The following is a 288358-nucleotide window of genomic DNA, read 5'->3' on the forward strand; positions in this document are numbered from 1 at the left end:
TGCCAAGATAAATTTACATTTTATGCTCGTTAAACAGTCTTTTTTTTTTTTTTTTTTTGCCTTTTTCACAGTATCAGTTAATAAATGGGAACAGATTAAATGCTTGGACATTGGCTGCTTTTTCATTCAAAGAAAAAGGCCTTCAGAACTTTTGCTCAATTTGTAAATTACTAAAAATCAAAAAATTACAAGGTCTTACAAGGGATTGTTAAAGACTTTTACATAGCAGTGTAAAATTAAATACTAGCCTTCATCTTCTGATAATCTGATGACAAAACTTTTAAAGTATTATTATTAAGGTATAATTGAGAACTTTATGTAAAAAAAGGATCCAAATATTTTTAAATAATGCTCGCTGTGGGTCCCTTCCTGTGGGACCCCATTTAAAAAATACTAGTCAAGATAAAGCAAACATGAGAATGTAGCTTTATTTTTACATCTTCATTTATTTATTTATTTATTTTTTACAAATGCTGTGAAAAACTACAACAATAACAGCAAAATGTAAGTAACAAAAAAGAAAGCTGTAGATTAATTTATTGGAGATAGCTTCTCAGCTATCCAGGGCCTCTTCTGATTCCAGGTGCTCCTTAGATTTTTGAAAAACACCTTCTCCCTCTTCCTGCTCTCCAGCCCCACCTTCAGCCTCCAAATTCTCCTCCTCTCCTTGTCCCTGGCTGCTCATGGTAGCTTCCAGTCCTTCCTGATCAGCACTGGCATTTTGTGAGTCAGCTCCCTCCTCATCCTCATCTTCCACATCCATCTCAAAAACACGTATGTGCCTCAGATTGGTACTTAGCTGTCGGGAAAGAAAAAGTAAATGTTTGGCCACAGTCCACAATATTCATTCACTGGAATTCCCCCACTGCCGGAGAAACATGAGAAGACTGAAAATGGCTTAAACGACATTAGACTGATCACTGAAAAACACAGCAGTGCAGATGACTCATGATATCGTGAAACAAAATCCACATAAACTAAATATAATGTGAATTCTTACCACACAGGCCACTTTGCGGATTCCATTAACAGCTACAAACTGGGCTTTCATGTTTTCCAGTTCACGCCACTGATTACCCAACACCAGGCCTTGGGACGGGATGGAACTGCTCTGTTGGTCCAGCCTGTAAATATATGCCAAGGTTAGATGTGCACTTTAAAGTTAAAGTTTTAGCTTTACAACATGTCATAAACCAACTACATTTACATTTAAGTACTTCCAAAAGATTTAATAAAATAGTACTTAATAATCTGTGAATATGCGAGTAGTTTATAAGTGATATAATATATGTATACACTTTTGAGGTTCAGCACCTTAAAATTGGTGGTTTAATTAGATAAACACAACAAACATGGTTGTGACTACCAGCAATGCTATGTCATTGGTTATGGTTTGAGAGCAATGTGATTATCAAGGTTATCAAACTATGAGCACTGGACAATTTTCGGGGCGTGGGGAGAATTTTTGTTTATGAGTCATTCATAGATTCGTGGCGTTACAGGTACGGCAACTTCGACAAGTGTCCTGACAAAAAAACAGCAGGAGCTGATCAGTGTCTCACATGCCTCAGCTCTGCTTTGTTGGTCAAGAAACTGGACCGCTTCACTATGTGTGTACTTGTTGGTAATTTTTAGAGCATTTTCATGGGTTATCTTAATAATATCGTGGCTTGTTATGTGCTATAGACCAAGAAGTTTGTTCAGTGCTTCAGTTTTGGTGTGCGAAAATATGTAATCTAAAAATTGATTTAATAAAAGTAAAACAATGGAAGGCTGTCCAGGCAATGTTCAAAAAGGAATGTTGGTACTACTTTTGTAGAGCAAACAGTAACAAAATTACAAATCCACTTATTCCTTACTTCAAATAAAAGTAGGGTGTTTTATATTTGAGGTGGGCCGTTCAAGTTCTAATTTGGGATGCAAGAAAAAGGTAATCAACCTACAGACTGCACCTGGATGGGACTCGCTGGTGTTCCTAGAGTGTTTGCGTTGATGATGTATGTGTCATGTACCTGTGTATCTGCATTTTTTTTTTAAATGTCAGAAAAAGATTTATAATTATTAAATGAAGATAAATCAAAAAAATTCGTAAACACAAACCTCAGGTTTGGCTCCCAGTTGAATTCTGTCTCGCAGCTTAAGCTGGAAGAAATTGGAATTTGAGCAAGGACACGCATGGCGTTGAGTTCTTCAGATCCTTGTAAGACCACAGTTAGCATTTCATCGTCATAAAAACGAGCATCCAGGTAGCTGTAAAAATAATGAGACCTGACAAAAAAAAAAAAAAAAAAACACACCTTAAAATCTTTTGGCCTTGCATAAACACCTTTCACATAAACACATTTCTTTGCGTTTATATCTGTTAATACAGTAAAGGAACAACATAAACGTGACTCACTGGTCTGCAGCATTTCCATCATCCCCACTGTCAAGGTGATGGGTGAGATTAATCGACATGACGCTGTTTGGGATAGGTCTGCAAAAATATAAAACAAATGAGGTTAGAAATGAAAAGCAAATATCTAAAAAGTACTTACTGAATTACAGAAATGTACCTGTTTGGGTCAGTTCCTCTGCGTAACAGGTAGAGTTTGTGGGGTGAAATCTCTGGCATGCAAAACACAACATAATGCATTTTGGCCTTTTTGTCATTCCACCTATAGGTTGACAAATGAATAACATTAATTAAAACCCCATCTTGCTTTTACAGATAAAAAAAAAACAAAAAAAACTGCATGATGTTTGTGTTTTACATACAAAGATGGAAGTTCAAAAAGCCGAGGAGTGTTTTCGGAGCTAAAAAACAGGTAAATACAAATTTAGTCTCAGTGTATGGCTTATATTTAAAATACAACAGATTTTACACATAAGATTATACCTCTCTGGCACGTTGTACAAGGGCAAAAAGATGGCTTGTTTTACCGACTTTCCAATTACTTCCTACACACAAAGAAACAAAACAATTAAGAGGAGAGAGGACACAACATTGCCAGCCAGCCTTATATTTTGAATGACTGCAGAAATCTACAGTGCACAAAACTTACTGCGGGTTTCTGTAGACAATCCTCAATCACATTCTCCATCATCCTCTTGACAAAGTGCAAAGACTTTTGGGGATATGAAGGAAACAGCAAAGGGCTCCCTAAATAAACCAATGAAACATTTAATCAGGTAACTAACAGGTATTTTGAGTACAATCAACATTTAAGTAGTTTCACACAAAACAAAGAATTTAACCCAACTCCGAAACGCACAAAGGTGATAATTCACCTTTCAGGTGTGTGCTGTCCTGTAAAAACTTCAACCACTGGTTCCCCTTTGTGTTGGGTGGAGACACAAGGTCCTCATCTTCGTCCTTCAGGTACTGTAAATGTTATTAGGAAAGACAAACCACTATGCGGTCAAGCAGGAGTTCCATTAAAAACAAACAAATAAACAAACAAAAAAAGACCAGCTAAAGATAAACAGTACAAAACCATTTACCTGTCCAACTCGTTCTACGTTGAAGTACTTCCCTTTACGACCGAAGAGTTCCTCATTCTGTTAAACCACATTAAATTAAAAAGTTAAAAAAGTCTTTAAACTTATTAGCATGTTTCTGATATTATGCTGAGCTCACCTCACTAAAATGCTCAGACAAGAAGTCAGCAACAAAGGCAATGTCCTTCTGAGTCATCTAAGGAGTTAAACAACATGTTTAGATAAATAATGGATGTTTAAAATAATCCCATGAACACTTAAATCAAAATAACATTATTTCTAACATTATTTTCCTTATGTCAATTTGTGCAATTCATTTTCTGGGATGTAGATTACCATACATTGAACAGGAGGAACGGTTTGTTAACTGCTTCTAGTAAACATTTAATAAATAAAAAAATAAAGCTCACCTTATTGAGTTCTGGTGGCACATGCTCCTCACACATTCTGAGCATTGCTGTGGGAAAGCAAAAAGTGTGTGAGCATATAAACAGTAATTTCAAATCTATAAATAAGACCATACATGCACAATAATTATTTTAAATGTTTCAAGATCAACAATTCTTTTTTTTTTTTTTTATTTCTTACCTACATACAGCCAACGGAAAAAGGCCTTAAAGTTTTTCATACTCTTGTCAATCACCCTAAATGGCAAAAAAAGTTATTATACTTGAAAACAGAAGCACTAATTCTAAAAAACATGTGCATTACTCAATTACGGTCCTGAACTTACTGCAGAAGTTCATTTGCTTTCAGGGAAAAGGATCCAACTGCTGTGATAGCGCCTAAAATAAAATAAAATACACACATGTGACTACTGACATAAAAAACCTGTTTTAAATCATTGTGCATGTCCTGAAATGCACCTTCTATAGCTGCTGCATCCAAGCCGAGGGGCTCAAACTTTTGTTTCCACAGGGCCATTCCTTTCACCTCACTGAGGTGATATAACAGAGCCTCTGAGCCACTGCAGCCAGCAAAAGAGAGCGACAGATTTAAAATGACAACCAGTCAAAGGGTAGGGCAGCCATGATGAAAAGTAAAAGACAAAATACCTCTGCAGGTGGCTTATTACTAGCTTCTGGATGCTGGAATAGGAAGACTCAATGGACTGTCCAAGCTTCTTCAATCCCTGTAATAGAAATTAATTTTAAATAAAAAAACCCCATCATTTTCAACTTCTCACAAACTCGTATACCTTAATGCTTCTTAAGCCGTTTTTAGACATTGGAGACAAAACATTGCTGGCTTCATCAATATGTTAAGGTGACGGTATTCTGCCAACTGGACAAAAAGCCCCTTTTTACATAATTTACCTGAAGCCTTGATTTGGATAATTTCACAGCACTGAGAGAATGGCACACAGTACTCACACCTATCCTATGAGTTGTGAGAGTACTGAAAGTGACATCTAACCATGTCAGAGTTTCAGTAGTAGGTTATTATAAAAATTACAGATGTCACAGCCTATACAGATACACACTTAATTTGCTTATTAGACATGAGCTACAGCATGGCAGCTTATTATAGTGCTTAGAGTGTGACTCAGACAGTGATATACACAATGTTATTTGCTGTTACATCCCTTCTCCATGTTAGGAATGATTTGTTATTTATTTAAGCCATGGGAGTTGTGTCAGATAAGTAAAAGAATGCATGATTCTTTCACTTCTGAATAGACACTGCTGCTGTGTGACACTTCAGCTTTGTTATAAGCTCAGGAGAAAGACTTCTAGAAACAGCTGGATGCAAAAAACTAAAATAACACTAGAGTTTAATCTAAACTGTCTTTACCATAAATGTATGGCAAAGCTGAGTTTAGGTAGGTCTGTGTGTTAGGTTTATTTGTTTATTTATCTTTATTTAACCAGGAAGTAACATGGCACTGCTCATTGCAGGGGCCATGCACAATTGACATATTTAAAGTGCAACAGATAAACAAGATAGCATACAATACACAAATAACCCAGGCTTCTCAAGAAAAACAATATGTTCCCCGGGATGCTTGCACTCACACGCTTGTCATGGGCATGAATGTCATGGTAATTTAGGACTTTAATGATTTCTCTGAACTGTTCTTTTTCCAGGGTGGAGTAATTACACGGCATACATCTTTAACAACTTTAAAAAACAAGAATCAGCTTGCAATCCCTTAAGACACATGCTATGATACATTAAGATCTGATGGAAGCAAATATTACAATGATGGAAACAGATTGGTTAAATATGTGTAAAACAAGTGCCAGCACCTACAGATCTGCTCAGTGGAGACAATTTTTTTTTAATGGAGGATGAAATTTATTTTTCACTCCAAAAAGAAAATTTGTGCAAGACCAGATGAGAAAATCTGGTAACCCAGTAACACAAACAATAAGGACAAGGCTGGATAATACCAGTCGTTGGGGAGTGGCTGGCCATTGTAAAAGGATATTTCTGAAATGGAAAGATTCAACTTTAGAGATTTAACTCTTCTTGTCAGAATTGGTTCAGTTCGTTTTAAATTGGTTGGGTTCCTGGCAGGTCCACAGATTTTCCACAGGTCAGAGCTTGTGGAAGGCCATTTCAGAAGAAGCCTGCTTTATCCATTTCAAAACCAGTTCTGATGTGTATTTGGGGTCATTGTCCTACTGGACCACCCAACTTTGCCCAAGTTTCAACCATCTAGCTGTTGATTTTAGGTGAAGCTGAAGAATTGGAAGGTAGTGTTCCTGTTAAACGGGAGTTTTTCCTTACCACTGTCGCCAAGTGCTTACTCATAGGGGGGTTTTCCCTGTATTGTATACAGAGAAATATTAAGCGCCTCAAGAAGACTGCTGCTGTGATTTAGCACTATATAAATAAAATTTTATTTTATTTATACTGTACTGCCAAAAGTATTAATTCATCTGCCTTGACATGCATATGGCCATACCTACAGGGCATAACATGATATCGGCCCATCCTTTGCAGCTATAACAGTTTCATCTGTTATAGCTGAGAAGAGGTTAATAAACCTCAAGTTAAAATACATTATAGAATATTCAGCAACACTTATTAAGAGTTAAGTGAATATGCCTATGTGAGTCTGTATGTATTTTGACCCTGTGTGAAAACCTAAAATAAATTTTACACCCGATTTTTGTTTTTTTTTAAGTCATTAAAGACGTATGCTTTCCAATCATTCCTCACTGGAAAAAGAACAGTGCAAAGAAATCATTAAAAGTCAAAAATTACCATGACATTCATCCCCATGTATACTTCTGACCACAACTGAAAGTGTATTTAAGTTTGGCTCCTTCAAAGTTTTCCATGTCCAAAGTCCACAGAGGGAAAATTATGGCAAAAAGCAACTGTTTGAAGGAGTGTTGGAGCTGAGACGGAGCAAGGTACAGAGGTAAACTGAAAGTTTACCCAGTATCACTTATGTATGCCAGTATATGAACTGAAATGCAGAAATTTGTGTTGTTCAGACCATTTAATGTATATATAATGAGACACATTCACAGTTTTGTTACTAAAATGCTAAAAAAGTTACTAACTAATAGGAATAGAAACTAATATAGGAAAAGACACATTTATGTGCTGCCACATTAGCAGAAGAGTCCATGAAGAAAAGGGACTGTAGCCTCACCTTGACTGTCAGCTGGTTCATGAGAAGAGCCTGCAGTTCAGGGCTGCAAGTAAAAAAAGAGAGCAGTCTGGCATGATTTACCTCAAACTGCTGCAGAACAACACGCTGAGTTAGCAGCTCAAGATGTGTTGCTACCATCTACAGGACACTCTAGACATTGCAAATCCAAACAGCAGAAAAAAAACGTAATTCTGTCCCACCTGGACTGCCCCCACAGTAGAAGCTCCAGAAACTCATCTTGAACTTGAGTGCTTGTGTTCTTTTCCTGCACAAACTTAGTGAGTCGAAGATCCATCTGCATGAGGATGTCTTCCCACGCCTCACACATACAGGTAAGTGAGAGGTGCAGGTATTGCAGTAGGGTGGAGATGTGGGTGAACTTGCGTGCCATCCTGGTGACCTCAGGCAGGCAATCTGACAACAACCCTGTGTCCAGCTGGAAGAAGAAGACATCGGTTTAAGAGAAATTTAGGTAAAAGCAGAGAGGATGTCAGAAAATGGAAAAGCGAAGTCAAACAATCCGTCTCACCTGAACATAGCAGATCTCTGGGTTGTCATCAGCAGATCTGACTTCTGTGATGACAGACAGAGACTTAAGATCACTGGACAGACTCAGGCTCCGGCACGTTCCCAAAACCTGCAGGGTGTTGTTACGGCAACAAAAGCAGCAAAAGTTTAATCAATATTATTTTTGTGCAATTTAGATAGTAATTTGTGGGATTTATTGTTTCACCATTTAAAGTGGACCATAGGGGATTCTTTCCCTCATTTTCTGTCACATAGCTACTGGTAATGGTAGATGCCCATACTAAATAAGGCCAAAGTTTTAAATAATAAGGTCAGCATGGTTTTAATAGTCCATTTCAGACAGTCTTCTTTTTATTTGTGGCTCTTTATGATGTCAAAGAGAGGCAATGTCTGAAATATGGTCACCCCAGACACAAAGCCCTGGTTCTGAGCTGTGAGCATAGTTCACACTGTCTGTTTATGAGTGTCCACTAATCAGTAGAAAGTTGGCTTAAAGGGAAGCGGTCCTAAAATAGTTTGCTTTTGACATGAAGTCTGACGTTAAATTGTTAATTCTGGTGGCTAATACCTGCCCAGTGAGGAAGACAGGGTTTACCTCTATCCATACCACTTTGGAGCTCTTGTGCTAATAATGTGGCAAAACCAATTTTCTGCATTGCATATAGGCTTAATAGTACATTTCTTTCTGTTTCGTTACATTTCTCACACAGCTGATGTTTACATTATATGAGCTGCTGGTGCTGCAATAACATACGCTTACATTTAGGGGGTGTAACAGTCCTTCAGATCTACAGTTTCTCTTCTGGATTTTCTTTGGCAAGGCAGAATATCAAAAGCAACTCACAGGCCTGCTCACTTTATCAGAACTGGATCATGAACAAAAAAATAAACTCCATCTGATGTACTTATAGCTTTTACCAGATTAGCATGCTTAGCACAGCTCTACATCTATATCATTTAGGGCTGTCACAATATCTGATTATTGCTGATATCATAACATTCTTATTAAACTCAAAATAAAAAGACATTTTGAAAAGCGTCCTTTGGTCTTCCTTCACTTGGAAGCCACTTAATGAAAATGTCATCAGTGTAAAGTAGATTTACAAGCAAACAAGCAAAAAAAGCCTTACCCCTTCCAGCGTGGCAATCCTGTACATGCCATAGGCATAAAGCTCCACAAAGCTTGCATTTCCTCCCAGAACAAGTATGTTCAGCCTGCATGGAAACAACATAAGGTGGTGAAATCATTTACAAAGCACAGTGCATTTGAGATACAACTGTTTGTTCATGTACTGATTATTTACCGGACTTCCCCCAGGAGTTTAAGTATCTCATCAGATTTTTCCTCACTGTGAAAGAGATAGAAAAATAGACTCAGCTGCTACAAGGAATGATCAAATCACACATTGGATAACAGCTTCATTTTATTAAAATGTTTTCCCACCTGAAGATCTTTGAAGTTGTACTATAGCTGGAAAAAAAAAGTTTGGACAAATATTAATAATTCATCCAAGGAGCTGTTTTCTTATAATTGCATGTGCCATTAATATTGCAGTTACCTCTTGGGGAGAGTTGGTAGTTTGGGAAGAAAGAGTTTGGATTCATCCTCAGAGTTGTAAAAAGAGCTGAGGGCACTGAAACACATCAAAACAATCACTCTCATTATTCTACACACCCTCCACACCATTGGCTTGGTTCCTGAGCCTCAATCGATGCATACCTGCTCTCCTCAATCACCTCCATCCAGTGCATGCAAGTTACAGGACTTTGCATAGGAAACACATGGAGGATCTCTGCTTTCTCAACATCACACAGGACTACCTGCTTAGTGTCTCCAAGACTGAATGCCAAAACTGAAGAGAGGATATATTACATCATGATTCCATCAAACACATGACTAAAAAAAGCAAAAGATGCGCACAGTCACTCCTTACTTTTGCCATCTGGTCTCCAGGCAATCGCTGTGATCTCCTTGCCAGTATACTCACTGGGTGGTAGGGTCCATACACGCTGGAAACCAGCCAAGCGGTGAAGCAGCAACTATGGAAAAACATAAGCCAAGTATTTAAAGTATTAAAAAGCACACACACACACACACACACACACACACACACACACACACACACACACACACACACACACACACAGAATACTGAGCTGTGTTTCAGAATAATTGTTTTAATATTACCTCTCCAGTTGTGTTGGCCAGAGCAATCAGATCCCTCTTTGGAGACCATGCCATACACAGTACAGGGTTAGGAAGTTGCTTCTCTCCTACTTGCCGGAAGGCAGGCATTTTGTTGGCTGAAAAAATGTTAATAAAAATACTTGAAAAACACACTTTTTGTTAAGCGTTTCGTGAACGTTTTCTCTGTACAGTTTTGCTTTTATTTGTGTCAAAGCCAAAAAAATCAACTGAGCTTTTGTTGAAGAATGACACTACTGTGCTTAAGTCAAACTCTTTATTGGACAGCAGAAACAAATAGTATGTTCATTACCTTCCTTGAAAAAATATAAATTTTTCACTGTGATACTGATCAACAATATTATTACAATTCACAAATCAGACACTACTATCAATCAGTTATTTGCAAAAAGTATATTAACCTAATTAATTAACAGCTTCAATTTTTTTAGCTACTTAATTGTATTATTAGTGTTGTTGAAGGAAAAACTAAAGTCAGGTATCTTAGTTTATTTAAAAAATTAAATAAAACATATAGCCTGCAGATAACATACTCATTGTAACTGTCCAAAGAAAAAGTTTCTGCAGTGAACCAAAGTTTTTGTACAGGTATTTCGGGGAGAAGACAGTTAGGGGTCTTTGAGAAAAGGTAGCAGGGGAGATTAGCCTCTTCACACCACTAGCTTTTAACTTTTGGTGGCCCCCTTTTCTCCCTTGAAAACAAGATGAATCCACAAGTTTGATTTGGCAGATTTTGCACCAGATGTAACGCTCTCACTTACCAGGGAGCTTTAAAATAAGGTAAATGTGGTAACCACTACATAACACTCACGCCACTTTCAGTTGAATACTGAACTGGCCCTTGTACTGGGGTGTCATATCAAAGTACCTTGAGGCAACTGCTGTTGTGATTTGGCACTATATGATTAAAACTGAATTGAATTTAAAATTGAATGTCTTTATGATTCAAAAAAACTGAAACTAAATCTAAAAATACTTTGAACTTTTTAAAGGAAAAAAAAAAGTAAAGCAGAGTATTTTGAAAAACTGCAGTAATTTCTGACATAACTGCAATTTTTTACCCACTGCAACGGCATCCAGTGGGTCACTACTGTTCCTTGGGAGTTATGCTTAACACCCAGGCCAAAGAGGGCAAGTGGAGCCAAACCATGCCCGTAAAATGATCTCATACGCCAAAAAAGATCCCCTTAAACACAGTGTCAAAAGATTCAGAACTTTTCTTTAAGTTGTCACAAATCTGTATCTGTGGACCTCTAATATGATTATGGAGATCGTATTAAACACCACTGTTATAGTGCAGTGATTAAGATAAACAGATTCACTGACTGATACGGACTGATTCTTTATAGTTTTCTGACAGGTTCCTGAACCTCATGAGGTTACTTCTTATGATCTCTGTTAAAAACAGCCAGGCATTAAAAATTAAAATAAATAAAATATCTAAACCTAATCCACAACCTAAATCTAAACTAAACTGAAGCTTCACTTACCGTTTAAAGCTGACAGATGAGATCTTTCTGTTCCACTGATATTATGCTAGCGGTTTTGCTAGCAAGCTAATGCAGAAAGAAGGCCATGGATAATATTTTTTATGATTTAGGACATTACAAGCGGAGAAATATGATAACCATAATACGCCACAGTGAGTTCCAAATTGTCTTGCGCCGCCGAAATTTTAATTTTAATACGGCTTCGCGATGTTTTTACAACTACGCGGACGCCGCCATTTTTTTTCTTTTAACCAATCATTGCGGAGCGACGGCGGAAAGCAAGGGACAAATTTACTAAGAGAGAAACGCAATTTAATGAAACTTGAAATGACAACTGGAAAAGTGCAGATGGCACAAAGTTGTACTTCTCATTTATCTCCTCTGATGATTTAAAATGTTTGTACAAACTAATGAGCTGCATCGATTACATTGAATGCTGGATTTATCAAATGTTTTTAGAACAAACACAAATACGTGTTGTTTGTCCAAAAAGTCAAAAACAAAAACTTTCTTCTTATTTGTCATCAGTTTTTCTGAAACACAGTGAGCAAGTCAGGAACCTTGGCATAATTTTGGACAATGATCTCAGTTTTGACAATCACATCAATAAGGTTACCTTAACTAAAATATATATCTAAGGTTAGAAAATTCCCATCACAAGCTGAGTCTGAGAAATTGGTCCATGTGTTCACATCAGGTAGGTTAGATTATTGCAATGCAATTTTTTTTTTTACCTCTCAGGTCATTAGATTTAGACTTTTTAACTGTTCTTAGAATCAGATCTAAGTATGCTAAAGGTAGGTCCAGTTATTGTGGCCCTATTCTTTGGAACAAGCTACCCGCTGATTTGAGACCAATTTGTATGCACATTCAAAAACACAGTAAAAACCTTTCTATTCACACAGTCCTACAATTTATAAGTTTGTTTGTTTTTTTACATTTTTCTTTTACATTTTGTTTTGTTCTGCTTTGCTGTTTTCACTGCCTTAGGGCACTTTAAACCTACATAGTTATTAATATTTTTTCATTTTCTATTTTAAGCATGTCGACTTTTCATGTAATGAAATGTGCTATATATAATTGTCATTGTCATTGTTATATGCAACACATGGCTCTTTCTGTATTGTTATAAAACAACTAAAAAAAAGCAGAGACTTGTAAATTTTATGTCTGTATTGTTTAATGATTGAATTTAATGAGTCTAAAAACAACTGAAGACTGAAGCAAACAGTTTTAGCACTTAAAAAAGCAGACAGATGTGCAAAGCCATTTTAAATTGACACTGAAGAGTTTTAGCCATTCTTAATCTTCAGGAATCCATTGCAAAGAAACTGTTTTGTGTTGTGCACATTCACTTATGCACGTTTTAACATGTCTGTTTTTGTGCAGCAGTAGAACCAGTAGAAACACTTCAGCTGTAATAAATAACTCAGGTGCTTTTGACCTCCTGGGTGTATACCTGGTTTACTTATGGGAAACATTTTCATTATTTTGTGTCAAAAGAACAACCTTTTAATTCTCTGTTGCATTAATCTTTTGGATTCATGTGTGTAGTAGTTCTGGTTTCCTTTCACATGTTTGAGTTTTGGCTCCTGATTTTTTTAATATCCTTTCTTTTATTCCTAGTGTCTCATGTACTTCCTTGTCTTTGTTTCCATCTGTTTTGTCGTAGTCTTAGTTTTCTTCCCTACCTTTTTTCTGACATTTTCTGTTTTCTTTGATTGTCTGACTTGACCTCATTCGTTTTACATGTGTTGAGTGAGTCCTGTATTGTCTTGTCAGTTTGTCTGTCCCTGTTTGGCCCTGTGTGCTTTCAAACTCCTTGTGTGTTCCTGGATTGCTGTTTTGTATTAGACAAGTACTTTTGTAAGTTGTTTTTAGCTGTTAGAAGCCCTTTAAGAATTAATCTTACCCCAGTGGCTTAATGTTATACAAAATTAGACATTACATAATTATACATAGATGTGTTGATATTTCTAAGCATTAGCAAATGATGTCTATGTCTGACCATTTACCTATAACCAAAACACTGTAAATATAATTTATGATGGAAGACCTTTTGCACACATGGTAGCCTATAAAGGATTCCTGGAAATGTTCCATGGCTATTCTTACATACAGTAGACCACAAACTGTAATGCATAGAAGTCATTGCTAAATAATGTGGTTATTTTTAAATGATACCTTACAAAGTTATTGCTAAGTGGGGTAGGATGACAAGCAAGTTGAATGTAAGATTACTCATTAGCTGGTGTGTCTGTGCGTGCAGACTAGATAGTTATTACAGAGGAAATTCCTTCCAGACTTATCGCCTACTCTTGACTGTAATCAGTGGATTGATGAAGAACCAGAATAGCTCTGAGAGCACAAAATGTGATAGTGGCCCATAAATAGATCAAGTGAGGCTGCATGGTCCTTCACTGTCTGCGTCTTTCTACCCCACTGTACTGGCCTTTCCGTTTTTGTCTCTCTAAAGGCACAGTTGACACATATATACCTTTTAGGGCTAATTATGGATCTCCATATATCTATACTCTACACTCACATACACAGTAAGAGTGGGTTTGTGTATGAGATAAATAGAGCCTTGAGTTTTTGAGAAAAGCACTATACAAATGCCCGTGTTCATTCCCAAGTGTACTGGCTAATATCTGTGGAGCTGATTACTGTTAATAAAGTCCTTTGAATGTACTGATAACATCCAAAGCAGGTGGTGAATGAACCAGGATATAAATAGTGTATTTCCTATACATAATTGAATAAATTTTTAAAAGGTGCCTTTGTGTACCATTACAGTAAAGCACAAAATGATCACTAGTCGCTATAACTGCAATTTTACTATTACTACCCATATGTACATATGTACATATATTTATATTTATAGATACATATATATTTAGTCATCTTTTCTCTTTTACCACGTCTCTCTAATATTTTGCTCTTTACTATTTTTCTATTTATTTTTTTATTTTTTTATTTTATTTTATTATATTTTCTTCTACTGTACCATGCTGCTGAGTGACTGCTGCTCATCAAACACATTTCATTGTAATGTTGACCCTGTGCTAACTTGCATATGACAAATAAAACTGAAAACTGAAACATATGCATGGGCGCAGGTTAACAGTGTGCTACAGGACCTTGCAAGGTTGCAAGCAGATACTAGGTGAAGTTAATTATGTTTTTGAAGTAATTATTAGTGCCAGTGGTTTGGCTAGGTGCAAACACGCAATTAGATGCACCCCACAAACACCACACAGTGTTTTTCTTTTGTTTAATCAAATAAGGAGTAAGAATGTTGCTGCTCTTTATTTCATATTGTTTATTTTTCTGACGCAGGTAGTTGGTCGCAATTGTTTCCTGTTTTATATTTCTGTGCATCCTGCTTTTGAACAATATGTATATATATCAAAAGCAACAACATCTGCTTATATGTTGTTTACCTCCACCCTGTAGCATTTGACACAGTATCTTGTGTCAAATGTACGGTGGCATTACCGTAGAGGCTATCAGCCCTGTGACAAGCAGTTGCCATCTTTCTCTGATGCCCTTAAAATGTAAGGAATTAAATTATGAATTTTGGAGCAATCACTTGCATTTAGACCTTTACTGCTATGTCTACAGTACTGACCTTGACTAAACTGAAGCTGAACCCTGAGCTTGACCCAAGTGTTGGTCCCAGGACCATTGTAGGATGCCATGCCTCTAGGCAAACCAGCTAGCGGAGGGTCTGGGGTCAGTGGGTCAGCTCAGTTGGGCATAGAGGCAACACTAACAAGTCACTTTAGTGTCAGATGGCTCTACTAGATAGAGAATGACATACTCTGCAGGATGCATATTATTTATCTTGACTACACAGATTAGTTGGTGTTGTAAACCTACTGGTAAGGGCTTATAGGAGTACACTGCAGGTGTGCAATCTGAAGTATTATAACAGCATGGCTTTACAGTTTTTAATTAACAAATACTGGTTCAGTATAAAAATGTCACCGCCGCCTCCTGTTCCCCTGGACTACCTCAACACTATCTCTTCGTGCCAGTATTCTGGCTGTGAAACCTGAGCCAGGGGCCAAATATAGCCCCACACAGTGAGCAGTTAGGGACCGGGACAGATGGGACAGCAGGCCACTGCAGAGGCAGTACGCTATTGGACCCTGAACCCGAGAGATCCTGCTGCCTGCCTGACTAATAAGGCTGCTCTTCTGGAAAGAGAAGCTTCTTTTTCGACTCATTCTTACTTAAACAAGACAAACCTGGACCCACAAAACCAGGAGAGAGCAAACAGAGGACGAACAGAACACCCGAAGGTATGCTTTCTTCTGTTTTCGGTGCTTTATGTTTATGTTTCTTTATTTTTTATCAAGTGTGTGACTGAAATCATTTAATCTGACAGTGACAGTAAGAGTACAGCTGTTTTTAAATATAGTCTCTCAGTCAGATTCAAGCATCATGTATACAGTATCCCCTCTGACATGTTTTTAAGAGCATTTTGATTCCCTCTCACTCTGAAGAATTTGTGCTGTTATTTATACCATTGTGAGATTGTAAAATAATGTAAAACATGAACTGTAGAAAAGATAAGGAGGTAGCAGTAACTTGGGCAGCAATGGCAGTTATTAACATTTGTCAGCCAAACCCAGTGTTTATTCATATTTAATTATCACTGCGCTGCTGCTGCTGTTGCCTTTGGGACACTGTCCAGGTTTAGTCCTTTGCCATAAGTGTATTTTGTGCAAGTGCAGCTATACCTGTGTGTGTTTAAAGGTAGCAATCTCTCCCCCGTGCTTGGGGTGTGTGGGGTTGCAGTGTTGCTGTGAAACATAGCCCAGGGGATTAAAAATAACAACAGCTGGTCTTCAGGACGCCATGAGGCCCTGAGTGTTACACAGCGTCTTATATGTAACTACATCAACAGTTTTACAATATGCATACATACATCTAGGTTTGATGTCGCCATAGAGATCAGAGCTGAAGCAACACTCCTCTTTTAAACTACATGTGAAAGTGATCCATTGTCCATTCACATGAATAGACGCCAGTAAGCTCCAGTTTTGACTAGAGCAAACTCACATATAAAGAAGCATCATATGAAAAAAATCACGTATTCTGGCACAATATGGAGAAGTTGGAGTAGACTGGCGACAAATAGACTGTATTTACAGTAATTTGTATGCATTTTACCTTCTTACAAGCATAATAGGAAGTTAAAGTTACAAAGGCTATCACATGGTCTCATGTGATAGCCTTTGTTTTTCTTTTTCTATTCCAAAAATCATCATAATATGGGATGGGGTGAGGGTCAGTGGATAAAAATGCTCTACAATTCTGTTTAACTGACATTCTAGCAAATTAGATTTTTAACATCAATACCTTCATTAATCCATTCATAGTTTTAGCATATGATGGCAATATGGTAGTGGCATGTGTAGAAATGTCACCTCACAGTAAGAAGGATGATGGTTTGAACTTAATGGAACTTTGCGACCTTTCATTGTGGAGTTTGCATATCATACCTGCACCATATTTTTTAGGTGGAGGGTAATTGGTGGTTCTAAATTGGTCATAGACGTGGATATGAATGAGCTCTCGATTTTACGAATTTGTCAACTCTCACCTCATGACAGCTGGGATAGGCTCCAATATTCCCACAACCCTTGGATAAGCAGGAAATGCATTTATGTTATTGATCGCTCTTTGGCATACCATCATTGGACTGATGCTACTGTTACTTAAACTCCCAAACAATGTTTACATCAATGTCGAAAGAATCAGTGTATCCACAAAAATTATTTTTAAATTCACCTTTTCGTTTAGAAGGGCAGACATTTTTCTGGTTTATGAGCTCTTGGTGTTCATAAAAAGAGTATTCATATTAGTATTTATATCTATTATATGAACAAGTTTTAAAACAAATATAAAAGGTATTTCAGCCCTAACAGATGTAAGACAATCGCAGTCTCTGTGGAGGGGCAAAGGAACATGTGTGAGGAAAGTATAACACAGAACAGGGGCCCAGGATAAAATGTCCTGACAGGAGCGGGGTGAGTGAAAAATGTCAGTCATGCTCACTATGACTTCAGTAAAGGCCTTTGCTAATACCCACCAACTGTGTCCAAACAACACCAGCTTGACTCATGCTGCCTGCTATGTCTGCGTGAGCAAATGATACAGCATAGTAAAGTCTATTTTCTAAGCTGTCTTCTCTTCTGTGAGCTTATCATTTCCTTTTTCTTTTTTTTTTTTTACAGATGATTACAAACTGCACTGTCTGCTGTGTAAACATGTATAAATGGCTGGTTATGACATTTGCTGTGTATTTCAGGATGCAGGACGGGAGTTGGAATCAGCCACTCCCCATCTCACTGCTGCTAAAGGACCCGCCATCAGGCGCGACTTTGGAGGGTGATGGGGGCATATTTTCTGAGGCATCCTCTGATGGGGAACTCTACTTGGACTCAGTGACAGAACTGGATTCTGGAGATGGAGACTTTCCGGATCTTACCGCCTTCTTAAGTGCTGAAGAGATTAATCGTAGCCTGGACCTGGCCCGGGAGGCCTTTAATGATACATGCGAATCTGAAGATCCAGGTCCCTCTAATCCAACAGAAGTGGAGCAGGCTCTCCAATCTGTCCCCTCCCTTTCTGTGCCCTCACAAACTAGTGAAAACCTCACTTCAAGCCCAAACCTGCAGCATCAGACCAAATTCCCCAACTCAAATGATAATGCAGCAGTTAATGTTTCCTCCAGCCAGAATGCCCCCCTCAGTAAGCCTGTACATGTGTCCAGTGAGGCTCCATCCTGTGTTGAGAAGGCTGTACGTCACAAACCGATCCAACCAGTATATAAGCAGGATAAACCCAGGCTGGTTCATGAAAGCCTGGAGCTGAATGATCGAGTGGCTTCAGCCACGGAGTTCTGCAGCAGAGCTGCCACATTTATCGAGGAGCTCTCATCAATCTTTAAAGGTCCTGCTCATTCAGAGGCAAGGATGGAGGAGGATTCCTCCTCTCCTGATAGTGGTTATCTGACTCCAAGAAGCCAGCGGCCGGTCCCTCAGGGATCAGCCTCTGGTCCTTCTTTATCTCCTGGGCAACAAGAGGAAGCACAGTACAGCCAATCAGACACGGGCACTCAGCCTGGTGTCCCAGCAGGAGTGGCAGCTTCTTCAAGGTACCAAAATTCTGAAGCTCCAACAGTATACGGACCCCTGTCACCTCCTCGCTTTCTTCAGAAGCTGAAGAGTCAGGAGGTGGCAGAAGGGAGGCCCATTCGTCTGGAGTGCAGAGTCAGAGGAAATCCCCTGCCATTGGTCAGGTAGGTTTGGATGTCAGCCGGATTTTATTGTGCAGGTTGCATATGAAGGGTACCTGCTATTTTGTATATAATTATTGTATTTGGTTCCCTAATTTTATGGAGATTTTTAATTCATAGATTTTCAAGTTTAGTGCCATGAAAAAAAAGATCCACTTGTGTCTATTAGACTAAGATTTATTAAGCCAGCTCTCTTTTTAAAAGTAGATTTTAGTTGTATTGACTACCCATTAACTGAATAAGGACTGAGGCACTTCTGAATAAGGACAAGGATTCAAAAGAACTGTCTTCTTTTTTAGTTGCTTGCGGTTGACAATAATTTGTATTTTAAGTCTATTCCTTTAAAGTTGGCTGGTGAGACTAAAGAAACTAGAAGTTGTCCTTAGCTGTAGAAAACCCAGCAGAATTAAAGCTGGTTTGTTTTTCTGGATATTTTATAACCTCAAGTTGTTACCTTGTAAAAACTGTTGTATGAAGTCTGTGTACTGCCTTGGTACTTATGTGGTCACTTACACAAACATGATGTTTTCTTGGTTTAATTTGCTGTACTATATAATTATATAGCAAACTGACTGATCCAGGATTTTTGGGGCTGATGCCAAAACAATTAACGGGATTAAAAAATTCTTATCTCAGTATATCTTCTAATATTCTCAAAACTAATCCCCCCCCCCCCCTTCCCCCAACCTGCGCTTTAGCTTAGCTGTGTTGCTACTCTGCTGCAGTTGCTGCAGAGTGTAAAGAAACAGATTCCTATTATCTCTATTTCATTATCTTAAATGTAGAAATCTCAGAGAACAAGAACTCAAAATGAAACAAACCACTGAATCAGTAGCACCAAGTATAACAAACATGCCCTTTGTAATTTGGTTAAAATAACCCTTTAAGGATAGTTTGACCCTAAGATGTTAAATCAGTATGTCTCAAGAATGCACTGACCTCTATATAACTGTCGTCTAAATCACAGTGTCAGTGATGCTCAACAGACCAACTGTCAGGATCCAGCCTCACTGGCCTGGCTGTTACTGATAAGGTGAGCGAGGGGTGCGAGTTGCCGATGTGTTGACAAGCAGGGGGGACTTCCACTCTGTGTAAGCACATTTGTCCTTTGGTACCTGTGCCAGATGAAGCAGAGACGCTGCTAATTTACGCCTGGATGAACTGTTATTGCTCTTGAGACGGCACCACTGGCCCCTGGTTACCAGTTCATCAGAAAACTAAAAATACACTCCTCTCTTGTTTCTGGATAAGTCATTCTCACATCTCAGTCCACACATTTGCTGTTTACTACAGAGACATACCTGAAGTAATTAAAGTTTCAGTCTGTTTGAAACATCAACATCCTTCTAATTCTTTAGCTTTTTCTTTTCTCACATTTGAACTAATAAACTTACATTTTTAGAACAGTTTCTTCAAGATTATTTTAACCTACTGGATAGAAACATTTTTTACTTCACAAAGTGCTTCTTTTAATCATTCTATTGCTTATATTAAGCTATCAAAGGTTACATGAAGCTTGAAAATCTGGATGTCTTGTGCATTACTGTACGTCAACTTCAGCTTCACTTAATGACAAAAAATTTAAGCAGGGTTGTCAGACTTATATTTGATCATTATTGGGTCAAATGGGCAAAAACATTGTCCATATTTAATGAATCATCCATTTACGAAACAAATAGTTAAGAAAAATAAGTATTTCAACAGTGCCTGTTTTCCCACATTCAGATGTTCTCATTATATGTAGCATTAAAATGTATGGATCAGACTGGATCTACAAAAGGATGAAAAGGTGTTATGATCTAAAGTGGAATGAAATATCAATAATATTCTACTTCTTTATTATCCAAACAACTTGGCGTCTAGAAATACCATCCGTCTGCAACAGGAATACCATCATATTTGATACAGCATGAGTCATTCGCCAATCATATTTTGTAAATATGATGGCTTTAGTTTTTTTGTAAAGCCATCCAGTAGGCCAGTTGTGGCCCCTGGGCTACACGCTTGACATCCCTGATCCTAAAGAGCCAATTGTGGTTCCGCTTAAGTTATTTCCAGCCTTATCTTTCCTTATCTGTATCTTAAAAAATTTATTAACAGTTTGAAACAAGCTGTTTTATCCTGTCGTCCTTTAAGTCATCTTTCTTCTAATTGACTGCATGTCATAAACAGATGGTTGAATATGTGCCTGAGTTGACCAAATTATGGATATCCCCTCTGACATCATACAAATCAGAGAGTAGAAAAAAACTGTAATAAATATACACTGACCTTATTATTTCAAACTCTTTTCCATGTTTGATATGAGCATCCTGTATTATAACAGCATATTTATTATACCAAATAAGTGAACACATAACAGGTCAACTTAAAGGGATTTTTGAGTATGGAATTTCATTTGAGGTGTTTGTGTAACAAGAAGCTATAAAGCCCCATGCTCAAGATATGAATCTCCCCAGTAGGATATGGGGGGCCTCCTCTGCGGCTGTATAAATAGTCATGAGCCAGGCACTGGAATGCAGGCAATGCAATGACTAGGCATTTTCAGTCACCAGACTCTACATCTCCTAACACCTTTTTGGGAAATATGAAGGTAGTGTGTAGGGAAACAGGAGAGTCCAGACACACCGGCGGTAGCTCCATTATATAACAAATACAACAAACAGAGAAGAGTGGAAAACAACAGACTTATTTCACTCTTACCTTTCCACTGTAACATTACAGAAAGATTATGATATTTGTGCCATAGAAAACAAACTGAGTTGTTGTTGTGACGTAATAAGTTGGAAAATTCTGCAGGTGAGTGCAGATCCTAGCAGCAGGTTTTCTTACTGATTTTTTGCTCTTGAAGTGAGAAGCAGTCAGTATAATCGATGCACAAGGGCTATCACTTCCTGTGTTGGATACTGAATGTGAACACTAGATGGCAGCAAGTTGTTTACCATTCAAAACAGACATGCATCTTCATCTGTAAGTGTGAAAGATATTTAAGCAGCTGCTTAAAAGGTGAAACTGCAAAGACAAAGATTTTTGTGCTGCAAGTCTAGTTATATGTGATGAACATATGGAACTATATGGCCTCTAAAGACTGTTGCTCGTCTGAGTTAAAGAGTAAAAAGGAAAAGTTTTTTCATGAAACCTATGATTTTTTTTAATGTATTGCAAGGCATTTCTTTGATGTTTGGTTACTGTTGCATAGTTGCACAGGTTTAAAAAAAAAAGATTCCTGAAAGGTTGAATTCAAATGCCTCGTTTCTACTTAGTGTTCATTTCCCACAGGCAGCGCCTTTGATGCAATTGCCAATTCAAGCAGGTGATGCACCTCTTCACCTCCGCGTTCTCTCAGGCTAATGAGTTGGTGCTGGATGTGCTGATGCCAGCATTTTGGAAGGCATTCCTGGTTTCTGGGCGCGGTCTTTTGTGGTCAACCACAATTCGTCTCGGTCAGAGAATCTTACGGTGCTGAGTGCCTGGTATTCTTCAGCATGCCCTCAGTCTCCTCACTCACAGTGTTTTATGTAATGCCCAGCTTTTAATGATGCATTTCTAGTATTTGTGTGCATGTTAGTTACATCCATGCGAACCTGCACATTTTTTCAGTGTGAGGTCATTTTGGCTTCTTCAAGTCTCTGTTTTGGGGGGGTTTAGATTGGCTCTTGGCATGAAGAATTAGGCAATGTATTCAGTCTGTCCAAGCCCCCTGTGTGTTATTAAAGAGAGCATTTCAACACTAAATTGATAGTGTGAGGTCTCATTGTGTGAAACATCCAACACGCCGCAGGTGGCTGCTAACTGATGTCTCGCTATTTCAGTGTACTATAAAAGTGACAGAGAAAATCCATCTCCCATTGTGTCGTGCCTTGTTGTTCTTTCATGTCATTACTCTAACTGCATGCTGTGCAAACAAGGCACTTCAAAACTTCACTTGGAGCTGAATGAGGAGAGATGTGAGGGTAGAGACCAGCCTTGGCGTCTTGGTTTCAGCCAAATACACAAAACCGCAGGGGAAACTTTTGGAAGCTGAGAGGCTGTGGAAGAATTTGGCTAAGACATCTACACTAGGCAGCATCAAGAAGACACTCCAACGTCAAGAAGAGGCAAAACTTTATTGAATGATGGTGGAATTTGTTGTCAAGGCATAAAAGGCCAAATACTCACAAAAGCATCTATGAAAGTTGACCTACTATGTGTCGCTTTATTTTCAGTCATATATAATTGTGATTCAGTCAATCTTTGTGATAGTCGCTTTTTAAATAGTCATGTTTCAGTGAAGTTCAGGAACCAAACCGCTTGATAAAAAAAATGTATATTCTCCCACAGCCAAAATTGACAAACACAAGGTGTTGCCTGCTTTCTACTTCCTGTTACCTTTTCACATTAAAAAATATTCTGCAAAGTATTTTTCATTGTAGTTATTTTTCTTTTTATTAATGGTGGTTTGTTTGCACTGTCAGGTTATATGTGAGCTGTGTTAAAATATATCCTCAATATATTTTGGTTACTTAAATTTGCAAACTCTGTAACCGTAGAAGTAGAAGTACAAAAAGTTACTTTATTATTTAACTCTGGCATTATTAATCTCTCTTCCACAGTTTGTCTTTTGTCCCCCTCACCCCCAGGTATTTAAATTTAGCATTTGTGACAAAACGGGACAATGACTGCACTATTACATGTTAAGAAAAAGGTGGTCATCATCATTTGTCATTATTAAAGTGAGTCTGGTTTGTTTTTAGCTAAACTTCTGGATTTGGCTGTTGTTTTTTCCATTTGACACTGAATTTCTTACACTTTCTGGCAGACATACATGAAAGATTCAAGCTGGGATACCAGCTACTTGTTGTAGAAGTAGTTATCATACCAGCAAACAGCAACAGTAGCCCTTCCTCCCATGTTTTGTGGAACAGACTTGGCAATGAGGTCATAGCAGGTGACCCACTGCTGACTCATGACGTAGTCCCACTGTAATGCTGACTGTTTGGCCTGTTTCTGGAAAGCCATAACTTTAAATTCTCCCTCGTGGACTCATTTGATCTCTGCAGGAGGAGTGGAAAGGGAAAAGCACTGGTATTTTTATACCTGCGCTTTTTTAAGAAAACATTTGGAGAGCATGATGTCATTCATATTTAAACTCCAAATAATGAGAGAACCTGGAGTGGGTGTAAGGCTCTAACTTAATACGATACGGGAACTATTTTACGGCAACATTCCTGGAACATGAAAACATTTAGGAAGGTGGGACTTTACCTTTTCTGAATGGAGATCTTGCAAGTTGATGTGAGATCGTCAGTTTGACGTATTATTCTGTTCTCACCATACTGACAACTGAACTGTGTTCATGACTATGCGTTATATGTGTGCAAAGATGTATTCAAGACCCAAGAACATTTGAGTTTTTCCAGTGCAGACTGCCAGAGAGTTTTGTGTTGCAACCATAAATAGACAAAGCAGCTTTCGTGTAATCTATATCACAGACATAGAAGACTATATACACACCTTTTTCCACTAATTCTTCCATTTTCAAATCTGGGCTAATACAGATTATGTACATGAACTTGTTGAAATAACAGAAGTAAAACAATTCTGATGGACGTCAGCAGTATTCACGCTTAGACGGTACCTCTGGCCCTCAACTGGCTTAGAGACAGAGTGTGAGATTTCACACAACAAGGTGAGACTTTTTCTGAGTCACTGTCACTGCTTGTGACAAATAGTCGTGAAATTCACAGATATCTTTTTAATCCAGTTATAGATGCTTGCTTGAGTCATGGACACATACCAGGTCTGTCTTGCTTGTAACATGTGTTTTTAATACACAGTTAATTCCATAAGAATTTGCACAATGGTAGTTGTTTTTAAGTTTCTCAGCATCTAAGCAGTTGTTTTTAAGCATCTGTACTCCATCACAGTGGATTTTAGAATTAGTGACTGAATCAGAATGTGACTGAAGTGCAGAGTTTCAGCTTTAATTCACAAAAGTATTGCACTGAGTACATTAGCGCAGTGGTCCAAATACTTATAGAGGCAATTATCTCTTGGTTTTATCAATGGTAACATTATGCATACATTCACTTCAGCTTTCTGCTGGTGGTTGGGTTAGTTAAGTTCTGTCCATTTAGAGAACACAGCCATGTTCAACCGGTTCTAGACTGACCACAAATCTGAACCTGAGTCAGTGGAATAGGGGTGGTAAACATCTAACTTTTAACCCAAAAAGTTAAACATCTAATAATCTTAGTTTGGTGCATAAAGCATAAACAAGGCTAGGAGGATTCTGGGCTCACTTTCAGTATCATGTTGAAATCACATTTTATGCTTTGTAGGTGAATCTTTACCGGTAAATACCATGAAAAATCATTTGATAGAATGATTTACTGTAAAAAATAACGAAGGAATATTTTTATTCTGCTTCAATTATGTGGGCAACCTAAATAGTGTCAATAAATCACCACCAAAATAACTATGACTGCAGAAAGGGTTAAATAAGACATGCGAAGAGAGTGGAGTGAGATTTGTAGGGAGTTATATAAGTGGATCAGTGACAGTTGAAGAAGTGGAATACCAGATTTAATATGAAGCATGTCTGTTGTGGACAAAGGCAGCAGTCATGCACGGCAGGAGGATGGTAATCCAAGACAAGTTCAGCAGGAGGATGGGCAGAGGACACTCCATAAATCTAAACTCTGTACCGAAGCTTCTATTCCTCCTTTAATGTTAGCAGGCCTCTTGACCTCATTTTAAACATGCATCCACTTACCATGAGCGTTAACCAAGTCCATCAAGTCTACGATAGACAGTGACACACGAAGACTCAGACTAAGCCTCTGATTCTTTAAAATTCCTTCTGCACTATAATATAACAAAACTGACAGCACACGTTTGGGACAGGTCTAAAGGTCTGCTGACGGTAACAAGGACTTCATTTTCTGCTTAGACACTTAGGTGCTGTCTGCGTCTATGCTCTCAGGTAAGATTTGTAGTTCTGAGTCATCCGGGCCTCGGGGTCTGTTCCACAGCTGGACTGTGGAACAGTAAGCAGCGGGTTGCATTCCTCTGTTCACCTGTTAAATGACTCGCAACTATTCATCATGCTTGATAAGGCATGGCCATTAGATTCAGCTTATAGTAATCTGCCTTTTGATGAGATATTTTAGGCTGTTATTTTTCCTGGATGTTGGATTCCTGTGTGGCTGCCAAAGAGCTGCGTTTGAAGTTGAGCCCGATTCAATTATGGATCGCCGACAATATTGAAGTGGTGGAATTTAGTGCGTGCTTTTATAAGAGTTTGTGCATCTAAAGTGTTATTATGTGTACAGATATAGCAGCAGACTCTGCCGGTACTTTAAACTGTAAAATTTGCGTACATGTACTGTCCACTTGGCAGTGTATTGTGCGAAAAACAGTCTGCACAGGGATGGCTGTTTTACGAGCAGACGAGGTCAAATGGGACTCATAAAAACAAGCTCAAGTCTTCCTTCCCATGTACATGTGACAGGATAACAGCTGTGCGAAGGTTAAACTGTCTTACACAGAAACTCAAGATATGCATCTTCGTTCCTTCGTCTCTCCGTGTTTGTTTTTTTCCTGTGACTTGAATAAAATATCCCTGCCTCTCCACCCTTTTCAGTTTAAGCCTGAGATTGATATCATAGGGGGCGACACTTGTAGCGGGGGGTCTGCAGGATTTGGTTTCATATCAAGGGAAAGGGGAGGTGGAAAAGAGGAAGATGTTTAATGTCGGGCTCTCGGTGCAACTGATGTGAGCTCAAATTTAAGTCTATAAATTTGTCGGGAGGAGAGAAGGTTACAGAGTTCATTCAGACCATGTCGACAAAAACTTCAGCCACTGGCTCCGCCGGCAAATGTCTTCTACTCTTTTTCAGTTTTCAACACAGCAGAATTGCAGGGTGTTTCACTTCTGACTCATGTGCATCCAGTTTGTGAAATATCTTATCAGCTTTCCTCATACTCCCACCCTCACAGAGTGTCTCAGGGTGGCTAAGAATTTGCTTTCGAGCTGTAAATATTCATGGTGATACTAAGGTGATTTGTCACGGAAGCAGATGTTTTTGTATGTTTGTAATTTTGTTGCATGGTCATGGCTGAGTGGTAAAAAAGGAATCATTTGTTTATTATTTCTTGTATATTTACTTGAGTTGGTCTACAGATGGTCAGAGGTTTACTTTATGAGTTACTCTTGTGAAAGATGAAACTGTACAGTCAGTCAGTGACCCCCAACCAGTATCGTAGGGCATATTTTCAAAACAGCCAGTGGGGTACGTGGACAAATTCCATCAATTAATTAAAAAAAAAAAATCAATTCAGTTGACATAAACAAGTAAAAAAATAAATAAAATTAATAGTTAGAGGAAAAAAACAGACACCCAAAATAAATAAATATGTAAGAAGACAATAATTAAAAATAAAGAAAAAAATCTTGAAATTACTTGAAACAAGTATGTTTAAGGAGCTTAAAAAGCTATATTAAAATGTTTGAAACTGTTAGATACTTGTAAGTCTAATACATGTTTTTGTCAGAATAAAAAGTTGAAACAAGTAATTAAAATTCCAAAAAAGATTTGCAAACTCTGTGTTAAAGTTATAGAAAGTATAAAAGATGAGCATAGCCATTTTGATACATAGCCATACAAAATAGGTTTGAACTATGCATGCTTAAGTTTATCCCATCTGTCTTAGTCTTTATCTCTGTGTTCTGTCTTTAGGGGCTCCGTAGTCTCCCCAGCCCATCTTGTCTCTTGCTCCCTTTCCCTCTCTGTGTGTGTTCCTCTTTCCCTCACGCTTCCTCTGTCTGTATTTCATCTCCCTTACCTGTTCCCTTGTTCCTCCTTGTGTCAAGTTCACAGGTCTTCGCCGTGGTCTCAGTGTTTGTACTTCCTGTCTTATTTTGACAGTCTCCCATCCTGTGTTCAGCGTGTTAAGTTTTGCTACCCGTCTCGTTATGTCTAATTCATTCTTGTTGTGTTCCCATGTGTTTCCACTTCCCTTATCATCCTTCAGTGTACACATCGTCCCGGTCTTCCTCCTTCCTTTGTCAGTTCTCCCTCCATGTTCTTAGTGTTAGTTTTGCCCAGTTTAGTTACCACTACCTTAGTCTCCCTTTGCTTTCATGCAGCCTTAATAAACAGCCTGCTTTTTGTTAAAACCCAGTTTTGCCCCCAAATGTCAGCTTTTGGGTCCTCACTCTCCGCTCCACACGATCTGCTGCCGCAGACTGGGTCAAGAAAAGGCCCATCAGCTGTGGGTGCGCTTCTTTGAAAGCCAAGTCCAAGGAAAAGGGCTGTTAGTGAGTAGTTGGCAGTTTTTTGGTGGTTTTTGGCAATTTGTTAGCAACCATAGAAATAACAATAAAAATTATATATTTTCCCCTAGCAACTGAAGGTTGCCAGGGGGTTACTAGTCAGTCTTTAGCCCTGTGTGACTGGGGCCTAACCATAATTGACTGATTAATGGCAACAGTCTTAATCTAACTTAACATTAATTCAAACATGTATATTTTAACTTGAAAGGTTGTGTTCCCAAAGGGGTTCCTAGGCCCATATTATAGACTGAATTTAAAAGCTGGCAGTAACCAGAATCATGTCACTCGCTGGTTATCAGAGTCCATTGCCACCTTGGTGTTTTAAAAAAGAAGTGACAAGTGAGGGTTGGATTTGATTTGGAAACCAGCACCATTGCCTTTTTGTCTTTCTGGAAACTAAGTAGAGCCATAATTTGCAAAATAAACTTTACGTTTTATTCAATATGATCTGATTTTAACAACTAAGCCCATAAACTCATAAACAGAAAGTGTTTACTGAGGTCATAGAGAAAGTGAGCTGAGGGCTTCTATACAATTTTAAAATGCCTCCCGCTGGCTATTAAAAACAATGCGGGTTTAATGCACTTCCACACTAGCTCCACTTTTCAGACTGAGGAGCTACATCCATCTTATACTTTCTACAGCCCATCTCACAGTGCTGCTGTGGGGGCATTAGATAAAAAAGATTTAACTACTGCAGTAGGTGACTCATTGTTTAACCACACTTATGACAACACATCTGCTCAGTGTACTTTGAATATGGTATTAACTATATCTAATGGTTGTTCCCAGAAATATGTGCTACATACCAAAATTAGTGCTGACACAAGCTACTACGTGGTTTGCCTTCAACGGAAATTACTCAGATGTTGGAGATAAGTAGTTGCGGTTATGAAAGAACTTCTGTAAATCAATGAAATTTAGTATGGCACAGGCACTAACAGAAGCACTCCCATAGGTGTCAACGCATGAGAAAAGACTTTGCTTAACTTCCTTAATTCCAGAACCGCACCAGTTGCAATTAATGTAACTTTAACCCATAACTAGTTTTAGAAAAAAATGTGAAAAAGCCATAAACATATGTAACCTCAATAACAACTGGCCAATTAGACATCTGATCCACTTCCTGTAAGTACAGGCAACATTATGTGTACTCATTTATTTTTTTTATGGCTGATATGTTTAATTTTTAGGCTCTTGTGAAAGTAACTTTTGTTGGTTTTCATACTGGATTTATTTGAAAGTTTGGACGATTTATTGCAATCACAGTATGACATCATGAGAGGACATAGCCTCTGTTTTTGTTAGTGTCATTTGGTCTCCTTGGAGCAAAAACAGGAGTTGCCATGGCAGCATGGCCTACATTTTTGTGATGTCAGCTGACCCTTTCAAGACCTTTTTAAACAGGACGTAATGTGTAAGTGAGTCTCTGATTTAATGCATACGCATGTTTGGTTGTTTGTGGTAGGAATGGGAAATTATTTAACATTTCCTGATTTGTGTGGAAGCTTTTCCTTGTGTCTTTGTTAACCTGTGTTTGTATGTTTATAATGTGAGATTTATAATATGATGTTTATGAATACAGCCTGCTATGTTGTTGACTTAATTTTGCTAATTTCTTGCCATCTATACAGTAAGACAATAGCAGTGGGTCTGCGAGGGCTATTGTCAGATACCTAGTAATTAATGGGAACATCCAGAGACTGTAAAACCCGGTCTTCTCATTAACCCAGGTTGTATAGTCACTTAGGGGGAAGAACAGTGCTTTTCAGATTTTATCACTACAAATTAGAACAAGTTCCTTCACAAACCACATAATGGCAGGTTGTGCAAGAGGGACAGGACATTCAGTTCTTTCAGTTTTACTTATATAATGCCAAATCACAGTAAGTGTTACCTCAAGGTACTGTAAAGATGCTACAACGTCATAGAGCGAAGCTCAGTGATACCAGTGAGCGAGGAAAAAAACGACTTGGAGCACGAAGGGTCGGACAGACTAGGAGAGAGAAATGACAAAAAACTAATGATGTGGAATTCCTGCATATAAATCCATGGTGAGTAAAAGAGAGGAAAGCAGGATGGAGATGCTCAGTGCATCATGGGAGGTCTTCTACCAGACGAGAGTAGATCAGGAATGAGTGCTAGATACTTTTTTAAGCTTAATGTCTCATCTTTGCTGTTGAAAGTGATAAAAGTTAAACCGTTAGTTAAGCAGTCAGCGTTTCTTCTTAATGGGTTTTTGGTTAGAGGTTTTTTTACACTTTATAACCCAGTGATATCCCACTCTGAATTTTGAAGCCATTACCTGCGAAGTCATTTGTTAACAAGTAGCTAAATGTGTTTGTGAAAGTTATATTAATTTATAAAAAAATCTACGTCATAACCTTTTTTGTCCCTTAAAGGTTTATTCTCTACATTAATCCAAAAACCTTGGAAAAACACCATTTGCTTTAAGTTAAGGGTTAGATAAAGCTACCTGTGTCTATAGCAGCCAACTAGGAGATGGTTTTGAGTCACCAAATCCAGCCCTAGCCATTAGCACAGTCTTTCCAGAAGCAACTTTTGTAAACTGGCAGCTATTTTGGATTGAGTTTGGGCAGTTATTTTGGAACCCCTGTCTAAATGAATGGTGAGAAATTCATATCTTTAGTTGCAGTAGTTACTGGGCCATAAAATGTTCAGATTAGTATCTCTCAAGTCTAATAAAAACAGTTTTAAAACTTAGGCAATTTTGTCACAAAATGTAATTTAAAAACCTTTTTTCCCCTCTTGTCCAGTTATATAAGTGTGAATCTTTACTGTGGTTGCTAGTATGTTCCCTTAAGTACAGAGAGGGTGACTGTTGTAAACCCAAACCGAGGAGCCTGACAGCTAAAGGCTCTAGTCCTCTGTCTTGCTTTTCTAACGCTATAAACCACAAGAAAACATTTCCAATATGAAAATACTGATACTATAATGTTGATAAGATATATTTATATATATGCAGTCTCCCGGCAAGGTTCTTTTCATTGTATATTTGCATGTAATCCGGTAAAATTTCATATGTAAACATGTAAGGAGCAGACCATCTTCGTAACAAGCACCACAAACAAGCCCACCTGCCACGTCCTACTGGTAGGCTCTTTCTGGCAGCGACCAAAATATCACAAGTTCAGCCTGCCTTGAAGCCTGAGTGGAGCCCCCGCAGAGAGCGAAGCACACCGCACTCTTTCATTCTGCCGTGGATAGTGCATCAGACATAAATCTGCTGACTCTAAACAAACCACCAGTACCACATTTATGTTTGCCAAACTAGGTGAATTTGAAGCTAGGAGCATTTGAGATTATTATGGTCTCATTGTGTGTATGTGTCGGCATGGGTGTGTACAAATCATGACGTACCCACACTGCTTGCAGTAGCCACAGCCATCTGTCTTGTACTTGCCAGGTGATGCCAACTCAAAGTGGTCTATTTGGATCCTCACTTATCCAAGTTATTTTTGTGCAGGCCTAACAAGGCTTTTTAAGTGGCCTGCTTAGTTCTGGCATGTGGGATTTATTAAGTAATGGTCAGTATAGTTAGTGTCCTCTCTTTTTGGGGCACACTGTATTGTGTATTGCAGCACTGTCATCTTTTATTTTGATGATATCCCTCTTCCTGCAGTCACAGATCAGAGGCCCAGAGGTTTCCATGGTGGCAGGGTCATTTGGCTTAAACCCAGTGCTCTCTGTGGTGTTTTTGATGGTCAGCAGACTGTGGCCGGGATCTGTATAGGAGCAGAAGTTTTGCTCTTTGTTTGGGTGACAGAGTCCAGAAATACATAACAAAAAAAGACTGGGTTTACTTGTTAAAATCCTTTTAGGCCACAAAATGTTTCTCATCAGAGGAAGTTTACCTGCATCCAGCTTTGAAGGCTTTAGAGTGGCAGAGAGTTTGATTGGTTTGGGTAGGATTTATCCTTGGTGTAGAGAACACAAAAACATGGAGACATTTCAACCAACCACTGGAATTATATGAATGAATTCAATGTGGCCAACTGTGAAGCAGTTTTTGTGTTTTAAATGAGTCTTAAATGTATTTTTTCTGCTCTTCTGTCTTGTGTGGAATTTGGCAGCCTGGGCTGCTCCCTCCCTCTCAGCCCTCCGCTCAGCCCGAGTGTTGTGTGTGTGTGTGTGTGTGTGTGTGTGTGTGTGTGTGTGTCTGTATGACTGCGTGACTCAGAGTGGCTATCCTGGTGTGAGAGTGTCAGTGTGTGTCACGCTGTCAGGAGGAGAAGCACTGTGTGAAAACTTCAAGATCAAGGGAATCTGTGTAAGTTTGATTTATCTAACTGGGAACAGCACAGCAGCTCAGGTAAGTCTGAAAAACAACCTTGATGCCATCTGTCGCTACAATTAAATGGAAGTCAAGCTTGTGTGATGAATTTCTTTGATTTGATCTTCAGCCTCATTGAACATCACTGTAATAAGGGTAACAGACTCATCAGAATTTGGGTTTTCTAGACGAACACTTCTAACTTTTTACTGAATAAAATAGTAATGTAGCTTTCTGAAACAACACATGATAAACTGCGGATTTTGTTTGTGTCATATGTATATCAATCCATATTTTTTTCTAGGGATGCTACTCACTTTAAAGAATTAGATGGAATATGTGTTAGTATGTGTGTGGGTGTGTGTGGGGTGGGGTGGGGGGTATCCCCCTGAGTGCTGAGGTGTGTGCATTTGTAGCTCAGCTGCTGCAAATGTCCGTCACTATTTCAGCTGAATGTGTAAACACGCACAAACAGACACACGCGTCAGTCACTATAACAATTAATTACTGCACTGACAAATGCAGTTAGCATTCAGTATCTATTATTTCTGCTACCCACAGTATGAATTTCACAATGATGATTCAGACTGAACCATTTGCCTGCTTGGCACAGCCAAACTGAGTTCTGCTCTCTTGCAGTGGACAATGCCAGTTAATGGACTTGGTTAAAATTCCTTGGAGAAAAATATCATTCGTTTCATCCGGTCAGAGCTTTGACTGTCAACTGCAGCTGTCTTCTAGCTGGAATATTCCGGTGAACTTTGACCCCTGATGCTGTGCCATCATTAACCAGGCTCCATCAATGGAGGCCTTTTGCTTCTTTGTAAAGCTCGGTTTCTCCATGTATCATCTTTAACCAAGACATGCATGTTCTTCAGTCACGCAGGAAAACGTTTAAACTGAGCTGTTGTGCTTATTTTGTAGTCCAGATGACAATACTCAAACAAAAAGGCTGCAAGATAGAAGATGATCATTTACTTTGGCTTTGACTAAAGCATAAACACTGAGTTTCTGAGAAATCCTTTAACAAATCTGAATGTCATTTAAAATTATTGCCTTCGCAGCTTCAATTATATACAAAGACTTTTTTTGACTACTTGAAAATAGCCCTCCAACAATAAACCGAATAAATATTTCACAAGTTATGGCCTCACATAAGTATTTACATGATCAGTACATTTGATTTACTTTTATTTACTTTATACAACATGCCTCATTCTCACACATTTGTCACTGCAATAAGGGGAATGTTACCGTTAATGTCAATTTAATTTAGTTCAGTTTAGTAATATTTATCTATATAGCACCAATTCAGAACAACAGTCCTCTCAAGGGAGTTCTTCCTCCCCACTGCTGCCAAGTTGGCAACAGCACTTTAGCTTAAAACTGAAACCTTGCCCAACACAATGACCTGAAAGATGCTAAATCCTATTTTAGATGAGGAAAGATAAAGAATTTCTTTGAGGTTTTGATTTTTTAATTCAATTCAATTCAATTTTATTTATATAGCGCCAAATCACAACAGCAGTCACCTCAAGGCGCTTTATATTGTACAGTAGATTGTACAATAACACATACAGAGAAAAACCCAACAACCATATGACCCCCTATGAGCAAGCACTTTGGCGACAGTGGGAAGGAAAAACTCCCTTTTAACAGGAAGAAACCTCCGGCAGAACCAGGCTCAGGGAGGGGCGGGGCCACCTGCTGCGACCGGTTGGGGTGAGAGAAAGAAGACAGGATAAAGACATGCTGTGGAAGAGAGACAGAGGTTAATAACAGATATGATTCAATGCAGAGAGGTCTATTAACACATTGTGAGTGAGAAAGGTGACTGGAAAGGAAAAACTCAATGCATCATGGGAATCCCCCGGCAGCCTACACCTATTGCAGCATAACTAAGGGAGGATTCAGGGTCACCTGGTCCAGCCCTAACTATATGCTTTAGCAAAAAGGAAAGTTTTAAGCCTAATCTTAAAAGTAGAGATAGTGTCTGTTTCCCGAATCCAAACTAGAAGCTGGTTCCACAGAAGAGGGGCCTGAAAACTGAAGGCGCTCTCTCCCATTCTACTTTTAAATACTCTAGGAACAACAAGTAGGCGTGCAGTGCTCTAATAAGGTGAAATGGTACTACAAGGTCATTAAGATAAGATGGGCCCTGATTATTTAAGACCTTGTATGTGAGGAGCAGGATTTTGAATTTAATTCTGGATTTAACAGGATTAACAGTATATAACTATGCCAGCTGCACTGTTGGGTTATACCTCGCTAGCTAAATGCTAACTTGAGTACTGTATGTGAACACTCTCACAGCAACAATACTATGATGATAAGTTCATGCTTGCCCACAATCCCAGTTTTTCTAGGTTTCTCCCACATTTTAAGACAGTCTCCTGGCACCCTCCCCTTTTTGCTGTTTTCCTGGGAAAGTCCTGTAATTTGCACAAACCTCAAACTTTATAATGAATAACTGGAATACATGCGCATGCATATCCACATGTTTTATATTTGTCTAGTGTTACTCAAGTTGCCAGATTGTCTATGAAACACAGTCTACATGCAATTTCAACACACCTGTCGGGCAGCAAATAACCAGATTCAAGGTGTGTGGAAGCAGATCAGTTAGCTGATTGCGGTTTTAGCTGTTGCTTCACCTCTCAAGCTGCCCTTACTGCCAAAATACAATACAGATAGACTTGAAGACATAAATAAATAAAAGAGAATTGAGTGATACGTGTAACCCGTCGAATGGGTGTGACACAGACTTTGGTAAAGATGGCAAGAGTTTCACCAATTTGAGCTTCCAGAATCAACAAATCTCAGTTTACGGATTCTAATGTCATCACAATTACTTTACACATCAACAGTCCAATTTTTGTTGCTCTGTAGATCCTAATTTAGAATATTAAAAAAAGAAAAAGTTTTTTTTGTTGGGGAAAAAATATCATCCATCCATCCCAAAAGGTTGAGTCTGTTCATCTGGACGTAGCATTTTCAGTGAGAGAAACGTTTCGTCAGTCACTTGGATGAGTGACGAAATGTTTCTCCCACTGAAAACGCTACGTCCAGATGAACAGAATCAACCTTTTGGGATTTACTTACCTGGATGATTGAGCATGCATCAAGAATTAATCCATCAAATAGTAGCTGTGAAAACCAAAAACCTAAAAACCAAAGCTGTCAACTTACAGCTGATGAAAGAGGACAAATCAGAGGTTAAATAAAATTGATAGGATTTATTCTCTGTAGACAATGACATTTGATGTCAATGTAATTGTTAGTGTTTCACCCTGCAACAAAGTGGTGGGAAAACTAGCAATAAGACTGGTAAGATCTACCATTGCATTAAATAAATTTTAAGATGAATACAATCTTGTTAGTATGATGGAAATTTCTGAACAATTATAGCTGTGAGTCAGGCTTTAACCCTCTCAATTCTAAGCCGTCATTTGTGATGAACTTAACTCCAACGCTAACCCTACACAATCAGAATTAAGTAATTTTCGTTTTCATTTAATTGTTCTCGAAAAGTCTTTATAATGTAATAAGGGAGCAGCTAAAATAATTATTCTAACTGACACATAACTATTCACTTTTTTTTAATCATCAATGAAAGATGTCAAAACTTTTGAAAGGTCCAGAAATCAAGTTGGTTGAATATTTCATTCATTAGGTAAAATAAACTGCCGGAAGTACAAACTGCTACCTGGAGGTGTGGCTAAATGATGCGTTATGTGAGAATCTTATAATTTAAAGTATTAAGGAGTACTGTGGTGGAAATGTTCTTGATTTATGGAGGTTGTGCTTTTGGCCTTTTGGCTGGGAGCTTTAAAGCTGGATTGATTGCTGGTTTCAGTCGGCATCCGTGAAGAAAGGAAACTCAATATGCTTTCTATGTAGTGTTTGCATAAACTGAGAGATTTGTCTGTCGAGGATAATAAAATCAGCACTGCTTGCTATAGTGTGGGTAGTTTCAGTTGACCTCTATTGTAGTTTGTAATTAAGGATAAAGACAGCCCAGATGCCGCTGCTCTTGTCCAGTTGAACTTTGGCTGAATTTTGTGGTCTATAGGCTTGAAACTTAACACTGAGAGTTTGAAGGAATAGAAAAAGTAGTCAGGAAGTAGTCTGCCCATGCCTTATACCCTATATCGATGGATGAATGATTTGTGTGCATTTTGCATGCTGGCCATTCCTTCATCTTTGCCAAGGTCATCTTAGTGATTGAACCCCCCCTCTCTCTCTTTTTCTCTTCCCTCTGTGTTCTGGCCTTCATCTGTCTGGGTTTGTGGTGAAACTGAGCTTTGCTTCATAAAATTTTCCATCAACAGAGGCAAATAACAACAGGGTCAAACGAGGAGAGTGTGGCCCTCAGCACGCATTATCGAGGCCAGGGCAACAGCCTCTGGTTTGGCCTGTCATATGGAATGCTCTCTTCTTCTGTATGGAGCTAAGTTAGCACAGAAAGCACCCGGCGCTATTCAAGCCATCATCTGGCCTCAATTGTCTTCACTGAAATCTGTCTAATTGCTTTCTCACATGCTATCATTGTTCAGAGAGTTGGTGACAGGCTGTTTGATGGTGATGGTGGGTTGTTTAATCAGCCTCTTGGCTTGGCGCCCTTGGGCGGAGGGGGGTTGAATGAAGAGGTGAGGCGTTGCTCGTGAAGCCCATTCATTCTCAGCTATTTTATATGCATGTTCTGAATATTTGTGTTTTGTAATAGTATTGTGTTAAGAGGAAATGCAATTCTGCACTCTGCCAAGAAATTTCTACCTTCACTCAGCTTTCTTTAACACACCCTTCTTCCCCTCCAAATCAGCCTGCTGGTAGCTCAGTTTGTTCTGTGTGTGCTGCACTGCTGCATGGGACTCAGCAAAGTCTCCCCCCCCATCCCCTTTCTGTTTAGGCCTATCATGATGCTCAGCGCATTCCACAGAAATAGCGAGGAGATTAAATAAACATTACCGTCTGTCTCTAAATGAGTTTACTTAGTAATTATGCATAATGGTAGATCATTAAGGTTGATTAATAAGGGTTTTTATTGTTGTGCTTGTTGGGGATGATCTTGGCTTCCCAGTTTATGCTCTGTCAACCCTCAGAGGAGCTGATGAGTCCTGCCTTGCTCTGTGATTTGTCAGAACTGTGTGTCTGAACAAATTTCCATTTCCATTTGTCTATTGTGTACATGGCCTGTGATTTAAATTTAAGGAGAGACCCTTGCAAAGTAAAACTACCGAAGGCAAAAAAACCCCCTTAAGACCACTAATATCATAAATGCTTTAATTGCAGTTCTGTTTTTTCATTTCGCTTGACACATGTTGCTGCGTGGAAATGTCTGGATTGGAGTCAGGCCACCCTGTGGGAAACCTATCCCCCCGTTGTTTGCTGGCCTCTGTTCACTATAGTTACACTCATGCACAAAATGCTCACTTACACTGCCTCTGACAGCTTTAATATCCTCCATCACAAAAACCATAGTCATTACTTTAATGATGTCATGTGTTACATCAAGCCCTTTCCTGTGTGTGTTTAATTTAACGGCACTTGAGAAATGCCCAAGTGATTTTCCTATACTGAAGGGGATTTGTATTGTGCAATCTGCAGATGTAGTGCATATGGCTGCAAAGTCCATTGTGAACCATTTTTTTATTAATACGGCGAGTGACTTAAAAGAAAGTAGTGAGGTGAGCAGCCAAGCAAATCCCCAGCAGACACTGCAGTCACACAGATGAGTTGTTTTCCCTTTTCTCTGCCTGGTTATAATCCAGAACCACACAGACATATTGGTTTGCTCAAAAATGTCAACTTTTTACTCTCAGTCACAGGCTGCTGTCAATTTTGAATTAGATTATGAGAATTCAGAACAAAGTTGGACTAAACTGGATCTAGTGTCATCCCAGCCATTTCTGTCTGGGTTTTAGTTGTCTGAAATGTGGTAGATGACTCCTTGTCTTTGTTGCTTCAAGGGTTGACACGACGGTGGATAATGTATCCTTCCTTGAGTAGCTCTTCATTACTGTCATTCCACATTGTCTGTTTTGTATCATTTAACACACTGGTGCCTGGCTAACCTGCTTCCTTTGTTGCAGAGAGAGGAAAAATCCCACATAAGTTATTATAGATAAGCTTTAAGTCAACAATCCTTATCTATTATAGACTCGCCATTGGTGTAGCCCTCAAGTTCATTGAGGTCTCAGTATTCTCATTCAATGAGCATACACTGAATGATCCTGATTTCTGACTCTAATGAACATCAAAATTTACAATATTAACTGAGCCTGTAAGCTTATCAAGAAAGTGTTTATAAAGGTCACAGACCAAGGGAGACTAGGACCATTTTTCTATAGACTTAATGCAGCTGAAGTTGTTTGGCAGCCAGAAGAGTCGCCTCCTGCTGTCTATCAGAAAGAATGCAAGTTTAAGGCAGCCCCAGCTACATCCATCTCTTGACATCACGCAGAGCCAAGGATAGAAAAAACTGTCTATAGCCAGAGCTTTTAGGTTTTACAGATTATTTGCGCTTATGCAAACTAAAAAAATTTTAAACTTTGGTCATGTTTTAAAATGAGCTGTAACAGGAAAAATAAGGCAAATATTCCCCAAATCCTTTTATGAATCTATGAAGGTGGCTGGTGTTAAAGGCTGAGAAAGCTGAGAGAGGCAGACAAAGCTCTGCAGTGTTCAGTCTGTCTCTGATCCTGATGAACCGCTGAGTGTGAGCTGTCTCAGTCATGACAGGGCGTATAATTTTTCTTATCCGACCCCACCTGACTCATGCTCATTCACCTTCTCTTACTGTACTTGCCATTCATACACTTTCTCCGCTTGCCACCCACACCCACACCCAGTCTCCCAGGTGTAAATCCCCGATTATGAAGTGTTGTCTGGATATTTTGGCTGATTGATTGCTTTCTGAAAGAGGAGTTGGCCTGATGTTTGACTGACACACCAGGGTGTATAAAATCATGTAACGGCCACACGGCAGGATGTCAGGAATTTTTACGCAGCTCTCCCAGATAGTAGGAATGTTCTCAGGTCTGGGCTCTGGAGGAACATAACAGCTGTTCGTTCTCCTGGCATTTTGGGAATTCCAACCCTCTCCCTGTCAATTCAGAGGTCAATATCTGAATAGAACATACACAACTTCCATTTAGTATGGTTCTGATGAAGTGTGCTCATGTGAGATACAAGTGCAGATAAAAGTAACAGTTTCCCCACAAATCGAGGCATTTGAAGCCAGGACTTGAATGTGTGTATTTTGTAGGAGATGGTTGATTTGATTCCTGCTGTTTGATCCTCTATTTGATGTGGTAACATAGGGCTGGAAGAAGAGGGGGGTCTGCTTTAATCATAACCCTGTGACGAGTGATGAGACGTATGAAGCTGGTTGTGTGGTGGACTCTCTCATCTCTCCTTGGTCCCAGATCAGGGAACAAAGTCTGTGTTAGCAAAACCCCAAGGAGGTGGTGCAGAGCCCAGGCGCCCATCCAGACACACAGGCTTCTGATTGGAAGGGGGAAAGGGTGTTTCTGCTTCCCGTAACACGGCGTCTTGTTCATGCCTCAATTGGCAGATATGGAAACTTAGACATTCCTGGTATGTGTGTGCGTGTGTGTGAATGAGTAGATGTTAATGTTAATTTATTTGGCAGGCCTCCATCATATTTGGAAGAGGTGTATTTAAGTTTTTGTATTTGACAGGATGAGTTGTGGCTTTTCCTTGTCAGATAGACAAGACATAAATTTTTGTTATGAGTCAAACGAGTCTATAATATAGGCTTCTTTTTAAGTTTCCATAAAGGTCGGGGGGTGCTCTGTTATGCTTTTCTTTATTTTCTGTCATATATACTGTTACAGCGGTGAAGTATCATTTTAAATAGGACCAAAGTCTCAAAAAAATTAGTTCAGTTTATGTAAGAGTAAACCCTGTAAACCAAATACTCTGGCTTCAGACTGCTCTAAGTTAGCCTAATGGGAAGGGAAGGGAGCCTAAATGGATTGTTATAGATAGGAGCAGCGCCAAACTCCAGTATAAGATGAATAAGGATTTTTTGAGCTGTGATTGACGCAATCATACTTTTGTAGAGTCCAACATTTAAAATATGGAGCTGTTGTGTGTTGCAAAGTCTAATAAGGAACCTGATTGTGTAAGTAAATGGCATACTATTGGTGAATTTGTTTTGAGCAGGACCTCCTTTTAGAAAAGGAATAGTAATGTCTTTAAAAAGGCAGAATAAAAAGAGGAAACCCGGAGAGAAGATTCATAGATTTAGTGAAGGAGGGAATGTAGAGAGCTGGTGAGACAGAGAAGGATGCTAAAGAAACGGTGAGTTAGACACAGATGATCTGCTGTGGAGACCCCTAAACAGACTGACCCAAAGGCAAACAAGATCTTAAAAATGATTTTAATTTAGGTCTCTTATGAATTATTACTATAACATGTTGAGGTAATCAAACTTGTCTTGTACTTCTTCCTTTAGGTGGTTCTGTGAAGGCCGTGAGCTGCACAACTCTCCTGACATCCAAATCTGGAGGGATGGTGACCTGCACACACTGGTGATTGCTGAAGCCTTTGAGGACGACACAGGACGTTACACCTGTGTGGCTTCCAACAGTCTCGGAGCAGATAATACTTCAGCTGAGGTTTACATTGAAGGTCAGACAGATCGTTTCATTACTTCTTCTTGGGGTTGTTGTCAACCAACCAAAGTCTTGGTTGCCTGAAATGATACCTGTGCGTAGTCAATTGTTCCCAGGCAATGGAGGGTTAGAGAGGGTTAATTTTATCTGCAGATTAACAAAATGTTCCACAAAGTATATCATGCGCTCTGCCTGTTATGCTTTCTAGCCTAAATTAATTATACACACATGAAAAGGCAGTATATGCAGCACATTGAAACACTGTAAACCTTATTTCAAACTGAAAACAAAACAACAGACAATAAGGAACTTTTATACTTATTTGAGACAGACATCCAGCTTTGTTTGGGTTGCTCCTTGGGTCAGATGCTGAAGCCTGGTGCAGTTGTGACTGTGTGTTGTCATATAACTAAAATGCACTTACACTTGACTTTTTAATAATCTGTTTTAAGCAAATGCAGCCGTACTAGCAAATTCTTTGACGTGTTGTAATCTAGCTTGTAGCCATCTCTGAAGTCCACGGGAAAAACATGGTGGTGTTTAACAGGTAATCTGTTCCTTCTGATGCAAAAAATTATGGGAGGCTACAAAAGATTGAAAGGCTATTTATATAGCGCTTTTTGCCCCATGGATGTAATAACAGTAATTGTCCAACCAATGAAAATTTGGTTAGATGAAAGTACACACCAAATAACTGACCAGCTGAGACTACAGAGATGCTTTTGCAAATGTATTGACTGATATTAAGTCTTACAGGAGAATACAGCCAATTGTTTAATTCATCTTATTGCTGTGGTTTGATAAGCTATGCCAAGAAAGAGCACTACAGATGCAATGTTTGCTTTGAGAGTGTTGATGAAGACGTATAGATAAGGCCAGAAGGTGCAGCTTGTTTGCAGCGGTGGTGGGCAGGTTAACGGATGACTGAGATCCGGACTGGACTGTGATTTATTTATTTTTTTTTCTTTCTCAGACAACTTTGGGAGGGTAGGTGTGTACTATAGAGAAGAGGAATGACAGTCATTAGAAGTAAGACAGAATACACGTGTGTGTGAATGAGAGGGAGACAGGTGTAACAGTCAAGCTGCAAGGAAGAGAGACAGTGAAGGTAGATGAGTTTAAATACGTGGGGTCAACCATCCAAAGCAATACACAGAGAATCCTGGTAGGGCGGAGTGGGTGGAGATTAGTGTCAGAGGTGGTTTGTGACATAAGGATAACAAAAAGAGAGAAAGGAATGCTTTACAAGTTGGTAATGAGACCTGCTATTATGTATGGTTTGAAAACAGTGGCACTAACAAAATGTCAGAAAGTGGACCTGGAAGTGGATCTGAAGGTGCTAAGATTTTACTGAGCATGACCCGGATGGACCGGATCACAAGTGAGTACATCACAAGAATGCCTCAGGTTGAATGGTTTGGAGACAAAGGTGCAGAGGCAAGGTTGAGATCATTTGGACGTGTGCAGAGAAAGGATAGTGGATATAGAAGACAAAGAATGGTGAAGAGGGAGCTGCCAAGTGGAAGGAAAAGAGGAACCAACAGAGAAGAATTGTGGATGTAGTGAAGATGGCCATGCAGAGGGTTGGTGTGGCAGAGAAGGATACGGATAGGGAGAGATGAAGGTAGAAGAGATGAAGAAACTGCATGAAGATAAATTATATTTTCTGAAAAAGGGTTTGAAGCTGGGACAGTGTTCATCTTAACACCATAAATGTAAGCCTTGCAGTCATTTACACTTGTGACTAAACTCTAGCAAAAATTTAGATTACAAAGCCAATACTTCCTTCTTCCACAAAACCGGATTTGAGAAACACTTAGTCATAATTTTATTGTATAGAGTTGCATATTTAAAAACAGTAAATCTGTTAAGCTAATTGGAAATAAATGGCCTATATAATGTTCTGTAGCACATAAACCACAGCAGCTTCTGATTGTGTTCCACTGCAGGGGCGTCGTCATCAGACTCAGAAGGAGAAGGTGCATCGAAGTCTAGATCAGGAGCCATGCCTCAGTATGTATATTCCTGCACAACTACCTTTGACACTATGACCCAGTGAACCTTGAACTATCCAACAGGCTAACCGAGCCCTTGAGCGACTAATCAAGTCTGCTGCCTGCTCCTAGTTAACTGGGTCCTAAAAAGGCTAGCCAACAGTCTGACCCAGAACATAGTCAGCAATCACAGTAATGACCTGGGGAGGGTTAATACAGTGGGGAAATCACCTGAGATGTTTGGTCTCTTACTTATTTCCAAATGTTAAACTTTTTAATTCATGAGACTTTAACTTTTAGTTTTATTCAATTTCCTCTCCAATCGTGAAAAATATGTATTAATTTAATGACATTTTGGGCATGAAATTCCAATTCCATTTTTACAATAGGGCATTTTTTGCAGTCCCTGAGTCCTTTCACTTTTTCTAAATGTTTTTCATCATTATCTTATGTATAAATCTCCCTGCATCTGGACTGTTTCCTGATATTCGTTTCTGTTTCCATTAATGTTTACCCACTGAAGCCAAGATCACTGATATCATCTTAATTGCTGTGGAGGCAATTTTCCTTCAAGCATTATATTTTAAATAAAAGCGTACAGAGTTTTGAAGTTGCTCTTTTTTTTCTTTCTAGAAATAAGTTTTTGTTTGTGTTTTTCCTTGTTTTAGAGTCCAGAAGAAGACTACTTCGATGTCCCTAACAATACGCTCATCTTCACCCAAAACCCCTGAGGTGCTACCTCATCGCACCACCCTGGTGCAGTCCTTGTCTCAGCCTCCACAGCGGGTAAAACATCTTTCTTTCTCTTTCCGTTTCTTTAAATAACTTCATCTGTTTGGAAAAGTAAATGTGTGTTGTCTTCTAGATGCAGAGCCCAGTTTCATCACTCTATGCTGGTGAAGTCTCAGGCCCTCCTCTGTTCACCAAGGTAAGTGTGCATACACTTTTGTGTAACATTCTTTACACAAAACGTAAGTAGACATGGCAAACATCATGAACATGTGTGACTGCTAAAAAACCCCATCAATAATCAACCACAACAATAACCAATAACCTCTGGGACTGAAAAATGAAGCCAGGGTAGAAGTGCTAAAAACTGCAATTTCTTGAATGGCCACTTGAGGCAGTTTAGCGAGCTATAGCTAATTTCTCTCAAAAGGTTGTGTTTTTTTCAGTGTAGTACACACATATTTGCTTGACAAGTGAAAGGTTGCTTCTTCAATGCTAGACTGAAACACAAATTTCTTTTGGAGTTTAAACAGGAAGGGCATCTGATGTAAAATTAAATAAAGTCAAAATTAAATATATAGAGGTACCCACTGTGGTGAACTCTTGAGGCAAGGAACCAGCCAAAGTAGCTTTTTTAATTAATTTTTTACCCTTACTGAATTGCTTTGAGACTTAAAGTTAACCATTACTAAAGGCTTGGGAGCTTTATGTTGCTGTCGATACTGTTGCTAGTTACTGATGTGAGTCACTGAACTGGAAGTTTAGGTAACATTTGTGGTGTTGGTTACCCTGAAGCACTTTTAATACAATTATCTGACAACCATTGTGGCTTCGTGTGTGATTAATTATACTAACAGCACATCCAAGAAGTCTGTGCTCAGGTCTTGGTGAGTGAAATGATTTTATTTATATGATATTCATCATTAATTTGCAGGTGTACCTGTATAGTTTGGGGATGCAGCTCACTAACCAAGCATGCCAAGTTTAGCTAATAACTCTGAAATCTCGTCCATATACGTCATGTCTGGCTCCAAAAAAACATCAAGACGACAACCACAAGGCTAAAGTAGAGGCCCCAGAACTTTACTTTACAAAACAATGGGTGACATCATGGTTTCTATGTCTATCTTTTATGTACAGTCTATACATAAAGCACTGTTTTTAACTCATTGCTGCTGTGGCAAAATTAGAAGCCTGCCATTGTCTGACATATTTGAATGCAATACCATGAAGATTTCCTTTAAAAAGAACAAGGGAATTGTTACCCAAACCATAAAAAGGATACATGCAATTCATCATGCATGCAATGCATGTACACATACAAACACAGAACCTGTTAAACATTGTCCTCAGACTCTTTGTCTTCCCATAATAACAGCATGCAGTGCTGTGGCTTTCAGCAGTGCGGGTCAGATAAAACATAGACTTTGATGGGAGCTCCTCCTCTTCAGGCTCCAGGACGTCCTTTTCCAACTCAGACTCTTCAGCACTCCTCCAACAGCCCTCATCTCCCTCTTTTCCTCAGGCTGTGGGTCATGTGATGGCAGGAATGAGACGAGTTGAGGCTTCAAACATGCCCGCCAAACCCACAAGGGTCAGGTCTCTTTCACTCTCATTGAGCCAGTCAGTCTCTAAATCATTTTGCACTTCATTACAAAAAGTCACTTGTTTTTCTTCACCCCCGCACCCAGCCTCCTTTCAAAACTATAGCAAGCTTTAATCATCTCGATGAGAGGATGTTTGCCTGTAGTGAAGTCAGCACTGTGATGTCACCCTTACAGCGCACCCATACACCCACACACCCATGATGTACATTCAACCCATGCTCTTCTCAAAGTATGCCCAGAAACACAGTGAGAGGCACATTTATCCACACTGACACTGAGTGCCTCCTGTTGAGGGATGTAGCAGTCCATGTCACCGTGGATTTTACCTCAGCTCTCATAAGGATGTGTTTTTTCTTAACTTCTGCAACTTGATAAGCTGTGGTGTGATTAATTGGACAGAGGTGGTCATTTGTAAAGTGGAGGGTCTCCAACTGGGAAATAAAGAGCACCCATGTGGGGGGTTTAATCCCCCTTAAAGCACACATACATGTGCATATGCACTTAATGCATAAAAAGTTAAAAATATTTTCTGGATCTTGTCAAATTATTTAATTTTTTTTAGTTTGAAAAAACTATTTTGTAGATTCACTGTGAACTCCAGTGCACACCTAACCTGACGTACTGTTGATATTACAATTACTTATCGTGAATGGATGGTTCATTAACAGGCACTGTTTATTTCTTCTTACTCACACTAAAATAAAGCTACATTTTATTGCAATGTTTTTACTGGTTAGGGTCACTTGATTTAATGGGCTTTGACTCAGGAACTAAAATTAGCTTGAAATCCCCGATTTATACCAAACTTAAAACAACTGAAAATATTAGACGGGTTAATAATTAACAAACAAAGAGTGTAATTTATTCTGTTATAAGAAAAGCTATACTAATAAAGTACTAGCTTATGTTAGCCAACTTAAAAGGGAGCTGTTAGGCCTTTCTTTTCTATAAATGAGGAGTGTTATAATGGCCAAAATTCCAAGTATTGAGGTCAGAGTTTGCACAAGTAATCCCTGTGAGACAGCAGGATGTTTTTTTCCTACTCCTCTTTGTTCTGTATGATCAGTGAGAGCAGATATCGTCATGGACTCTGGCTGCCCTGAAGCCCCGCCCACCCACTGTTCAAATTTTATGTCTATTAGGAGCAGCCAATCAGAGACGAGTTGGCTTAAAGTGAGGGTGAAGGGAGCTAAAACAAGTTGTAACAGGCAGCGGATAGAATAAATGGCTGCACCAAGGCCAGTATAAAATGCATTTGGATTATTTTGAACTGAGATTATTTATGAAGCAAAAACCATCACGTAATTGTTGGGTGATGTGATAAAAATCCTGCTTCAAAAACTTCCAGTGCACATCCATATCAATGATGATTAACAGATGTTGGAAACAATGACTTTTGTTTAAGGACATTCGGTTTGTCAGTGTCCAAATATTTAAGAAATAATTTCATCAATTTTGACAAAGTGATCTAAGCTCGTTTTAAGTCTCGGCACTTGGTGACAGCTATTTGGAAGGAAACGGATGCTCATTTTAGACTAAAGATGAAATATATGGAGTAAACAGCCAGATTAAGGTACATTATCTGATTGCCTGAGGCACAAAACGAAGGGACCAGATGGAGCCAATTAAAGGGGACTCCTGGTTTGCTAAAGTGGAAGTCCTGTGAAAATAAGCTTTTATTTTTTTGATAGCCTTGTAGCTTAAGTTCATCCACTTTGCTGTTTGCATATAAGCTACTGCCATGCCATCTTTCTCCTTCTTCTGTACTTGTCACCTATTACTCGCTCCTTTTTCTCATGATCTCTCTCTTATTTTTTCCATTATGTTTTGGCTTATCATTCCTTCCTGTGTGCAGCTCCTGCAGGATGCCCAGGCATCTGAGGGCCAGGTAGTGGTTCTAGAGTGCAGGGTTCGTGGAAGTCCTCCTCTGCAGGTCCGATGGTACCGCCAGGGAAACGAGATCCAGGACTCTCCTGATTTTCGTATTCTCCAGAAAAGTGAGACAATTGAGCAAACTGTTGTAGCTAAGGCATTTTTAGATTTTAGAATTAAACTGATTTCACATCCATTAATAATCATAATGTCTTTGTTCTCTTCCTCTCTGTCTGTTATTTGCTGTAAATTAGAGCCTCGATCTGCAGCTGAGCCAGGTATGTCACCTCGGTTCCTCCAAGAACTACTCTATCAATTACTCTGCTTTCATGTTCCCAGCCGCAGTCAGTGGTTAAATTTAGCAATGGATTATAAACTTTGGCTGGAGACTCAAGCTGAACTGCAGCCTAGGTCATAACTACAGAAGATCACAAGTCAATAAATCTGACACAACACTCATTATTGCATCTGCTGCAGTCACAGGGAGTCCCTGAAGCCCCATCATCTGCTAACTCCAACACATAAACAATGACACACACTAATTTATGTCAGATATTTTCCACCTGTGTGACTCAGGGGTCATTTCAGGTGCGTCTTTCTGGCTTTGAATCACTCAGACATCCCTGAACATCTGCACTCGTGTCTGGCTGTTCTTCATTAATAGTTACGTCTGTGCTTATTCATCTTCTCCCTGTGTCTGAATAGTGATTCATCAGTCTACGTGACATGTCAATCATCACGCTTCTGTGTATGTAATTCATCCCCATATTGATGTGATATCTCTATTATGTTTCATTACAAACAAATCAAGTGTCAACGTGTCACTCTGCTCATCACAAACAAATCAAGTCACAACAAGTCAAGTCTCAGTGTCTCACGCCTGTGTTTATTCTGTCTCTCAGCTTCAACTCTCTTAATCATCAAAAATGTACTTTTTTCAGAGGTGTGGTTTATTTGTTTTTTTAGAGGAGATCTGCACCCTCGTTATTGCCGAGGCCTTTCCAGAGGACGGAGGTCTGTTTTGCTGCACTGCCTCCAATCTTTATGGCTCTGTTAGCAGCACAGCCCAACTCACCGTTACCCCAGGTACGTCTGAAACAGACTGAACAACATTATCAGCATATTAACAAGCCAATGAGGCAAATATAGAAGTGCCTTGAGATGTTGGAGTCACATATTAATTCCCCACATAAAGTCAAAGACTCAATAACCAGCTACATTAAAAACTAGACCATTTTATCTCTGGCTTGGTTGCTTACCGGACTTATATTTTTCAGGTTCAGTAACTGGTCATGCAATGTAAACCATAAGGTGCCAAATCCATCCCAGTATGTTCGATGACCAGGGGGAAAATTCAAAAGACTACATTGTTCCCCATCTCCAAAACATATGGGTTAGGCAAAAAGCTGTCACAACATACGGCCTCTCAGCAAGAACCAACAATCTACATCTGGTCCACTGCGCAACCTTGCATTGTGCAATATTATTGTAGAACTGAATCAGTTTGGATTTTTCTACTGTATCTGCAGGAAGCTTTGTGTTGCGAGATGTTGGAATGGATGATATCATGAGACTGGTTTTCAGAACTCTTAATTTTGTTCGAGCCAAAGGTCTGAATCATTGTCACTTTTACGGCTCTGTTTGTAACTAAGACATTACTGATCACCCGCCATACCACAGATTGGTTAAGCCAAGGAGCCGTGCAGATGCATTTCTTTTATTCACAACAATAGCGTTTCTTTGCGATGACAGTAGAATGACTGAACGTGGAAAAACTGAAACTTACAGTTGAAAATGGACTTATTTTTCTTAAGACGTCTCATCTGTTTCGTAAACGGATGCTTCACTGATTGTTAATGTTTTCAGAATTTACTCAAGCTTCTCTACACAGAAAGAAAAAAATGATTTAAAAAATGTTATAATTCACTGGTTTTACTGATCCAGCCCATTTGGAATTGGGGAGTATGTGGCTCATAAACTAAAGACAGTTTTACATCCTTGTCTTAAGTTGTGGTTTCAGTATTATCCATTGTTGAAGTCACATGAAAATCCCCCAAATCCGGAGGAATTTCAGAGTTAATAACTAATTTCCTACATGTGTCCTGGCAATTTTGAAGGCCAGACTTTTTGGTCTCTAACTTGTTTGCTTTCAATGATTCTAGTTTCAGGTTCTGGGTGCTGTCGTGCTGCCAGACTTTGTTTTTCAGGCTTTAGTAACAGAACTTGCTGGCAAGCATCTTAATCATGGTTGATTTCTGAGAAATCCATTGGTGATGGCCTATATTCTCCTTATTGGGCTTTAACACTGTGAGGTCTGAATCATACCTAGATGACTGTAACCCTATCCTGTTTTTAATTGTTCTTTGGAGAACAGTAAAAATAAAATGTTTCAATACCTTGATGAGTTAGACCTCAGAGGGTTAATAGGCTTTAAACAGTTACGCCAATATCCTTGTTTTTCAAAAGATAAAATTAAATAAAGATGAAGTTTTCCAAAACAGAGGAAATCTGGCAAAGGAGTCAGTTCTGGCTCTTTGCACTAGCACTGATAGTCCAGTAGTTCCCCTGAGGTCTTACAGTTTACATTCATTAATAAAAGCTGCCATGGTAGGTCTTTAGAAGATCACTGTCTTCTTTTGTGTGTATTGTTGTTATGTCGCATGTGAGGGAAAGGTGAAATTTGTGAGTGGAGCGGGACACAAATATTTCTGTGTGCATGCTCACAGACAGAACTGTGTATGTACAGAATGGGACTCACCGCACAGTTTAAAGCAAAGGCTGAATAAACAGGAATTGCATCAGACTGAACTGACTGGACCCAGCTGCTGCTTCAGATCAGATATGCAGTGATGCAGTGTATGTGTGTGTGTGTGTGTGTGTGTGATCTTTATAAGGTCTGTGATGGCTAGAAGAAAAACTAAACATTAAAGTTAAAAAACAAAAATCCACCTTCTTCTTGTTTGTTTCCCTCAGCAGCTGAGGACTCATCCAGTAATGGCATGTCTGGTGATAGCTCAGGGTTTGAGGATGCATCAGCCTTCCCTCCTCCTCCCCCACCCACCGAGATCAGCCTCCTGGAGCTGCCACCCAAGACGGTGCCTCAGCCCAGCGCTGAGACTCTCCAGATCAAGGAGCTGGAGATCTGGCCCAGTGTGTCAGCTATGCCTCCAGTACAGATGAGCACAGAGATGGAGGACAAAGGGAAAGAATCTGTGCAAAATGGCCAAGCCCTGCATCCACCATCACCTCCAAGCCTTCCTAAAGAGACCACACTACCGCCCCCACCGCCACCTCTGCCACAGTCTGATCCCACAACAGATATCTCTATGCCAGTTCAAAGTCCAGCCCCTGTGATACCAGATTCATGCCCAGCACCAGGCAAGCTGTCTCCATCCCCTGGGAAAGACGGGCCTCCGCTGCCTACCAAACCTAAACCAAAGCTGTAAGTATCGGTCCTGTCCACATGTGTTTGTGCCTACGGTGTATGCTACTCAGCAGCAAGGGGCTTGCTGGAGGGAGGGAGACAGACTTGGATGATCGTCTGAGGTGTGGTGGGAATGATAGTGTTGAGTCTCGGTTTTGTCAGGAGGGTTAAAGGGGGACTCCCGGGCCTTTTCAGAACAAAAGCATTCCTCTGCCTTTATGTGTGGCATCGTGTGTGCCAGGGTGAGTCTGGGAGCTGCTGTCTGTCTGTGCCTGTAAACAGATCAGAGTGGCATTTGCTGGATGGCTCTTATTGTTTCTGTCTGACCTCGCACTGCACGCCCAGCCCAGGACAGAGTATAGTGTTTTTTCCTGAGCACCTTTCTGACAGCTCTGTAGGGATCAGGTAGGATGTCATGGTTATTAGATAAGGGCTGGACAGGGTATGGCTTTATTTTCAAAAGTCCTGTGTTTTGTCTGCAGTTAACAAGCCTTTTGTGCATGGGTTTTACCCACCTAGCAGATGCATTTCTTTTTTGGACATGTAACAAAACTCCACCTTTGTCCTAAAAGCAGGGAAGCTGTGGTTAGCACTCCCTTCATGCTTCCAGGGTTCCACACTGGTATTGTTTCATATTCACATTAGAGTTATCCTAATGAAATTATTTTAAAGATGGCAGTTTGGTCCACTGAACTTAACAAATATTGGACTTTAATTAGACTTTACACAGACACCGATGATTCTTAAAGGCTGAATGAAACATATACTGGTAATCCACTGGGTTTCCTATATCACCATAGTGATCCTTCTGCCCCGGATCTCCCAGGCTAGCCTGCAGATGCATTGAATTGGTTCCAAATTTCAGAAAGACACTAGTGAAATCCAGTTAATGACCTAAATGATCCTTGAATTATCATGTACTGGAACTTTAATACTGAAAGGTTTAACTGAAATTATGTATGGTTGTCAAGGAAGGTACTACACCAAGCAAGCAAGCAATTTATTTATATAGAACTTTCAAAACAACTCTCAGCTGAAAACAAAGTGCTGTACACATGACATAACAAATAACAAAGTGAAATAGTATATGTAAAAAACCAAAAAAAACCAAACTTAAATTGCTTGACCTTCTTCTGTTTAATGGATAGATGCTGTACAGCCAGAACTTTGGTTTTACCGAAAAGTGCCCTCACAATGTTCTTTAGTTTTATTTGACCTGCAATATTTCATCTTTTTAGTTCTGGTAAAAGTTAAGGGGAAATGTGGTGAACAACACCAACAGATGTGAATGAAATTCAGCCTCTTGTAAGATAAACGGCCAAAAGCAGTTCTCAATTTTGAGATGAGACATTGAAGATACTACCAATGAAAACCATTGGTTGACATACATATGCAGTTCGGTAAATACATTGTTGGGTCTCGGACTGGATGTCCACTATATGCCAACTGTTAGCCACAAGGTGATTTGCAACAAACAAATATATATATATATAAATATAAATAAAACAGTTAATTTGGTATATGAAAACCACAGCAGATGGTTAAGTGTGGCATTGATGTGGCTTATGTCTGTCTGCATGTGGTCTACAGTTTGATTACAGTGCAGTAAAGCTTGATTCCTGCATTGCACAGTCCAGTTTCACTGCATGTGTGCTGGATTTGATACCTGCTCCTATCTGGTGTTCATGTAAATGTTATGACTTGTTAATTCTGTGCTTCCAGAGCTGAGAGTATAGTGGAGGAGGCAGAAAATTACAGGTAAATATGACTATGAGGACGATGCTGTAGAGCTGTGCCACATGTTCTGTAGACCTTGTAAATTTAACTATGAAAGAGGCAAAGCGATAGTAGACACACAAGAAATCAAACTCATTAAAACTTCACATCAGCAAGTCAGACAGTCCCAGAAAAGCCACGAAATGATGTTACAACCCTACAGAAAGACATCCAATAAAACCAAAACGAGTTGAGTAGTTTCAAAAAACTTTACCATTTATTATCAACAAAGAAAAAACAGAAGTCCGAACAATCAGCAAAATATTACCACTGAATTGCAAAAGGCTAAAGGGCCTTACAACCCTTTGATGGAAGCCTCACAGACCATCCCACTAAGGGTTATAAGATCTGGTGTTATCCCTCCAACCTAAACACACATCAAAACTAATCCCAGGGTAAAAAAAAAAAAGCCCCCAAAATAGCACCACTGGACTCATAAAGACCCAGAAAGAAGCCAAAAATCATAGGGCTAAATCATTCTAACATCAACCACTGCTACAGGGACAAGAGCAAGTTAGTTGTAAGCTAACTGGTTGTTGTCCAAAATGGTTCAAACCTTGATGGGAACAGAAGATCCTGTTAAATGATTCATATTGAATTTTAGGTTTTGATTATAACGGGCATTACATTCCATTTAAATTTCTTTCCTAAACGAATATGAGATTAATATTATAGATACCAATGACAATGATACTGACTTTAGCTTCCAAATCTAATTTGTATAACATAATGTACAGCAACTTTGTGTACGAGGGTTACATTTCTAACAAATGTGTGGGATTTCTTCAACTAGCAGCATATCAGCAAAGTTGGTTCTCTGTGAGTTTTTCCACAATAACATCACAAGTACGCCACTAGAAACAATCAATTCCCAACTGTGAGGCAGTGTAAGCCACCCCTCTCCTGCCCTCTCCCCTTTAAAATCTGTAATTACACAGTAAAACCAGCAGCCATGCCATTAGCCAAAGGTCATCTTTCTGCCAGACCGTTTCCTCAAATGGCCTCTATAAACAGAGGTTGACCACTCTCAGCTTAAAGCACCCAGGGCTTTTCATTCAGTTCATCAGGTCCTGTTTGTTCAGTGTCCATGTAGTCTGAGATACTCTGCAATATTCTGCAATGCAGCAACTTTAAAAAGTAATCCCACTTTGCTGCTTTAATTACTTTTGGGTTTGTTTTTTACAGAAGGTTTTTTTTACATAAGACTTTCCAACAAACCACTTTGTTAGCAGACAGACACAGTGTGGAAACTCTTACACTAACGTCTTGTATATTTAAAATAAGGTTTTATCGTGAAATAGCTTTTGTTTTATTGTATGTACACAAAGGCAGTGAGGATCAGTGTGGATTGACTTTAATTATCAGAGTGAGCAGTTTAGTTAGCTTAAAGGATAAGTGTCTAGACTTACTTGCTTTCATGCTACGTCATTAGTTTTCTGGAGTTATGTGCATTTAAGCTTTTACTACTGAAAGTCGTGCATGCAAATAGCTCCCAAAAATGCAGTGTTTTCACAGCACTGGCTATTATCGAGCAGAGAACAGCTGCTAGATAATCGCAAATCGCTAGAGTTTATTTCAAATGAAAAGAGCATATTCATAAATCTAAAATAAAACGTTCTAAATCACAGGAACAACATACTGGAAGCCTGTGTAAGGGATGACTTTTGCTTTAATAATACTGGGCTGATGAGATGTAGGAAGTCGCTGTGTGACTTGGCAGGCAGGCGGGATTGCAGGAGACCCGAGCTGTGAAAACAGACCTGCTGTTTCTCTCTGCTGAAGGAACAGCGAGCTGGGTTGGTAGGCATTTGGGTTTGATGTCCGGTGTTGATGCCAGACATCAGCATTAAGAATTATAGGAAATTCTCAGGGGAGAGGCCCAGATTGTCTGGGTAGATCTGAACCAAGGTTCGTGTTTGAATGGAAAGCAAAGTTCTTTACCACAAGGCAGTGAAGTGATGGATAGCAAGCTAGAAACACTATCTCACTGCATCTGGAATTCAGCTTTTTTACATCTAACGGTACTACACAATGACATGAATTATGGCTGATTTATGTGCTTTAGTACTTAGTGAATTTGATGGATGTGATATTTTCAGACTACTGCAAGCAGGATAAAAGAACAAGCAACAAACATGTACGGACAGTTTTTTGTTTGTCTTTTTATAAACTGTTTTAAGGATTAAGCATACAATGTAAAAATGTTTAGTTAATGTGACCTTTTGCTTCAAGCACATTTGTTATTTAAGGCAACCCAAAGTTCTCTTGGCATTGGAGCTCATTTGATTGTGTGTGCTTGTCTGGGAAATAAACCATAGTTCCCATAGCAGGCCCTTAAATATAGAGCTTAAACAGTTGAGGAATACTGCGTGCCAGTGAGACATCTGTTGCATCTAAACATATGGACAGGGCCATCATGGGAAGAGTTATTGTCTCACCTGTTCTGCAGGGTTTAACTGTGAACGCGTGACAACCTGTAAAGTGCTTTCATGACAGACTGGCGGAGTAACACCTTAAGCTTGTAAATCTGTGTGCTCTAATCCAGATGCGTGCACATGTATTAGCAGATGACGTGTCAGTGTTGCTGGTATCCAGGGTTGGTTTTCTTTATACGCCTACAGGTAAAGGTTCATGCTTGTCTATTGAGACACCTCATAAAAGAAAAAGTTATCGTCACACCGTGATACATGAAATCTTCGCAGAGGTTGTATTAGTTTATGAAGGCTATGAAGTCAAGCTGCACTCACAGTCCCAGCAGGTTTCAGCTATCTCACATCAGGTGATGGCTCAGCTGTTTGCCTTCTATATTTATACTTACACCTTCTGGACTTACTCCCGAAAAACATCACATTGTGCAGATTATTTTACTTTAACTTGCTCTTCATCTGCAAGCTATTTTGCAATCCAACTTCAATGTTCCTTGTCAGTACTCGGTATGAAAGGGCAGGGAGGTCCCAAAACAGAGCCATACTACTGTATATTTTACCACTGAAGAAAATACCCACATTCGTTTGACTATAATCAGTCCTGGATGGACCGAATATTCCCCATTAACTTATTTATGAATACTTATTCTTCCATAAAATATTATTCACATCTAATCAATAGTCAAAAACTAGAAGAGCAACCAAATACAAAGTTAGTATTAAACATGCTTGAAAATAAGCACACTTATGTTACTTATCCCTACCAAATCATGCTGATCGTTATGTTTCCCTTAAACCTTCTGATTTTGTTTGCTTGCTAGTTTTTCTGTGACCCAGTGGATAGAGGGAAGACTTTACTTTCAGACTTCTTTACGTCCTAAACATCTCTTTATATCAAAGACATGCTTGAGAGCTTTACATTATCTTTTTTGCTTGTGACCTTATGACCATGCAAGTGTAGTTACAAGCAAATGTGTGTTTGGCGTTGATGGTAGTATGGTCTGGAGACACCTTTGGCAAAAATCAATAGTATGATTCTCAAAGACTGATGCTAGCCAAACAGCGGTAAATTGCTGAGGGGCTGAGTTGTCATCCTCTCTCCTCACTTTGCTGTCTTAAGGGATCTGGTAAGTAACAAAGGGAAGCTGCAGTTTCGATACCTACTTTTGATGTACAAGTTATTTAACAATCTACATATGACACGACGACTTACATACTCTGAAATACTCCAAGAAAGACTCCAAGACACAGAAAGAGACACTAGAGTGCAACATTAAAAAGGTGTGACCACCACGATGTTGACCGCGATACTAAGGGCAAAGCATTATATTATAGGTTGGTACCGCATAATGTTTAGGTGGGCGTTACAACAAGCATGAGTAGCAGAGGTAACAATTATCCCCAAACCCATTCCACAGCTTAATCTCTTGTTCATAAGACCAGGCATTGGCTTTGACAGTCAAAATTGTTCTCTTGCATGGATTTTATTCCACAAACTGCTTCTTATGTACGTGCGAGCTGAACTCTCTGTACTGCTGTGGATTTGTTTTTTTATATACAGCTCTACATTATGTTCATTTTTACTCAGTATGATGAAAAACAGGCAAGCTTTGGCACTTAGCAGGACCTCAATTTAGACTTTTCTCACAACAGTGATCGTGATGTTTGTGCAGAGGTTTCAGAATGGTTCGGGCTTCGGGCTTTTTTTTTTTTTTTTTTTTTGTGGGTTTGTTAAAGAAATGCTGTAATAATGAATGGTTGACTGTATAATGTGCAGTGCGTGTGTGGCTAGTGCAAAGCCTGAGGGCGAAAGAAAGAGGAACACGAGTTGTGTATTTGATTTTAAACAGACCAAAGACTTACTGTACATGGAGTAAGCAGTGACAGCACCTGATTATAAAGAGTCTTGAACTGATATTTTAAGTGCAAGCAGAAGTGGCCTGGATAATGAAAGCAGGGGTCAATCAATCTGGAAAGGGGAGGAAGTGGAAAATTTGAATGGAATTACACAGATGACAGTATGTAAAAAGTTTCCCTTATGAAGAAAGTAGATCAATACAGGCTGTAAAAAGGCATGACCTAACGCATGCACGCACACACACACACACACGATCATTGCTTATCATGGTTATATTAATAAGATTTATTTTTGGATAACAGAAGTCTGAAAAATTCTAATCAGATCATGTCATTATTCTAAAATTCCAATTACAGTCAAATACTTTTCAACCCTAACACAGACACACACACACAGACAAAGGGTGGGTGGTCCCAAACACCATGAATATCACAAGAAAAAACAGCTGAAAAATGAAGGCAACATTAATTAAACCTCCTTAAGACTAACAAGAATGTTCTGTACAGTTCACTTGAGTATACTTCAACAGGAATTCTAGTGACTAGTTTTACTAAGCACCAGCCTCCAGGGTTTAAAAATGTAGCAAGAAAAGGAGTGCCAAAAACTGCAACTCCTCTAATGGCCAGTTGAAGCAATCCTCACAGACTCGCACGTTCAAATGCTTAACTATGAAGCATGTTTTCAAGGCTGATACAGTAAAAGGTTTTAGCCTCTGTGGATATTTCGCTATGCATTTAAATTCTAAAGGAGGTGAACTTTTTAGTTATATATAAATACTTGTAAAGCTTAAAGTTAGGAGTGTGGCAGCATTTCCTCAGGCATAGACAGTATGAAAGATATGACATCACCAGTTGGTTTCTGAAGTCCTGTTTTGAAGCCATCTTGGTGTGTCATAGTTGGATGTAACAAACAAGGAAACCATGTGATTGTCAAAGCAGACCCTAGATAATCCTTCTTTCTCATAATGAAACCAGTTTCTCATAGACTACTATTGAGGTTTTGCAAACGCATGATCACTGATCATCTGACCCTGATTTGTTTTGGACATTTTGGACATGTGATCAAGTCAATAAGTCCCCAATCACACAGGCATAGAGATCCGTCCATGGCCATCTTACAGGCACTGGTTGTGAAGGAAAAATTACCATTCTCCAACAGGTTGTAAGTGGTTAGTGGAGGTTTGATTGCCTTCACTAGGAAAATGATTGCTAAAGCCCAAGTCCATTGCCCAGCTGGTAGTTAGCGAGTGTTTACAAGCAGTCATGAAAAACTACACGCAACTGTGGCAGTCTGCTAGCAACCAAAGCAATCACTAGGTTGTTTTTGGTACAGCAACTTCTTTGTGAATCAATTTCACCCAGCAAGAGCCATGAACCACTGACAGTCAATCAGGGAATACACATTTTTTTCCAAGTAACCGGTGGTCGTAACAGAGATGAGCAGTAACGCGTTTACTGTAATCCGATTACTTTTTTTCAAGTAACAAGTAAAGTAAGGGATTACTATTGCAAAAACGGTAATTAGATTACCGTTACTTTCCCGTAAGCACGCTGCGTTACTAAAACTGTGATTTTCTTTTTTTTCTTTTTTTTTCTTTTTTTTTTTTTTTTGCGAGAATGTCTCGTGACAGTGATGTAAGCGAGTGCGACGTTTGTGGCAGCAGCTGTGTGCAGATTAACAGTGGATAATATATCGAGTGCTGGAGAGAGTATGAGCGTGCAGCGTTTAAAGCGTGGAAGTACTGACCTTATTTTGAGTTTGATTCCATAAAAAGTGACAAAAACATTAGCGTCCGTTGTGCGTGGGAAGAAAACGTCTTTTTACAGTGAAAAAAAACCCCTAAACTTCCGAGCAAGCACCGAGTGCGCAACGACGTGATGGGAAATTCACAGAGAAACTCGCGGAACTGACCGCTGCAGCACACCTGCACCAGGGCAAACCCCCACCTACCCAACTCCTGCTTTACAGGTGAAAATAGAGCAACAGGACCGCTGAGTCTTTGACTTTATTTATTTTCTGCTGTGTTTTACTTGCATCTATTTGAAAGAGTGAGTGTAAACACAAAAAATATTTTATTTTCTTCCAGTCAGAGAATGTTGCATATAATAAAATTTTTGCTTGATGCATAAAGTTAAAAGATTAAAACTAATAAAACAAGTTTTAAAAAGAGACTTTTTCATTTAATTACATTTTGTATGATGGATTATGCAGAAAAAGTGGAATAGGGCTGAAAGATCTATCACTTTATCACCTATTCAGGTTGTAAATCGTGTTTTTAAAAAGTAACTAAGTAACTAAGTAATTAATTACTTTTGAAAATAAGTAATCAGTAAAGTAACAGGATTACCTTTTTGAGGAAGTAATCAGTAATTAGTTACTGATTACTTTTTTCAAGTAACTTGACCAACACTGGGTTGTAACACATTCAAAATGGCGGACAACTCTCAAACAATGTGCACATCTCAATAGGACCAAAACTCTTTTTGCAATTACAAGTCTCGCCCCCCGGTGGCCATTAAAAAAAAGCAGGTTTAAGGCACTTGTGTGTTAGCTTCATTTTTTAAACCTGGAGGCTACATCAGTGTTTTATACTGTGTATGGCTTTAGCCAGTTGCAGTCTCATAATACAACTTAAAGATGTTTGTGGTGTTGATGACTTTTCAAGCATTTTTAATGGATTTATTTGGCTTGCTGCTTGGTACAGACAGTAGTTTGGACTTTGGTTTGAGTATTTTTTTTATTTATTTTGGTAGGTGGTTACTTTGTACAAGACAGCAGTCATGGTGGCTACATCCATCTGTTCTATACCGTCTATAGAACAACTTTAGGTACTCAGTTTCGTTCATTATCCTTCTGAAACAAACAAACAAAAAAAGACACCTCAAAATGCAGACATTACATACATGTTATCAACAGAGTGCTTACAGGACATGCTTACATACTGCAGTAATAGAATTTTACTATAGAATTCTATAGTTATAAAATTAGAATGGACTAATATACTTTAATGCAGCCCGTATTTCTTGCCGATAGACTAAAAAGTATACGAAGGTCAATGTCCACTGAAATAATTATCATACCTCTGAGATTAAATGACTTCCGTAGTTGCGCCAAACCGCTATAACCCCAGTGAGGTTGTTGCCAGGGAAACAGGGTATAAACCAAAGACACAAACAAACGTCTCTTCAGTAGTCCTCATTAGTCTCTCACTAAACTGACTCAGAAACACACACAGAATAAACTTGTGTCACAACAGGTCGTCATTGACTCTTTATGCATTTGTTCATTTTAAAAACCTCACTCTTCTCACTTTAAACCAGGATTCACATTCTGTCCGTGCTGCATTGCTGAGCAAGGAGCTAGGGCTGCCAGGATATGTCGCATATCTGTGCTGTGACTCAGAGCTTCCTCTCAGCAGTGTGTTTGTGTTTACGAGGTGCAAGTCATGAACTCTCTAATGAAGTATTAACAATCACTTTCTTGTCGAGGTGTTGCTTGTGGTTTATGGAAAGTGGTGGAAACATTTATGTTAAAGAACCACATATGGTACTAGCTGCACACTGACATCTTTGCTTGTGGTTCTTCGTCATCAAACATCTAAAGCACTGACCAGATAAAAAGCAGTAACTCACAAGCTGGGGTACTTCTGCAGTGGTCAGTGGGTATGTGTCAAAATTAGTTCAGCTAAACTGAAGAAAATCAAAAGTTACAATTTAATTTACTGTAAGATTGTGTGGACCTGCAAAATTAACAGGCACACAGTAGAAAATAGAAAGGAAAATTAATAATTAATACATAAATATAATGGGCAAAAGTAAATAAAATTAATAAAATAGTTTACCGAGTGCATCAACTAATTTACATTTTATAATTATGTAAATTTAGACACTCTTAGCTAATGAAATCATTTTGTAACTTTAGCTAGAAAAAACTAGCTAAATTATAAACTAAAGTCAGAAATCATTAGCCAAAATTTGTGATAAACCAATTAAATTGCTAACTTAACATCTTGAATAAGTAATGTGCAGTAATGGCGTACAACATCTAAACATGAATAAACTGTCTTCCTTCTCTCACCCCAACCGATCGCAGTAATTGGCCACGCCCCTCCCTGAGTCTGGTTCTGCCGAGGTTTCTTACTGTTAAAAGGGAGTTTTTCCTTCCCACTGTCGCCAAAGTGCTTGCTCATGAGGGTTCATATGATTGTTGGGTTTTTTCTCTGTATATATTATTGTAGGGTCTACCTTACAACATAAAGTGCCTTGAGGTGACTGTTGTTGTGATTTGGAGCTATATAAATAAAACTGAATTGAATAAACAAGTTGAAATATTGAGCTAAAATTCTAGCGTGGCTAGAAATGTTAACATATCTAAAAGCACAGTAGAACAAATACCTGTTAACTAAACATACTAGATTTTAAAAAGATAAAATTCATATTAAAAACTGGAAAGTGGCTAAAAGTATGGCTAACTGCTAAAACTGTTAGCTAAAAGTTTAAATAAACACAACAAAATGTTAGCTAAACATCCTAGATAAAGAGTTGTTAAAAAATGATTTGCCAAAAGTGAATCTGTTTTCTACCTCATCTGAGGTGATTAGAGCTTTGCAATCCATAGTGTACCGAGAAAATATTCCAAGAAAATATTGTACACGTTTTTCTGTTCTGTCATCCAATTTTGCTGAGTTTGTGTGAAAGTTAGCCTCAGTTACCTGTTGTTAGCTGCCTGCAGACCTTTTAATGAGTGGTTATTTAAGCTGCTGTTGCCTTCTTATCAGCTTGAAACAGATCTCCTCTGATCTCTTACATACACAAGGTATTTTTGCCCAGATAACTGCTACTGACACGATATATTCTTTTTTTCAAATCCCGAATCTTCCACAGGTCATCACGACCGTGTCAACAATCCTACAGTAAATGCACTGTTGTTGAGTTGCTGCCATGTGATAACCCAAGTAGATAGTAGCATTATTGAGCAACTGAACAGATATACCTAACAAAGCATCCAGCCAGTGTCACAGGTAGATAAACATAAACGTAATTAGTAGCTATTAAATAAAGTAGTAACAAAAAGTAGTGGATTAATAGTCTAAATAGGATGTGAATTGTTGTAACTGATTAACAGTAAGCCAAATCTAATAGGTAAGAGTAAGCTACAATTGCTCCAGAGTTGAGTTTAAAATGAGTTGAAACAACCACATTTGAGCTTGAGAGGTGATGGTGATCAAGAGGCTTTTGAGGACTTCTGTATGTCAGAAAAAAACTGGGAACCACTGCTCTAATGTATACCTTTATTTTAGAGACTGCTGGCCACAGAGGTTTTTGATTACATGCAACTGGAAAAAGACAGACACAGAAAGTTAGTTCTCATCGGGGACAGGACGAGGTTTGAGCAACAGAATAAAAGCTGAAATGAAGTCACCAGAGACACAAGGGAGCAGGAAAGCAGATAATTTCACATTGGGCCTCCAGAGTGAGAGATGGGCAGCCCTTAAAAGGACATGGGAGACACAGGATTGGCTGAGACACTAGACTAACAAACCACTGGATTGGTCGGCTGCGCTAAAGTGACCTGCATGGAATGGAGAAACTTTCCAAATAAGGAAGAGACTTGTGGGAGCTGACCTTCATAACACAGAGAGGGAGCTGGAAGACAGAGAGAGAGGGGTGAGCAGACGGGGAGGGAGTGATGAAAGGACACATGGAGGGATGAGGAGAGCAAGAGCCCAGGCTGTATGCTTGGGAGTTGACAGCATGGAAACTAAGCGGCTTCAGTGATCCCCCTCATAGAAAGCAGAGTGTGTTTCCCAGGAAAGAGCAGCCTGGTACGTTAAACACTGAGAAACAAACAGATAAATACACATTACCCAACATACATACACTCGGAGAGAAGAATTGTTTCCGGATGAGGTCAATCAACCTGTGATTAGATCCTGACTACGGGTGGTGGTGCAAGTGGTGAGTGCGGCTTCATGTGTGGCATACACGGTATCTCTCTTTAAACACACTCTCAATTAGACTACCACACAACTTCCACTTGTGGATGTTAATTAGAGGGTGTGATAATGTGTACACTGCTGTCACCAAGAAAACGACACTGAGAGCAGACGAGGCCCACTCTGACTCGCTTCTAAGTGTCAATGAGTTGAGTCGCAGGGAATGACTCGTACCTCGAAGGGACAAGGAGACCCTCTCCAAGTAAGGTGCTGTATGAATAAGAGAGTTTGTTTTTTCAGTTTCTTTACCTCAAAGTCAGCGGGTGTTTTTGAATAAGCTAAGGTCTGTGTTTAACACAGCGGTCCCCAACCTTTTTTGCACCACGGACCAGTTTATGTCCGATATTTTCACGGACCGACCTGTAAGGTGTTGCGGATAAATACAACAAATTAAAACCAGTACCTGTACCAAAAACAATTTATTCATAACACACGGGAAAAGACCCAGGGAAATCGAGTTAACGATATAAACAATAAAAAAATAACGATTAAAAACCCTGAAAACCATAAATTTCACACCTAGCCTCAAATCTCGCGGCCCAGTACCAAACAACTGAAGGACCAGTACCGGTCCGAGGCCCAGGGGTTGGGGACCGCTAGTTTAACACAGGCTTTAGACATTCTCATGCTCTGTTCACTAACAAAAAATAAGGAAATGTGCAAATTTAAGGTAAGAATGCAGAAGTAAGTGATGTATTTAAGTAGCAAGTATATACCACACATGTTGTACAGACAAAGTGGTAACCATGCCAACCAAAGATGTGGGATTCATTATTTCATTTTATTTTACCCAAAACCACGAAAATGGCTTTGGGAAAAATACAACGGTGTTTACATCACTGTGTTGTTCACTTATAGACAGTGTTGGGACTAACGCGTTATTAAGTAACGCGTTACAGTAACTACGTTATTATTGTGGTAACGAGCACGGTAACTAGTTATTATGCCAAAATCAGGAACGCGTTACTCGTTACTGGGATTTAGATAGGGTCGTTACTCGTTACTTCGTGTGGTGGCTATCGCGGAGCTTCCACAGATTCAGTAACATTAGCAAGTGGTGGAGGCCAGCAGGTGGATGAAGGAAAAGGGACGCAGAAGGAAAAGAGACCCCAGGCGGCCGCCGGTCCAAGTGTGAACAGAACTTCAGGTAAGAAGTTATGACCTGCAGTCTCTCTGGGTCAGATATGAACCAAGTTTAGGTGGAGTTTATTTTCGTTATTCTGACTTTTTCCGTACTGCGTGCTAGCTAGCATGACGGAGTTTCTATACAGCTGGGTGGGTGCTATGAAGTTAATGATGTTTAACTTTATTTTGTTCATAAGTTATTAGAGTTGCCAACCGTCCCGTCTGGTATTCAGAGAAAATATTACGCGTTTCTTATTGAGGTGAAAAGGAACAGTTTGTCCCGGACTTCAGCTACAATGAAAAAGGCACAAAGCTGGAGTTATTCTGTGTCTTTGCTGCACAGCTGCCTCTTCTTTCATTCTCCCCCCTCCCTCTCCCGTTTCTACTTCAATCATGAAAACTGATCAGTGATCAGCTGATCGTCTTTTCTCTCTTGTGTGTTTATCACCCACTTTGCGCAGAAAGAGGAAACCAGCGGATGTCGCGCTAAACAACAGCAGCACGTTTAAGCTTGATCAGCTGTTGTTAGAATTTATTTAATATTAATTTCTAGTATCAGCTGATGTTTGCTGGAGCCACAGCTGCAAAAAAGCTGCTGGTCATGATATGGTTTGGTTATGTGGTGAGAGGGAAACATGAAGATGAAACCAGGAGATGTCCTTACTGGATCATCAGAGCTGAGCAGGTGATGGAGAAACAGGTTTACCTTTTAGGTGACATGAATGAGTTGAAGGGAAGTTATGAACTGTTTCTGAGAGACAAATAACCCCAGGATCCTTTTCTAAGTAGCTGACAGCTGGTAACTGTGCAGGGGCGGGTCTAGCAAAGTGTTGCCAGGGGGGCAGGTAGGGCATTAACAGGGAAAGGGGGGCACAAAGAAATACTTTTCTTTCTTATTCTCATTTAAAATGTCTAGCTTTTAAAAAATAATTATCTGAATCTTACAACAAACGATTGATAGATTGATGCATATATACCATCAAAACAGTGTACATCACTGTCACAACAGTGTTTGTTTTCATTCAAAGGCTTTATGATTTTTCCTATAATGGTGGGCCAGTCTCTAGTCAAAATGCCCGGGATGATTTTTTTGTCCCAGTCCAGCTCTGTATGCAGCTCATCTGCAGTCTGGTGTTGCCTACATCTTCCTATTCAGAAGGCAGAATTTCCGAGTTCTGAGTACAATCGAAAGCACCACGACTGCAGTTTTTGTGTTGGATGTAAAAGGCGCAGATGACACTGTGACGTAGGCTAGAATCATGGCAGCGGTCAATGACGGTCCAGGCGTGGCATTTCTCTCGTGGAAATATGCACATTATCTTTTTCTTTCTATTGGTAGGTGGCACAGTGCACTTGTGGCAAGTAAGCAAACTAGAAGACTGGCAAAGTTATGGAAGAAACACATTAACAAGAGAATTCTGAGTAAAACCAAAGTTACTTTCCCTAGTAACTAGTTACTTTGAAAGTAACGAGTAACTTGAAGTAACTGAGTTACTTTTGAGAGAAGTAACTAGTAATGTAACTAAGTTACTATTTTAAAGTAACTTACCCAACACTGCTTATAGACAAGCAGAAGGAATGCTGAAGACAAGCAAACACACTATGCACTGCTAGGTTGAGCAAAAGGTCCAAAATTTATGTTGTGCTGGCCACTGCACTGGAATTTTGTACCTACTCACCCAGCTAGGACTGCTTTGTTGCTACTGGTCACAGTGCACGAGAGCCTCACACAGTGATTGGGTGATACTTTGCTAAAAGCCATTAGAAATAACAGGTTTCGTAGTGCTGAGGTGACACTGATACATTGTATCTAAAAGCTCTCTGATGTGAAGGGTTTCAGAAGATTTTCAAAGCAGCTTTATTGTGTGAAAACTGCCTTGCTGAACAAAATATATGCAAAACTCTTAAAAATTATAGAAAAAAATCCCTTTTGTTAGACGAACTGTGGCCGTGCTCATTTCTATCTGTACCTACAGTAGAACACACTGTAAACTGGAATACTGAAATTAAATAGATTCAATTAATTTAAAAACTAAAGCTCTGCTAACAAAAATATTTTAACATTTCCTTGTAAACTCTTTTTAAGCAGATTATTTTCGATTAGTTTGAACTATTTTGCGGTTTATTTAAGAATACCATACATTCAGTCTTCATGTTTGTGGGTGTGATGAGGGTTACTGGGAAAGTTTCACCCTATTGAAGTGTGAATCTTACCAAAGAACTGAATTTGTAAAAATGACGTCTTTTCTTCCCCTTCCTTTCACAATAAAAGTATCTTACATATACACTGAATGACTGCTGTAGATAACACGGTTTACAAAACTGCCTGACCTTTCCCCAATCATTGCACGCACACTTGAAACAGACACAAAAACACTACACTGGACCGGATCACCGGCCTCCTACTTTCCTCCCACCAACACACCATGACTCAACCGGCCTCTAAAAATAGACTACTCACAAAAATAGAAATGATCAATTCCTTTTTCTTTTTTTTTTTAAATTACTCATTCCACAAAAATTAGAGGTTTTTGTTTTTTACACTGAATACTTTCAGTGAATGAAACCAGATCTATGTGGTTGTGATGGGTGTGTTTACATACACAGTGACACTTGGAGTGCGTCCACTGTTTAAATGATTCCAAAGGTCCACAACAGTGTGCGTGCGTTACATGAAACTATTATATCTCTCCTGCTCATTTGACATAGATAGATAATGTTTCTGCTGCCATAAAGAGAATGTGGATTTTATTTCCAGACGTGGCCTAGTTTAAAATGTACCTTACGATGGATGAATCTCATTCGTGTCACCTGAATTTGAGAGATTTCTTTAGATGATTAATTCCATAGATCTATACCTCTTTTCAGTCATCCTGTCTCTCTCAAGTCTTCAGTCATTCAAGAAACATTATAAATCTAAAACACAAAATGACAAACAAAAGACACTGGATATGGGTGTCTCTCTCATTCTTATCCATGACAGTAAATCAGCTCTGCGGTCAGTGCTGAACGTTTATTCTGAAAGGGCCGGCTTTCAGCTGGCAGACTGCATGCTTTTATTGTGTAGGAGGAGGAGCTCACAGACAGACTGACTCAGAGGGAGAGAGAGAGAGAGAGAGAGAGAGACTGTGTCTGTCACTGTCTGGCCGCTCACCGCTATATATGCGTCTCCTACCTGAAAGTGGAGCAGTCAGTTGCAGTCCACTCTCCTGCAGGGAAATATCTCCACCACAGACATTACCACTCAAGGTAAAGCTTTTTCTTTTGTCTAAACTCAGATCTCAATTGAATTAAGCTTGGGGACTTTTCATTAACTTTCAAAAACTCAGAATTTCTTGAATTTATTTGCATTTTCTGACTGAAACACTTTGTCAGTAAAATAAAAATAGAGAGCAGAAGAAGAAAAGGGAGGCAAACGACTGAGGTAGAATAAACAGCAGCTTTTTTTTCCTTCACAGTCTCCGGGTTTACCAGCTCAACATGTTAATGTTTAAATCATATGTTGTCAGAGCTGGTGTGTGGTTTAGGAGCAGACGGAGGCTGAGTGTGATAACCATTCATTTCGGAGGCTCTAGAAAGGCAGCGAGTTTGGACTGCAAAGAGAAAAAGAAGAAAAAGGAGAGAAGGGGGGGGGGGGAAGAAGAGTAGCATCACTATGAGCGACTTTAGCTGAAGTTAGTTTGTTAGTTTTCTTTCCAGTAGTGCGACTGTGTTTATGTGGCGAGGTTCATTTGTTTGCAGAGCGCCTCTGTGGAGTCAGATGGATTAGTTAACACAATAGTCTGTTAGGTGGAAAAAACTTCTGACTTACTCCGCTGTAACTCTTCACTGACTGAGTTCTTTCTCTCTCTGGCTCTTCCTTTTCCTTCATCCGCCTCCTCCTTCTACCCTTCTTTCCCTCCACTCCTGCTGTTAATCCCATTTGATGGCGATGTCTTTCCCACTTCAATCCACCGAAGAATGTCTTCAGCATTCCTTCTATAGAGAAAGGGGGAAAAAAACAATCAGGGCTGAGCCAGAGGAGTGGGGAGAAGAGGGAGAGATGGATGGAGGTGTATAGAGAAAAGCAGGGCTCGCTGATTGTTGAGAGCCTCTTCACCTTGCGTATGAAATATGAGCCCAGATAGAGCGCGAGGGGGGGGGAATAAGAGAAAAAGAGAAAGTAGGGCAGAGAGAAAGTGGAAGTGTGTGATCGGGCAGCCGTAAGCTGGTTTTTTGTTTTTTTTTTGTTTTTTTTTTGGTGTGGCTGGAATAAGAAAAATGCTCCGTGTTACGCTTTAAAGAGAGGGGGAGAAAGGAAAACAGTCTGGTTCTGTTTTATGTGGTGTGTGTGCAATTAGAGCCAAAGAGAATGAGGAGGTGGAGGTATACCAGGGAAGAGTGGGGCTGAAAATAAGCTAAAGAGAACGTATGCACTGAGATGAAGAACTGAATGATGGAGAGCGGCTGCAGATGAAGCAGCAGCAGACTGGATTCTGAGCGTCAGACAACCCTGTGAGATTATTCTGAAATGCTCGTGGAAAATTGGAGCGGTTTCTTTGTTAGCTCGTTTTCTCTTGTGAAAGTAAGTAGAGGTGGGCAGATATGAACAAGGGAGTCCAGAGAGAGAATGAAAAGAGCGCAGGCTTCTTTGTGTTGTGTCAGAATTATTTTCCCAGCTGTTGCCATGTGTAAATTAAAATTTCACAACATTACACAACAGATTTGTACATGTAAGACTTACTGCAAGTTTCTCTGTACTCACAAAGTTTAGAAATTCTCAACATGACACATTTTCTAGGGAAGGATAACACAAAAAGTAAGCAAATGGAAACTTGAGTCAGAAGGGACTCCTCCGGCACAGTTAAACAAGACAGTCTTACTAACAGTGTGTCAATCTGTCACTTTGTCAGACTGATGGTGTGTTTTTGCTCGAGGGCATCGGACAGCTTCGTGCTGACACACGTAATAGTAATGATGCAATGCTCACCGGTGAATATAAGCAACAGTAGCTGTGAACCAGATGTGTGTTTCAATATCTATACCCATTTTTGTGCTGCAACTGTGTGATTTTAATCTCACAGTTCTCTTGAACTCGGTCTCTGATTTAAGTCACCATTTGTGCGACACTATTTCCAGGCAGTGTTTGAGTTGTAGGTGTGATACCGGAGCTTAGTTTCGCTATTTCTCTATGAATCATTTACAGACTGCGAAGCCGTGCTGTTACCCAGCCACAGGTGTTTGTAGAAACAAACACACAATAGGGTCTGCTGTAGCCTGAAAGCATAATACCCACTAAAGCCATTCCTCAGTCTTCCTGCTGAGGCTGCTGAGAACTGCAGCCTCAGTTCTCCTCGTGTTGTTGTTTACAGAAGGAAACCCCTCATTACTGATGATGTACACTCAACAACTTCCTGTTCTCCCCCTTCTCCCTCGTACGCTTCCTGTCATCAGCTGGACGGGTCTAATAAAGCGGCTCCGTCTTTTACAGCCAGCTGCAGAGCTAACGAGATGGGCGGCAAATAAACCTGTGGATGGCTCCCAGCTTGCTTCGATAGTCGGTGGAACAGTGGATGAGTTTCTCACGCACTTTGTTTGCGCTTCCTGAACAATAACAAACAGTACAGTGCAAGCACAGATATTTAGAAGGTTGAGGTCTTCATTTATTAAAGCAGCATGCTGCTGGTAATGACCCACTGCATCTGGCACATCTCAGTGTTTAGCAGGCTGATACATCACGGGGCTGTAAAAGAGTCCTTCAATTAAGTTACTGTCAAGCTGTTCTGGAGTCTGTTTATTGAGCTTTTAGAAACTGCAGAGATGGATTCCTCTTAGCCCTTTTTTTACCCTTCCCTCCTTTTCCTTTTATAAAAAAGGGATTTAAAGACAGGATCCAGCCCAAGGAAAGTATTTTTCAGGATGAAAATAAGAGGAGACTCAAAGGCTTATTGCCTATTTATACCACCAAAAAAGAGAGAGGGTAAAAAAAGACAGACATAAGAGTAATGCTGCTTTTCAGTTGGAATGACAGACAGAGGAGCTGGAGCATTTTCTCTCAGCGAAGCAGAGCGCTTTGTGGGCCAGCTGGCTCAGACCAGAACAGCAAAACACAGTGCCGTTGGCTTGACGACAGAGGAACACTTCCCTCCTAATTCAGACCCGCTCGCCGCAAGAACAAAGAATAAGAGCGAGTGATGGGAGCCTGTTCTGCTTCTCGGCGCATTTTAAACAACTTGTAATCATCTACTCAAGGTATAGGTCACGTTTTAGTAAGGATTCTGCTCTTCTGGAGTGCAGATGGGATGAAGAAGTCGGACATTGTGTAGTGGCTTGTCATGCACTTTGTGGTCACAGCGGTGCGGATGATGAGAGCTGGAGGCTGCACAGCTGCAGGGTCATAGAAGTCTGGAAGACTCCTGGTCACTTGCTTCATGTAAACTTTAGAGTGGACTATAAAACTATTCGTGCAGCTTCAAACACAAGCTAACATAACATTTTCATGCACTTTCAAATGTGAAGCAAATGTCCAAATGGGAGTCGGAGTCCAGTCTTATCTAGTAAAATTAGAGTCCGACTATGCTAAATGGCATTTAGCTGGAAGTGAAATGCATTTCAGTGCTGACTGACACTAGGAGTATATTGTTGTATAGTAATAATGTATAGTTTGACTTATAATGAATGAAGACCCCTTGGAAAGTGAAGAGCTCTTTTTAAGACAAAGGGATGAACTCAGTTACAGGATAATATCTGCCCTTCATCCTACTTACACAGCATAAAAGAGGGGGGAAACACTAACTTCTCCAACAGAAATACTATACTCAGCTCTAAGAGAGTGTCAAAAGTGTAGGTAAATGCTAAAAAGGTCTTTGAGGTCTTCCCCTGCTGAGGCAGTAAAGCATTGTGTCGAGGAGAGTGGGATGAGGCTTTGAGGAAATTAAGAGTGTTTCCTCTCTGCTGGAGCAGACGGGCAGGGTGCTTATGCCTCCGAGAACACCGCCAAAAAAGGAATCAAACCGCTGCGGAGAGCTGTGAGCCTCACGAGCTGCCAAACTATTCCTGTAAAAGAGCTCTTTTGGTGGACTCCCAAACAGGAGACCTTTGGGGAATGTAAAGGAAAATGTATACAAAGAGGGGGGGGGACACTGAATTGATTGTGTGCTCAGTGAGTCCTGTAAGGGGAGCACCAGGTGGAATGACTGCAGGGGATGTTTTTGAATTATTGACTTTTATTTGAGCCAATGAATTCTCTTCTGGGAGTGTATTACCAAAATACTTGCCTAGGACACAGTCTATGTGATGATCTCCAATTAAGGGTAAAAGTATGTATGCAGTACCTACAACTGATAAATGGTAGGCTGAATGAAATCACCGAGAGTAGATGGCAAAAGCTAAAAGTAGTTTGAAACATCTGAACCGAGGTATTGTTGATACAATTGTTCTTTTAGTCCATCTGGCAGGACTCGTGTCAAATTATGCTACGACTATCAGTTTTGTCAAATTAGCACTGGTGACATTTGTAAATCTGTACCCCGAGCCGAGAGGAAGGGGGTTTTCTTTGCATTGTCACAGATGAAAAATAGTGGAAACGCTCCGCTGATTATTCAACATCTGGAAAAGATTTGGGCACATGAACTTGGTGGACTCTTGACAACACGCACCACTGGGATGTACAGTATATTCTGAGCAGGCAGCCTGTGAAGAACTCATCAGTCTCACATGCTCATGTGAGCTGTAGACTCAAGGTTTATAACTTTTCATCCTTTTTTCCCAAAGACCTACGGCCTCCTGATCCTCAGGGAGAGCACCTCAGAGTTCACTCATGTCCTGTGATTTTCAAAACATTTTAAAACCCTCCTGGTTCGACAACTGAAACTTTACATTATGAGTTAGCCTCCGTCTCCTCCACAATGACACAGGAACTGATTGACCACGCCTGTGCAAAAATAAATCACGATCCTGGCAAAATGACACAGAAATATTGCATTTTTTTCCCCTTCATTCTGCAAATTCGAGGAGCCACACCTGGGGTTTTACTTTTCCACAGCTCTGCTTATACCCCAGTTTTCTGTCCATCCACTTCAACGCTGCTGAACAACAGGAACAGAGCTGTTTTCTTCACTGTTGCACTTATCATCTGGTTCCAGCGCCACGCTTGATGTATTGTCAACAGTCGGGGTTTTTAACAAGTCTTTGTTAGAGGCTAGAGGCTGATAAACTATCAGTCGGTGCCGCTCGTGCAGTGGTTTCCTCCCAGAAGTTGCACACATACCAACACTTTGCCCAAGCCTCTGGCCTGACAAGCTATCACCTTCAGAGCAGAGGAAAAACATTTCACACAGTTCGACTCCTGCTGACAACTGTCAGGCTGACGGCCGAGTGCTGATGTCATCCTGAAAATGCTTTGCGTCTTTAATAATTTACATCTTTGCTAACTTCACTTGACTTTCCAAACACTTTGACTCTCCATTGATGATGTTCACATCTGGCCTCCAACCTTCCTGCCAGTTTTGTTCTGACTACAGTTGGATTGAGACCAGGCTATTGTGTCATGCATAAACTAAAAACAGATGATTTTGTAACATTTTTACTGTTACCTTGTTATCATCTGCCCCTCAGGGTTTTTTAAAAAAAACATTTTTATGAAACTTTATTTTCTGATGACTGGTTGTTCTTCACAGGAACGCGGCACAGCTGAAGCAGCTGCAGGACCAGATTCTGTTGGAGCAGCAGGAAGCAGCCAACTGGCAGCAGCAGCAGCTGGAGCAGCAGAATCAGGAAATCCCACCTCCACCTCTGCAGCCACTTCAGGAAGTATCTCCACCTGCTCCTCCATCCCCACCTCTCCCACCTCCTCCCTCCTTCCAGGAGTTGGAGAACAGCACAGCCATGCAAGCCAGCACATTCAACTATGCCCGGCCCAAGCAGTTCATTGCAGCGCAGAGCCCCGGTGGGGCGGGCTACGTCACCCAGTCCTCTGGCTCCTCTGGCTCCAGCCTGTCATCCCCTCTGTCTCCACCCACCTCACACAAGTCCTTCAGCAGGGTCACCATGCCCACCTTCACCAAGGCGGGCGGCCTCGAGTCCCCAAGCTCTCCTTCCTTCCCTCCTCCACCTCCGCCCTTCCTCAGCTCCGGCAGCCTGTCCTCTCCATCAGGTCCCGCCCAAGACTTTCCTCCTCCACCTCCTCCTCCCCCTCCACCCGTAGCCACATCTCCAGCATACTCAGATATGTCCTCGCCTTTCTCTTCCGTCCCTCCATCTCCTGCCTCCAGCTTCCTTTCCTCAGTGTTGCCCTCCACACCTTCCACACCTGGCAGCCCTACAGTCAATGCCATGGGTCTTCCTAAAGGCAACGGGACTGTGTAAGTGACATTCAAATACACTTTTAACCACATATATTTTTTTACAGAGTCTGTCAGCAGCATCAGGCCAGCACAGTCTGTGTGTCAGGCACTAACTGCTGCCAGCTGAGTGCAGAATGTCTGCTGCTGGATGGAAGATGACATGTTTACATTTTTTTGCAGCATGTTTACAGGAAAATGCCAACTAGAGACCCCACACACATAAACAAAAGTTGCTCAAAAGGTGCAAGGCCCTCACCCCAATTGGGGAAAAAATATACACAAAGTCCTCGAGACGGAAAGATTTGTTGAAATTAATATAAACAATAACGTTAGCTTATATTTTTTTTAAAAATCTATCACTCTGCAGAGTATCTAGCTGATTTTGCACTCTGCTTATTGAGTTAGCTGATAAAAATCTGTTTGTGTGTAGATAATCCTCGTCTGATGGCGTCCCTGAAGAGAGTAATTTTTTTTTCCTTCCATCAAGGACATTCCACCTTTTAGCTCTTTGCCAGTAAATTTTCATCACTCCCGAACTCCCCCTGCTATTCCTGGAATTCCTGCTGCACTTGTGAGAGATAAGAAGACACACTGCGAAATGCTATAGCTGAACATGTCCAGATAAGGGTTCATGTTAGAAAGCAAGTGGGGCAGCCATGGAGGAAAGAGGTGCTGAGATTATGTGAGTCACACAGTGACGGGGGGCCAGACCCTATATTGATCTCAGCCACTTTCCTGCTGTTCAAAACTTCTGTTTACGAGGGGCTTAAAGGGAAGGGTAAGGGGGATATAACGGTTTGTTTCAGACAGTGGAAATAATACCAAGTCCTCCTATATAATAAATAAAGGTTATTTTCAACTTTTTGTCATTCTTTTAGCAAAGCATTTCCAAGGAAGTCCTCTGTCACAAAGACACCACGCATCGCCTCAGACTCAGACATTCAGGGATCCAAGGATGCGGTCATCCAGGATTTGGAGAGAAAACTGCGCTTCAAAGAGGAGCGCATCAGCAATGGTCAACAGGTATGTGTTTGTAGGTGTATGTGGGTGTGTTAAATTCTTAGTAAAATACTGAACAGTGTGTTTGCAGACAGTTACTGAATGAGCTTGTTCAGTAACCATTAACACGGAATAACAAGTGTCCCAACATATCCAACCAACGAAAAATTCAAAGAGCGTTTGATTCATGCACCCTCAAGGAAATTCATTATGCTTCCTCCACATATAATCGATCCCCTATTGACACAAGGCTTAGATACAAATAATGCAGTGTAAAAGTGTGTGTTTTTCTAACTCGCACACTAACCCGCACTGACCCCATTAATCACTGCTTCCAGAGGTTAACCTATGAGGAGAAGATGGCTCGCAGGCTCTTGGGTGCTGACAACGCAGCCACGGTCTTAAACACACAGGACACAGAGGAGGAGCCAGTCACACAGGTACGGCAGCTCTTTATCAGGAACCACACACACTGGAGGGAGGAACAAAACAGCACACGCACAAACCTGAAATCACACAGGCATGAAACCGTTTTACCAGCATATCTACACCGGCACAAATCCCCCTGCTGCATGCATACCACACATGCACCTCTCTGTGTGTCCACTGATACTTCGCTGGTGTCATTCCTATCTCATGATCACTGGCTTTCCTCCACCCCAAGCCACTGTAAACACTGCTGAGTGCACGTTATGAAAGCAGGGTGTAAACACTGCAAAGTCCTCCAGAGCCCTCCATAAAAAGCTCTGTTTATGCAAACTCCTAGAACCAAGTGTTGCTGCAAACATGTTGTTCAAAGGCTCTCTTAGACACCAAATAGTCACTTTGGAGAAACAGAAAATAAGCACAACATCCCCACAGAGTTGGTTATGAATTTCAAAGACAAAGAAAGAGAAATCAAAGCCTTAATTTGTTTTTTAGATCTTTCAGTGTATTTCAATAGCATTTTAGACTGGGATAGCCAATAATGATTCAAATCAGACTATATGGAGGACATCACAGTGATGCATTATCATCCTTCAGCAACATGCACACATAGACTACATGAAAGTTGCCAGTAAACATCCCCATATCACATCTTGTGTCCACAATGTCAGAGTTAGCACTCTGCCACCCCTATGTGCTACTGCCTCTTTGTATGCGGAGCAACTCAGCTGATTAGAGCAATACAGCTAGTTTGCATGGCGAAGCTTGCTAAGGCATCAGCACTAGTGCATTATGCCACTTTGTATTTGATAAAGTGTCTTGCATGTATTTGTATTCTTTTTTTCTTTTGAGAGCAGGTAAGTTTGAACATGCACACAAACCAGACTATAAGAGGTGGACGTAGCCTATATGGAAGTACCTCAAACTGAGATTATTTAACATCCAGCAGGGGGCGCTTTATCTGGTTGGAAATAAAAGGTTAGATCTTTAGAAGTCTATGAGAAAATGACCCTTCTTTTCCAATCATCTCTGTCCCCAGTAGACACTTTTCTGATGGATTTATGGTCTCAATAACTAGTTTAAAGTCTCTTTTAATACAGCATGATGTTTATTTTCTATATGTTATCCTGATTTTTATTCGAATAAGCAGTAAAATATACTTAGTAGTAACTGACAGTTCGCTAGTGTCCTCAGTTTTTTATTTAGATAGATTCGCTTATTAAAATAAGTAAGGATGATGGCTCCCAAACTGGAATCCACAAACCAGTGGTTCACATCACCGTGGCTACTTCCATCTTTTATATAAAGAATTTAGCAACAGCAAACTTTAAAACACAACTGTTTCTTGCCCTGTTTAATCCATCATGACAGACACACAAACAAAGCCTCTTTTTCTCCCAACAGGAAGACAAATCATCTGATAGAGACTCTTACCCTCAAAAGGTTATTGACACCTTCTCCTGGTTTTTCTTTCACTCTAAAATATCACTGTGTCAAGCTATGCACACAAAAATCATAAACGTGTACAGTTTAACTGAAGCGGGATCAGGTGTGACAGTTATCTTATTTGGAAACAAGTGTTTATAGAAAGGATACAGGGATACAGAATTTGTTACTGATCACTCAGCTTTTATATCCACTGGTCGCTTTTTGCGGTTGGTTTGCAAATATTCACAAAAGAGTGTTTAGTGTTTGTCCTTATCTGCACCTTTTACTGCCTATTTTCATTTAATGTGCAATATAAATTTTAGATACTAAAGCATGTTGAGAGCTTAATTGCAACATAACCATCAATCAGCACATTTGGTTCTACCACATATGTTTGTCCTCACTTTGCTGCCATCACAAAGTGCATGCTGTAGTTTTAGGCCACATCTTTACTTTGAAAGATTTTAACATGGAACCAGCCGCCTCTGTATTATTACCGGATAATAGCTCGCCAGTTCAGGACTTCTATAATTGCTGTGATCCTAAGCAGCACAGCAAGTTCAGGAAGATATATGTTGGCTCTGCAGCTGTGCCCGGAGGCCTGTCATTATCTGTGTGATGTGTCATCAGAGCAAGCTGCTCTGCAGATGTTCTCCACTGCCTCCTCAGAGTTCCAGCACTGAAAGATTGATGAAGATGATGAGATAGAGGAGTGCCTCATGTGGGTAAAGACAGTTAGGAAATTGGGAGAAAGTTGGTAGTTTCAGTAACCTTGAAGACAGTTTTATGAGTTTGTAAAAAGTTAAAATTGGGCAAAATGGGTTGTATCGATAGCTGTCCTCACGCTTTTAAATGCACTTGCACTCGCTATGGGTTCACACAAACCACTCACTCTCTCTCACTAATGCAGTGTTTCTGCTGCAGTGTTTGTCTAAATCTATTTTTTTGTCTCTTTTACTTATTTAGGAATACAAAGTGTCGAGCTTTGAGCAGCGTCTGATCAGTGAGATCGAGTACCGTTTGGAGCGTTCTCCGGTGGAGGAATCGGACGATGACGTGGAGCACGATGAGAACTCTGGTGGCCGAGGGGTGGCACCATCTTTCGACCAGAAACTCAAACACTACAAAGTCTTTGAGGGCATGCCAGTCACCTTCTCCTGCAAGATCAAAGGAGACCCCAAACCAAAGGTGAGAGGGTCTACATCGAATTTAGAGAACATCAACGCACTTAAACACAGCTGGGATGATTCATATGTTATTCTGAAGCATTTATTAAGGTTCAAATTCCTGGCTTGAGGGGGTTCCTGATATGTGATGGTGCTGATGGAAAGTGTATATACTGTACATTTATTGTACACTGGGATAAGGAGAGGCTCTTTGCGGGAATACACTCTGGGACTAACTGGCTGGTTGGCTCTGTGTGTATTAATCAGACTGTGTTGACAGGTTTAATGGGAAAAAAATAAGAAATGACATAGGGGCCAAATATTCATGGAGTATTACCTTTCATTCATCCATCCATCCTGTTCTGCTTAGTTAAGACCAGGTGGCAGGGAGCAGCAGCCCAAGAAGAGATGTCTAAACCCATCTCTCCTCAGCTTGTTTCTGGTAGAATCCTAAAAAACCCCAACTGCCTCCTTTTGATATGGTAGAGCAGCATCTCTACTATTCCTGTCTTCCTACAGTCTTTAATGAGCCCATTCACCCTTTCCAGGAATAGCCTTTCTGCCACTTGTAGCTACGATCTTATTCTTTAAGTCATTACCCATTTATGATTACAGGTGAGGACTGGGGCAAAGCTTCCCCAGTAAATCAAAAGCAATGTCTTTAATCTGTCTGTCAATCTCCAGCTCTCCTCCCCTGTAGCAGGCACTCCATCCTTTTCTGTCTAAGAACAATGTCCTTAGAAGTTTTGCTTTTAGTCCTAGCCACTGTGCTTGCCCAACAGGATCATATCATCTTTAAATAACAAGTTATGAACAGAACTTGTAGCAGAGTCCAATGCCGACCTGGAGTCAGTCTGCCTTATTCCCATCAATATAAACCAAATATTGCTAGGGGAAAAAAGTGATTTCTTTGCGATGTTAGTGCCAAAGTCAGTCCATGAAAAACATAACTTGTCTGATAATTGTATGATCTTGTGCTGCAGGTCTACTGGTTTAAAGATGGTAAGCAGATCTCTAAGAGGAGCGAGCACTACAGGATCAGCCGAGATCCTGATGGAACCTGCTCCCTGCACACTGCTGCAGCCTCACTGGACGATGACGGCAACTACACCATCTTGGCAGGCAACCCTGAGGTGAGTTGAAAAAACGATGCAAACACCTATGTTCGACTGCCTGTCTGATATGTCACCACTCGTAAAAATAATGTTCTCTGGCTTGAACGGGAAGAGGGGGTTGAATGAGACAGGAAAACCCTGAAGAGGTTCCAAAGTTTATGTCGAACAGGCCCTCGAACTGTCTTTTCCAGCTCTAACACTCACATTTCATTTCCTCCTCTCAGTCAGACTTGCCGTTCCTGGCGTTTTATCACCTCATAAGTTCCCTCTCTTCCTCTCTCAGGGCAGGGTGAGCTGCACTGGCAGGATGATGGTCCAGGCGGTGAACCAGCGAGGTCGCAGCCAGCGCTCAGCACCTGGACACATGCGCAGGTGAGGCTGGCAGCAGAGGGAGAGAAGACAAACAAAATCTCCGTGTGGCGCGTGTGGTGCAGGCTGTTCACCATCTGCACGTGCTTCTGTGCTCGCTCACACATTTCCGCACGGATTCAAAACAGTCCAAGAAGCTTCTATTTAAGCAAATGTTTGCCGTGAGCTGAATCCCACTGTTCGGGGGAGAAAAGCTCAGTGTTAATGAGAGGGAACACCTGTTAGCATGGCTCTGTTTTTCATTGCTCTAATGGTCTTGTATATGCAGTATGCAGTCGTGCAAGGCCAGATATTGAAAAATGCACTGACGATCGCAGACATTCTTATGGTCGCTTACAGAACATAAAAAACACCTGTAATCTGTTATCAAGATGAACACACCCTGATTAAATTACAGCTTAAGGATGTTTTGAGTAAGGAGAGAGATCCAGATAACAATCAGTGTCTCCTGCTCTCTTTATTTCTCTCCTTGGCTGATATTCAGGCAGTGTGGTGATGTCACTGTGTTTGAGTATAGTTATAAGAACATCTCCAGGTCCTGTCCTGCTGTACAAGTCTTAAAGAGACTTTTACATGTCACAAAACAGGAAGTGGAAGTAGGGGAAAGAGAACTGGAGGGTTTTTTAAACCCTTTAAACCCTAACCCGTCACCGATGACGGTTAGCATTTTTAGCAACTCCAGGCCTCGAGGGCCGGTGTCCTGCAGGTTTTAGATCTCACCCTGGGTCAACACACCTGAATCAAATGATTAGCTCATTACCAGGCCTCTGGAGAACTTCAAGACATGTTGAGGAGGTAATTTAGCCATTTAAATCAGCTGTGTTAGATCAAGGACGCATCTAAAACCTGCAGGACACCAGCCCTTGAGGCCTGGAGTTGCCTTCCCCTGGTTTAAAGGGTAAATTAGGTCAGGGTTTAAAGGGTTAAAGTATTCTTTAAAGTATTCTCCTGGGGCGGTAGCATGTACCGCCCCAGGAGATCTTTGAGGTCAGCAGACCTGATGCTTTTAGATGTTCCCAGGTACAGACTAAAGACTAGGGGAGAGAGGGCTTTTGCTGTGGCTGCACCCAGACTGTGGAACAGTTTACCTCCTCACATCAGATTCTCCACAATCCTTGGAACTTTTAAAACTGCTCTTAAAACTCACCTCTTCTCATTGGCTTTTAGCAAGGTTTAACTTATTGTTTTAATTTATTGTTTTATCAGTGAGGTGTTTTATGTACTTGTGTTTTATTGTATTTTATATTTGTATTTTATTGTACAGCACTTTGGTCAGCCTCGGTTGTTTTTAAATGTGCTTTATAAATAAACTTGACTTGACTTGATTCTACTCTTTCTGACAGGGGGGATTTCACCTATGATTTTATGTGCTTCCCCGTGTAGCCTTAGTTGAGAGTTTAACAGTCAGCAAATAAAAACTAAAAGTTTGTTCTTTTCCAAAACATCTCATTAATTCCGAGCTTAAATTTTAATCCCAGAAACCCTTTGTCTGTCTGTCTCTCTCTCTCTCTCTCTCTATCAGGCCCAGGTCCAGGTCTAGAGACAGCGGTGATGAGAACGATAACATCCAAGAGCGTCACTTCCGCCCCCACTTCCTGCAGGCGCCTGGTGACCTCATTGTTCAGGAAGGCCGCCTGTGTCGAATGGACTGCAAGGTAAATACACACCTCTAGTGTAACATGTGCCAGCATGGGTGTACACTGTGATAAAACAGAGGAAGGAAGGAACTATGGTTGTACTGTGGTTGCTCAGTCAATTAATAACAATATTAAAAACACCTATACAGCACTTTTTAACAATGTTACAAAATGTTTCACGATTAGAACTTCTTGCATTACATAAACGAGCATACATATACCAATGTGCTGTGCATACAGCTTTTATTATTGTAGGAGGTCAAGTCGATGAAATGGTCCAAATCTGGAAGCATCGAGTTTTTCCACAGTGTTTGGACTGATGTGATGTAATAGCACATGGCAGGTTTTATTAGTGGCAGCCTGATTCTCTTTTCAGTCTGTTTTGAGAAAGGTCTTCCCTGTTAAAACTGTTAATATATGGCTAGCACTGCTGCCAGACAGAAACGGTCCTGATTTCAGAACTTTCTATGTGGAGATTGCAAACCCTCCCTGTTTTTACCCAGGTTTTCTTCAGGAACTCAAAAACAACATATAAAGTTGATGGCCTGGCACACTCTTACAAAAGAAGTTTCTAATATCAAAAGCTGCACGTGGTTGAAAAAGTAATTTCGATAACTCAAAACCAACTTTTTTATAAAGTTGGTTTTGAGATGCTGCGTTTTTGATGTAAAAAAGAAGAAAAAACAAACTTTTTGTTTTTTGGGTTTGTGTTTTTTCTTTGGTTGAGTATGGCGTGTCAAGCTATGAACTTTAATGTGCCTGTGGTTTCAGCCCTGTGTTACAGTGTGTTACAATCTGTCATTTTAACTTTAACCCTACTCACCAAGCCATTGCTTTGATTTAACCTGCTGTGCTTATTGAATAGACTGCAGGTGAACACACTATCGCTGCTATTCTTTGATAAACCAAAGAGTCTAAAATAAGTGAGACGTGACTAGAAAGAAAGATGCCCGCACCAAAGAGAATATGTTAATCATAGTAATAGAGAAAAAACCATTTCAAATCCACCCTTTAATTCAGCGTCTGTATTGCTTTCAGGGAGGCTCCATGTCAGTGCTGCCAAGGAAGCATTTCCCTTTCCGTGCATTCCAGTTCCTCTAGTGAACTAGCGCAGACAAGATTTTTCATCACTTTATGAATGGCTCACAACAGACAGACAGGGCACACAGGTGTCATTTTTCAGGGATTAAGTGGGATCAGGTTTTTCTAAAATTATTTCCCCTTACACCACTCCCACCACCCGTGCTCGTTTTCTTTCTTCATCCCCTCCATCTTCACCTCGTCTCCCTGCGGCCTGAGGCACCGAGGAACCTCTTTGAAAAGCTGGTGCATGTAATAAAATAAAGCAGACCCACAATTAACTCTCTATAAAAAGCCTGTCTTTTTGGGCCTCTCAGAAATAAACCCAGAGTCTCCATTCCTTCAGAGCTCTTAATGTCGAAGATATTTATAGCAAATATCTATTTGCAGGTCATTTGAGGCTTTCTAGATTTTCCGTTCTTAAAATGTCTCAACTTCTAAATGCGCACTGGTTTCCTTCCAGAAGTACTTATCACTGCTTAGTCTGCTGTTTTGTGAGAATGTGAACATTGTAATAGTGGCACATTTTCCATGTGGGCCAGAGGCAGCAGAGCAGGTGTTGGGTTTCTCTGCAAAGAGAAACATGTCTTCTCCGAGTCCAGTTTATTCCCGTGACAAAGCATGCAGGTGACCAGTCTCCCCCAGACAAACAAAGATTAACTAAACTGTTTTCATACTCCCAATAAACACGAACATGCGGATAACAATCAAATTCCTCCAACAAAAACAGGCACGACGTGAGCATTCATGCATTCACTCAAATGTAATGTCTTCTGTGTTTTTCCCCTCCTGTAGGTGAGCGGCCTGCCCACTCCTGACCTCATCTGGCAGTTGAACGGACAGACCATCCGCCCTGATTCTGCCCATAAGATGCTGGTGAGAGAAAACGGCGTGCACTCGCTGGTCATCGAACCTGTGACCAGCCGCGACGCAGGCATCTACACCTGCATCGCCAGCAACAGAGCCGGCCAGAACTCTTTCAACCTGGAACTCATCGTTGCAGGTAAACAGAACGATCAGCACGAACAGAGACTTTTTTTTTTTTTAATGGGGTGGCATTTGAGGGACTCATGGGAAAGCAGACCGTTCTAGGGTTAATAACGTCTAAATTAGAAACTACCTGGAAACTAACTTTAACTGTGAATGGCTTCCATAAACATCCAGCAGGAGATGTTGCTGTCCTGGTTCATTAGTGCATCTAAGTAACACCTTCTCTCTCCTTAGCCAAAGAGATGCACAAGGCCCCTTCATTCATCGAGAAACTGCAGAACACGAGCGTTGCAGAGGGTCATCCTGTGCGACTGGAGTGCCGTGTGACGGGGGTTCCCTATCCGCAGATCTTCTGGAAGAGGGAGAATGAGTCTTTCACTCACAACACAGACAGAATCAGGTAAACAGGAATAAGTAAACCAAACTGGTTTGGTGACTTTGCCCTAAAATGAGATTTAGAAAGCATTTTCCCCAGTAAGTTATACAAGCCCTAAACATGTGCACAGTTATGGTTTCAATAACATTTCAATCCAGAGGACTAGGATCACGCCATCACAGCACCAACACATGCAATGACAATTCATATTATAGATACAGTACGCCAAGAAAAACAATATTTAAATATTACCTTATTTCATGTAAGTGTCATGTCTCTGACATCTGATGTATATCAGTTATCTGATGTATGTCAATGCTCTTTCTCTTCTTTCCCAGCATGCACCAGGACAACTGTGGCTACCTATGTATGATCATCCAGCCAGCCTTGAAAGAAGATGCCGGCTGGTACACCGTGTCAGCCAAGAATGACGCCGGCATCGTATCCAGCACCGCTCGGCTTGATGTCCACAGTAAGTCTAAGCTATCACACACTTCTCCCTGAATCCAGCATTTTCCTTTATACAAACTATTTAAATACTTCTATTCCTTCTTTAGCTCAATGGCAGCAGCCTAACCTCCCAAAGCCAAAAAAGGTGCGTCCCTCCACCAGCCGCTACGCAGCACTGACGGAGAGAGGTCTGGATGTGAAGGCGGCCTTCTTCCCCGACTCCAGCCCAGTGCAGCCCGGAGGCCTGGTGGAAAGCGACGACCTGTAGAGACGAGTCAGAGGTGTGAGGATTACCCAGAAAAGCCAGAAAGCTGCCTGTGATCCGGGCACTCCTAACGAGGAGAGGCAGAGTATATTCTTGTCCACCACCAATGAACTGCAGATACTGAATTTAAGCTTGGGTGGGCAAAGTGAGAAAGGTGTTGCCATGTTTCTTTGTTCTAAATAGGATGACACAACACTAATGTATTACAGAATTCATCAAGTTGTTTCCCCAAGTTTCATTTTATTAACTGGATCTGGAAGTGATTGAGGTGTTTACCACAAGAAAAGACTGTTCAGTGTATGCCTGACTCTGTTTTACCCTTTAAAGTGCCTTTTTCTTTCTGTAAAGATACAAAAAAATGAAACCAAATCACTATGCATGTTCAAGTGGTGCCATTTGCAATTCACCAACTAATACTGTATTTATAAGTAGCAATCACACCAGCTGAGGAAACGAGACTGAATGATTCAAAGCATCGTAGCTTGGACGAAGGAGATCACCCACTTTTATTGTGAGGGCTTATGTAGCACAGTGCAGATAGTTAAAGCATCATACAATCTGCGCTTTTAGGTTGTAGATCAGATACTGGACAAGGCCGGACCTTAAAAACGGTGTTTTTTGTTGTTGTTTTGTTTTGGGGGGGCAGAAGACATTTAACGTTTGGTTAAAAGGATGTGTATGTGCAGCAGACCTTAAGGAAAGTTGGTTTTAACAAGAGAAAATGGGAGTAAAAGCAAGTCAGTGGAGGGATGTGAAGTGTAATACTGAAAAACTAAAATGATGGTGGGTTATTTAGGTGATTACTTTTTCTTCTTCTTTGATTTTCTTTTCTTTCTTTTTTTTGAAGTGTGAATTGAAACGTTCTCACTTAAGAGAGGGTGCTGTGAAGGGTTTCAGTGTTTTTCGTCACACACATCACAGATTGTCCATTTTATTTTTGTATGGAAAAAAAAATGCTATTTACTTTCCAAAGCAATCTTAACATAAATTATATTTGCAACCTTCAGTTCACCGATAAAACAATCCTGTCTATCATGAAGCTTTATAAATATATTTACTGCCTTAAATCACTTAATGCAAACACAGTTTCTTTGCATGTTTTTTTTGGACACTTGTACAGTGCCAAGTAACTTTTACTAGGATGCATTTAAAAAAAACAAAAACAAAACTGCTTCTTTCCTTCAGTATTCATGGGTAATAAAAACTCTCAACATTAAGAAATCAACAGCAAAGCATATTTATATCTACGATTTGTCTCCTTGTGGGCATCTTTTTTCTGAGCTTCGGTCAGCTGACACTTTGTGTTTGCACATTTCTATGCCAATCAATGCCTGTATATGGATTGTTCTCCTGATACTATTTTAGGTTATAAAATGTTAATAAAAAAATCAAACTCTTCAGGCACAGTGTGAATGTTTTTGTGGACTGGTAGGCTTCTCTAAAACAATAAAAGAATGCCAAAAGGCATATTATCGGTCACAGGAAATGCCACTTGTGCTAAATACGTTAAAAAGCTATAAAGTCAAGCAGTGATTTGGCACAGTGATTCCCAATAAGGGGTACATGTACTGTGCAAAAGTCTCAAGCCACCCCTCAGTTCTTTTTACTTTGCTTCTTTGGAGCCAGACCTTCCTGCAATTTTTTTAAAGTGGTCTTGAGCAATAGCTCGCCAGGGTTTCTGGGGAACTACTGCTCAAGTTTGTGTTGTAGATAAAGTACAACATGTTCATTCAAGCGTCGTGCCTTAATCTACTCACTCTATTAGTGATTTTTGTCCTTATCTGGAAAGTTTCACTGATTTCAGCAGCAAAATTAAACTATTTTATATACTTTGTGTCACTGCGACTCTCGTGTGGCCTGATATTATTATTCATGTTAATCGGTTCTGTTCACACCTGGTATAAGCATGCTATTGTTCAACCCAACCCTTGCTGTAAAACCTCAAATCTAACCTGGATTTATCCTTACCTGGAAAGTTATAGCTAGGGATAAGCCCAGGTGACCTTAATTGCCAAAGATTTTAGAAAAGATTGTAGCTGAGAAGCCTTTTAGGAAATGCATAACACTTTTTATAAATTTTAGTTATTTTATAAATTACATTTGACTGAAAGTGCCCTTCTTAGGGTTACAAATGACATTTTGATGGGTCCAGATGCTGGGAATTACACTGTTCTGCTTTTGATACTGCGTCACTGTTACACAGTCACATTAAACAGGTTACATCAAGTAGTGGGTGTGTCTGGATCAGCGTTAGGCTGGTTTAAATCTTACCTTGCAGACTTACCCGTTCTGTCTGTATTAATCATTTCCTGTCAGAAAAGGCTGCCTTGTCCTGTCTAGAGCAGCTGTTCCAGATGGTGTCATCACCCAAAACCTTGGGTCTCTAAGCTCCTCTCTTAACTGATCGTCAGGAAATGTGAGCACTTTTATAAAAGCAGGAGTTTTGTGTGTTGCTGGTCTGGAGCATTCAGGTTTTAACACAAAACCAAGGTTTCTGGAGTGAACATCACAGCAAACATCAGATGATGCAAAAAAAGTAAATATATAGTAACCTAAAAAATAAATAGTAACCTAAAAGTAGACCAGATTCAGTTTAAAATGAGTTTAAATAGACTTGAAAAATGGCTGTTGAGTCCATCTACCTGGCTGGCTGCTCCGTTTAGAAAGACATACAACACTTAGAGGAGAAATGCACACAACAGCCCCCCACACACTGTAGCTCATTTAAAGTCCAGGTTTTGATAACAGCTTTGCAAATCTCATCAGTGAGCATGACAGTCACCTCTAGCCCCACACATCCACAGTACAGGTCCAGAGCTGTAACTAGACACTCAAAACATTCCCAGCACTAAAAATACCCCCCTACCTCCACCGCTACCTTTAATTCCCTCCAGCTGCAGCCCCAAATGCCTCCTCGCTCTATAGGCCGCGCCAGAGGTGGGCTTGGGGGGCGCAGGCAGGAGGCTGTGGAGGGCAACATGTGGCGGCTGTGAGGGGGTCTCCCAGGGGGACGTGGGGAACAAAACATGAGCGTAAGGATCAGTGGCATGCAAGCGGGCGGGTGCTTTACAGTCATGGAAAAAGACCAACAGCGTTAAATTCACTGATCAAATTTAGGACCCCAGGGCACGGAGGTCTGGACTAGGCCAGACACTCTGGAGTCAGCAGCGTTAGTCATGACTGACTCTCAAAGGCCACGCCCACTGTGGCTGAACAGAGTGACTCAGCAGAAGAAAGTAAATGAGTTTTAACAACATACATTATGTTTGCTTTAATCTGAAGGCTTTTGCAGTAGCAATACATCTGATACGAGTAATAAACACACATCTCACAATCCAGCAGCTTACCAGGTATCACTTTTAACTTAGTTTGGGCAGAGCTCTAGATTTAACTTAAGATGTAAGGCTTTAAGTTCAAAAGTTTTTCTTTTTGTTATCAGTCATAAATTTCTCAATCGACAGTGACACTTAATGCCTAAAATAAGACACTGAATATTCAAAACAGTAGCTCCGGAGGAAGCTGTTACTCCCTACATGGCCAGCTGCAGCCCTCCGTCCACCACCAGTGTTTCTCCTGTAATGTAGCGGGACTCCAGGAGGAAGAGGACGGCCCGGGCTACCTCCTCCGGCTCTCCAAATCTCCCCAGAGGGATGGAGCGCTCTAAAGCCTCCTCTCTCATCCCTGCAGTCATGTCAGTGTGTATAAAACCTACCAAAAGATGGGGAAAAAACAGCAATGAGATGACAGAGACTGACACAAGCAGTGCTTTGTACTAATTACCAATCACTAATCTAAGGATCTAATCTTTGCTGCAAGTTGCATTGGAGCAGAGAGTGTCAAGTGGCAGGGATGAAAGTGAGGCCACGGTTCTTAGGAATATAAGGCAGCTGGAGGAAAGTTAGGGATGAGTTGCTGCCTTACGTGGAGAAGCTCAAGTATCTCATAGTCTTGCTCATGAGTGGGAGAAGTAAACAAGAGATTTGTGTTTGTTTTACGGTACTGCGTTTGTGTCTGTTTGCATGAGTGACTGTATATAAACTCATTGGTTTGGTATTAGGTATTTGTCCACACAGTCTACTCAAAGAGATACACAACCACTTGCGCGCAGTCCTCCAAGGAACCAACAACACGTAGCTCGATATGAATGACACTACGCGTAAATTGAACGCTGACCGGTTAAAGGGCTCAGTGTGGTTCTCTGATAGCAGTGGATTGTAGCAGATATTGAGAAGACAGAGAGAAAAGTGAAAGAATCAGAAGCATATTCTGTACCTGGAGCCAGGAGGTTAACCCTGATATTACGTGAAGCAACTTCTTTAGCCAAGGAGCGAGTGAAACCCTCTAGACCAGCTTTACTGGCACTGTAGACACACTGGCCAGAGTTCCCTTTCAGGCCCACAACAGAGCCTGCAGACATGACCAGAGAAATCCATTAAGATGACTTGATTCCACATTTAATATAAATCACAATCAAATTACCTGACTCCCAGCGTGCTGGATGAAGAATTTGTTACTCTGTCTGTATAATTTCATAGATTTTCTTTACAAAGAAATATAAACACTGTAAACCTTGAGGTAGAAATCACATTAATATTATTATAGCCGTGCTTGTGGTTTCAGATTCTGGTTGGATTTTCTTACAGGATGCAGTCAATCCGGTGCTTCTTAAGAGCTGCAGTCCCAGGTGTCGGTGGCATTCGAGATTTCAACAAAGCCCTTCTAGGAGCAAGTCTTACCATCTTGAAACAGCTTGAGCCGTTACTTAGGTATATTCAAGTTACTTTTAATTTCAGTTGTCCCTGTGACGAGTGCAGTGTATACTTTCCTTTAGTCTGCAACATCAGAGACCAATAAACTGACCAGGAAGGCTGACTCTGAGAGGAAGTCCCTCAACAAACTTTTATCCATTGTGGATAATCCCGACCACCCTCTGCACCACTTACTGAACAGGCAGCAGAGAACTTCCACTAACAGACTGATTTAGGTAATCTCTTCCTCATGCAGTAATGTTTATAACTCCACACATCTGTTTAGCAGAGAATCATCTGTTCTTTCACCTCACAGCTTTTTTTCCCCAAGCCTGCACCGTTTACTACACTTTCCCCAATACTGAGACTAATATCATCTACCATTAACTAAACTTGTTGTTTTCTGTTACATTTAGTATTTTATTATATTCTATACTCACTTATTCGTTATCCTGTAAATTATGTAGGTTGTTTTTAGCCTCTCAAACCGCTTTTTTCAACAAATACATATTATTTTCTGTATTTAATGTACCAACAAAAGAAAGAAAAAAAGAAAACAGCTGGAACACTAGAAACTCAAACTTTACCACCTACTTGTGCCACCATCTTTTCTCTGGGAGGTTTCTATTCAGGATTCTTTTAGTAACCTCTCTCTCTCACTCATAATGTATCTGATTACAGTTCATGAGGAAAAAGAAACGTAAAACCATACATCCACAAGCTTGTTGCGTGAATTCAAAGAAATTGTCAGTATCTGATTTTATTTGGACTAAAATGAGCACAAAATTACGGTGGCCCTGAGAGGCCAAACGGACTGCAACTTAAGAAAACACCAGCAATAAGAAAAACGCTGCAAAAGCACACAAAACACAATGGCAATAGGAGAAACGACAACAGAAATAGGAAAAAACTGATTTCCAAAAGCACAAGGGAAGTGTTTCTGGGGAGACAATAACCCAACGGACAAGTTGCACGAACCCAAAACATGCTTGGTGTGTTTTATCATGATTCATATAATACTGATGATGGATTTTTAGGCAAATAGTTAGGCTAACACACTTACCTCTCATCTTTTCTTTCCTCACAAAACCGATAGATCCTCCACTTCTTTTAAGTGTCTCCCAGCGCAATTCTTAGCATATTTTGGTCCCTGCAACATTGGGTTATTGTCTCCCCAGAAACAATTCCCTTGTGCTTTTGGAAATCAGTTTTTTCCTATTTCTGTTGTCTTTTTCCTATTTCTGTTTTGCTTTTTCCTATTTCCATTGTGTTTTGTGTGCTTTTGCAGCGTTTTTCTTATTGCTGGTGTTTTCTTAAGTTGCAATCCGTTTGGCCTCTCAGGGCCACCGTACAAAATAATATCCTCCTTAAAGGGTACACTGACTTGAATCTATAAAAGTAGTAACACAGCCATCTAGTGGTTAAATTGAAGACACACCACTAATGTGAATCATCAAGTACCTATATTAACAATAGCTGCTCCTTGGCTGTGCAGCATGCTGCGCAGCGCTGCCCTGCAGGTCAACATGGAGCCCAGCAGGTTGGTGTGAAGCAGAGCCACCATGTCCTCTGGTTTGGTCCTCAGTAGCAGACCATCCCTGTGCAAACAGACAACAGCAACTTGCAGGGGTTCAGCATTTACATGCGTCTAAATATGTCTGCAAATGCAGCTGAGAATCAGTAGAGGTGTCAACTTCAGTGCTTGCTCACCTGTTGATACCAGCTGCGTTCACGAGATAGGAGATGTTTCCACAGGTCTTCTGGATCATTTCAAATGTTTTCTGCACCTCCTGTTCTTTAGAGATGTCACAGCTAAAAGCAATGTGCTCATCTAGAGAAGACACACATCAGATCTACTGTCGGCATCACTGCAGTATGTTTATAAAGGTCCTCTAAGTCTACACTGAACCTTGTATTTAATTAAAAATGGGCGTAGCTTCTGAGTGCTTTAAACCTGCAGTCTTTCTAATGGCCAGCAGGGGGCGACTCCTCTGGTTGAAAGTCTGACTGTATAGTTGCCGTGAGAAAACTACCATATCTTCTAACTTGGTTTATGACCTCAGTAAACTATTTACTGATGAGTTTATGTTCTCAAGCTCTCATTTCAAGCCTTGCCAAATACAAAACAGTGTTGTCTTTGTAAAATATGTTCGACGTTATAGTCACAAAGGATTATACAAAGGTTAATGGTTTATGACATAGGTGTCAAACTCTGGCCCGCGGGCCAAATTTGGCCCGCAGCCTAATTACATTTGGCCCGCGAAGCCATACCAAATTACTATTAGAGCTGGCCTACTGGTATTATACAGCTAATATATATTGTTTAGTATTAAGCTTTGCTTGTTCCATATTCAGTTTTTCAGCAAAACGTGTTTGAGTCCATAAGAAAAGATTCATTCTTATATATATCTGGAGGAATAAATATATTTCAATAAATATTAACGTTAGCCCGCGACTTTGTTCTAGTTTTGAATTTTGGCCCACTGTGTATTTGAGTTTGACACCCCTGGTTTATGATATTTAACATGTGACTGACTGACAAGTTACTAGAGTGCACAGAGTCTCTCTGTTTAGTCACATCTAGTTTCAAAGCCAAAAAACCCTCAGTGTGAGATATCATACCAATGTCACGTCCATCTTTTACTTACAGTTGATGGCAGTGTAGAGCTAGACTATTTAAAATAAATATCCCACCCATATTTATAAAGAAAGAAGGAGCTACATGCTTGTTTATTTATAATGTGTACTTGCAAAGACTAAATCAAAATGATACAGAGAAGTCTTTAATTTTATTATTTGTAATTTTGAATAAATCTACACAAGGAGGTTTTGATGCATATTTTTATTTACTCTGTTTGATCTGAACTGTATCTGTGACTCCATTTTCTTCTGCTTATCTAGTGGGTAAATGAAACTTCTTAAAACATCTCAATTATAAATACTCCCCACATTACAAAAATTACAAAAACTTAAACTAACTGTGAAATTCATTCTTTTTTTTCCTTCTCAAAATTTGGCTTTTCGGTGTTGTAAGTAAGAATGAAGACAACATATGCTGTTGTTCTCTGTTGTTTTTGCCAATTTCATAACAAATCTGCATTTTAAGCTTGAGTAAATTAAGCCATACTTTTGAAAATAAAAATTGGTAATTTTCCTTTAGAGGAGGGCCGTTGTGCAGAAAAAAGCACGCTAATGAAAAGCTCTAATAGCTCTGGCACATGTCTGTACACTTTACTCATTAACTCATTTATTAGTCCAAAATCCAGGGTAAGGTTTACGCCACAGCTACCTTAAATCAACACTATTGGTAATTACCAAAATTATTTTTTATGTTTCTGTAATGGTTAATGCACCAGTTTGTGCAAGCTTGTTAATAAAAATAATATTTTTAATCCTAAAAAAAATTGCTATTTTACTAGCAGTGGTTGAATGTTCTGCTTGATTAATTTAGTTCTGAGAGAAGTCCAGTGTGCTGGTTATAATTTGGGTATTAAAACAACAATTCAGTTCAGTGAGTTCAGTAATTTAATTTGTTTTTCGCAGACTTCTAAAATACTTGTGCTTTCTTTTTATATCCGGTGATCTAATAATTTTGTTAAGCACTGTATTACACACAGCACAGCATTATACCTCCATGCAGAGATGCCACAGTTGCCTGGGCGACGTCTTTGTTCCTGGAGACGACGGCTACCCTGCAGCCTCTTTCTGCCAGCAGGCAGGACACTGCTTTCCCAATGCCTCTGGAACCCCCACACACTACTGCCAGTCTGGACATGATGACCTGCAGGAGAGGCAACAGCTCAATTACAGCTACAGAACAGCATCCGGACTATCTCAGATGAAACACAGGAGAGACATGCCTGCTTCCCTTTATGATCTTCATAAGTCGATGGTGTAGTCTGATTATTGAATGGAAGCTACACAGCATAAACACACAGCATTTTTATCCCTTGTTCCATATTTCAATCGGCTCTGCAGGCACTTTTTTCTAAAGTCTGGCTGAAGAAAGTAGGGAACGCTTTTATTATAGTCAAGTGCAGGTTAAACTCTGTATGGGGAAAGTCAGTGTCAGATGGACACTACCACAAATGAAGTGACAGTAAATTAGAAAAATTGTTATTTTTTGTCAGTTATTATTCAGTGTTACACAAATACAAATATGATGTGTCCCATGTGTGTTACATATAAACAATCTTTTGTTGAGATCTGGTCACCCTAGTATATAAGCATAATGTATTTATATGACAACTTATATGTGTAATAATAACACCCTGTTTGCTTTAACAAAGTTTTCTTTTGGTTTAGGACTGAAACACTGGGATTACTGGGATTTTTGTCTTTTGAGTCAACACACATCAGTCTGAATGTATTTTAGATGCTGAAGAAACACTGCGATAGCAAACAGAAAAACAGGCTTTAACAGCTCTATCTATACTACGGACAGATTGATTAACCATCACTGTTAATAAGGGAGAGAGGCAAAGGTGGTAGGGTTTGGACATGTGCAGAGGAGGGATGGCCGGTGCTCACATATCACACTTGTTCTTCTTAAGTTGTAGATAAACAGGTACCGGCTAATTTATAAAGGGCTACCTTTAGAGACCTTGTCACTGAGGCTACGCGATTATACTTTAAAACCAATTTTTTTAGCTCCTAAAATTTGGAGCAGTCTTCTTCGGCCATCATCGGGTTGTTTGAATGTGCGATTTGTTTTAAAAACTCATTTTATAGTATAGTATATATTTTCCTTTAATCTTTCCCCCATTATTTTGGCACAGAGTTTATATCTATTTAAGTGCACGGAAGCGCGCGTGCTGGGATGAATACGTGACGGTAAGGTTGGTTGTTTGTCTGTATGGGTCTAGGCAAGTAAACACAGCCAAGATTATAAAACATGACACCCTGCCTTAACATGTGGGACAAAATGCTCTGCAGCACAACACAAAGTAGGACACCGGGTCACTTCAGTGAGGCTAAGAGTCACAGTCGCTGTCCGGTAAATAGTAGCCGTATTTAGCTTTAAATGTCATCGTACAGTTACGTTTATGCAGCGATATGATACTTACCTCGTTTTTCTGAGTCTAACACCCCGTTTGAGAAACACTGTTACAAATGTAACAAATGTTATTTACTGAACAAATAAAGAATACCAGAGGAGCGGGTAGTCATGGGCGCCGCCATGTTTTTTGTTGTTATTGTGCTGGTCGTTGTTGGTCGGTAGAGGGCGCTGTGGTAACGCTGGATTGGCTGAACTGAACCAGCACTGCTTTGATTGATTGGTGATTTTTTTTACCTTTACCCAGCCACTGTAGTTCCACCCTACACTGTCCACTGTACGTTACACCGTGTGTACACTGACCCACTTTGCCATCTGACATTTGCTGTGCTTGTTTTGCTATATTTAGTCTGACCGTTTTATTCGTTTTTGTTGATCTATTTTACTTTAAAGAATCACTTTATTGTAATATATTCAAAAGCTTCTGACATAGTTTTATTATATATTTTTTAAAATATTTTTATTTATCTAGCTTATTTACTTCCCTTGATTTAGCTGTTAGAGTGCTTGTTATCTCAGTAAGCTGTTTTATTTTGTTACATCCTAGCTACTTTTTTTAAAATGGGCTTTTTTGTTAGAAATTATATTTATTGTTTTAACTGATGTAGCACAGGAACTTCAACGTTTTTCAAATAAATACAGCATACCTCATCTTTATCTTACTGCCAGTGAAATAACACTGTGATTTCTATTTGCAGCCATTCATTTTTCCACATTGTTCCCTTGTGGAAATATATCTCATGAAGAAAAGCAAATCTGTCATCAGTGCACACAAAAAAAAGAAAAAAGGAAAAAAAATGAATCATGTTGAGACCGGTTGGGTGGCCTTGGCCCACACCTGGACAGTTCATCAGTCTGAGACTTATTCTGCCAGATTGATTTGCTGAAGCAAAATCACATTCATCACCTGTGCCAGAGTGGATATGTAGCCCTGAGCGCTGTGAATCATACACAGTATAAAAGGAACAAAATGCAAACACTACAAACAGTTTGATTTCTCTAAATGTGGTGACTCTAAGCCTGTCAACCGAGAGTTCATTAGGTGTGCTTGTGCATCAGAGAGACACTGGACTGAATTTCTTTTCAGAGAAAGAAAACACTTTATTTATTTAGTTCCTGGAACTATTTTGCCTGATCATTGGGTTATTTTTAAATGCTGTCACATTTTCTTCATGCCCTACAAAAACACACGTTTACTTTTCTGGTATAATTGCACAGAAAATCTATTCCAAGAAGCCAAGCACATAACTCCTGCCCGTTTCCTCGGGCACTGTTAAAAAGTTCAAGGAGGACTTGATTCCTTTTGCTGCAGTCAATTGAATCAGCTCACACGCCTTGTGCTTAAACGTTATCAAGAATTGTTGACCTTGGGGCCTTAATTCTTTAACTCTACACAGCACTCCTAACTCTGAATATTTTACCTGGGCTGTGCATACATAGCTTTGCCTATATTTACACACAGTCCCTACCCAACCTGTAACTCACAGTCCTGTCAACCTGAAATATTCCTGCAACAGATTTAGCACATGTGCATAATCTACTAAAGCACAACAACCCAAGTGGACAGATGATATAACACAACCTAGAATTACAAACAATGATTAAAGTGTAAATGTTCCTTACAAAACACTTTTTCCCCCTTATTCCTCCTCACTATAGTCTCATACTTATATATTGGAGTAACTTATTTCCATGGAAACCCATCCTCTGCAGGGAGCTGTGTGCAACACAATGACCTCTCTGGGTGCTTGTCAGTTCCTGTCAACATTTCCCAGCTGAACACTCTGGGAAGGCTCACCTCTCTTTACTCTGCTGTAAGTCATGGGAGACACTGCTTGGCAGTAACAACCGTTTATTAGCAGATACTATAATGAGCACCCAAATAGATTTAATTTGAAGCACTCAGCTCTTTGCTGTCGTTGTTATGCAGCTTAGTTTGTATTGCACTTGTTACTGTTCTTTTCTTTATTTCATGACTCCTCCTTGCCCTCCTCCTCCACCACCACACCACCAGGCTTTCAGAGCGTTAGTTCAGTCTGAGACACGGCTGAAAAAAAGAGCCTTTGATCACCAAGAAATACGCCACTGTTTCTGAAACACTTTGGTTTCAATTAATCAGATAAGCCACTTCTAATATAAAGTGGAACAAATGAAAGATGCTTTAATACTCAATAAATAATCCTGGTAAATATTTCTGAATATGATTACTCTAGAGTGTCAGCTTCTGAACTGAAATACAAAGCTACTGGATAAAAAGCAGTTTTTGGCCTTAAAACTGCCATTCTCTATAAAGGCCACCAGGGGGCATTATCTGTAGTTGTAAAAAGTTAAGGTGCTGACATCAGTAATTATCTTAATGAGAGGTTTATGGACTTAGTCAGGCATTTTGGCTTATAATGAATAAAATATGTTAATTTTGTAAATGTTAGTTATTTTAAAAGTCAGAAAGGTCATCGGCTAACAGCTTTCACCAGACGTTAGCTAAAGAACATGTACCCTATGTTTGACAGTCAGACGGACCCTCACTCATCACACCTGGTTTCATCTCTAGGCTTCAAAATAGGACTTCACAAACCAGCAGGTGGCTTCACTGTGACTATATTCATGTTTTATACCGTCTATGGTGAAGAGTGACAGAAAGGGAAGTGTAGAAGTTCTCATGACAATGTGACAGGCCTGGGCTAAAAGAGGCTCAGTTTTTATTTTCAATAAGTTACACTTTTCAGTTTTATTTGAAGCTGCTGTACTCAATAGCTATCTGTTAGACTTCACCTCTGCTAACTTCAGTCACTGAATTGGGCCTCTCCACTGTGGTTTGCTGTGTGATGCAGCTTGCCTGAGAAGTTCTCCACCTTGAGGTGAGTCAAATTCTAGTCTTTAATTAGGAGGCACCTGGGTCTGTACTCTCACTACTTGTCCAAATATAGACACATGTGGCTCCTAAAGGTAACACTATGGCAGCCAGAATGCTAACACTGTGGCTTTGAAATGCCAGTTTATGTCAAGGTGGCCATCTTTTTTATACAGTTGATGGACAAAGATCTCTCTTCCTGGCAATAATCAGTGTGTGTTTACAGTACTGTGGAGACGTCTTCTGTCACCACTTATTTCTTTATGTTTTGCTTCCAAGAAGTCACACTTAAGTTCTGCAGGCTTTCTGAAGATCTGGCAAAGTTTTTTTGTTTTTGGACATTGGCTCCTTTTTCTGCTTCTTTTTAGTCGAGTCCTTCTACCGGACAGTATTCAGAAGAGTTTTCGTTTGTTAAGCCACTTAACACTGACCTATGACTCATTCAGCCATAAAAAATAAATATTTAGGACAAAAAGTAGTAATAGCAGGCCTAAAGAAAATATCTACATCAGATGATTAATATCTTAAAGTGATGTCCTTAAGAAATAGTAAAACCAAATCCAGCAAAAGCTGGAGAGATGGATCTGGTCCTTCAGCCTCACCAGGAATGGTCTCAATGGAAAGGCCAAGATGTCATTCTTAAGGAAAATGCAGAGGAAGTCAAATTACACAAGAACCAGCCTGAAAATCAGTGCCAACAGGTCTCATGAAGTGAAGAATTCAAATTTTGAAAAGTGAAAACTGTGGAGGTTCTGCGCTGGTTTGGAACTGTATGTAACTATATCAGCCAGTGATCTTGGTGCTGTGGGTCGAAATTAAAGGAATTGCAAAATCAGAAAAATACCACTTGATTTTGAACCACTTTATAATGCAATCTGGAAAGTGTCTGATTGGTAAAAGCTTCATTTTTCAGGATGACAACGATCCCAACGATGCTAATGCAGTAAAATACCTGAAAATACCACACACGTCAGTCAGACTGGCCTCCCCAGAGCCCAGTCCTCGACATTAGTGAAACAGTGTGGGATCATGTAGATATAGAACAGAACAAAAGGCAGCCAACATCCAAAGAAGAGCTTTGAATGTCCTACAAGAATCCTACCCGACGACTACTTAAAGAAACTATAGGAAAGCTTAAAATTGTTCAGGCTGTGAAGAATGAAGGTGGTCACACCAAATATTGACCTTCAAGCTCATTACTAAAAACTCTGTTTTTGCCTTATATATTTCCAAGTGGTTTTTTTTTACATTTCAATAAATCACTGGATACATTTCACATTTTCCTAGCAAAATATAAAGAAGTGACTGGTGGCTCAAGACTTTTGCACACTGCTGTACTTTCAGATAAATGGAGAGCCCGTACATTTTAAGGTAATAAATAATAATAAATAACAGCACTTTACTTTTTCATATTTCTGATTACTAACCAGGTCAGATACATCTGCTGTGACGTGACACACAGTCACTGGAGAAAACACCAGAGTGCCCTCACAAAATGATGACCAAGCCTCAGAAAAATATGGAAACCATTAGCTTTTATTGTTTTAGAGATTTTTACAAAAAAAAAAAAAAAAAAAAAGTGCGATTCCCTCAAATACTTCAGAATGTTTTTCACATAACAGATTTGTGCCAAACACGTCAATTTCAGTTTCATCATTTTCAGACATAACAGATGATCGACAGACTTAAAAAAACAAAAAAAATCAAGTAAGTCACCTTGGCATATAAGAAATCTGTTAAGCTGGATTGAGCAAACTTATGTTGCCGTGTGTTTGGATGAATGAAGACTAGTAATTATTTTAAGAAATAATTACTAGTCTTCATTCAATATGCTTCATATTCTGAGTTGTAAACTGTGCAGCCTATGCATGAAAAACATGTACGAGACGTCAGTATGATTTGAAACGGTGCGGTAGTGTGTACGCCAGTATAACTGTGTGCCTCTGTGTAGGAGTATGTCTGTATATTAAAGGCTTCCCAGTGAAATGAAAAGACACTCGATGAGGGAGAGTTTGAGCAGAGCGCCTGAGGTTGGTGTGGTGACGGCCAAGACGACAAGAAAACATCAGATTAATTCTATATAAAAAGAAGCCCTAACAGTGATTTGTACCATCGCTTTCCGCCCTCGCTCCAAATTTCAAGCAAATGACAACATATTTCCAGCAGTCAGTTACACAGTGGTCCCCTCAATTAACAACAAAAGACTTAAAAAATAATTATCACAGACGCTTGAAACTCTGGGTCTAAATCAGTCGTTAAACTCCTTCTCAAAGCCAAATTTGGCACGATTCAGTGATTGCCTCAACATGTTTAAACACCCCACGGACCTCAAACGACTTCCTGAAAAAATCTGATGAATAAGTCACATTACATTAACTGATGTGAGGTTCCCTTAGGCGAGGAGGTGGGGGGTGGGTTCACAGTAATGCGTTTACTCTAAAGGGTTTCATTGATTTTTCAGAGGGCTTTTTAAAGTGAACCTACCATGCTTTTCCTTCTTTTCTGTGATACAGCTTTTGCTACAAAGGTGGATGCTTTATTATAAATGGCCAAAGTTTGACATAATGAGGTCACCAATTAAGCTCGAGCATCAGAGTGCAGTAAACTCCTGGTTTCAGACAGATTTTTCTACTTCTGGCTCTGTAAAATGTCAGCGTCCTGTCCTTCTGAATAAAGCTATCCTTCAAGCTTTATTTATTGGTCCTGTCATTGTTTGCATTTATACCTGAGCCCAGTGTGTCTACACTAATCATACTGACTTGAAACCAGGTAGAAGACTTTAAAAGTGATCCAATCTAAGCACAAACTGCTAAGCTGTAGACTCAATGTAGCTCTATAAGCAGAGCGACCCACCGCAGGGTGGGCAGTGAATTGGATTTAAATTTAAATCTGATTGATCAGGATCAAACAACTAAAGGTGCACATATTTCACTAGCAGGTTTACTTCATGTATTGTGTTTTAAATCAAGCAAACACAGTTATCTTTTTTACACTGTTGTACGTTTAGTCCTCTAAACTGGAAGTGAGTTTGGGGTTTTTTGTTTTTTTTTTAAAGTTGACACGATCGATCTAAAGGTTTCTGTCAAAAGTGATGTATGACAGAGGTGCCAGCTGGATCGGCTCTTTGGCTTTCCATTGCACTCGCCTCTCCTCTTCTTGATTCCATTGTCGTCTAATGATGCCGTCTCACAGAGGACACCGGCCGGATGGACCGGAAGTTCCTACTGTAACACCATGCTTCCCAAATTATGTGAACAATATATAAAATTCAGGAAAATCCCCAATAAAAACACATTTTGTTTAAATTTCTTTAAGTTAATAACTAAAAGATAACCAGATTAAAACTGTTAACATAATAATAGAGAAACCATCTGTCCACTTCCTTCTACCTATCCAATTCCTGCTGTCAATAGGCAAGATGTGGGGTACAGTCTATTACAGGTTTAACACAGATTGACAGACATCCATTCATGCTCACATTCACACTAGTTCAGCTAAAAATGGAAGTCTAAGGACTGTGGATGAAGCTGGAACACCTGGAGAGAAACCACATAGAACATACAAACTGCACAGAAATGCCCCAACTCACTGCTGGATTTGAACCCAGGACCTTCTTAGAGTGAAAAACCGCATGCCTCCTGAACAATTTTGGCTCCTCTATCATCAAAAGCCTTTTGTTTGTTAGGTGCAGCCAATCAGATAAAAGCTGGTTTAAAAGTAGAGGAACTAAACTGCTTGTTTCAGAGGAAGAACTTAGAGGCTGCACCAATGCCCAGTATAAGATAAAGAAGGATTATTTCCAACTGTGAGTTGTGCAAAGCTAATACTCGAGTCCAAAATTAAAAATGAGCATAACTGGTCAACTTCAAGGCAAAGAAGAATGATCTTTTATGAAGATTACACTTTCATTTTTTTTAAAAGTATTCTAAAATTGCTAATTCATTTTCAGTTCAACAAGCACCGAACCTACAGCCAAATCCCCTCCAATCACTAAGAAATCTTATAGTAATTCAAGTCAGTACAACAATTAACAGAAAAACAAGAAACAAACTTTGAATCGCTTAACCATGAAAAACAGGGGGGGGAAAAAATCAAGGGCTCAATGTGATTGATTTCAATAAAAACTTGTGATTGGATTCAACAGATTGAATGCACCTCTTCCTGTGGAGTGATACAACATGCTACTTTAGGCAAACATTCTGTGCTTTAGCTAGCAGTGTTTCTTATTGCCACAAGTCACATTAGGAATGAGTTCGTGTTCACAAACGGAGCCCGTTGAGGGGCGACTGTGTCCGATTAGTTATATGACACTCTCTCTACGAGCAGCAGGTGTCAGCGTCTCTGAAATGTGTAGCTAACATAAAATAAATACACACTGAAAGGAATCGGCCGTGCACTGTTACTGAAATGTTATGTCGCTCCCGTGATGGAGCGCTCTGTCCAGGTTTGGCTACTGCCGAGGGAGGTTAGGAGAGCAGCTACTCTGGTCAGTAAATATAAAGAAGGTACAAAGTAAGCATCATTTGAGTCCATTTTGGAGTGTGTTTTTCGCATATTAAAAACGGCAGAGCCAAACAGTCCCGCAGCACTTTGTCTCCTGCGGATGGCTTTGCTAATCACATGCAAATGTTTGATCAATGCAGTATCAGCCCTTTACACTGCAACCACACTGCGAGAAAAAACTAGATGCCTGTGAATGGCACACAGAAATAATTTGTCAAAGCGGAGTACTCAAATGTGCAATACAGCAGATCTCTGTTAGGATCCCCCGGATTCAATAATGCCTTCGGAGGAGGAGAAGTATCTTATTTTCTACTCTGCAGCACAATTTGTTCTGATCTGTTCCACCTAATACAACTGCCTTCTGACAGTCTGAACAGCAGTCATATAGAGAAAAGCAAATCTGATGTATTAAAATAAGGCGTGTGCTTTACTTAACCCCTTAACATGTGGCACTACAAAAAGGTTGATCTATGAAATAAGTTAAAATGTGTAACATACGGATAAACAGTTCATATTGGATGTTTTAGGACTAATCATATTTGTGTCCTTATGTACAATAAAGTGAGGAACAGTACAAGGCACACATTTAACAGTTGAATTGTTACAAAGATATAAATAACCAACAAAAAAAAAGTAAAGAAAAGTTCATGAATAGTGTGTGCTCTCCTCTAACTCTGTCCAATGTGCTTTCATTGATTTTTCTCTGCAGCGCTCTCGAGTGGTCTATTTCAAGACTTGAAGTGTCATCGTGGTTGACCTGTCCAAGCAACCTTGGGAGCAGTGACACCTTAACGAGGCTAGCAGCAGTCAGATGGATCACTGTGTGTTTGTGTGTATACGTGCGTGTATTAAATGATGTCTACAAAGCTGCCAGGGAACAGTCCCGTCCTGCCATTCCTCTGCAGCGTGCCTTTGAACCAGCCATCTTCCCTCTTCCTGTGAACAAACACAATGTCGCCCTCCTTAAGTTCCAGCTCTGCTTCGCTCTGGGGAGGATATGATACAACCACCCTGTACCTGAAAGAGAATAGCCAGGCAGATGGTGAATGATACACACTGCAACAATGGCAATGAGTGTGTCCTGGAAACAGATTTAAAAACAACAAACAACATGCACACATGGAAAAATTTGAGTGTATATATCCCACTCAAACTGAACTGAATTAGGAACACCATAACATGGACACAAAGTTCTAGTCTAAACAGGCCTTCATGAATCTGGCTATTGCTTGATCTAGTTGTACAGATAAACAATAATCTGAAACAGTCCAAAGAAACAGCGCATTTACCTCTCACATATGATGGGACGTGCGTCATGCTGTTGAGATAAAAGAGAGGAGCAGGGCTGGCGGGGAGGAGGAGCGATAGGAACACATCCATCAAGGGGACTGCTCTTCCGATGGGAGGACTCTGGGACTGAGGAGGAGGAGGATGACGAGGCAGAAGCAGCAGCAGGTTCAGAGTCCAGGCAGCTCGCTGGGCCAGAGGGAGGGGAGGTGTCAGGGCCCACAGCGCCATGTAGCAGCTCTCCAGCAGCAGCGGCCTGCTCAGCCTCAAGGGTAGGAGAGGAGGGGGGCGAAGGGCGAGACTTCTTCTTATTGGAGGACAACAGCTTCAGAAGACTTTTCTTTTCTCTCTGCAAAATGAAGACAAGCATTTTTTTTTTTTTACCCCTGAGGCGATGAGAAGTAATTTTCAGACGCGCAGACAGACATAATCTAATGTCTGGACCTGTTCGTTTCTCCCTACGCAAACGAAAAACTGTGGTGAGACAAATTCCAATTTTTTATTTTTTATTTTTGCAGGCAAGGTAGATGTGTAAAAACATGGCATCTATTTGTTAAGCAGACATTAAAAAAAATATATATATATAACAGCCCTCCTTGTTGTTCCTACTGGTGAATCGTCCCTGCATGATTAACATTTAAATAAAAATTAAGTCTCCCAGGGCATTTCAATCATCTGCTACAAATGAAGACATTCATTACTATGACGGAAAAAAACAAAACAGGTATCTATTAAAAACACAAACAGCAACAGACAATTGGAGACCATTTAAATTCTTCCAGAGTGTCTAAAAACAAATCCAACCTTGATGTCTTTATCCAGTCTGCAGGCAGGAGCTGCATTGTTAGATGTGGGATTGAGAGCGGAGTTGCTCCCAGGGTTGACAGGCACAGCGAGGACAGGTACAGGTCTCAAAGCGTCACTATCCAAAGATGCAGCGCTGACATTGGGTGGGGTCAAGGAGGCAGCTGCGCAGCCCATTGCCACCCCTACTCGAGTGCAGCCTTGTGCAGGGCTTGACCCGGGCTGCGAGCACACTGCGAGGTGTGGGAGATACGTCACGGGTGTTGCAGACTGTATTGGTGTCACTGCTGCTGTGGGCCTGTCCTGACTGTGACATGCAGCTGTAAATTCAATATATGAAAATTAAAGGTTTAAATTTGTCTTCATACAAAAGGACAAAATCCATTTTAAGCCAGTGAGTTTACCTGTCCTGACCGCGTTGCGAGCCTGATTCACGGTCATCTGGGAGGTGACGTGCAGTGAGACTTTTGGCTGTTGGCCTGTGGCTGTTTGAGCTGTGGTGACCACCGCTGCAGGCTGGGAGTTGGCAGGTGCAACGGCGGGGCATACAGTCAGCGGTTTGTTAAAATCAGGCCCTGAAACAATGGCTCCAAGGGGAGCAGAAGAAGGGCTGACGATGGTGACACCTCTGCCTGCCTGAGTGCACAGACTCAAGGGCACTTTGGGCTGAGAGCTCCCAGACGCTGTCCTGCAGAGGGAGAGAGGAAGTAAAAAGGTGTAAGACACAGTGCAGCTTTATATGATGAGATGCATCTTTAGTGTGAAGTGTGCCCGGCAGCTCTAGTGTGTGCACTAGCATCCAGAACACCAATATATTAGAGTTTCAGAAAAGATTAATCACAGCCTGGACAACTAAGATTTCAGTACATCAAATATAAGATCCTGACTTTATGATAACCAAATATTCCAGTAGAGCAGATTGTTCTCTCTGGTTTGGAGGACAGTTGTTGCCCCAAATAAGAAAGTATAAATATTTCAGGATCTTTAAAAGTGATGGTGAGGGCAGTGTCTGAAAATAACAAGACTGCGGGTACAAGCTAACATAATTAGCTAACCCACTGGGTGGCTGGGCTAAGCCTTAGACACAAGGTGAAGAGCTCAGAGTGGAGATGCTGCTCCTTTGTGTCAAAAAGGAGACCGCTCATCCTTACAAGGATGCCACCTGGATGTTTCCCTTAGGAGGTTTACGAGCTGTACCCAACCGATAGACCCAGAACTCACTGGGGATTACACAGCTCTCCTGGCTGGCTTGAGAACACCTCGAGATCCCCTAGGAGGAATTGGAAAACATTGCTGGGAAAAGCGAGGTCTGGAATACCCGGCTTCGCCAGCAGTCACTGTGACCTGACTTCAGATAAGCGGAAGATTATAAATGGACAAATAAAAATGCACAGCACCATAGCTCTGTTTTTAGAAGGATCATTTCCAGATTTAAGTAGCTTACCACTACCCGATCCACCTCATAAACACTTTTCTGTCGATGATGCCTGGACAACACTTTTGATTTTAGCACCTGGAGGAGCAGCTGTACCAATCATTTTATTGACCCTGAAAGAATCTGGAAAGTTTTAAGTCTGTGTGCCTCTCTGTGGTTGTTTGGAACTGAAGTAGCATTTAGTAAATTACATTAGCCATAAGAAGGTAAAGATTTCTGGTCTTAAACTGTGACTAATAAGAGTCACGGTTATGGTTTAAATTGACCATAAACCAAAAACTTACTAAAACCTTAAATGAGGTCTACAATTTTGTCAGACTGAAAGCTGAATGCAGGAAAACAAAAAACTCTCATGAGGAATTTATGCAGCAAAATGTATTTTTTATGGGAGTTATTCTTTGCTAAGCTGGTTCAATAACTCAGCAAAAAGCATTTGTGCAGAATAAACATCAGGTGTGGCTTTATCAATAAAACACAGCATACTTTACACTATCAGCAAACTGGAGGAATTTTTATGCTATAGCTTTGCATCATAAACAAAAGGATGTGAAAGCGAGTGCACCTGTGTGTGTGTGTATACAGTATGCTGATAAGAATAACCTGACCTGCTGACGGGGCTCATGTAGTTCCCAGGAAACACTCCAATCTTGCCCGTGTGCATGGACGTGCCCTTGAACCAGCCATCCTGACAGCGTTCCAGCACCAGAAACATCTCTCCTTTCCTCAGCTCCAGTTCATCCTCCTTTCGAGGAGTGTAGGGAAACATTGCCACATAGCTGCATGAAAAACAAACAAAGATGAGACATTTACCAGACACATAGATGGCTTTCATGGCGGACTTTCTCCCCTCTGGAATAAAAGCATGCCATTTGCTTTGCATTCATCCCATCATCCAGTACATCTGTCATCAGCTCCTCTGGGAGCCTCCAGCAAAGACAGTGCCCTCTGACCCAGAGAAAATCTGCACTGGAGGACAAAACAATTTGTGGGTCATGTCTCTGCCGCTGCCAAAAAAAAACAGGCCTCAGCTGGGATGTTTTCAGTCTGATTTCAGTGTTGTCTGCGAGGGAACATAAATGGATGAGTCTGACATGCATGCAATGGCAGGAAAACAGGCATGAGTGGATCTAATTCTTATCAGGTGGTGGTTTGTCTTCAGGGAGTAATGAGGGTAAAAGGTGAAAGGGTCAAAAGTGAGGGGTCACCGAGTGGATGGACCAATGGGACCCAGGAGACTGTCACTCCCAGACTTTGACCCCTTCACCTGAGCAGAAGCTCACACTCTGCAGACTCTCAACTGACAGATGAGGGGGAGGGAGGGAGAAAGAGGGGGCTGTGTGAGAGACAGATGAGGATTTCCTCCCTCTGATCCGAGCATGTGCATTAAGGCTTTGGGCCATCAGTGCACAAACCGCTTGTGACATTTCACTGCACATTTCAGAAGACTGCATATTTTCATGTGGGACTGTTTTTATTACTCACACTGTGGGTCTTTGTCTCCCACTTTGGTCGCTTATGCTGGGGGAGGGTCTCTGTCCGGCAGCCAGCGAATATGCAGCTCCACCGACGGAGGACTGGGGGGGAGGCGGTGGGGGTGGTGGGAGAGCATCCTATAGAGGAAAGGAAAAAAAAAAAAAAAATCACATTATTTTTCACTATGTCACTTATTTCCTCTCAGTTTGAATCAGAAAGATCAGGAAAAAAAAGCAGAATGGACCACAGGAAGAAGAAAAAAACCAAACAGACTGCACGTTGCATAAGCACAGAAACCAGTTTGTTTATGAGAAACAAAGGAAGAAGAAGAATGAGAGATCATCTGTCATTTGGGTTATTCCCTCCAGCTGTCAACACCAGGGAGAGTGGTTTGGCAGCCTCCGTCGTCTCGTCCCCGACGTCCCATTGCAACGGAGGATCTCCTTTTCTGCTTGTTTGTTTGTTGCTAGGACACCGCATAGCTTGATGTTAAATCCATTGCAGTATTTAATTGGGAACATATGAAGTGAAAAGCATGTCTGTTGGCACACTTGAGAGCAACCCTCAAACCAGTCATGAGTAGATTCATCTTGACTCACTTGTTTTCCCTTGGTGAACGTCTTTAAGGTCAAAAGAGGCTCAAGCTTTTGACTGGAGGCCTTTAGGGGATTTTCTTTGTATGTCTTTTGTGCTTCTAGGATTACAGGATTAAAATATAAGTCACCAACTTCCTCTGTCACCACACAAAGCAGAAGTACAATTTTAGAAAGAAGTCAAAAATTCACAAGATTAATTTTTCATGTTTGAAAATTATAAACTTGTTATCTGATGTCTGCCTTTGTCTGCTGTCCAGCCTCCATTGCACTCTACCTTAAAATCTGTTACGATGGATGGGCAAACCAAAGGACAGCAAACACATATTTATTCAGGATATGCTCAGTTGAGCCATATGGATCACAGCTACCAGATGCTTGACAACAGGCTTCCCTTCCAGGTCCAGGAGGAAACTTTTTAGTGCTCACCCAAGTTCTCCATCTCTTTGGTGGTATCATTGGAGCATCTAAACAAGATGCTTTCTGGCTGCTTTCCTGTGGAGATTATTGGGCATGCTCAATTTGAAGGAGGTCTAGGATAGATCTAGAATGTTTTATGTGGCTTGGGAACCCCTCAAGAGCAGGAGGAAGCAAAAAGTGTTACCCTGCTTAGCCTGCTACCAACAAAACCCAACTTCACATAAGCAAAATTGAATAGAAGGATCTGTCTTTAACAGCTTTGTTTTTCTCTTTTAAAAAAATAAATGGAAAATGACATTCTTTTACAACAGCAAAAATGGCCCCTGAAGCTTTTCAAACAGATGTTCTTGTTATCTTTCAATACATAATATTCTTTTTAGTGGAAATTTGTTCTTCTGAATAAAGATCAAACAGATTTAATTTTGGGTCTAGTGAAACTTCATCTTATTTTTTTCCTCTTCACATCGCTTTGAGCTCTTCCCAAACCCTTTTATTCTTTCTACATTCCAAAATGGTGACAAAATGTCCTTTTAACTTGCGTATATTTAGTACTTATGGCTGGCATATTTTTTAATAACAATTTAACCTGGCAGGACCAACATATATTGGCATTAACCGGTTATAATTTGTGTTCAAACTTTGGTTATGAATCCTTTTGTTTTCTCTTTGCCATGAGTCGTAGTTTTGGAGTCAGTTAATCCGGGTTTATAATTAACTTTGGAAATGAAACACAGTAAATAATCAAAAAAAAAAGAGAAAACAACACATCATTATAAAATCGTAAACTGTTAAAAACAAAAAAAAAAAACCCAGATGAAGTCCCAGTGTGTTGGAATGATGCTGAAGAGGACTCTCCTATCCAGGAGCGAGATGAGTCTTCCCAAACCGAATGCTGGCAGTTCTGCACAGCAGAGTAATAGCTTCCATGACACACTGGGGGAGGAGAGTGGCACTCAGACAGCCCTGCGGTGTGCGTACGGGCTGTGTGTATGTGTGGGTGTCGATGTGCGTTTCGGTTCGCTGCCGACGCTTGAGCTGAGATAATTAGGTTGCCTGCAGGCTGGAGAAATCATCTGTACAAAAACATCATGTTGGGTTCCCAAGTGAAGCGGAGAGCGCAACCTTTTGTGTACACATTCCTGCTCATTCAGAAACTCCACATGCCAGAGCATACACACAGACAGACAGGAAGTGTACGTGCTGCTTTGTGTGGGCTGCAGGGACTTCTTGACATTTTTAGCTGCACTCATTCTTTTTCCCTCTACACATAGGTGTTGTTAAAAAGTTGTTTGCAAAGTGTAGAATTGTAAAACCATTATCGGCACAGAATACAGATGAACAAAACTTTGTCTAAAAGACCCTGACATAAACGGATGTCTGGCCAATCATCGGCAACACGTTTTAACGCTTTGAGGTTTAAGTCTTCATTGATGGTAACCGCAAACCTACATTTTAATCCTACAGGTGATAGAGACGATAACTTAGACCTCAGGGGATTACTGGATCAGTTAATCCAATCTCAATAGAATAACCGGTATAATGTATGCCATTGCCAGATGATGTTATGCTGTTTTTGAAAGTCTGGAGTGACATAAGAAGTGTACTAAATGTTGGGCTTCTACCACTCTTTACAAGCCCTGCAATACAGTCCATCTAAGCTCCGGTAGGCCTGACGGTGCATTCACACTTTGACCTTGAGATCAAGGCTACCGGCCACTGAAATTTTTAGTAGATACACTTAAGTTGTGAATGTGAAAATCCTGAGTGACTTCCTTCTCCAGTTATCACCTTGAGGTCAGGGTCACTGAGATTCAAAGTCGTCCAAGATTTTTAGTAGATGCACTTATAGCATCAATTTCAAATTCCTACGTTGCTTCGTTTTCTAGTTGTCATATTGACAAACTTGGGTGTCCAAGTCAGAGCACAGCACCAAGTCAGAGCTCAATCACAGCCGGCTGGCAACCACAAGGCAGCTGTGAGCTGCCGTCATGTCAGGGTTGGTGTGGAAACCTTTAGGGCTAAGCTGGAGTCATTTTTGTGGATGAGTGGAGTCACGCATCCATGATTTCAAACGCTCAGATGGAGCAATGGCCTGTTTGGTATGACGGGGGGAAAGGGAAGTCGGCCTAATTGCTGACAGAAGGAGAGTGAAGCCTCTGAAAAGCAATAAATATCTTGTGGAAAAAAGAGCTGAAGCTGGTTTCTGTTTTTCCTTCTTTTTCTTTTTTTCAAGTTATGCAATTACAGACCAGGGAACAGGATATTTACAAGTCAGCTGGTTAAATGACTCATCTCAACCAGAATCATGGAGTGAAGAGGAATGTACATTTTTCAACTCTGTGTGTTTAAAGCAGACCCATTATTCTCATTCTCATTCCTAACTGCAAATTCTTATTCTTGAACTCTGTTAGAGAAGCTTTGCATGACTTATGGCTCAAACTAATCCTTGTTTATCTAATGCTGGGTTTTGCTCCAGCTCTGACTATCTGAAAAATCCTGTGTGTAACATATGTTTGGGCACGTACAACCCATCTAAAAAATTTTGTATAGCATCATTCAGAGGCAACAGCACTCCCCACGTTGCCCGCCTGGCAGGTTGACAACAATGCCCTATCAGCCTTTTACAGGCTGAGGGGTAAAAAGAGGTTATGGTGGGTGGATGTCTTTCTACTAAATTAACCAACAACAAGAGAACCAATGATCATTAGACCACTTAAGTCCCCAGTAACAATCAACATTTACTTTAAAATTCATACAAATGCTGTCTTGAGCAATTTTTTTTTAAAGTCTTACCACAGGGATGGATGTGTAGCTCGTCTCTGAGGGAAATGTGAAGACGGTTGCTGTAGTAACAGGACTGCTAGGAGGCGGGGTCACAATTAGGCCAGTTGTGCAAATATGTACCTGTCAACAAAAGACAAATGTAGACCATTAAAAACACTGCAACGACTCCTCACACACAAAGAATAGAAATGAGCTCCAGCTATTCTGATTAATTACACCTACAGGATGAGGACATATGTGCATCACCGCTGATCCCAGCACAGAGTGTTTATGGCACAGATTTGGATGTCAGTACAGCTAAATAACTGTGCAACAACTGGGGTTTTTGACCCTAGATTTTAGTTAGGTTTATTGCTGTATATTTACTTCTTAGTTTGCCCTTTGTTTTGGTCATTTTGTTTTGTATTCGAGCTTCTAACTCCTGTTATCTTTTCCAGGATTTTATTCTTTCCTGTCTCAGTTCTGTTTCCTTTTGTGATTCATAAATAGATATAGTTTAAATATAATAATTATATTATATTAAATTTAAAAAAAATGTAAGAAGTTAATATAATAAGCTAAATAAGATAATTAGCTGAGCTTCAGTTTTTCATCCTGTGTTCACCGTCTCCCTTTCCGTGTTAGGTATTTAATTGTTTTATGACTTCCCATTTTATACTGGTAGTTTCTGTCACTGGGACCTTTTCTAGTTTCGCTTCCCCTGTCTCATCATCTTGGATTTGTTTCGGCTGTGTCTTGTAGCCCGATGTTTCCCATCTCCCTGAAACCAGTTTGCATTAGTCCTTTGTTGCATTGCACCATTTGTTCACAGTCTTTCTGCCATGAACACAACATTGGAAAACCTCCCCTGTACCCTTAATGATAAGTTTAAACACCTGAGTGTATATCAATAAACGGTTCGCTGACCACTGGAATGGTCTCCGAGTAGCTGCATTCATGACTTTGGACTGCAGCTGGTGGTTTTTCTTTTGTTGTGCAGCCTCTGTGAGGTCTGCGTAGAGCAACATGAAGCAGGTTTTCACCGCCTCCAGATTCATGTTAGAAATTCCATCTAGTTAGCAGCAGATATCCAGATCTGTTTCAGCTGTAGTCCAACACAGGAAAGAGAAGAGACTCACTGGAAAAAGTGAAAAGAGTTTATAGCGCCTGAACTTTAAAAGAAGTGAGGGGACTGTCGATAATAAGCCTTGTGACAGGACCCTACAACCCTCCACTCTCCCGTGACCTTGAAGTGGACGGATGTATTGTCAACAATCAAGATTTCTCTTGCACGCAATAATTTTGGTGCTCTCCAAAAAGATTTTGGTCTTACTAATAAAAATCACCAGGAAAATGATAAAAATATACTTTTAAGCATTTTTCTTTCAGTTGAATCTCATTTACTAAATCATATGACACATTTTCTTCTTATCAAAAGGCCAAAAATAACAGGAATGGGCAAACATTTGTGTTAATTAGGGTAAGAGAGACTCACTGTAGTAACTACACACAGCTCAATTGTGCCTATTAGCATAATCACCCCCACAAGGCCAGTTTTTATTCAGGCAATAACGAGCGCTAGTAAATCTAATGCAGATGCCGTAGTTCTAACAGGCGGATTAAAAACTACAAAATTCTATAAAAACACGTCTACGGTCTATGTGTGGGAGAAAACTGACGTGAAAAATTACCCTGTGACTCGCCTGTCACATTGTGTGTAAATGACTCTCACTGAAACAGTGACGCACATGTGTGGCTTTTTATTCCAGTTATAACCACAAAGTTGGCCTCATGACCTTACAGGCCAACAAAAAAATCAGGTGACTGCACAGCAGGACATTTCATTGGACGTGTAAAGAGAGGCGGCTTTCCCAGTCAGTCATCCACATGAGTCATGATGGTGTGCTGGCAACAAGGCCATACTGTTGGACACACAATATCTCCCTGTAGCCTGTGGTCTCTCTCCATGGATGACTGCCTAAGACAGAGCCGCCTCCTAAGGTGTATTTTTCAGTAAGGAGGGCAAGAAAAATCTAACTCTGTACTCAAAAGTGGCACTGTTAGTGAAACGGCTGTCTGAAAAGAATAAATGCCAAAATACAAGGAGGGTGCACTATGTTAAATTAAATAAATACGTGTCCCTTGGGGTTTGTAGTCAAGGCTTTCAAACACGGCCTGTTTTCTTTGGCTTACCTTTGTCTATTGTTTGGGAATTGGAAGAAGAGGAGATGAGAAAAGGTAAACGGGAGACAGGAGACAAAATCTGTGCGTATAAAGCCTGGGGACTCTTTCTGTTGTGTTTTTATTAAACAAAGATCTATAAATCACACATATCATTAGCACTGTTGTCAGTAGGGGGGGGATCACTTTACGCAGACATATACAGGTTCTTTTATTCCTGAAATATCATGATAATGATTACTGGGATAAGGTCGTTATAAACCTGATTATGCCTTCTGCACAGACAGACGGCTTTGATGATACGTAAATCATATTTACATGAAAAGCTTTTAGTTTTAAAAAAAAGAAGAAAAAAGACAGGATGATCCTCAATATCCGCTTTACTGCAGACAAGCGCTCGCCTTGTCTCCCTCTCACAAAGCAGCACATAAACACTCACTGCAGATGAAAGATTAATGATTGAGCTTAATAGGGGGTTTTGGAACGTAGCATTTCTGAAAGTCTGCAGCAACCAGACAATGAAGTAAGTACGTTAAAAAAAAGAGGAGAAGAAAACAAATACATAAAAATCAGAAAGTAACAGAAAAAATGTTTTAGCTGCAAGCTCCCCAGACAACTCCCAGAACAACAAAATCTCTCTCAAAATAATAATAAACTACAAGCCTTATATTAACCTCCAACTCTACCATATTTTGATTAATGGATTCAACTACTGCATAATTTGTAGTTCAAAATAATCCTTCCACTTGTCTTGTGCTGGGTCTTGATGAAGCCCCTCAGTTCATGTTCTGTCAGAAAGAAGCCACTATAGCTATGCAGTGTCTTTAAAAATGAATATTTCTTACAGGCCTGAAAAGCAAAGCCTTAAACCTACATGAATTATCTCTGGCCAGCAGGAGGCGACTCCTCTGCCGCAAAAGCGAACTAGTTATATAAAGTCTACAGGCAAACTGGCTCCCTTATCTGTGACTTTTGTAAACACTTTCCTGATATGTTTATGTCTTCTATCATTAGTTTTATGTGATACTAAATGCAACATGGCCACAAATTTTAAAATTATGGTTCTCGTTGCTATCAACAAGCGGGACAAAGCATGGTAGTCACTGTGTGACTGACAAGTCCCTAGCCAATAAGCATGCACCGTCCCAAGGTTTCACAGATACATCTGCTTTGATACGATTTCCAAAAACTAAGAATGAGATGGGAAAACCTGCTGCTTAAGACTCAGTAGCAGTTAAATAAGCAATAGTGGATGCTAATGACTAAAATAAGAAAAGGCATAACAGGTCCCTTCCTATTATGCCGAGGAATTTAAACTACCAGTAAGTATCAGGGAATCCACCTTCCCCTAATAAAACTAACTAGATTAGTTCAGCACCATTTATAAAATTACTTGAAATGAATTCATTACAATTTAACAGCCTTTACTTCCCTTTGATAAGCAACAACTATTTGAATTCTTTTCAAATACCATTTACTTATTATTAGATGCACAAACTTTAAGAAACGGACAGCTCCAGGCCAAGTTAAACCCACAAAACATTTGTCTTGCACAGCACCAAGTCAGAGCTCAATCACAGCCGGCTGGCAACCACAAGGCAGCTGTGAGCTGCCGTCATGTCAGGGTTGGTGTGGAAACCTTTAGGGCTAAGCTGGAGTCATTTTTGTGGATGAGTGGAGTCACGCATCCATGATTTCAAACGCTCAGATGGAGCAATGGCCTGTTTGGTATGACGGGGGGAAAGGGAAGTCAGCCTAATTGCTGACAGAAGGAGAGTGAAGCCTCTGAAAAGCAATAAATATCTTGTGGAAAAAAGAGCTGAAGCTGGTTTCTGTTTTTCCTTCTTTTTCTTTTTTTCAAGTTATGCAATTACAGACCAGGGAACAGGATATTTACAAGTCAGCTGGTTAAATGACTCATCTCAACCAGAATCATGGAGTGAAGAGGAATGTACATTTTTCAACTCTGTGTGTTTAAAGCAGACCCATTATTCTCATTCTCATTCCTAACTGCAAATTCTTATTCTTGAACTCTGTTAGAGAAGCTTTGCATGACTTATGGCTCAAAATAATCCTTGTTTATATAATGCTGGGTTTTGCTCCAGCTCTGACTATCTGAAAAATCCTGTGTGTACCATATGTTTGGGCACGTACAACCCATCTAAAAAATTTTGTATAGCATCATTCAGAGGCAACAGCACTCCCCAATGGCATCATACCTGTGAAGGTGCGCTGCAGGAGAGGCCCCCGCTGATCTCTCCGATTCGAGCTGCTGCCGTGGGGTTGCTGGAGCTGATGAGGACCGGACCGCTAATCTCCATGGAGTGGCGCTGGGGGGGAGGTGCTAGCATGGGTTTGTGCGACATGGTGAGAGAGGTGAAAGAATGTCGTTTCTTGCTGTTCTTCTTCTCCCCTACCCGGTGGGCACCATTTGTCTGAGGCCCTGAGGAGGCCCCTTCCCCGGAGTCTCCACTGGAGTCGGACGGCTTGTCCAACTCTATAAGCTGCCGAGCTGCCGAATTGAACTACAAGAGAGGAAGAGAGCCAGCAGGGTTATGAAGAGAGGAGTTGGAAGTAAGTAAAATGAAGGACTGATGGGGGAAGAAGCATTAAAATGATCACGAAAACTGTCACTCTCTATAATTAATCTTATTGTCATGGGAAGTCTCTCTTAATGTATTGACTGGAGAGGGTGAGGAAAAGAACGTGCCCAAGTTGGACATCACATTTTCAGTCCTCTGTCTCACATTTGTCTAACTTACATATGTCTACACAATTCAATTTAACTCAAATTATTCACCCATAAACACAAGAAGTGAATTTTATACCAATATAGAGATTCTGTATCAGCGTCCAAGAGCTTTGAAAACATGAATAAGCTCCAATGTCAGCACTGTCACCTTTACAGACACAAAAGAGGTTGCTGCTTGTCAAGCTTATAATTAACTAAGACAAAAAAGCTTTTATGCACTTGAAATTCTTTACAAACTTCCTAAAAACACATTTTTACATATTTGCTTTCATGCAATATTTTGTAGTCCTATCGTCTCACCTGCATCATTTATGAATAGCTGTTCAGCTTTGTGTTAAAAATGCTTTTACATTGTTATTAGTATTATAATGAATTTAGGATTCTTTTATTGGTTTTTAAATCTTTAAATGGTCTGGCACCTGCGTATCTGTCTGATTTGCTGAAGCCCTATGTCCCCACTCGTTCACTCCGGTCAGCTGAGCAGCTGTTGCTCTCAGTCCCCAAATCACGGCTGAAACTGAGAGGAGACCGAGCGTTCTCGATCGTGGCTCCTAAGCTTTGGAATAATCTTCCTCTTCACATTAGGCAATCGACATCAGTGCTGGTTTTTAAATCCGGATTGAAAACGCATTTTTATTCACTGGCTTTTGACTCAGTGGTTGACTGACTTGTATTTTATTGTTTTTGCTATGTTTATTATTTTATCGTATTTATTATTCTCATGGTATCTATTATGTTTCTATTGTTCAGCACTTTAGTCAGCCTTGTGTGTTTTTAAAGTGCTATATAAATAAACGATGATGATGATGATGATAATCTGTGTTGACTTTTTTCTCTGTCATGTTTTCCTCAGTTTTAACTTCTGTATGTTTTTGATCCTGATGTCTGCCCATCTGAATTTAGTATTCTGGTTTTGCTTTTTTGTAAAAGGACTTTGTGAAGATGCCATATAAATAAAATTAAGATAACTATTATTTTTTCTATATAAAACCAAAACAAGGTCTTAGTTAAAGCCTCGGTCACAAAGGCCTAGAGACCAGTTGGCAACTCCATGGCAACCTTTGATCGCTAGTTTAAAAAAAAAAAAAGCGGATCCCCTGACCAGTTAGTGAGTAGCTGTTTGGGGCTGCTTCCTGTCATGGGATGAAAGCTTGTGCCAACACATTTTAAAGGGTGCAATTTTTACTTTGAAGAAGACAGTTCTCTGGTTCTGGTTTAAATTGCACTTTTAGTTTTACTATCAGTCAGGGAGTAGTTAGCCAGTATTTGCAGACAAATCGGTATATTCCATACAAACTATGACCGACCACAGCAATCAAAGTGATCAGCAATCAAAGAAATCACAAGGACTTTGGCGCAGTACCTTCTTTGTGACCAATTTTACTCAGTGACAGAAATCACCCCCCACAAACCTCTCGCCAACCAGTAGGCAAACAATAAGCATTTTTCCCCCAGTGGCTGGGGGTTACAGGGCAGGGGTCACTGAATGTCTTCCTGGCATGTGTGTCTGTGGTTTAACCAAACTAAAAATAATAAAAAGCAATAATTTTGACAATTTTTCCCTTACAAAACACACTAAAGTACACTACAATATGAAGACAGCCTCTTTACCTTTAGTCAAATTTGTCAACACAATTAGCATTAGGTTTGTGCACACATTTTTTTTGACTAATATGACTAAGGATGACTTTTAATACATTAAAATAAACTGAACTGAACAAACAAATACTAAATTATAATATTTCTGCTGTTCATGATACATCTTCTGTGCAGGGGGCTTTAGTCTGAAAGAGTTGATGGTTCAAAGCCAGCTATGAAACCACAGGCTTTTTAACCCTTTCAGGCACCATAATGTATGACTGACAGTGAGGTATAAATCAAAGAAGCAACACTAAAAAGGGTTCAGTTAATCACAGGGTGTGCTTACTTGCTGTCACAGGTTGCCCCAAGCAGCTCTGTCTACTTAGGACATAAAAGCTATGCATTACACTCAGATCCTGTGCAGGTTCATCACTGACATGTCAGCACATTAACAAATATACATGCAGGATTAAGAGCAAAGCACCAGGTGAGAGCCCTTCATCTCATTAAATTATAAGGCCAACTTTATAGATTAATTCATATGCACAACTGAAGACGCAAAAAAAGCCCCTGAGGCGATGAAAAAAAAAACTATGACCTAGATATTCACTGGTTATGCAGAGACAAAGAACATTTTAGGTCGCTGTACATTTGCTATGATTCTGCCACTGTTTATGAAACCAGAAAAACGACTGCCTAGCATCGAGGGGAGAAGACAACAAAATGTTCTATTCTGCAGTTTCAGTTGTTAAGATACAAAATGATTTATAGCCTTGGAAACACTGCATTCTGCTTCTGCAAAACCCCCACTCAGTGTAGAAAAATATGAGTATAAAAGGACAGAAAACATACAACAGCAATAAATAAAAAAAATGCCAAAACAAAAACAAAAAAACAACTGTCACAGCTTTGAAAAACTTGCACAGACTAACCTCAAGATTCTTCCGCAATCTAATTGATGGACACCATGTCTCCACCAAATGCATTTAAATCTATAATGTTTCTATAATAATTTATATAGATTATTTTGGTGAGTTGCCCAGTTTTGGAGATATACTGACTACAGAGGTGCATGATTTCTAATTAAACCACAAAACGTGACTTGAGGCGGTCAAATTTCAAAAAAACAAAAAATGTCAGCAGCTGTAGACATCATCATCCAATTATCCAAAAATGTGAACAGTTTCATTTAGGAAACTTTTGTTTTTTGCTTCCTATGGTTTACATCTGCTATCAAAAGAAGGTTGAAGAGGGCTAACATACCAGCTCAGCCCAGTAGGTATAACTAATCCAAAATGTACCAATGAAACATCTTGAACACTTAACACAACCACCAGCCTGAACATCTGACACAAAGCAGGATGGATCCACGATTTCCATTTCGTATTATATATTTGGGAAACTGATCATTTTCTGCAAACTCTACAGAACCCAGTGTGTGGAAATCCCAGCTGCACATAATAAAGTGGTCAATGAGTGCATATTTAAGAGGAGGCAGACATTTGCAGAGCGAGTCGCACCTATTTGATCTTCACGTGAACAGTTTCTTCAAGTGAAAATGAAATGATCTTTCAAGGGCAAAGATTTGCTTAATTCAGTCTAAATTATTCCTAAAGCTTTTACACGAGACTGTCAGTGAGACCGCGACTGTCTAAATCTTCAAAGACGTTTTTAATGGTTCAATGAAACATAAGCATTTCAAAAGGATGCGGAGTATCATACATATTTTGTGAGATATATAAGGAAGGTGTTCAAAGGAACTGATCTTAGTGAGACACCTGCTCCTGGAGCGATTGGTGACACTGTAGAGTCCCGTTAGTCGTCTTACCTCAACATACGAGATGGGGAAAATTCCAATTTTATCTCCCAGCATTCCCTCGGCCCAGTTTTCATCTACTCTGCGGATCACAGTCAGGATATCGTCCTGAAATTCCAGACAGACAGGAAAACACTCATTAAGGATACTGCTAACTAAGAGAGTTGCTCATCCTTGAGGAACAAACACTGAACAGAAATAATGAGGTGGGTGCAAAGTTTTATTAAACGGTACATGCCCACGAGTAAAAACACAGGGGTCATTGTGTTTGGAAAAATACTTAGTAAGCTTGTTTAGGTTTTTGCTCATGTGGCACAAACTGGTGAAAGAATAAACAGCAGACCATGACCCAACAGCTGGACAGACATAACTGCTTAATTATTGTAGTTAAGACGTTCCTAATTACAGCTGTTCATCAAGAAGTCTGGCTGAAAATCTAAACCATTTCTCTGGGCGTCAACAACCCTGACATTCCAACATACACACAAAACCTGAGTAAATGAAAGCTTAGAAGAAAGAGTGTCACTGTAATGAGAGGTATTTTTGTTTTACTACACTGACCATGTGGCAGAAGTGTGGGTTTGCAGTGCTGCTGCGCCTCACCTTTGAGAAGGGCAGACAGTCCTTGTCGGCCTCTTTATCTTTGAGCTCAAAGTCATAGAGAGCTTTGCACTGAGGTGGCGGCTGTGGCAGCGGCTTAATAACTTGGACAAAGTTGGTGGGGAAAAAGCCGTGGACTCCACCCATCTCACCGTGGTACCAGTTCTCATCCACTTGTCGACGCAGGATGATAATGTCACCCTTGCTGAATTTGAGGTCTCCTTGTTCCTTGCCATCGTAGTTGTAGAGCGCCTTGGCACACGGGAGCTGGGGTACGCCCTGAAAACCGAGGGGGAGAGAAAAGATTGAAAAACTTAGTTGTGGACAGCTGCATATAAAGCTCAATCATTTTGTGCCTGAAGCATGTGTAGGAGAAACTACAACACACTTATATGATGCAAAGATGCAGAGTGACAGGGTTTTCATGAGTCAATATCAATATGAAAGCAAACAGCCAACAAACACAAGTCAGTGTACTGATGACAATGGCCAATTTCTCAGGACTTCCACAGCAGCCAGCAGATATCTAGAGAAGTCATTACTTATTAATGCAAAAAATAAATAATAAAAAACATGATAAAAAAAGCTAAATGACATGTATATATGATGAATAACGTGGCAGAAGGACTATCCACAGTTTAAATTTATAATGGCTTGTGTGAATTTTTAACTGACTCTTAAGTAGATGCTAGAAGCATCTTGCATTTATGAGACAGAATACTTTAAATCTTGTTTTCTTACCAAAAATGTGCACGACAGCAACCACAATAGTTATAAAACATAACATTTTAAATGATTATAATTCGAAACAGCTTTTTTAATTGTCCTGGTGTGAAAACTGAGAGAAGTCATGTAAATAAAATGCCTGTCCAATCCTGTCAAGTCTGACTTGAAATCAGACGGGTTGTTTAGTCTCTTCTGCCCAGTGCTGGAGCCAGTGGGACTACTACTTATCTTTACGACTACTTATCTTTTTCAGCTGTTTAAGCAGGAAATGGATAGATGGATGGATGTTATTGTACAATATAGTGAAATTCCATATATGCTCCAAAACATTTCCTGTTGTGTAGTTTTAACATTTCTTTAGTTGGAACAACAAAAAACGGTAAAGAAAAATTAATAAAGTCTGACATTTTAAATGGAAATTGGACAGAATCCACACCAGGACCGTAGCAGTGGCGGACATGTAGCTCACAAGCATGCATTCAGCCCCTACATGAATGTATTCAGGGCTGTAACAAGTTCAAAATAAGGTTGAAGATTGAATTTTGACAAACCTACTCTCCTAAAGGACCATTAATCTGCATGCAATCAAAGCCTGATCAAACAGAACTTGTGGACTACGCATATATTCACCCGTTTATCGAGATTAGGAAAAGCAACAAGTGCTTTTCACACTTATAGTGTGGCCGCGGCTGGTTGTGAGGAGAGAGCGTCTTCAGAAGGCTCAGGGCCCTGCTCGCTTTATCTTGCAGAGGAACTTTTTTTTTTTAATCTCAGCCTGCTAGACCAGAGTCCTGAAAGGCTCATTCAGGCAATGACAATCCAAGTAAAGAGGGACAGCAAGTAAGGGGGAGAAGCAGCATAGAGGATAGAGAAGCATCAATGTTCTCTATTCAGGATGGGTGTCCATGAGGAAGGCTTCAGTCCAGACAACCCCCACCATTTATCATGCTGCTCCCTTTGGAGTGATCAGAATCACAAATGCTATGAAACAGACTGGAAAAAACTGATAGTGTAAAATACACAGAGTAGAGCCTGCAATGAAGACTCAAGTAGATACAAGAGAGTGAGGGGTTAAAAAAAAAGCAGAGTTTGGAGCTCTGCAGTCTTGTTAAAAACTAATGAACTGTTTAAAGCCTCAGTGGAGAGTAAAAGTACAGAGTGAACCATGATGGTGAGCCAGGGTGACATTGCCCTGCTGCAGAGAATCACCCAGCCTGAAGCACAGAGCCAATCGCTCTCCGACTCTGCTGGTCTAGCCTGTGGGAGACAGAGAAAGGGGAGGAGCGGTGCTGCAGCCCCCTGCACACTGCACTGGAACTGGGCCTCCTTTCAGGGGGAAACGGGGCTTTTGAGCCCACCCAGGCCTGGCAGGGAGTTTCGTGATGAAAATGCAAATGAAAGTGCAAACTCTGACATTTTTGTTTTAAATGACAGAACAGGTTCAAGCCATACAAAAACAAGTGGATATAATTACATTGTAAATATAAAATGCTTGTCCCCCTCAAACTGGGACAATTGTAACCACTTGTTTGTACACTGAGGCCAGGACTCAATAAAAACCCTTCAGCAGTAGCGCAGTGTCCAAAATCAGCACTCTTATGCAATCGCTTCTGTACACAGTAAAAGTCATTCAACATGCTAATAAAGTAAAAAAAACTCTACTGGAAAGAGGCTCATTGAAAGCCATGTAAATTTCAGATTTTCCAAATAATTCCATCAATCTGGACCATTTTTAAAAAAAATGCATAGATAAATTAATAATATGGTCAACGGACCTTAGCAATGGATGCTTTGTCAGCTTTCTTTTTTTTTGATGGAGCTTTTCACTGAATATAACAATAAACTTCATTCATTTGTCCACTAGAGCTGATCGTGCCCACTCAGGATAACATTCGTGATTTGAGCAAACACAGAAGTAGCTCTCAGTTCTGAAGAGAGTTTTAAAAACAACTTAAAGAAGATTTAAAGAAGACAAGGCCGAGAGGAAGACAAACGCAGGAGAGGCGTGCAGTCAACTTTCAAAATAAAGGACCTGATGCAGACGAAACGCAGTACTTCTGAAGCAATCCTGGCATGATTTTAAAGCAGAAAACAAACCCGCGACACACATCAGGGGTACTTCCTTTACCACCAATTTGTGATTTCAATCTCCCCCTCATGCCTGGTGAAAGGAGGCACTCTTATTCCAATTTCTACTTCCATATTTGTATTTTTTTTTTATTCTACTAGAGTAGCGTTAAATGATTTCAAGTATAGAAAAATGTTCATTTATTTCATAATGCACCCACTTAGTTCATCATCTCCCAGAAACAAGCTGTTGGAAGCTAGATGCAAGAGTGTGCATAAGACTGTCTTAAACTGGGGGTGGGGGCTAATATCCGGTGTGAATCCATGGAGACAGTGCTGTTGTTTCTGCAGGAGACTTTCATAAAGAAGCACCATCAACCCTGACCAAACATCACCCTGGAGAGCACAAGAAGCTTCTAACAGGAACATATGGCGAGCTAAAGAGCGTCAACCACATGAATGCTATAAAAAAAAAAAAAAAGTCTCTCTCACACACACACACACACACACACATTACATAAACACACAAGTGCACACAAATCATTCTCATCTTTATTGCTTTTAACCCCTCCCTGGGGGCAGGATGGGAAGTGTACATCTCTGGATGAATGTTGCTGTGGAAAAAGCGCTGTCCTGATTTCAAGCTCAACTGCCAGACAGCCAAGAGAACAGCCATCTACAACACAGGATTTATTTTGGTCAAATCAAGTCGTCTTTTTTTCATTACAAGCCTTCAATTGTTCAACATCTGCAGTGAAAGTTTATAGAAGTGATTATACAGCAACAGCAGCCACTGTCGTGTTGCTGTAACACAAGGTCGCTACTCTAAGAATACGCAGATGGCTAATGACTTTTAGCCTCTTTAAACATTTATAATCCATGATTACCAACAGCAGCAAAATCCCACTTCAGCCCCCAAAAAGCAAAAGAGATAGTTTGCAGGCCACAAGACATTTGAGGGACATTAATTTTTCAACACCAAAATCACTAAGAGTGTTACTTAGAGACAATTTAATACCACCCAGCTGCTAAATTTCAGCTAAAATAGTAGATAAGTGGTGTGGTGAAAGAAATATTTAGGTTTGCAGACACCGTATAAATAATTACAGTATGAGCACTGAGAAAGCACAAGTTACACCAGGCAGCTGTTTCATAACCCCATTAGACCGCATTAGGTTGTTAATACTTGTAGTAGTTGTTATTGCTACCCTAAAACAAAACTTAAATAATAATTTCTGGTGAACAAAGCACCACTGCAGATTATAAATAATTAAAAAGAAAATGTAAAGGCCTGCATTACAGAGGACATCTCTTGAACTGAGGCTACAAGCTCACAGGCTAGCTTTCAATGTCAATCCCACAGTAAAGCCCACTCTATTATCGTTTTTGAGTCTAGTGGGATCATAATTTACAAAATAACATTATGTTAAATTCAATATGACTTGAAATTACCAAATGAAACCATACATTTTTGTAACTATATTTTTTTTAAACAACCAGAGTGCTCGCCACCTGCTGGTCAGTATAAGAAATAAAGGCTTGAGGTTTCACTTTTCAAACCCAGAAGCTGTCCTCTTGTGCTACTGAATTTTAGGCATTTTATGGGTATTTTTACAATGACTGACTAACTAGAGTCACAGTTTGCACCAGTCCACTGTGGTTTTATGAATTCATATTTTCTTCCATTACACTTTTTTTTAAAATCTGAACTGGAAGGCATGCAAACAGGCACAGGCAACTAGCTAAATCAACTGATGTGGGAACTGCTCCAAGAAAAAAAAAAAGTCAAAGGAAAAGAGCAAAGGAAAAAGGGTGTCCCAGTGAAAAGAAACTCAACTTGAATCCTCAGGATCCAGGTAACAGCAACATTACTAACATGAAACAAGACTCAACTGAACTGGAAGGTAAAATTCGCTGCTCGATTTGTAAAATATATGGTGCCGAGGTGACAGATATATGGAGAGCAGCAATGGAGATACGGGGGTAAGATGCTAATGCAGCTCAATGAGATTAACATTAAGCAGGGAAACGGATAAGAAATTGTCATAGTTAAAAGTAATTGCCAAAAGAATAATCAGACACAAAAGTAGGACTTGTGGTTCCTCCCCAGTTCCCTTTCAGTCGATTCACTCGGTACAACACATAAGTATGGGATATCACGCCCTCGCGTGTCCTGGCTGAAGAAACCTTTATTCACGCCTTTACGGCAGATGACGTGTGATGACACGCGCAAGGCCCCGCCCGCACATATAGCCGCTGCCATCACCGTCATCCCTCAGTTCTTACGCTCTTCACCTCGCTGAGAACACCTCTGCTGAGTTGGGCTAGCTAGCTACTGCTAGTTAGCTCCGTTGTCTGCCAACTTGAACCTAGCTTAACTGCCCCTGTTGGTGTTAGCCTCCACCGCCCAGCTGGTGCGTAGGCTGCCCGCGGAGCGCTATTTTCAAGTTTTTCTTGTGCAGCGTTTCGCTTTGCGTTTTGGGAATGGACTCCAAACTGAAGCGAGCAAAGCAGAAATCTTCTGTTCGCCCCTGTCCTCAGGGATGTGGTTTCTCTTTGCACGACAGCGACCAGCACGATGCCTGCCCTGTCTGCCTGGGGATCGTCCACGCTAGGAGAGCGTTGACGGAGCCCGAAGCTTGTGCGTTTTGTCGCCAGCTCCGACGCTCGACCCTGGAAAGACGGGTGACGTTTGTGGAAAGAGTGCTGGGACGCTCGGCTGTCGCACGGCATGACCCTCTTCTTTCCGAGTCTGGAGCCCCGGCTTCGTCCGAGTCCGAAGACGAAAATTTTCAGGTCGATGTCCCCGCGATTAGCTGGGCTGACCACATGGAATACGTTGACGGGTTAGCCGATGACGGACCGGAACCATGCAGGAGCGCTGACGGGCTTCAGCCTGGGTTGAAGCCCGCCAGCGCTCCCCAGGAAGACGATGACGTGCTGGACATCGGCCTGGACATCCATGGTTTGTCGGAGGATGAGCAGGAGAGCTCATTGTCGACCCAATATGCCGCCGCTGCTGCGCCGGTCGGCCACGATGACACCTCTCTTTTCTCCCTGTTTCGCCGTGCCGCTGAGAAGCTGCAGGTGGACTGGCCCTCTCCTCCACCAGCTCGGAAGCCGTCGCGGTTTGCGGGTTTTTTCCTTCCACCGGAGCCCGCAACGGCCAAAAACTGCCTCCCCATGTTCCCAGACTTTCTCTGCGAGCTAACAGCGTCATGGGACAAACCTCTGTCTACCCGCGTCACTGTGCCCGGCTATGGACAGTACATGGAATTGGACGGCGCCGAGGGAGCTGGTTTAGCTAACCCACCCCCTATGGAGCCGTCTCTGGCTGCTTATCTGGCCCCGTCCCATAACCATGGTGTCGGTGGCCCCGCAACTCTGCCGTCCAAGCACTGCAGATTCTCGGCCTCGCAGCTGGAGAAGATTTATCGGGCTCAGGCCGGCACCGCTCGAGCCATGAGCTCCGTCACCATGCTCCAGACGTACCAAGCAATGTGCCTGGCGGAGCTTGGATCGCTGGTTCCGGAGGACAGCCCGCTGTCACCTCTTCTTAACGAGGTTAGAGTCACCACGGATTACATCCTCCGTGCGTCTCGCTGTGCAGCGCTCTCCCTGGGCAGAGGGATGGCTTCGACAGTGGTGGCGCAGAGGCACCTGTGGCTGACCCTCTCCGACGTCCCTGATAGAGACAGAGCTGTGTATCTGGACGCACCAGTGTCTGCGGCTGGGTTATTCGGACATTCACTTGAAGCCATTCAGGCTAGATTCGATCTGAGGAAGAAGCAGACGGAAGCTCTGCGCGACATCATCCCCAGACGCCAGCCCCAGCCCAAGCCCACTGCTAGCTCTCACAGGCCCGCCGCTCCTCTGACAGCTGGCAAGAGACCGGCGCCCACTGCTGGAGTGGGAGGGCCGCCGGCGAGAGCACGTACTCCGGCCCGAGCTCCACGCCAGTCGGCCTGGGGCAAAGGCCCTCCCCCGGGCCCCCGACGGGACCCGACGCCCAGGAGGAAGAAGCCTCAGCCCTCCTAGCTGTGATTGCGAGTGGGGAAGGGATCCGGCAGCAGGGAGACGCTGCTCTTACCCCTCTGTTGCCGCACAAGAGGTGCCGCTTAAGTTCTGTTCAGGTTGTCAGCCCCAGAAGGCGCTGCACTTCCCTATCGCGGTCTCCCAAGCACATAACCCCTGCACACGGTTCAGATGTGTTGAATGTTCAAGCGACCACATCGAGTGTTCCCGCTGTTTTTCATTGTTATGCCCCGGAAAAGGTGCACCCAACAAAATGTATAAATGTACATGTTCCCATGTTGCAATCAATAAAGAGTGTTGTTTACTCTCAAACAATCTCAAATGCTCAACCTGCAGGCGAAATGAGCCAGGTCAGGCAGGGGATGCAGTCCCCTGCAGACACACTGGGGGGCGACGGCGCCCCGCCGTCAGTGCTGCAGGCCAGCCGGCTGGCTGCTCACTTCCCTCAGTGGCGCGCTTGCGCCCCCTCTCCGTGGGTGCTGCAAACCGTTGCCATGGGTTACCGGTTGCAGTTCCGGGTCAAGCCGCCTCGTTTCCAAAGAGTCGTGAACACGATTGTCAACCCCGAGGCAGCCTTGGTACTCAGAGAGGAAATACAGGCGCTATTACAGAAGAGAGCAATACGGGTGGTCCCCGCTTCGGAGACGGACAAAGGTTGGTACAGCCGTTATTTTGTCATTCCGAAGAAAGGGGGAGGGCTTCGTCCCATCCTCGACCTGCGAGTCTTGAACACGTACCTGCGAACGTACAGGTTCAAGATGCTAACACTCAGACAGCTCCTGAGTGCAGTCGGCCCGGGAGATTGGTTTGCGACAATCGATCTAACAGATGCTTATTTTCATGTCGCTATACACCCGAAACACAGGCAGTTTCTGAGGTTTGCATTCGAGGGCGTAGCCTACGAATACCTAGTGCTGCCGTTCGGGCTGTCGCTCGCTCCCCGCACCTTTACGAAATGTGCCGAGGCAGCGCTAGCGCCCCTCAGGAAGAGGGGCATCCGCATCTTGGCCTACCTGGACGACTGGGCTCTCGTGGCTTGCTCCAGAGAACAGGCGGAGACGCAGCTGTCGCGGGTTCTGTCACACATTCAGACACTGGGGTTCTCTGTGAACTTTCAGAAGAGCTCGCTAATCCCAGGTCAACAGATCGCTTTTCTCGGTCTGGAAATATGCTCTCTTTCCAGCCGCGCACGGTTGTCAGAGCACAGAGTGGCCGCGTTTCATCGCTGCCTCGCTCAATTTCAGCTGGGACGCAGACTGCGTTTCCAGACGATATTGTGCTTGTTGGGCATGATGGCATCTATGATCGCCGTAGTGCCGCTTGGGCTGTTGAAAATGAGAGCGTTTCAACGCTGGACTCTCTCTCACCGTTTGTGTGCTTCGCGTCACCTCCGGAGGAGGCTGCCGGTAACTGCGTCTTGCATGCTAGCTCTCCGTCCTTGGAGGGAGCCCGGGCTACTGCACCAGGGCTCTCGGATTGGGAGGGTGTTGTTTCGCAAGGTGGTGTCCACAGATGCTTCCCTAAGTGGGTGGGGAGCGCTGTGCGAGGGTGCGTCAGTGAGAGGGATCTGGTCCGCGGCTCAGCGCCAGCTGCACATCAACCACTTAGAGCTGTTAGCAGTGTTCTTAGCTCTAAAGCGTTTCCGTCCAGTCCTGCAGGGCCAGCATGTCTTAGTCAGGACGGACAATTCAACAGTGGTGTCTTATATAAACAGGCAGGGAGGAACACGCTCTCTTCCCCTGTTGCAGCTGTCTCGCTCTCTGCTGTTATGGTGCAGTGTTCATTTTCTGACTCTAAGAGCCACCCATGTCCCGGGCCACCTGAACCTGGGGCCGGACCTTCTCTCCAGGGGGGGTCCTCTGGTGAGAGAATGGAGGTTACACCCTTCAATAGTGGCTCAGATTTGGGATCTATTTGGCGAGGCGCAAATAGATCTTTTTGCTTCCAGGGTGAATGCTCACTGCCCCCTGTACTTCTCCATAATCGACCACGATGCACCCTTGGGCTTGGACGCGCTAGCGCACCAATGGCCAGACGTGCTCCTGTATGCATTTCCCCCAGTGGAAATGATATCTCCAATTCTGGAGAGGGTGCGTCGGCATTCCCTCTCTCTGATCCTGGTGGCCCCTTGGTGGCCCGCGAAGTCGTGGTATGCAGAAATAATCAGCCTGCTTGCAGCAAGTCCTTGGCAGCTTCCTCTCCGCAGGGATCTCCTCTCTCAGGCGGGGGGGGAAGTGTTTCATCCGCGCCCGGATCTGTGGCACCTTCATGCTTACCTGCTGAGAGGTTAAACTTGGTTGCTAAGGGTCTGCCACCTAGTGTGGTAGCGACGATTCAGAGCGCCAGGGCCTCGTCTACTAGAGGCTTGTACGCTTACAAATGGCGAGCCTTCGAGCGATGGTGCCAGGACCGCCACACTCTCCCATTTCAGTGCTCTATTGTGGATGTTTTGACATTCCTGCAGGAGCTGTTGGATAAAGGCCTTTCGTTTTCGACGATCAAGGTTTATTTAGCGGCTATATCTGCTTGTCATATCGGTTTTGACGGGGTGACACCAGGTGCGCATCCCCTCGCCGTGCGTTTTCTGAAAGGGGTTCGCCGGCTGAGGCCCGTGCTTAAGTCCAGTGTCCCGGCTTGGGACTTGTCTTTGGTGCTGGAGGCCCTTTGTGGCCCTCCGTTTGAACCCGTTGAGTCGGTAGATATGAAACTTCTTTCGTATAAGACCGCATTACTTCTCGCTTTGGCCTCGGCGAAGCGAGTGGGGGACCTTCATGCGCTGTCTGTGCATCCTGCCTGCACACAGTTTTCTCCTGATGGCCGCAAGGTCGTATTGCGTCCGAATGCCGCCTATCTTCCCAAGGTCATGCCTGCATCTTATAGTTCAATGGAGTTTGAGTTGCTGAGCTTTTGCTCCCCTCCTTTTGAATCTGAGGAGCAGAGGAGGGTGCATTCTCTTTGTCCGGTGCGTGCGCTACGCACCTACATTGAGCGCACTCGGGATGTGCGTTTGTGTGACCAGTTGTTTGTCTGCTTCGCTAATCCGAATAGAGGTAGAGCTCTGTCCAGACAGAGGCTGTCCCACTGGATTGTAGAAGCTATCTCGCTGGCATACAGCACCGGAGGTTTTGCGTTGCCCCACGGGGTGGGAGCTCATTCCACCAGGGGGATGGCGACCTCATGGGCTCTTTTTAGAGGGGTGCCTGTGGCTGATATTTGTGCAGCGGCTAATTGGGCGTCGCCGCACACTTTTGTGCGGTTTTATCGGTTGGACGTTACAGCCCCTTCGGTGGCTCATGCTGTCCTTTCTGCTGGGTCTACCACTCACTAAGGATGTGGTGGTCCCGTTCCGGTTCGGTGGCTGCTCTGCGGGGCGTGTATATAGGTCCCATACTTATGTGTTGTACCGAGTGAATCGACTGAAAGGGAACGGTTAGTTATGTCTATAACTTCTGTTCCCTGAAGGAGAGGAACGAGGTACAACACAGGGTGGCCCCACTGAGCAGTTGGCTCGGTGAAGAGCGGCTATCGAACTGAGGGATGACGGTGATGGCAGCGGCTATATGTGCGGGCGGGGCCTTGCGCGTGTCATCACACGTCATCTGCCGTAAAGGCGTGAATAAAGGTTTCTTCAGCCAGGACACGCGAGGGCGTGATATCCCATACTTATGTGTTGTACCTCGTTCCTCTCCTTCAGGGAACAGAAGTTATAGACATAACTAACCGTTTTCAAACATGAATGTTATAGTGTGATGTATAAGCAGTAACAAGTGGGGGAAAATTGCACTAGAAGCTGTGAACACTAACCTGTGTTTATACACTGGAAAGCGGTACAGACAGATCAGAGAACGCGAGAGAGCCAAGCCCAAATGTGCAGAGCATCAGCTGGTGTGAGCAATAACTCTTGTATTGCAGATAATGCAATTAGACCTGTGCACTAAAGGGATTTAGCTGTTATAGTGTTCCCTTCCACAACACTGGATTATAACTGAATTACTCAAGTTTTACTCTACAGCACAGCAACACGTCAACAACCAGCGAGTAGGCAGGCATAAAATGTATGCAATGTCATGGAGGAAAGACTAGGTCGTATGGGGATAATTGTACTAACAGCTTGCCTTTACACATGTCATGTTTGCAAGAGACGTTTTAAAGAAAATATAGCAGACCTTTCTGTGAGACTGTTGCACATGGTTCCAGCACACTGTTAAACTGTTATGACGAAAAGGTTCATGCAATCAACCACCTCTCCAAAATAAAAATAAACTCTGAACATGATCAAACGTACTGCAGGGTTTTTCCTGGCTCAGAATCGCTGTTTGGAGGGTGTCTACCCACAGCTGCGAGAATAATTGTCCACATACACTACAGGCAGTGAGTTCAGCATTTCCCACAGAATTAGGACTGTATTCGAGGAGGTAACGGGGGGCACAGGGCACTCATGCATTAGCACGTGTGAGCACTTGAGAAAGGTTTTACATCTGTGCTTTTCTAAAGCAGTTAATAAAGAATACACTTTGTGACAATAAATGATAGAGAACCAAATAACTGCCTCTTCACTGAGTTTTCTCTTTCCATGGAAAGACTCAGACTCCACCATCTTGAGCCGTAGACGGTGATGGCACTCTTTGTTCTACTCTTTAGCCTTGATGAGTGGCATATGAATGAACCAGTTCTCCACCTGCTGCAGGTTCTGGTTAGATTGGTCCACCAGCTTACAGTAGAGAGAGGAGGGACTATGAATGCCAGCTGCACTTCATTAGAGCTGAAGATCATCCAACCGCAGACAGACAGATGACGAGAAACACCTCAACAAGGACCTAGCCAGCCAGGTAGCAGGATTTAAAACAAGAGATGGGAAGCTAGATTGTTAGCAGTGCCAAGACTTTCAAAATAAGAGCAAGGGGTTTGCCTACCCAAGTAAGGTCTATATGTGGGAAACATGTACTTGACAAAAATAAACAAAACAGTTACTTTTGAACATTTCATAAACAATAATGTCTCTCATGCTTTAGTAAATGCAAAATGTAACAAAACTTATTGATAAATGATTAATATTAACCAAAAAAATCCTTTATTTTTTGTTAATACTGATTATTTTGTAAAAGAGTTTTGTTTTGGTTTTTTTTTCCAACACAAGCTACACTCGTTTATCGCGCATGTACGTATAAACAGAAACAGACAAAAATAGTTTGTACAATTAAAAAAAACTGTAAAAATAAGGACAAAACATGAATCAGACAAATACAACTTGTTACGGCACTATAGTTGTTCAGTTAATATCTTCCATCTAGGTTTGCTTATTACAGAAGTCTACATCATTCACCACTTTATCACTCTGTAATCATACCGAGAGTGACGTGACTGAAGTTCAAGCGAGTGGGAACTTCACCGATACACAGATGTTCTGACTTAGACTCACACAGTATGTGATATTTCACATAGCGGTCAATAATTCCCCAACTATAAATCAATCTTTGAATTGTGTGCTTGGGAGCCAGGGAACTACTGTTGTTAGAAGATTAATCGATTATGAGATCAGAACTAACTTTGTAACATTTGACTATATAATCAAATCCAGCACAATAAGTGAAGGCCTAATTACAAAAATAATTTTATTACATCACTGAAGTAGAACGAAGGATTTCCCCTTTGGTTTTCTTCTCGTAACTACATTTTGGGGTTTCCGGGAATTTCTTTTTGCAGGAAAAATTCTACACTGCGTAACAACTGCTTCTGTTGTACACAATCTGTGTGTACAGCTGCAACATCAGGGATACAGCTAACTTTTGCTCTGTCAGCAGTCCAAGGGTTATGTGTAACCACAGCAGACAGAAACCTTTACCCCCTATGTGCAAGTGCCAGACATTACTCCACTCCCATATGGGCACCTCCAGATTCTCAGCAGGAGGTGGAAGAATGAGCAGAGGGGTACTACTGCCAAAACTGTGTGTGTATGAGGGGAGGGGTGTGGGGAGGAGTGTGGGGGTGTCTGTCCGTCTGGTTTGCCCAACAAATATTTCAAGGCCAAGACATGTCAAGCGTTCTACAAGAGCAGCACAGGCTCCATCTGCCAAACTGACCAGGTGGTCATAGGACATTTGTTGTTCATCACCAAGTTGCTGTTAAGTGAAGATCTTGCCACCAACGCTGCAGCACAAGCACTGACACATGATGGGAGTGAAAAATTCTCAGGCCATCTTGTTTCCATTAGTTTAAATTGATTCCTAAAGGTCTTTTTAATGACCATTGCAGAGTGGGCTTTTATCACCGCTTCCGCATAATGTCTAAAAGGCTAAGAGTTTCTTGGCATGAAATGCAGAAACAAAAAAAGAGGGGCATACAAAGGGCAGTGATGTCAAGCTTATGAAAGCCAGGAACGAGAGATGTTAAAGAGCCAAGATGTTAAACAAAATGTGCCAACCACACGAGTGAGCAATCTGATCCAGAAAATCTGAAGCTGTTAGTGTTATAAACTTTTTGTCCTAAGATTTATTTTACTGCACATTTCCTTTCAGTGTTTCCATGGACTGTGCGTTTTAAAGGTTTCTTCCAAATATTAAATGCTTATTGGTGGCACCAGTGGGTCTGTTTTCATCCTAAAAAAAATCTTGCATTTACAGCTCTTCTGAAATTGCCAAGATCAGCTGACTGCTATCAAAGTAACTTACACTTACACTACAGATTAAGTTAATGGCACACACATTGCTTTTCACACTCCAAGCTAGAAAAAATACCTGACTTTAGTAACCTGTAGAGCCTCCCTGAGCAAAGAGCTCCATTAGATGTGTCCTGTAGCTTCTTATGGTTAACAGCGATCATTCCTCAGATGCAGTTGTTTCAGTTTAATATTTCTGATATCCTGATGAACAGCTCTCTTTACGTCATGTGGCATAATTATTTTAATCCAGGTCAGGACTCTGACCTGGCCATTCAAAAATATTAATTTCTTCTTTTTCAACAACTAGTCGCTGATTTACTCAGGTGCTTTGAGTCCATGTCTTGTTATGTGCTCTTTCAACCACTCCTAATCTTCCGATCACAGACAGCTGTCCTGACATTATCCTGTCAAATGTGTTACATAAATTCAATTTAATTGTTCTCTTGGTAACAAAAAGACAATCATGCACCGATGTAAGAAAGTCACTCGAAATCTTGATGCTCCCTCTACCTGGTGTGAGAAGGGAACATTTTCACAGAGGAGTTGTTAAATAACCTGGTAATCTTTTGCAAACACGAAATGTACTCCAATGTTTTATACTCAATGTTCAATACTTTCTTCATGGTATCCTTACATTAATACTACTTCCATTCAAATCTTTCTTATACTAGACACAAGTTGCAGAGACTCCTGCAGGTGTCTTGCTGTTATTCATGAGTTCTTTTTCAATTCTTGCAGGATGGCACATTTTGTTCTATGTGAGATCTTTTTAGAACGCCCACTATAAATGAGAGTCCTGAAATTCTTCCATCTGTAGTCAATTTGTCTCCTTGTGTATGGATGAATTGATGCGTATCCATGCTCAGCTTTCTGCGTCTCTAAAACACTTCATTTAAGCTCCGTTGAAGGTTGTCATTTAGGCATGGTTCACACCAAGCACTTGCTTTCAAGCTTTATTGAAGTTATTTGTCCGTAACTTCAATTTGTATGTCTTTATTTATAGAGAGGGACATGTCTACAAACCTAAATCTGCACTGATGCACAATGACACACCTATCAGAACCATTGCGACACCGATTGCCACATCTGGTGTATATATGAGCCTGACCGATTCACATTTTTCTCTAACAACTATAACTGCTATACCCGACATGATGCAAATGATTTTTCAGATAATACAACACTGACAATTTAAGTTTATTCCATCTTCTGACATTTTTTTTTTACATGTCTAATCACAAAGAGTGTATCAAGTTTGCCACAGGCCCCATCTTATCTTAATGACCTTGTAGTACCATATCACCCTATTAGAGCACTTCGCTCTCACACTGCAGGCCTACTTGTTGTTCCTAGAGTATTTAAAAGTAGAATGGGAGGCAGAGCCTTCAGTTTTCAGGCCCTCTTCTGTGGAACCAGCTTCCAGTTTGGATTCGGGAGACAGACACTATCTCTACTTTTAAGATTAGGCTTAAAACTTCCCTTTTTGCTAAAGCGTATAGTTAGGGCTGGACCAGGTGGCCCTGAATCCTCCCTTAGTTATGCTGCAATAGACGTAGCCTGCATTGAGTTTTTCCTTTCCAGTCACCTTTCTCACTCACAATGTGTTAATAGACCTCTCTGCATTGAATCGTACCTGCTATTGATCTCTGTCTTTCTTCCACAGCATGTCTTTATCCTGTCTTCCTTCTCTCACCCCAACCGATCGCAGTAATTGGCCACGCCCCTCCCTGAGCCTGGGTCTGCCAGAGGTGTCTTCCTGTTAAAAGGGAGTTTTTCCTTCCCACTGTCGCCAAAGTGCTTGCTCATAGGGGTCAAATGATTGTTGGGTTTTTCTCTGTATCTATTATTGTACGATCTACTGTACAATATAAAAAAAAAAAATTGGAACCTGAGAGGTTAGATGACTACACCGAAGCTACCCGTCGAGATACATCCACTAATTATGATAGTCTAAATTTCTGTGTGTCTCCTCGTAAATCGTTTCTTAAATTTAAAACAGAAACACAGGCTTATGAATAGCATGCCATTACCCTCCAGCAGTGCTAGGTCTTTAGCTTTACTTATGGGAATAGTCCCAATCTGTGCCACTGGTAATTAGCATTACCAGTGGCACAAATTAGTTTCTTTTCTTTTTTTTTATATAATACTCAATTACATAATATTGAAATGTAGAAAATTCACTTGGCAGGTCAACCTCTAAAATAAAATGAAGACTGGGAAGTAACAAGCAGGACATGCCAAAGTTTTACTTTCTGACATTAGAATAATGGCGTCACACAGGGACCTTGAGATGAGTTCTTGTCACACCAGAGCCTCATGACAGAGCTTACTCATCTGGAGTTGTTGTCTCACTCTCACTCTGAGACAAAAGGAAAACTTCCATTCTCGAGTTTCTATGGAAACGCCACACAGGAGGACTTTTTTTAAAGCTATTTATGGGTCTCTTGACAATGCAGTGAATCTTATGAAAGAGAGTCATTCAAACTCCAGACAGTATCCTACTCTGGGAGAGAGCGAAGATGGGGGCCCAGCATAGTGGCAAAGTAATGGAAGTAACCACCTTAAAGAAATACTTTGAGAGTTTTGGGAAAATGCAGTTTGTTTTCTTGCCAAGGTTTAGATGAAAAGATCAATGTCACCCTCATGTCTTGGCTCATCGTACAAGACTACAGCCATTGGCCGGTTCTCATTGCTTTGCATAGAGACAGAACACAGGAAAAATGCTCATCTAAGTAATAAGTCCTAGCTTTATAGTGGGTGTTTAAAAAAAAAAAAGAAAAAAAAACTTAGGCTGGAAACTTCAACTAGCCTAGAAAAATAGTCTGTTTCCTTCCCACCCCCTTTAAAGCTCATGTTTTTGAACTGCACCAAAGAGTCAATTTTTCACCTTCTTTTTCAGAGTAACTACAGTACTCAGCAATGCAGAAAGTGCGACACTCAACAAGATTATCACCCTTTGTGGGAGTAAAGTTTAGGTAGCTGCTCTGTAATTTTGAAAAATTGTAACATTTGTGACTAAATGAGATAAACTGTATGTACTAATTACACTGGATTAGCCAGAAACAATTGTTCATATCTGGCTAAAAACTGTGCCAGAATCAACATGCCGAAATCAGAATTCATAAAGTTCAAGTGGTGTTTAGCACTGGTGTGGCAGAAATCCTATATCTAAATGGCTGAATTTTGTATAGAAGGAAACGAGCAATAATCCATTCAAGCTTTCCAACAACTACAACAACTCACTGAGCTTGTTTGTTTCCCTCGCTACATACCAAATTGCTTCCCACACATTTGTCTACAGGCAAGAAAACACTCGGCAGTCTGGAGGCCAGATGGAGGCCTGGATCACATGTGAGAAGAACAGGAAGTTTTCAGAAGCCCTTGAAACTCTCCTCCTGTTCCTCCTCATGTTCTTCTCTGTTCCTAGGTCAGCAAAAGCGTCTGTGGGTTTTTCTGAAATTTATTTACAGACACAATGTCTTTCATCCCACTACATGCAAATTACTAAACACATCTATGGAGTAACCACTCGCTGACCCCAAACAAAATACCGTTTACTGCCAGTTCCTGGCCCTCCTGTGTACATTTAGGGTTGGTGGGAATCTGGACACTAGAATATAATATTTTTTAGAGTTGAGGTACAAACTCCATAAGGATACCATGTGCAGCTCTAGGAACTATATCTCTGTATAAAGGTGGTGTAATCACAGTGAGGTTGTAAAAACATTCAAAAAGATGTTTCTGGCCCAAGTACACTTTGTAAGCTACAGATTAGTCATCAGAGAGAAAGCATTTCTGAAGTAAAGGGGTACGGATTTATAGTACGGTATATACACACACACAATGCACATCTGCCACACATACGGTTTTCATGAAGCTCTTACGCATGTGGGTAAAAGTGCTGGCTTTAAACAAAACAACTTGCACATGAACTGGCATGTCTCTCTGTGCAGCCTTTTGCATATGGGCTGATTTCTTTACCTGGCTGGCCTCATATGAGGGGTAGAGCCTGGTTCTGGGTGGCCCTGGGATCACCCAGTCTGCTTGTCTGATTTGAAACTGAAAGATCAGAACTCTTTAAGTCTGTGCCAGTTCATACACTGTGCTTAACACTGGCTCTCACAGGAACCCACTCAAATTTCAGAGCAGACAGAGTGAGGAAGCAAAATGTAAGCTAAAAAGAAACAGAGCGAGATCAAAGACTGAAAAGAAAATGAGGCAAAGAGAGGAAGAAACGCTTGCCCTCCTGAACCTATAATATAGCTTTGTGGCACAGACACACTGCCATTTGGTCAGCAGGCTAATTTAGCAACGCAAAAACAACTGGGGCAAGAAATCACTGGGGCACACAACTGACGTGCCAAAAACAATAATCTGATAATGATTAGAACTGCTCAATGCAGCATTTTTCATGTTTTAAACACCTTTTAATTGCCAGCAGACTCCAACTTAAAAACTAAAGACTTTCTGAACCTCTGCTGCCTATAACAGTCTTGCCTCTGTTTGAAGAACTTGGGCTGGACTTTCTATGCACTCCTGTGTCCTCTGCTGCTGCTATTTTCAGGTCCCAGCCTGAACAGTGAGCAATACTAACTAACATTAACTCTAAAATTGAGTCCACTAATCATAAACATCAAAAAATAACCGTCTTTCTAAGTAAAGACAAGCATGTTTGTACACAACGCAAAGCCTGCAGACATTACAATACCAATATGAACAGAGTCATAGGTACTCCTGTAGGTCTTCATCTGGCTTGTGGGATCAACTAAAACCCTTAAATGTCATTCTTCTGGGGAATGTTTTCTAAAAATGTCTTTTTAAAATTACTTCCCCAGCCAAGTTTATGAACTAGACATCATCAGATGATCCAGTGTAGCTAAAATACAGATTAAAGCTTGCAGGCAGAGCGTCACTTCCTCGCCCACTAACATTACCTCAAGTAATTTTTATAAATGTAAAGGGTATTTTTATGCCTTTACTGGATATTTGAGCAGTCAAGATAGACAGGAAAGTGGGGAGAAAGAGAGGAGGACAGGATGCCGCAAGGAGCTGCAGGTTGGACTCAAACCTGCTTCGCTGCACTCTGGCCATGTGGAATATGGTCACCTGCTCGCCTACTGAGCTAAACTGGCACCCCAGCATGCCCGTTCTGACTCTACCAAATGCAAAAAATTTATAAAATAGAGAAAAAGGTTCTATTCAATATGAAACTAAACTAATAATCGGGCCCATAAAGTTGTAAGGAACGTGTTTACTGAGGTCAAAAAGGAAACTGAGGGACTTCTTTACTTCTATACACAGGAAAGATTTTTGTAACCACATATTTCACCCCCTGTTGGCCATTAAGAAAAATGCAGCTTTAAGACATTTCACTACTTAAACTATAAAGATAAGTCAATCTTCTATACCAACTATGGTCTCATGTAAGTCTACTTTGTATACCTGAGAGCCAGTATAATAACAACAGTATGTATGATGGTCTCCCAGTCACTGTAGTGTTTTGTTAGCATAAACAAACCAACTGCAGTTTGTTTCACGGCCGCAGGTGTTTTTAATTACAATGGTTTACTGGAAGTCGTGTATAGCTCTTTACAGTCTTGTAGACCAGATCAAGCTGTCTGTCAAACAGTAACTAAATTTATGCACGTTAGGAAAGTCCACGTAAGTTAATTACAGTATTACACAACCTCTGATTACACTGTAAAACTATTTAAACATTTTTGTACTGAAACGGATTACAAGTCGTCTCCTGTAGACGCAATGATAACATTTTCTGAGAAAGCAACTCATTAATCAGCACATTAACTAGATTAAAATGAATCAACTCAATCATTAGTGAGATTTTGAGCTCACAGGCTTCTTTTGTCACGTATAATAATAATTAATAACCTGGATTAGCACAGAGGAAGTCAACTTGTATCCAAGATACAGCGGGATTAGTTCGCAAATGTCACAGTATCTGTGTATTGAGTACTAGTCAATATGAGCTGAATACTAAGCATTTCCTCACATTACTCTCCACTGTGTTGGTGAAAGCATGCAGTGTCTGTAGCCTTTTGTTCTCTCAGTCATTCAGGGTGAGCCACCTGCTCTGCTCTGCTTCAGCTGACTTTCATTTACTCAGGGTGTTGCAAGGCAAAGGGAAATTTGACAAGAAGCTGGGCGACTACCTTTTCTACTATAACCACTACTATCTTGTGTTCCAGTAATCTTTGTTTAATGTGTGCATGTTTCTCATATAACTGCTTATCTTTCAATTGCTCTGTTGTATGTCAGAGCAGTGGTCAACTGAAGAACATTTGCTTGCACTGGCTGATATTTGTACGCCTCTACAGTGGACAAACAAAGCCAGGATATTGACATAGTACTGGAAAAAGGCCAAGGCACAAACACTGCATCTGTTCTCTGAGTCAAGGAGCAGCACAGCAGTGACCATTTTTTGCTTTCTTAGCAAAGTGTGTGAGTGTATTTGGCCAGTCCACCCTAATTCAGTGCAGATGTAATGTGTAACTGCTAGCCTTCCTTCATGTGTCTGGCATCCCAAACTAACCAAAGAGCAAATCTGGGAAAAACTGTAAATAGTTCAGCGTCCTCACTAGCATAAGCTGAAAGTGTAGTCCTGTGTACTCTACAACCCAGTTTACCTGCATGAGAAACCCATTTCTGAATTTTAGATTTCTCCTCTTCTTCTTATCTGTGGACCATCCCTTAGCTCTTATTAAAGTTCAGTCTCTGCTAACTGGTTAGCCCTTCCTGTGTTTCCCTGCCAGGAAGTTGACCGGGAGCTGCTGTGGTGATCCTCAAGGTATTTCATACAGAATTTTATATCTCTGCTCTCCAGGGAGTCTCTCCTGGACTCCAACTCAACTAACAGTGACTACAGTTGCTTTATGCACTTCAAGATGATAGAGTTGGGGTTCATCCATGGAATAAAGAACTAACTATAGAGGCAGCAGATTTTGGCGCACCCATTTCATCCCCTACTGCAACAAATCAGTTCAAGTGTGTGGGAAACAGTATTGCTTGACAAGGTCATTGCACTCTTTATTTAATAAGCTTGTGTCAGTCCTGAAGCTGTAGACCTCTGCTTTAATAAAGTACAAACTTAGTTTTAGTGATCAGCCACAACATTAAAACCACAGACAGGTAAAGACTGTAACACCGATTACCTCATTACAATGAAAGTTTGCTTCTGGAAACTCTGAGTCCCAACATTTTAAAAGGCACTGCAGATGAAGCAGACCCCCTTCAAGCAATGGCACGCCCTTAAAGCAGCAGGACAAAAATAGTCACAATGGACTCAGTTTTCCAGCCCCAGATTCACTGCCAGGCACCACCAGACCCCGAACATGTATTGCATAGTGTATCGAAGCAGTTTTGACAGCACAAAGCAGAGCTGCATAATTGCAGGCAAGTGACGATAAATACTTATCTTCATTTTAAATATATAATAAAATAAGCATTAACAAGAAATCTCTTTTATAAGCATGTTGCTGACATTTCCTGCCCACATTTGCCATTAAGGGCAGACACATGGGCAGAGCTCATTAGACATTTGACGAGATTCACATTTCAAAAATCCCAGGTTGCTTTGGTGAATCATCTCACAGCAAGACAGATGCTGGCTCTTCTGAAACTAATCAGGATGTCCAGATTCATAGCTAATTGGCCTCTCGACATCATCAGCGTGAATTTCAGAGCCTCTCAGAAAGGAGAACAGAAAAGCAGACTGCTCGGCTCAAACTCGCACCAACATTTCAACATAACCGTCACATGTCTGTTTGTGTACTGCCTGCACACCTGTGTTTTTGTGGGTGTGTACCGTATAATGGGCCCTCATGGATCTAAATTCAGTCTGTGACTCATTAAAACAAACATTGCTCAGGTTGTGTCAGACCAGTCATAGAGTACTGTGTGTGTGTGTGTGTGTGTGTGTGTGTGTGTGTGTGTGTGTGTGTGTGTGTGGTTGGGCTCAATGTACATTTGTCTCCAATCAGAAGAGTTATGATGGGGTACAAGTTGAAAGCAATTCTCAAGTCAGTGCTTGTGGTGGGATGTGAGTGCAGAAAGCATATAATGGATGAGTCTTGGTCAGATCTCTCTTCTATTCAAGTCCCCTTCAATAATTAATCATGTGTTGTCAGCAAGTGAGACCTCACACACGTGGAGTTACTGAAAACACAGCCATCCAGTAGCCTAGTTTTGAATATTATGACGAACTTTCTTGCAAAATAAGTCATATAAGACTCCTTTTTAATCATCTGAACCAGAAAAGAGACGCAAGAGCTCAAAGAATGTATTCAATAAACAAATGATTAACCACAATGAGTTTTTTTAACCATCATCTTTCCTGGTTTAAGTCACTGAAAGCTTTTTCTTTTTACATTACAGCAAAGATCTATAGAAGCTAGTCTTGTCAGGTGGTTAGTAATTCCACGACATGGTTATTTCATCTAACACGACCAAACTTCTAACGAATAAATATAAAGCCATAACTTAAATATTTTTAATTATATGACACATAAAAGTTACATTTATAGTCAAATAAGTAAAAATAAGGAAATGAGGATTGTAAGTAAACCCCCTCCACAGCTTTTACTACTACTAAACATGGGCACTGTTGCACAACAGTAAGCTGGATTTCACTTTTTCTGATTTAAGAAAAGAGCATCAACTATTACATTACCTAATATATCTTATTAGCCTGCTGCTCCTAATAACCATTATATTAAATGCATTTTTTTCACAAAAAACAAAAGACAACATTTTCCTTAATTTGTATTAAACTGACATCTGTCCACTTTTGTGCATCACTTACGGTAAGCTAAATTATTCATTCCTGTATGTAAACAAGCTTAAAGAAGATTGAATTCACCCTGGCTGATGCATTTACACACTCACTACTTTCTCTTCATGCTGGAAATGTAAAAATAACCTCCCTCATTTTCTCAGTCTTCATCTTCTCTTCCCGTTTGCAGAGGTGCACACAAACAGTTATCTTTCGTTTGTGCCCAAACAAAGCCAGAGTTATGGAAAGTGGCAAGTGCTACATGAATTATGTGTAGCAAGAGACATAATAAGCAAAGAGCTTTAGTGGAACAATGAAATTGCCCAAATCCATCCTAAAAGGAGGTGGAACAATGATGCGGTGGTTAGCACTGTTGCTTGGGTTCCTTCAAATGCAGCTGCCGGATGGGGATGTGTGGAGTTTGTGCCTGTGCTTGTCAAGGATCTCTCTGGGTAGCCTAGCTTCCTCCTTAAGTGGTTAGGTTAGGTTCATTGCTGCTTCTGAATTGGTTGTAGCTGTGAACATTAGTGCAAAATGCTGATAGACTGACCACCTATGAGAGCTGGGATAGGCTCCAGTTCCCTCCCCCGTGAGTTGGATGAGCAGTTGGCAACACTGATAGACGGCCAGGTGTTCCTAGTCGAAACCCTGTTTTTCCCTACAATTTTACTATGATAAAATATGCCCGGTGAACTTCTACTGAAGTTCAGCTTCTACTGAAGTTCAACCACACCATGACTGGCTTGGATCTTTCTCAGTTTGGCTATAGACTGGCTCTTTGTGGAAAGGTAGGCAAACACTATTGTTCCACAAAACAGATTGATATTCTTGAAACGTTGTCTTTTATGATATGTGGTTCGGGCTGTTTGTCAAATCCAACAAATCTGAAAACACCACCTGAGCCACTTATCACATTTTCATAGATTTTATGACTATTCAATTAGCTGTCACTGAAAATGTGTTAGATGCAGATCGTTTGTTAAATTGAAAAGGCATTTTCATAAATCAAGATTTTATGCCCAGAGCTCTTAAAGTGATTAGCATGCAATTTGATTTTTCAAGACGTACACAATCCTGCAGTTCACTTTCCCTCAACATTTTAGTTTTACTTTGTGATCCAAATAACTTGTGACAAACTCAACTATAATCTTGTGCTTCGGGGAGTAGACTGTACTTTCCAAGCCTCTTCCGATTGCGATTACTGTTCACACTGCAAGTAAATGTGTTATGGCATCCAGTGGTGAAAAAGATGTGGCTGGACAGTTACATTTATCATTAACACTTCATCATCTGGATACCCAGTCCCTTCTCACTGCTGAGACGTCTCTCAGGGACAAATGCAGATTAACTGCACCGCTGGGCCTTGAAGAATAAACAGGAAACATTTCAGCACATACAAGAACACCAACATGGAAAATCAAGACCAGAAATCCTAAGCAGACATTTCAAATATTTGATGTACTTTTTCCCCCCACTTGGGAAATAAGCAAGGTGAGTCAGAGGCTGCTGCAGCTGCTTAAAAGGTGGGTTAAGAGCAAGCAATAGCCCCAGGGTCAGAGGTCAAACAACTGAAAATGAAACTGAGCGAATCATGATTCTGCCTGAGGGATGGGAACTGAACACTTAACATGCCAGCAGTCAAACGGTCCATGGATGACCAATCCTGGCCCACCAAACACAACACAGGGTGAGAGGTGAAACTGTTATGTTAAGGTCAGCCAGGTATTAGAGGTGCCTCGGGAATACTTTGTGGTTAGGGGGGACTCCTGCCCTCAAACAGCTGACAAAACATCAAAAGGATAAATTATGCTGAAAACAACTGTAAAACAATTTAGTGTTACTTCATCACGCACAAGACAGACTAGATGACATTTTTATTTCGCTGACATAACCTGAATTATTGTGTGACAAGCACAACTGAGAGGATTGTAAAACAAAAAGCTGACAAGTGGTTGGTCCCCAAAACATTTTTCTAAGAGCCTTTACCCAGGCGGCCACTCGACCACACACATACTCACACACAACACAGGATCTAAAGAAAGGCTTTTGTTAGCTTCCACAGGTGTGACTGGGACTGAGGTAAAGAAGGTCGTGGATGCTTGTCTTAGTATCGTCATGCTGACAGACATGCCAGGAGATGTGACAGACAAAAAAAAAAAAAAAAAAACGGGAAAAAAAAAAGACGACCACTGGCAACTGTGGCATTTTATGTTTGGAGGACCACCCAGAATCTAGTGTTAAAACAACATAAAAGAAAAACATCAACACACACTATTTACAAAACCTACACAATGAAATTAACCCTGTGAGGTCTGATGCTTCTTTTATCGCACTAATCTAAGAACTAAAAATGTAACTACATGTCACAGCAAAGCAGACCTCTGACTCTGATTGGTCTGTTTTTGAGCAATTTTAAGTGTAAACACATTATTGACTTGTCGAAGGACACTGATGGACATGCTGTTTTTCCTCATTTTTTGGTTGTGACACTATATAGACTCTGGGTCCTTCCTGTGATTTAATAAACGTGACTTCTTCAAAATGTGTTTGCTTCAAGTGCAACATGAACAGCTTAGTTTTACTTACACGGGCGCACACACAGCAGGGATTCAACACATTAAGGCTTAAGGCATTGGTACCATGACCTCATGCTATAAGGAAAAAAACTTCTTCTGTATTTTGAAAATTGTTTTTGTAATTCTTGATAATCTTGGGGGTGATGTGTCTTTTAACATAAGATTTACCACAACATGGCTGTGCAGTCTAGTCTGTAAGTGCTACGTAAGGCTTTGATCAGTTGTTTTTTTCCATGTAATAGAAAAATAAATTTGCTATTAAATTTGTTTCTCATCTGCACTTTTTTCTTCATTTGGTTTTTTTCCTTTTTTGAAGTGAACTCACTGTCACCTCATTTTCATTATCAAGGTTATTATAAAGCAAGCATTCAAGCAATCAATACACAGTCAGTGACATAAAAGTCTTTTTGAAGGTTTTTTGCTTAGCTGAGATTGCCACAGTCGCTCTGAACCAAATCTCTATCAAGGTTTTTTTTGCTGCATAGAAAAGATTCTGATCACCCCACTATTTAAAAAGGTGATCCAGAGCCAGAGGTGGGAAATCAGCAGCACTCAAGTAAATGAAGACCCAGTAAATAAAGTTGGCCAAAGGAAAATATTTAACAAAGCATAAAAGACGTTTCCACCTATCAAATTATCAAAATTGTTAAATAAGGCCAGAGTGTCATTATCTTTACTGTAAGATCCCCTAAAGATGCACTGTGATTCAGGAAAAACCCTGCCTTTGCAAATGGAAGCCAGCACAGGCGATATCCTCCACACACAACAAATCAAAAACTATTTAAATCTTTTTCAAAATATGTATTTTGTTTTTCTTCAAAACTCAGGGTTTGGGTAGTTCAGGCAATCAGATCTCACAAGATGAAATGTAATAAGCAATTTATAAAGGTACCCCAAAGAAAATGATGGACACATCTCCTGCATGTGGCATAAACCTGACAGTGCCTTGGAACAAAATATTACCACTTAAATAAAGTCTGCCTGGAGGCTTTCAGGTGCAGAAGCACATCACTGCATGCCTGATTATCAACAGAACTACACACCTTAGTTACTGTGAAAGACACAGACTTGTAACCACAATCACCACATAAACCTTAAAGAGGTGATGTCTCACAACGCAAACACGCAGACGATGCACATAAAATGCATGTTGATGCTTTAAGATGTACTGAAAAGGGTAAATGTGAGCTGGCAAGTAGGACGAGACCCAACAAGCCCAATGTTTAGAGGAGAAACAGTGACCTACAAGTGCTCATGACATTCCTCAGAGACACACCGACACAAAACATCCCCGCCTGTCTGGGAAAATACTCGGAACAAAAGTCTCTTCCTCTAAGCGTCTCAACTAAAAATCTTGATGGACTAAAAACCACAAAAGGCAGACGTACACCTTCATCTCATTGTTGTCTCGGAAGCGGTAAAACCCTACAATGAAGATGCTTCAGATGCACCTTAATCTCACTTGATTCCGTCTTTTTTGCTTCTCCCTGCGTATTACGCAACCCCACGCATTCTTATTCACTGCATTTGTTCCAAAACATAGGTAGGAATCTGAAAATTGCCAAAAATGATGATTACGGTTATTATTATGAGCATGTTTGCCTATGACATCAGTAATGTGATAAACTGGCAAGCTGCCCAGGTTCCCGTCTTTATGTAGAAGGCATGATAGGATAGCCTTCATTCCTCTGTGAGACTGTGGATTAGTGTATTTACTATCCATCTACTACTAGGATTTAAAATTACAAACTGGCACTAAAATTTTTACTTTGAGGAGGATGCATTCTGCTCATTTACAGTTCCATCTTTATATTTGTGGACTTTACTAGACTAGCTTTGCAGTCTAAACACAAGAAAAACAGATATTTTTTGACATTTCTTACAAGGTATCTGTGAAATATTTTTCGCCAAAGAACCCTCCCCCCAGCAACTGTGGCATTTTATGTTTGACGGACCACCCAAAACCTAGTGTTAAAACAACATAAAAGAAACACATTAACACACTTCTTACAAAACCTACACAATGAAACTAACCCTCTGAGACCAGTGTTAAATCTAAGAACATAAAAATGGAACTACATGTCGCAGCAAAGCAGACCTCCATGACAGCGATCCGCCTGTTTGACAGCAATATTAAGTGTTAACGAACAAGGATGTCTAGAGCTGGTTAGAAGGTTTAGCTTAGTGGTACAATTTAATGCCACAGTGGATTCATGTAGCGCTACATGCTATAACACTAACTGCTGAATATGTGGTGGTACAGACATGAAATTGGAGCCTCATATGTGCAATTATGTAAAAAGGAGGTGAGGAGGACAGACAGAGACAGCAGGGAGTATATTTTCCCCTTCCAGCAACAAGACACAGTAACATGTAGGGAATCCCAGTGGACAACCCTCAGCTGAGCAAGAGCAACAGTGTTAGTTCCTAAAACTTTACTGGTTATGACTACTCAGTATTGAAACCACAATTTTCAAACGCAAAAAACTTGACTTTTGAAATTCGAGCATCTGTTAAACTTGTAATTTTGTTTCTCATGAGGCTTCTTGAACTGAAAGTTTTGAGAAAATATATAATACAAGAACTGGTCCTTTTACCATAGTTATCTGGAGCCGTTTTTCTATATGGTAAAGTTAACAGGAACAGTAGGTTTATAAGGTTAACGAAATACATTAGCTGAAGGGTTGTAGCTTTTGTATGTTAAACAATGTCCATAGCCTTCTTGGGTCTTTCAATACGTCATAAAAACTATAATAAACTGAACATTGAGAGCAAGCTGAATCCTGAACAAACACCAAGCTAATGTTTAATATGAGCATCCATCTTTGTAGCAGTGCAAAAGTCAAAAAAAGGACAAGTATAAAAACTATAAAAAATATGAAGTGCATTAGATGAGTATTAAAAGATACACAGTGGGAACCAGAGATGAAGACACGCTGATTACTTCACTAGATAGCAACTGTTTGTTTCCTAGGAATGAAAGTCAGCAGTCAAAAGTAATTCAATTCAATTTATATAACGCCAAATCCCAAAGTCCTAACAGAGCACTTTACATAGGAAGGTCAAGACCTTAAAACATCATAAACAGACCCAAAAATTCCCTTTGAGAAAGCACTTTGAGACAGGGAGTAAAAGAACGGGGAGCAGAGCCGACTCAGTGTCTAATAAACTCTAATCTCATTAGTCCTTTAACAGGCTTCAGCACAGATTTAGACAGTGAGGAGGGAGGAGGAGGTACATGGAAGAAATATAGCAAAAAAGAAAATAAAACTCAGCTGGTGTCAGTGGCTCATAAGAGAAAATTACAGGTGGCTCTAAAATCCCGGCATGCACTGTCCAGAAGGTTGCAACTACTTGCAGACCTGCGTGGGAAATATAGAGGAGGCGAGAGAAAAGTGTGAGCGTGTTGAGAGAGCTGGAATGAACAGACCAAAGCCCTCTTGAAAAATTCCCAGTGGAAAGCAGTAAGTATGTGTTTGCAGTATGTGGGCAGCGTGAGGGTGTAATGAAGGGGTTCAGCCGCGCAGGCAGAGGTCAGCCAGCCGGCCAAGAGGAAAGGCCTCAACAACTATATGATGTCATCAAAGACCGCCAGCGTGACTCATCGACCTCAGACGAGGGAGGTGCACAGGAATTTTAATGACATCTCTCTACATAAGGAACCCATAAACAGCATTCTTTTTCTCTGAAGAAATAAATCCACTACAAAAGAGACAGAACACGCCACAACTTTATTACAAAAATAACTGAGGAACAAAAACGCTTTCCAATGTCCTGTGGGTACCTAGATATTAGACAACTTCCTTCAATCAGCTGAAAATAATACTAAATTAGAAGGCTGCGCTTTGCTTCCTGTGTGTTTAGAATTAATCCTTGAGGACAATGTGAGATAATGCCAGGAAGAAAAGGCTATCAAACACACCAGGCCTATAAAAAGAAAAAGGCAGCCCTCATTACCAAAGAAGAGACAACGACCTAATTACATCCCAAAAAGGTCAGGAAAGTATATTGTTTCACTTCACATCAGCTAATCACATAATGACACGCACACACTCATAAAGAAAAACACTCAAATCCTTCATAGCGTACAAAAGATACAAGCATCATTTGTATGTATTTTCCTCCTAAATGTAGCCTCCAAACTGTAGTTAATGCAGAGTGGAGAATTGAATTAAAAATTAACTCTGACAGTTTTATGACAAAGGCAGAAATTATCATGAAAGACAGTCTATTTTTATACTCTCAGTGCAGGCTCAACTCTCCAGAGAGAGACAATGATAGCTGAAGATATTCACTAAAAACTCTCTCCGATTCTTCCCCTCTCTCCTTCCTTTGCTCTGACCCAACTGCTATGACACCTGAACCCTGACCTTTGACTTCCAGACAGATCCAATAGCTTTACTCGCTCTCATGCATAAAACAAAACAAAACAAAAACATAGGAGTTATTTGTTCTCAATCCGCATGAACAAAATACTATGTTATACGAGTCAACGAGCGAGAAAGGCAGACAAAACACTCATGTAACGGAGCACCACGGAGGTGAGTCATCAACCTGACTGCGAGGGCCCAGACAACCACAGAGCTACATTCAAGATGAGCCTTTTCAATCCTCTCATCAAAGAAATGCCAGGCTGCTGTGTCAAACAACTGCTGCAACCCCGGAGATGATAAGAGGAGGGGCAGAAAGCCGAAACATTTGTCCCATTTGGTCCTAACGCCTTCACTTAACACTCATCAGTTTCTGTTACTGGTGGCCTTTCCGTTCATGCGCGCGTGTACACACACACACACACACACACACACACACACTCTCTACATGTGTCGGTCAGTCACTAGGATCAGACGCGACCCGAAACAAAACCCTGTTGTGCATCTGTCAGGCAGTCCCCAATCAGAGCCATTCTCTGGCCATATAAGAATTGGAGGTGGAGCTCTCCCTCAACAGAGGAATGGCACAAGAGCCGCATCAAGCCTTGAAAGATCTCCCCCCCCCCCAAAAAAAAAAAAATTAAAAAAAATCCAGGGGAACAAAAAAAGAAAAAAAAGAAAAGAAAAAAAGAAGTGGGACTGAGGGTGTCACCCGGGGGCAGTGAGGCAGCTCAGTCCCCAAGGAGCACCGGCCAGAGATCAGTGAGAGCTTTGATCTCTGGCTTTTATGTTGTGAAAATGTTACACCTGCACTGCCATGTCTTTTCTTGTTCTCTGTTATCAGCACAGAGCCTTAGGAGAGCAGACTTGAGAGAGGTCATTAGTCAATAGTATGACACTGTGAAAAATCTATAGAAGTGCTCAGAAAATAGAAAACCGTATTCATAGATGACATGGGCAGCATACCCTCAAAGGGGAATCAGTGTATTAGTTTCGAATGACCATCTCTCGCTCTCCCCCTTTTTTTTGTAACAAACAGGCTTTTCAGCACTGAGGGGAAATTCCAAAAAGCACAAACAGCTTTGAAATGAGCACAAAAGCTCTGAAGTGATACTTTGGCAAATGAGGCGGGTCCCCCAGCAGCAATTTACAGCAAGGCCTCTGATCTTCATACCTGCATGGCTCGGCAGCTACATTATCAGAGCTTTGACATTCCAGTGATTCTACACAAGACCCTGACATCTTTTCATCTACCCAATCCTCCCTTCGTGGAGACCAGAGCTGTTCAAAGAAAGGCCCACGGGTCTGTCATGGGTGTATTTAGAAGGGTGTATGTAGAATCTAAAGAGAATTTGTTAATTAAAACATATTTTAAAACACACATCACATGTCATTTTATAGTAAATAGGCCTGGGCAGCTTGGAGAAAAGCATAAATAGCATAAATCACAACACATTATGAAGAAAAATTGCATTTTTTTAATTTCCCGCTGGATTCTACGAGTGCTAGTGTGAAGGAAAGGGCTGCACAACCATGTTAAGGAGGTACAGTTATGCTGTTTTACGTTAATTGATAAATAAATACCATGTGCCCACTGTGACAGTGAATAGGGATGTGCTGATCTGATATTGCATATCAGTGACAACACACCAGATCTGTTTTTTATGACACTTTGAGTCAGCAGAAGCAGAGGCATTACAGCGTGCAGGAAGTTTACAACAAAGGATAAAAAGGTTGGAAGTATATTCCAGTATATATTCTTACACCGACAGACTTTCTGTCAGCTCTTTCTCGCTCTCTATAGGTTTAGTGTAACTCTTGCTGGGAAGCTTTTGCTGAACTTACAATGACATAATACACTGTTGTCAACGCTGTCATTTAATTTCACCTGTCTTTTGACAGCTCTGCTCCACAGATGATGTGTGTTTGTGTGTGAGGAGCAGCAAGGATGACCACTTAGACTGAGAGGGAGTAAAGCAGAAACTAGCACAACTATGAATGACAGCAGTATGAAGCAGCTTAATGACTCTTAACACCAACCTTAAATGTGACCAGTGAAAATAAATTAAATCAATAACGTGACCATATTTATAAAAAAATTATTTATCTTGGTCCTGTTCTCATTTATCATTTTACTAATCAACACCAATACTTTTACAAGGTTATTACAAAGTAACGTGTAAGTCAAGCTAATGCTCCCCTACAGGGAGCTGATTAGCTGATTAAATTAACACAGGTATCTGATCATTACCTGATGCAGATACCTCAGCATTGTATCGGAACTGAAATGAGTTAAATGTGCACTTGCTTTAAAATAAACAGTCTGTAGTCATCAAATGTAGTTTAAGAAGGTGGTGGTCAAAGTCTGCTCAACTGTAGGCAGAACGTTTTGCTGACTGGTGAATGACATCGAGGACTTCACAACAGCAACCAGACTGCACCGCCAAAATGAGGGTGAGGGGATTGTCTGAGAGTAAACTGATTGCACTGCTGTCTGGGGCAGTCAAATAAATAAAATTTATTTTAAAATATACTTGGATAGCCATCCATAGACCTGGGCAGCCCACCCAAATAAAGTCTATGAGCAAGTTTCCTCGTCATAGATAATCCTAGTCCTAGACTAAAAGGAAAAATTCAATGAAGATCCCCATAGAGTAAAGAATTTAGTCTAGGATTAGGTATAATCCATGTCTGGGAATCTGCATGTCAAACACTGAATATGGCATGACACAACAGCACATGCCATCTTAGGTTGAACAGCTTATTTTGCCCTTAAAGATTAAACCATCATCAAACTCGTGTTTTCTTAGGCTTAGAGATTGAGAAACAAATGTTGTGTGTTGTTTTCACTCTTTCACCGTCATCTGTGTCTCATCAGTGGTATCTAAATAAAACTACTGAAACACAGACTCCAAGTCTTTCACAATTTTCTTTCTGCTCTAAATACACTTTACAAGTCCCCTCAGTGTTGCAGATAAAACAACCACCCTGTAGATCCACCCTGAATTTCACAAGCAACACTGCAGCAGGGATCGCAAGAGGAAGGCTGTCTGTGGCATATGACAATGTCAGCAACTAAGAAAGGCCTGCGAGCTCTTCTTACGGGAGTAAGTCCATCTACTGCTGGCATAGAGTGCAGGATCATTTGGTGGCTTAACTATTAACTGCTCTCAATCACTGCCTTCAGTAATGTTGGGCTGCTAGTCAACTGGCTGGCTTTGGGGTCACCATGATAACCGTTAATCCGCAGCAAGGATTAGAGAGCTAGTAATGCAACATGCTGTTTTTAATCCACACAGATTTTCTCTGTTTTGTTTCAGCTTGACCATAACAATGGGAAACACAGATGTGTACTCACTGAGCCATGCTCAGGTAGTTAATATACTAACCCGGACGAGGGTGCTCTTAGCCTGAGCTCGCTGGGGTTGTGCTCCCGGGGTGCCCTGGTCCCGAGATCCACTTCCATGTGCCCTGGCCATGGCTCCAGATGTACCATTTGTGCAGACTGCCGCCCCAGGACCAACCCTCCGTGGCCTCTGCTTGATTCCATCCAAGAGCCGCACAAGTAGGATGTTGCTGGGAAGTTCATCCACGGCACAATCCACCAACGTCCGGCACTCTGGGCAGCGCAACTCCCCGCGTGAGCCAAGGATACCTTGGAGGCAACGCCGGCAGAAGGTGTGCTGACAAGGAAGAACCTTTGCCGAGGCATCTAGCCGCTCGAGACAAACGGGGCACTCGAGCAAATCCAACAACACGGACTCGTCCATTCTCTGTGTGTTCTGCCTCTAATTCAGCAGAAAAACATGATGCTGATAAGGTTTTTGTTTGGAAGCACATCAAGTACTGTCACGTCACTCCCATGCCTCGGCTATTGCCATGGCACCTGCATCAGCTGTAAAAAAAACAAAACAATAATAATAAAAAAAGAAAAAAGAAAAAGGTCAAGACATTCATATTTATCAACTGTATACACAAGAAATAGGTCATGGCATACATATTTAACAGACATCGCAGATGGCTGTAACAACTCTAACAATTACGAGATAATGACTTAAATTTTAACACAAACATCCACAAAGTTTGTCACGTAGTTCTCAGTGAATATTGATTCAAAGTACTTTTTACTGGGAATGCAAACTCCTACTATGAACTGAACTGTGGTTTTGGAAACTCCTTACATGCTTACATATGGCTGAAGCTGTATTGTGTTGCTTCATAATTTGAGCATCAAGCCATGACGAACCAAAACCAGTTCCAAAAAAGTCCAGTCCACTGGTATTGCATTCATCCAAGCTAATCACTTCTGACAGCTGCACACTGCAGAGCAGTGAAGTCAAACTCAGGGCAGCAGAGCTTCTGCACACCTGAGAATTTCAAGTCCTTTTTCTACTTTCTATAAACAATGTGTTCAGATTTGGAAAAGATAAAGCAGCTGGAAATTTGTGTAAGCTTACTTTGTTTCTGCACACAGAAAACTGATCATGGATCAATAAGGATCAATAGGAAGAATGGATAACAGCACTGATTCTAATAAAATGCCATCCATCTTACAGGACTGGTCTCCAGCAGCTCATGTCTCTTACACGTACAAAATCCAAAACACGTGCAAACTCCAAAACACGTACAAAATCCAAAACACATGCAAACTCCAAAACACATGCAAACTCCAAAACACATGCAAACTCCAAAACACATGCAAACTCCAAATCACAACGGAAGTGCTCCAGGACGCTAGGGGCAGTGTTGAGCTCGATTTGCAAAATAAACGGCAAGTTTGTTGCAAACACATGGGCTCTAGTCTCCGTCGCGCTTCCCAGGTTGCCTAGTACGGTGGCCCCTAGAGACAAAACACGTACAAACTCCAAAACACTTGCAAAATCCAAAACACTTACAAACTCCAAAACACATGCAAGCTCCAAAACACTCAAGCCATGACGAACCAAAACCAGTTCCAAAAAAGTCCAGTCCACTGGTATTGCATTCATCCAAGCTAATCACTTCTGACAGCTGCACACTGCAGAGCAGTGAAGTCAAACTCAGGGCAGCAGAGCTTCTGCACACCTGAGAATTTCAAGTCCTTTTTCTACTTTCTATAAACAATGTGTTCAGATTTGGAAAAGATAAAGCAGCTGGAAATTTGTGTAAGCTTACTTTGTTTCTGCACACAGAAAACTGATCATGGATCAATAAGGATCAATAGGAAGAATGGATAACAGCACTGATTCCAATAAAATGCCATCCATCTTACAGGACTGGTCTCCAGCAGCTCATGTCTCTTATATTGAGAATTATATCACGTCCATAACAGCGTTCTTAGTAAAGCCAAAGAGGACAACTGTATCAAATTCCCGTTTCTTCTGATAAGAACCTTAGTGTCTCTAATAGCAACTGCAAATCAAACGACCTATTTTAAAGGCTATTTATACGCAATGCAAGTTTACCAAGGTTACTGCATGTAAGGATGAAGATGTCTCCATTTAGAGCATACTAAACACTTCTGTTTACTGCACACTTGAAGGCAAAGTATCGAAAAACAAGCCTACGGAGACTTCAAATGGTTTATAATGAGATTATTACGGAGGAGACCTCGATTTTTTCAGAGCAACAGAAATGTTTGTGGCTCCAGGAGTCAATACTTTTAAAGCAGTTTTAAGAAACCTCATGCATAAATTTATCGGCGAGCTTAGTGCCTCTGAAAATGAAATCATGGTGGGCTTATAAAGTCTAAGATTTAGTACCAATCCAAGGCATGGAGACACTGCTGCATGTGTCTTTCTATAAGAGATATACACCCTACTTTTTCCGTGTTTTTAAAATGGGGTTTCTTCGTTTTGTTTTATATCCGCACTGTAATGCAGAATGAATTGCCGCACTAAAACCTAACAAGCATAAGAGAATTGTTGCTAAATCTCGCAAAAACATTAAAAGGAAAAAAGAACAGTTTTAAGGTCTATCATTAGATTACCTAGCGGGGGACAGGAGGCCAAGTTAATCTCATTTACTCGACAGCGGATAATTACACCTGGCAACTGTGATCTTGGATCATCGGACCCTTTAAACTGACTGTACGGTTAACACCGCCGAGCCAGACACAAAAAAGAAACCTGCAGCAGCGGTGAAGCACTGAAGTGCAGTGATTTGTGTTTAAAGAACGGAGTCATGCAGGAGGATTCACACGACTAAGTAAACCTGGTTAAAAAAAAAAAACAAATCCTAATAACACAACAAACTAATTATTAATCCTCTTTTTTTTTCTTTTTTTAAAATGACAAAATCTTACGCTTATACCGCAACATTGTAACAAAAAACGAAAACATTACATAACGACGCTAAACAGTAACTGATTATTCTTATGCTACTTTCTTTTGAGGTGGATTATTCTCGAACTGAACTACAAGAAAGCAAATTAAACTAAGTTTGTTAGCAAGTATCGCTTCACAACAAGGAGGCTGCTTTAACGTCGTCCCCCTTTAAAAAATACCCAACAAACAGTTAAGTTTGCGCACTTGGAAAATAAAGAGTTTTAACAACTTTAAGACACAAACAAATATATTTATACACTCCTAAGTACTTCAACTACTATTATTATGTAATTCAGCTTACCTCTTCCAGAACAGGACTCCTCCTCTTGTTGCTCTGTATCTCCCGTAATTTTTTTTTTTGCCTCCTTGCTAGTTAGCAAGCCTTCTCAGATATCTACAAACCACTTCTCTGTGAGTATCCAGCAGGAAAATGCTGCCGTTTTTACCCAGACAGGTTTTGTTTAGAGGCGCACACCGCGCAGGAATCGCAGACCTCTATCAGATAGTGGAGTAAAACCTGACATGAGAAACACAATACAAGAGAGACAACGGAACTCCAGCCTCACCGAGCGCCATGCTGATACTTCTGCTCTGCGGGACTGCTGCTAGAACAAGCCGAGAGGGGGAGGGAGTGAAGTGGCCTTCCGGTGCTGTCGGAAATGGGAACATTATGGAGGCTCAATGCACAATAAAAGTAGATGGAAGTAGGAAAATACACATCTTAAAGGTGATATAGCTGATATATAACTGGGAAAAAGTATTCACATTAAGGTGACCAGATTCCAACAAAATTTAAAGCCAGGGGCTTTTGCAGGATTTCTTTTTCCACTGAAGGGACCAATAACATGGCAGGGGCGGTGATAATTCTAAAAACTGCCAGGGCAAAAATTCCCAGGGGGCCCCTTCATCCAGCCTTTACTGCCATTACTTTATAAATATTCTAAAAAAAAAACGAAAAAAAAACAAACAAAAAAACCCAGTTTGTGAATGTAACTCTCTGTTACGGCACAGCTGGTTAGATAAGATTTAGGCAGCATTTAGGTGCTAGATTTCTCCACTCTCTCTTTTTCTTCTTTGTTTTTCACTTTCAAAACAATAACTTCTTTTCATTTTCACTTAGTGACTGTCATTGCTTTCATAAGGTTTGTTTAAACAGAATTGTTATTGCCACTTACAGTGGGAGTAAGGGAACTCAGGTGTGCCCCCTCAGGGAGGTTAGGAATCTCAGACTATCACTGCAACCTTTCACTACTGGCCTGGTGCCCAAAACAACAAGCAAGCCTTGCATTGCTTGGTTGCCTTTTAGCACATCCTGAGTTATCCTCCTTCATGAAACTTAAACTTACAAAATTTACTACATTAATTTAATGTTTTATTTAATGTTTTTATGGAACAGAGTACACCACTGTGTGAGAGAGGAAATTTGACTCTTACCAAAAATACCTTGAGTTAGAGTAGAAAAGTACGGTGGCCCCTAGAGACAAAGCATGTATAAACTCCAAAACACTTACAAATTCCAAATAGCATGCACAAACTCCTCAACACGTACAAAATCCAAAACACATGCAAACTCCAAAACACGTACAAACTCCAAAACACATACAAAATCCAAAACACGTACAAAATCCAAGACACGTGCAAACACCGAGACAGGTACAAAATCCAAAACAGGTACAAAATACAAAACACACACAAAATACAAAACACGTGCAAACACCAAGACAGGTACAAAATCCAAAACACATGCAAAATCCAAAACACGTGCAAAATACAAAACAGTAGGGGTGTGTATTGGCAAGAATCTGGCGATACAATATGTATCATAATACAGGGTAGACGATACGATATATTGCAATACTAAAAGCCAGACGATATTTGTGTTTAGTAGGACTAAATTTAATTAGGAAAACTCAAGTAAACAGTCCAAACTGTTTAATTCTTGACATGAAACATCTGAAACAAAAACACTCTAAGTTCAAAATGAATGGAGAAATTAACATCTGCCTTATTAGAAGTCATGTCAAATAAACAAACAAAAACTACTTTACTGAAATATCAAGTATTTTTTAACATGAAAAAAGTAAACATGTAACACTGAAGTCTTTCTAAGTACTATGATTGTAAAATACTTATCCAAAAACTGCTCTATGGAGCATCAAAACAAAGCACTTTTTATGTGACCTTAACATAAACAAATATAAATCAAAAATGAAATTGCTTGAAGAATCCATCCAAGTAAACATTAACAAAAAATGTAAAGTGCTATTACAATTAAGTGTTAATAAAATAAAGTACAGCTCTGCAGTGTCCATCAATGGAACACTTTTAGTACAACCTGAAAAAAGGAATTTACTCATCTAAATAAGTGCTTATGAGACTCAACCAAAATGTCAAACATTCTCATATCAGAGATTTTACATGTGTAGTGTTTTCTCAGTGTTTATTTTTCAATTTCCAGATTTTTGTGCAGGAATACAAGCTGATCGACATGGTCAGCTCTCAGGACACTTCTCTGTGCATTTACTATGTCTCCTGCAGAGGAGAAAACTCTCTCTGCAGAGACACTTGTTCCAGGAATGCATAGGAAACTCCTTGCTACTTTGGATAGCTGAGGGTATTCCTGTTCATGGTCCTTCCACCAACTGAGAGGATTTCCTGTGAGAGGCAAAGGGGTCTCATCTCTATACCTCTTGATCTCAGCTGCAGCAACATCATGTTCTGATTTTGGTGCAGTATTGTCACTAGTAGAGGCAAACGTAGCTCCGAGCAAGTCCACCAATGCACATGAGGTCCTCTGTCTTTTTAGGGGTGGCCGAGGGATGGAGTCAAAGTTGTCTTTGATATGTGGGTGATGAGCCTCCTCTGTGGCATTCTCTTCCTCCACCTGTTTGTCAGTCTCTTCATTCTTTTGCTGCTGAAAAACATTAAATTCAAATAGTATTAATGTCAGAAAGTCAAAATTCAAATCCAAGATTCACCCTGTTTTTCACTAATATTTGATGACAAATGTCATCAATATGCTTTTTTTTTTTTTTTTTTTTGCTTTTTACTTTATTCACTTGCTTATAACTTCAGTTGAATTTTTCCAAATAAACTAATTTATTTACTTACATTTTCTTCCTTCTTTATCACAGTCACCACAGTGTCCAACAGTCTGGAATAGGTCTCACTGGTCTCTGCTTCAGACAGGAAGGGCAGGTCCTTAAACCGAGGATCAACAGTTGATGCCATCCATAGTGTCTCCCTCTCATTTACATATCTCTTTCCCAGATCTTCTGCTATGGCAGTCTTAATGTCCCTTACTGTCGGTGTATCATCAACACTTTCTTGTGCACCCATCACAAGCTTGGCATGAAGAGGAGCAATGATGGACAGGGTTGGCATACTCTCCTCTGACATCACCAGGGTGGCGTCCTTCATAGGCTTGAGTGCCCTGACAACTTCTTCTGCACATGTGATGTCAGACTCACTTAATGTGAAAATTTCTTTTTCACTCTTCCTAACTTCTGCAGAAAGCAGAGCTGCACAGATGGCTGGTTGCTGTTCTAAAAATCGTTCTATCATATCATAGGAGCTGTTCCATCTTGTAATTATGTCCGTGATCAATCTGTGAGCTGGTAGCTGAAGGAGGCACTGTTTCTGCTTCAACTGGTTGCTGGCTGTGGTGCTGCGCCTGAAAAAGGCTGTTACACGTCGGATCCTCCCGAGAAGTCGCACCACGGATTGTATTTTCAGTGCTTTCTGTGAGGCGAGATTCAGACTGTGTGCAAAACATTGTATGTGCGTCATGCCTGCAAGTCTAGCCGCGAGAACCATGTTTGGTGCATTATCGGTAACAACAACAAGGTCCTTTGCGTTCAATCCCCATTCAGCCACAGCGTCAGTTAGTAACGCTGCAATGTGCTCACCTGTGTGACTGTCATGCATGGCTCGGGTTTGTAGTACATGAGACTGAAGGTTCCACTGGTCTGTTATGTGATGTGCTGTAACAGTTACGTACGATTCAGTGGCTCTCGAAGTCCAAGCGTCGCATGTCAGAGCAACTGTCTCAGCCGAGTTGAGAGAGTCCAGCACTGTCGCTTTGACTTCTTGGTACAACTTTGGCAGAGCGATGTCCGTGATGTGTTGTCGAGAAGGAACGGTGTAACGGGGCTCCAGCGTTTTAATCATATTACGAAATCCTTTATTCTCCACAACACTCAGGGGGCGCATGTCTTTGCAAATAAAAACAAGTACTGACTGCGTTATTTTTGTTGCACGAGTTGAAGTTGCTGGTAGTTTCGAAAAGTTAACTTCTTCAATTGTCCGTTGAGAGGAATCACCTCGTTTTGTTTTAAAATTAGCATTTGACGCTACGTCGCTATGGTGTCTAGACACGTGTGTTCGTAAATTTGTTGTGTTACCGGAATATTTGACTCTGGCGGTGCAGATTTTACAGACTGCATAGCTCTTGTCATAGTCTTTACTGCCTTCTTTTGTCCTAAATCCAAAATAAGTCCACACATCAGCTTTGAAAGCTGCGGGGGCCGGCTGTATCCTCTCCTCTTCAGTCATCAGTTAGCTAGCATCACACACGTCCACTGACTGTTCTACTTCGTTCTTTTGGCAAACTAGACGCTTCTACAGTTATCGCGAGACCTCGTTTTTACGTCATAGTAAAGGCGGTGAAAACTGCAAACCAGTGGCCGGAGTTTGAATTCCAACATACAAAAGAAATAAACAGTAAATGCATGTCATTTTTCAATTAAAAAAATCGATAACAGTGATTTTAAATATCGATTCAGTATCATTGCGCGAAATATCGCGATATTTCGTTGTATCGATATTTTCTTACATCCCTACAAAACAGGTACAAAATCCAAAACACATGCAAAATCCAAAACACATGCAAACTCCAAAACACGTACAAAATCCAAAACACATGCAAACTCCAAATCACAACGGAAGTGCTCCAGGACGCTAGGGGCAGTGTTGAGCTCGATTTGCAAAATAAACGGCAAGTTTGTTGCAAACACATGGGCTCTAGTCTCCGTCGCGCTTCCCAGGTTGCCTAGTACGGTGGCCCCTAGAGACAAAACACGTACAAACTCCAAAACACTTGCAAAATCCAAAACACTTACAAACTCCAAAACACATGCAAGCTCCAAAACACTTACAAAATCCAAAACACATGCAAAATCCAAAACACGTACAAAATACAAAACACATGCAAAATCCAAAACACGTACAAAATCCAAAACACGTGCAAACTCCAAAACACGTGCAAACTCCAAAGCACTTACAAAATACAAAACACGTGCAAACTCCAAAACACGTACAAAATACAAAACACATGCAAAATACAAAACACGTACAAAATACAAAACACATGCAAAATACAAAACACGTACAAAATCCAAAACACGTGCAAAATACAAAACACGTACAAAATACAAAACACGTGCAAACTCCAAAACACATACAAAATACAAAACACGTGCAAAATACAAAACACGTACAAAATCCAAAACACGTGCAAAATCCAAAACACGTGCAAAATACAAAATGTGCAAAAACCAAAACGCGTGCAAAATCCAAAACACGTGCAAACTCCAAAACACATACAAAATCCAAAACACATGCAAAATCCAAAACACGTACAAACTCCAAAACACATACAAAATCCAAAACACGTACAAACTCCAAAACACATGCAAAATCCAAAACACGTACAAAATACAAAACACGTGCAAAATACAAAACACGTACAAAATACAAAACACGTGCAAACCCCAAAACACGCGCAAACTCCAAAACACGTGCAAATTCCAAAACACAACGGAAGTGCTCCAGGACGCTAGGGGCAGTGTTGAGCTTTTGTTACCTAGTAACTACACAAGCCAGGAAGTACCAATGACCGGATTTGGGGTCTGTAGCCTTAAAGGCCCCATTTTAAGGCCGATTATGTCACAGCGACACGACGAAGACTGTCCCAATTCAAAGGCTGCTCGAAATGCGGCCCTCAAATGCGTCCTTAATTTCCCTGAATTTTAAGGATGGGTCGGTGTAGCCTTCATGGCCCAACATATCCCAGACTTCATAGCGCGGCGGTGGTGTGGATAATTTTGCCGAAAAAAAATGGCGGAAGCGGAGCGGACGAAGAGTAAACTTTCAGAAGTAAGTACTGAATATTATGTCACTTATTTATGCGCAAATGTTTTTATAATGAAGAACATTAAAACATTACTGTTGGCAACATGTCGGGAAAGTTATGTGACATTAGCGACGTTTGTACTAACTTGGTTTTAAAGCCTTTACTTCAAAATATTCGCCGTTCAATAGCTGACTTTAATCTTACAGAGAATGTGATGATTTTATGCGTAATTAAAGTCAGTCATGTCAGTCAGCTGACGGTTCACTCGTTAAGCTGAAAGAAAGATGCTTTAATCACAGGAGTCACACATGTGTCCACTGTACCATCTGGGAACTCTTCTTGTTTAGCACTCGTAATGACACAAACACTAAATCCTCCTTCTCTGGTGCTGTTTTGTAGCAGTGTGTACACCTGAGACTGTCACCTGTCTGTCTGTCCTGCACTCTCTCTCTGTTTCTTTCTCTCTGATTGTGGAATAAAAGTATGAACATGTATTTATAAGTCACACTTGTGTTTGAATCCTGCAGCTTATCACACATTTGATTTCTATGTGTGACACGTGCAAGTGTCCAGAGTGAGGACAGACTGAGGGACCCACTGCTGCACATCATCTGTGAGGCTTTGCACCCCTGATGATCCACCAGGACAATCTCAGCAGTATGTGAGGAAGAGGAGGAGGAAGAGCCAGCAGCAGCTGACAGATGGAGAGAATAGACAGACTGTTCCCTGTTTGTGAAGGACTGCTAGAAAAGTTTAAAATAACTAATTGTCTGTCCTGAATCAGTCTTATTAGGTAATGTTCAAATAATTTTTTATCATTCCCGTGTTTTCAGTGTGGGAGAAAGTACTCAGGGCATTCAGGTTACACACTATGAAAGGCAGCAACAAGTTTAATGTTCAGAAACCTAAAGTATGTATCAGCAGCAGAATGGAGCTAAAAATAAATGTTTGTTTCAGTTCTATGAAGCTTTGAGTATTTTGGATTAGTAGCACTGTGTGTTTGTTGCATCATATTGCTGTAATTGTTTATATGCTTTATATATTCTGAGGTAAGTTGATCTATAGTGTTACATCATATTCTATAAGGATGTTATGTGTTTGTATACTTTCTGCCCAGTTTGACCCATTTAGCAGAAGTCAGCCTGTTTAAGGCTCTGATATATATTCTGTATGACTTAAAGCAGTTATGACATGGTCTGATTTTCTCACCCAATAAAGGAATATTTAATACATCAGTCTACTCTTCATTTTATCAGAAACGGTTATCACAGCTTGTACATTTTCTTTTTACACATGTATGTAAGCATTGAGCCAAATTTAGTAATGCCAACATACTGAAGGAACAACATTTGTCTCTTATATATGATACACCTATATATGCACTGTCAATATACATTTTGAACCAGCTGCAGATGTCAGAGTAACAACTGACTGACCCCCACATAAAGTGCGTTACAGTAGTCTACAGGGGAAGAAATAAAAGCATGGATCCCGGTTTCAAAGTGCTGCCTAGAAGGAAAAGATTTCACTCTTGCCAGTCGCCTTAAATGATAAAAATGGACTGGTCCAACTTAAAACCAAGGGCAGTAACAACAGGCTTAAAATAAACCTCCAGGGGTTCCAAATGAAAAGAAGAGGACTCACAGGGGCCACTGGGTCCAAACACCAACAAATCTGTTTTCTTTTCATTCAAATTTAAAAAGTTTAGAGCCAACCAAGCTTTAATGTCATCTAGGTATGTCAAGAGAGGTTTTATTCAGATGCCATCCTTCGGCTTCAGTGGCAAATAAATTTGGCAGTCATTCCTATATACTTGTCTTTGAGTGAAGATTTAAGGTGGTAAGACATGTAAATAACTGCAACTTGAATCTGTACTGAAGCTCAGTATTTGACACAGAGTTCATGTTCACTGCTGTAATAGCTAATAATGACTAATATAATAACCATAATATTGGCCATATTATATTTACATTACCAAAGTGATATGACTTTAGTGTTATGAACAACATTAGCTAATTGTTATTTACTAGCTAATCTTAAATGACTGTTCAGTACAGAAATGAAGCCCAAAAATCATGTTTTACTGTCCTGTGGTCTCAGCCTCAGATACTTATCAAATCACACAAAGCTCTTGTAGAAACAAACAAACAAATGAAAAAAATATGTTCTCCTTCATTTCTGTCAAAAAAGTTGTATGACACGTTTCCAGCTGTTAGTATCATGGTTGCTAGGCCTACGGTGGCCCCTAGAGACCAAGCATGTACAAACTTCAAATCACGTACGAACCCTGAAGCATGTACAAACCCTGAAGCACGTACAAACTCAAAAACACGTAAAAACACGTAAAAACTCCAAAACACGTAAAAACATGTACAAACTCCAAAACACGTAAAAACTCAGAAGCACATAAAAACTCAAAACACGTACAAAAGACAACAGAAGTGCTCCAGGATGCTGGGTGCAGTGTTGAGCTTTTGTTACCTAGTGGCTACACAAGCCAGCAAGTACCAACGACCGGATTTGGTGTGTGGTAGTAACAGGTAAATGAACTTTTTTAAAATTTTATTTGACTCTATATGAATGCTTGTGTATAAATACACAAACAATACACATATGCTTTCATGCTTTCAATGGTGTAATTTAAGTGATCTAGGTAGCTCTGTTTTGGAAGTTCAGAGCTACCTAGATCACCTATGCTAGAAATGCTAGAAATGAGTTTTGGAGTTTGTATGTGCTTTTTGGAGTTTGTACGTGTTTTGTCTCTAGGGGCCACCGCATATATTTATATATAAACATATATGAATAAAACCACTTTTTTTTACATTAGTAATTCCTTTTGTGCATAATTTTATATTATTAATAATAAATTAATTAAAGCAACAAAACAACCTGAAGAGCCGGTTCGGAGCCGAAAGAGCCGGCTCTTTTTAGAGAACCGGCTCTTTCGGTTCGGCTCACTAAAAAGAGCCGGAAATCCCATCACTAATAAGCAGCGTTTCTGTGGCCAAAGAGCTTGAGTTTTGTCTTGTATGACCAAAGGATGTGCTTGCAGTATTCATAATCTTTCTCTAGATTGTCCTTAGCACACTTCAGAGTGGCTTGAAGTGGATTTCTCCAGTCCTCACAGTTCTTCCTGTGCAGGGTCATTGTCTTATTTGAGGCTACAATTCCTGACTTAACTAATTAACTCGTGAGTGTCTTGGCAGTCGTTGTGGGATCTTTAGACACATGTCTCACTACTTTCATTTCTACAGTCTTAGAAATCTTTTGTCTCCTATCTCTGCCAGGCTTCACATGCAGAGTTTCATAAACAACAACAGTAATTTATATCTTTATAATTCAAACAAATTGTCTAAATGTAAAAATAGTTTTTATTGTAATGTTGGCACTTCATCCCGACATGGGGTAGAGCAATTTAACTCAAAAACATTGAATAATTAATTTCTTTATTGCATTTTTCACACTTTACAAAGCCATCTAATGGGCCGAACTGGAGCCCCCGGTGGGCTGGTTCTGTCCCCCGGGCTGCATGTTTGACGCCTCTGTTTTAACTTTTATGTAAAATACTTTTTAGTCCTGAGCTGAAGTTCTGATGCTTCTGTAGTTTTATGACACTGGGATGATATTATCCTATCTTTTCTTGAGGCAAAGGCAAACTGATGGAGCCATCACTGAGTCATATAAAAGAAAAAAGGGAGATGGAGGACATATCTCCAGAGGTGCTGCTTTAACCATTTATTATAAGATGTACATTTGAAATGGACCTCTGACTCGTGATAACCTTCTCTGCAAACATAGAACTACTTGAGGGAGAGAAGAGCAAGCGAGACACAGCCAGACAATAAACATGTGATTTATTTTTATCTTTTGGAGGACACTGTATATCGAGCAAGAGGGAGAGATGAAGGCGAGGGAGAAAAAAGGCAATAAAGAAAAGAGATTTATTCAGAGGTGGCGCTCCTCTGTCACATGCAATCCCACGGGAGCTGGTAGAAGCCCGCAGGTCATATTTCCTCGCCGTAAGGAGGCTGCACTCCGCCCCTCCACCTCCTCCCAGACAATAGCCCCTGCCCCTCCTTTTCAGCTTGACCCCTGTGCATTACCACACACTCGCATTCAGAGACATTAAATGATGTTATTCGGAAAGACAACGGGAATGATTTGTACACGCGGAAAGGCAATAATCCTTCATAATGACTGCACCTGAGGGCAGAAAAAAACCCCCATCACTGCACACACACATGCAGAGCTGCACACGATGAAGGGGACAGCTGTGCTTATACTTACTGCTTACTGCTTATAAATGGAAACGAGGAAAGCAGCAGAGGACATGACAAGACATATGTCCCAATTTCCACGAAAGGATGGGCCTTGACAGAAATATTGCTCTCTCTTGTACAGTCCATTACTGTAAATAGATGTGCGAGACACAAAGTATTGAAATACAGCCAATACCAGAGAGGAAAGCCTTTTTTTTTATTAGCAAGCACAGATTATAGAGCTATTATATGTAGTGTTGCTCACCAGTTGACATTTCACTGTCTTAATTGAAAGCAGCCCAAACACTTTAAGCCTAATGTGCTCCTAAAATCAGGACTCTCACATCCAGTGATCTTCATTTGTATTACTTTGATGAGGCTTTCAAACTTACTAACTCAGCCTGAGGCAACCTGCTTTCAAATTAGATTAGGCATCGTAAACTCAATGTCAACGAACGCTGCATGGTAATGCTTGAGCGCATACGTTTCTCTGTGGGGTGATTTTTCCTCTTTTCATGCTTGGATCAAGGAGGCCCTATGGAAAATTCCGAGAAGAATTAAATTCATTACATCCTCACTATAATGTCAGGGGCTTTGCGTGGGAGGGACTGAAACTATTTAGCTCATTTATTTAACTCTGTTCATGTTTTTATCCAGTTTGGGGTGGTGGGGAGACGGGAGAGGCAGGGAACACCTTGGATAGGTCACGAGTCTATCACAGGGCTAACTCAGAAAGACAGACCGTCACCTACGGACAATTAAGAATCACCAGTTACCTTAACATGGACATATTTTGGAGTATGAGAGGAAGCTGAAGAGAACCCACGTAGACACAGGGAGAACATGCAAATTCCACAGAGAAAACCCCAGCAAGCCGGTGGCTTCATGCTGTGATGACAGTGTTAGCTGTTACCACTGTGCCACCCACCAATTCAGGTTAAACATGACTAAATGTGACCTTACGGTGACACTGAAGGTATTGATATTTGTAAGAGAGTGCCTTGGAGTTGATATTATCGTGAAATTACAAATACAAAAGGCCTCAAACAGAACCTCATTTAGACAAACAAAACCCTCTGAAAACACAATAAAAATGCAATAAGGTTTCAGAAAACACAATTTTATTATGTTTCCTTGCTGTTGTTCCACTTTCTCTGTTTTGATGAGGTTTTTGTAACATTGTGTTTTTCTGTTATGTTTCAGTTGTTTTCTGTGTTTTGGGTAGTTTTGTGGTGTTTTCTGTTATGTTGTATTTCCTGAAATGTGTTTTTTTTTTCTTCTGTGGGTGGCCCAGTGGTGTGGTCAGTACTGTCGCCTCATAGCAAGAAAGTTGTGGGTTTGAACCCACCAGCTGGCTGGGGCCCTTCTGAGTGGAGTTTTCCTTGGATTCTCTCTAGGTTCTCTGGCTCTCTCCCACTGTCCAAAGACATGCACTTAGTAGGGTTAGGTTAACTGGTAACTCTAAATTGTCCATAAGTGCGAAAGGTTGTCTGTCTCTCTGTGTTAGCCCTACATCAGCTTGGTGACTTGTCTAGCTTGTACCCCGCCTTTCGCGCCATGGTGGCTGGGATAAGGTCTAGCACCTCTGCGACCCTGTTAAGGATAAGTGGAAGAGAATCGATGGATGGTTCATTTTAGGTTAACTGGTTCTAAATTGTCTGCAGGTGTGAATCTGAACGTGAATGATTGTCTGTCTTTGGATTCGCCCTATGGCGAGCTATGACCTGTCCAGGGTGTACCAGCCTTCTGCACTATAACAGCTTGGATGGCTCCCACACCCGCCGTCCCTGCAACCCCAAATTCAATTTTGCAATAAAGAAATTGGATGTTGCATTTTGGCATCACTGGGCCACCATACATTTTACTGCAGCTGTGATACTTAACAGACCTCATAACCACAAACCTGAAGAGATAAAGGCAAAACTTTAAAGTGACTTTCTGACAATTCTATGTTTGCAAGACCTAAAATTAGATTTGCTGTACCAAGACTCCACACTGAGCCTATAATGCGCTTATATCTAAAAGAAAGCCATAAGTGCTGTTTCAAAGTCCCTCATGCTCTGATTATACTGACAGTTGCTTGCCTTCATGTACTATATATGTCTCTCTTAACAAGTAAAAATGCTAATCACTACAGAGATAAAACAACCACCCATGCATAATACAAGCCACATGGTGGGAGTTAAAACAGAATAACTAAATCAGATATGGAACAACAAACAAGCACAATGACACCGAGCAGTATAAATAGTGAATGAAGTCATTTAAGGGCGTTAAGAGCTGCTCCTGTCGGGCCCTTGACTAAAGGTCTAAATATATTTAGAGGCTTAAACCCACATATAAGTGCAGCATTTATGTGCAAAGACTCAAACTTCAGATTAATTTCAGTTAAAAAAAAAAGCAAAATAAAAAAAGGAATAAATGCATGTAAAGAGAATTTAATCCACTGGTTAGCTGTGTATTATTTGACATGAAATCCAATGTGTAACCCTCTTTGCACGCCTCAGCTTTGAAACATATGCAGGGCAATGACATATTGCAGTTTAAGTAGTGTGATATTTATGTTAGGGCTGGTGTCAGAAATCAGTGTTCAGTCCTTCATCACCAGCTAGGAAAGATTTAATTTATAAAAGCAACATCTTGTAGAGATGTGAAGATTCTCAGCTCAGTTTCTGGCCTAATCACCAGGCTGACTTTTACTTCAATACTAGTGGCACTAATCAAAATATAATTCATTGCTTTGTCCTGACAGGGCTGACGAGTTCAAACCTGAGATATGTTAACTACAGACAAATAAAAACATAGGGACCTAGAACTACTGGGGAAATCGTATGAGACCATTTTTTTTTCTTAATGAAAGGATGGCACTGTAGGTCAGCTACTCAAGAATACTCCAACCCATACTATAGGACACATACCGAAGTCTCCTGTCATGGTAAATGAGATGTGGTCTTAGAACACTGCCTCGTGTTATATTATTCCACAGGGATCACGAGTTCAAATAAATCTTGCTAGCTGACAGGAAGGGTTAGTGGTCCGTTGAAACAGGCTGTAGCTGAAAATAGCCTTGTGTCCTTACCAGTGGCACAGTCATCCAATAACCTGTGAAAAGTAGAATGATTCTCTTTCCACAACCACATTTCTAATCTAAAGATTGTTTTAGGAAAAAATAAATAAACACACATTAAATTTAAAAAATAATGTAAAATGTTGGGGGCTGTGAGTTACTTGTTGTACACCGATTTGTTTAAAACCTAAATGTACCAAGTCTCACAAAACATCCATGTACTGCACTGAAGAGAAACTAACTTAAATGAAGCCAGGGCCAGGCTGTACTTTCATGTAATACCAATCTGTACCAGGAGATGGTGCAGTGAGTCAGTCATTCTTATTAACAACTGTAACCTGGCAAAAGGCAAAGGCCTACCTGCACAACATAATTACAAAAACTGCCTTTAGGAATATTTTGAAAGCTTTTTACAGCAGTTTCAATTAATTAAAACTACTAACAAAATATAAAGAAACAAAAAGCTATGATGTTACATCCAAGATGAGTATTTTGTAGCAGAGATAACAACTGAAGTTAAAATGAGGTCATGTAACATTTTATAGCCATAATTAGCCAACTTAGTTTGTGGAAAGCATGAATTAAAAGTTGTCTTTTGGGGTAGCAATAGATAATTTCTAACAAAGAATCTAATCTATGTTGGTTGGGTGGAACCTTTTGCTAAAATGCTGCCACCTTGTGGTCAAAGATGTCACCAAATTTCGAAGAAGTCGTTTTTACCAGATTTCAAAAATTAATTTGTTTATTTAAAACAATCTAACTCAACCTTTAAAATAAAAAAAATAAATTGTAAGGCAGTTAAATCACAAGCCTGATGTCTGCTGTCTAAACCCTTCTTTGTGGGAAGAAATAGAATAACTCTTCAACTTCTTTAAAAAAGGTTTTTATTTCATATAAAGTTCTGCAGTATTTAAATTTAGAAACAAAAATGATTTACTGTTAGCGTCGATATGACAAGTTATATCATCAGTACAACTCTGTCCTGCTCCACTCGTCACACCAACCACAGTCTTGCTACAGTTCCTTGGCAACATATACAACAGTCTCACTCACAAAAATGTTTAACTTTGCTTAATTTAATCCAAGCAGTACGAAACATGGAAAATGCCTTAGATATTATTTAACTTCTTATTTGGTGACAACAATCACAAGAAAAAGAGGCTGAACTGGTTTTGAATAAAATCCTGACCTGGTTAAAGTTCTGAAGCTGTGGTTGAGGATGGGACAGAAAGAGAGCACCTGAGAGGACCAGATCTTCATCCACCAAAGAGTCCAACTGAACCAACAACAATGTTAAACACAACAAAGTCTATGCTTTTAATCGTGACAACCCAAGTGCGTCTTTCACTCACAGATGTGGACGAAACATTTACTTGATTTTGCAGTAAACTTTGGTTAACAACAACACATGTCTTTTTCCATAATGCACTTTTGAAAGAACACTGGTTAGAAAAGAGTGTCAGGTGCTGATAGTCAAAGTATGAAGTACAGTCTTGAGTGTATTAGTTATACATCATGCAAGTGTGCCTGAAACACTGTTAGATGTGAGGCTGGGACACTTCATGCATAGATCCTTCTGCCGATCGTGTGTGTCACAGGAAGACATCAGATTGCTAGCAGATTGTCAAAGCTGCCAGCAGCTCCATTGCACGAAACATTACTCATCGTTATCTAAAAGAAAGACAACAAAGAAAATCACAACAATTCAACAAAGCAGTTGGACCATTACTCCTAAAAGTAAACGACAGAGGAGGCGAGAGACAATGACAGCATTGTTATAATGAACAACAGAACCAAACATTTAACCTCACCAGGTCACTGGCAGCCATCTGCCAATCTGTACTGGTCTCATATTTGGATCTGTTGCAGATCCAAATATGGTCCAAGGTTCCAAGGTTTCCACAACTGATACTGTCTTAGTATGCCTTCTTCCACCATCCGACCCCAATAGATGTCAGCGGTCGTTTGTTCACAGTCTTTCAGCAAGTACTGGTTCTTTGAAAATGTCCCCAGGCACGGAAACTCTTTTCCTCCTGGAAGTGTAACTGTTAGTCCATCAGCTGAACACATGATAGTGGCCCCCAGTTTAATGAGCAGATCCCTGCCCATCAAGTTCACAGGCACATGGGGAGACAATCCAGCACCGTCAGGGCTGGATTGGTTGTTGGCAGCGTCATTGGAACCCCAGAGAACCCCACAACACTGACCACATGATTGGAAAGTGTGGCACTGCTTGGTTTTTGTTTCAGTGTTGAATAGGTAGCCCCAGTGTCCACAAGGAAGGTCATTTCATCTCCTTCCACACTCATCGACAACATTGGATCTGCCACTCCCATGTTGTCTTGTCTCTGTGGGTCCCGTCAGTACAGCTCCTCCTCTCCGCCCCCGTAGCCCAGGGGATACTGAGCCACTGGCGCCATGCCTGGGTTTGGAGCTTGATGTCCCCTTGTCTGGACCACTCTGCCTCGAAAAGCTCCCTGTGCCTGGGGTGATGATGGATAACCAAGTTCTAGCTGTCGTGGTGTAGGACAATCACGAATCCAATGTCCTCGTCCTCCACACCTTCGGCATACATTTGGGTCCAGCATAGGTCCCCCCAGACCACGGCCCCTAGGTCCACCTCCCCTTTGGGATCCACCACGCCCCCTCAACGACCTAGTAGTCCCCCAATTCCCCGCGGGTCTTCCTTGCCTTGAGAATCCATTGGCGGGCCATCGGTCATCAGGGTACAGAACCGGATCCAAATCTGGCCAATCAGGCCCTGGATCGCCCCGTGGCTGCGCCACCAGCATCTTCTTAGGTCCATCTTTGTTTTCCTTTTCGTGTAGTTTTTCTCTCGCCTCAGCCAATTTTCAATTTTACTAACTGCCCAACTGAACCAACAACAATGTTAAACACAACAAAGTCTATGCTTTTAATCGTGACAACCCATGTGCGTCTTTCACTCACAGATGTGGACGAAACATTTACTTGATTTTGCAGTAAACTTTGGTTAACAACAACACATGTCTTTTTCCATAATGCACTTTTGAAAGAACACTGGTTAGAAAAGAGTGTCAGGTGCTGATAGTCAAAGTATGAAGTACAGTCTTGAGTGTATTAGTTATACATCATGCAAGTGTGCCTGAAATACTGTTAGATGTGAGGCTGGGACACTTCATGCATAGATCCTTCTGCCGATCGTGTGTGTCACAGGAAGACATCAGGGCCCTATTTCAGGAAGCCGGTTTAGAAAACTCAGAGTGAAAAACGATACTCAGGGTTGAGTAACCCCGAACTGTCCAACTCGGAATATTCGGTTTCAGAAAGGCTGATAACAATTAGTTCAATCAACGCGGAGTTGCTTTAACCCCAAGTTAAGCGCGCGCACGAGGATACATAAAGCCCTGATTAGTGGAGCACAGATTAAGCGAGTCACCATGGAGACGGAGGGAAAGAAGGCGCGGTCAATGTATTTTACAGCGCTTGAGGCCGAAATTCTGATGGCATCATATGCCAATAACATGCAAATTGCGCGGAAAAAAAGTAACACAGCCTCAGCTGCAAAAGAAAGGGAGCATGCATGGCAAAACATAGCCGACAGAGTCAATGCATGAGTGTTAATTTAAACATTGATCTAGGGATTTCCACCCATTTAACACGTTATTATATTATATATATATGTTTTTTTTTTATTTCATACATTTTATTTTGTGATGTGATGTGAGCGCAGGCCCCAAACGTTCCTGGCAGCAAGTAAAAATGAAATATAAAAATATAGTCCAAACAGGTAAGGTGTAATTGTATTATGAGCCATAGTGCTTGGTCTGTTTGTCCTATGTAAATCAATTGCAGTTAGAGGCTACATTAATTTTCTTTCTGTAAGCACTTATTGAAATTATCTGAGCACATTACAAGTACATATTTGCTTACTCTGTATGCTCAAATGTGACCCGTTATAGCCAACAGAAAAAAAGCGGAGGCCCGAAAAACAGGTGGGGGTCCTCCACCACCACCACTCACAGAGGCTGAGCAGTTGGCTTCCACATTTGTGATAATGTTGGCAGCATCACATATGATCTTCACAGTGCAGAGAACACAAATTAGCATCCATTACTATAATGAAATAATTTGTTAGTTTGAAATGCTACAGGGAACTATGTACCTGTACATTAATGCTGTGGAAAGACTTCCTGTTCACATAGTCTCCTTCATTTACTGAAGGAGCAATGATTGGAATGTGAGTGCCATCTATACAGCCAATCACGCCTGGGAACCGTGAGAATAAATGTAAAATTTAAGTAGTAGCTCAAGTATCACCACATCATGAATTAAGTTTCGTTCATCCTGATACCTGCAAGTTTGTGGCATCCCTCTTTGATAAATCTTGTGGGTCTATGACCGGGGAACACCACAAACGAGTACAGGAGACGTTTCAGTGCAACTGTAACATTCCTGACTGCGTGACAGACGGTAGCCTTGGAAACGTGCTCAGCGTCACCAATATTATACAGAAAGCTCCCGTTTGCAAAGAACCGAAGTGCAATACAAATAATATGTACAGAACTGAGAGAATGTCCGCGATGTGTCACATGAGCAATATTAGGCCTGAGGATGTTATTCAAATGAATTATAGATTGTGCTGAAAAACGGTAACGTTCACACAGGAAATCATCAGGAAATGATAAAATGTCTGAACGCGCTCTAATCACTCTCTCCCGGCAGAGAGCTCTGCGGAGAATTTGGGCTTCAACATCTACTGGCTCTTCAAGGAAGGAGCACGCCATGTCTGACACTTCCTACAGTCAGGTTTCCGACAAAGAGGCGGAGAACGTCAGGGTTAGTTGAAGTAAACCTGCTAGGGGGCAGGTTAGCTTCACGGAGTGTGTCGTCATAGTAACTCACTCAGAATTAATCTAAACTCGCTTTGTGAAACCGAAAACCCAGAGTTTTCGTTAACTCAGGGTATACTTACTCAGAGTTTGCACTAAACCGGCTTCCTGAAATAGGGCCCAGATTGCTAGCAGATTGTCAAAGCTGCCAGCAGCTCCATTGCACGAAACATTACTCATCGTTATCTAAAAGAAAGACAACAAAGAAAATCACAACAATTCAACAAAGCAGTTGGACCATTACTCCTAAAAGTAAACAACAGAGGAGGCGAGAGACAATGACAGCATTGTTATAATGAACAACAGAACCAAACATTTAACCTCACCAGGTCACTGGCAGCCATCTGCCAATCTGTACTGGTCTCATATTTGGATCTGTTGCAGCTCATCAGTTTATCTACTGTCTAAAACAAGCTTATCAAGCTTCTCTCTTTTTAAATTGTTTTTATATGCCGCCCCTCCCAAAGTTTGAAATGCAGTATGTGATGACAATAGTAAGAATATTTGCCCTTTTTGGCAAGAAGAAGAGCCAAAGGGAGGGGGGAAAAAAAAAAAAAAAAAGAAGAACTTGAGATTTTGGCACAATTAATAGACTATGCTGCCTTACAACAGTTTGCTCTCTGATTGCTGCTTCAAAATTATATAATTATATCCACCACTGCGTGGATGTAAGCCATAAGTTAACAGATCTTGAGACGAGCCCTCAGGGGAGATATCTGACATTTGCATCATTCATCTCTACTTCAGAAGACAGTAAAAGTAGAAAATGAACAAACTATCAAACAAAGATGTTCAATTAGAAAATATATCTGAAGCCTGCTCCCATCCTGAGGGATTAACTGCTTTCTACTTCTGCTGTGGCCCCCCAAGTCCGACGACACGCTCAGCACAGAGCACGACAAAGAAAACAGAGTTAAGGGTGTCTTTCACATCTGCTTAGTCTCTTCACGACTTGGTGAAGAGACTGAGCAACAACGTGAGAAAAGAGGACAGAATTTTGACACGGTGCTGATGCTGTCGCTGACGAGAACAATGAAAAGAAACCTGCTCGGATGTTTGTGGCTCAGAAGGAAAACGGTGTGAAAATTAAAAATTATATAAAAGAAAAAATAAATAAATAAAATGAACCAGGTCTAAGTGAAAAACTAATTTGAACTCTTTTATTGTGTGTCATGTAATAACATTAAAGAATATCATTTTAAATGTTATTTATTTAAATCAGAGACACTGAAAATGATAATATGATAAAACTGTCACTCACCTTCTTGATAAGCGCCATCTGCCATCACTAGATGAAGGATGTTGGGATACAGATGCTGGTGCTCAGTTCCCAGAATGCTTAGGACCAAACTGGAGCCCAGGTCAATATTCTCGTCCTCATCTTCATGTATGGCCTTGAGCATCAAAAACAACAAGTCTCTTCTATCAGTCGTGTGATGTAATGCTTAAAAGGACAGCACAGATGTATATGTTTTACATATGACTGCATTATTTTGGAGAATCAGTTAATGCAGAGAGAGACTGAACCACCACCCTTGACTGCAGTCCAATCCACCAATACGACACCAATGGTTCCTCCAGTGGATGCTGGGCCCATGCGGATCACTTGGGCTGAACCTTATCCCATAGAGTCTGAGATTCCCCTTGGCTGGCTCCAGGGTGGGGCCTCAAAGCCCCTGATTTAGATGAGGTTTCTTGAATCGTGTCGTTTCTGAATATTACTTATTGTGGCCATACATTTTTCCAATTTTTCCTTTGGAGACACTACCAGCTATGTTCTATAGTTACATTATTGGGGCAAATTTCTCCCAACAACAAAGCTCCTTGGATCACTCAGGCATGCAAAATGTGAACGTGACAATTGATGGAGGGAGACTATGTCTGGTCTTTCACTTGGATGCAGGAAAAGTAGAGCCGAAATGAGTCTGCTGCAAAGGTTTGAGCATCTCGCTCCTCTTAGGTGAGGTGTTTTTCACACCGGGAGACCTTGGGCAGACCAGCTAGAGAATATGTAATATACGCACCTCCCCCAACTCCCCACAAAAGTAGCTGCTTAGTCGGCTGTCCACACTGGAGAAGATGCACTTTGTCATAAACATAATCTTCAAATCTTGCTCTAAGCGGTTTCACTCACAAGCTATTTTCCTTCTAAAGAACTACACATGCCAACAGCATCACTATGCAAAAGATACAAACCTTAATGACACCCCCTATAAGCTGAGCTGCAGTATTAAAGCAGACATCTCTACAGCTGAAATGTACAAAACTGGGCACCTCATGCTAAAAACACTCCAGATATAGCACAGCGGTCCAGAGGGAAAAAAAAAAAAAAGTAAATTTGATTTTGACTTGTATTGTCACTTTAACTGTGAAGTTATACGAACAAACTCCAGATTTCAAAGAGAAATAATGAATATTTCATACCTTAATCTTATTGTAGGCCTCAATGAACTTCTCAAAACCCATCTGCTGCTCCAGGTTGAACCGAAGCTCTTCCAGACGGCTGAAGATGCTGTCATGATGCTCCATCTCTCCGCCCTGCTCTTCTCCGCTGCCATCTGTTGTGGAGCAGAACCAATCACTTCACATAAAAATCTCAAACTTTTGGTCTCGAAAACTATGAAGGTGCTGAAGGAATATAAATATAATCTTTAATTAATATTCTAAGGTCTTAAGCAGTTTCAAACATAAAACAAGCTAAATGTAAAAACTAGAGTTAGGTTGCTTTAAAACATTACTACCTGAGTAAAATAGACCGAAACGTCTGAGTCTCTGTGATGTTCTGTCCTTACCCGAATGCCATTCTTCATTGAGCTGCCTGTTATTACTGTGGTTCTCCTCTCCCACACCATTGGTAAGCAATTCCCCTGCCTCCTCATCAGCAGGACTTCCATTTGAGCATTCCTCCTCCTCTTCCTCTTCTTCCTCCTCATCGCCTTCATCATCTTCCTCTTCTTCATCCTCATCTTCATCATCGTCTACCGCCATCTGATTGTTGTCCTGATCGATTTCAGCTGCGATCCTGTTGAAAAGCTCCTGGTCTCCGCTCTCAGAAGGGTTTCCATTAAAGTCGCCAGCTCCAACCTCCTCTTGCAGCAGTCTCTCCATGGATGCCCTGATGTCACGCAGATCTTCATCTTCATAAGCACTAAGAAACAGAACAAGGTTTCTTAGAAAACAATAGTTTTCTCTCTAATATTGTAGGGTCATTACCTTAAATATAAAGCTGCTTGCAATAGTTGTCATTGTAACAACTACCTGTCTTTATATAGTTTACAGATGCAGGTTGTTGTTATTTCTGATTACGCCTATGGAAAAATTAGAACCTAACTTTGTCTTAAAAATACTACTCATAATCATGAACAGCTGGGCCAGAAAATGTCTTAGGATGTTTTTAGATTTCGTGCTTTTCTTACTCCTCTGTCTCAGACTGGTCATCATCTTTTCCTGCCTCATCCAGGTCCTCAATTTCCAGGTTGTTGTCTGGAGCAACGTTAGCCTCGCCAGTCACTGTAACGTCCTGCTGAGAGCTGAAGAGTCGACTCAGGTCTGGTAGAGAGCATGTCCGCAGCATCTGCGGGCACAAACCAAACACAGTGACAGAATATTCTGAGTGTTTGACTAACACAACTGCAAGTGGAATTCATATGACACAATAAACAACGGCTTAATATGCAAAGAAGGGGCCAGAATAGGACATGACTCTGTGACAAGATCCTATTCTACGTAGCCATTTTTATATGCATATTAAAAATGTTGAGCTCTGCAGATCTCATTGTCCCTGATGAAGGTCGTGAAAGATAATGGTTGATGGATGCTCGTCCTGTAATATAAGACTCAGCGGAGGTTCAGACTGGGAGATTAATGGATTCATTTCAGCCTTCTCATTAATAAAGAAGACTGAAATCCTACCCAAAATACTGCACAAGCCTCTACATCACACCAGGGAGAAGAGATAAATGTCCTGAAACACCTGATCACTCTTACAGCTAACAATGTCCTGGGTTTAATACTTAAGATAATTAACTTTGGAGCTTCCCTTTATTATGTAACACAATGTCCGTGCACACACACAAAAAAGTGTTATATTCTGCTAGTAATCACCTTGGGGTTGTTGGCATCAAACATGCCTGTAGAAAGACCAATGAGGAGTGCATTCTGGTGTTTGGAGCGTAGAGGTGAGACAGAGCGTGAGCGAGAGGCCAGAGAGGAGGATGATTCATCCATGGAGGACTGGGCTGAGAGGATAGCGAGGGCGGCAGTGCGTCGGTGGGCCGGGGAACACAGTTTCATAAATAGGGGCTCCTCATGCTGAGCTAAACCAGTAGAGAGGAAAAATGGGGGCAGGTTTAATTAAGATAATACTTACCCTGAAAAAAGTAATCTTGGCTCACTACACATTGATCTCACCTGATGGCTCAGGAGCTTTGTCTGCACTCTGCTCAGCCTCTTTGTTGCCTGTTGGTCTTATATCGCCCTCTGCTGGCCTGTAGAAGAAATCCAGCTTAGCTTCACAGACATGCATGTTGCCTTTGTGCATTTATTTATTTAAAGGAGTTTTAAATCATAATAACAAAAAGCTCAATTTTCATTTTGGTATGAAAAATGCAAATTTTGGATTTCATTTAACACTCACATTTGCTGTTGGCCTTCCTGCTCCCAAGCCTGCTGCACACTGTTTGGAGGATGTGAGGCCTGTTTAGGGGTTTCCTCTAAAAACACCGACTCCAAGTCTGCTGGATCTAAAGGAATTTAAGCATCACTGGACTTAGCTGGGGAAAAACAACAAAAATAAAAATTTAAATAAACAGCAAAAGATTGGATCAATATCAGGTACTAACCCTGAGTCTCAGTAACGCTGGTTGGCAGTGTTGGGCTCTCTATTGCAGCAGCCATGAAGATTTCTTGATGTGAGGCCACATCTGTAGCTGTAGGACTCTCAGCCACTACAGGGGGTAACACTTCTTTAGGCATCTTCACAATGCCAGCTTCTGCTGTCATCTGGTTTAATTTAACTGAAAGAAACCAAGAGACAATAATAATAGTACATGACAAGCGCATATTATTTAAAGCAGGACCAAATAAGAAAAATGTAAACATTAAAGGACTCTTCATCTCTCCATGTGTTGAAGTAAATCCAGACATGCTCTTGCAGTACTTTTCTACCTTAACTCACTATTTATGTAGTTTCTCATAAATAAATAAATAAATAAATCTGCAACTTTGGGACAAATACAATATTCTCTAAATTTCACATCAAAACTATTCCTGCAGTACCAAGCAAAGTTTTTGGCCTAATTTAGTCAAATTGTTAGAAATATTAAAAAAAACAAAAAATGCCTTTTAATAGTGTAACATGACCTGTTGCTGTTCCTGTGACCACATTAACTCAGAGTCAGGGGAGAAAAAAAAATCCCAAAGACATGACATGAGCCCAGAAGCTAACTGAATTTGTTTCATGTTGACACACATAAAAAAAAAAAAATCATCATGAGGTGAGAAACTGTAAGTAAGACTAACCAGGACTAGAAGACTCGTCCTCACATATGGTGAGAGTCTCCAGTGGCTGGGTGAGTGGCTGAAGTTCTGCCTCCTTAAGTACCTTCAGCACCTGAGAGTCTGGACTTGCTCCCCACATCTTCCTGGGAGCATCTTCCTGTAGCACAGCCATCTGTATAACTTCGCCCGCTGTTTGCTCTGAGACAAAAAAACAAAACAACAAACAAACAAACAAACAAACAAACAAACCAAAAACAGAAATAGAAAGAGACAGAGAGAGAGGTAATACTCAGAGAGCAGTTATATGGAAAGCTGTGTGCTTGTTCTGACTCAGCGGGAAAGGACTTACCAATGGTCATGAGGGATGTATCCTCTAGAGTTTGCTGAGCTGCAGAAAGGACAAGTGGAACTCCTGCCTCCCACTTCTTCCTGTCACCACCAGAGGACGGCCTACCATCTGGAGATGCTGAAGTGGCTAATGAGATAACAGAAGGGGAAATTTGGCAAACCTGCCCTTTAGTAGAGAAACCAACAGATCCTGAATAGAAATCAACTGAAGAATTATAATGTCAAAACAAATATATTTCAATTGATCCGTTTCGATACAAGGCACTTATTTGCAGAAATAAACTATATGAAAAACACAACATGATGATAATGGGAAATGTAGCAAGGAGCATAATCTCAAACAAACAAAAGATGAGATTAAAGCAAATCAAAGGTTAGGAGGTTACAGGTGTGATTTTATTGGTAGGCCCCTCAAACAGTAAAGTTTAGCAATGACTTAAACGGAGCAGCAGTTTTAGCTGACATCAAGTGTTCAAGACATTTGCTCTAGAACTGAGGAGCTGAAACACTGAAAGCTGCATTTGTTATTTTGTTGTGATTCCAGTAATAGAGAGTAAACCTGGTCCTAATTGCCTTAAAAGTCTGGATGTTTCATGAAGTATGAATAAATGTGAAATCTAAGTAGGTCCATTTGGTGCTTTGTAAAGCAGTACAAGGATTTTAAAGTAATCCAATTTTTTTAGTGTTAGCATGTTGCATGAGCTGCAGCTGTCTCATTGAATTTTTGACTTATGAAGTCATTGTTATAGTAATCTAACCTGCTTTAGACAGAAATCCTTTATTTTGATTTTAAATGTGGTTGTAGGCCAACTGTAACTTGCGTAATGCTTCTGTCAAAATTTAGGTCAGAGTCTGTTTATGCCACGATTTCTAGCTTGACATCATGGTTTCAGACAGGTGTTAACTTTTATTCATACAGGCTAAAAAGGCCAATTTCATTTGTTTTATTTGGTTAAAATTTAAAAGATGAAATGATAAACACACTCACTAAATAGCAAAGACGACAGTTGGTGGTCAGATGTCCACCACATTTTCAACTATGTGCATTTACTGCTTTTTTTAAGAAGACTGAGCCTTTAATGAAGCTTTAGAGTTTGTATATGTGTATTAAACGTTTGTGGGTAAAGAGTTTTATAAACTTTCTTTTTGGGAGGAAAACAAACCTTTTTTGGCTGTCAATCACATTTGACTGGTGATTCTATACATGCAGTTTTTAAGCTTTGGCTCAGTTACCCTATGTCCAAATCGGGGCTTTCAAAAAACTGCCCAGTCGTTTTATGAAGTTCGCTGCAAGTTGTGAGACTTCTCTCTGTTTGTCAGGGCATGGCACACCACAAAAAAAACAAAACAAAACATACTGTAATCCTCTTAATTCATCTCTAGTTAGACTCAACTCACTGCTTGCTGTGGCACACGTTTCCTCTAAAGTTTGCTGAGCCACGGGAAGTACAGGTAGCTCTGCTGCTTCCCACTTCTTCCGGTCTTCATTGGAAGAGGGGCGCTTGTCTGTATCAGACTGGTTTTGGGTTGGAGCAGGACTTGATTCTGCTGGGGCCGAAGGAGACTCCTCCACCTCCTCCACTGGGCTTTGAGCTTTAAGGTTCTGGTTAAGTCTGCGCAGAATCTGCTTCTTCTCACTCTGTTACACAGAAGTGATTGCATAACAGTATTTTTTTTCATTAGAACGAATGGCGTTGTTATTTGATTTCATAAATTTTAACAACTAATCACCTCACCTGGATCATGGTTGCAGACTCTGGTTCAGGCAAGCTCTCCTTTAGTGGCGTCATCTGTAAAAAAAAAAAAAAGCCAAATTCATGTAGCTAATAAATAAATATCCCAAAGTACTGTGAGAGATAGTGTTATACATCAATTATATACTGACTGCTCCAACGTTCTTTAGGGCAGCAGTCATGGATATAGCTGGGGTGGAGGGTTTGGGTGTAGGCAGGGCTGGAGTTTTGGCAGCTGGTTCTGGCTGAGAGGGGCCTGGCTGTGGAAGAGGACTATCAGAGGTAGACGATACTGCTTCTGAGGCCACTATATTTGCTCCCGCCATGCCACCTTTGACCCCTCGTGCTGCAAGCTTCCATAACAGTCAACATGCAAAGTTAGCTTATACTTTAACTAATGCACCAGTAAGGTCACACTAAGACAAGACAGGGATGAACCAAAAACAAATGCTTACATGGTCCTCCCATGCCCTTTTTTCTCTCTCATATGCTTCTCTCCTCTTCTTCTCTAGCTGCTCTTTCAGAAGAGCTGCACGGGCATTAGCTTGTGCCTGCAAAACAGAACAAAACAATGACACGCTTTGATAAATGTTACACATTATTTCTGTCTATTATTATTTTTTATTATATTAACCTCTCTTCTCCCTTTTTTCTCCAGTTACAATTGGCTGGGAAGGCTAAACTGCATGCACACTAATCGAGAGGGTCATCTCTCCTCCACCAGTACAGACCTTTGTCTTTTGCAGTTTTGTTTATTATAAGTTGACTTGGGAATTACCGATGGTCCCGTTTTCATATTTTGCTTGAAGTAGTTTTGTTTCTAAACATTAGTTCAGGAGAAAACATTGATACCGGTTACCCACTGGGTGGTTGTTTCGAGGTTTAGGGTTAGTCACTGTTTTTGCTTAATAAAGCATGTTTTGATCTGTGGAAGTTTTGTGAAATCTCACGTGTTTGGTTACTCTGAGCCGTGGATTTTAGGGGCTGTAGCAATGATCAAAATATGATTACTAAAAATAGGGCTGTACAAAATCCAATGTCTTCTCTGATGACAGTGTTTTTTTTATATTTTCCGGTGCTGTTTCAGGACAAAACGACAGCCATGACTTTTTAAGCCTCTTTACAGCAACAAGTTACAGGCAAAGCAGAAAAGGAAGAGGATTACATCATCTTCCTCTTGCTGTCATTTTAATCATTGTTAACGTCTCTGCAAATGAAGTTATCAAATAAACATCGGATATTGGAAAATGCAATTGTTTTTTGCTTCTTCTAGACTCACTTTTAAAGCCTCTATCTTCTTTCTCCTGAGCTCGACCTCCTCACTGGACTCCTGGCTGTCAGAACCATCGCTATCATACTGAAATACACAGGAAGCAACATCAACACCCAGGAGACAAAAATGTCAGCAAAAACTGAAAACCACCTTCATTATTGGCACCCTGTGAAGAGGTGGAATAATGTACCTTCTCTCCTCTGAGTCGAGCTTTGATCTGCTGGCGCTCATTGAAGTTCTGCAAGCGGATCTGTCTGAGCCTTGCCAAGTACTCCTGACAACAAATACAGAAATGTTACATACTGAATGAACACACACAAAGCAGAGAGTACAGTACTGATATTAGCAGACATACAAAAAACAAAACATGCTTTGTTGGGACTTGTACATAAAAAAAATGTTATACACAAAGGCATCAGCCATTTAGATAAAATAACAAAAAACAAAACAAAAGACAACACAAATTTACAATCAGCAATGAAGATGTATTCCATTCAGAGCAAAACATTTATGACCAAACTCAAAACTCAGGTGGTTATTTGAAATGAGACAGCAGCCATAACTGGGATAATGGAACACCACACATTGCACAAGGAGTGGCAATGAGTTAGAGCTGCTGGGTTGAACTGTGGGCGGGTCAAAGGGAGCTTTGTGCAGACGTGTGAAACGTGCCAAGCCAGACGTGCTGTGAGTAAGGTGAAGTGTGAGGCTGGGCGTTCAGGCCTTTGCCTCCTACCTCCTCCTCTTTGTTGGGTTTAGACCTCCTGCACCGAACACCACCAGCCCGGCCTCCATAGATTGCTGCCAGGTTTTGCCGAGTACCCTGTTTACCATTTAATTTAACCACACTTTAGGACACGGGCCCTAACAGCTAGCTGCCACAAGATTATGTGTAAGACAAAAATAATAGAAAAGGATAAAAAAATTCGCAGGCAGTCGTTTGATTCTCAGTGTGATTTGCAGTCACAGGTCTATAATTGATTCAATCTTGAGACCAGAAATAGAGCTTAATTAAGCTGTTAGAATGAAAACGTTTCTTACTAAATATCAATATCAGTTTTTATTTCTGTTCATATAAATTTCACCAGTATAGTAACAGGTTATCATGCAGTATTTTCATGATGGGGGCTATATACTTATTAGTAGTTATAATATGTACCAGCTGTCCTTCAGCACGGGCTTTGTTGAGCATAGCTTCCCTCCTCCGCTGCAAAAACTCCTCAACTTGAAAGGCTCGCCCAACTGCCATTTGACCGCGCTGCCTGTGAAAAGAACACAGTAATAAATATTCGTACTCAACTTTTACACCGTTGAGAACAACAACACAGCTATGTGACTAGCTGACCTGCTAATATGGGCTTGTTTGGAAACATGCTGCAGCCTGTGGAGTTCTCTCTTGATTACGTCAGGGTCTAGTCGTCGAGCAGGGCCGTTAGGAAGCACTGTGCCTGCAGCAGCTGGTACACTAGTCAGTACATAAATAGGCAATGTCATTACAAATACTACTTAACACACATAAACAGCCAAAAATAATAATAATAATAATAATAATAATAATAATAATAATAATAATAATATAACCTTACCGAATGGGACTGCAAGGTCCAGCTGAGGAGCTCTCCCTGCTGACATCTTTAGGCGTCGGTCTAGCCATTTGGTCAAGGATTGCATGGTAGTGTTCATAAGAGCTTTTACCTGGGAGAGGAGCTAGAGTAGAACCCTGAACAGCAGCAACATGTGCACCTCTCTTTCCACCTCCTACAAAACACTGAGTACGGAGAACAAAAAAAATGTCGCAACCCTCGCTGAGGGCATCGTGACATAACTCTTTATATGACAAAAACGAAAAAAATAAACATTACCTTTCTCTCTGGGCTGCTACCTCCACTAGAACTCAAGACATGCTTCCAGCCTTGTTCTCTAGCTTGGTTTATTCGATTGATCTGTAAGAGATTAAAGGTTCAGATTTAGGTTTAGCTGTACAGAGTGTGTGAACTACGAATGCACTGTGGAGCTCAGATCAATCACCTAGCAGAAGATAAAGAAAATATCCAGACTAAATCCCCCCTCTACTGCTGCCACTGACCTGCAGGCTGTGCTTTGACAACTCATGTGTTAGTTTATCATTTCCTTCATATAAAAATGTTGCCAACATTTAGGAAGCTTAAAACTATAGTACACAAAAAGTTAGGGTCATGGTGGCCATAGCCATAAATTTCTATACATTCAGTGTTCTCAAACTGTGTTCTAGGCCATGGGACGAATATAGAGTGAAACTGAACTGAATTAATAGACTTTTTGTAAGAATTTTACTTGATTAAAATTTATATTTAATACTTTTTTTTAAAACTTTGTCCTAAAAAGGATCCCCTTTCCTTCACTAATGAAATAAAAAATAAATAAAAACCACACACCCAAGCTCAGTTAATCACCCACCTTTTCCTTTTCATATCTCTTCATCTGCTCCGCTTTCAACATGAACATCTGAAAGAAAGAAAGACTTTAGTTCGAAAGGTATAAAAACTTTTTGCATGGAGATATAGAAACTAAACAGTATGCTCACCTGCTCTCTCTGTTTCCTTTCTTTCTCGATCATCTCCATCCTCTTCTTTCTGATGCCATCCTATAGAATGAGACAAAACCATTCAAACCCCAAAATAGACATCTTAAAGAAACCCGCCTCAAGGGAAAGAGCCAGCAGGACTGCTCTGTCAGAGGTCAGGTGGGCGAGGAGGAAAAGTTTGGTTAAAAGAGAAAGCTATATCAGGCAGAGCACTCCGAATGTGCCGGGAGCGGACAACAGGTGAAGATGGGGAGCAAGCGCAATGAGAGGGAGCAAAATTGAAAATGCTAATAAGAAGGGACCTTCACGTGTCAGTGAATGGGGAGAGAGGAGAAAAAAAAAAAAAAAAAAAAAAAAGGGAGCCTATTAGAGAATATAATATGGCGCTCTCAGTGTACCTCGTGTTTTTTCCTCTCTTCTTCCACTTGACTCACTCTTCTCTGGGGGGTTGCTGGGAGAAGGGCCTGAGCAACATATGACACTGGGCTTCAGAGGTAGCCAACATAACATGATGTACCAATAAACACTCACTCACTCACTCACTCACTCACTCACACTCACACACACACACACTCACACACAAATGGAAGAAGCATTGACAACAAATACAGCATCTGGCATAAGAAGGCAACCCCCCCCCCCCCCCCCTAAAAAAAACCAAACAAAAACAAAACAAACGTCATGACTAAAGATCGGTCATACCAGCTTGTCATCAACAATAACAGCCTACTAACCGGTTTGTGTTTTCCAGCTGGTTTCTTGTCTGCAGGCTTTCTGGCTCCATCTGGGACCTTCCTCACAGTTAAAGGCACTCCGTATTTGGCGGCTGGTTTTGTAATCTTCTGGGCTGAGGCTGATATTATGAGATATCCAGAAGTAATTTAGAAGAAAAACTCAAAAACTAACAAAATTTGTATTTTAGTCAGCCAATGTGCGCACCGCACCACACACACACACACACACACACACACACACACACACACAGTGTATTTTCACATCATAATAAAAATCAAAAAGAAATGAGCAGATTATTGTACAAAAGATGCAAAAGTCCAGCATACTTCATTTATCAGTTTTGATTTAAGGTGTTGAGGTCCTCTTTAATGCCATGAATATGTGCCCGACTTGGTGGCTGATTAGTTCTAGAATCTACAAACAAGCCGTAGAAGACAGACCCCTTGTAGTCTTCTTCATGACGAGTTTGCTCACCTGATGGCACCTGTGCCACACCCGATTTAGGCTGCTTGTGAAGAAAAGTATGGCGAAATTCCTGAGCAATGATCTGAAATGAGTAAGAAATTTAATGAGCAATCTACTTTTTGCAAAAAAAAAAAAAAAAAAAAAAAAAAAAACCCAAAGAATTAACAATCAGCTGCAGAGTCTACCTGTGGTGTGAGAAACTTCTCAATCCTGCAGGAGAGGAAAGGTTTGTCCAGTATGCTGTTGACTGAGGGTCGCTCTCGAGGGTCGCGTTTAAACAGCTGTGCAAGGAGAGATCGCAGTTCTTGGGAGTAGTGACAAGACACAGGAGGGTACGACCCACGAATTATCTTAAGAACCAAGTTCTTCATGTTGCCAGCCTCAAACTGAGAATAAACAAATGCAAAGGCTCACACAGCTGTAACCACTGCATAGAAATTACTGAAGACAATTGAACTATATAGGGATTCTTAATGTGGGGACTGTACTGGATTACAGATTAAATTAGGAATTAATATACTGGAAATTAATTTCAGTGTATTATCTAACAGTACATTATCTAACTACAGTTATACATATAGAATATACAGGGAAGAGATCAAAATTAGTATGTGAGAGAACAGTAAATGCTGCATAAAACACCTTAAAATACTGTATAATTATAATTAAACAGCTCACACAGAATACTTACTGCATGCTTAAGAGTGCACATTTCATACAGAACACACCCTAGGGCCCAAATATCACTGCAGCAGGAAGGAAAAGCAAGGAAAATGAGAGGCGAGAACATACAAATGGGTGGGCAGGGATAAGTTCTGGGTTAAGTTTATTATTCATTCAATAAGGTATCAACAGTCAAGTGCATGCCCTTTACTTTCCTTTTATAAACTGAGATGAAAATAAGACTTTATTGACAAGAAAACTCCAGATCATTTAGACTGAGCTAAATTTACTTCACTCATTGTAACTAAAGTGGGTTAAATTGCATGTACACTTAAAATAGTTAAGGAGAAAAATCAATACCAGCTTCCTGCTGTAGATGTAAGCGAGCAAGTTTACTCAATAAAAAGGCGAGGTGATCTCCTTACATTACACTGTAGCCACCACCTAATCCTGCAGACTCAAGATTCAGTGGGGAGACACCTTGTCCCATTGATTACTATTGAATTTGCTTGACAACTAGACACCAATGTACGATATTCCAGAAGTCCAAGTACCTTTTGTTATTGTATGGTTTATTTTCACAGATCTCTGGTGACAGGTAATATGGTGTTCCTATGCATGTTCTTGCCAGTTCTACAGTGCTGAAAAACAGAAAAATAGCACATTTTAATATTAAAGCTTCAATATTTCAAATAAGCACTGTCTAATGTGCAAAAATACAAACAATGACATAAATCAAAGCAAAAACAGCTGTAAAAAAGGGAAAAAATCAACATCAATAATAAATGCACCTAAGAACCTCAGAACATAATGTATAAATACATAAAACACGTAATACATTATAAGATCAGACATATTTGATTTAACCAAAATATATTTCTGTGTAAGAACAGTTAAAAAGTGTACAAATAACAAACTTCAACAAAATAAACTATAATATTTTTTAAATATAGTAAAACAGAATGTCTTATTACCAGAAATGCAAAGTGTTCTTCAACTTTTAGTCTGGAATCTATGCTTAATGAAAAACTGCAGGGTTATTTAGACAACAGTGTGCATACCTGTTCAGCACCCTTGCAATTCCAAAGTCTCCAAGCTGAACTGTTCCATCTTTTGTCAAAAAGATGTTCTACACAAGCATTATGAGAACACATGTAAATAATCCAATACATGCAAACAAACAACTTATCACTTAAAGGGAATCTTGTGATTTATGAAAAAAATACCTGTGATTTTATGTCTCTGTGGAGAATTTTTCGATCGTGTACATGCTTGAGCGCTAGGCAGATCTGCACAAACCAATCTAGGATCTCAAAAAGGGAGACTACAGTAAACCATATGTATTGTGATCAGTTTAACCAAATATCTGTATACTGTTTGCACAGTGACTGCCTCGAGTAGTTGCTGGCTTACTTGCGCTTCTGAGAACAGTACCCCTTTCTGAGAGTTGATCTTTTTGAATAGGTCTCCACCCTCGCAGTAGTCCATCACAATATACAGGCAGCCACCCTCTGGGAAAAACATACAAATAAAATAAAAAAAACTTATAGTATGTAGTTATCACACAGTGCACATTTGATCATATTTTCTTCACATAAACAAGATGAGCTATTTGAATGGCATTAATACCTTCAAAAGATTCCTTATACTGGACGATGTTTGGATGACTCATGTTGGCAAGAACAGCAACTTCCTTCCGAGATTCCTGCCTCTCTTTGCTGGACATCTGTCAAAGTAATGAAGAGGAGGGTAACGAGATGAAGCGCACGCTGAAAAGAACATGCCAAGCTTGTGTAAAAAATATGCACAGAAGCTTACTCCAGATATGCCAATCTCCTTGATGACATATTGGTGTCCATGATCTTTGGATTTGACCAGGATAGCCTTTCCAAATGAACCTTCCCCAATTTTCTTCACCTTTTCGTACTTGTCCATGTTATTGGAATGACTGGCTCCACATGCTGGATCTACAAAGACATCAAGAACATGCTAATGCTATTGCTCGGTGTAACTAGGCTTTAATCGAGGGTTCCGTGACAGAAGCTTTATAAACGGCAAACATTTGGTAGTCTTAATAATGACAATTGTGCGTCGTCCTGGAAATGTAATGTTAGCTCCATTGTGGATCGCTGGCACACAGAAAGAGACGGACTGTGATGCTGAGATGCAAGACACAACACAGCTGGTAGCAAAACAGCTAGCGTTCCCGTTACTTAGAAGCTAGAAGAAGATGGGAGCTTCATAAAATATTTACCTTGTGAATGTACAAAACTCTAACTGATATAATATCACCGGCTCACTGTGTAGCCGTATACGTTTTTGTGTGCCTTACCATTAGTCTTTTCTCGCTGCCTTTCTCATACAGGTTTGGGTACTTGATACTGTCCTCGCACTCTCTATCTAACTACGGCTACATTTTTTGTACGTTTTCATTGGTCAGATGTACCAAGACCGAACATTAATTGGTGGACACGACTGTCCATCATCTTTTATTGTGGATGACGCTTACCAGTCTCCGCCCCCAATGACACCGTTGCTGTGGACATTTTCCATAGCAACCGCAAACCAACTGAGAAGCATGGAGAACGTGTAATGTTTGGCGATTAATTTAGTTAAAATGTATTTATTTTTTAGTTACTTCATCTAGTATTTTTGTATTATGTATCTAAACCACAGAGCTTCGCTAAATTTAGTAACACACTATCCTCCTAATACCTAACTCTGCCATGGAGGAGCTGCACAAGACAATAAGCAACCAGCAGAACTCCCATCCAAACGCAGTGCACATTGATGGTATGCAGTACAGTGCAGCCAGATCTGAGTTGAAAAGAGGCATCAGAGAGGCCAAGGCAGCGTACAAGAGAAGGATCGAAGACCACTTCAGCACCAAAAAGTCACGACAGGTATGGCAGGGAGTTCAGCACTTAACCAACTACAAACCTGGCAATACCACGTTGACTGAGGGTAACGCAGAGCTTGCGGCAGCTGTGGCTACAACCGTAGCTTGCCTCCACCAGTGTGTGAATGCAAGAGTGAATGAATAGTGGCATTGTAAAGCGCTTTGGGTGCCTTGAAAAGCGCTATATAAATCCAATCCATTATTATTATTATTTTTTTTTATCGTGCTGTGTGACCTGCCATGCCAAATTAGATCCACTAAATTTTGATTATGCGCAAGCAAAGTAGTATCTGTGTGTCACGAATAACAAACAGAGTGAAAAATTAGTGTCGGTACACTTGGTGTGAAGGCTACAACAGGAAAATTATATATTTGTTTCGTGTCGTGCTGGGGGACACCGGGACCCAACCACTATCCCACCGCTGAGCTACTTGCAGCGGGCGGTGTATGGGCTCAAAATGTGGTCATAAATATTTTGTACTTGTAAAAAAGATTTGTATGTGTAAAAAAGATTTGTATGTGTAAAAAGATTTTGTGTGTGCGTAAAAAAGATTTGTGTGTGTAAAAAAGATTTGTATGTGTAAAAAGAATTTGTGTGTGCGTAAAAAAGATTTGTACGTGTAAAAAAGATTTGTGTGTGCGCAAAAAAGATTTGTATGTGTAAAAAAGATTTGCGTGTGCGTAAAAAAGATTTGTGTGTGGACTTAGAAAAAAAATCCCTGCAAGTTACAAGTACGGATTTTTGACCCTATTTTTCTTCCCTTCATCTGATTGGTCAATGTCATGTCAATCACAAATGTAACAATCCAATCAGAGAACAGATGGGTTTGGCTGTCGAGGGGCGCTTTTTTTGAACTGCAGGTCTTTGAAGGGAGTAAATGCCCTTTTACATGCCAACCCAGCGTTTTCCTTCATCACCACGAAGGAAAACAGTCTGTGGTCGTCCGAGTTTGGTGATTTTTGTGTCACAGGTCTACGTGTTTAATACAGGGACTTCCACAGCCTTTTCAACAGCGCTGCGGACCGCGGGGTGGGGGCGGGCAGTGTTTTGGAAATGACAGTCTTCATTACAAAGCTTTCTTTGTTATGAATTAGCATACATGTTTTTATTGAACATTTGAAGAACTAGCAAAAAAAACAAACTCTTGTAGAGGACATAAAGTCAGAGATAGAAAAGACAAGGAGCAGGTGCATCTAGTACAGGTAGAGCTGCTGCAAAAACCCACAGAGCCCAGCAGCCAGCGTAACATATTCTGGATCCTTTGCTTTTAGTTAGCAGTTAGCATTAGCAGTGTATCCTGCATCCGATGTGAAAGGACTTTTATGCTGCGCACTGTGACTCACAGCAATGGTCCTGGGTCAGCCCTGACTTTGTGTTAAACTAATCCTAAAGTAATAATGTTATTTCTAACCACTGATATACCACAACTTTATCCTTTCAACAGCTACTGAAAGTTAGGGGACCTAGCTGCTATCGGATATTTATATAGCGATCCTCCAGCTTCAAACGGTATCACCCTTCAAGGACCTGCAGTTCAAAACAGCGCCCCTCCGACAGCCAAACCCATCTGTTCTCTGATTGGATTGTTACATTTGTGATTGACATGACATTGACCAATCAGATGAAGGGAAGAAAAATAGGGTCAAATATCCGTACTTGTAACTTGCAGGGGTTTTTTTCTAAGTCCACACACAAATCTTTTTTACACATACAAATCTTTTTTACGCACACACAAATCTTTTTTATGCACACACAAATTCCTTTTACACATACAAATCTTTTTTGCTCACACACAAATCTTTTTTACACGTACAAATCTTTTTTACGCACACACAAATTCTTTTTACACGTAAAAATCTTTTTTACGCACACACAAATCTTTTTTACACATACAAATCTTTTTTACACATACAAATCTTTTTTACAAGTACAAAATATTTATGACCACATTTTGAGCCCATAGCGGTGGAGCCACGGAGAGCCGCCGGCAGACGCACAACTTTCCCGATTACCAGCAACTTAAATGTTCATGTTCATCCTTGTAAAATAAATGTTTTTCTGGTTCAAAGTGATCTTTGTATTGTTATTTAGACATCTTTTTTTAAATTTTATTTTATAAAAAAACGAGGTAATAAGCATTTAGTGTAAGGAAAACATGAAAAACCTGATATGGCACTATATGACATTTAGTGTGCTTCTGCCAAAAAATAGTATCTTTGGACCATCCAAAGGCCTAATTATAATTACAATAAAATATAACTTTCAAATGTATTTTATGGAAAATATTTCATTTTTTTGTTTTTTTCCGCTAAAAAAGCTGTGCGCTCATGTGACAAAACCGGGATATAAAGGGTTAAAATCCGCGAAATATAATTAAAACTTTATATGAATATTTCAAGGAGAAGTAGGTCTAAAAGATTGGCTAATTTAAAGTGGAAAAAAATATTAATGTATAATCTTTTTATAGCACTTTTTATGGCTATAAAGGGTACGACCCGCGAATTATCTTAAGAACCAAGTTCTTCATGTTGCCAGCCTCAAACTGAGAATAAACAAATGCAAAGGCTCACACAGCTGTACCCCGCCTCTCGCCCTATGACAGCTGGGATAGGCTCCAGCGCCCCCCGCGACCCTGAAAAGGACAAGCGGAAGCGAATGGATGGATATACTGGAAATTAATTTCAGTGTATTATCTAACTACAGTTATACATATAGAATATACAGGGAAGAGATCAAAATTAGTATGTGAGAGAACAGTAATGCTGCATAAAACACCTTAAAATACTGTATAATAATAATTAAACAGCTCACACAGAATACTTACTGCATGCTTAAGAGTGCACATTTCATACAGAACACACCCTAGGGCCCAAATATCACTGCAGCAGGAAGGAAAAGCAAGGAAAATGAGAGGCGAGAACATTAGTGATGTGTCGGTCGCGAACGAAATGGCTCTTAGAGCCGGGTCTTTGACGTGAACGACGCGAGCCGTGGGGGTTTTTATTGTCTTTCTCTCACCCTCTCTCTCGCACTTTTTTCGGCTTCACTCAGCATGCGAGCCTTGTGCTTTATGCTTGGAAGAGGGGCGGTAGTTGCACTCAGTAGCACAGGAACAGAGCAGGAGGGAGAGAGAGAGAAAGAGAGCCAGGGACAACAACATCACATTAGAAAGGTATAGTAATCATCCACAACTATTTCCAGTTGCAGATGATAAAGGATACAGAAAGTTTATACATACAGGCCCATATGACAGAGAATGTGCATCTTATTTTTGTTTTCATATTTTAATTTATATTTAATTGTGTTGTGGTTTGCAGTGTTTTGTGTTGTTTCACTTTAAATTGGTTTAAAAGGAAAAAGCTGAAAATTTAAATAGTTAAAAGTTGAACTGTGACTAGTAGGTTTTTGTATTATATGATTTATTTATTACATTTTATGTGGCGTGAATAAATAAAAGTATATTTACGGTGGCCCCTAGAGACAAAGCATGTACAAACTTCAAATCACGTACGAACCCTGAAGCATGTACAAACCCTGAAGCACGTACAAACTCCAAAACACGTAAAAACTCCAAAACACGTAAAAACTCCAAAACACGTAAAAACTCCAAAACACGTAAAAACATGTACAAACTCCAAAACACGTAAAAACTCAGAAGCACATAAAAACTCAAAACACGTACAAAAGACAACAGAAGTGCTCCAGGATGCTGGGTGCAGTGTTGAGCTTTTGTTACCTAGTGGCTACACAAGCCAGCAAGTACCAACGACCGGATTTGGTGTGTGGTAGTAACAGGTAAATGAACTTTTTTAAAATTTTATTTGACTCTATATGAGTGCCTGTGTATAAATACACAAACAATACACATATGCTTCCATGCTTTCAATGGTGTAATTTAAGTGATCTAGGTAGCTCTGTTTTGGAAGTTCAGAGCTACCTAGATCACCTATGCTAGAAATGCTAGAAATGAGTTTTGGAGTTTGTATGTGCTTTTTGGAGTTTGTACGTGTTTTGTCTCTAGGGGCCACCGCATATATTTATATATAAACATATATGAATAAAACCACTTTTTTTTACATTAGTAATTCCTTTTGTGCATAATTTTATATTATTAATAATAAATTAATTAAAGCAACAAAACAACCTGAAGAGTCGGTTCGGAGCCGAAAGAGCCAGCTCTTTTTAGTGAGCCGAACCGAAAGAGCCGGTTCTCTAAAAAGAGCCGGAAATCCCATCAGTAATTCATAACACACGTGAAAAGACCCAGGAAAACCGAGTAAACGATAAAAATGATAACAAAAATAACGCTGAAAACCGATAAAAACCTTGAAAACTATACATTTCACGCCTGAGCCTCAACTCTCGAGGCCCGGTACCAAACGACTCATGGACCGGTACCGGTCCGAGGCCCGGGGGTTGGGGACCGCTGCAATAAGGTATCAACAGTCAAGTGTATGCCCTTTACTTTCCTTTTATAAACTGAGATGAAAACAAGACTTTATTGACAAGAAAACTCTAGATCATTTAGACTGGGCTAAATTGACTTCACTCATTGTAACTAAAGTGGGTTAAATTGCATGTACACTTAAAATAGTTAAGGAGAAAAATCAATACCAGCTTCCTGCTGTAGATGTAAGCGAGCAAGTTTACTCAATAAAAAGGCGAGGTGATATCCTTACATTACACTGTAGCCACCGCCTAATCCTGCAGATTTAAGATTCAGTGGGGAGACACCTTGTCCCATTGATTACTATTGAATTTGCTTGACAACTAGACACCAATGTACGATATTCCAGAAGTCCAAGTACCTTTTGTTATTGTATGGTTTATTTTCACAGATCTCTGGTGACAGGTAATATGGTTGTCATGGCTACTGAACGGACTCACGCGCAGACAGTTCTTTCAAGGAAACAAAAAGGGGATTTATTTACAATAGGGATCACCTTAGTGCAAAATATATGTACAGTGAGTTGGGAGGGGGTCCAGGGGGGGGGGGGGGGGGGGGGGGGGAATCCACACACACGCTTCCTCTTCCACTCAGTCACCGCCACCGCTCCTCCGCACACACGCACTCCTCTTCAGCCGCACTCGCTCCAACACTCCACACACTGCCCCACTTGGACAGGTCCGGTGATTCGGTCCAGAATCTACAGACAGAAGGTCAAGGTTAGTTCCACAACATAAAACACATGTAAGCGATTCTTCTTTGAATATGCCGCGAGCACGAACTCAGGTGGTTCAACGTTCCAGCGGTGAGCTGCTCTGTGCCACTGCCTTAAATAGCAGCTGGGGAGATCAGCCGCAGGTGGACACCATCACACGGGTGCGTGGGCCAAGAGTGAGAGCCCGTAATGAGTTCCACCCAGGCAGAGAGGAGGAGGAGAGACAAAAAACCAAAACTAACAACAACAAAACCTGTAGCCAGCGTGGGCCAACCAGAGAGACACGGGGACCGTGACAATGGTGTTCCTATGCATGTTCTTGCCAGTTCTACAGTGCTGAAAAACAGAAAAATAGCACATTTTAATATTAAAGCTTCAATATTTCAAATAAGCACTGTCTAATGTGCAAAAATACAAACAATGACATAAATCAAAGCAAAAACAGCTGTAAAAAAGGGAAAAAATCAACATCAATAATAAATGCACCTAAGAACCTCAGAACATAATGTATAAATACATAAAACACGTAATACATTATAAGATCAGACATATTTGATTTAACCAAAAGATATTTCTGTGTAAGAACAGTTAAAAAGTGTACAAATAACAAACTTCAACAAAATAAACTATAATATTTTTTAAATATAGTAAAACAGAATGTCTTATTACCAGAAATTCAAAGTGTTCTTCAACTTTTAGCCTGGAATCTATTCTTAATGAAAAACTGCAGGGCTAATTAGACAACAGTGTGCATACCTGTTCAGCACCCTTGCAATTCCAAAGTCTCCAAGCTGAACTGTTCCATCTTTTGTCAAAAAGATGTTCTACACAAGCATTATGAGAATACATGTAAATAATCCAATACATGCAAACAAACAACTTATCACTTAAAGGGAATCTTGTGATTTATGAAAAAAATACCTGTGATTTTATGTCTCTGTGGAGAATTTTTCGATCGTGTACATGCTTGAGCGCTAGGCAGATCTGCACAAACCAATCTAGGATCTCAAAAAGGGAGACTACAGTAAACCATATGTATTGTGATCAGTTTAACCAAATATCTGTATACTGTTTGCACAGTGACTGCCTCGAGTAGTTGCTGGCTTACTTGCGCTTCTGAGAACAGTACCCCTTTCTGAGAGTTGATCTTTTTGAATAGGTCTCCACCCTCGCAGTAGTCCATCACAATATACAGGCAGCCACCCTCTGGGAAAAACATACAAATAAAATAAAAAAAACTTATAGTATGTAGTTATCACACAGTGCACATTTGATCATATTTTCTTCACATAAACAGATGAGCTATTTGAATGGCATTAATACCTTCAAAAGATTCCTTATACTGGACGATGTTTGGATGACTCATGTTTGTCACGGCGAGTGAGAGGAGCCGTGTGGAGGAGGAAAAGGAGGATCCACACGCAGGCAGTCGTGAAGGTGTAAAAGGTGATTTATTGAACACAAAAGGAGAGGCAAACGGCAACACGGAGAACTAAACTATACTGGGAAACAACTAACACTACAAAGCACAAACCTGAATGAGAACGAGCAGAGGAGAATGATGATGGACAGCAGGGAGAACACACGGGTGAGACATGGTAGATACACAGATGAGGCAGGGTGGAATACACAGACAGACCAGCAACTACAATGACGGAAGACATGACTTAAATACACAGAGAATCACAGGGGAATTACACACAGGTGGTGGACACAGCTGGAAATAATCAACAAGATGAGACAAAGGTAAAACCGAACACACTTACATGAGACCCAGACCTTCACAATAGAACAGGAAATGAGAACACCACACCAAGACGCAGACCTGACACTGAGAGACAGACAGAATGACACATGGAACCTGAACTAAACTAAACGTGAGATACAACCGAGAACAAATCCTTAAACATGAACCTCAAATAATAAACATCATAACCATCATCATAAACACAACAAGAGAACAAGAAAACAATCCCTGATGCAAATCAAAACCAAAACATAATAACCTCAAACATGGAATAACAAAAACATGAAACTCCTTATACTGGACGATGTTTGGATGACTCATGTTGGCAAGAACAGCAACTTCCTTCCGAGATTCCTGCCTCTCTTTGCTGGACATCTGTCAAAGTAATGAAGAGGAGGGTAACGAGATGAAACGCACGCTGAAAAGAACATGCCAAGCTTGTGTAAAAAATATGCACAGAAGCTTACTCCAGATATGCCAATCTCCTTGATGACATATTGGTGTCCATGATCTTTGGATTTGACCAGGATAGTCTTTCCAAATGAACCTTCCCCAATTTTCTTCACCTTTTCGTACTTGTCCATGTTATTGGAATGACTGGCTCCACATGCTGGATCTACAAAGACATCAAGAACATGCTAATGCTATTGCTCGGTGTAACTAGGCTTTAATCGAGGGTTCCGTGACAGAAGCTTTATAAAAGGCAAACATTTGGTAGTCTTAATAATGACAATTGTGCATCGTCCTGGAAATGTAATGTTAGCTCCATTGTGGACCGCTGGCAGAGAGAAAGAGACGGACTGTGATGCTGAGATGCAAGACACAACACAGCTGGTAGCAAAACAGCTAGCGTTCCCGTTACTTAGAAGCTAGAAGAAGATGGGAGCTTCATAAAATATTTACCATGTGAATCTACAAAACTCTAACTGATATAATATCACCGGCTCACTGTGTAGCCGTATACGTTTCTGTGTGCCTTACCATTAGTCTTTTCTCACTGCCTTTCTCATACAGGTTTGGGTACTTGATACTGTCCTCGCACTCTCTATCTAACTACGGCTACATTTTTTGTACGTTTTCATTGGTCAGATGTACCAAGACCGAACATTAATTGGTGGACACGACTGTCCATCATCTTTTATTGTGGATGACGCTTACCAGTCTCCGCCCCCAATGACACCGTTGCTGTGGACATTTTCCATAGCAACCGCAAACCAACTGAGAAGCATGGAGAACGTGTAACGTTTGGCGATTAATTTAGTTAAAATGTATTTATTTTTTAGTTACTTCATCTAGTATTTTTGTATTATGTATCTAAACCACAGAGCTTCGCTAAATTTAGTAACACACTATCCTCCTAATACCTAACTCTGCCATGGAGGAGCTGCACAAGACAATAAGAAACCAGCAGAACTCCCATCCAAACGCAGTGCACATTGATGGTATGCAGTACAGTGCAGCCAGATCTGAGTTGAAAAGAGGCATCAGAGAGGCCAAGGCAGCGTACAAGAGAAGGATCGAAGACCACTTCAGCACCAAAAAGTCACGACAGGTATGGCAGGGAGTTCAGCACTTAACCAACTACAAACCTGGCAATACCACGTTGACTGAGGGTAACGCAGAGCTTGCGGCAGCTGTGGCTACAACCGTAGCTTGCCTCCACCAGTGTGTGAATGCGAGAGTGAATGAATAGTGGCATTGTAAAGCGCTTTGGGTGCCTTGAAAAGCGCTATATAAATCCAATCCATTATTATTATTTTTATCGTGCTGTGTGACCTGCCATGCCAAATTAGATCCACTAAATTTTGATTATGCGCAAGCAAAGTAGTATCTTTGTGTCACGAATAACAAACAGAGTGAAAAATTAGTGTCGGTACACTTGGTGTGAAGGCTACAACAGGAAAATTATATATTTGTTTCGTGTCGTGCTGGGGGACACCGGGACCCAACCACTATCCCACCGCTGAGCTACTCGCAGCGGGCGGTGGAGCCACGGAGAGCCGCCGGCAGACGCACAACTTTCCCGATTACCAGCAACTTAAATGTTCATGTTCATCCTTGTAAAATAAATGTTTTTCTGGTTCAAAGTGATCTTTGTATTGTTATTTAGACATCTTTTTTTATTTTATTTTATAAAAAAACGAGGTAATAAGCATTTAGTGTAAGGAAAACATGAAAAACCTGATATGGCACTATATGACATTTAGTGTGCTTCTGCCAAAAAATAGTATCTTTGGACCATCCAAAGGCCTAATTATAACTAGAAAAATTTGCATTTCCTGCGAAAATGCAGTGTGGATGCTTAAAGCTGAAGCTGCATGCAAAAACCAGCTGAAAAAGCTGAAAAGTTGCAGAAATTGTAAAAGCTTTTCAGAAGCAAAAGAACTTTGCTAAAATGGAATAACTTAGCAGAACTGCAATATCTTAGAGGAAACATAATACTTGGCAGAAATACAATTATATAGCAGAAATGCTATATTTAGAAAGAAAAATATAATATAGTAGAAATAGTATGATTTAGCAGAAATACTGTATTTAGCACAAGTACCAAAAAGTAGCAGAAATACTATGATTTAGCAGAAATACTATGATTGAGCAGAAGTACTAAGATGTAGTAAAAGTACTTTGATTTAACAGAATTACAATTATGGAGGAGTAATACTTTAAAATGGGAGAAATAGCCTAAAGGGAAGAGTATTTGTGCCATGGAGTGTTAACAAGAATGTGAGGTCCATATTAGAAAAGCTGGTAAAATCATAAAAGTTTGCAGAATTGTAATAAATGATGAATATGAATTACTGGTCTGTGACAGTGTATTAATTTGTAGGGAAAAAAACATGTTGACCAAGGTGGAATCGAACCCACGATCTTTGGCTTGCAGACCCGTGTCATTACCAACTGCGCCACTGGGAAAGAGAGCAGCCGTTTTGAAAAACAGGGTGATGACGAGTCAGAATTAGATCGCGGTGAGAGGCGAAAAACGCCGTTTTTTGGAGTTACAAAACGTTGTGTAACTCAAAAACTAGGTGGACTAGAAGCATAATTCTTGTACTGGGTGAATCAGCGGACTTTGGTGTACTTTAACTGCGATTTTCATTGCTCTATGTACATCCGTCGCTGAGATATGACGAGAGAGGAAACGGAAAACCTCAGATATGATTGGCTGGCTGGGAGGCCGTGCAGGCCCTGATCTGTATATTTGAATGTCTGAGTCCTCACAGAGGATTGGCTGCCTGGCAGAAATATATAGAAATAGTATGATTAAGCATAAACACTACATTTAGCAGAAATACTATATTAAGCACAAATCCTATAAAAAGCAGAAATAGTATATTAAGCACAAATCCTATAAAAAGCAGATATACTATATTAAGCACAAATCCTATAAAAAGCAGAAATAGTATATTAAGCACAAATCCTATAAAAAGCAGAAATACTATATTTGGCACAAATCCTATTAAAAGCAGAAATAGTATGATTTAGCACAATAGTAATAAGTTAAACAGAAAAATCGGAAAAGCAAAATGGACAGCTGAAAAAATGCTGAACATGCTGAGGGTCCCTCAAATATACTTGTTAAATGAAAAAAATCAGCAAAAAAAATATATAACAGCCACACAATCAGAAATATGTACACATAAGGAAACACACATGCACAGAGAGACACACACACATGATCCAATTCAGTCAACCAGTCTAAATATATTGAATTTGAAGCTTAGAATGAGGTCATCCCATTAAAAGCCTTTCTCTCTCTCTCTCTCTCTCTCTGTCACACACACACACACACACACACACACACACACACACACACACACACGGAGAGAGAAGTAAGTTTCTAGCTCAGTCAAGCAGCCTTGGAGCTGCTGAATTTGAATCCACCAATCAGAGAGCCTGTGCACTTTTTCCCGCCAAAACAGGTGCACGCAGCACAGAGAGACACAGGATTTTTGCAGTCTATTTCTCATAACGACAACTCCCCTCAAACAAATGACCATAATTTCCTAACCGTAGGGGCTAGAACGGTCATTCTTACACCGTTTTGTTCAGAAGAGATGGGGGAATCTTAAAGTGTTGACAATTTATCATTAAAATATGAATTATTAAAGATAATTGACTTCTAATGCACCATAACTGAGTAGAGCAAAGCAAAAACTGCCTTGACTTGCCCTCAAACAACGCTTTCTAACTCTAAATCTATTTGGAGTATCAATATCATTCTTTCACCGTAAGAGACAGCAGGCTTTGGTGAACAATCATGGAAATTTTCAGGTCTCTGTGGAAATCCATTAAAAAGATATGACGAGAGAAAAAAGTGGTTCATTTCCAGAGTTTGAAATCTGAAGAAATCTGAGCGAAGGACAAATTTTCTACCCTCAAACAAGTCTAACTCATTTCAGAACGGTAATAGGTGAGAAAATAATTCTTGAATTGTGAGCGTCAGGAGTGTCTGAAGATATACTGGGACAAGCCTTATGTCTTAACTTTGCTTCGTTAAGGAGATATGACGATTCGAATATGCCTCTCATTACAGAAATCAAGCGGTGATTTTGAACAAGCTCTCCATTGACTTTCTATGGAGAGTTTTGTGACTTTGTGTTGGTCTGAGGAGATTTGCCAAAATTCTATAAATCCCACAACAATGATAGTGACATTTTCGGAAACCCAGCAAAAATACCTACGTTTTGATGTATAATTTGTGGAAGTTGAGTGAAAATTGAGCAAGTAGCAAGAAGTTGTTCGGACATGAAGAGAAGACTGCAAAACCTTCAGTGGCATACTGGAAGCCAAGTGCATAGCAACCATAACAACGCATGTATTTTGTGAAAAATCACAATTTTGCAACTGAAAACTTTAAGAGGCATAAAAGTAAAACGGTAAAAGATTTGAAAAAGCTGAATCATACCTGAATAGCCCAATAATTTGAGAACATTTTAAAGTTTGAATGGTTGTTCTACGTGAAAATATGAGGAAGTAGTTAAGTTTCAGAAACAAGCAAATTTTAGCAGAATTGCAGAAGTTTCCCATTCATTTAAATGGGACAAATTAAGCTTAATATTTTAAAAAGTATAATAGTGAAAAATACCAAAAGACATAGCAGGAATTAGCAGAAATAGCAGAATATTTTAAAATTTGAACGGTGAAAATCGGCTGAAAATTGTGGAAGTAGTTAAGTGCCAAAAAGTGTACGGAAGTCCCAAGAGGAACTCAATAGTGTGGATGCTACACAATTACAATAAAATACTAGAAAAAATTGCATTTCCTGCGAAAATGCTGTGTGGATGCCTTACGCTGAAGATTTCTGCTGAAAAAAGCAGAAAAAGTTGAAAAAACAAAAAACATTGCCCTGAGCGAGATTCGAACCTGGCCTTTCTGATCTATAGGCGGCGTCTCACCTTACTGGACCAAACTGATTCTTACAAAGAAGAGGTGGAGAGACTGACAATTCTGGTGAAATTAGCAGAAGCTGCTTAGTATTGTGCTAATAAGAGGTGAAAAGGCTAAACATTTAGCAGAAAAGAGGTGAATCAGAAGAAGTTCTGCTGAAAAGAGGTAAAGAAGCAAAAAGATGAGTTGAAAAGAGGTGTAGAAGTGCTTGCTGAAGATGGCTGTATGTGTAATGACACACTGGAGAGTGTCAAGAAAGCAGAGCGCATGCAAGCAGGGAACATGTGTAGCAACTGTCACAGGTAGGATTCGAAACTCTGCCCCCGGGTCTCACGGCAGCTGCCCTACCCTCTGAGCCAAATGAGTTCTGGTCTCAAGCAAATATATGATGAGAGAGAAAATGTGCACTGTGGAGCAGAAGCTCAAATTAGCAGAAAAGAGGTGAAGAGGAAGAACTTTGTTGTGAAATGAGGTAAAGAAACTGAAATTTGTGCTTAAAACAAGTGAAAAAGCTGAACTCTGAAATCCTGCTAAAACAGTAGTAGAGGCTGATATTTTTCAGCTACTCACTGAGCCAAACTGGTTCTCACGTAACTGAAAAAAGGTGGAAAAGCTTAAAATTCTAATGAAAACAGCAGAAGAGGCTAAGTGCACTGTGGAGCAGGAGCTCTAATTAGCAGAAAAGAGGTGAAGAGGAATAATTTCTGCTGAAAAGAGGTAAAGAAGCAAAAAGCCGAGTTGAAAAGAAGTGTAGAAGCAGAAGTGCTTGCTGAAGATGGCTGTATGTGTAATGACACACTGGAGAGTGTCAAGAAAGCAGAGCGCATGCAAGCAGTGAACATGTGTAGCAGCTGTCACAGGTAGGATTCGAACCTCTGCCACCGGGTCTCACGACAGATGCCCTACCCTCTGAGCCAAATGAGTTCTGGTCACAAGCAAAGATATGATGAGAGGGAAAATGTGCACTGTGGAGCAGCAGCTCAAATTAGCAGAAAAGAGGTGAAGAGGAAGAACTTTGTTGTGAAATGAGGTAAAGAAACTGAAATTTGTGCTTAAAACAAGTGAAAAAGCTGAACTCTGAAATCCTGCTAAAACAGCAGAAGAGGCTGATATTTTTCAGCTACTCATTGAGCCAAACTGGTTCTCACGTAACTGAAAAAAGGTGGAAAAGCTTAAAATTCTAATGAAAACAGCAGAAGAGGCTGAGTGCACTGTGGAACAGAAGCTCAAATTAGCAGAAAAGAGGTGAAAACAGCAGAAGAGGGTGAGATTTGTGCTGATAAGAGGTGAAACTGCGGAACCAATCAGAGGTACTGCTTCTGTCTGCTTCATCAGGCTGTGTACTTGTATGTATTTCTGCCATAGACTGTTAACCAGAATCTGAGGTCCATATTAGAAAAGCTGCTAAAATCATTAAACTTTGCAGAATTGTAATAAATTATCAATATGAATTACCGGTCTGTGATAGTGTATAAATTTGTAGTTAAAAAAAAAACATGTGGGCCAAGGTGGAATCGAACCCACGACCTCTGGTCTGAAGAGCGGTGTCATTACCAATCGCGCCACCTCTAAGGGGGCGGGCGCTTTGAAAAAAAGGGTGATGAGGAGTCAGAATTAGATCGCGGTGAGATGCGAAAAACGCCGTTTTTTGGAGTTACAAAACGTCGTGTAACTCAAAAACTAGGTGGGATAGAAGCATAATTCTTGCACTGGGTGAATCAGCGGACTTTGGTGTACTTTGACTGCGATTTACATAGCTCTTTGTATCTCCGTCGCGGAGATATGACGAGAGAAGAAACGGCTTCATTTTCGGAATTTGAAAAATGAGAGGAGGACAGATTTCCACCCCTCAAACAAGTCTAACTCATCTCAGAACGGTAATAGGTGAGAAAATAATTCTTGAATTGTGAGTGTCAGGAGTGTCTGAAGATATACAGGGACAAGCCTCATGTCTTAACTTTGCTTCGTTAAGGAGATATGACGATTTGAAAATGCCTTCAGTTTCAGTATTTCAGCTCTGAGTTTCACAACCTCCCCATAGACTTTGAATGGGGAGTTTTTAGACCATGTGTCACTTCGAGGCAAATTGTGAAAAAAACGTAACTCTCACAATAATTATAGTGACACTGTCTTAAAGCCAGCAAAAATACCTACGTTTTGATGTATAATTTGTGGAAGTTGAGTGGAAATTGAGCGAGTAGCAAGGAGTTGTTCAGACATGAAGAGAAAATTCAGAACGGACGAGTGTGCAGTGGGAGTTAATTGCATAGCAACCATAGCAACACATGTATTTTCTGAAAAATCACAAAGTTGTAACTGAAAACTTAAAGAGTCATTACATGAAAACGGTAACAGATATGAAAAAGCTGAATCACACAGGAATAGCCCAATCATCTGAGAACGTTTTAAAGTTTGAATGGAGTTTCTAGGTGAAAGTATGAGGAAGTAGTTAAGTTTCAAAGACAAGCAAGTTTTAGCAGAATTGTAGAAGTTTCCCATTCATTTCAATGGGACAAATTAAAGGAAAAAAGTGTAATATTTTAAAAAGTATAATAGTAATAAGTACCAAAAGATATAGCAGTCGAAAGCAGAAATAGCAGAACAGTTTAGAGTTTGAATGGTAAAAATCGGCTGAAAACTGAGGGAGTAGTTAAGCGGCAAAGAAACGGAGCAACTAGAATAATAAAGGATAAAGAACTAGAAAAAATTGCATTTCCTGCGAAAATGCTGTGTGGATGCCTTACGCTGAAGATTTCTGCTGAAAAAAGCAGAAAAAGTTGAAAAAACAAAAAACATTGCCCTGAGCGAGATTCGAACCTGGCCTTTCTGATCTATAGGCGGCGTCTCACCTTACTGGACCAAACTGATTCTTACAAAGAAGAGGTGGAGAGACTGACAATTCTGGTGAAATTAGCAGAAGCTGCTTAGTATTGTGCTAATAAGAGGTGAAAAGGCTAAACATTTAGCAGAAAAGAGGTGAATCAGAAGAAGTTCTGCTGAAAAGAGGTAAAGAAGCAAAAAGATGAGTTGAAAAGAGGTGTAGAAGTGCTTGCTGAAGATGGCTGTATGTGTAATGACACACTGGAGAGTGTCAAGAAAGCAGAGCGCATGCAAGCAGGGAACATGTGTAGCAACTGTCACAGGTAGGATTCGAAACTCTGCCCCCGGGTCTCACGGCAGCTGCCCTACCCTCTGAGCCAAATGAGTTCTGGTCTCAAGCAAATATATGATGAGAGAGAAAATGTGCACTGTGGAGCAGAAGCTCAAATTAGCAGAAAAGAGGTGAAGAGGAAGAACTTTGTTGTGAAATGAGGTAAAGAAACTGAAATTTGTGCTTAAAACAAGTGAAAAAGCTGAACTCTGAAATCCTGCTAAAACAGTAGTAGAGGCTGATATTTTTCAGCTACTCACTGAGCCAAACTGGTTCTCACGTAACTGAAAAAAGGTGGAAAAGCTTAAAATTCTAATGAAAACAGCAGAAGAGGCTAAGTGCACTGTGGAGCAGGAGCTCTAATTAGCAGAAAAGAGGTGAAGAGGAATAATTTCTGCTGAAAAGAGGTAAAGAAGCAAAAAGCCGAGTTGAAAAGAAGTGTAGAAGCAGAAGTGCTTGCTGAAGATGGCTGTATGTGTAATGACACACTGGAGAGTGTCAAGAAAGCAGAGCGCATGCAAGCAGTGAACATGTGTAGCAGCTGTCACAGGTAGGATTCGAACCTCTGCCACCGGGTCTCACGACAGATGCCCTACCCTCTGAGCCAAATGAGTTCTGGTCACAAGCAAAGATATGATGAGAGGGAAAATGTGCACTGTGGAGCAGCAGCTCAAATTAGCAGAAAAGAGGTGAAGAGGAAGAACTTTGTTGTGAAATGAGGTAAAGAAACTGAAATTTGTGCTTAAAACAAGTGAAAAAGCTGAACTCTGAAATCCTGCTAAAACAGCAGAAGAGGCTGATATTTTTCAGCTACTCATTGAGCCAAACTGGTTCTCACGTAACTGAAAAAAGGTGGAAAAGCTTAAAATTCTAATGAAAACAGCAGAAGAGGCTGAGTGCACTGTGGAACAGAAGCTCAAATTAGCAGAAAAGAGGTGAAAACAGCAGAAGAGGGTGAGATTTGTGCTGATAAGAGGTGAAACTGCGGAACCAATCAGAGGTACTGCTTCTGTCTGCTTCATCAGGCTGTGTACTTGTATGTATTTCTGCCATAGACTGTTAACCAGAATCTGAGGTCCATATTAGAAAAGCTGCTAAAATCATTAAACTTTGCAGAATTGTAATAAATTATCAATATGAATTACCGGTCTGTGATAGTGTATAAATTTGTAGTTAAAAAAAAAACATGTGGGCCAAGGTGGAATCGAACCCACGACCTCTGGTCTGAAGAGCGGTGTCATTACCAATCGCGCCACCTCTAAGGGGGCGGGCGCTTTGAAAAAAAGGGTGATGAGGAGTCAGAATTAGATCGCGGTGAGACGCGAAAAACGCCGTTTTTTGGAGTTACAAAACGTCGTGTAACTCAAAAACTAGGTGGGATAGAAGCATAATTCTTGCACTGGGTGAATCAGCGGACTTTGGTGTACTTTGACTGCGATTTACATAGCTCTTTGTATCTCCGTCGCGGAGATATGACGAGAGAAGAAACGGCTTCATTTTCGGAATTTGAAAAATGAGAGGAGGACAGATTTCCACCCCTCAAACAAGTCTAACTCATCTCAGAACGGTAATAGGTGAGAAAATAATTCTTGAATTGTGAGTGTCAGGAGTGTCTGAAGATATACAGGGACAAGCCTCATGTCTTAACTTTGCTTCGTTAAGGAGATATGACGATTTGAAAATGCCTTCAGTTTCAGTATTTCAGCTCTGAGTTTCACAACCTCCCCATAGACTTTGAATGGGGAGTTTTTAGACCATGTGTCACTTCGAGGCAAATTGTGAAAAAAACGTAACTCTCACAATAATTATAGTGACACTGTCTTAAAGCCAGCAAAAATACCTACGTTTTGATGTATAATTTGTGGAAGTTGAGTGGAAATTGAGCGAGTAGCAAGGAGTTGTTCAGACATGAAGAGAAAATTCAGAACGGACGAGTGTGCAGTGGGAGTTAATTGCATAGCAACCATAGCAACACATGTATTTTCTGAAAAATCACAAAGTTGTAACTGAAAACTTAAAGAGTCATTACATGAAAACGGTAACAGATATGAAAAAGCTGAATCACACAGGAATAGCCCAATCATCTGAGAACGTTTTAAAGTTTGAATGGAGTTTCTAGGTGAAAGTATGAGGAAGTAGTTAAGTTTCAAAGACAAGCAAGTTTTAGCAGAATTGTAGAAGTTTCCCATTCATTTCAATGGGACAAATTAAAGGAAAAAAGTGTAATATTTTAAAAAGTATAATAGTAATAAGTACCAAAAGATATAGCAGTCGAAAGCAGAAATAGCAGAACAGTTTAGAGTTTGAATGGTAAAAATCGGCTGAAAACTGAGGGAGTAGTTAAGCGGCAAAGAAACGGAGCAACTAGAATAATAAAGGATAAAGAATAAAGAGAAACAGGATCTCAATAGTGTGGATGCCTACGGCATCCACCCAATAAAGAGAAACAGGATCTCAATAGTGTGGATGCCTACGGCATCCACCCAATAACTTTCAAATGTATTTTATGGAAAATATTTCATTTTTTTGTTTTTTTCCACTAAAAAAGCCGTGCGCTCATGTGACAAAACCGGGATATAAAGGGTTAAAATCCGCGAAATATAATTAAAACTTTATATGAATATTTCAAGGAGAAGTAGGTCTAAAAGATTGGCTAATTTAAAGTGGAAAAAAATATTAATGTATAATCTTTTTATAGCACTTTTTATGGCGTGGTCGATTTTTGGCTCTAGGACCTCATAAGGGGTATTTATTTTACACGAGCTCCTGCAGAAAAACTGACGGCCGATCAAAATGAAGGTCAGTGGTAATTTTTAGACCATCCAAAGGCCTAATTAAAAGTACAATAAAATATAACTTTCAAATGTATTTTATGGAAAATATTTCATTTTTTCCGCCAAAAAAGGCCGTGCGCTCATGTGACAAAACCGGGATATAAAGGGTTAAAATCCGCGAAATATAATTAAAACTTTATATGAATATTTCAAGGAGAAGTAGGTCTAAAAGATTGGCTAATTTAAAGTGGAAAAAAATATTAATGTATAATCTTTTTATAGCACTTTTTATGGCGTGGTCGATTTTTGGCTCTAGGACCTCATAAGGGGTATTTATTTTACACGAGCTCCTGCAGAAAAACTAACGGCCGATCAAAATGAAGTGCAGTAGTAATTCTTAGAACATCCAAAGGCCTAATTAAAAGTACAATAAAATATAACTTTCAAATTAGAGCTGGGCGATAGAACGATAACGATATGTATCGCGATATAACTTTTTCCCGATAGAAAAATTCAACTATCGCGATAGACCTCACCGCTCTTGTCCTCTTTAAAAAAAAAAAAAAAAAAAAAAGAACAGCCAATCCAAATTAAGTAGCGCAGAGCCGAACCAATCACAGCCGCAGCGTCACGTCACGTGACTTGTTACGTACAGCACAAGTGCCAAGCCGCACATGTGTATTTGTTTGGGAAGCAGCCAGCCACCGTACCGCCCGGGTAATGGAGGAAATGAGTGTGCAGACTAGAAAAATCAACCGAGCGTGACCGAAGAGAAAACAGATGATGGTTCCAATGCCGGAGAGATTGTCGAACGGAAGAGCCATAGAAGTTCCGTAGTGTGAAGGTATTTCGGCTATTTCAAGTCTGACAAAAAACAGAGTAGCGTGCACTGTAAATTGTGCCGAAAGCAAGTCTGGAAATACAATAAACTGGTGCATGCGCTATGTCCACACGTACCCGGGTATTTTTGAAAACGTAGATTTTTCTATGCGTTTGCACCTTTCGTCCACACGTAAACGGCGTTTTTGGTCACTGAAAACGAAGATTTTTAAAAACTCCGTTTTTGCATTTACGTGTGGACTAGAAAAAACGGAGAAAACGCATCGTCAAAGATGTGCGCATTTTTTGACGTCACACTGTGCGTTATTGTTTCGGTGAAATGAATTTCTACAATACTGTTAATTCTACTCTCTGCAGTGTTTTAATGCTTACATATACACACAGTTACTGTCCCTCCACACATACGACTCGGTTCTGCTTCTATGCCCCAGCTTTGTTTACTTTTTCCCACCGAGGCTTCTAGACTTCTGATTGGCCAACATTTCTGCACGGTTAGGAATTTAGCGCCACCTGCTGCTTTGGCATGTTCATAGCAGCATTTTCCTTCATTTCTCCCTTTATGTGTGGACGGGATTATTTTTTAAAACGAAAACGGAAAATCTCCGTTTTCAAAAATACCCGTGTACGTGTGGACGTAGCCTCAGTCTCTGACTGGAAGCACTAATTCCGTCATTCGGCTTTTGTCAGACTAAAGTAACTGTTAAAACTGTTTGAAAAGCTAAGCTATACAACAAGGAGAGATTGAGAATTTCCTTTTAGTTCTCAGTTTATTTGATATTGACAAAAGTTAGTCAGTTTTGTCTGTTCTTCTGTAAAACAAACTAAGATTTATTTTTAGAATTAATATTTTGTTTCTGAGTGGAATTGACAGTTTAGTCTGTTTCGTTTGTTCTATTTTGAAACTTAAACGCTTTAGCGGCTGCCTTTTGTGTAGTTTGCAATATTTGCCTTTATTTATCTGAAAAAGTCTCATGTTCCTTAAGTACATCTACCCTGTTGAACTTATTATGGGAAATAAATATTTAAATAAAAACAAGCTGCTGATTATTTCACATTTTACTTGTGAGCAACGGCACATTTAAATCTTACAAATATAGTTATTTGGCTTATATCGTGATAGATATCGTTATCGCCTGAAATGAAAAAAACATATCGTGATATGAAAAAATCTTATATCGCCCAGCTCTATTTCAAATGTATTTTATGGAAAATATTTCATTTTTTCATTTTTTTCGCCAAAAAAAGCCGTGCGCTCATGTGACAAAACCGGGATATAAAGGGTTAAAATCCGCGAAATATAATTAAAACTTTATATGAATATTTCAAGGAGAAGTAGGTCTAAAAGATTGGCTAATTTAAAGTGGAAAAAAATATTAATGTATAATCTTTTTATAGCACTTTTTATGGCGTGGTCGATTTTTGGCTCTAGGACCTCATAAGGGGTATTTATTTTACACGAGCTCCTGCAGAAAAACTGACGGCCGATCAAAATGAAGGTCAGTGGTAATTTTTAGACCATCCAAAGGCCTAATTAAAAGTACAATAAAATATAACTTTCAAATGTATTTTACACAGGTCTATAATTGATTCAATCTTGAGACCAGAAATAGATCTTAATTAAGCTGTTAGATTGAAAACGTTTCTTACTAAATATCAATATCAGTTTTTATTTCTGTTCATATAAATTTCACCAGTATAGTAACAGGTTATCATGCAGTATTTTCATGATGGGGGCTATATACTTATTAGTAGTTATAATATGTACCAGCTGTCCTTCAGCACGGGCTTTGTTGAGCATAGCTTCCCTCCTCCGCTGCAAAAACTCCTCAACTTGAAAGGCTCGCCCAACTGCCATTTGACCGCGCTGCCTGTGAAAAGAACACAGTAATAAATATTCGTACTCAACTTTTACACCGTTGAGAACAACAACACAGCTATGTGACTAGCTGACCTGCTAATATGGGCTTGTTTGGAAACATGCTGCAGCCTGTGGAGTTCTCTCTTGATTACGTCAGGGTCTAGTCGTCGAGCAGGGCCGTTAGGAAGCACTGTGCCTGCAGCAGCTGGTACACTAGTCAGTACATAAATAGGCAATGTCATTACAAATACTACTTAACACACATAAACAGCCAAAAATAAATAAATAAAATAACCTTACCGAATGGGACTGCAAGGTCCAGCTGAGGAGCTCTCCCTGCTGACATCTTTAGGCGTCGGTCTAGCCATTTGGTCGAGGATTGCATGGTAGTGTTCATAAGAGCTTTTACCACGGAGAGGAGCTAGAGTAGAACCCTGAACAGCAGCAACATGTGCACCTCTCTTTCCACCTCCTACAAAACACTGAGTACGGAGAACAAAACAATGTCGCAACCCTCGCTGAGGGCATCCTGACATAACTCTTTATATGACAAAAACAAAAAAATATATACATTACCTTTCTCTCTGGGCTGCTACCTCCACTAGAACTCAAGACATGCTTCCAGCCTTGTTCTCTCGCTTGGTTTATTCGATTGATCTGTAAGAGATCAAAGGTTCAGATTTAGGTTTAGCTGTACAGAGTGTGTGAACTACAAATGCACTGTGGAGCTCAGATCAATCACCTAGCAGAAGATAAAGAAAATATCCAGACTAAATCCCCCCTCTACTGCTGCCACTGACCTGCAGGCTGTGCTTTGACAACTCATGTGTTAGTTTATCATTTCCTTCATATAAAAATGTTGCCAACATTTAGGAAGCTTAAAACTATAGTACACAAAAAGTTAGGGTCATGGTGGCCATAGCCATAAATTTCTATACATTCAGTGTTCTCAAACTGTGTTCTAGGCCATGGGACGAATATAGAGTGAAACTGAAATAAATTAATACTTTTTGTAAGAATTTTACTTGATTAAAATTTATATTTAATACTTTTTTTTAAACTTTGTCCTAAAAAGGATCCCCTTTCCTTCACTAATGAAATAAAAAATAAATAAAAACCACACACCCAAGCTCAGTTAATCACCCACCTTTTCCTTTTCATATCTCTTCATCTGCTCCGCTTTCAACATGAACATCTGAAAGAAAGAAAGACTTTAGTTCGAAAGGTATAAAAACTTTTTGCATGGAGATGTAGAAACTAAACAGTATGCTCACCTGCTCTCTCTGTTTCCTTTTTTTCTCGATCATCTCCATCCTCTTCTTTCTGATGCCATCCTATAGAATGAGACAAAACCATTCAAACCCCAAAATAGACATCTTAAAGAAACCCGCCTCAAGGGAAAGAGCCAGCAGGACTGCTCTGTCAGAGGTCAGGTGGGCGAGGAGGAAAAGTTTGGTTAAAAGAGAAAGCTATATCAGGCAGAGCACTCCAAATGGGCCGGGAGCGGACAACAGGTGAAGATGGGGAGCAAGCGCAATGAGAGGGAGCAAAATTGAAAATGCTAATAAGAAGGGACCTTCACGTGTCAGTGAATGGCGAGAAAAAAAAAAAAAAAGGGAGCCTATTAGAGAATATAATATGGCGCTCTCAGTGTACCTCGTGTTTTTTCCTCTTTTCTTCCACTTGACTCACTCTTCTCTGGGGGGTTGCTGGGAGAAGGGCCTGAGCAACATATGACACTGGGCTTCAGAGGTAGCCAACATAACATGATGTACCAATACACACTTACTCACACATACACACAAATGGAAGAAGCATTGACAACAAATACAGCATCTGGCATAAGAAGGCAACCCCCCCCCCCCCCCCAAAAAAAAAAAAAAACCCAAAACAAACGTCATGACTAAAGATCGGTCATACCAGCTTGTCATCAACAATAACAGCCTACTAACCGGTTTGTGTTTTCCAGCTGGTTTCTTGTCTGCAGGCTTTCTGGCTCCATCTGGGACCTTCCTCACAGTTAAAGGCACCCCGTATTTGGCGGCTGGTTTTGTAATCTTCTGGGCTGAGGCTGATATTATGAGATATCCAGAAGTAATTTAGAAGAAAAACTCAAAAACTAACAAAATTTGTATTTTAGCTGATTAGTTCTAGAATCTACAAACAAGCTGTAGAAGACAGACCCCTTGTAGTCTTCTTCATGACGAGTTTGCTCACCTGATGGCACCTGTGCCACACCTGATTTAGGCTGCTTGTGAAGAAAAGTATGGCGAAATTCCTGAGCAATGATCTGAAATGAGTAAGAAATTTAATGAGCAAGCTACTTTTTGCAAAAAAAAAAAAAAAAACCCCAAAGAATTAACAATCAGCTGCAGAGTCTACCTGTGGTGTGAGAAACTTCTCAATCCTGCAGGAGAGGAAAGGTTTGTCCAGTATGCTGTTGACTGAGGGTCGCTCTCGAGGGTGCGTTTAAACAGCTGTGCAAGGAGGGATCGCAGTTCTTGGGAGTAGTGACAAGACACAGGAGGGTACGACCCGCGAATTATCTTAAGAACCAAGTTCTTCATGTTGCCAGCCTCAAACCACTGCATAGAAATTACTGAAGACAATTGAACTACATAGGGATTCTTAATGTGGGGACTGTACTGTATTACAGATTTAATTAGGAATTAATATACTGGAAATTAATTTCAGTGTATTATCTAACTACAGTTATACATATAGAATATACAGGGAAGAGATCAAAATTAGTATGTGAGAGAACAGTAAATGCTGCATAAAACACCTTAAAATACTGTATAATAATAATTAAACAGCTCACACAGAATACTTACTGCATGCTTAAGAGTGCACATTTCATACAGAACACACCCTAGGGCCCAAATATCACTGCAGCACAGGAAGGAAAGGCAAGGAAAATGAGAGGCGAGAACATTAGTGATGGGTCGGTCGCGAACGAAATGGCTCTTAGAGCCGGGTCTTTGACGTGAACGACGCGAGCCGGCTCCTTATCGCGAGCCGTGGGGGGTTTATTGTCTGTCTCTCACCCTCTCTCTCGCACTTTTTTCGGCTTCACTCAGCATGCGAGCCTTGTGCTTTATGCTGGGAAGAGGGGCGGTAGTTGCACTCAGTAGCACAGGAACAGAGCAGGAGGGAGAGAGAGAGAGAAAGAGAGCCAGGGACAACAACATCACATTAGAAAGGTATAGTAATCATCCACAACTATTTTCAGTTGCAGATGAAAAGGATACAGAAAGTTTATACATACAGGCCCATATGACAGAGAATGTGCATCTTATTTTTGTTTTCATATTTTAATTTATATTTAATTGTGTTGTGGTTTGCAGTGTTTTGTGTTGTTTCACTTTAAATTGGTTTAAAAGGAAAAAGCTGAAAATTTAAATAGTTAAAAGTTGAACTGTGACTAGTAGGTTTTTGTATTATATGATTTATTTATTACATTTTATGTGGCGTGAATAAATAAAAGTATATTTACGGTGGCCCCTAGAGACAAAGCATGTACAAACTTCAAATCACGTACGAACCCTGAAGCATGTACAAACCCTGAAGCACGTACAAACTCCAAAACACGTAAAAACTCCAAAACACGTAAAAACTCCAAAACATGTAAAAACTCCAAAACACGTAAAAACTCCAAAACACGTAAAAACATGTACAAACTCCAAAACACGTAAAAACTCAGAAGCACATAAAAACTCAAAACACGTACAAAAGACAACAGAAGTGCTCCAGGATGCTGGGTGCAGTGTTGAGCTTTTGTTACCTAGTGGCTACACAAGCCAGCAAGTACCAACGACCGGATTTGGTGTGTGGTAGTAACAGGTAAATGAACTTTTTTAAAAATTTTATTTGACTCTATATGAGTGCCTGTGTATAAATACACAAACAATACACATATGCTTCCATGCTTTCAATGGTGTAATTTAAGTGATCTAGGTAGCTCTGTTTTGGAAGTTCAGAGCTACCTAGATCACCTATGCTAGAAATGCTAGAAATGAGTTTTGGAGTTTGTATGTGCTTTTTGGAGTTTGTACGTGTTTTGTCTCTAGGGGCCACCGCATATATTTATATATAAACATATATGAATAAAACCACTTTTTTTTACATTAGTAATTCCTTTTGTGCATAATTTTATATTATTAATAATAAATTAATTAAAGCAACAAAACAACCTGAAGAGTCGGTTCGGAGCCGAAAGAGCCAGCTCTTTTTAGTGAGCCGAACCGAAAGAGCCGGTTCTCTAAAAAGAGCCGGAAATCCCATCAGTAATTTATAACACACGTGAAAAGACCCAGGAAAACCGAGTAAACGATAAAAATGATAACAAAAATAACGCTGAAAACCGATAAAAACCTTGAAAACTATACATTTCACGCCTGAGCCTCAACTCTCGAGGCCCGGTACCAAACGACTCATGGACCGGTACCGGTCCGAGGCCCGGGGGTTGGGGACCGCTGCAATAAGGTATCAACAGTCAAGTGTATGCCCTTTACTTTCCTTTTATAAACTGAGATGAAAACAAGACTTTATTGACAAGAAAACTCTAGATCATTTAGACTGGGCTAAATTGACTTCACTCATTGTAACTAAAGTGGGTTAAATTGCATGTACACTTAAAATAGTTAAGGAGAAAAATCAATACCAGCTTCCTGCTGTAGATGTAAGCGAGCAAGTTTACTCAATAAAAAGGCGAGGTGATATCCTTACATTACACTGTAGCCACCGCCTAATCCTGCAGATTTAAGATTCAGTGGGGAGACACCTTGTCCCATTGATTACTATTGAATTTGCTTGACAACTAGACACCAATGTACGATATTCCAGAAGTCCAAGTACCTTTTGTTATTGTATGGTTTATTTTCACAGATCTCTGGTGACAGGTAATATGGTTGTCATGGCTACTGAACGGACTCATGCGCAGACAGTTCTTTCAAGGAAACAAAAAGGGGATTTATTTACAATAGGGATCACCTTAGTGCAAAATATATGTACAGTGAGTTGGGAGGGGGTCCAGGGAGAGAAGGGGGGGGGGGGGAATCCACACACACGCTTCCTCTTCCACTCATGTTGGCAAGAACAGCAACTTCCTTCCGAGATTCCTGCCTCTCTTTGCTGGACATCTGTCAAAGTAATGAAGAGGAGGGTAACGAGATGAAGCGCACGCTGAAAAGAACATGCCAAGCTTGTGTAAAAAATATGCACAGAAGCTTACTCCAGATATGCCAATCTCCTTGATGACATATTGGTGTCCATGATCTTTGGATTTGACCAGGATAGCCTTTCCAAATGAACCTTCCCCAATTTTCTTCACCTTTTCGTACTTGTCCATGTTATTGGAATGACTGGCTCCACATGCTGGATCTACAAAGACATCAAGAACATGCTAATGCTATTGCTCGGTGTAACTAGGCTTTAATCGATGGTTCCATGACAGAAGCTTTATAAAAGGCAAACATTTGGTAGTCTTAATAATGACAATTGTGCGTCGTCCTGGAAATGTAATGTTAGCTCCATTGTGGACCGCTGTCAGACAGAAAGAGACGGACTGTGATGCTGAGATGCAAGACACAACACAGCTGGTAGCAAAACAGCTAGCGTTCCCGTTACTTAGAAGCTAGAAGAAGATGGGAGCTTCATAAAATATTTACCTTGTGAATGTACAAAACTCTAACTGATATAATATCACCGGCTCACTGTGTAGCCGTATACGTTTCTGTGTGCCTTACCATTAGTCTTTTCTCGCTGCCTTTCTCATACAGGTTTGGGTACTTGATACTGTCCTCGCACTCTCTATCTAACTACGGCTACATTTTTTGTACGTTTTCATTGGACAGATGTACCAAGACCGAACATTAATTGGTGGACCCGACTGTCCATCATCTTTTATTGTGGATGACGCTTACCAGTCTCCGCCCCCAATGACACCGTTGCTGTGGACATTTTCCATAGCAACCGCAAACCAACTGAGAAGCATGGAGAACGTGTAACGTTTGGCGATTAATTTAGTTAAAATGTATTTATTTTTTAGTTACTTCATCTAGTATTTTCGTATTATGTATCTAAACCACAGAGCCTCGCTAAATTTAGTAACACACTATCCTCCTAATACCTAACTCTGCCATGGAGGAGCTGCACAAGACAATAAGCAACCAGCAGAACTCCCATCCAAACGCAGTGCACATTGATGGTATGCAGTACAGTGCAGCCAGATCTGAGTTGAAAAGAGGCATCAGAGAGGCCAAGGCAGCGTACAAGAGAAGGATCGAAGACCACTTCAGGACCAAAAACTCACGACAGGTATGGCAGGGAGTTCAGCACTTAACCAACTACAAACCTGGCAATACCACGTTGACTGAGGGTAACGCGGAGCTTGCGGAGGAGCTGAACCACTTCTTCGCATACTTTGAGGTGAAGGGACCAGAGGCAGCAGCAGCAAAAACATCGGACAGCAGCAGCCCAAGCCTCATAGTGCAGGAATATGAGGTGAGGCGCACACTGAGGGCAGTGAACCCCAGGAAGGCCACCGGACCAGATGGGGTAACCGCAAAGGTCCTAAAAGAGTGTGCAGACCAGCTGGCTGGGGTCTTCACTAAGATCTTCAACACTTCACTGTCCCAGTCCTGCATCCCGCCGTGCCTAAAGTCAGCCACAATTGTCCCACTGCCAAAGCGTACTAACATTAGCAGCCTCAACGACTACCGACCAGTTGCTCTAACACCTGTTATAATGAAGTGCTTCGAGAAACTGGTCCGACGTCACATCATGTCCTGCTTGCCACCCACACTCGACCTGCTCCAGTTTGCATACAGAGCTAACAGATCAACTGAAGATGCCATTGCTACAACGCTCCACACCACCATCTCTCACCTGGAAGTGCAGGGCCGTTACGCCAGGCTGCTCCTTGTTGACTTTAGGTCTGCTTTCAATACGATACTCCCGGACAGACTAATAGTTAAACTGCTGGAAATTGGACTTCCTTCCACCACCTGCTGCTGGATCAGACTTCCTCTCAGACCGTGTACAGAGAGTTAGAGTGGGGCCTCATCTTTCCTCAGCCCTCAGCCTCAACATCGGCTCTCCACAAGGCTGTGTACTGAGTCCCCTACTGTACACTCTGTACACACATGACTGTGTTAGTTCCCACCCAGACAACACAGTCATCAAGTTTGCAGATGATACCACCGTGGTGGGGCTCATCTCAGGGGGAGATGAGAGTGCATACAGAGCTGAAGTTCAGAGGCTGTCAGATTGGTGTGCAGATAACAACCTGGACCTCAATACCACCAAAACAAAAGAACTGGTAGTTGACTTCAGAAGGAGGAAGTCCGAGCTGCAGCCTGTCAGCATCAACGGGGAGTGCGTGGAAAGGGTCTCCAGTTTCAAGTTTCTGGGTGTGCACATAGACACAGACCTCCAATGGAGCTGTAACACCTCTGCGGTCTTAAAGAAGGCCCAACAGCGTCTCCACTTTCTGAGAATCCTCAGAAAAATGGACCTGAAGAAGGAGCTGCTGACCGTCTTCTACCGCTGCTCCATTGAAAGTGTGCTGACGTACTGCATCGGTGTGTGGTTCTACAGCTGCACCACAGCACACAGAAAGGCACTCCAGAGGGTCATCAACATGGCCCAAAAAATCATTGGACATCCTCTTCCCTCTCTGAAGGACCTGTACAGCACTCGCTGTCTCAAGAGGGCACGCAGCATCCTACGGGACTGCACACACCCAGGACACCGGGTGTTTAAGCTGCTGCCGTCTGGCAGGAGGTTCAGGCTGCTGAGGTCCCGAACAAATAGACTCAAGGACAGCTTTTACAACAGGGCAATAGCCCTGATCAGTGTAAATAGCTGACCTGACTGGATACCTCCCTGGACTTTTTAGGGGGGAGGTAACAATGTTTAAAACGATAACAATAATATTTATATTTATAACAAGGTGCAATAATAATTAATGTGCAATAATAACTAGTGATGGGTCGTTCGCGAACGAAATGGCTCTTACGGTGTGTTCACACCGAACGCGATGGACGCGAATAGAGCGTCAGGTTTACATGTAAAGTCAATGGAAAGGCGCAATGACGCGCGATTGCGGGTCCCGCGAAAATTCGGAAGCAGATTTGTATGGCAAGCCATTAGTGCCAAAATTCGCCACTTTCCTAACCCGTTTGGTTAAGAAATGGCGTAAAAAACGCCGTTTAATTATTCAAAACGCCGAAAAAAACGGCGTTCTGTTCCGACAAACGTCGCTTTTTCCGCCGCTCGGATGGCGCCCTGAACGCACCATCCGAGTGACGTAAAAAGCGGCGTTCAAAGACAGACGGAAACGCCGTTTTTTACGCTACTCGGCACAAAACGCCGTTTTTATGCATCTTTGAACGGCGTTTTTTACGGCGTTCTCTGCCAGCTGTAACGGCGTTTAAAACGGCGTTTTATTGAAATTATGCAGGGCACTCCCCATGGTTCCCTCATCCAATTACTTTCAACTCATTTCACCCAATCAAAGAAGAGGAAGTGCAGACCACACTAATGCATCACCGATTCACCTTGCTGCTAAGTGATTGCCTATTCAGTACCAGTGCTTGTCACAGTATTCACTTGTATTATAATCCCACTATGCATTTTGATGTGTTTAAGGCATGATCGAGCAAACAAACGACAGAATACTTTTTCTGAAACCTTAACTGTGTTACCTGTTATGGCAGCTAACAGGTAATGAGCAGAGCTAGCTCTGCTCATTTCTGAGCTTCTTTCTTATTTTCCTCTTTACTTCTCTTAACCTTTAACTTATGTTTTAGCAATCAGATCCTGCCATCTTGCATTACCGCTTCGTGCTAGTTATGTTGACTTTTCTCTTCTTTTGTCTCCACTTTTTTCACCCGTGTTTGGACACTCGGCGCATGGCTCCTTTGTTTACATTAGGGATCAGCTGTTAGCGCTGCGCCCTGCAGCTGCGCTACCGGCAGACAGACCCTACATCCCCAGTGAGGGAAGAAACGGGGGTGATGTCTCCCGAGGACACCTCACACACCATCTCTCCTTCCTGTAATCACTTTAAATGTGAGATCGCTCCCTGATATGATTGAGGAGCTAATGACGCTAACCCGGTCACAGTGGCAGTATCCCGGCACTGCCCGGTACTCCCTCTGTGAGTAGGCTGCCCGGCTTCCAGCTGCTGCGGGCGGACAAGACGAGAGACAGCGGTGAGAGGAAAGGAGGGGGGCTGGCAGTGTTTGTTAAAGACGGTTGTGGTATCTCTGGGCACATCGCTGTGAAAGAACAACTCTGCAACACAGACATTGCGCTATTAGCCGTTAGCATCCGTGGAGGTAGCCTGTGACTCTCTGTGGTCCGCAGACTGCAAACGCAATCTCCAAGAGCTCTTCTTCTAATATCAGGGGACTTTAATCATGTCTCGCTGGACTCCACACTGCCCACCTTCACCCAGTATGTGACCTGCCCCACCGTAGGCAATAAAACATTGTACTTAATGTATGCCAATGAAAAAGTGGCATACAGTTCATCACCTCCCCCTGCCCAGGGAAGATCCGATCGTAACCGAGTGCGTCTTGTCCCTGTGTGCAGCCCTTACTGTGCAGGGAGCCACTAATCACCCACGCAGTGCAGAGATGGTCCGCGGAGGGCATATAAATAAATAATAAAAGCAAGTAAATGACAGTATGCTCTTTTTTTCTTTTCGAAATAAGTGGAGACATTAACTTTGATCAAAATTCTTTCCCCCGCCATCTCCCTCCTAAGTGGTTAAACTGTCACACTGCTAGACTGCAACTGCACTCTTTGGTATCAACTTCTGTAATCCTGTAATTTCTGTGTAAAAGAATTAGATTGTGTATTATATTGTTAGTTTATACACCTGTGTGCGTGTGTATTTATGTATGTCCATACACATATATGGATTGTGTTTTACTTTTTTGTGCTTGAAAGACGCCCTCAAATGGAACCAAATTCCTTGTATGTGTTTGCGCATATACTTTTCCAATAAATGCGATTCTGATTGAGATATTTCCCTCTGTATGGCACACACGAGTAAATTAAGTAGAAAAAATGTCATGTGTATAGCCTCTTTTAAAATTGTTTGTTTTTAGGCTTGTAGAGATGACAGTAGGCAAGCAGACAAGTTTCCTGAGGTTGGGCTGAATGAACCTATAACAGAGATAAACCTAAACAAGCAGAAGGAACTTTAGCTAAATATATTTTCACGTACAGCCAAATGACTGTAATAAAGTAGGTAAGCCGTGACCATAGAAAAAGCAAAGCAATCACTGGATATACTGTCCAAATTGCTACACACTTTTTAAGCATCGTTCACCAACAAACTGAGTCTAACAAATCATTTTCTTTACTTTGGTAATTACAGTTATTGCCTTATGTATAAAATATTTTAATACCAGTGTTCATTATCTTGATGTGATTCTTTTTTTTTTTTACAAAAAAGCTTTACAGCCTCTTACATAATTCTACCACAATTACATAATTGATTTTTAACCAGGTTATAGTGAAAGGCCAGGTGCCAATCTCAGAGTTAACAAGAGCTTAAAGTCAGTTTGTTAAAACTGCTTTGTTCTCGAAACCAGTAAAATTAATTCGTAACTTTTAATTCTGAGTTGAGATTGATTCTTCAGTTCTTGGTTTGAGAACAATGAGGGTAAATTCATTTAACCTTTTACCTTGACTTAAGCACATAATTGTACTACATAGCCCTCGTCAATGGAACCCAATACCAGTATTTGACAGTAACAGGTAAGCCTTAAATTTAATTTTTTAAATAGACAAGACACCATGAGAACTGACATTACAATATTTTATTTTACAAAAGTCAGTGTCTTTTAGTTCAAAGTTTGTCTGGCATCTCTTGTACATCTTGAAAATAAATTAAAAAAAACAAAAACCACTCTATGCAGTGTACTATAATTGAACATAAACAACAATCTTTCAAAAGAATATTTCTAGATGAATTGTCATTTGAACTATTTCCTGGAAACTTTCTGAACACCACTTATTTTGCATAGCTTGATGCATGAATACCCTAGTTGTCTTAACTGGACTATAAATATAACTATATACACAATGAACAGTCATTTGTAAAAACACCTTTAAAATGTAAAATCTTTAAGAAGCCTGAGTGCCAGGAGCAATCCCCTTTAAGAACATTTACAATAAGAACTTCATCCCAAAAGCCCACAGGTTTTAACCACAGCTTCCCAGCATCAGTTCATGTATGCAGCTACACCTTTCCAAATCCCAGGGATCCTTTTAAGGCATCATTCATAAGATCTTTGAATTGATCTTCATCTGCAACACCTCTTGGGAGATACAGGGATAAGCTGCACGTTGATGTGTACGGGATACGCCGCATCCCTGACTCCTGATCGTAGAAGTCTATGTTGCAGGACTGTGGGAACCCCAGTGGTGGAAGTAAGTCAGCCCCAGTTATAAAGACGAGGAGCTCTTCAAATGTGTGGTCCACCTCTCGCTCTGTTAAAATACATACAAGTGTTAAATAAGGTGTGCAATGTGTAGATTTATAATCAGTTACACTGACTGCATAGTAGAACAGTTGCGTTAATGACTATTTTGGAGTCAAAAACAGGTTGTTAGGCAAAACAATTATTGCAAAGCATTGTATTATAAAAAAAAAATAAAATTACTCAAAGCAATCCTGCCCTGCTAAGACAGGAAATTAATTTTGTCCTCCGAGTCAGACCTATATGTCAAGGACTGTTTATGCAATGTGTATTTTTTTTTTTAAGAAGTTATTCATTCTGTCCTTGCAAGAGTACATTGGCTTTCTAGTGATGTCACATTTGCGTGGGTGTTGTCATTGCACCACTCGATTACTCTAGGACACTAATATACAGGAGGTTTCGTTATAGTCAATGTAATACCTGAAGGTTCTTGTAGTTAGGCAGTGCATCTAATTAACAAATGACCTTTGTCTCAAAGGGAGACAGGTTTCAAATTGTGTTATTCTATCTTAAACACTGCAAAAACACTGGGGGTGATCGTGGCTCAAGAGTTGGGAGTTCGTCTTGTAATCGGAAGGTTGCCGGTTCGAGCCCCGGCTCGGACACTCTCGGTCGTTGTGTCCTTGGGCGAGACACTTCACCCGTTGCCTACTGGTGGTGGTCAGAGGGCCCGGTGGCGCCAGTGTCCGGCAGCCTCGCCTCTGTCAGTGTGGCTGTGGCTACAATGTAGCTGCCATCACCAGTGTGTGAATGTGTGGATGACTGCTTTACAAATACAGGCCATTTACCATTTACTTAATTCTCAGATGTGCTAATACAATTGAATCATATATTTTAAATACAAGTATGTAATATAACTATTTAATATTTTAGTGTTAGAAGTTTTCGGTCATGTAATAAAATTAATGTTTTACCAGAAATCACAATGAAAATCAAATTACATCCTATCTATCAGTCTAAACAAGCAAGATCTGGTAGAGATGACAGAGGATAAAAGAAATAATCTTCCAAAAATATTTGTTGTAGGTGGTTTCCTTTCAAATACCTCACCTAAAAAGGTAAAATAATCAAAAACTTCCTCATATGCTCTAAGAAGGGGTGGATTTTGCAAAGTTCTAAGGTTTTATTGCACCCAAGTGTTGTTTCGATTTAGTTGTCTGTATTTTGTATTGTGGACACTGTATTTAACATGAAATGCCTGAAGCAATTCAAACAGAAACAAGACATGTGTTGTATTCTATGTACTCACCCTGAATGGCCATAAGCCACCATTCCCACTGAAAGATGGTTGCTTCCTCTTCTTCACGTCTGTTACTTCCAGCTGGACTCCATCCAATGGTGAAGAGATCCTGGAAGCTGTTCCTTGTAAGTTTATTTCCTGCATTTGTAAATACAGGAAGGAACTGCTTCCAGCATCTCTTCACCATTTGCCAGAACCGACCACACGAGTCCATACCGGCAACAAACTGCTGAATCATGCTGGCAACCCTGTTGACCACAGATTGTACTCTCAATTCATACAACATAGCAAAATTGTGAAACAAAAAAAAAGTTTTGTCAATTTAAACACCACCTTAACTGCAATACAGATATAAACTCAGCAGATTGATGATTTGTTTAAGTGTTAACTATTAGGGGGGAACACAATGGGAAGACGAGCACTGACCAGGAAAGTACTTTGTAATTTTCTAACAAATTCTCACCTGTGAAACGCAAAATGAGATACAATCTCGCCCCTTATCCTCGGTCATACCAGCTTGTCATCAACAATAACAGCCTACTAACCGGTTTGTGTTTTCCAGCTGGTTTCTTGTCTGCAGGCTTTCTGGCTCCATCTGGGACCTTCCTCACAGTTAAAGGCACTCCGTATTTGGCGGCTGGTTTTGTAATCTTCTGGGCTGAGGCTATTATGAGATATCCAGAAGTAATTTAGAAGAAAAACTCAAAAACTAACAAAATTTGTATTTTAGTCAGCCAATGTGCGCACCGCACCCCACACACACACACACACACACACAGTGTATTTTCACATCATAATAAAAATCAAAAAGAAATGAGCAGATTATTGTACAAAAGATGCAAAAGTCCAGCATACTTCATTTATCAGTTTTGATTTAAGGTGTTGAGGTCCTCTTTAATGCCATGAATATGTGCCCGACTTGGTGGCTGATTAGTTCTAGAATCTACAAACAAGCCGTAGAAGACAGACCCCTTGTAGTCTTCTTCATGACGAGTTTGCTCACCTGATGGCACCTGTGCCACACCCGATTTAGGCTGCTTGTGAAGAAAAGTATGGCGAAATTCCTGAGCAATGATCTGAAATGAGTAAGAAATTTAATGAGCAATCTACTTTTTGCAAAAAAAAAAAAAAAAAAAAAAAAAAACCCAAAGAATTAACAATCAGCTGCAGAGTCTACCTGTGGTGTGAGAAACTTCTCAATCCTGCAGGAGAGGAAAGGTTTGTCCAGTATGCTGTTGACTGAGGGTGTCACAGTCTGGCGAGGGCAGACTGTATGAATTGAAAAAGGACCCAAAACGCAGACGCCAAGGAACAGGGAACAGAACTTGAAATGTTAACAAAAGGCGAGCCGTTTAATAAGGCTAGTAGAAGAGGTACAAACAAAGGGCAAGGCAAACTGAAGCAAAATTAACACAAACCTAAACTGGGGAATCTAAACAAGCAATAAGAAAAACCTAGGCAAGAAACTTGGAAGCATGGCATGGGAAACATGGCGTGGACAACAGGCGACCTGACAATCACACACTGAAAACAGAGGACTTAAATACACAGGAGGTGATTAGGGGAAGTGGGAACACATGGAGGAACAGCTGAGGGTAATAAAGCAGGACGAGGCAAGGGAAGCAAAACTAGAAACACTCACATGAGACATGGACCTTCAAAGTAAAACAGGAAACACACTGACTGAATTCTAAACATGCAAACTTAACAGCAACTGGGGAGACAGAATATAGGAACCTGAAATATGGTACAAAACCATCACAGTGGACATAACATGGAACACAGGGAAGCCATATGACGAAGCCAAAGAGCAAAACCTAAGATAACCATAACTGAGATCTAGGGAAACACGAAACAGTACCACAAAGGACTCAAAACATAATCCATAATATAAAAACACGAGATCTCTCCAAAATGAAACAGGAACTTGAGAGGCAGACATAACAACATAAGACAACAGACATGAAACACACGAAGGGCAAGGGAGATTTAACATAGTTGGAACACGAGGGGGAAATAATAAGAACTAGAAACACTTAGGCATGATAACAAATAAACTTAGGAAACCTGATAAGCTTAAACATACACTATGAACATCAAAAGAACTGAAACTCAAAACACTGGGTCATAAGACCCAGGACCGTGACAGAGGGTCGCTCTCGAGGGTCGCGTTTAAACAGCTGTGCAAGGAGAGATCGCAGTTCTTGGGAGTAGTGACAAGACACAGGAGGGTACGACCCACGAATTATCTTAAGAACCAAGTTCTTCATGTTGCCAGCCTCAAACTGAGAATAAACAAATGCAAAGGCTCACACAGCTGTAACCACTGCATAGAAATTACTGAAGACAATTGAACTATATAGGGATTCTTAATGTGGGGACTGTACTGGATTACAGATTAAATTAGGAATTAATATACTGGAAATTAATTTCAGTGTATTATCTAACAGTACATTATCTAACTACAGTTATACATATAGAATATACAGGGAAGAGATCAAAATTAGTATGCGAGAGAACAGTAAATGCTGCATAAAACACCTTAAAATACTGTATAATTATAATTAAACAGCTCACACAGAATACTTACTGCATGCTTAAGAGTGCACATTTCATACAGAACACACCCTAGGGCCCAAATATCACTGCAGCAGGAAGGAAAAGCAAGGAAAATGAGAGGCGAGAACATACAAATGGGTGGGCAGGGATAAGTTCTGGGTTAAGTTTATTATTCATTCAATAAGGTATCAACAGTCAAGTGCATGCCCTTTACTTTCCTTTTATAAACTGAGATGAAAATAAGACTTTATTGACAAGAAAACTCCAGATCATTTAGACTGAGCTAAATTTACTTCACTCATTGTAACTAAAGTGGGTTAAATTGCATGTACACTTAAAATAGTTAAGGAGAAAAATCAATACCAGCTTCCTGCTGTAGATGTAAGCGAGCAAGTTTACTCAATAAAAAGGCGAGGTGATCTCCTTACATTACACTGTAGCCACCACCTAATCCTGCAGACTCAAGATTCAGTGGGGAGACACCTTGTCCCATTGATTACTATTGAATTTGCTTGACAACTAGACACCAATGTACGATATTCCAGAAGTCCAAGTACCTTTTGTTATTGTATGGTTTATTTTCACAGATCTCTGGTGACAGGTAATATGGTGTTCCTATGCATGTTCTTGCCAGTTCTACAGTGCTGAAAAACAGAAAAATAGCACATTTTAATATTAAAGCTTCAATATTTCAAATAAGCACTGTCTAATGTGCAAAAATACAAACAATGACATAAATCAAAGCAAAAACAGCTGTAAAAAAGGGAAAAAATCAACATCAATAATAAATGCACCTAAGAACCTCAGAACATAATGTATAAATACATAAAACACGTAATACATTATAAGATCAGACATATTTGATTTAACCAAAATATATTTCTGTGTAAGAACAGTTAAAAAGTGTACAAATAACAAACTTCAACAAAATAAACTATAATATTTTTTAAATATAGTAAAACAGAATGTCTTATTACCAGAAATGCAAAGTGTTCTTCAACTTTTAGTCTGGAATCTATGCTTAATGAAAAACTGCAGGGCTATTTAGACAACAGTGTGCATACCTGTTCAGCACCCTTGCAATTCCAAAGTCTCCAAGCTGAACTGTTCCATCTTTTGTCAAAAAGATGTTCTACACAAGCATTATGAGAACACATGTAAATAATCCAATACATGCAAACAAACAACTTATCACTTAAAGGGAATCTTGTGATTTATGAAACAATACCTGTGATTTTATGTCTCTGTGGAGAATTTTTCGATCGTGCACATGCTTGAGCGCTAGGCAGATCTGCACAAACCAATCTAGGATCTCAAAAAGGGAGACTACAGTAAACCATATGTATTGTGATCAGTTTAACCAAATATCTGTATACTGTTTGCACAGTGACTGCCTTGAGTAGTTGCTGGCTTACTTGCGCTTCTGAGAACAGTACCCCTTTCTGAGAGTTGATCTTTTTGAATAGGTCTCCACCCTCGCAGTAGTCCATCACAATATACAGGCAGCCACCCTCTGGGAAAAAAATACAAATAAAATAAAAAAAAACTTATAGTATGTAGTTATCACACAGTGCACATTTGATAATAGTTTCTTCACATAAACAGATGAGCTATTTGAATGGCATTAATACCTTCAAAAGATTCCTTATACTGGACGATGTTTGGATGACTCATGTTGGCAAGAACAGCAACTTCCTTCCGAGATTCCTGCCTCTCTTTGCTGGACATCTGTCAAAGTAATGAAGAGGAGGGTAACGAGATGAAGCGCACGCTGAAAAGAACATGCCAAGCTTGTGTCACGGTCCGCTGTGACAGACCGTGTGGAGAGTGCGTGGAGGACTCAGGTACAGACACGAGTGACACGGAAGTGAACTTAAACAAAAAGCGAACCTTTTATTGTGGCTGATGGATACAAAAGAAGCAAACCAGAATAAGGGCAGCACAAGAGCAATAACTAAACAGAAACCTAAACTGGGAATAAACTAAGGTAAGGCTATGACTTGGAATACAATAGACCGGGCATGGAAACACGGAGGGTGGGAACACAGACGACGCGACACAGACTGTACGAAACACAGAGACTAAATACACATGAGGGATGATCAGGGGAAGTGGATGCACACGGGGAACACAGGTGACACTGATAATCATAACAAGACACGGCAGGAGTGAACGTAACACTGATGGGAGATGGGCAAAGTAAAGCAGGAAGTACACAGAGGTTCAAACAGGAGGAGAGAGAGCACGGGGAGAACGCAGACATAACGGGCTGGGGAAAACATAGAATAAAGCACAAAGAGAGACGAGGGCTCATAAATACACAGAGGGGCACACAGGGGGTAAGAGTCACGAAGGGAAAACACATAAGGAACAACGTAACAGATCAACCCAGGAAGCATGGCCTAAATAAAGAACAAAATACAAAAATACATGAAAACTAAGAATACTGGGCCCACATGGCCCAGGACCATGACAGCTTGTGTAAAAAATATGCACAGAAGCTTACTCCAGATATGCCAATCTCCTTAATGACATATTGGTGTCCATGATCTTTGGATTTGACCAGGATAGCCTTTCCAAATGAACCTTCCCCAATTTTCTTCACCTTTTCGTACTTGTCCATGTTATTGGAATGACTGGCTCCACATGCTGGATCTACAAAGACATCAAGAACATGCTAATGCTATTGCTCGGTGTAACTAGGCTTTAATCGAGGGTTCCGTGACAGAAGCTTTATAAAAGGCAAACATTTGGTAGTCTTAATAATGACAATTGTGCGTCGTCCGGGAAATGTAATGTTAGCTCCATTGTGGACCGCTGTCAGACAGAAAGAGACGGACTGTGATGCTGAGATGCAAGACACAACACAGCTGGTAGCAAAACAGCTAGCGTTCCCGTTACTTAGAAGCTAGAAGAAGATGGGAGCTTCATAAAATATTTACCTTGTGAATGTACAAAACTCTAACTGATATAATATCACCGGCTCACTGTGTAGCCGTATACGTTTCTGTGTGCCTTACCATTAGTCTTTTCTCGCTGCCTTTCTCATAAAGGTTTGGGTACTTGATACTGTCCTCGCACTCTCTAACTACGGCTACATTTTTTGTACGTTTTCATTGGTCAGATGTACCAAGACCGAACATTAATTGGTGGACACGACTGTCCATCATCTTTTATTGTGGATGACGCTTACCAGTCTCCGCCCCCAATGACACCGTTGCTGTGGACATTTTCCATAGCAACCGCAAACCAACTGAGAAGCATGGAGAACGTGTAACGTTTGGCGATTAATTTAGTTAAAATGTATTTATTTTTTAGGTACTTCATTTAGTATTTTCATATTATGTATCTAAACCACAGAGCTTCGCTAAATTTAGTAACACACTATCCTCCTAATACCTAACTTTGCCATGGAGGAGCTGCACAAGACAATAAGCAACCAGCAGAACTCCCATCCAAACGCAGTGCACATTATAGCTGGGGACTTCAACCATGCTGATTTAAGGTCAGTATTCCCCAGATTTAAACAGCATATTAAATGTGCAACGAGGGGGGAAAACACATTGGATAAAGCCTGCAGCAACATCCAAAAAGGCTACAGAGCAACCCCTCTACCACATCTAGGTTTGTCAGACCACATGTCCATGCTGTTGATCCCTGCATACACTCCCATTAGGAGAAGAGCCCCCTGGCCAGAAGGTGCATCACATCAGCTGCAGGACTGTTTTGAAAACACGGACTGGAGCGTGTTCGAACATCAGGACCTTGAAGAGCACACAACATCAGTGCTCTCATATATTAACTTCTGTGTCAACAGTGTCACTGTGGACAAACGTCTCCGGGTGTATTCCAACCAGAAACCCTGGATGACTAAAGAGGTCCAGGTCCTGCTGAAGCAACGTGACACCGCTTTTAGATCCGGTGATGGTATGCAGTACAGTGCAGCCAGATCTGAGTTGAAAAGAGGCATCAGAGAGGCCAAGGCAGCGTACAAGAGAAGGATCGAAGACCACTTCAGCACCAAAAACTCACGACAGGTATGGCAGGGAGTTCAGCACTTAACCAACTACAAACCTGGCAATACCACGTTGACTGAGGGTAACGCGGAGCTTGCGGAGGAGCTGAACCACTTCTTCGCACGCTTTGAGGTGAAGGGACCAGAGGCAGCAGCAGCAAAAACATCGGACAGCAGCAGCCCAAGCCTCATAGTGCAGGAATATGAGGTGAGGCGCACACTGAGGGCAGTGAACCCCAGGAAGGCCACCGGACCAGATGGGGTAACCGCAAAGGTCCTAAAAGATTGTGCAGACCAGCTGGCTGGGGTCTTCACTAAGATCTTCAACACTTCACTGTCCCAGTCCTGCATCCCGCCGTGCCTAAAGTCAGCCACAATTGTCCCACTGCCAAAGCGTACTAACATTAGCAGCCTCAACGACTACCGACCAGTTGCTCTAACACCTGTTATAATGAAGTGCTTCGAGAAACTGGTCCGACGTCACATCATGTCCTGCTTGCCACCCACACTCGACCTGCTCCAGTTTGCATACAGAGCTAACAGATCAACTGAAGATGCCATTGCTACAACGCTCCACACCACCATCTCTCACCTGGAAGTGCAGGGCCGTTACGCCAGGCTGCTCTTTGTTGACTTTAGCTCTGCTTTCAATACGATACTCCCGGACAGACTAATAGTTAAACTGCTGGAAATTGGACTTCCTTCCACCACCTGCCGCTGGATCAGAGACTTCCTCTCAGACCGTGTACAGAGAGTTAGAGTGGGGCCTCATCTTTCCTCAGCCCTCAGCCTCAACATCGGCTCGCCACAAGGCTGTGTACTGAGTCCCCTACTGTACACTCTGTACACACATGACTGTGTTAGTTCCCACCCAGACAACACAGTCATCAAGTTTGCAGATGATACCACCGTGGTGGGGCTCATCTCAGGGGGAGATGAGACTGCATACAGAGCTGAAGTTCAGAGGCTGTCAGATTGGTGTGCAGATAACAACCTGGACCTCAATACCACCAAAACAAAAGAACTGGTAGTTGACTTCAGAAGGAGGAAGTCCGAGCTGCAGCCTGTCAGCATCAACGGGGAGTGCGTGGAAAGGGTCTCCAGTTTCAAGTTTCTGGGTGTGCACATAGACACAGACCTCCAATGGAGCTCTAACACCTCTGCGGTCTTAAAGAAGGCCCAACAGCGTCTCCACTTTCTGAGAATCCTCAGAAAAATGGAACTGAAGAAGGAGCTGCTGACCGTCTTCTACCGCTGCTCCATTGAAAGTGTGCTGACGTACTGCATCGGTGTGTGGTTCTACAGCTGCACTACAGCACACAGAGAGGCACTCCAGAGGGTCATCAACATGGCCCAAAAAATCATTGGACATCCTCTTCCCTCCCTGAAGGACCTGTACAGCACTCGCTGTCTCAAGAGGGCACGCAGCATCCTACGGGACTGCACACACCCAGGACACCGGGTGTTTAAGCTGCTGCCGTCTGGCAGGAGGTTCAGGCTGCTGAGGTCCCGAACAAATAGACTCAAGGACAGCTTTTACAACAGGGCAATAGCCCTGATCAGTGTAAATAGCTGACCTGACTGGATACCTCCCTGGACTTTTTAGGGGGGAGGTAACAATGTTTAAAACGATAACAATAATATTTATATTTATAACAAGGTGCAATAATAATTAATGTGCAATAATAACTAGTGATGGGTCGTTCGCGAACGAAATGGCTCTTAGAGCCGGCTCTTTGACGTGAACGATGTCAAAGAGCTCCTTATCGCGAGCCGTCACGTGGGTTTTTTTTTTTTTTTTTTTTCTCAGCCTCTCGCTCGCACTTTTTTCCCGCTTCATTCTGCACGCGAGCCTTGTGCTTTACGCTGGGCAGAGGGGGGGAGGGGCGGTAGTTACACTCAGTAGCACAGGAACAGAGACAGAGAGAGAGAAAGAGAGGCAGGGACAACAACATTAGAAAGGTATAGTAATCATCCACAACTATTTTCGGTTGCAGATGATAAAGGATTCAGAAAGTTTATTCATGCAGGTCCATATGACAGAGAATGTGCATCTTCTGTTTGTTTTCATATTATAATTTATATTTAATTGTGTTGTGGTTTGCAGTGTTTTGTGTTCTTTTCACTTTAAATTTGTAAAAGGAAAAAGCTGAAAATTTAAATAGTTAAAACTTGAAATGTGAATAGTTGATTTTTGTATTATATGATTTATTTATTACATTTTATGTGGAGTGAATAAATAAAAGTATATTTACGGTGGCCCCTAGAGACAAAGCACATACAAACTTCAAATCACGTACGAACTCTGAAGCATGTACAAACTCCAAAACACGTACAAACTCCAAAACACGTACAAACTCCGAAGCACGTAAAAACTCAGAAGCATATAAAAACTCAGAAGCACATAAAAACTCAAAACACGTACAAAAGACAACAGAAGTGCTCCAGGATGCCGGGCGCAGTGTTGAGCCTTTGTTATCTTGTGGCTACACAAGCCAGCAAGTACCAACGACCGGATTTGGTGTGTGGTAATAACAGGTAAATGAACTTTTTTTTTAATTATTTGAATATATATGAGTGCCTGTGTATAAATACACAAACAATACACACATGCTTTCAATTGTGTAATTTAAGTGATCTAGTAGCTCTGCTTTGGAAGTTCAGTTCATGCTAGAAATGTGTTTTGGAGTTTGTACGTGTTTTGTCTCTAGGGGCCACCGCATATATTTATATATAAACATATATAAATAAAACCACTTTTTTTTACGTTAGTAATTCCTTTTGTGCATAATTTTATATTATTGTTAATAATAAATTAATTAAAGCAACAAAACAACCTGAAGAGCCGGTTCGGAGCCGAAAGAGCCGGATCTCTAAAAAGAGCCGGAAATCCCATCACTAATAATAACAGTGTGCAATACACATACACTTATTCTTCTTTTTTATACTAAGTTAATATACTGTGTTGTGTTGTTTGTTGCGTTGTGATGTGTCATATCGTGTTGTGTTATATGTAGTGCCGACGTAGGACAGTTTTTCCAATTTCATTGTACTACTGTACTATGTATGACTGTGCAATGACAATAAAGAGTTATCTTATCTTATCTTATCTTACCTGTATGGAATACCGTAACTGTCAAACTGAAAGACCACAGTATTGATTCAAATTATAAATTATATAAAAGTTGCTTCTGTATTTATTATCTAATTGTCTACTTATTTATTTATAAAATATTAATAAAATTCTCCATTTTTTTATTTACTTTTAAAAGTGTTCATTATGGATAGGCTTCAAGGTTTATTGATTCCATTGTTATTGACTTCAAATATATCTTAAATCAATTATTACAGTTTGGTAATGAAAAACATAAACACCCACCATGGTGGATAAGTTATTGCAGTGTGAACTTAATTTAATTGTTTGGTAAACACTAGTTTAGTGCTCCTGCAGCAATTGCAGTAGTCGTTCTCTTTGGATGGTGGGTCAGACATTTAATGAAATAATTTCCCCAATTTAATCTTATTTTCACAGCATTTAGTAACATTGTTTATTTAGTGATTAATTTATTTCAGTCTTATTTTAGGTTTAGGTCTTCCGTACTTTATGTGGGCTCTGCCACATAAAAACCTGACAAAAACCTGAAAGTCATATATAAAGTATACTGTATATTTAAATAGGTATAGCATACTGGCATACTATATATTTCGGAATTTGGCTGTTTAAACGCAGCAAAATGAAATTCACAAAGGTATTCGTCTTTCAAAAAAATGTAATATCGCAAACGATTAAGCAACAAAAAATACATATCTCAATGTAAAATTCTGTTTTATTTTATTCAATTTATTTATTTTTTTTAAAATTTAGACTAAATTCCTAAACACATTTACTGGATTTACAAGCCGCGGTGACGCGGGCGGCTCGCTCACGCCTCCTTGTTTGATTGTATCGAAGGCTGTGAGCAGATGACGCAGTGAGGTCCAGTGAACATGGCTCCTTTTCCGGACGAGGTGGATGTTTTTACTGGCCCACACTGGCGAATGAAGCAGCTGGTGGGCCTGTACTGCGAAAAGGTGTGTACAACTAACTGTCGTTCCTTATTTTGCAGATTTACGAACAATTTTTTGGAGGTTGGTGTCTGAAGGTGAAGCGAACACCTGCTAGCATGCTAGCTAGCTAGCTAGCGTAATAGCAGCAATAATTGAGTCAGTCGAAGGAGATGAACTGTCGGATGACTGTCTGACGACCACACTGAGACCCTTTGGTTGATCTGTGGTCAGCGTTACGTGATAGTATTCACGTTTCCAGCAGCGTGGAACCCTATCCGACTGAACCTAATAAAGTTTTATAGCCACTCGTCTCCGCAGCTAAAAGCTTTTTCTGTTTACTAGCCTAACTAACTTGCAAGATAGCTTATATAACGTGCTTTAAGTGCCACATTGGAGTTTCTAATGTTCTCGCAAAGGGTGGTGCATATATTAATAAGAAGTGTCTTAACAAGACAAGCCAGGTAAGCTCATTTAGCTGCAACAGCTAATGCACGAAGGGTGTGCTTCACTAACCCCAGCTCGGTTACAACACTGATGATTTGACACTCTGGCATACAGCCACTATGTTTACATATACGTATCACGTATATATAAACATAGTATTACGTGTTACGTGTCTAATCCTACCAACTGCAACGCTAACATAGATCACATGGATCTTATGTGATGATTTATTTTGTAAGAAATAACGCAAAGATCTTATTTGATAATTCTTCTTCCACAGCTGTCCAACACCAACTTCTCCAACAACAATGATTTCCGCTCATTTCTCCAGTCCCTGTGCGCCACATTTAAGGAGTTCAAGATGCATGAGCAAATTGAGAACGAGTACATTATCGGGCTGCTGCAGCAGCGCTGCTGCACAGTGTACAATGTACACTCTGACAACAAACTTTCAGAGATGTTGTCCCTCTTTGAGAAAGGGCTTCATAGTATTAAGGTAACGATCGACTGGCATTTTAAAATACACATTTTATTGACATGCTATGATCCTATATTTCACTTGATGCAACTTTAAAAATAGCTAACCAGAAAAACATTGGCTTTAGGTAAGGGGAAAAACATGTAGTACAGTGCTCAATTGTTGGGTACCACTCAGTCATTAGAATAAGTATCATGTCAGCAACGCAAAGATTATAGTACATACAAAGACATCAAGGGTTTTTATTTTTCATGTACACATGTAATTTCTGGCACCTCTTCAAAGCGGTTTTACTCACATGCGAAGCAAAATTACCAGCATTATAATAAATGAGAATTAGTTTTAGCTAACTTACACACTTGGGCAGTCAGTCCCTAAAGGCCCATTGTGCCATGAGAAATCTGCACGTTAATCATACTACACTTCCTTTAAGTGTGGAATAATACTCATTTGTGATATCCACTTTTGTCACAGTTCTCAAGTGTTACAGTTTCACATTTAAAAGAAGAAAAAGGATGAATGAAGTTATTAAGGATGAAGTTAGTAAGTTGAACTGCTTGGAGCAGAGGGAGGGTTATTTTTGTGATCTGCTTATCGAGAGACAAGAGTTATTGTTCTGTCAAGCCATGGGCAAACCTCCACCCCAAGAAATAAGAGGCAAAAATAAAGGCCTTTTTAGAATTATGCAATTGTGTAAACCCGAACTTCCGCTGCCAGTTTGCAAATCAGAAAACATTTTCTATTTTTGCTTTCAGGAGTAATCCTGCTTTCTGTCCCAAGGAAAACTGTCTCCTGGGAAAAACAATACTGTCCTAAATATTTAAATTATATTGAATTAACGTCATTTGTGTTAAAAAAAGAGTTCATGATATTTACCCTGAGAAATAACCCTGAAGTAACCCTGAGTAAATCAACTCCTGTAGTAATGACATTAAAATATTTTTGAATAGAAAATAATATTTTAATGTACAACAATTATTGCACAACACAGCCATTAATGATGATGCAAAATCAAAATGTACTTCTCAATGTAGGGAGTAGTGATTGAGTAAGGGTGATTTGGACACAGACCATGAATTAATCATTGTTGTGTGTTTTTAGAGTGAATATGAGCAGCTTAACTATGCCCAGCAGCTGAAGGAGAGACTAGAAGCTTTTACACAGGACTTTCTGCCCCACATGAAGGAGGAAGAGGAGGTATAAGATGCTCAAATTTCTTTTCCTTTCTTTTTTTTAAAAATTTTTTTTTTATAATATTTTAATTACCCATTGTGTGGGACATCAATTAAGACTAATTTATGTTGAACAACAAAAGGTAAAAACATGCACTGAAAGTTATCATAAAAACATGTCTGTTCGTGTCCAGGTAAATTAAACTGTTGCAAGCTGTTTGTAAACTGAGGAGATTCGTTGCAGGTGTTTCAGCCTATGCTTATGCAGTACTTCAGCTATGAGGAGCTCAAGGACATCAAGAAACAAGTGATAGCGCAGCACTGCAACCAACAGCAATTGGACAGTGCCGCGGAGGTGCTAAAAGGCTTCAGTTTGTGGAGCCAGGCGGAGGTGCTCCAGAAAGCCTTCAAATATGCTGATCATGAGAAGACAGATTATGGTGAGTGAGTATATATTTAAGCTGGTGCTTCGTACTTAAGCACATTATAATTGGTCAAGTAACCCCACTGTTCAATATACGTTTAGATAAGCATATCAATCAGTTGTCTTTTAGATCTAATGCAATGCGGTAACTCATGTCCAGCAGACATTTTGACTGTCCATTAAGGCATTTCTTATGATCAGTTTAGGCATGACTAACTTGTTTATACCTGCGTCTGTCTTTCTGCAAAATGTTAAAAATGTATACTTGATAACGGACCTCTGTACTACCAGGACAATGTTTTAACTGTTAAAGTCACCAGCTTCATAAAAGAACACTCTGTCTTAGAAAGTGGTTGACATTTGTAAAAGGTACACTTCATCATTTTGGTATTTGAGAACACTTACGAGCAAAGCTATTCCATATTCTTCCTCAGAACTGGAAAAAAACAGGAATTCCTCCACCCACATCTCCCAGCTCCCCACGGAAATTATGCTGAGGCTGTTCCATTATTTAGGCCCTGAAGATCTGTGTCGCTGCAGTCAAGTGTGCAGCTCCTGGTCAGAGCTAGCTAAGACCGGCTCTTTGTGGAGGCACCTTTATCCTGTGCGCTGGGCCAGAGGTACGCTCGAGTTTTATGTACTGGTGAAGAATTATTTCACTCAAGTGTGTACACAACTAATGAATATTTTTGTCTCTGTTATGTAGGTGATTATTATAATGGCCCCCCTGGGGAGCTTGACCAGGAGCCAGATGAGGAGTGGGTGAAGAGTCGGCAGAATGAGGGTCGTGCCTATCAGGAATGGGATGAGGACGCTGATGTCGATGAGTCTGGTGAGGTTTTGTCTTAGGTAAAGGGCTTGTGTCTCATAGCGATTTAAGTGGTATTTAAAGCACAAGCAACTATTACTAATGTAATGTTTCAGACACAAGCTGCCAGAAAGGCATCATTTGGGATGTACTGTTGTATTATAGGTTCCTACCCAGTCATTCCTATCCATTCAGCCCACATTTAGCAAGATATGTGTGACAAAAACAAGCAAAGAAAACCCCCACTTTTATAAATGCTCGGTAATGTTAAGCCCGGTTCCCATTGAACACACCGTTTAAGTAAAATGGCTGGTAAATAAACTACTGCAATCTGTGGGTGTCTTGTCATTCTCTTTCAAAACGTTGACAATTCACTGGCTTTCAATAACAGCATAAAATTAGCCAGCCAAAACTGACTACTGATGTAGATATTTGTTTGCGAGGAAATCAACAGTGTGTCGTTTTACAGAAGTTACTCACTCAGGTCGAGCAGTTTTGGTGCACTGGTTCTACGTGACACGTTCAGTGTGAACAGGGCTGTAAAACAGGTTTATGGTTATATGCAGCCTGTGTAAAAGGCAAGTCTTCATTAAATATGATACCTAAAGACATTTAGTGTCTATTTTTGACCTCTACTTTTATAGTTCCTCACTGTTTGCCCTGTTGATATTGGGTAATAAAACTAGATTAAAAATGTAGAGGTGTCTGTTTAAGAGTTTTAAACAGGGCGTCACACATTCATTCACATGTGGTGAAGCCAGTCGTCTCTATTTACTTTTCAAGTATTTTGCTGCTTTTGATCCCAGACTCTGCTTTATGTGTCATCATGGTATGATACACCTCTAGTGTTGCCTAAAGATGTGTCATACCACCTCCAGTTTAAGCTCTGTAATGTGTCACCCATGTTGTTCAATGGTTCATCAGATGTGTCAGGTCAAATTGAGGGCTCCCTTGCAATCAGCACTGCTAAGCGGGAGAAGAGGCTTCTGAATGGGATTATCCAGAATCTTCTTCCAGCTGTTGGTCCTTCTGTCAAGTCCATTGTTCTGGCATATAGCTCTACAGTCTCAAGTAAAATGGTAGGCGGAGCACAAACCTTTATTTTGCTGTTGTACTAGCACAATGTCAAAGCTCAGAAAGCTCGTTGGTTGAGCTGTGTTGTAAGATAAATGTTCTTGCTTTCCAGGTACGTCAAATCCTCAGTTTCTGCCCCAATATTACTCATCTAGACCTGACGCAGACTGACGTTACAGACTTTGCATTTGACAGGTTAGTATTAAAAATGAATACTGAAATGCTAACTGTTTATGACAAAGCGGATGTACATAAAACTCAGAAAACTTATGTTGAGTCTATCCTTTCCTTTTTAGCTGGTCATCTCTCGGAGCTTGTCACTCTCTGGAGCACCTGGATTTGTCGGGGTGTGAGAAAATCACTGATCACACCTTGAAGAAACTGTCTTTTGGGCTGGGTGACCTCATGTCTTCCACCTGCATTGACAAACGCTCAGACAAGCGAGCCAAGCTTCTTAAGAGTTCCCCAGGTCCCATCACGCTTGTTGATGAGAGAAACCTACATCCAGTGGGACGAAAGCAGGCCATAATTTTCAAGCAGGGGGCTGGCCGCTGGGGTGCCGCCTGCACACCCACGCAAGTATGGGTCCTGGATCCTTTGGACCTTGCTGATATTGAGGACGCAGCAGAGTGGAGTCGACGTGGTGGGATGCCGCTTACTGACGCGGAAAGCTTCGTTGAGACACAACTTATGGGAAGTTCGTGCTGTTGCAGGAGGAGCAGGAGGCGGGGGCACAGGACTGGGTCAGATGCCTCATATTTGCATCAGCAGTATGCCTTGTCTGCAGAAGTGCTCTGCGGTCACTCCACCTGCTGCACAAGCGACATGGCCCTCAGGACTTTTACTGGGTCTGAGTCAGGCATGACCAGAAATGGCACAGCAGAATTTCGGACTAAATGCTCTTCAATGGGGAGCCTGCAGTGTCTCCAGCCTGAAAACAGGACTGATCAATCAGAAACGAAACGCTCACTGAGGTTTCTCAGCCTCTCTGGATGTTATCAAGTCACTGACTTGGGCCTGAGGTAACGTTAAATCATCAATCTCTTTCAAACAAACTACAAAACACATCATATATATTTTTTAGTATCTGTACAGAGGATCGAAACGGCAAAACTTAGAAAATGTATACACAACCACTGACTTCTTACCGCAGGACTCAGATCTCCAGTAATCCCCTGACTGTACACACATAGGAAAATTAGATCAACCAAAAGGCAGAAATCTGACCTCATCATGTGACTTTAAATAATGGGCCCCTTATTTCCTTAATTAGGTGCAAATGAGGGAATGTAAAGATTGAATACAGGTGTAAAAACAAATTCCTGTTTGTTTCCAGTAAATAAACGAGTGTTGTATACAAAGAAAAGCTGATGCATTAAATTAAAAAAGGTCAACTTTAATGAAAGATAAGTTAGTTTAAATATGAGTTTCAATACAAAGTCAAATACAGAAGTGACTTATGTCACATTTTAGGAGTTAATGCCTAAATTTGTTTTATTTTTATTAATTTAATAATATATACATTTAGTTTGGCAGTTATGACCCTCTATGAAAATGACTTGTTTTTAGGTAGGTTTTTTGAAGATTGGTAGCAAACTAAAATGACACAGTGGAATGAATGAGTTACTGTGAACAACTGTAAATACCACATTTTGTCAAATTGCGCTGATGAAACTTTAACCTGGAGACCAGCCACAGTACCCCTTCAAACCTTGGTTGCTGAAATATAAACGCCTGCCAGCGTACCCCAAAGAAATGCCTTGTGGTCATTTCCTTATTTGTCTTTGTCCGGGGATAAACACTCTCACAGACTCACAAGGTAAAAACATTCAGCGCCATATGAAAAGTAAACTGCTACTTACTAGTAGTTCAAATGTAGTCATTTTAAAGCATTCGACAGATTAAGTTTAATATCAGTGGTCAAGAGGACATAAAATCACTAGTCATAAAAAACATTTATGACTTTGCTCCAGAGTTTTTAGGTTTTTCCTCCTGGAAGTTATACTTCTACTGCTATTTTTGCTCTTGAATTCCACCATAGATTTCAGTGTACTGCCATCTCACCACTATACTGAATTAAGACAAAGATATAGGTGCTTTTCAAAATGCATATCAAGTAACATTTCTATCAGCTAATTCAGATTATACAGTGCAGCTCTTATTAGGGTAAGACTGGATTATCTGCATTCATCTAGATGTTCCCAGTGTTGGTCTGCATGTTGTTGTAGCTGTAATGAGGTTGCATTGCATTGTGTGTCAGGGCTCTGTCTCAGCGTGGAGGGCTTCCTGTGCTGGAGCATCTCAACCTGTCTGGCTGCCTCTTCATCACTGAGGTGGGGCTGCAGGAGCTGGTGTCGGCCTGTCCTTCCCTCAATGACGAGCACTTCTATTATTGCGACAACATCAACGGTAACACAAGTTAAACCTAAAATGCTGCATGCTCTTCACCTAGTAATGTGTTTTGACATAGGCCTGTGTTAATGTTGTACTGTATAAAATGTCACGGTGGTGTTACAGTGTGTGGCAACTATTACAAACATTAATAACCCCACTCGCATAGCATGTGTCCTAGTGTAAGTAACCGATGCCGCTGAGAGGGGAGGTAAGTAGGCATTACAATACATTGATGCCCTTACTGTCAGAACTTTATGTAACACAAAGTTGAATTATTTAGTAACATAATGAAAATATTTAAATGTTGTGGATATGGGGGTGTGTGTCAGATGTTTCTCACTTGTCGCGTGGGTTGCAGGTCAGTAGATAACTGCAGTGTGGTGTTTCTCTGCAGGTCCCCATGCAGACACGGCCAGCGGCTGCCAGAACCTGCAGTGTGGTTTCAGAGCTTGCTGCCGCTCTGGAGAGTGATTCAGCAAAACGATGCTATTCTGAAATGTCTCCTTTTAATTGCACTTTATTCTGGGAATACCATTTGCTGTATTTTGTGTCACTTAAAAATATTTCTTGATGAAACTGTAATTTTGCTCTAAATCTTTCGGTCTATATTTCATGGAAATAATGCTGTCTAAAAGGAAAACATACAAGGGTAATAATGGATTTGAACTGTCTGCAAATATCCTGGTTCTTTCTTTTTGGTTTAAAAAAAGTAAAAACCTAGAAAAAAATGAACACCTAGAACTCAGTGGTTTTCTGTAGTTTAAACGAAGTTTGTTTTGTCACTAAAATGATACAGATTTACACCAGTCTGCTTCTCCCCTTACTTTGTAACTCATTATCAGCATAGGGTTAATTTTGTTGTTAAATTGAATCTAACGTCGTCGTTTATTTGATAACAATGTGTGGTGAAACAAAGTGGTCTGAGTTTTGGGTGAAGCTGACTGCTCCAAATGGCACTCAGATTGTTGATGGTTAGGTCCCTACATGTGACTCTTTTTCGCTGCCTTGTGCTGCCGTACATTGATGTTCAGTTCACTGTTGATGCTGGCACAGCGACAGTATGCACAGACATAGGAACTGGTACTTGATGTTGCAGTGTAGTCCTTAACACCCCCCCCCCCCCTTTTTTTTTTTTTTTTTTTTTTTTTTTTTACATTTGTGATACTAAATGTCCAGAAAGAGTTTCTTGCTTTCACTTTTCTTTATGCACTCCAGTGGGCAAAGAAATGGACCAGTGTTCTTGTGAGAAAGATTGAAGAGTTTGTAGAGAAATAGAAAAGCGGGATTAAAAATAGTCAATTGGGAAAAGTCTTCAGGGTATTTGGCCAGCTAGAGTACTGCATCATTTATGATACTGCAGCAGAATTTATTTTCCTGTTCAAAAGCCTTGCATGATTTCTGTTGAAAATTCACAACAAATTAATAAAAACATCTTGGAGTTAGAAACTGTGCAGTTGCTTATTGTTATTGTGTTAACAAAAAAGTATCGAACCACCAACCTTCTAAGTAGTAGGTGACCTGATCCACCACCTGAGCTACAGCCGACCCAATGTCAGTAAAGTGCCAGAAAATCCTCCGTGCATCTTGGCGACTTTCAACAAATTATGACTCCATAGTAGAAATATAGTATCTTAAAAATGTTCTTTTATGCAGCAGGTCTTGCTGCTAGAAAGGCTGCTGACAGCCTCAAGGGATGTTTATAAGAAATCTGCCACATTTAATAAATGTCAAGGCAAACCCAACAAAGGAGTCTGCATACAAGCATCTTTTTTTTTTTTAGTTTCTTAATTTAATTATGCTGTCACTTTTCTTCACATTTAAACTATAAACTGGCAGTTTGAAGGACTTTTGTTGGTAATTTAATATAAAAATGCTGACTGTAAGGAAAATAAAACAAACCCTCACTTATTAGTGAGGGTTTGTTTCAAGCCAATTTGCCTCAGCAGCTGGCCAGTCACCTTGACTAACACACATTTCTTACCAAGCCACAGGACCATTGGTTATGTTGCACCCTGTATCTCTGTATTGATTCTTCAAGTCTCTGGAAGTCTGATGGATGAACACAATTCCTTCAGCTGGTGTTTTGGTGATTGTTTTAAAGAGTGCTCTCCAAGTTTTTGGTACAGTCTTTCATATGTGTTCACTTGAGTTGAGATCTGAGTACTCTGAAGACTGATTCACATCATTCTCACACTCAACCCATTCGGTAACCCCTCATCGTATTGATGGGAGATCATTCTGGAAGAGTCCCACTTCCCCTCAGGTCAGGAATGTTTCATAGATTAAAATCAATAAAAAAAACAGTTCTGAGAAATTTTGCTCACATGCAGCGACCTCTCCCTCAAACACTGAGATTGGACTCCTTGAACGAATAGTTGTTCCAACTATATGTTTACTTAGCTTCACTTGGAGCCTATCTGCAGATGTCTGCACAGAGCAACATCTGGGCCCTGCTGTGGAAAGTAACACCCATCTAAAGGGGGGTTCTCAAAGTCTTAGTGCCAATTTAAGGAGCCAACTTATGACTGAAAACAGCACATGAAAAATGTAAACCATAAATCTTTTAATAAGCAAGCATTTTTTGTTTGGTTTTGGTTTACAGGTTTTTAATCACTAGCCAGATGGAAATTTTTAACATCTATTACTTTTACTCATTGTTTGGAAGGTTTAGAAATTGTGAAGTGAATAAGTGAGCTCCACCCTTAAATTCGCTCTACCAGATACATATACATATAGACCTTTGAGGCGTGACTCAAGAGTGTCTGGATATATTTAAAGCAAACAAGCTGTGGTGACAGAAGTTTATGCATTTAATTCAAATACAATTTAGCTTATTTGAAAATGTTTATACATTTTACAGTTTATTTCTGACCATTTCATGAACACAAATGTCTTTTTTGCTTTCATAAATAAAACCTTAAAAATGTGATTAAAAATTATGGGTATCAGTCTGTCTAGTTCGGAAGCAGAAACCACTGAGGCCATTTCTGCTGCTTTGGTGTAACAAAAGTAACATCGGAAGCAATGGAGAGGCAACAGGGAACCGTTTTGCAAGTGCTTTCCACGGACCATTCCTCTCTCCTTATCCCTCCTGACTAATTATTCTATAGTTGTGCTTTTTTGCTAGTGTTCTTGTCACAGCTGGTAGAATGAGCTGGTATCGGCAGCCGATTCATGCTAACTCAAAGTATGAAGGAGACATCGTGAGATGGGCCAGCACATATGGAAAGCTGAATACAAAAAAAAGTACAAAAAAATATTGCAAAGATCATGAAGATAACTTGATCTACAGTAATTTGCATTAAACATCAGCTTTAATAAAGCTGAAGCTTGATAAACAGTCAGATCTTACATCATGTGAGGACGAGTGAGGCCAAGTAAATCCACACTGACATGACGTTATTTGGGTAGGGGTGCACATACACAGCCAGGGCAAACTCCACATTTGATGCCTGAACACTGTGAATGCCAGTGCTGTACACTGCCTCTATAATGGGCCGGATCTCAGAAAACACCAGATTGAGGGGGAATCCTGAAATCTTCAAAGGAAAAGAGAGAAAAAAAAAAGAGAAAACCAAAAAAAACCTGTTAGTGATATGAATTTTTCAAAGTGAGCTCACGCGCTTTCGGCCAACTTCTTCAGCACTGGACTTAAGATCCATGACACAACACAGTGACTCAGAGTAGCTTCTTGCGGAGGCACACCCTTTTTCAGACTTACTCTGTAGTCTCCCAGCAGGCTCTGCAGCTCATGGCGGTGTCCCTCAGCCACATCTTGTCCTGGGATCAGCTCCAGCTTGGGCAGGAACTGCTTCAGGGTGGTAGTGCAGTAGCGGTTCCAGCGGGTTGGCTGACGAGGTCGCCACTCCATTATCTTCTCCTTCAGGATCCTCTCGATTCTATTCATAGTGACATGGTGCATGTGCTGCGTTTAGCCCGTGGTTGTTTTGAGAAGCAGCAGTTTCTGCTGTTTTACTTGCCTGTCCTGAAGCTCTGCTGCAGCTGCCCTGTCTGTGCGACGATACACCAGCTCCTCTGGCTAAAGACAATGACAAATTTTTGAGAAACAAACAAAGAAGTAAAAATAGGTTTATACAGTAATACTGAACACTTACTTGTATGCTAGACAGTCCAGGGTGGGAGAAAGTTCGGGAGAAAAACGGTTTCCACAAATTAGCTTTTGTGATGTCAAAACTGACCCTCATTGGTGATGTATATTGTTGAATGTTGAACCAAACCTTAAAATTAAAAAAAACAAAACAAACAAAAAAAAAAAAAACCACAACAAAAAGCAGACATGAATATAAAACTATGCAAAATTGTAAAAATGATGAAGAATAAATAAATGTATAAATCTTTATTCACATTGTCAGCATTGACCAAGCAGCCAACTGTCTGAAGTGGGCAGAAGGTGTCGTACTGCCCGTAGAACTGACCGCTGCTGGGATTCCAGATAAGGTAGAGGTTCTGCTCAAGGGTCAGGACATAAGCCGTGGGTCCCTGAGGAGGGAAGATTTTAGAACTCTTAGTGCTGCTGCAAGAACAAGTCTGAAAAATGAAGCAGCAAAAATAGCTGTTCTTGCAGTGGTGGCTGAAGACTGGTTGCAAAAGTCAGTCCCCATAGACTCCATTATCAAACTATGGAACTTTACAGCAAAGATAAGCATATTCACAGCCAACAAAAACTCTTTTGGTCTCTATGAATTTTTTAAAATAAAACATATTTAAACTATATTGCTTAGAGACTGTGGGTCACAGTGGGTGTAGCCGCTAGCTGTCTGCTTGTCTTTAGCCAATAAAAACTAACATGGAACTGACCAAAACTAACACTGAAGCAAGGACCTCTTACCCCTGTTTGGTATGTAGGCAGCAGCAGTGTGTTTGAGTGTTTATGAGTTATTCTGGTTTTGGGATAGCAGTCTATGAATACAGCTTGCTAATGGTAATTACTTCAACATTTATTTACAGTCTATGTGCAAGTTTTTAAAGCTGTGCTCTACTTAAAAATGTTACTGTGACACACATGAAATGTCTTCAGGTTTAAGAAATAAATGTCACCCACCTCCGGTATGGCTGTGCCAATTATAAGCCAGGCTTTCTTGCCCAAAGACAGGAAGTAGTTGCACAACAGTACAGCGTGTTCCTCTTCATCACCCGCTAGAAGGGTTAGGAATTGCTAAAAACAAACAACAACAAAAAAGCAGCTACCAAAAGGTACTACAATATGAGCACTGCCCTTCTGTATACAATGCTGGCTTCTTGAAGAAAGTTCACTTACGTCACAGGTGCTCCAAAGATCGCAGGTTGCAGAAAATGAAACTTGGTCAGGCAGAGAAGGGATGAGTGACACAAATCGAGCAACGAGGGGCTGTGCGGGGATAAATATCAGTGCATCAGCAAATTATATCTAATTACCGAAGACGTTTTCTACATTAAGTAATATCACACTGACCGTGGCTTCCAATGGGTTATTGGGGAATTCATCCAGTAGCTCCTTTGGGGGACTGAGTGGTCGAATGTAACGTGTGATGAAGACAGTCTTCCCACTGAGGTCTATGACTGTGGTAATGCAGGGTCGGTCTGGGTATCTCTGAGCTGCGTCCCTCTCAAATCTCTCTGAAGCTTGCAATAAGCGCTCATCCTCTTGGGTGTCAAACTGCAAGAGAAGGTCAAATGAACAATGAATAAGGGCACAGAGCGATAGCTAAAAAGAAGTAACTTCAAATGTTGTGTCATGAATGGGTGATTAAAGGAGGATAAATGCTTTAATGGAGCAGTTACCTTCATTTCCTTTATCTAGTACATGCAGCAAAAGCAAATAAGCGATACAAGAGGATGACAGAAATAAGAGGAAATTAATTCATAACAAATTGTTTCAAAAATAAGAAACATGCATGTAAGTGTCTAAAATGTATAGGATCTATTTAAACACTTAAGCAGACATACTTTGCTTTGCTCATTTTCTTACGTTACATTAAAAATTGCTTAAGTTTCAAACAATGAGCAGGGCTTTTCCTACACAGAGAAAATTTCACTTGGCGCCAATGAACATCACCGGGATTGTGAGACTAAGTAATTTTTTAAAAATGGGGCTTCCTTACTTAAGCGTTTTTGTTTGTCAAATGGCTATAAATCATTCATTATTACTTTATGTATCATTTATGTATCACCTGACAACGCTATGACCTATTCTGAGCAAAGAATAAATCTTAAGAGGTCAGCCTTTATTAAAAGGCATTCCTTAAACCCAAAACTCTTCCTTTGGTTTTAGTTTTTTTCTTTTTCCTTCTTTGGGTTCTGTATGTCAAAGGGAAGAGATATTCCCAACATGGTTATCTCATGGACATAGTTCAGTATTTGAGCACAGAAGCCCCACCAATCAGATGGAACATGGCTGAAAAAGTGAGTAGGTAAAATTACTAATAATAAAATCAAAACATGGAGCTAGAAATGAGCATACTAGGTCTCCTTTATATATATATATATATATAGAAAAAAGCTTCTCTAAAGACTCATTGCAAAGTCAGATTACCAAAGCATGATGCTGAATGACTAGGGGTTTCTTGAGGTCGCCGTTTAAACTTACCTTCTCCCTAACAGACTCTCCAGGTACCAGCTGTGGATCGACAGTGATGAACAGCGTGATAAATGTTCCCTCACTCAGACTTCTCAAGATATCAAAACCACTATTAGTGAAGTGGCTCTTCTCCTTGCTGTAACCCAGCAGCACAGCTGGCGTGTTCACTTTAAATGTCCCATCAATCTAAGAGAAATGTCAGTGAGAAGTCCAGTCAGTCACAGCCATTTAGTGTGTGTACATCAGGTCTGCTTAAATCATAGACGCACCTTGGACTGAGAATAAATTGTGCTGAAAGGAATCTTGACTGAGCCCAACCAGCGCTTCTCTATGTGGGTTTGAATTGATTTGCCTCTGTTTTTGTCATTCTGAGGAGCAAAAATACAAATAATTCAAGCAGCAAGTAATGAGGGTGAGGATGCAGAATTTTGTTAAATTTATTTTTAGATTCACTCTTGAAGAGCATAAAAACCCACAAACATAGTCACAAAGGTCTTTAGGAGATATCAATAAAGGCCAAAGTCAAGTTGGCAATTACATCAATATCTGATAATACAGAAATTAATTGTATTATATCACTAAAATGACATGTGTTGCTGTCTACATAGATAGAAATTCACATTTAACAGAAATTAAACATAAGCCATTTTTCACAGTATAACCTTTTATTTCACTTATCTGACTTTAAAATCAGGGACTCGCTCACTGTTAGCTGTTATTACGCTGCCTTCAAGACGTTAAACAGTGGATGTCCTTAGTTTCTTTTTTTTTATTAAATGAAAACAAAACAGAGATTGTCATTTTTGTCATCGACAGTGCTCGGGGCCCCTTATCTTATTGTAAGACAGATATTAAAACCCTTGGTGTGTAACTTGATGGTTCTTTTAAACCGTGTAGGCAGGTGAGTGCAGTAGTCCAATCTAGCTTTTTCCATCTGAGACAGCTAGCCAAAGTAAAGCCATATGTTCCAGCTAATCTCTTTAAACGTGTTATTCATCTGTTCATTACATACAGACTGGAGTACTGCATTTCTCTGTACTTGTCTGTACCAGTCTTCTATTTATAGTCATGGCGAGAGAGCCTTTTCTGTGGCAGGTCTCATACTCTAGAATAGTCTGCCTCTAAATATTAGATCTGCACAAACACTGGAACATTTTAAATCTTTACTGAGGACACATTTTTATGACCCCAACATTTTTTGTTTTTACAGCCTTGTTGTTTTAGTCTTATCCCTTCTCGTTTATATTTTATTGCATCACTGTCATGCATTTTATTTATTTTAGTTGCATTTTAGTTTGTAAAGCATAGTTTGAAATGTGCTATATAAATAAACTCGATTTTTACCATTTGATTCACGGATATTAAACCAGGATCTTAAACCGAAATCTAAACCTGACAGGAAAACAATGGAGGGATGTGAGAAGTGAGACAAAGTGAACAGTGTTTACTCACCATCACAGTCTCATGTACCACTTCATCAAATATGTTGATGAAAACCTCATCTTTGACTGACTGCAGGCTAGCAGTGCTGTAGTCACCATTTGGAGCGCTGTAGAGAGGAACATTAGGTAAGTAACACCACTCAGCAGCCATTGTGCTGGGCAGTTATTTTGAAAAACAATGATGGGAAAATGCATGTTTAGAATCACCAGTCAAATCTGATGAAAAGTGCTCAAAAAGTCTCTCTTATAATGGTATCTGGTCAAAAACACCAAGCTTTCACTTTGTGATACACTGCATTAGCCAGCTCAGTTTCATCCTGATTAAAGGAGCCTGTGCAGGACAGGTACAAAGGCATGAGGAGATCCTAAACAACAACTATTTTTGTGCATGCTTGAGTTTTTGTGGATGAATAACGGAAAACAAAAAGAAAATCTTTAAACTGTTAATTAAAAGTCACACATGGCTAGCCTCCCATTTACAATTATAATGGGCATTTCAAAAAAAACAAACAAACAAAAAAGAAAACAATAAAAGAGATAATTAATAATAAAAGAAGCAGAGTAAAAAGGAATCCAATAAAACACAACATACACTTACGATCAGTTATACGACATACAGCATCAAGTAAAACAGGTGCTGAGGCTAAATGCCTTGTAACTATAAATGTAAACTGACACTTTAGGGTGTATTGTAAAGAGTTATAGTTGGCCAGAGCATAGAAACTAAATGTCTTCCAAACGCAGGATAGACTTGAAGGATTTGCAACAACTGGGACTTAATGGACTCAGTTTGAGTCCCAGAGCACTAGCAGAGAAGTGAAGTAAAATGGCAGTTTCCCAGTGAGAGCCACAGAAGTAAACAGCCACACGGCACTTCTGTGAGACCACCCACATCGTACTATAAAAGCTGGTAGTAATAAACCTGAGGATATAAAGATGTAGGATGGAGAGAAAAGTGTCTTATATAAAGTTTTTCCTTCAAAACACGTAAGAACGTTATTTATTTTCCTTTTCCTGTACAAGAAAATTATTACTTTGTTATAGTTTATCAACAAGATTGTCCAACATTTTGAAATTCATATTTATAGTTTAATATGCATCAAAAATGCTAAGGTATTTATATTCTGAATTCCTCTTTATATTGGGACACTAAATAGTGGAAATCTACAAATCTGACAGTCCAACAGAGAGATCATTCAACACAAAGCCCCCCCCCCCCCCCCCAAAGGAAAAGAGACACCCCACCACCCCCCAAAAAACAAACAAGCAAACAAACGAACAAAAAAAGAAAAACCCAACTCACCTAAAAGGCAGCTGCAGCTCCTCGTTCCAGCATGGGTTTGGTCCATCGGCTGTGGCTGTTTGAAGTACTGTGCGTTGGAAGGAAACCTCCACAAATGGCCTCACCTGTATCTAAATTAGACACACAAATACTCCACATACTTGACACTGATTATAGAGACTCTGTATTGGTATCAGATTATGCTCGGCTGCTTGTGTAAAGCAAAATAAGATTAGACTTTGTGCTGTACCTGGTCGGGAAGCCCAATGCTGCCCTGAAGGGCACTATGAGATGTCTGTCCTGGTTTACTACAATAGAAACCCATTAAAACACAGTTCAGTGTCCAGTAAGATTTCTAAACATATATGCTGGTTTCTAAATTTGAATGGCTGAACTCACTTGCTCTGAAGCCTGCGGACTGGGATATCATAAGCCCGGATGATGTTAACAAGCAATTTGATGTCTCCGTCAGACAGATTCTGGGCCGTCACCTTCTTTCTTTCTTTCCTCTGAGGTTTCAGTGGTCGTTTTGGTTCAGCCAGCTTGAAAAGGTTTATTCCTAAAATCCTGATAAATGCAACAAACATGTAATCACTTTGTCAACAGCCTGCAGGACTATTCATTTAAAATTAAATCTTACTGTAATGTAGATAAGAATTTGTGGCAATATGACAAAGCTTTTTTGCTCTAATTCTGGGTCGGGGTTACCACCAACAGTACTCAGTCCCTCCAGGTATTTGTAGTTTTATATGTCAATATCATTAAGGATTCTTCCTGTTAAAATGAAGTTTTTCTTTCCCACTGTCACCAAAGCATTTTCTCATAGGGGTATATATGATTGCTAGGCTTTTCTCTGTATTATTGTAGGGCCTTTACCTTCCAATATAAAGCACCTTGATGCCGCTGTTGTTCTGATTTGGTGCTATATAAATGAATTGAATTGAAAATTTAAAGTAACCTTTAATGGCATTAACAAGAACCGCTGGAAACATACTGTGCTGCTTATCCTGTATCTAAAGTCTAAAATAGGCATATCACAATAAGTGTGTATTGAACAATAATTGTGATATTTAAAAATAAACAGTTATTGTATTAATAACGCACAGAATAATATTGTTAATATCAGAAATTCTTCCCTTTGCAAGCTTTTGTATAATTATAGTTGTTAACAGTTGTTTAACTGATCTGACAAAAAGACAAGATACAACAACATCAACAATGATAATAATAATTTTTCAATAATTTTTTTTAAATACTTTTTTTCCACCCAAAATTATACGGATATTGTAATAAATATCACAATTTATTCTTTGATAAATGTGAAGTCAAATTTGGATATTGTGACAGCCCTGGTATAAATGTGCCGGCATATAATCTGGTATCTTACAGAATGGCTATGATTCAGGATGTAGCACAGGTACAGTACCAGTTGGAAGGACTGTGATTTAATCTCTGACTTCTCCACTTTGTTTGTCAACATATCCTTGTCCCTTTTTGGGGGGCCTTTTTCAGCTTTATTGATAGATACAGTGAAGAAATGACAGGAAAGTGGAGGGAGAGAAAGCGAGAGGGGAAGTAATGCAGCCACTGGCTGCTCAACGCACTAAGCTAAACCAGCGACCGTATACATGTCCTTTATACTAAATCCCATTGCATTTATTTGTTTGTATCCTTTATTTTTGCATCCATTTGAGTGTGAGCATGTGCATCATAAATTTAGATAACAAAAGCGCTTGCATTTTTTAGGCATGTAGCACAGAAGCTTTTGAGTGCTCTGTAAAGGTAGAAAAGTGCTCTAAAAGTATCATTTCATTTACCAAATCAGTTGGATAATGCCCTGTTGTAGATTTACATTTATATAATTTCACTGCATTTCACTCTCAGACTGCAGGCTTGCTTGTGGTTCCTAGGGTATTTAAATGTGGAATGGGAGGCACAGCCATCAGCTATCAGGCCCCTCTCTGGATCTGCCTCCCAGTTTGGATTTGGGAAACAGACACTCACTCTACTTTTAAGATTCTTTCTATTTTGATAAAGCTTGGGACGACCGTGGCTCAGGGGGTTGGGAATCACATCTGTAACCGGAAGGTCGCCGGTTCGATCCCTGGGCTCTCTGTCCTGGTCGTTGTGTCCTTGGGCAAGACACTTTACCCTACTGGTGATGGCCAGAGGGGCCGATGGCGCGATATGGCAGCCTCGCTTCTGTCAGTCTGCCCCAGGGCAGCTGTGGCTACAACTGTAGCTTGCCTCTACCAGTGTATGAATGTGAGAATGAATGAATAGTGGCATTGTAAAGCGCTTTGGGTGCCTTGAAAAGCGCTATATAAATCCAATCCATTATTATTATTACTACTATTGTCGTAAATCATAGTACCTCAAGTCGCCCTGTCTTTTCTTTTACCTCACCCCCAACAAGTTGCCCTTCTCTTACAATGGTTCTCCCAGAGGTCTGTTTCTAGTAAAAGGGAGTTTTTCCTTCCTACCGTTGCCCAGTGCTTGCTCCTACGGGATCATCTGATTGTTGCCATTTTAAGTCAGTCCAGTTAATTTTTTCAGATTTATTTAAAGTCATTTCAAGGCATCTTACATTAGGGTAAAGACCCTACAATATAAAAATAAACCCCAACAATCAGATGACCTCCTATGAGCAAGCACTTAGTAACAGTGGGAAGGAAAAACTAAGTGCTTGCTCATAGGAGGTCATCTGATTGTTGGGGTTTATTTTTATATTGTAGGGTCTTTACCCTAATGTAAGATGCCTTGAAATGACTTTAAATAAATCTGAAAAAATTAACTGGACTGACTTAAAATGGCAACAATCAGATGATCCCGTAGGAGCAAGCACTGGGCAACGGTAGGAAGGAAAAACTCCCTTTTACTAAGAACAGACCTCTGGGAGAACCATGCTAAGGGAGGGGCAGCCATTTACTGCAGCCTGATGGGGAAGAAAAACAATAGAGTAGAGCATATAAAGATATCCATCAGTATAATGTACTGCTGCAAGAGAATGCTAAAATTCTTCTTATATTAGCAGCTTCTAATATTTTACCATTTTATTGGTGTTAATCTCTATGAAATTTTACAGCTTTTAAAATCTTTAGCTTCATATTCTGACTAAATTCTTTTTCATTATTTACAAAATCCTGGGAGGATTGAACACTGGAAACAGTCTGTTATATTCATTCATGCACTCGTATTCAGGGTTTAAACTAAGAGGAGAAACAGAGACACGAAGAGAACATACCCTGGACCTGCACCACTGTAAAACAAACAAACAAAAAAAAGAAAAAGGAAAAAAAAAGAAGAAAAGCAGAAAAATAGAAAAAAATAATAATAAATGAAACAAAGTGTACATCAACAGCATGACTGACACTGATGTACATTATTAAATATATAAATCTGCTTAAAAATAGTCAAGGACTGAAATTGATTTCAAATGTTCTGTTATCATGTCCACATGTTGTGAAACCAGCTCTAGCACAACAATGTATTAACTTCTAGAGGAGAGAACAAATTAGACAGGCGAATGCAGTGTTGAGTTAAGGATCAAATACACCAACCCAGCAGCTGCCAAAATGCACAGTTACATCAGCGTGTAATTTTATGCTGGCCCTGCAACTCTTTCTGATGACTGTTGAGCAAACGTGAAATTTCCTAGCCTTAGCTTTAGTGGTGAGGGAAGTATTTTTTATCAGTTCCTTTTTTGAAAGTACTAATACTGTACTGTTTATGACTCTGGTGCAAGAAAGTATTGCACTGGAAGTGTTAAATACTAAACATAAAAGTGCTTAATACAGGAAAGTGACTTCTGTGTCAGTTGCGCACAACATCATTAGATTATTAGCAGTAGACTAAAAGTACAGTTGAATGACAAGATACAAGTACAGTACAAATACCTTAAATCTGTACTTAAGGAGAGTACCTGAGTGAATGTACACTGCACCACAGGTGAATAAAGAAAGAAATAGCCATACTTGAAAACATAACATACACAGCACAAACAAAAAAGCTCGTATATTTTGAGTCAGGCTATTCAGCTTTTGCTAGCAGTGCATATTTACCCAATGGTTGGTATCTCTTCTTCTGTCACCAAATCAGACAGGAGGTAGTGATGCTTGGCAAGAAGAAACCTGTTGATGACTGATTCTCGGATCTGTGGACAAATGCCAGGATTACACAACACTTAAGTCTCTTGTGTGCTAAATACTTGCGTATGAATTTTTTTTTCTTTTTTAAAAAGCTCACCTTCTGAAGGTATTTGGCCACTAAAGCTCTGTGTGAATCCAAATGCTCTTTGGTATCAATTACCTCTCCCTCTTTCAATCTTTTTTCATATTCCTGAAATAATTTTAACCAAAGTTAAGAAAAAAAAAACTATTATCCTTTTATAGAGCTTGTGCATCTTCATTATACCACATTGATAATATTCTGCAATACACTTTTGAAAAGCTGACCTGGAAAACCGTATCAGTGACCTCCCTCTCTAAAGCAGGAATGAATTTGTAATTCCGAAACTCTGCAACTTCCTGGTTCCTTAGCTTGAGCAGACGAAACCTTCCAGACTTCTCTAACTCTTCATCAGTCACAAAATTAAACTCCTCCTGGAGATGTTCCAGGCGGAAGTACTCTGGAGCTGTTACTTCTCCACTACTGGCCACCTGTAAAAAACACATAGAGTTACATGGGAAAATGTTTCATTTGATGCGTTCATGTCCTTAAAAATAGCCATCTTCTGATACTCACTTTTAGCAGCTGCATGATGGAGGCATTTTTCGGATCGTTTGGATCCAGACGCGACTGCTTGGCCCACTCACCAATTTTTTTCATGTCATATAGTCCAGATGCCCCAATGTAGCTAACAGCATCAAGATGGCCCTTGCCACTAAGAAACACAGACAGATCAGTATTGACAATAACATAAAAACAACAACAACAACAAGTCTTTGAGCAATTTTGTAATATTTTATATTGCACAGAAGATAAAGTAAAACATTTAGAGATCAATTTAAAAACCAACACATTGTTGGACTGACACTGACAACTTCATATACCAAACACATCCCCCCGATCTGGCATTGCTTCATGCCATTTCAACTCCTTCATGCCAGAATCTACCTGCAAGGGCATATTTCCACATTGTGGCCCAATGTTATATGCAACATATTTATAAGGAGTGATGAGCTTGATGCCTAGACACCAATCTCAACCTCCAGTCATGTGAAAACTCTCTTTTTCATATGTCTGCATATTTTGCTGCAGTAATAAACCAATTCCAACCAACAGGCAGAAAATCAGTATCACGATAGCACTTCATCCTAACCCAAGGACACGCCATAGTCTTATAGAGATGGCCATTGCACAGTCTGTCATACACTTCAGTTTTCTGATTTGCTTTTCAGTGTATGTGGTTGTTGCATCTGGCTTTCCCTCCTTTCAATCACAGTTTTTACCATCTGAAGGGACAATAAGCTCCTCAGCCTCCTGTAATAGCCTTTATTTTAAAAACCTGAAAGCAAAGAATAGGTGCTGTCTCAGATCACTTCAGTTATAACATGCTGAAAAGTTATGCTGTCTCGGTGGGGGGGTGTAAATTTGCTTTTTCAGTAAGAAAACACAAAATAGTCCTTTAAAAACTTCTCCTGCTGTACACTGCAAAATGTTTGACAAATGTTAGCGAGCTAACCGTGCTAACGCGTTGAAGCCATGCAACCCACACACGGGGCGATCCGCGCTAACTTGCCAACGGAGATTTGCCGCGTTAATGCAGTTAGAGCGTTAACGTTATTTTAATGAGATTAACGCTGACAGCACTATATATGTATGTAATATATATATATACACAGTGGCTTGCAAAAGTATTCGGCCCCCTTGAACTTTTCTACATTTTGTCACATTACAGCCACAAACATGAATCAATTTTATTGAAATTCCACGTGAAAGACCAATACAAAGTGGTGTACACATGAGAAGTGGAACGAAAATCATACATGATTCCAAACATTTTTTACAAATAAATAACTGAAAAGTGGGGTGTGCATAATTCTATTAGGAAAATCAAGAAAGATACTACCTGTGAACGCCACCAGGTTGTTGAGAAATAGGAGGCGCAAGGGGTACATCATCGTCCCCGATACCCCAAGAAACACAGCACGAGACCTTCCCAGAAGTCAAAAGACTTTGCTTGTTGCTGCCATCAGCTTCAAAGGAGAGGGGCACATCTGAGAAGGTGTATAGAGTGTAAGAGAGAAGTTGATAAGTTAGTATAATTAAAAGTATTCTTGAAATATTCAAATATTTCATATCTGAAAAAAAAAAAATGTACCACTTCCAACTCCCTCGTGGTCAAACATCACTCTCTGGTTGCTACTAAACTCAAATTCCTCAAGAGGGACGCTGCCTGTCACGACAGAGGGTTCTGGCACTGGAAGAAACACCTGAGCCAGGAGAGAGCATGATGACCCAATCTCCTCAAACACCTGCCCACACACAGTAAACACAAAAATTAATTGTTAGAATAGATCACAGCAGTCATTTATCAAGTAAATGCGTGGATACATAAAGTGGCAGCATGTTCAGCACTCTTTACTGTACCTGCAAACTAATGCTTTGGGGACAGTTGACTATCTTGAGATTGAATATCTGTCCAAAGTGCACCCTGAAGTCGGTGTTCAGGGAGCGACTGTCTGTTCGTGAAACTTCTTTGTCATTATAAAGGATCTTGGTGAAAAGAGAGCGCCTGGCAACATCTTCTCTTCGAGCTTTTTCGGCCCTAAACACGAAGAAAACAAACGTGATGAAAACATTCACAAAACCACAGTGAAAGTGCAGTTCATCATCATAACTGAAACACCTGCAAATAGGTGTGATATTCCCACCTGTGACAAATATTCTGCTATTAAGTTTTCTCATTTTAATAAAAAAACAAAACAAACAACCCTCACCCAAATATTTACTCTTTGCTGATTGGTTCATACATGTTTTGAAGAAACCTAGACCCTCTTTGTGTTTCTGCTGTGTCTACCTGGGGCACAGTTCACTGGCAGTGATGTTTGCAGATGCAGACAGCTCAGGAATCAGGATGGCCTCTCCTGGCTTTCTACGTATCCTGAGGGCTTTCTCCCTCACCCACTGCTCTATGGAGCCAAGGTCTGGTCTCTCTGGGGGCTCCGGCTTTGGGGGGGGTTCGTCAGTAGGTCCTTCTGATTCACTCACATCCTGTTCTTCATCTTCTCCTTCAGTGTCATCCTGTGCCTGACCTTTCTTCTTCTTTTTTTGCTTTTTCTTTTTGGCTTTCTGAAAACAGTGAACATGAGGAGGTGTGTGTGTGGGTATATCTTTACATTATGATTTGACATACAAAGTCAGGTGGACTGCCTTTAAACCACATTTTCAATTTTTTTTAATGCATGCATGATCCTTATTAAAAAACATTTATTGAAATGTGTCGTATGCAGGGGAAGATTAGATGAAGAATGCAGGTAAAAATGTAGGCACCTGTTTCTTTCTGCAGAGTTTCCATTCTTCCAGCCGTTTCTTGTACTCAGCTAATTTATTCTGGTATTCTTCCTCAGTCTCTGCCTCTAATTCTACAACCTCTGCCAAGATTTCATCTTCATAGTCCTGCTCATCTGACACCCGATCCACATTCTCCCTGAAGAGGCAATAGACAGCACAACAGATTAATGACACTGGGACAAGAATCTGGAGAACTCTCTACAGAGCAAATCTTACTCTATCCAGCTGATATCGATTAGGGATGAGTGATAAAACAATACCAGATTTTAAATCAGGGAGAATTTAGGGTGTTGGAAGTCTCAGATTTTGGCTCACGGGGATTGGGACTTTGAAAACTCTGGCCATTATTAACGTTAGCAATTATAATTAGCAAATATAATAAAAAAAATAAAAAAAATAGGACAAACAAAACAGACCCCATTTAGTATTTTTATGGAGTTGCATAAAACATCCCCATAAAGAATATACACATTATTTTACTGTTACCGCCTCACTGAAATTTCTGTCACTTTTAGCTGTTACCTTCTGAGGTAGAGCTTGTAGGGTGTATTGGTAAACTTCTGGAACTCTCTCAGGGCTTTAATCTCCTTCCACACTTTAACTATATTTTTCAGAAGAGTCCTGTCTTTCTCCTGCTCACTGTCTCGGAGATGTCGAGTGTTCCTGTAATATTTGGAAAAACACTACTGCTCAAAGAGTCAATGTTACAGTGCATGTTTTTAGGCTACAAGGACTTCGTAGGATGCTAAGGGATGAACTCACCTAACCTCCAGATTATACTCAGAAATCCTCTGCTGCAAGGCCTGAGTGGGGTTAAGCCCACTATGGCTCTCCAGCATATTCCGCAGTGCATTCCTTAGTCCATTCAACTAAAGCAGAAAATAAGACACTAAACACACTGAATGCTGCATATAAACTCTGGAGTCCCTTTCATAGCTCACTTTACCTTGTCAGTGAGGTGACCTGTGAGATTATTGCGTTGCCTGGTTAGGTACTGATCGTACAGCTGAGCTAGGCGGGCGCCCAGGATGTGTTCGCGGCTGAAAAGTGGGTGATGGGAGAAGATCAGCCCAGAGACATCAACATCAAGCTGGTAGTCTCCCTCAGGATCTGCTGCACCAGCAATGTAAAGATTTGCATACTTGGACTTCACCGCCTGGGAGACAGAATAACACAATCCATCATGCACTATCCTGGGAAATGAAAACCACTATGAATTATACTTGGCACTTGTGCCTTGCCTGTGTGTTTCCAAGTTTCCAAGTATGTGCCAGTTTAAAGGAAGCATGAAATAGCTGGCAAGATTGAAAGCACCATCAGGGGAGTGCTGTAATGCAAAGTCATGCATGAAAATAATGTGCTATAAACACCCAACTTAACTACCCTGAACACTGTGTTTTCAGGATGAACACGTATGACAGCTGTGCCCGTCTCCAGAATTTAATAAATAAATATGAACAAGAGACGATAACTACTTGTTTTCCCTAGAGATAAAGACTGTGCTTAAACTCAAAGCCCTTTGTATCTGTAACTTATTTTTTCAGGGTTTACATATTTGTTTAACTGGACAGTCACACCACACATACCAGTAAAATGCTAATAAGGCTGGAATCAACTGCTTCTAATAAAGATGCGGATGTAGTCTAATGAATTACAGGAAATATAACACTCATCCATCCGTTTCAAATTATCCAGGAATTTGTTTACACAAGTTTACCCATTTATTTCACATTTTATTTTCCACAAGGCTTCATCACTTTGTTGGGCAGGTAAGCCATGGAAACTGTGAGCACGGTTAGGTCAGGGCAGCTGGGAACATTTTTACTGGTGATTTTTCCCCCCCATTATTCATCTTCTCACTGTTGTTTTAAAAATGTTGATTTTTAATATTATTTAATAAAAGTAATAATAATTAATAAGTTAAAATGAAATTATTGTAATGAGGCTGCTTCAACTCAAGTTAAGCTATCACCAGTGTCTCCTCTTCTCTGTGTAACACATGCAGCCATGAACTAGACTTCACTTGACAGAAGTGTATGTGACAACACAAATTTCAGATGCACCTCTTTAACCGGTCAGCTATCTAGTAGGAAGTATGTGTGCATTGAATCATGTTTGCCATTCCCTAGCAACTGTCACTACCGTATCACTACCCTATCCATTCCCTATCACTAGATAGGAAATGCAGTACAAAAGACAAACATGTCTGAAGACGACCGTTTCTTGCTGGGAACAAGGACAACCCTGAAAAATAGTCCAATAAAGGTTTTTAGTGTTTTTATTGAAACTATTACATATTTAACTGTTTTCACTGCTTGTCAAACAAAGCAGCTAACTTAAGAATTTAAAGGGATCTTCAAAAGTGTTGTTTTATTATTCAAAAAATTATCAAAGTATTTGATAGATTAATAAATAATAAAATAACAGTTAAGGTACAGCCATGCTCTTCTTTCTTGTTTAAAAATCATAAGTAAGGGGTAAAAGTAAAGCCTTGAAAAGCTAGGGTTTAATTTTAATGCTGGCTCTTCTTCAGATGTAATTTCACAGCTTGCAATACTTTTAACGTCTACAAATGGAGTTTGGAGTTTTGATGTTGCTGTAAATTTTGAGAAGATAGCATATCACAGATGTGTTGGCCTCCATCACTGATCTGTCCTCCAATAACAAATGCATACCTCCTCTCTATTTCTTTGTACCAAATGCCAAACTGCCCTTTTGCTTTTTTCTAAAAGGCAAAGAGGTTAGAAAAGAAGAGAGGGCATCGCAACGCCCTCAGTGTAGGAATGCAAACAGTGCTTTAGATGATGAAAATGAACAAAATGATTGGTGTGTGTGTGTGTCAGACCTTCCTATACACAGTCTGTAGCGCAGGGTCTAGGGCCTCCTCCATGTGGAAAAGGGGGGGTCTTGTGGATGATTCCTTGATGGGGTTAGGCAGAGCGATGATCCTGCCATCATCTCCAAACCACTTCTTCCCCTTAGCAAATAAAAACAACACAGTAGGGATATGAATACACAGATAATAATATAATAAAACAAAGTAATGAAAAGTCTCTTATGGTAGTTTTATTTTAATGGAGAGAGGTAGAATGTCAACCAAAAACCCAGAAGGTCTTCACTCTAATCAAAATACAAGAAAAAGTGATGTGTCTCCTTAAACTATATTCCAAAAACATGAACAACACAGACTGTTACACTGCTATACACAAACTTTAATATAAGAGCAGTACACTTAGGTCAGACCAGTGGGTCAATATCTTCCCTGAGATGCGTGAAAACCTGGTGACCAACTATAACAAACATCTTACTGTTGTGCTTGCTAACCAGGGTTTCTACTAAGTCATGTGTTACGTGGGGATCAAAAACGTCTTTCACTCAATGACATTAAAAAAAACTATTTTTTTAAATTGAAAATACCTTAAAAATTACTCAGGAAATTTTGGCTTTTTAGCTGATGTTACCTCCTCCATTTTCAAAATCCGATTCTCCAGAATATTCTCATTGGTCAGGGATACGGGAGGCCTTTCCCCTACATAGAGACCCTCATCCTCCAGGTATCGAGGTTTCATGTTTTCAGGCAGTTTGATGGAGGTTGGAACTATGAAAATTAAGCATAATATAATTTTTTCCCATATGAGGGAGGTGCAGATGTGAATTAAAATATTTAAGACATGATATTATATACCTGTTCGAAAGCTGGGTGTAAACAGGAGTTCGCTTTGTAGCTGAAGAAGTTTTTGGTACCCGACATACTCGGCTTTCCTTATTTCCAAGAAGTCCTGGGGTGACTGGTCAATGACAAATAAATCTTCTTGGGTTTGTACAAGAGGAGCTTCTTCACTCTGAGAGAAGGATGAAGATGAGGCAGTTAGTCCATCTTATGCAAATGAAAAAAGGTAAGAAATAATTTTGACAAAAAAAAAAAAAAAATATTGGTTGCCCTGTTACCTGGGTTTCATTTTCTTCTTGAATATCTTCATCAACATCTTCATGCTCTTCGTCTTCATCTGTTGTTTTCCTCTGTTTTTGTCTTCTCCTGCTGCTCGTCTCAATCACATCTGGTGGATCGGGGTCAAAGTTCAACGTGAAGAAATTGAATGCTTCTTCAGCTGTCGGCAGGCCTTTTCCTACCTGTATTTGCAAAGAATAAAATGAATACATTAAATTTCATTATACAACTGCTTTTTGTATACAGGATTTCAATCTCAATCCATGCCTTACTTGTCTTGCTGCTTCTCTGAACCTGACCCTGGTGCTGAGGGGTGGAGGGGAGTCCCGTCTTCCAGCTCTGTCTGCATCAGCCTGTGAAACACCAGGAATTAACTTCCACCAATGGAAAGCAATACATGAGCCCAGTTAAGGTGAGATAGAGGCTCACCTCTCTGTCAAACCTTGTTACGGTGTCTCTGTCTCTGAGGCTATGGAGACGACTGGGAAACTCGAGAGAGGCCTCCTTATCCTGAAGGCTCTCACCTTTAGACTGAAATACAAGCCACAGATTATAGAGCAACAATTTCACTCAGATCGTGTGCTGTGTGTGAGAAAAAGAAACTCCATTTACCCTGGCTGCTTTTAGTTTCTCTTCCAAGCGTCGTTTCACAAAGTCATCTAAATGGTGAGTGTGCTGAGTTCTTGAGGTGAGACCTAGAGCACAAAGCACTTGTTTAAGGCTCACTTAAACAACATCAACTACCTTCTGTCAAATTTTGATATTAAATGCTGCTTACATTTGGATACCTGGTGTCTGATTAAGAGTTTCCAGATTTAAATCATACATAATTTTCAGTTCTTTACCCAGGTAAAAGAGTTTTGCTTTTTAAGAATCCTAGGCCATGTGGCAGTCTCCAACCCATATACCGTAGAAAGATTCACTACCATCCTATCATATGCTTTCTCTAGATCCACAAGCAGCAACTTTTGAGCTTCTCTATACATATCTACATTATCAAAGCAAACATAGAATCTGTAGTGCTTTTTCCGTGTATGAAGCTATACTGATGCTCACTGATCACCACCTTCCTTCTTAACCTAGCTTCAACATTTCTTTCCCATAGTTCCATGGTAAGGCTTATCAACTATACCCTTTGTACCTACTACAGTTCTGTACATCACCCTTGTTCTTGAAAACTGGTAACAGTACACCTCTTCTTCATTTATCCCTAAAATTGTCTGGCTAAAAAGACAACCACTCTTTCTCCAAGACATCGCCATACCTCCACAGGTATGTGACCTGAGCCAACTAGCTTTCATTCTCTTTATACATGCCCTCACTTCCTTCTATTATTAACTAAGCATTTGTATGATACGATTGCATATTATCAGCTTTTCTCTCACTCAGAGTTTGTACTGTTAGTTGTTTGAGGTCTCTCTACTCTCCCTTTTTTCCCCCTCCTCTTTCACTGCACCTCCCAAGTGACAGATGGTGGCTTCGTCCAAAGGTTTCTTCCTATTAAAAAGGTGTTCTTCTCTACCAACGTCACTGAGTTCTCACTCACAGTTAAAAATGTTTGGGCTCTCTCAAACAATGTAGTGTCTTTACCTTGCAAAATAAAGTATCTTGAAGTGGTTGTTGCTGTGAATCAATACTATATAAATAAAGTGAACTGAACTGATCTCTAATAGCACGTTTTAATTGCCTCTAGACTATGCAAAGCTAAGCTGCAAAGTTTTTAACCAAACCTAAATCAAGGTATCACATCACACCAATTTAGGCTTTTTACAATGACTCAAAGTATGTTTTACAGTGATTTTGCCTTCTAATCCCTTTAAGAATTTTTGTAACTTCCCCTAAATTCTTCTGTTCTCTACATGACACTTTAATTTTATGATTTTATGACTTGTAGGTTTTATTTTTGTATTAAATAAAAAAATACAAGTTTTCTATATTTGTATGAAACGTCTACTACATATAAAGATGATCATTATTATGGTCTTATAGCCTGGGGGAAAAAACAAACAGTTGAGTACTGTTTTGTGTTGTTACCAGATCACTCATTACTTGTATGATGAAGGAGTAGAGGTACATTTGATTAAGACATAAACACAGACCTTTCTGAGAACCAGTGCGAGATTTCGATAAAACCACTGAATCGTCCGCTTTCTCAGATGGTCCCTCATCTGCACTGTACTGCTGGATGGAAGTGACATCCTTGACATCATCAGCATCACGGGACTTCTGGATGGAAGACTGTTCAAGCAGCTAATAAAAGCCAGAAGCAATCAAAACTGTTAGAATTTTTAACCGTGCCATTAGTGGAATCACAGAAATGAGGTGGATACCAAAAGATTTACCCTTTTCTTTCTCTTCTGTCTCTCAGCTCTTAAATGGCGTTTCAAAGCCTCTCTTTCATCTTCTTCACCGTCTTCAGGCGCCTGGCATACACAAAGATACACTTTATATGGATAGCAGAAAAATGAAAACTTGCATCCAAGCTGGTATTTAGCGCACTAAAGCCGGAAGAAAGGCTGAAGAAGGTAAGAAGTTGGTGTTCAGCAGCCAGCAGGAATGAGCAGCTAAAACCTAGTTAAGGGCACCAACCTCCATTGTAGTTCGTGGGTCCTCTTCACTCAGTTTGATAGAAGGAACCAGAGCCTATCGAGTACAGTTAGATTTACTAAAGCGTTACAAGCTCCCTTATCTGTGCTCCTGTGTGCATTTCTGATGTTGAGTGTGTTCAAAATGAGCCTGGCTCCTCCGGTCATGTTGTGTCTTGTCAGGAAAGAATGACGCTCGCTCATTTAATGCTGGCGGAACTTGACAAGGTAGCTGTCACTTCACAGTAAAAATAAATAAATAAAAATATAACCAAGTTTTCAAAGCCTGTGACTTTACCTGGACGTCGTCCTCATTTTTCTTCTTAACTAGAGTTTCTTGGAAAGCCCGTCGTTTCTTATGCAGTTTTTCTCGTATATCACTGCAACAGAAACAGAAATGAAATTGTTTTAAAACAGAAACAAATTAGCTTAGCTTAGCATCTCACAGGCGTATTATTTATGGTTGAGAGCAAAGAGAGAAGCGTTACCTTTTGGAAGCCAGATTTGCGATGCTTTTTCTCAACAATAGTAAACGGTTTGAAATAAAAACCACTACTTTACTGCAGCTAGATATCCATAAGCACCTTTCCCACAATTATTAGATATTTAACATTAAGCAAACAAATTCCGTTATCGCTGCCTAGTAACGGTATAAACTATTTCTCGACCTACCTTGGAAGACGACCGATGCAACCTAAACTTATAAGCAGTTTTGGATTTCATTCGTCTAGTTGACTGTCAATCAAACAGCTTAGTGACGCGTGAACCCGCGTAGTACGGAGTCCGAGAAGGTACAGATCCGTTTTTTTTGTTTTGCACCGTGCTCATTTAGAATGCCGGGTACAGCGAAACTAATTAAAAAAGAGGTAAAAGAAAATGAAATTAAGTGTTTTTTTAAAAAACATTTTGCCATAAAAACGTCAAATGTATGAACAAATAATATCACAATATAACACTATCTTATGTAGTGTGAAAAACAAAACTGTACTAAGTTTGTTATTGTCTATTTTTTCAATTGCTTTATTTTTGTGTTGGGATTTTCTTACTATTATTTCTTGTGTTGTTGGGTTTTTAACATTTTTTGGTTTCTGGTCGATAATGATTGTCATTACAATACTAGGGAATTTGTATATCAGTAAATTTAATTTCTGCTAAAGTGGACCTGTGATGCTTATTTTCTTACCCTTCCTAATAAAGAAAGAAAGCTTACAGCCATCTGAACAGGAGTCTATGCATTTCTACTATGAAAAACTAAGTACAGTTGTTGATTTATTGATTAATTGATCACCAGCAAGTTTGAGCACCTCTATTAAAGCAGATGTTTTAGCAGTTTGCTGGTCTGGAGCATTCAGGTGTGTGTTAACACAACGCTTCTCAGGTCTACTCGGGACTGGACATCCCAGCAAATTCACCATAAGGTCAGACCTTGAAATTCTCAGAGAAATGGGAAAAAAACCCCACTCCATCCAGCTGGTTTGAGAGATTAGGGAACACTGATCTCAAAAGACATAAACATAGACCATAACAAACACAAAAACTGGGTTGAAGACTCAGGACCATGACAGAACAAGTATGGATTTTATGTGGAAGGGGAAAGCCAGGAGAAACCTCTACTCTCTAAAAAAAAGTTGGCAGCATGGTTTACGTTTGCATGTTGGCAAGACTTTTGGTACAGTTTTAGTTGGACAGATGAGCCCAAAGTGGAGATTTGGTCAAACTACACAGCACTATGTTTGGCAAAAAAATCAACACAACATACACCTCATACCTCTTTGGCTTGTCTGATCACTGTAGTCACCAAGTGGACCATGAATTCTTCTGTATTATAGAGTCAAATGTTATACCATCAAGAGTTAAAGCTAGCCCAGTGGCCCAGTCAAAGTCCAGGCATCAACCCCACTGAAATGCTGTTGCATGACCTTAGGAGAGCTGTGCATGTACAAACCTCAATCAACTGAAGTCACATTGTAAAGAAATGTGGGGAAGAATTCCTCCAATATGAGAAACTGATAAAAACAGAGAAAATAATTGCTTCAAGTTGTTGCTGCTAAAGAATGATCCAATAGCTGCTGAATCATAGAGTATGCTTTTCAGAAGAGTCCTGTGAAAACATCTTCACATGACAAAATATATACTGTTACAAAGCCAGATGTTCCTATTAAACATGGTCAAAGTTTCAAATAATAAGGTCAGTGTACAAGCAGTTCCTGTGAGCCAAAAGTTTAGACTTCCTCAGTTTACAAGGAACAGCCATTCAGAACAAAGTTTTCTTAAACAGAGGGAGAGGGAGTATAATTCAAGCAAAAGTATTATTCAGCAGGAAATTTGCATAACAGTTCCTCCTCCACATAAGCTGTCTAAACTTCACACACAGACACAACCAATTTGTCACGGTCTGGCTGGGGCAGACCGTATGTGTTGCAGAGGAGGACTCAAACGCAGACCAAAACGTAGTGTGGATAAACAAAACAAGCCGTTTATTGAGGCTAGCAATGAGGGTAAAAATAATCGGGCATCGGTGAAAACTAAACAATAACCTAAACTGGGTGAACTAATAACAAAACATGAAAAAGCTTAACCATAGTGAACTGACATGGGTACTTGGGGATGAGACATGGATGAGCAGACGACCTGACAATGGCATGCAGAAAACAAAGGGCTTAAATACATACATGAGGTGATCAGGGGAGGTGGAGACACATGGGGGAAACAGCTGACAGACATAAACCTAATGACAGGACCAGGAGAGGAAAGCTAAATACAATAAACAAAGAACACATGACATTGTCAGAATAAAACAGGAAATACTAAAACTAAAACATGACAACACAACTTAACAGACCTAATATGTGATGAATAAATACAAAACCCCAAAACATAGAAAACCCAGGAACAATAACTGCCTAAACTAAAGGCAGATAGGAAATAACACAAACTAAATCACATAACAAAATGAGACAAATACAAACATGAACTCAGAGCGCTGGGTCAGAGACCCAGCCTGTGACACAATTGGCTTAAAGCTCTAAGATTTTGCTATACATGCTAAGGGATCTCGGCTTGCTGAGGAAATAAAGCCTGCTCATCCCTGTCTTGTATGCAGCCTCTGTTTTGGTCTTTCAGTTTGGCCTGCTGTTGCTGTGGACGCCCAGGTATTTGTCACTCCTCCAACATCCCATCCCAGGATAGCCATCGGGCAGTTGCTGCCCTTTTTCTTCTGAAGTTGACGACCATCTCGCTGATCTTACGCTTTGTTCATATTTTCAGCTAGCTTAAGTAAAAAAACAAAAAAAAAAAACCCAAAACCAATACAAACTCTGGTACACAACTTTATCTTTGATTTTTTTTATTTCAGTATCTTATTTATTTGTTCACATGATTGTTTCTTCTTTTTTTTTGTTTGGCTTTAGGGGCCAGGATATAGTTTTAGTTGGTTTTTGTTGCTATCTGAGGTAGCCAGGATTGCGCCATCATTTCCACCACGTCAGAATGGTCTCTACGTTTCATATTATGTTTTTTTTGTGTTAATATTTCTTGCACTAAATAAAGCAAAGGAGGAAGTTCTCCTCTGCAGCTGTTGTTTTTGGAAATATCACCAATAACAAACACATGGCTGGCCTGTTTTCACTTTTCAGCTTTCTATTGTCCAATAACTTTGTCTCACACATGTTTCAGTTTTACTTCTTTTTGCAAATGGAAACATGTAAACCATTATTACATTTCAACAATGTTTATTTGATTCCAATTAAATCATGAACATATAAAGACTTTATCAAATAATATACTTTTAAAACAATAGATAAGTCTCCATTCTAATAATATAACTAGCAATACAAATATTGGTATAAAAATATAGTCTTTATATGTGTGTGTGTGACAGTGAATAGGAGCTTGTGGTTTTCTCTCTTGAGTTTTTCAGGCTCTATGCGTAGTCATCTGCTAGTGTGTCAAAGTAGTTGCTGTCTGCATAGATAAGGAAGCCAGAGAAGAGGCTGTCAGCCCAGCCAGCATCTGCAAATAAACCGTTCTGGTCATGGTAGAAGATTTCCATCCACACCTCGTCTTCTGGATTCAGGTACATGACGGTGGACCCAGATGCCACGTCATGGTTTCCTGTATTGGCATCAAAAGTTTTGATGCGATACTGACCATTCTGCACCAGACCGATAGCCAGGTGTTTGTTGGCCAGTGTAATGTCATAGGAGAAATAATAAATGCCTGGGTATGCACAGATGAACTTGCCCGTCTGTGGGTTGTAGTGTCCGCCTTCATCGAAGAGGATCTTGTTGAACTTAATGGGGGTTTTCTCTGCAGGGTAGCTGCTGGTGATTCCCGCAGAGAAAGCAGATTTAGGCATGAGGCTGCCACATTTGCAGGTTCCCGCAGTGCCCCGCGGTCCTCGTTTGCCCTTGTCCCCTTTCTCCCCGTCGGGTCCTGGAGGTCCAAGCAAGCCACCATCTCCGTTCTCTCCCGTAGGGCCTCGTTTGCCTGGAGGGCCGCGGTCACCTCGTTCTCCAAGTTTACCTGTCGGGCCTACCCTGCCCTTCACTCCTGAAAGCAAAACACAATGCTTGCAACATCAGTCTCTAATTGAAGGATTCAGTTTTACTACTGTTAAACCAGAAACACAGCTCCCCAGTCATTGTCAGGGATTAAGTCAACCTTTGAACAAAGTCACTTGACATTCAAACTGGCTTGATTAACCCTTCGGTGCATTCAGTCAGCACCACTGTCGCAGTAAATACCCTGGAGACAGGCAACATTGTGATTGTGATTGTTTTTTTCTGCAGGGCTTTTCCTAATAAGTGGCTCCATGTTCAGTTGAAAGTGAATTCCTGTTTCCAGGCATAATGGAAAACACAGGTGAATGACGTTTATTTATCCCTGACAGATTTATGGCATTTCAGACTTCACAGGCTGATATTAGGATAATATTTCTGTTGGATGAGGCTAACAGGTACAGCCCTTCCAAATATTTTGTAATAACATTATGGAAGATTTTTGCAACACATGCAGCATCTGCTTTAAAATAATCAAACTGTTTACACCCAGGATTTGCCATCTCAAGCTAGTTTAAAAACTATAAAGCTAATTCGAAAATGAGTCTGAGCGACATAAACCACCATTCTAAGGACAGACACATTACAAGCACTAATTAAATGTATTGCATGTGTGCATTTTTCTTTCTCAATCATAAGCTGGCTCCCTAAAATGATCCTCAGAACCTGTGGCAGTAACTGTACTTGATACACTTTATGGCAAAGGTGCACCTATTTCTTGTTTTTTATTACAATAAATGTTGGCATTTCACACACAGTGCTGTCTGTAATGATCAGATTGAAGGAGTTGGAGACCTGATGTGTGTTTACATTGACTTCCCCTTTATTGTTAAGCCTCCAGTCCTGTAGGAGAGATCATTTAATAACTTTCACACACATCATTTTATCTTCTCTATGCGCCAGCTTTTCACTTCACGCACACACTGGCAGTATTTCTTTATCAGCAGACATAAAGTAATACTGTATCTGTTTCATATTATACCTGTGTCACCCTTTTCTCCTTTTTCACCCTTCCTGCCATCTCTGCCATCTCTTCCTGGGATACCCACATTCCCATCTGCTCCCGGGGGCCCGCTGGGACCTGGTTTGCCAGGCAGTCCGGGTGACCCAGGAACACTGCAGATCAGTCGTGGGGCTTTGAGCTTGGTGTCAAACAACTCTCCCGAGACACAGGGCCACAGACAGACAAATCCCATCAAGGTCCACATCTTCAAACCTGTATATACAGCCAAAAGAGAACATTAATATAGATGTTTGTGTCTCCACGTTAACTCACAAAGTTCCGAGCAACTCTCAAGTTAGTTTTGTGTTTGCAGATGTTTGGGCAAAGGAGGCAGATAACGAACAATAATGAATCAGTGAGTCCAGACACTTAGCGGTCCTATTATATTGATCAGTGCCATTAAACACTCAAAACGTTCTTGTCAGGGTGTCAGACAGAGAAACTGCATATCAGTGAATCAAACTTGTGATCAAATGCAGCATGAGGCCAGATGTGATTTTTGTAATGAGAAGCAATTGCTTCTGATTCCTTTTCACACGCCGATGTTCTCATCCTGCCACAGATTTGCATGTAATAGACTTCAAGCGAAATCTTTGTGTCTGCTCCAAGTCTTGTCTCTTTTTGTGCCAAAACATTCCCGAGCCATGACATAACACCCAGAACAATTTCTGTCAGGGGAACACGATCATGAAGCAATGGCGTTATACATACATGTAAGAGAGAAAAGAAGGAGACATGATCACACCTCTATTTCTGTAACAGAACGTAAAGCAGGCATTAAAAGCAAAAGCACTTAATGGTGATTCTGCATCCTGATGTTCAACATCAAACATTCCACAGCAAAGAAATCATATGGAAACATACTGAAAATGTCTTCCGCTGTGTGAAAATCTTTTGGATTCGCAGATTTGATTATTACACACACACACACACACACACACACAGATTTGCCCATGTGGGTGTGAGAATGTGAGTTTTGCATCTGCTGCTTGTCTCTGGTCAGCGGGGGCGTTGGAACATATGTGTCAGGTCTACAAAGAAGGATAATCCCCTTGTCTGCCTTTTCAAAAAAGTTATTACGGCATGTTTTTCTTTGCCTTTACACATTTGGTTGTCTGTCAATGCAAGCACATTAGACAAATTAGGTGCATACTACATGATGAGCTAAACAGGAAGGAGACACCACACATACACGCAGGCTGCTCTCCTCCTTCTTGTAAGAGTAGTATGTTTTTGATTTTGCGGGTAATGAACTGGCCACAGAGCCAATGTGAGGTCCTGGGAGAGAGAAACCCCGCCCGCCATCTCCAGTCTGCAGCAATGATGTCAGCTTTAGTAAAAACGCTGTCTTTTTTTTTTTTTTTTCTTTTTCTTTTTTTTTCATAAGGGGGAGGTGATTACTTTTTTTTTTTTTTTTTTTTTTTTTTTTTTTGGCCTGTCCCGTTTGGCTCTTTTGCCATCAGAATTGTTGTCTAAAGGCAAAGAAAGATGCCCAACGGATTTACTTTACCAAACTGACCATCCCAGCCTTGCCGTAATGGTCCATTTGATTCACCTTTTATTGTTTATTTTATTTTCACTTACTGAATACGGGACAGACTTGACTGGGGGAAAGAAGGGGAGAAAGAAAGAGGGAAAGAGTAACAGCTGAGAAGAGGGACGGGGGAGAAGGGCAAAAGACAAAAACCAACAGAACGGGCAGAGAAAAAAAAATGCATATATCAATCACCTGGATCACCTGCTGAGAAAGAAAAAAGAAAGCAAGCAGAAGAGAACAAGAGTAATAGAATAAACAACATCACAATGATATATGGGAATATGACAGTAAATACTAAATGTTAAACATTATTGTGCAGCACATAAGATCAACAGAACACAGTGTGCTTTGAGGTAGGAGCCAAAAAGGGTGTAGTTTGTGGGTGTGATCACCCGTGTGTACACCTGTGAGCATGGACGCGCTTGTTTTTTGTTTTTTTAAAAGGTTCCTTCATGTAATAATCTGCTAGAGGGTGTGGGGGGGCCACAGCCCCGTCCTCCAGGGCGTGAAGCAGGTGTGGAGGAGATCAAAACTCCAGACATCCAGAGGCCCCCAGAACACAAGAGACCAAGGAAGACCAACAGAGGGGCAGCTGCGCCACTGTCCCGGAAAGAGCTGAGGAGAGTCCCAGATGAGGGCTCACTCAGCAGCCGCGGAGCAGAAGCCAGGGGGAGTTGCAGTGACGCGCCCGTGAGCTCCGCCGGCAGCCAGCTGCGCCTGAGTGACCGAGCCCCAGGCCGAGAGGCCGGGGGCACCCCACCTCCGAAGTGGCCCGAGCGAGCCCCAGGCTCCAGGCCCCGATAAGCGGCCGCCAAGGAGTGAGCCGGTGTGTACCTGGACGCCCATCCCCGGACACAAAGAACCACCAACGCACCGATGTCTGAGGGGGTCCGCCACTGGCAGGGGAAGTGGTGGTAGGGGGAGATAGGCCTCCAAACCTTGGAGGGCCTGAGATGTCCCCAGAGAGGTGGCGCCTGACACCCAACCTGACATATAGACACAGACATACAGGCACACACAGATACAAACATCCATTCCCACCCTCATGCTCTCATATGCACTTACTCCACACTCAACCAACGTGGAGACAGACATAAAGAGACGTTGTACACACGATCACACTCCCCAAGCGTACTCTACAAACCGGGTCTAGGTGCCCTCGCCCCTGGAGGGGGGAACTGCACCCAGACCCAGGTGGTGTTTCCCTTTTCCCTGCGGTGGGGGGAGGCAGACCGCCCCGACTCCGCAGCAGCAGGAAGGCTCCACACTCCAGACCGCAGTCGGACGGCCAACTTCTCCTCCTAGCCCCCCTGCTCCAGCAGGTCGCAGAGAACGGGGGTGAGAGAAGACTCCAAACCTCCCTCCACCCGCTCATTGTAATGTTGATGCATGTGTGTCCTAAGGTGCATTTAAAACCCAGGAGGGCATGGAGCTACCTGCCAGAGAGCAGCAGGTAAGCGCATGGTCCCTCCTGCTAGCCCTCAATGTCTACGTGTATTTAAAATTGAGAGGTGGGCAACGATGCCAGGGGTGGGGTGTACACCCTGATGGTACTTTGGACTCCGTGTATCGTGCCCACCCCCAAGATCCTATATGTATGTGTAATGAGAGTGTGAGTAATGTGAATGTCTAAGTTGTGGGATAAAATTGAGGCAGAGGCAGCCAGAAGGGGACAGAGGGGGGGTAGCCTCCTCTGCACCCTGGTGACATACCCCTACTCCAAGGCCCTGCATGTGTGGGTGGTTGTGGTGGAGCGGGAAGAGGGAGGCAGCTGGAGATGGGGAGGGAAGGAAGGGAGGGGCAAGTGACCCCTCCCTGGGGTCAGCTCCCCCGCTGACCCCAGTAGGCACCCCCATACTCCGCGACCCGCCAGGGAAAGGGGGCCCAGGCCCATCCAGACCGGGCCCAGTGCAGCAGCGCCGCCCGGCCCCACAGAGCCCGGGACAGTCCACCCAACCCCACCACAGAGAAAACTGCACCCACCCCACCATCCACTCATCTTCCAGACTACATAAGACAATAAACACCCAGGCTGAGATCTTCCTCCACCTCTCCTGTATCTCCCCCTCCTGCAGAGGCAGCTCCTGAGGAGAGGAAAGCTCCTGCAAGATGTGACAATCTCCCCCACCAGTTGAAGAGCCCCCCAGGTGGCTCGACGCACCGGCGGCACCCTGCTCCAGGGCTGGGCCCCCATGCACCCACCCGCCCACAACCCCGGCAACACACCAACCAGGACCCAAGCCCCCGAGGCCCGGTCCGGGTCCCAGCCCAGAGACGGAGCGCCCCCAGAACCTCACGCCCATCCCGGACCCACCCAGGGCCAGCCAGGCTACCAGGTCAGTAACCCACGTCCGTCAGCACAGACCCTCCCCTAGCCCCGCTGCACGCAGCCGCGAGGAAACAGTCACCGGAGAGCCAACAGAGCCCCTAACCGGACATGACCGCTACCCCGGGTTGAGCCCCCCAAGGAAGATGCCTCCGGGGAACCCCCCGACGCCCTAAGCCTGTCCCTACCCCCACACCAATCACAACAGTGAAGGCGGGACCAAACTATGACCCCCCACCCCCACTAGGTGATGGAGCTGATCAAAGGAGCCCAGAGCAATTGATCTGATGTGGTGGCAGAGGCTGTATCAAGACTAATGTAATCTAATAGATAATTTCTATATTGGTTAGAATTAAGATTATTTTTATTTTTCCAGTTCATGAGGACTGTTTTCTTGGCTATGCATAGGGCAGTGAAAACCATATGGGCGATATTCTTTTCTGAAGTGACATTATCTAAGCTGCCCAACAAACACACTAAGGGGGAAATTGGAATGTTACATTTCAGACACTTCGATAAGTCTTCACATATCTCGCGCTGTCTTTAAAGAAGTGGACAACTGTTTACACACACAGCTGTGTTGTGCATGCAAACACATCCAAACACAGATAAACGCAGTCCTTCTAAGCCGCATTAGTAATATGCGTTATTTAAAAGCTCCTGCTGCATAGCGCTCCCTAAGAGATGTTTATTTACTATGAAGATCTAAAAAAGCTCTTTTCATTCATTTGATCTTCTTGTAAACATGTAGAGCGAGGCAGACTTTGCACCAAAAAAAAAAAAATCCTTTACTGAAAATAAAGGTTTTCATCCACTTTGACCGACAGCTACTAAAGTGTTTCTGATGTCAGAAATAGATGCATGTGAAACAAACACCAGACATTTTAGACATGTAACTTCTTTTCATTGCATTATTGCACTGCAATGCAATCTGACTATACAAGCTTAGAAAACACGTGTGGGTAGAAGTACTCAGTTTTGAGCAGAAAGTTTTCATCACTTTTATAAACATTCTGAACGAACAACGTCTTGTGATAATAAACCAGTAGACAGAGACATTTAATCCATGTTCTTACCCAACACTTGGCAGCTGTTCATCCCCAAACCAGGTCAAACTTCTCACTCTTGAGTGTCTCCGTCCTCCTATCTGCTCAGATTCTCATCTTTCACAAGATTCGAGTCCCCGTTGAACATGTTACTGTCAGACATCTATGTGCAGAGATCAGCTGCTTGTGCAGTACAGCAGCACAAGCAGCAGCCAGGACTCCTTTCAGTGCAACTCTCTCTCCATCCCTCCCTCTTTCCCCTTTATCCACTCCCTTCTTTCTGCCTCATAAATGTCCTAAGGCAAACAGCCATTAGCCAGGCAAGCCCAGTATGTGCATACAGAAAAAACTCCATTATGTCATTGATGAAGACTCTTTTAGAGTGAGACTCCCAGTGTAAAAGTCAGAAACTGGAATCTTCAAGATTAATAAATGACAGAACTCATTTGTGTCTAGTTGACCTCGGTTTTAATTGTATTTCTGACATTTACCCCTAGATGGCACCAAGCACGACATGTGAGTGTGTTGACGGACCTCTGGGATTATTTCTTTGTCACGTTGCTGTGTTGAAGGCAATTTGCTTTACAGGTGGTAATCCTGCTAAATACATACATCATACAAATAACAATATAAGATCAAAAATAAAATGCAAAAATAAGACTATCAAGCCAGAAAATCAAGAACTGACTCAATAAGAAATCTTTCAAATGTTTCTAAGAAAATCTTTTGCCCTCATTACTGTTATTATGTAGGTTTTAAAAAGTGTTTTGAAATGGTTGAGAGTCTGGGCAGCTCTTATGTATAAAGGTAAATTGTTCCAAATATTAGGAGCTGCTACTGAAAAGCCTCTGTTGCTTCTGCTTTTAAGCCTGGATCTAAGAATGTCTGAGAGCAGCTGGTTTGTAGACCTCAGTGCTCTGGTAGGATTGCAGGGTTTCAATAGTTCTGTGATGATGTTTTGTGAAATATTTAGAAGCACTTATCTAACTATGTTCCCTTTCAGTCGATTCACTCGGTACAACACGTATAATATGGGATATCACGTCCCCATGTGTCCTGGCACCTGTATTTACACCTTTGAGGCATATGACCTGTGATGACATGTGGACATGCTCCCTTCCCTTGTTAAAGCTGTCTCACTCATTTTCTGTCACTAAGAGCCACCCTTGTTCCCTGGTGAAGGAATGGAGGGTGCACCCTGTGGGGTGATTCCAGGTATGGGATCTTCTTTTCTTCAGGGTCAACACTTACTGCCTTATATTGGTGCTGGAGGCCCTTTGTGGGCCATTTTGAACCCACTAGATCTGTGGATATGAGGTTTATTTCATACAAGACTGCATGGCTTCTTGCTTTGGCTTGTGTAAAGGAAGTGGGTGACCTTATATTAAATTTTTATCTATATGGTACCAAATCACCTTCATGACTTATTTGTACACCCCTTATGCATACAGTTCTCTTCTGAGGGTCTCAAGGTTGTATTGCACCCAAATGGCACATATTTACCAAAAGGTTATTTCTGCAGCTTGTACCTTTATGTCATTTGAGCTTCTGAGGTGGCATTCTCTGGGTCTGGTGTGTTTGTGCTACATACCTATATTGACTGCGCTCAGGATGTGTGCTTATGTGACCAGTCGCTCTCTGTTTTGCTATCCAGCTAGAAGTAGAGCTCTGTCTAAACAAAGGCTCTCCCACTTGTTAATGGAAGCTATCTCCCTAGTGTAGGGCACCAAATGTCTCTCTTTGCCTCAGGGAGTAGGAACACATTCCACCAGTGGAATGGCAACTTCATGGGCGCTTTTTAAAGGGTTCCCTGTGAGTGTGCTATTTGTACTGCAGCTAGCTTATCATCACCACACACTTGTTTGGTTTTATTGTTGGGATGTTACAGCCCATTCAGTGGTTTATTCTGTCCTTTCTGCTGGTTCTACCATGTGGTGCTGGTCTGATTCCATGTATATATGTCCCATGCTATATGTGTTGCACCACGTTAATCGACTGAAAGGAGACCAACAGTTGTGCCTATAACTTTGGTTCCCTGAAGGAGTTTGGCACGGTGATGAGCAGCTATCAAACTGAGGAATGACTGATGACGGGGGTATATGTGTAGGCAGGGCCACATACGTTATTGCAAGTCATCTGCCTTAAAGGCATGAATATGTTCAGCCAGAACATGCAGGGGTGTGATATTCCATACTATGTAGGGTTGCCAACCGTCCCTTAAAATACGGAATCGTCCCGTATTTCGAAACAAAAGTACACGTCCCGTATTGAGCTAATAAGGGACGCACTTTGTCCCGTAATACAGTGAGAATCAAAAGTAGTCTATAACTTTTAATGGAATTAACGCTTTGTTTGAAAACATAATTCCCAGCCCCTCTCCTGCTTTGTGACCAATGAGCTGACAGCACACTTACGAGTATGACAATTCAGATTACCACTCATCTCATTGGTCGAGGAAAGGTCGCTTACGGAGAAAATACCGGAAGACAACAAATGACCACAACAAGAAGCATGGCCAACAGGGAAACAAACGCAGACACTGCGGTGCAAGTCTCGGACGACAGTAAACCTAAAGCTGGGCAGACACTGTGCAATTTTTTTCAGTCACGTTATTCAGCTCCTGCTCAAACTGCACGATTGACTCGCAGTTGGTAGGTCACGATGCAGGGTCTCACACTATACCGCCCGATGCTCTGATGCGACCTGAGTGCTCACACTGTGCCTCCATAAAATGAAGGTTATAACAGAAAATCTGTCGCGCTCTCTCTCTCCGTCTTACACTCACACAGACACACACACCACCACCATCAACTTTGCTAAATTGCTAATGAAAAACATTGATCGGGCAGCTGTGACTGAGCAGCAATGTAAATCCAACTATTTTCACGGTTGTTGTGGTCGTGATAATTTTGTGATGCCACATCGAAAAGGCTCGGATGAGCTTTCCAAAGTTCTACAAGTTGTGCCTCCATCGCTTGTGTCCAGATCACAGGCTGCACAGCCGTGCTGCTCCATCTTTTACACCAACGTTTACGTGTTTGCGCGCGAGCAGTGTGAGCGGCTGTGGTGAGACCCTCACGAGCGATTGATGATCGGGAGCTGGTCGTGAGGTGTTAATCACTTCTCGTTACCCCACGTATACTACACGATGCACGATGAAGGCCAAAATCGGTCCGATCACTCAAAAATCGGCTCAAAATGGGCCTAAAACTGCACAGTGTAAGCCCAGCATTAGAGCAGCAATGTTTGTTCCCCTCAGAGAAAGGGAAGAATGGGAAAAGGAAAACACCTGGCTGGAAAAAGTTAATATGGGCATGTGCAGTGAATATCAGCGCTATGTGGCCAGAAGTGTGATAATATAATTTATTTTGTGTAATAAACAACTGCAAGAATAGATGATTACAACAAATAGATGACTAATACATAAAAGTAATACATAGATGAATAATGATGATGAGTTTAGATGCGTAATCATGGGAGCAAGTGGGTTTACAAACAGGAGCAGCAGATTAGCATTAGAAAAGCTGAAATAATACCTCAACTGAAGCCAATTGTACTAAATGCACTAAATGTGCACTGTTACAAGAATGTTTTTCTTTCTATTGTTTTCTATTATTTTAAGTTAAGCAGGACAGAGTTCTTTTAAAGAAAGATTTACTTATATTCTCAAAAGTTAAGCATGACAGGCTTCTGTTTAAGAAGGAGACCTGTTTTATCGTGTTAATGTTGTCATTTTGAGCTAAAAATAAATGGCTAAATGATCATTTGTTTCACATGTGTTCATATCACAAAGAATACACATCTACTTAAATCAAATTCAAGTCAAATGGTTAAAAAAATAATTTCACACACAAAAAAAGAGCTAGAAAATTCACCACACTGGGAAGGGTGAAGACAATTGGGTCGCCCGGCCCTGGCCACGAGGTGTCCCTTATTTATTTTTCAGGGAGTTGGCAACCCTAATACTATGTGTTGTACCTTCATCTCCTTTGATGAACAGAAGATATAACTGTTCATTTGCTTTGTCTGTAACTGTACTTAGACCCTTTCTAAGATGTCTTTGCTCCAGATTTAGTGAGTGAAATATTTATTAATATGAATTAGCAGGCCTCATTGTCAATAGATATACCATGCTAGCAAAGCTAAACATTCAATAATGACTTAGCATTCCACCCTCTCAGCCAACTCCCCCCCCCCCCAAAAAAACCCCAAAACACAAAAATGCTAAAAATACGACTTTCAACCTGAAGTTAACAAAGAGGCGACACTTTGGTGATAAATTCCAACTTCAGTATAGTCAGTGTTTTCGCTAATTAGCAAATGCTAATCTGCTAGCACGACAAGCTAAAATAGCTAATAGTTATTGGATATGATCGCTTTTTAACCTTTAATCTCTAACTATAGTCTTTTCACTTGCAATAACACACTGGATACTACATGTCATTATGTGTTTGAACGAGTTAAAGTATAAAAAGTGTCTGCAAGAGCCAGATATCCAGCAAACTCATGTCCAAACAGAATGGGTCTTTATTCAGGAAGTGAAAGAAAGAAAAAGAGATTGTAATCAACACCCCATTTAAATACAAAAACAAAAATAAAAATAAACATGATATTCATTTTGCATATCAAAGAACCATTCAGTAATAATTACAATCCAAACATCTCATAAACGACTTTTGTGAAGCTATACACACAAACTCTGATTTAGAAATTAGTCACTTTAACAATAAAATTACAAATATTTAGCTTTAAAAATAATTAAACTCAAAATAATATTTTAGCAATTAGCATCTTTAAATTATATATAGTGTTTTTCACATAAAAATACAAAATAATACCAATGACATTTAAATATGAAAAATTATTCCAAGAACCTGCTACTATCAAATAAAAGAAAATGTGGGAAAAAACAAGATGAAAAGAAATAGAAATATGCATGAAAAAGTCTCTCCTTTTGTTAGCAAAACACTATCCAAAATAACTACAATCATTTACATCAGTACAAAGATATCTGGATTTAAAAATACTTGCAATGAAAAAACGGGGTATCTTTTTCTGACAGTAAAAAATGACACTGTGGATCAGAAATTTGCAAAATATGCAATGAAAAAAATAAATCTGCATTAAAAAGGTTTACACTGTAGTTCTTACTTTTATACAAACATTAGAAACAGTATTGCACATCACAACACAGATTCGAGGTTAGTCAGCCTTTCAAAATGTGTTATATTCAAGTTTCAGAGCATCTACGAGGACAGGCAGCTGGGGCCTCGATGCAACAGGGGAGAATCTCAAGTGTCTTCCCAGAATATAATAAAACCTTCATGTTTCCTTCCATTAAATCAAACGTGTCATGTGTATCAAAATAAGAATCAGCTGTATATCAAAAACTTTGATGTTACTAATGATGTGATTCTTTGTCAACCAAAACTTTTGGACATAATTAGGGGTAAATAAAATCGAAATATCAGTCCTATTTAAATAGAAAAATACAATCAAAATCAACTCATTTTTTCGTCTACAAAAATAGTGAAATAAATATGATTTTTACAAAAGCAAGGACACATACAGAACCAAGTAACAGTGTTTAACATAGAAAATAGAAGCTCACAAAAACAGCACGAGTCAAGTGTTACAGGTGACGATATTCAAACATTATCAGACGCCATGAGAACCAAAGCCACGAGGAGGAAGAGGGGCCAGAGCGGGAGCCCAGTCTTTAGCTTTCACCTCCCATCAGGTTGCAGGCCGCGACGCCTTTCCGACTCCCGCTCCTCGTAACACCCGGACCATTTTAGAATATATTAGAAAACATTTGCTTTTTGCTCTACTCACACAAAACATAGCTAACTTAAGACCACTGCTCCACGCTACACTTTAAATAAGTCATTATGGGGAAAAAATATGATAAATTCTACCTATAAATAGGTGAAAACTTTCATAATTCGCTTCTAAACACAAGGGGTGAAGGAGACGGAAAACGAGCAGGGATACAGAAAAGTAGTGCATAATGTATATTATATATTAAAAAAAAACAAACAAAAAAAACAACATATTGAAGGGCCAGTGATGAGTAAATTGTTCACACAAACAATTTCAATTACACAACTCAACTAGTCTCAGTTCCATTAAGGTTTTGTAACAGTACACAGTTGACGCCTGAACACTGATACCGAGGAGCACACACACAGGGGCATGAGACACTAAAACCACGACAACACGAGAGCGACACACTTGTACAGTACCAAACAGACGGCTGGGCGACCGTCCTCACAAAAAAGATTGTCCCTAAAGAGTTTTTCAAGGGTCGAGGAGGAAATTAAACAAACAATAAAAAGAAAAAGATCATCTTTAGCGAAGACCACGCGTCACTGTCTTCATCGTGGACAAGTGTGGTGAGGAGATGTGGAGATGCTTCATCTTCCGGTAACTGCGTCAGTGTTTCCTTGGATTTATGGAGCTGCAGCCACACAGCATGGAAGCCTGACTGTTACATTACAAAATAAGCAGTTTAGTGTGTTTGAACAATGCTCAATAACACGGAGCACGCCAAACTGACAAAGTCTTTCATTTGCGTCTGGTCTGCTGGTGAAGCTACACCAGATTAGCCTTTGGAACCACACAAAGATATGGATAGGAAGAGTGAAGGTGGAGTCATTCTTCTCTACGAAATCTGTTGATAGCTAAACTAGAGCCTCAGTCTACACTAACAACAGTCACACAGCACATGGACGACACACAAACACAAACCACTGAACACCACTCTGCTTCTCAATGGCATTTTTTTGTTGTTTTTTTTTTGCTATACAAGCCACCACGTGACAACGTGATGGCATCCACTAAGTCTACAGTAGAACCAATATCACTTTTTGTATTGTTAGTATGTAAACAGATCAAACAACAGAGAAACATCAAAGCATGCAAGTTTAAATATGTTTTTTTAACTCATTTATCTTAGTCTGATTTTTTTTCCCCTCTTAGGCATTTGTACTTGATGATCATGCTACTCATTATAGAATTGTTACGTCTTGTCTGCATTTATTATTTCAGTGGTTTGTTTTTTCCTGACATATATCCAGCATGCTATTTGTGTAGCTAAGCCTATTGTCATTATATGCACTCTTAAATCTTTCTATGGCAATGGGGGCCAGAAGTGTTCGAGTGCATACTGCATTTCGTTTTACATGATTCAGGTTTATAAATGGCATTAAATATAATACCTACACATCTATTCATATATATGTATATATAGCAGCAAAGCTTCTGAAATAGCTCGGTCAGTATAAATGTTGAATACAGTTGCAGAAAAGCAGATTTTGTATTTTGAGGTATCACTCTACGGGTCAGTATGAGCGCAAAAATAACCCTAGTGTCTTCTTTTTTTACATTTCAATAAACTCTCTAACAAGAAGAAAGAGCCCATGGCAAAGTTAAAAACAAACAAACAACGGTTTGCTTTGTGGCAGAAAATGTGTCAATTTTAAGCTTCCTATATTTTTTTCTACCTTTGGTTAATGACCCGGGGCAGGCGTCAACATTATAGAATCGAGGTTTTCCCAGAAACAAGTGTGCACTGAACGCACCGTGGGGTGGCTAGCAGCAGACAGACAGACAAGCTGCCCCCATGCAAAAACATTCCCGTATCTACGTTAAATCTCACATACAAAAATAATGATAATAAAAAAAGCTACAAAAATCAATCTCTTTTTTTGTTTTTTAAATCTCCTCTTAGAAAAGATGAAAGTACCACAAAAGAGTTGTAGAGTTGTCAGAGCCTGAGATGTGCGGGGGGTTTTGGTGAAAAACTGAGGCTTGTGGTGTTTGGCTGCTACAAAAGATATATAGATATATAGTATATACTGTATAGTGTTATGTACTTGATTATACTGATAGCTTAGGAAGCAGGAGAGGCTGAGCGATGCTCTTTTTCCTGTTAGCCAGTGTTTAATTTCCCTTTCCCCTAACTGTGTTACCATGAAATTGGGGGTCGCAATCTCTAATTCCAGCGGAAGTGAATCTGGCGAGGGCGGTCGGCGCCTTCTTTAACCAGAGGCTTGTGAAACTCCCGTCCGGCACGGGAGTGGATGTTAGCCCAGCAGAACTCGCAGTAGTACTGAAGACAGGTGACGTTAGCACAGAAAAAAGGAGCAAATTTCCCTCCACAACGAGCACCCTGGCACTCATCACAGAGCTGATCATCCAGGACGTAGGGCTTCACCTCCACCTGCACATTAACGAGACATAATGTCAGCTGTAACGAAGGAAACAAGCTTAACGAAGCACAGGCAGAGAGAAAACCTTATTTAACCAGCCCTAACAAGCGTTTGCTTATCATAACAACAAGCCCCTTCTTCTCTGTAGGGATGCTGATAACACACAAAAAGATGCAAATACACACACACTTGCACGCGCGAATGGCATAAATTACACATCACCATGACAACTATGTCATATACCATGAATCCTACTGATTCCTAAAGTCTGAAAAGTTTAATTTACGGTAATAAAATATCTCGAAGCCTTTTATTTGTGATCGTTAGTAAAATTTTGAGATTCTGCTTATAAATAAAATATTTAGTGAAATATGTATCATACTGTAGATTCCTACCATCTTTTGTTCCTTTATGGAATTAGTATGTTATCTTATGTTCTTGCATACAATGTCACAACCCACAAATGTGCAACATTAAAGCTAGAGAAGTTTGGCTGATTATGTCTACATTGTAACAAGTGGGAAAACCTGTTTATTTCTCCTAAACGGTGCTACATTTCTAAGTAACATACATTTGAGGGTGGGGCAGCAGCGTTGAGAATGTGGGTTGTGCCCATGAAAAACTTGCTAAATCTTCTCTGCCAATGCCAAACACCTTAATCTACTGAAGTTCGATTGGTTTCATTTATTTGAGTGAATGATTGCTGATTGTAGAATGGGTTGGTGTTTCCACATGCTACAGGGGCCTCTGTTTGTTAAATTAGCACATTTTTAAATTGCCAACATGTTTTATTTCTTTAGTTTTTAATCATCCAATCCAATAAATGAGAAGAAACAAGAGCCAGTAGCAGAAAAAACTGTTTGCCATTGACAGATGCAAAATACCAGCAACACTGAACAGTGAAACAAAGTGCTTCACTGACCACTACACTGAGCACAGAGGTTTCTATAAACCAAATGACCACATTCCTTTGATAGTGTGCTGCTTTTCTTGAGGTTTCAAAAAGTGTTACATTTAATTACAAAAAAAATTCTGAAACCCTGATATACACTAAAAAGTCGAAGACGGGGGAAATATTAATGAAAGGAGGGTGGTCATACCCTCTTATCAATGTCAGCATGCTGCAGCTGGACGAATCTCGCGCTGATGGCAGCGATGTAACTCTGTTGGTTTGAGAAAGCCACTCGTCCTGCCCCCTTTGGGTATTTGAGCTCTGGATCTGTATCAATTCCTGCGTAGCACACTCCACCATAGAGGCGATCCATAATCATGGCCAACTCGACTAGTAAAAAAATGAACAGAGGACAAAAAGATGAATTTAAATATGTGAAAAAACAGATACAAGATGTGGATTTGAGAACAGAAGAGAAGCTATCAGAAGCTTATTTTTAGTCCAAGTTATCATTGCACGCATAGCTTGAATTCATCTCTATTGAGATGCAATACTAGTCGTAGAGAAACAAGTTGGCTATATTTACTTGCTCTCAGAGGACGAGGGACGCCGCCCACAAAGATGGTCTTGCGGGGATCAAGAGGCTGAGATCCATCCATCACAAAATCGCTGTCGCTCAGGTTCCAAGGACGAATTTGCACCTGGTGTCAAAGTCTAACAAGATTAGATCACCTTTCCCCCCTATAGGAAAATTGTGCCCATGTAGCTTCTTTTCACAGCGAGCTGGTACTGCTGTGCCACAGAGTATATTTAAAGATGGATATTGCTATATTTTCTGCTGCTTTAACCACATGTGCCTGCAATCAAATCAGTCCCTCGCTCTGGCTGTTAGACACAATGAAGTCATTTTAAGGTACTTCCATGTTGGCATCACTATTCAGACACAAAAGCTACACCCATCTTTTAAATTATTATTATTTAAGTGTTTAAAGATTTAAAAGCAATTTTTGAAAAACTCACAGGTTTGTCCTTGATGGTGGGGCTGGAGACACACAGGTAAAGCTTCCCATCCTCCTCCATACAGGCTTCAATCAGAGCCTGCACCGAGCTCTCTTCCTGGAACAGCAGGAATGCATAGCCTAGGAAACGTATATAAAAAGCTTCAGTGTACATGCATATAAGAACAAGAGAGGGTATAACAAAGGTGCTCACCTTGGTTTGTCACTATTCAAATGACATTCACTTATTTGCATCATATCATAATACCGTGCAGGCTCAATGTAAATACTGGTAACCAGCCATAAATAGGTGAGCTTGATGCTTTTGCTAATACCTTTAGGCGGAAAGTAGGATTTACTCTCTGCTTTGTGTGGCCAGTCCACCACAAGGTGACCAAAGCGGCGGAAGCTTGAGGTTATTTCATCTAAGGGAATTTGACATGTGACACGTGAGTAGGGAGATAAATCATAGAATTTTTTTTTTTAAAGGACTGGCAGTACAACACAATCATGAAATCATTTCTTTACTCACCTTCGTCTATGTCAGGAGGCAAACCTCCCACAAACACCTTACGAGAGAAGCGCTCGATGCGTTCCCCGTTTTGGTGAGGGTAACAGTTGGGAGAGCCAAGGACTCCTGGGACACCCTGGTTGCCATGGCCATCATCAAGGAGATTGTCATCAATAGGGAAGAGAGAGGAGCGGCCTGGTGGACAAAAAAAGGCAGGCAAGGCTACAGCAAATGTCAAGCATGCTATTAAACATTCACAAGCAGAAACCCTCACGAACATGTTTCCAATCCCAGTCACATTTCCTCTCCTTGAGGCAATGTTACATCTCTGCTATGACAGGGACGTACTGAGATGAGAGGCTTTCTATAAAATAATGTTTCTGCTTTTATTGCACTTTATTGCTGAGTGGATGTGAGGCCAAGCACCAGCTTAAAGTGAGGATTATGTACAATTTGTTTTTTTACAGATCCGAGACTGGGACACGCAATCATGTGTGCTCCACCCAGAGCAGCGTGGCAGATAAAGCGTGTGTGGAAAGGCAGGCCGAGTGGAGCGAAGCTGTTAACATAATGGCTAAGCACTATGGAGTCCCAAAGTGTTCAAATATATACCAGACGACACAAGTTATTTTAAAAGAATAAATAATGAATTAAGTTATTCATTATATAGCAAATATAAATGAAATGAGGGGATTTCTTTATCACATTCTTTGCATTATATTAGATAAAATGTGAATTATTGGACCAAAGTCTTTAGCCAGCAAAGGAAAGCAATCAAATTAATCTGATTCAACTAGCAGCTGCTTCTGTCAGAGCATAAGGACAGACGCAGCTTACAAGCCAAAAAAGTGAAGCCATCACAGAAGTGGCTTAAAAGAGGATTCTTTTTATGAGCCACCAGGGGGCGACTCGTGGTTGCAAAATCAAAAAACAACAAACAAAAAAAACAACAACCCTCACTTCCCTTTATTTGTGGTCTCAGTAGAACACTTTCCTGCAGGATTTATGGGCTCAGCTGCTAGTTTAAGGTCATACTGAAGAAAATATCAAGACCTTATTGTAAATTACATATTGATTATTCAGGATAATAATTTATCATTGACAAGTCGTTACCCTGTTAGCTTGCCATTTCACAGTCGAGCACATCTGGTTCAGAAACACCAAGATGTAGATGGTTAAAATACTGAGCTCGGAGGTCCATAACAGAACTTCTCAAACAAACAGGTGGTGTCGGGGTTTTGGAATAAAATCACTGTTATTATGAACATGAATGATATAATAATATTTTAGAAGATTAGTATATTTTAATAATTTATTATTTTTAGAAACCAATGGGATGTTTCTACAGGGTTTTGGACTTCTGCAGAAAATAAGCTCTGTGGGAAATAAAGGTTCTCTTTAAAGGTTTGCGCGGCTCCTCGTTATAGGTGCCGAGTGATTTCAAGATAATCTTCACATATTCAATCCATTTTCACAGTTTTTTTTAAGTGTGGATACATTTGGCAGAAGTAAAAACACATATTTTGAGGTATAAATAAGCTGCACCCTAGCAGCATGACTTCAGCCTGACTATCACTAACCTCCTTTGTTTGCTACCAAAACTTGAGATACAGTTTCAAAATTCACAAGTGGGGAACAAAACGTGAAAATATCTAAAGTTTGTGTAAAACACAGACCTTATTTTAAGCACACAGTCAAAAATCTATACAAAGTGCTACATGCTAACCTATTTTATTTATACTTTGGGTTTCCATAGAGCAGAGGCTATAAACACCACCAAACATGAAACCCTAAACTTAATGTATGTCTGGATACTGAAACAACACATTTTTCTTTGTATATTTTTTTAATAGTCAATCAGAAATTTGATGAGCAAAATTCTGTGTTCCCAAATTTAAAAGCAGAAAACAGTGAAGTCTAAGTCCAGACTTAAGGCCTCAGTTTGGTATCTATTTAAGCAATAACACATGCCACAAGGAAAAAGCCACAAGGTAAAGAGACACGCTAGAGAAAGCTGAATTTACCTCGACGCCTCCCATAGCTCCTGGCTGCATGTAGAAAAGTACAAGAGTGCAAGTTTCAGCTATGAAACATTTCTCAGAGGGCATTTGTAACTGTAGACTTTAATCTGCTGATCCAACCCAACCAGCTTTTATTCAAGTCACCGACTAATGAGCTAAACTGAGATACTTTTAAAAAAGGACTTAAATCCTCCTGAAACCCAAAACAAAAATTATTATTTTTTCCAAACTTCCTAAATGCTGTGGCAAGGAAGCCTGAGGGGCTGCATCTGTCATATACTTGATGAAAGCAATACACAGAAAGCCCAGAAGCCTATAAATGACATTTACACAAATGTTGTTATTTTGCACAAAAAGGTTTTAAATGCGATCAAAAACCAGAAAAAGGAAAACTGTTTAAAGGCCAAAGCCCTAAATATGCTCTGGCAGGGACAAGAAATCTAATTACACACAGCAGCATAGATGGCGTTGAAAAGGGGACAAAAATTATTTTCTGATTATTGAGTCTCAGGAGGAAATGGCAACCAGAACTTATTAAAAACACTCATAATTACTCCCAAATGTTGTCTGACCCCGATTTATGTCTCGCTAATACTGTTACAAAACACGGTTTTATTTTTTTGACAACTGGATGTGTCTCCAAATGTGAAGCTAAAAAAACAAAAACACAGGGACTATTCAGGGCAACAATTATTCTAATTAACACAAGAAAATTTAATTGGAGGCAACCTGGAACAACCTTTGTCATTCAAGTACTACACAAAACGAGCACAGTAAATTTTCAGTTATACCACATAGCCACTTTAATGCCAACAAAACAGTTGAACAGCTGGTTAAAAAAACTGAACCCATTTAACGGGTACTGTCAGATACTCTGCAGCAGATGCAGCAGAGGTGACACTGCGTGGCCTTATTGCACCACAGTGAGTGCGTCTAATGAGGCTAAAGAGTAATGGTGGGAGCATCATGAGAGCTGCAGACACAGGAGGATGGTGCTAGGAGATAATTACCATTGAGCATGAGTAGGCCGTCAGCCCCGGGGTTAGGGCATCCCACACGGCCTGATGTGAGAAACAGACACACACACACGCAGAAAACACACACACAAATAGGAATGAGACATAGAGCAGATGGAGAAGACAGGGCAAAGCCAATGCATGTACATGGGAATAACCACACAAAAATGCACGCACACACATAAACAGAAAAAACAACTGTCTTTTCACATGTCTAAGTTGAGCACAAACAGGAGCAAATGTTTTTTTCCCCCATAAATGACCACATACTGTTTCAGCTTTCCGACCAAACTACAGTGGAATTACTTGTTTTATTTAAGGCGATAACAACGTCCATTTAAAAAAAAAAACAAAACAAACATTTTAATGCAAAGACCTAGCAAGTTCTGAGCTGAACAAGACAATTTCTCCCCTTTTTTTTTTTTACATTCTGCTTTGGAAACGATTGAGGAAAAAAAACACTTGTTATAGTAACCCAATTTCCCATCATATTTAGTTTTACAGTGGTTTCTCAATCGTACTAATGAATCAAAAATCACAAATACCAAATTCTAGATCACAGCATTCATTGTGAAATGTCAGATAAATTAAGTCACTAATAAGATACAAATATATTAAAAATGTGTTGCCTTATGAGAAGCTACATTTGGAGCCGTTATCCAGAATGCTGTGTTGTGTTAACCATGTCAGTGCTATAAATGGCAGAGCGGACCCCTGCAACCCCCCCTTCCATCTCACCTCTCTTAGCTGTCATATGCAGCGTGTGAAAGTGTGATCACATCTAAAATTAGAGTAGACCCCCCCAACCCCCCACGCTTTGCTGTGCACACTGGCCCGTGTCCTCTCCATCTGCTCCGGCAGGAAAAACAAGAAACTCGCCCAAGAAAGGAGGGCGCAGGTTGAGTAATAATCTTAGCCAACTGCAAATGAGAAAATCCACACAGGAAATTTTATACGTGTTTGCAAACCTCAACTGTTTGTCTTTTAACCAGTGATGAGTTTTTCTTCTTTGTAATATTTTAAAGTGAGAGTGTTTTTGGCTTGTCAGGCTGTAAAAGAGCTACGAGCAGCCGTCAGTAGGAGCTGTTATTTGACACTGCTCCTCTGATGTCCAGCAGTTGAGCACAGGAGGCCAGGACAGTGTCGATCTACGATAAATTCTCTGCTTGGTCCTGCCAAGAAGTGAGGAATAATTCAGCAGTTACACAGATCCGTTAATATATTTTTAAGGTGTAAAATACACATGTTTGACAGTTACAGATGTTTTCTGATATTAGTAAAGAAAAATGCCATGGTTTCTCTTTTTCCTGACCTCCAGCTCTGAGTCAGATCAGTGTGCTGTTCAGGTTAAGTAGGAACAGGATCAGAGCTGGAAGGTCATGTAAATGTGCAGCTGGTGGCACAAGTATTAAGCTCTCAGCAGGGAGAAAATAAGCTGGTGTGTGGAAAAACAGCACAGCTCTGGGAGCAATGGGCCTGTCACTTCCCTGCACGATGTCGGGTTGCCTCCGCGAACACGATCGCCTCCCTCTGACCCCACGAACTGAGACTGAAAGGGAAAGGCCAGCTTACCTTTCATCGGATCCTGCTCAGCTCGCATGATGT

General features: G+C 40.6%; 12 protein-coding genes across 19 annotated transcripts in view; 2 read left to right on the plus strand and 10 right to left on the minus strand.

Moving 5' to 3' along the window:
* Positions 1–507: 507 nt before the first annotated feature.
* anapc4 (anaphase promoting complex subunit 4) lies at positions 508–11562 on the minus strand. Its single transcript, XM_085347697.1, has 27 exons — positions 11315–11562; positions 9807–9922; positions 9553–9658; positions 9339–9471; positions 9178–9252; positions 9063–9089; positions 8923–8967; positions 8749–8833; positions 7620–7727; positions 7291–7526; positions 7091–7133; positions 4536–4612; positions 4347–4447; positions 4214–4265; positions 4069–4124; positions 3891–3937; positions 3620–3676; positions 3484–3540; positions 3271–3364; positions 3045–3142; positions 2879–2940; positions 2758–2796; positions 2556–2657; positions 2399–2476; positions 2101–2268; positions 1001–1124; positions 508–799 (listed from the first exon to the last, which is right to left on the minus strand). Exons 2-27 carry the CDS (start codon positions 9912–9914, stop codon positions 554–556), a joined length of 2424 nt encoding a protein of 807 aa, XP_085203823.1. The 5' UTR covers positions 9915–9922; positions 11315–11562; the 3' UTR covers positions 508–553.
* Positions 11563–15421: 3859 nt separating this feature from the next.
* palld (palladin, cytoskeletal associated protein) lies at positions 15422–84696 on the plus strand. Of its 6 annotated transcripts, none has more exons than XM_085347560.1 (23): positions 15422–15621; positions 17637–18629; positions 40719–40894; positions 42828–42891; positions 43541–43658; positions 43738–43800; positions 47064–47205; positions 47335–47358; positions 48047–48166; positions 50054–50522; positions 52227–52262; positions 72342–73025; positions 73886–74030; positions 74345–74446; positions 75837–75875; positions 76827–77048; positions 78010–78159; positions 78425–78513; positions 80033–80165; positions 82023–82230; positions 82452–82617; positions 82932–83065; positions 83151–84696. In XM_085347560.1, exons 2-23 carry the CDS (start codon positions 17638–17640, stop codon positions 83309–83311), a joined length of 4437 nt encoding a protein of 1478 aa, XP_085203686.1. In that variant the 5' UTR covers positions 15422–15621; position 17637; the 3' UTR covers positions 83312–84696. The 6 variants fall into 6 exon arrangements, with proteins under 6 accessions (XP_085203686.1, XP_085203687.1, XP_085203689.1 ...); XM_085347561.1 differs by having other exon boundaries at positions 50057–50522; XM_085347563.1 differs by lacking the exon at positions 75837–75875.
* A 1882-nt stretch (positions 84697–86578) lies between these two features.
* Positions 86579–93239, minus strand: cbr4 (carbonyl reductase 4). The gene is made up of 6 exons (XM_085348272.1): positions 93123–93239; positions 91687–91837; positions 89767–89887; positions 89518–89654; positions 87581–87715; positions 86579–87016 (listed from the first exon to the last, which is right to left on the minus strand). The coding sequence occupies exons 2-6, from the start codon at positions 91829–91831 to the stop codon at positions 86838–86840; spliced, it is 717 nt and encodes a 238-aa protein (XP_085204398.1). The 5' UTR covers positions 91832–91837; positions 93123–93239; the 3' UTR covers positions 86579–86837.
* A 6788-nt stretch (positions 93240–100027) lies between these two features.
* sh3rf1 (SH3 domain containing ring finger 1) lies at positions 100028–154268 on the minus strand. Its single transcript, XM_085348406.1, has 12 exons — positions 153998–154268; positions 150781–151286; positions 118175–118450; positions 117584–117679; positions 113642–113947; positions 109272–109382; positions 105475–105602; positions 104598–104768; positions 102962–103245; positions 102558–102877; positions 101756–102102; positions 100028–101483 (listed from the first exon to the last, which is right to left on the minus strand). Exons 2-12 carry the CDS (start codon positions 151159–151161, stop codon positions 101315–101317), a joined length of 2589 nt encoding a protein of 862 aa, XP_085204532.1. The 5' UTR covers positions 151162–151286; positions 153998–154268; the 3' UTR covers positions 100028–101314.
* A 2494-nt stretch (positions 154269–156762) lies between these two features.
* Positions 156763–158519, minus strand: LOC146607525 (E3 SUMO-protein ligase ZBED1-like). The gene has a single exon (XM_085348135.1). The coding sequence runs from the start codon at positions 158248–158250 to the stop codon at positions 156796–156798; it is 1455 nt and encodes a 484-aa protein (XP_085204261.1). The 5' UTR covers positions 158251–158519; the 3' UTR covers positions 156763–156795.
* Positions 158520–172181: 13662 nt separating this feature from the next.
* On the minus strand, positions 172182–187699 carry nek1 (NIMA-related kinase 1). Its single transcript, XM_085347138.1, has 36 exons — positions 187638–187699; positions 187124–187272; positions 186935–187031; positions 186719–186816; positions 186532–186615; positions 186367–186434; positions 185860–185946; positions 185334–185388; positions 184828–185028; positions 184652–184724; positions 184177–184295; positions 183841–183906; positions 183443–183502; positions 183316–183363; positions 182742–182822; positions 182466–182647; positions 182225–182344; positions 182039–182141; positions 181616–181702; positions 181070–181153; positions 180886–180963; positions 180062–180157; positions 179759–179959; positions 179610–179663; positions 179272–179512; positions 177875–178000; positions 177547–177723; positions 176868–177041; positions 176663–176768; positions 176437–176513; positions 176131–176342; positions 175443–175600; positions 174819–175174; positions 174451–174584; positions 173288–173420; positions 172182–172212 (listed from the first exon to the last, which is right to left on the minus strand). Exons 2-36 carry the CDS (start codon positions 187238–187240, stop codon positions 172199–172201), a joined length of 4167 nt encoding a protein of 1388 aa, XP_085203264.1. The 5' UTR covers positions 187241–187272; positions 187638–187699; the 3' UTR covers positions 172182–172198.
* A 2985-nt stretch (positions 187700–190684) lies between these two features.
* LOC146607527 (serine/threonine-protein kinase Nek1-like) lies at positions 190685–195698 on the minus strand. Its single transcript, XM_085347894.1, has 10 exons — positions 195582–195698; positions 195436–195489; positions 194691–194733; positions 194476–194573; positions 194289–194372; positions 194124–194191; positions 193671–193703; positions 193014–193067; positions 191030–191084; positions 190685–190747 (listed from the first exon to the last, which is right to left on the minus strand). Exons 1-10 carry the CDS (start codon positions 195696–195698, stop codon positions 190685–190687), a joined length of 669 nt encoding a protein of 222 aa, XP_085204020.1.
* Positions 195699–220385: 24687 nt separating this feature from the next.
* On the minus strand, positions 220386–227499 carry LOC146607528 (serine/threonine-protein kinase Nek1-like). Its single transcript, XM_085347901.1, has 15 exons — positions 227446–227499; positions 226932–227080; positions 226057–226153; positions 225841–225938; positions 225654–225737; positions 225490–225557; positions 224983–225069; positions 224457–224511; positions 224001–224151; positions 223044–223105; positions 222870–222942; positions 222449–222530; positions 222330–222368; positions 221876–222114; positions 220386–220636 (listed from the first exon to the last, which is right to left on the minus strand). The coding sequence occupies exons 2-15, from the start codon at positions 227046–227048 to the stop codon at positions 220386–220388; spliced, it is 1503 nt and encodes a 500-aa protein (XP_085204027.1). The 5' UTR covers positions 227049–227080; positions 227446–227499.
* A 4906-nt stretch (positions 227500–232405) lies between these two features.
* On the plus strand, positions 232406–240427 carry fbxl5 (F-box and leucine-rich repeat protein 5). Its single transcript, XM_085348358.1, has 11 exons — positions 232406–232511; positions 233212–233427; positions 234511–234606; positions 234826–235021; positions 235440–235625; positions 235712–235837; positions 236738–236892; positions 237000–237082; positions 237184–237909; positions 239148–239296; positions 239676–240427. The coding sequence occupies exons 1-11, from the start codon at positions 232428–232430 to the stop codon at positions 239750–239752; spliced, it is 2094 nt and encodes a 697-aa protein (XP_085204484.1). The 5' UTR covers positions 232406–232427; the 3' UTR covers positions 239753–240427.
* Positions 240428–242634: 2207 nt separating this feature from the next.
* On the minus strand, positions 242635–262689 carry cc2d2a (coiled-coil and C2 domain containing 2A). The gene is made up of 36 exons (XM_085347334.1): positions 262636–262689; positions 262389–262469; positions 262146–262296; positions 260659–260741; positions 260476–260577; positions 260319–260399; positions 260046–260228; positions 259783–259939; positions 259559–259695; positions 258943–259074; positions 257044–257253; positions 256860–256966; positions 256620–256760; positions 256077–256233; positions 255604–255875; positions 255174–255351; positions 254905–255058; positions 254653–254800; positions 253326–253464; positions 253037–253240; positions 252828–252920; positions 252644–252735; positions 248982–249149; positions 248833–248890; positions 248604–248713; positions 247311–247407; positions 246128–246226; positions 245868–246044; positions 244728–244937; positions 244560–244649; positions 244344–244457; positions 243647–243781; positions 243397–243519; positions 243262–243320; positions 243003–243180; positions 242635–242820 (listed from the first exon to the last, which is right to left on the minus strand). Exons 1-36 carry the CDS (start codon positions 262639–262641, stop codon positions 242635–242637), a joined length of 4812 nt encoding a protein of 1603 aa, XP_085203460.1. The 5' UTR covers positions 262642–262689.
* Positions 262690–266483: 3794 nt separating this feature from the next.
* Positions 266484–273280, minus strand: c1qtnf7 (C1q and TNF related 7). Of its 2 annotated transcripts, none has more exons than XM_085347996.1 (3): positions 273133–273280; positions 268173–268406; positions 266484–267182 (listed from the first exon to the last, which is right to left on the minus strand). In XM_085347996.1, the coding sequence occupies exons 1-3, from the start codon at positions 273152–273154 to the stop codon at positions 266554–266556; spliced, it is 885 nt and encodes a 294-aa protein (XP_085204122.1). In that variant the 5' UTR covers positions 273155–273280; the 3' UTR covers positions 266484–266553. The 2 variants fall into 2 exon arrangements, with proteins under 2 accessions (XP_085204122.1, XP_085204124.1); XM_085347998.1 differs by lacking the exon at positions 273133–273280 and adding an exon at positions 269058–269081.
* A 4653-nt stretch (positions 273281–277933) lies between these two features.
* cpeb2 (cytoplasmic polyadenylation element binding protein 2) overlaps positions 277934–288358 on the minus strand; it is a 17942-nt gene continuing 7517 nt past the window's right edge. Inside the window, exons 3-11 of one of the 2 annotated variants that reach the window (XM_085348988.1) lie at positions 288326–288358; positions 286748–286798; positions 285741–285764; positions 283738–283911; positions 283541–283630; positions 283228–283346; positions 282794–282908; positions 282416–282597; positions 277934–281326 (exon numbers count right to left, since the gene is read on the minus strand). The exon at positions 288326–288358 is cut by the window's right edge and continues 58 nt beyond it. In XM_085348988.1, coding sequence (XP_085205114.1) covers positions 281099–281326; positions 282416–282597; positions 282794–282908; positions 283228–283346; positions 283541–283630; positions 283738–283911; positions 285741–285764; positions 286748–286798; positions 288326–288358 — 1016 coding nt within the window. In that variant the 3' untranslated portion in view covers positions 277934–281098. Of the gene's footprint in view, positions 281327–282415; positions 282598–282793; positions 282909–283227; positions 283347–283540; positions 283631–283737; positions 283960–285740; positions 285765–286747; positions 286799–288325 lie in introns of both variants that reach the window. The other variant, XM_085348989.1, reaches the window with a different exon arrangement.

The sequence above is a fragment of the Diplotaxodon limnothrissa genome, linkage group LG23 (genome assembly GCF_057381915.1).
Source record: "Diplotaxodon limnothrissa isolate DT_005_m linkage group LG23, D_limnothrissa_male_GT1.1, whole genome shotgun sequence".
NCBI lineage: Eukaryota > Metazoa > Chordata > Actinopteri > Cichliformes > Cichlidae > Diplotaxodon > Diplotaxodon limnothrissa.

Excerpts from the sequence above, each read along its gene's own strand:
- anapc4 (XM_085347697.1), bottom strand. The coding sequence starts at position 9,914 with ATGCCTGCCTTCCGGCAAGTAGGAGAGAAGCAACTTCCTAACCCTGTA. Across the intron at positions 8,968-9,062 it reads ACAACTTCAAAGATCTTCAG|TGAGGAAAAATCTGATGAGA; the intron begins GTGGGAAAACAT and ends TCTCTTTCACAG. Across the intron at positions 3,365-3,483 it reads ACGTAGAACGAGTTGGACAG|TACCTGAAGGACGAAGATGA; the intron begins GTAAATGGTTTT and ends TAACATTTACAG.
- palld (XM_085347560.1), top strand. The coding sequence starts at position 17,638 with ATGCAGGACGGGAGTTGGAATCAGCCACTCCCCATCTCACTGCTGCTA. Across the intron at positions 78,514-80,032 it reads GCACCTGGACACATGCGCAG|GCCCAGGTCCAGGTCTAGAG; the intron begins GTGAGGCTGGCA and ends TCTCTCTATCAG. Across the intron at positions 82,231-82,451 it reads CCTGGAACTCATCGTTGCAG|CCAAAGAGATGCACAAGGCC; the intron begins GTAAACAGAACG and ends CTCTCTCCTTAG.
- cbr4 (XM_085348272.1), bottom strand. The coding sequence starts at position 91,831 with ATGTCCAGACTGGCAGTAGTGTGTGGGGGTTCCAGAGGCATTGGGAAA. Across the intron at positions 89,888-91,686 it reads TGTGGCATCTCTGCATGGAG|ATGAGCACATTGCTTTTAGC; the intron begins GTATAATGCTGT and ends TGTCTTCTCTAG. Across the intron at positions 87,716-89,517 it reads AGCAGCTATTGTTAATATAG|GCTCTGTTGTGGGCCTGAAA; the intron begins GTACTTGATGAT and ends TCATGTCTGCAG.
- sh3rf1 (XM_085348406.1), bottom strand. The coding sequence starts at position 151,161 with ATGGACGAGTCCGTGTTGTTGGATTTGCTCGAGTGCCCCGTTTGTCTC. Across the intron at positions 104,769-105,474 it reads GGGAGACAAAGACCCACAGT|CTATGTGGCAATGTTTCCCT; the intron begins GTGAGTAATAAA and ends TTTTTCATGCAG. Across the intron at positions 103,246-104,597 it reads TACATGAGCCCCGTCAGCAG|GACAGCGTCTGGGAGCTCTC; the intron begins GTCAGGTTATTC and ends CTCCCTCTGCAG.
- LOC146607525 (XM_085348135.1), bottom strand. The coding sequence starts at position 158,250 with ATGACTGAAGAGGAGAGGATACAGCCGGCCCCCGCAGCTTTCAAAGCT.
- nek1 (XM_085347138.1), bottom strand. The coding sequence starts at position 187,240 with ATGGACAAGTACGAAAAGGTGAAGAAAATTGGGGAAGGTTCATTTGGA. Across the intron at positions 186,616-186,718 it reads TACTGTTCTCAGAAGCGCAA|ATCCTAGATTGGTTTGTGCA; the intron begins GTAAGCCAGCAA and ends TCCCTTTTTGAG. Across the intron at positions 179,960-180,061 it reads AAAGGGCATGGGAGGACCAT|CTTGCAGCACGAGGGGTCAA; the intron begins GTAAGCATTTGT and ends CTGTTATGGAAG.
- LOC146607527 (XM_085347894.1), bottom strand. The coding sequence starts at position 195,698 with ATGGACAAGTACGAAAAGGTGAAGAAAATTGGGGAAGGTTCATTTGGA. Across the intron at positions 195,490-195,581 it reads AGGAGATTGGCATATCTGGA|ATGTCCAGCAAAGAGAGGCA; the intron begins GTAAGCTTCTGT and ends TTACTTTGACAG. Across the intron at positions 194,192-194,288 it reads ACAGAGACATAAAATCACAG|AACATCTTTTTGACAAAAGA; the intron begins GTATTTTTTTCA and ends ATGCTTGTGTAG.
- LOC146607528 (XM_085347901.1), bottom strand. The coding sequence starts at position 227,048 with ATGGACAAGTACGAAAAGGTGAAGAAAATTGGGGAAGGTTCATTTGGA. Across the intron at positions 222,943-223,043 it reads AGAAGTTTCTCACACCACAG|ATCATTGCTCAGGAATTTCG; the intron begins GTAGACTCTGCA and ends TACTCATTTCAG. Across the intron at positions 222,531-222,869 it reads TGTGGCACAGGTGCCATCAG|CCTCAGCCCAGAAGATTACA; the intron begins GTGAGCAAACTC and ends ATCTCATAATAG.
- fbxl5 (XM_085348358.1), top strand. The coding sequence starts at position 232,428 with ATGGCTCCTTTTCCGGACGAGGTGGATGTTTTTACTGGCCCACACTGG. Across the intron at positions 232,512-233,211 it reads TGGGCCTGTACTGCGAAAAG|CTGTCCAACACCAACTTCTC; the intron begins GTGTGTACAACT and ends CTTCTTCCACAG. Across the intron at positions 233,428-234,510 it reads AAGGGCTTCATAGTATTAAG|AGTGAATATGAGCAGCTTAA; the intron begins GTAACGATCGAC and ends GTGTGTTTTTAG.
- cc2d2a (XM_085347334.1), bottom strand. Across the intron at positions 260,229-260,318 it reads TCAGAGAAGCAGCAAGACAA|GTAGGAAAAGGCCTGCCGAC; the intron begins GTAAGGCATGGA and ends TTGCAAATACAG. Across the intron at positions 248,891-248,981 it reads GTCCGCAGGCTTCAGAGCAA|TAAACCAGGACAGACATCTC; the intron begins GTGAGTTCAGCC and ends TTTCTATTGTAG.
- c1qtnf7 (XM_085347996.1), bottom strand. The coding sequence starts at position 273,154 with ATGAACAGCTGCCAAGTGTTGG. Across the intron at positions 268,407-273,132 it reads GAACAGCTGCCAAGTGTTGG|GTTTGAAGATGTGGACCTTG; the intron begins GTAAGAACATGG and ends CTGTATATACAG. Across the intron at positions 267,183-268,172 it reads AGGAGAAAAGGGTGACACAG|GAGTGAAGGGCAGGGTAGGC; the intron begins GTATAATATGAA and ends TTTTGCTTTCAG.